The sequence below is a fragment of the Cryptomeria japonica genome, chromosome 11, assembly GCF_030272615.1.
Source record: "Cryptomeria japonica chromosome 11, Sugi_1.0, whole genome shotgun sequence".
In the NCBI taxonomy this organism is placed as follows: domain Eukaryota; kingdom Viridiplantae; phylum Streptophyta; class Pinopsida; order Cupressales; family Cupressaceae; genus Cryptomeria; species Cryptomeria japonica.
Genome location: NC_081415.1, coordinates 717,711,536 through 717,999,893, shown reverse-complemented (window position 1 = coordinate 717,999,893; position 288,358 = coordinate 717,711,536). Strand labels below are relative to the sequence as shown.

At 36.8% G+C, this 288,358-nt stretch overlaps 1 protein-coding gene and 1 long non-coding RNA gene across 2 annotated transcripts; both read left to right on the top strand.

Moving 5' to 3' along the window:
* Positions 1-74,512: 74,512 nt before the first annotated feature.
* On the top strand, positions 74,513-192,384 carry LOC131061298 (uncharacterized). Its single transcript, XM_057994912.2, has 4 exons — positions 74,513-76,030; positions 189,453-189,820; positions 189,944-190,097; positions 191,583-192,384. Exons 1-4 carry the CDS (start codon positions 75,045-75,047, stop codon positions 191,956-191,958), a joined length of 1,884 nt encoding a protein of 627 aa, XP_057850895.2. The 5' UTR covers positions 74,513-75,044; the 3' UTR covers positions 191,959-192,384.
* On the top strand, positions 86,984-106,801 carry LOC131061299 (uncharacterized). The gene is made up of 2 exons (XR_009110525.2): positions 86,984-87,646; positions 106,104-106,801. It is a non-coding gene; the product is annotated as an uncharacterized LOC131061299 (long non-coding RNA).
* Positions 192,385-288,358: the final 95,974 nt, after the last annotated feature.

Genomic DNA, 288,358 nt, shown 5'->3' with positions numbered 1-288,358 from the left:
TTTCAGGTACCACGCCGCATGAGTGCGAGGTTCGTCTTCACCTGGATTGCAGGTTTGAGTGTACCTTGTTAATCCCTAGAGTCGGATTAGGTGGTCGTGAGACCCTAGTTGACCTTCGTCATGCTCTAGTGAGCATCGCCAGTCGTCGTCGGTAATCCCTTCTTGCTTGGGTTTGCGAGTCATCTGTTTGGTTGACTTTCTCGATTTGCGTGCTTGGTGTGTTTGGTTAATTGGATTAATTAGTCCTTAATAATTTCTTGATTAAATATGCATTTGTGCATTGATTATTAATGGATTAGATTAATCTGGTTTCCGTTATGTGATTTTCGTTGATATTGGGTTGCTCATTTTAAATTGGGAGTGAATTCGATTAAATGTCTGTTTCGAATATTTAATGCATTTTGTTTATGCTGTTGAAAGAGAAAGTCTGATATTTTATCGCAATAGATTAATTGTATTCTGTTGGATTATTAAATTAGAAAGATTAAATTTGTTTAAATGAGAAATCGAATTTTGAATTGAAAAGGCAAGTTAATTTGTTGTGTTTATGAGAAAGAATTAAATTTTGTGAATTATTTGTAAATAAAAATTTTAATTCCTAAAATGGAAATTTTGGGTCAACTCTGCCATATAACCCAATTTGGGGAAAAATTGGGGAGGATGGACATTTTTGGGAAGTTTTGGATTGGAGATGGAAAATTGGAGGCTTTGGCAGCTGAGATTGGGATTCTTCAGCTGATCTTGCCAGGAACGCGAGATCAAGTAGGATCCAACTCTCATTCTTTTAGTTTTGTTTAAAATAAAAATGGGAGTTTTATCTTGGTTTTAAATTCTCCTTCGAATGCCATGTTTATGAATCGATTTGGTAAAATTACCAGTTTGGCTGGAAGTGATTTTGAGGTGCTGTTAATTCCTCTTGGTTTTGGGCGTTTGAAACCCTTGGGCGTTTGGATTTTCATTGTTTCCGAACTGTGTTTCAAAAAAAAATATATATATAGTTGTTTGCCCTGTGCGTTGTTTATTTTATTGTGAAATCGAGCTGGGCGAAAATTTATTAAAACCGAAGCTGGGCGTTTGTTTTAACTTGCAACTGTGCGTATATGTGTTAAACCTTCTGGGCGTTTCACGTTGTTTTATCGAACTGGGCTTTTCTTGAACCCCCGGGCGGCGCGTTGTTTTTATTGTTTTAACCGTGGGTTGGGGTTGGAGGCGGGGAGCGGAGCTCCCCCGCTCCTCCTCCCCCTTTCCCCCGCACGCTAACCTTATGCCTCCCCCGTTCCCCCTTCGCTGGCAATGGAGACCAGGCCGCGGCACACTGCGGTGGCCGCAGGGCCGCGGTGGCCGCAGGGCGCCGCGGACCTGCGGGCACCGCAGGGCGCCGCCGCCTGGCCGTGTGGGCGGCGCCGAGCTAGGGTTAGGGCACGACCCTTCCCAGCTCGCTCGCCACATTTTTTTTTAAATGCATTTCTTGTAATAAAAGAACATAGATTCATTTAAAAGCGTTTTCTTGTTTTAAATGTATTTTGTTTTAAACGATGTTTAAATGCGCTTTCAATGTAAATTTTTAGTATAAAAAAAAAACAGAAGAAAAAAACATATGATATTAATATCATTTTTATGTAAGAAATTCTTAATGCTAAGTTTAAAAGTGCTCTTAATTAGGATTAAGAGGCAATATTTTGATAAATGTAAAATTGGATGCTAATTAATTCTATAATGGAATTTATAAGTTAGTTATTATCCAAATTCATTTTGTGGCTTATGTACTTTTGTGGTTAAGTTCGAAAATTGATAATTTCGTCATTGAATCTAACTGGCTATATTTTAGTCCAATCTTAGGTTAATAAGTTTTTATCATGTGCGTTTGGAAATGAGTATCTATAATTGAATTTCCTTTATATTTTTAATTCCATAATCCGTATGATGTATCTGGAATTGAAATTATGAATCTGTAGAGGCCAGGTTTTAGACCAGTATGTTAATGATTTTGTTGGAGATTAAATATCTTAGTTTAATTGGTTAATGGTTGTCTGAATTTGATTAATATGAAATTGGTTAAAAAACTCATTATGGCTTAATTTGCCTATTCGATGCTTTGAACCTTAGGAGTTAGAAAACCAAGAACAACTTATCCCTAGTTGAGGTAGATAACTGTATCTGATTTGGATCTTGTAGAAAACTGGACCGATTTTAATGATTAAATCAATTTGAGGAAATATTGTCTTTTCTGATTATTACCTTGCGAATTTAATTTCTATATTCGCCTTTAATTATGAAACGGCATGTTTTGCTTGTTTAGTAGGACCCGGTCGTATGGATGATTTGGTGTTCCCATTTCAGTCCTCAAATTTTGAGTTGACTATGGTATTGTGATGTTGTCTTAGATGGTCATATTCGCTTGTGAGAGTCAAATGATAATTCGTGGTTAACCTTAGTTGTCAGGTCTCTAGTTAGAGTACCGTCAGTAAGTGATTACCCTTGAGTCAGGTTTGACCAAATGATTGTTTCTCTCTTCTTGAACTCCGTTCGTCTGACCATGTGTATTCCTTGGCTTTGAGTTCGTTTGAGTTCCGTCTAGTGTCGTATGGGAAAGTGGCTTTCGATTGGGGGCCGCGCCCGAAGTGGCTGCTGGGTAACCCGTCAAAAGTGAGTCTAATAAGTGATAACTTAAGTAGATTAGAATATAATTTATAAGTAAGATAATTGTGCCTCACTCATGAGACGAGTGCTATCATAGATTCGACATGCTGTGAGAAGGCCTGAAATGGCAAACTGCTATCCTTGTCTTCACGAGAGGATGTGTGGGTCCACATGAGGCTTGGATGGGCCGGAAGTTCGGATTAGGTTGCCAGGGTTACCAGTGTATGGACCGGGACCTATGAAGACTTGCCATGGTATCCATACCAGGTTGTGTGATGACACTTGTCCCTACGTTCGCCAGTGTTTTGTCGTTTGTCCTATTTTGAGTACCTTTGTGAGTCGTCCTTTGTCGCTGCCCTCGTGAGTGTCGGTTTCATGTTAGACCTTGGGTGGTGATGGTTCAGTTTTATGGATGCTCTCATGGACTCTTATGTTATTAGCTTTGATTATGTTCAGCTGGATCCTGTTCCTTGTAAGGATCGTTTATGTATTATTGACCGATGTGGTCGTTTGTATATTGCTTATGTATCGCCTTGATGGCTGGATAGTACTTGGTGTAACCTCTTGTACTCTTAACCTTATTTTTTTATCAGAGGGGGTCTTGCAGTTGAGCAGACCTGGAGATGTAGCCCTTTAGGGGTGAACTCCGAGATCATTATGGTGTTATGTGGTGTATTCTCTTATGTTTCATTTATTCAGCTTGATCATGTATGATTAATTTATGTTGAATGGTTAAGTGGATAATTGGAATTAACTTTTAAATGCTTATATTCAATCTATCTTGAATGCCTTGTTGATCGAATGCATAATTGGTTGAGATGCGATTTATCGTAATGCATGTGGGAAATCGTCCTTTTAATGCAGTAAGTTAGAATATGAATGAATGTAACTTAGAGTAATGAATTATACTCAGTTGTTGTTAAGGAGTTTAAATATGCTTGGAAAGATCTCTTATGTTATGATGAAATCCCAGTGTATTAGAATGTTAGATGTATGGTTTGTAATTTTAATTGAAAAGCTCGAATGAGGTTGATGAATGGATCTTAATGGATGAATCTTTGTTGTGATTTATATTTCTGTCCTTTGAAAGAAATTATCCTGTTTATGAATTATCTCGTTATTAAAATAATCAGCTTATTGGATTAACTGTGTGAGTTAATGAAATTGTGAAAATTAAGTAATCGCGTTGGGAAACTCTTTAGGTGATATTTGAAGTCTTCCGCTATGTAATCTGAATCCTTGTTATCGTGTTGCATCTTATGTGTTGTAACCTTAAAAAAAAAAAAAAAAAATTTGCACTCTATTCTTGTACCATTGGCTTATCCCTTCGGGGTTTCCTGGCGGGGCATTACAGGGGTGCAATTTTAGGATGTTGCAAGTATATAAAGCAATGTGCATTGGTGTATTGTGTCTCTTATTAAAAATATTATTCAATGCAAGATTGTTATTATTTATTATTTTTCATGTTCATTTCTTAGCAGACAATTATTATTATTATTATAAAAAGTATTTTTGGATTTCAAGAAAAGATGACAAAGCTACACATGTTCTTTGTAAATTACTTGTCATCATCCAAATCAAATCTTCATCAATTTTTTTGAATTTTTAATTAATATATGTGTGTATATGTATGTATGTATGTACATGTACGTATACGTATACTATGTGTATATGTATATGTATATGTATATGTATATGTATATGTATATGTATATGTATATGTATATGTATATGTATATGTATATGTATATGTATATTTATAATATACACATACACACACATATATATAAAAGATAAAGTGTATATATATCAACGAGATGGCAACAATCAACTTTCTTCCTCTAGGTGGGGGGAAAATGTGAACAAGAGCCACATGGACAAGAGGAGGCCAAGTGACCTATAGTGAAGCAACGTCTACAATGGAACAAGATTCCCTCATAGTCAACCAATTGTGTCTAATTTCTCTCATCCACTTTCAAAATTATCGTGCCTAGCAAAGCCTTTGAACAATCAATGTCCACCAAAATATGAGCATAGGACATATGGGAGAAGTTGCTAGTATATGGGTTCACCTTGAGGAAGTATCCCAACATATTGCTAATAGCTATTATACGGTCCAAGTTATACTATAGGGTTTCTCACTCTATTGTCAGTCATGCCCTCTCGACCACCAAGCCATCTTGAAATTCTACCAATTTGTCTTGCTTGACAATGGCTATATCTAGATCTCCTCCACCACCTAGTCCTTGTCGATTACTAAGCTATCCCACTTTATAGTCACCCTATCTAACTCTATCTACATGATGATAATTTGTTGTCTTAGGTGCTCTACCTCATTATGGATTATGGCTAGTTGTACAACCACATCCTCCTCTCCTATCTCCTATTTGAATCCCTTTCTCATATGTGTGTGTGTGGTGAGGAGGAACCAACACACATCAGTGTATTGCATCTCTTTTCTAAAAGTACTTATTTAATATAAGATTGTTATTTATTATTATTTATCATATCCATTTCTTAGCAAACATTTATTATTATAAAACATTTTTTTAGATTTCAGGAAGCTACATGCATTCTTCATAAATTACTTCCTTGTCAGCATCCAAATCAAAGGACTTATTCATCAAATTTATTGATCTTTTAATTAAAGTATATATATATATATATATATATATATATATATATATATATATATATATATATATATATATATATATATATATATATATATATATATATATATATATATATATAAGTGTAAGTGTGTGTGTATAGATATAGAGACAGAGACAATGATAGAGATAGAGATATGCATAAACACACACACACACACACACAAAAGATTTGTATAATTAATATTAATTTAAATTAGTTTGGAAGAATCGATCAATTCTTATGTGGATTATTGATTATTTATACATATTTAATTTATTGTGTTTATTTAGAATAAGTTTATTCAAGAAGGGATGTACTTGGGAATTATTATCTTTCTTGCATGTAATTAGGTATTTTTTTTAGGAGTATTTAATAAAGGTGGATATATTTTGATTGTTTGATGGGGACTTTATTATGCATGTAATATCTTTTTTATCTTACATTTATTTTGTATTTAAATATTTTGGTAGCATGTTCTATAAATGATCACCTCTCACTCTTGAGAATTTATTAAGTAAAAATTTAATCTCATTGTATTGGATTATCTATTGATGATTGGTGACAAAGATTGGGATTCATTTTGTTGCATTAAGAGTGTCTGAACATAATGTCCCCTTATGATAGATTCATTTTGGAAAGATTCAATTTTGAATTATTAGATAAGGATAGGAAATATTATTTAGATTTTTAGGCCTTAAAATTTTATTATTATTTTAATGTAGTTGATGTAAATAATGGGGGCAATGAATTTTAGCAAGGAATTATAAACCTATGACACATGATAATATGAATGGAATAGTTTAAGTGTAATAAATCATACATTGACATGTAAATTTATAAACAATAAGTTGGACTTGGAATAATTAATTGCAAGAACAAGTATTTGATAGTACTTTAGACTATATTATACATAGACAATAATATGATTTGGGAAATGCTAGTGTGGATGCATTAATGTTCATGACTATAGTGCAAGGTCGTTGGTGTCCACAACTATAAAATGAATAAAATATAAATATATGAATTTATTTAATTTGAAAGGGAAATGTTAGGTAATTAAATAAATTTTTAAAAATATTTATTTATAAAGGATCAAAAGATGAATTAATTAAATAATAAAATTATTTAATTTATATTGGAAGGAAAAAGATAAATTACTATTTAATTAATAATAGAAGGAAAAAGTAAATAATTTTATACTTAAAAAAAATATAAACAAGTAATATATTAAAATATTAATATTAATTATAAACTTAATGTTTTTTTTGATGAATATGCCTTCTCTATTAATTAAAAATATTAAAGTACATATTCACAAAAAAAATGTCGGGGAAACAAGATCACCCCGCGAGAGTAACACGGCCAGAAGCTAGAGTAAAAAACAAAGCTATTCATTAAAAAACTTCCTCAAGCAGCCAAAGCAGAGGTAGCCAAGGGAGGAGGATCAAGATCATCTTTCTCGCCCCATACATCAGCGAGGTCAAGAATCGGGTCTAGCACAAACCACCCATCTTCAGGATCTTTGTCAAATTCTCTTTCCTCTCGTCTGGGAGGTGAAATCACCAGATCTAGGCGGGGAAACTTGGAGGTGGTGGTAGAAGGCCACCCAGAGCCATCACCAGCAAGAGGAGCCAAAGTCATAGGAGCAGCAGAAGGCCACCCCGAGGCAGAGCCATGAAGCGAAGGAGAAGCCAAGTGATTCCTCCATGCATCATCTCTCTCGCTAGAGGAGCGGCGAGGAGCCTGGGACCACAGGGTCTAAGAGCGGGGGACAAAGGAACTGCAGCCATGGTGGTAGCCACAGGGTGGAGTGCGATCGATAGAGACAGAATGTGATGGCACTCTGGCAACCGCACAAGGGGTATTGCCCCAATGCTGGAGGAGCTCCTGTAAGTGGCCCACCTTCAGAGCCACTTCGTCAGCTTGTACCTGAATCTACATTAATACATTATTACAAATGCAAGCTTTAGCATAAAGCGAGACATTAATATCCAAAAAGTTGTGAGTAAAAAGAACTGCTCTTTTACCCTTCCAAAGAGTGAATAGGATCTCCATTCTAAAAGAATACCATATCTAGGAAAATTTGGAGGGTGTTCTAAGTGAATCACCCAGAAGAGCCATATGCCAAGAAAAGGGCTCAGGCCAAAAGAAATCATGGATCTAGTTCTAGTACTATTGAGCTCTTCTACAGAACCAAAAAATGTGCATAAAAGTTTCTAGGTGACCGCAAAAAGGGCACCGGGGATCAGGAACCCCCAAATGCTTAAGTTTGGAACCCAAAGGCAGCCCTTGAAAAAGCACACACCAAGAAAAGTGTGCAATCTTGGGTTCAGTGGTGGCAGACCAGACAATAAGAAACCTGAATCTCCAAGAAGTCTGAGAAGACTGCAAGTGTCACTGTTGGTTGAGAAAATGGACCATAGGCAAATGGGGAACCAGCCAAAGATAACCCATTTTGGGTTTGTAGCTGGTGAAAGGAGTCCAAGGATATGACTTCCAATATTTCCACCAAGGTCTGATAGACTGAATGCCAAGCTTATGCAACAAATGTGACAATAAGGACGAGACCAGAAGGTCATAAGTCTGTCGTTCTGGTTGAGACATACGAAACTGGACCTGGAGGTCATCCCATGATCGAAGGCTCATAGAAGCTCTAGAAAACAGATCCTTAGGTGTTATAATTTCATGTTTGTGAAAATGTAGAGCACTAACACCCTGGATTTTGGCCAGTGGTAACCCTTGCACCTGAAAAAGAGGTGACCACCAAAGTTTGTGTTGATTCATGGAGATCTCATCATGAAAACCATCACCCGCCCATCAAAGTCAAGGCTTGATAGCTTCCTAAGCATGCCAGATACTTTTAACAACAAAAGTACCCTGGATCTGAATAGGATCTTTCATAATGAGAAGGGTTTGAAACCAATCCCCTTCCAAGTCGGCCTGTTGGTAGGAAATCCTAAAGAAATGCAATATCGAAGAAGGATTTTTTAGGCCTCGTCACCAAATAAGGATTTGATTATCCATTTAGAAAATTAGGCAAGCCCTTATTTCTAGGTAGAAATAAGGTTGAGCCCTTCGGACTCCTTGGGAAGACAACAATACTCCCAAGCGACCTTGTGGAAACCTTGATGGTCAGACACAGAGGCCCAAAGAAAATCCCACATAAGTCTTTCCAACTTCATGTAAGAGGTCTTAGAAGGAGCCCAACATGAGGAGTAATAGACATGGGTGACAGCCAAAACCTTAGAACAAATTTAGAATTTACCAGCCATAGAGAGAGGCTTGGTAATCCAATAGGCCAACTTTTTCTCAATCTTGGTAAAACAACATTCCAAAGATCCACAGGCAAAGCTTGAAATGCAAAGAGAACACCCAGAAAGTGAAAAAAAATTCCATGATGAAGCCATTTCCAATCGTATTGAAGAATCCAAGGTGGGGCGGGAAGAAAAGACTGTCTATAACATTATGTCTTGTTCCATTGAATGGTTGAACCATAAGCCAAGCAAAAGGTGTCCAGACATTGAAGAGCGACCTGTAAATTATCTTCTTCCTCAATGAGAGTGAGGAAGGAATCATCCGCAAAATGGCCATTGACAAGTTGAGAAGGTGACTCAGGCAGGGAGATACCACAGACACGCCCAATAGAGATAGCATTAGCAAGTAAGTAACCAAACCCTTCCGCCACAAGAACGTATAAAGTAGGAGCCAAAGGACATCCCTAGAGAATGGATTTGAAAAGGCCAAAATCCTCAGACTTTCGGCCATTAATGGTGATACAGGCCGAGGCATCTCCGAATAACATCTGGACAGACTGAATGAATCTGGGACCGAAGCCAAGGGCTTTGAGAATAGCCAAGATAAATGGCTACTCAATATGATTATACACCTTAGCGAAGTCAATCTTAAGAAAGATTGCCCGTTGTTTAGAGAATCTGGCCCAGTCCATCCCTTCCCAAACAACAATAATATCATCCAGAATAAACCTGGACTTGATAAATCCGGTGTTCTCTAGACAAACAATAAGAGGCAGGAGATGATGAATATTGAGAGCTAAGGCTTTGGCGATGATCTTGTATGAGACATTGAGCAAGGTAATAGGCCTCCAATTGAAAATGTCCTCTGAGTCCCCAACCTTAAGGATAAATTTGATATTACCTTGGTTAAGCATCAATTCGATGGATTGGGAATGAAAAGATTCAAGGTAGACCTTATAGAGGTCAAGACTAACACAAGGCCAAAGGGCTTTGTAGAATTCATAGGGGAAGCCATCATGCCCAGGGGCTTTATCATCCACCATAGAAAAAATGGCTTCCTTGAGATCATCAATGGTTAGTAAGAGATCACAGAAGGTCTGCTGAGACTCGGAGAGTCATTTGGGAACAACAACTAAGCAATCTTGCAAAGCTTAGGCTCTAGTTGGAGGGTCTCCCTACGCTATGAACACCTTCTCATAATGATGGATAAAAGCTTACAGAATATTAGGCAGCTCAATGAGAACATCCTACCCCTCTTTGATTTTCTTGGTCCCTATAGAGGTATGACAGGCATGCAAAGCTAGGAAAAATTCCTTAGAGGCCTTATCTCCCACCTTGAGCCAATGTAACCTGGCTTTGATTTGAGTTCCTCTAGAAGAATAGCTATCTACAACTTATTTCTAATGGTAGAGCTGAGCTAATCAAACTTTCCAGTTAGAATCAAAAGGATTCAAGGCCAGAGCTTATGTGGAAGCACAAAGGTCTTTGGTGGTCACATCATATGACCGCCTATGGTACATAGCAAGTTGTTTACCATAAATGCGCAAAAACCTCGCAGAGTAGGTAATGGCATCATTCCACCATGCAATCCAACCAGTGTGATGATGAGGCCTTGGCTCTAAATTCCAAACCCTTTGAATGTGTATCATCATGGTTTGATGATGCAGGAGAGATGTGTTGAGGTAGAACTGCGTCTTGGAAGGACATTGCCTAGTTGGCTTCTATTCAATGCTAAACTTTATGGGGAAGTGATCAGACAACATCACATCAACAAGAGGAGTGACAGGAATATCTTGATCTTCAGAAAAACAAAAAAAAAAGATTATGCATTTATCATCGCACGATCAAGCCTTTTAAGAATTATGTCAGAGCCAACTCTAAAATTAGATCAAGGGTGCGAGACCACACCAAGGCGGCGATAGTTGGTGTTGGGGTCAAAATGACCCAACTTATTATCCATATAGTACCAGGCTTCCCTCTCACCAGTTGTCTAGTGAAAAGGAAAAAATTTCTCCCTATCGGTCACCACCTCAACCATATTTAAGTCCCCACACATGACCAAAGTTTCAGGTGGAAGATTGTTAGCAATCCAACGCCATAGGTGTGATTTATCAACCGCATCATTAGGAGCATAAACATTAATGATCCCAACAAAATGGTTATCAATTGAGAGCATAACCCATATAGATCGTTGCATGGGATCAAAACCGTGAGAAATAACTGCAGAGAGCCAACAAGGTGAAATGAGTGTAGCAAATCCACCTCGAACAACTTCATGTTGGGATGCAAAAACAAGGTTATCTGGCCAAATAACAAGGCATGTAATATTGAGCATGAAACCAACAATTTTGACTTCCTGAAGGAAGAGAACATCCAGGCCTACAACACGTTGATGAGCATCTTGAAGAGAATACTTTCTAGTGAGGTCTGTGGGACCTTGAACATTCCATGAGATGTAATTCATGAAAAAAATTGCATATCATCCTCATCCCCAAGCGAGGAGAAGCTATTGCACAAAAAATCTCAACTGAGACTAGGAAGAGAGTCTCCACCAGAAATAACTCGTCGTTTTTTCTAAACCACCATCTGCAATCTCAGCATGCCCAAAAGAGATGTGAGAGAGGTGCAAAGAGTGTGGAGCAGAAATCACAAATGCGGTTTGAGGAGTGTGCACCCAAGGGGGTCGAGTAGTACCCTCTAAAGAGTCCTTCTCCTACTAGTCAGGGTTTAAAACTAAAGTGGGTGGTGTAGAGACCACCTGGGTAGACGGTGTCTGCGTAGGAGGTTCCACCTTCGACTGGGAACTAGAACCGATAGGAGTCTTTTGGGTTGAAGCCATAGAGTTTTCCCCTTTGTGAACTACAATGGTCCATTCATCCTTCTTAGCTCCCTCCACTGGTCAAGATTCGAACTCCTTAATAGGGGGTTTTATTTGCGGAATAGCCAAGGGACAATCCCTGATCTTGTGTTCCACTGACTGGCACCGATAACAAGTGTTGGGAAGGTTTAAATAAAGCACATTCTAGGTGAAGGTATTGCCTCCCACTTGGATATCAATAGTTTATTTTAGGTCGCATGAAAGGTTGACCTCAACGCAAACTCTCTTTTGAGGGCGAGCGTTAAAAAATCGGTTTGGCTCAAGGAAAACAACTTTGCCAAAAGACTGAGCAATAGTTTGCATGAAAGGTCAACAAGGCAAAGGAAGAATATGGAACTCAACCTAGACCGGGACTCACAACTTTTTGTCATATGAGACAGAAAAGTCACGAGACCAGCACTGAAAAACCAGGAGGTAAGACCGAATGGTCCATGTCCCATGAGAGAGGATAGCCTCAACATGGGAAGGGTTTGAAAAGAGAAACAAAAAGAAATCCTTCATGAGACTTTGGACACCATCAAGTCAGACTCCATGAGAAGACCAGGCTTTGGCAACCCAATCATGAAGCATGCTTTCAAGAGGGATCCTACCCACAAAATACCTTATCAAAGTGCATTTTTTAATCCACTCATAGGCATTATCAAAACATTGAATAGGAAGCACAACATCAGACGAGGACATACCTCGTGAAACACTTTCAGAACAAATTTGTGAGGGTGCTTGTTCTGGGGCGCCATGAGGGTCTATCGTAGCAACTCCAACACCAACATCAACAGCTGGGCTAAAGTTGGTTAGAGCCATAATAAACACAAAAATCCTGCAATTAACGCAGTCTAAAGAAAGCAATACGTAATACACAACCTCAAACCCCAGCAAAGCTCATTTCTCCTTCAAATAACTAAACTCAATATTTTAAGAATAGACACCATATAAAACAAGGGACGCAACATGTCAAGCTCATGCCAATAGTGTAATTAGTTTACAACAGGTAGAAAAATAAAGATAGAGATGAGAATTTATATATGGAGATAGGTAGAGAGAGATATATAGTGATAGATAAAGATGTAGAGATAATGAGATAGAGATAGGGAAGAGATTAAAGAAGAAGTATGGAGGGATGGAGATAGAGGGACAAAGAGATATAGATATAGGGGTCTAGGAAGATAGAGAGGGAGAGAGAGTGATGAACTAAGTATAGAGATAGAGGAAGATGGAGGTAGAGAGGAAGAGGTAGATAAATAGATGGAAGGTGGAGAGAGGGAGTGATATAGGTTGCATATATGTAGAGAGATAGAGGGGGATTTGGAGAGATAGATGAAGATATAGAAAGTGATGTATAGAGAGATAGCGAGAGGGATATATAGATAAAGAGGGAGCTTGTGAAGTAACATATTTTGTATTATATTTAACTATAACCCAATTGTAGACACCTGAAATTAATTAAATTAATATTTAATTAATTTAACCTTTCTGCATAATTCATTGTATTAATTATGTCAGTCCTCCTTCTCAAAATTAACTAAATTATATTTTAATTAATTTTGTCACATTAGGCCCATAATTAATTTATCAAAATTAATTATATTTCATTCTTCCTAAAATTATTTCAATTATCAATCTTAGCCAATATTTCCTCTAAATCCTAATTAATTGGATAATGCCTTGATTCCTACAAATCACCCTCCTAACCCCCATCACTTAGCCTAATTAATTATAGCCTAATCATGATTAACATTTCCTCCAATTTTCTATTCCTCCACTCATTCTCTTTCCTCATTTACCATCCTCCTAACTCACCCACTCACATCCTAATTTTCTATCATCTTGCCTAATCACCCTCACTAATCACTTGCACATTCCTAATCCTCATTATTAGGGATGGTTCAACTATTTTCCATAAATGGCTTTCCCTTCTCACCACTCAACCTTAAATGCTACCCACTTCTGTCTATCCAGGGAATTTCAAATTCCTTGAATCTCCCCATGCCCTCTCTTCCTAAGGAATTTTTAATTCCTTTATCCTTTACTCTCCCCTATGCTTCCTCTTTCTTGGGAATTTTGAATTCCTCTTGTCCTCTCCCAATGAATTTTAAATTCCTTTCCTCTCTTCCCAAGGTACTTGAGAAATGTGGAGATAAGAAATGCCTTTATGGCAAACCTCTTGGATCTTCCACTTGTCCTCGCAAATCCTCTCCCTTGGCCATTCGATTTGGACTCCTCCAATCTATAAATTGGAATCTCCCCCCCTCTTAAATCATCTATCATACTCATAGTGTTATGTTGTCAAGTTGAGCCACAAAATCATCCATAGCACCCTTATCATGTCCAAATATTGTCACTTATAATCCATCATCCATCATCCAATATCATCATTTTATTGTGTAGTGGAGAGAAATCCACATTCCCTCGTCCTAAGGAGCAAATGAAGTGGATATTTTGGGCACACACTTCCATTTCCCACTCAATCGGAGGAGGTGAAGAAAGAAGGTGAAACAAAGTTATTTTGTATGCGAGGTTATTTATGCTTTTGTTGTGCTTATTTGACATGCATGCATTTGATTTTAGCTAACCTAATTTTCCTCACGCTCATTTTGGCACACCCGGTAGAACACCAAGTCTCTTAATTTAATGTTTTTGTGAGTTTTCTTTTGGAAGGTTCGCACAGATCTCACTTCGTCATCTTCGCCTCGCATTGGCATATGTGGCTATATTTCAACATCTTCGCCAAGAATTCGACTTCTCCACTTCTTGTTTTCTGAATTAACATTATTTTTTATAGGATTTAAGTTTTACCATCTATGCCTACAGAATAGCATTTGCACCTCGATTTCAATATTTGCACATAGAAGATTCGTTGTCTCCGCTCTAACATTTTTTGTGTAGGTTTTCTAACATTTAGCAGTAAAAAAACATTTAATAATAATAATAAAATATAAATCCTAAAAATCACTAAGCTAGTAATTTTTGTTTCCAATAATTTGAATTTTTTAAGACTTCTTATAAATATAGGTTGAAGAAAAAATTTGATTTTTTGAGGCTAACCAGTTTTTTGCAGAGACTAAAAATATCTACACCTCTACACTGACATTTGTGTTTCATCGCCTATGCAAATCTATCATCATCTATGCCTACCTTTTGACATCTTCATCTTTGTATATTTTGACAATTTTTTGCTAATCTATTTCTAGTTTTTGTAGCCTTTTCTTGATTGTCAAAGACTAAAAATCCATAAACTACTAATTCTTGTAGCTGATTCGAATGATGAAGACTTATTTTTATCACTAAGTTTATGTTATGAATTAGTAATTAGGCAATTTGTTTCTTGTGTTTGAGCAAGATAGTAGGTATATGCTCTCCCCTTGTGAAAGCTTAGGTGATAAAAAACTAGACCTATCCCCTTTTTTGTCATAGTTTAGAACCCTTAGAGGGCCTGGCTCCTGATGTTATAGGTAGGTGAGAAGGAATGACCCAGGCGGTACTCTTTTGATCTGCTATACAAATAATCTTGAGGGTGATGAAAGTCATCACCACCTAGTGTCATTGTTCTATACTGATGAATGTCTCCTTCAATGTTCATGTGACACATTAAACCCTTGTTCAAAGGGTTGGAAAGCCTCTAAATTGAGTGAACCTCTGCATGTATAGACACCAATATTTCCTCGAAAGATGACTAAATACCTATTGTTGTAGAGGCCAAAATCCCATTTGCTTGTTGCTGCAGGAGGTCAGACCTCTGAAGCCACCCCACATCGTACTATTCACTGTCAAGATAGATGTCCCTTGGTTCATAAAATCTCTGGATCTTTGAGGTACACAATTCTGATATTCTCAAGAAGTATGTGTCATCTAAGGGGGAGCTAATGCCATTGAATCTCTTTCTATCCACTTTCTCTAAATATATGGAGAAATCCACATGGGGACTAAACAAGTAGAATCATCTTTCCAGCCTAGGCAATTCATGCTTTCATGTGTCTTAAATTGTGCATACCAATGAATTTTGTAAAATTGGGCTAATCTAAGCCATCCATCTCATGCTTCTCTCAAGCGTCTCCTTGGCGAACATGTATTCATGTTTGACATATCTTGCTAAGACAAACAAATCCAACATTCACAAATTTGACCAAAAATATGACCAAATCCATCAAAATTCTACCTTGTCGATATCAATATGCATTTCACTGTCTACGCCTTTGTTTTGTGATTTCTGCTCATAAGTCTTCATCTTTGTTTCCTTAAAAAATGTCATCTGGGCCTATGATTTTACGTCTTAGCCTACGATTTTATGTCTTAGCCTCTATTTTGTCATCTCTACCTAAATTAAATTTCTAATCAATCCTCATCCATGCACCGTAGCCAAAGATCCCTCAAACATCCCAAAAAGTCAATCCACTGCCAAGTCAAGAAGAAGAAGCCAAGTCTCAAGCAAATCCTAAAATGCAAAAGCTTCTTGTTAAAAAACCAAAAGCTCTTGTTGAAACACCAAGTCTTTTTGCACTACTTCCATGACAACCTACACAATTTCAACAATGAACTCGATCAAGAACCTTTGAGAAACCACACTTTTAACCAAAGGTCAATATTATCCCAACAAATCAATAGGAGTGGTCGAATTTCATTGTCCCTCCTTCCGTGGTCATCAATCACATATTGAGTGTCATCCACACCTCAAGTAACCTCCACCTTTTCCTTTCATTTCATCATCATTCCACTCTTCTATAACCATTTTCTTTTCCACCTTTGAGGACTTAGGACATCAAATCAAATCAATCATTTAATAAAATTCATCAATCATCAATCCTAAACTAAGGTCAGCACTTTGGAAAATCTGATTTAGATCTGTATCATTCATTGATCCCTAATCAGTGTGGTGCTTGGGAAAGTATCTATCTCAAGTACCTCTCTTAATTAGTCCTAATCACTTGGGTTGATCCAAACCCTAATCATTTTTCTAATCTTTCTTAGGAGCTTAGCCTATCCCGAGTAGGAGAAGACTTAATCAAATCAAATCCTAATCCAAAGATCTAAATTTAGGCTAGCTTAGTTTTTACCTTGTTCTTGGCCCGCATCAGTAATCTCTACACCTCACCCAATCCTAACCTAAGGACCAAGGTGCTATCTAGATCCAAATCCAAAATTAAACTTATCCTAATCTAAGGGCTCAACCTTTCATCCAATCCAATCAAATCAATCCTAAATCAAATCCAAAGTTGCTAAGTCCTTGTCCACATCTTGCATCACCTCATCACTTTCTTGATCAAACCTATCCACCCAGTCTCAATTCATCTTCCTATTCTTGTCATTTTGAGGTTACCCTTGTATGGTCTATACACACACTCAAAATAAAAGGATGGATACCCAAAGGGATAATCATCCTAATCCCAATCAATACCTCATCTAATCAAAATCCAAAACTCGCATCCAAGTATCATGGGTTGGTTTGAAAAAATGGTTATGGAAGTTCAAGGATCTATGTCAAACCTCGTTCCTCAAACGATGCCTCCAACCCATCCAACTCATGCATGCATCAAAGCTATCCAACTTCCACCTATTCATGTCTCCCAAACCAACCCACTTACCAAGTCAATCAAATAACCTCACATCCATCTACCATATCCCCATCCGTTTCACCTCAACACATTATATCCAATCCCAACTCATCTCACATCTCTTATCCTTCCCCTACCTTTGAAAAGGGAAATCCATCTTATTCCCCATCTATGTATTTGTATTATCCCTCATCCACATACCCCTCTCATCCAATATGTATACCTCCATCTCCCCCCCCCATCCACATCCCAATCATCATCTTTTTATAACACCTCCATCATCTCCACTCACCATCCAAATCCTTTACACCATAGTTCTCCAAGCCTTAATACTAATCCCTCAATCCATAATCCCAGTCTTCCATCTAATGCTACACCTCCATATAATGTTAATCCTTCAATATCCATAGTATCACCATATCTCTAGGATTTTTTCCAACAAATAGTCCAAAAATTACAAGCAAAGGAGAAAAATCCTCACCTCCAAATAAAGTTTCCCAATCTCCCAAAGTTCTCCATCCACCTTTATCCCCTCAAAATCAAGACAACCCTCAATCCCCTAAGCTTCATGATACTACCATCCTTCCATCTACCAAATTTGAAGCTTCCATAACCCCCTCCATCACACCATCCCCACAACCCCCAACATGTCACAAGCTTGTTCCAAAGTGTGCTAGCATAGATTCCTGTACACCTCAAGATCAAAACATCCCTCTATTTCATAATATATCTCCATCTCATAATCCCATTACATTTCAAGAGGAACATATCCCCTCTACCTCATTGCATGATCCCCTTTCATCTCAAGATCCAATCATCTTTTCCACTCCACCACATGTTCCCATCCCAAGTTAAGATCAAAGTGTCCCCTCATCTTCGTGTCATGATCCCAATCCATCTCATGATCCTAATATTCCTCCTAATCCTCCACATTACTCTAGTCGTCCAAGATTCCATCACCCATATCCAAGCCATCCATGAATCCCATACCTATCAAGTTGGATATTACACCTTTATCCAATGTGGTTTCCTCAAAGAGCTTACAATTACTTACACCTCCTATCCCCCTCAAAATGGACTCACATCTTATTTCCAATAAAATAAGTATCCATTGACAAAAAAAAATTGTCAAAAAATGAATTATCAAGGCAAAGGGAACTAGGCATTCATGAGCAAGGCATATTCGAACCCCTTCAAGTCAAAGAAAATATAAGTTCGTATCACCTTGGCTACAAGGCTCATGCTCAAGATTTTGGTATATCTTCCATCCCTCCTAAATTTAAAATCTCTTTGTATAAATAAAAATCACACCATCCCCCATCTTCCACATTTTTTTTGGCCCCTTATGTCCAAAAGTTCATTCCTTCCTCAACTGCATCCATTTTGGGTCCTTATGTTCCAAAGCTAAACCCTGCATCCCTTCCATCCATTTTAGGTCCTTACATCCCTCCATCCACCACTCCATCACCTCAAAAAATCCATAAGAAGGATCAAAAAAGGTACACATCCTTGAATTCCTTCCAACAATCTCCCTCCATCCTCCCATCCATAAAATCTCTAAGTCATCCATCTTCATGCATTCATACCATTTCTATTGGAAGCAATTTGGATGTCAAACCTAAAATGGATAAAATTTTGAATCCAAAAAAATCCAAGGACCAACATGTCCCATCAAACAAACATGCTAAAGAAAAGAAGAACATGATCCACAAGAAAGAAAAATAAAAAAGACCACAAAGGCCCAAAAGGAAAAAATAAAAAACCATGTGGATTCCCAAACTAATCATAGAAGAAATGCATCTCAAAGTAAAATCCACATTGGCATCCAAACTTTCCCATCCAAAATCTCCGTCCACTTATAAGTCCTCCAATCCTCCATCTTCAAAATCCATTTTGGGTGCTTATGCCACAAAATCCACTATCTTAAGTCAGTCATCCCCTTCATCTATATCGAGTCCCCACATCCCAACATCCACATTTGATCCTTCATCCAATTCAAAACCCCCTCCTCTACAGCTCCATCACCCTTCAAGGTGTGTGACAATGTTGATCTTCCCAATAGTTTTCCAAAACCCCATCCATTTTCCATAATCCCATTCCTTTAATCCAATCCTTTGCATGAACCCTTATCCTCCTCCATCTCCCCATCCATTTCTACAAACGTTTATGAGCATACCTCCAAAATTCCTTGGTCCATTATAGCGCATCTTCAAGGGATACTATCCATGAAACTCGATGCTTGAGTCCTTCCTCAATCCTTCTTTTACACATCCATTATCCTGCAAATCCACTTGTCTGCATCCATTTATCCTTATCCTTATCTATCCAAACTATTTTAAAAATTAAAAAAGTTAAAAATAAGATAAATCCATCCAACAATGAAAACCACGTCTTGTGGTGCCTTGGGTAAATACCATGATGAAAACTTGGTAAACAAACATCATGTGTAATACCCCATCCTCTTGCAATATATACTTGGGGGAAAGCTCAATCTCCCTCCATCCTACCATCCACACCTTCCATATCCCTTATCCTCTATTCACATCCTATCCAATTCCATTCTCCTTGAACCAAGGAAAAACAAGCATGGGGGTAAAAAGTTAGTTTCAATCCAAAAGCACAAACAATTCAAATAACATGAAATAAACCATTTATACCTTCAAGATGATCTTCTCTTTCTCCTCGGATTGAGCCTTTGGTGAAGTAGAGTTTTGCGCCCCAAGCTCCACTTGATTGGATTGGCTCCTTGATTTGAATGTGGAATGCCCTCCACTACACAAAAACAAGGTAAGATGACATGATGGATGGAGGATGCATGAAGTGGCCAAATGTGGATTGATTTGACTATAGTTGGGATGGTAAGGATGGATTTCTATGCATAAACTAGTAGCATAAGATTATATAAAAATGAGGGGATGAGACCCCAATGTATAGATTTGAGAGAGCCAAGATGGAGGACCAAGATTGATTTGAAATGGAGGGTGAAGATTGAATAAAAGTGATGGGATGGAATGAGAGGACAAGGTATGGAGACCAAGAGATTTTCCATAAAAGCATTTCTTGTCTCCACACTCCTCTAGGTGCATGGGGAAGAGATCCCCCTAGGCACATTGGAAGAAAAAAAGGAATTAAAAATTCCTTGGGAAGGGACAAGGGAATTAAAAATTCTAAATTAAAGATTGCATGGGGAGAAGAAAAAGGAAAAGGAATTAAAAATTTGTAATGTCCCCTTCTCAGGCGTGATGTTTCAATTGATCGATGGCCTATTTTGGAGACCCGTAGGCTACTTAATGGGTGAAATTAGGGTTTCCAATTTCGGAGGTTGTTGTTGCTCGTGAATTAGAGTTTGGATCATGGATTCTTTCTAGGTTTTTAGAGGGGTTCGCAGTGGTATGTCCGGCTTTGCATTCTAAGCACTTTTTGGAATTTACTATTTTTAGTAAATTCTATTTCTGGCAGTGGTCTTGATTATTTTGGCATAGTTGGTTCTCTTCTTCAGTTGGTCCAGTTGGCTTCGTCACTTTTGGCCTTGGGATGTTTTTGGAGAGATAAGTTCATTTCATTTAAATAATGATATGTTTTAATGTTATATTTTAAAGTTGACCCCTTGGCCTAGCTTCATCACTACAAGTTGTTTTAAAAGGTGGTCTTCAAGGGTGGACGCATCATGGAAGGGATTTAATATTTCCTAAGGTCTAAAATCTTGCTTATGAAAAGGGGTGCCAACGTTATGAAGAAAAGTGAATTAAAATAAAGGTTAATTAAAGCTTTTAAAAGTGGCTCCATCTCTTGGAGGAAAATTCAAATGTGAAATTAGGGCACACTTTCTAGAAGCCTCTAGAGATTCCTTGTTAAGCTTATAAATGGAGGCCTCTTCCCTTCATTTGGGCATCTTATGTCTATTGTAATGTTACTCTATCAGAATGGTATTGGGGTTGCTTCGAGAAATGAATGCCTCCTAGCCTTGGCATTGCTTCTTGCTTGAAAGATAGCAACTAGTGGTGATTTAGTGTAATTGTGAGAGTTTGTAGTGGGGATTGCATTGTAGCTTGAGTTGTGCTTGAAGTTCAGTTATTTGCATTTCATTTCATTTTCGGGAGTCACGGTTAATAGGGCAAATTTGTAGTTTCACTCATATATTTCAAAATAAAAACATATTCATTCTGGGTATTGTATATTTCCTCTTGTTTTGGTTGGGCGCTCCTTTGTGCAAATTTGTAGATTCTAATATGAAGTGTTTTATTTTATAGAGAAGAATCGCCATTCTTGCCTGGCGTCACTGCTGGGAATTGCCTCAAGGTTCGTGATAAATAATTTGTTGGGTTAATGTTTGATTTCTTGGTATTGGCTAGGTCACCTCCTTCATAGGAAGCCGTTGCTTTAGGTTTTGGGTCATTCAGACTAGTATTGAGAGAGTAATGAGCATTTTAGTGATTCCATGTGTTGCTAATTAAGCATTTCGCGTGCAAGTCTGTCATAAATCAGAATATTAAGATTGATCCTTGAGTAGAATTTCTTGGACTTATCATTTTTGTTAAGCCCGAGAGAGCCTTCTATATTGTTACAACATTGTATAGTCTTAATCCTATGATCTTGGCAAGCATTTACTATCATATTGTAAGCTGAACAGTAGTACTGGTAGCATTTCTTCTCATTTTCATTTCATGCTTGTTATTTACATTTAATTCCATTTCTAAGTTCTTAGCATCTCCACCATATGGTAGCTCCATTCCCACCCTAGGTTTGAAAGCACATGCTTGGTGTCGACTTTTCCTTTCAGCAGTTGTAATTGTAAAGATCCTCTGACCATATGTTAGTCCATCTTGGGCATATTCTTGGTTAGAGTTACTTTCAGAATGCTTTAAGACCCTCTGACCATATGCTCACGCCTTGCCCAACCTGGGATCCTGGTGTATATTCTTGGTTAGAGTTGTTTTCCGCATCATTTTGGTTTAAGTTCTAACCCTAACGGATATGTGTTGCATTACTCTTTGTAATTGAAAAATTGAAAAAATTGGTCTGGGATATTTCAGTGGTATCAGAGCTTCACATCCTTCCATCCTGTGAAACAAACCTTCTATGAGTGATAGAGAAAGAAGATACTTAGCAAGGGAAGATAAGAAGGCTCCAAGTCAGTTTCAGTTTCAGTGGTATCAAGTTCCTGAAGGTCAAACAACATCAGAGGTTTTGAGGGCTCATTGGGAGTCTTCTTCAGAAACAGAAATGGGGGACAGTGAGAGGCTAGTGGGTGGTACTGAGAGGTTTACCAGTAGTCGGGATGAAAGTGTAAAAGGAAGGGAAAGAACACCAAGTCCAGGAAGGAGGTTCGAGAGGAAGATGGATGCCTTATTGGATATGGTATCTCTCATGATGGGGAAAATGGGTCAGAGTTCTAATTCACAGAACAGTCAAGGGCACACCGGAGAACACAGTGGCTCCAACCAACATAGTGAACATGTTGCTCCGCATACCTCAAATAGAACAAACATTTCTTCCAGGCTTTTTAAACCCACCTTCTTGGCACCTGTGAACCCTCAACTTGATCTGGGAGAGAATGCATCATTTGTGGAACAATTGAGACTTGATCGTGCTGAGTATGAGTCTCTTCCTGATGAAATCAAGCTATACATGTCTTACAATGATTTCGTGGACCATAAAAGGAAGAATAAAGGACATGGGAGACATCATGAACATAGGGAAGCAATAGTACAGAGGGATTTGCATCAAGCAATCAATAAGACGGGAATGACAATAGTTTAGCTAGAGCTTGGATACAGAAGTTAGACAACTATCTAGCTCTTAGACCCATGACAGAAGAGGAGGCAATCAATTTTGCTACACTTCATTTAGATGGGGTAGCACACAAATGGTGGTACCATGGTCTAGTCACCTTGGGGCATCGGTCGATCACTACCTATGATAAGTTCACCAATAGGCTCATAGAGAGATTCAAGAAAAAGGATTCAGAAGTGCATTTTAGAGAATTGGCACAACTTAGACAACATGGCACAGTCGATGCTTACATAGCTGAATTTTAGCGGCTTTCAGTAATGGTCACGGGAATCTTTGAGAGGCAGTTGGTGATCCCATTCAGTGAAGGGCTTATGGAACCACTCAAGGGCCAATTGGATTAAAGCTTTCGATCCACCCTCCTTACAAGAGGCAATGAAAAAAGCAAGAAATATGGAGTGGGTTGCTCCTAAGGCAAAAATTCAATCCAAGCCATTATTTCATAAAAAGGATAAAGGAAAGGGACCTCGCCATAGGGAGTTCAAATAGCATAACACTCATGTCACAAGGTTGGATCCAGAGACACTTAACGAACTCTGAAGAAAGAGATTATGTTTCCGGTGTAGAGAAAAATGGTCCCAAGATCACATTTGCCCAAAGGGAGTCAAAATTCATCAAATTGAATACTATTCAGCTGGAGAAAGCGATTCTGATTCTTCAGACCAGCAATCAGATTGTGATGACAGCGAAGTGGAAAGAGTTCCCGAAGAATCTAAAGGTGAAAAAGGAAGTGGGGGTACCTTGGCTCAACTTTCAAGCTTTCAAAAAAATGAATCCTTCAAGGTTCGAGGGATGATTAAGGGGCAGCAAATAGTTGCTTTGATTGATACTGGAGCAATGCATAACTTCATTGATGAAGTGGTGGTGGCAAAGAAAGGGCTGCAAATAGAAGATTTTGAAGGCTTCAAGGTTATGGTTGCTGATGGGTTTCACATTTCTTGCACCAAGAAGATCCCAAATATGTCTATGCAATTGGGCAACTATGAAGTCAAGGTTGACTTCTATGTAGTCAGCATTGGAGATACAGATGTTGTCCTAGGCATTCAATGGATGTGTTCACTTGGAGAGATCTCCCTAAATCTGCAAACCATGGAGCTCAAGTTTCAATCCGATGGGAAGAAGGTGGTGTTAAGAGGAATGTCTAACGGTGGACCTCAGATCGTGTCATTCAAGCAAATGGAAAAGTTTATTCAGCATGATCAAGTTGAGTGGGCTACGGAATGTATGATTCTCCTAGCTAGTCCGGTTGAAACAAATAGGGACTACCTTCCTAATATCCAGTCCTTGCTCACCAAGAAGAGTAAAGTGTTTGCTGATTTACCTCCTGGGCCACCTCCCGAACGAGGCTCTGAGCATGTCATAGAGCTCAAGGAAGGGGCTAAACCAGTTATCACAACTCCATATTGGTACCCTAAGAAGCAAAAGGATGAGATTGAGAAAAACATTAAGGAACTCTTGGAGATTGGCTTCATTCATCCAAGTAAGAGTCCTTTTGCTTCAGCAGTTGTTCTTGTGAAGAAGAAGGATGGTACCATTCGCATGTGTGTGGATTATCATGCTTTGAATCAAAACACCATCAAAAATTGATACCCCATTCCAAGGATAGATGAGCTCATAAATGAGCTACATGGAACCAAGTTCTTCTCAAAGATTGATCTGAGGTCGGGCTACTACCAAATTCAGATGAGAGGGTCTGATGTTGAGAAGACAACATTTAGATGTCACTATGGTCACTTCGAGTTTTTAGTCATGCCATTTAGGTTGACTAATGCTCCTGCTACCTTCCAGTCTTGTATGAACAAAGTCTTTCAGAAGCAGTTGAGGAACTTCATGTTAATCTTTTTTTATGACATTCTAATCTATAGCAGGACATGGGAAGAACACCTCAAGCACATAGAGGAAGTGCTTAGCATCCTTGAATCAGAAAGTCTATTTGCCAAAGAATCCAAATGTGAATTTGGAATGAAGGAGCTACTTTACCTTGGTCACATAATCAGTGCTAATGGAGTGAAGGTTGATCCCGAAAAGATCAAAGCAATAGTTGATTGGCCACCCCTAGAGAACTTGACTCATTTGAAAGGGTTCTTGGGTCTTTGTGGTTTTTATAGAAGATTTGTGAAGGGTTATTCACATAACATTGCTCCTCTTACTGACCTCATGAAAAAGGAAGCCTTTTGTTGGACAGAAAAGGCTCAAACTAGTTTTGATAAGTTTAAGAAGATCATGAGCTCTTGTCCGGTTTTGGCAATTCCAGATTTCTCCAAGCCCTTCGAGCTACAGTGTGATGCATCTGGAGAAGGTGTTGGGGTTGTTTTGATGCAAGACAAGCATCCCATTGTGTTTGAGAGTATAAAATTAAGAGGTGTTGAAAGGACCTACTCCATCTATGACAAGGAAATGCTTGCAATCATGCATGCATTAGCTAAGTTCAGACAATATTTGGTGGGGAGAAAATTTGTGGTCAAGACTGATCACAATAGTCTCAAGCACTTCATGCATCAGAAGGATTTGAACGAGAGACAAAAAAAGTGGGTGAGTAAGCTTCAAGCTTACGATTTTGACATTGAGTATGTCAAAGGGAAAAACAATATTGTGGCTGATGCTCTATCTAGGAGACCTCATCTGAGTTCATTGTGTGAGCTTATTGTTGATTGGAAGGACATGTTGCTCACTGATTATGCCAAAAATTAGTTGGCAATTAGCATCATTGAAGGTACTTTTCATGATGAAAGGTACAAGGTGGTTGACAGGCTGATACACTACAAGGGTAGAATCTTTGTGGTTCTGATTCTAAGCTCAGAAAGAAGATTTTGATGACATTCCATGACATTCCACTTGCTAGTCATCAAGGTTTCTTCAAGACATATAGGCAGATTTAGGAAAGATTTGCTTGGAAAGGGCTGAAAGGGGAAGTTCAACACTACATCCAGGAATGTCCTACTTGTCAGATGAACAAGAATGAGCACACTCTACCTGCTGGTCTGTTCCAACCTCTTCCCATTCCCAACCAAAAATGGGAAAGCATATCAATGGACTTTATCACTGGGTTGCCAAAGGCCCAAGGCAAAGATTGTATCTATGTTGCAGTGGACAGACTGACAAAGTTTGCTCACTTTTGCCATCACGAGCTCTTTTTCAGCAACTCAAGTTGCAGATTTGTTTTTTCATGAGGTGTTTAAGCTGCATGGGTTGTCGAAAAACATTATGAGTGATAGAGACAACAAGTTCCTAAGCACCTTTTGGCAAGAAGTCTTCAGGATGAGTGGTACGGTGCTTACTCCAAGCACTAGTTATCACCCCCAAACCGATGGACAAACAGAGATAGTGAACAAGTGATTGGAAGGCTATCTAAGAAACTATGTTTCGGAGTAGCAAAGAGCATGGGTGAAATGGCTCCACATAGGTGAGTATTTTTACAATTCTTCCTTTCACATGTCAATAAGGATGTCTCCCTTCATGGCTCTCTATGGTTATGAGGCTCCTAGCTTTGCTGATTTGGTGTTTGGTGATAGAAAAGCCCCTCAAGCCAAGGATTTGTTGCAGCAAAGTCAAGACATCTTGAAATCCTTGAAGAACAACTTGCAGATATCTCAGAATCAGCAGAAGATGTATGCTGATCAATGATGCGTTGAGTGCTCTTTTGAGGTTGGAGATATGGTTTATCTTCGACTACAACCATACAGACAATCTACTCTCAAGAAGAGTGAAGCTGAGAAGCTCAAGCCTCATTTATATGGGCCATTCCAAGTCATCAGAAAGGTTGGAGCAATAGCTTATGAGTTGGAGCTACCTTCAAGTAGTAAAGTGCATGATGTCTTCCATGTGTCTTGCCTCAAGAAGGCACTTGGACATAATGTTATTGCTTCTTCACAATTACCACCTTTGGATGAAGAAGGGTAGTTGATTTTGATTCCGGAAGAAATTATTGATTCCAGAGAGCACTCTTTGAGAAGAAGAACAATCAAGGAATACATGGTGAGGTGGAAGAATTTGCCCTTGGAGGATGCAACTTGGGAGAATGAGGAGATTTTGTAGCATCCAAACTTGCAATTGCTTGAGGGCAAGCAATCTTGGGGAGGGCGGACTGTAATGTCCCCTTCTCAGGCGTGATGTTTCAGTTGACTGATGGCCTATTTCGAAGACCCGTAAGCTACTCAATGGGTGAAATTAGGGTTTCTAGTTTTGGAGGTTGTTGTTTCTCGTGAATTAGAGTTTGGATCGCGGATTCTTTCTGGGTGTTCAGAGGGCTTCACAGTGGTATGTCCGGCTTTGCGTTCTAAGCACTTTTTGGAATTTACTATTTTTAGTAAATTCTATTTCTGGCAGTGGTCCTGATTATTTCGGCAGAGTTGGTTCTCTTCTTCAATTGGTTTAGTTGGCTTCGTCACTTTTGGCCTTGGGATGTTTTTGGAGAGATAAGTTCATTTCATTTAAATAATGATATGTTTTAATGTTATATTTTAAAGTTGACCCCTTGGCCTAGCTTCATCACTACAAGTTGTTTTAAAAGGTGGTCTTCAAGGGTGGATGCATCATGGAAGGGATTTAATATTTCCTAAGGTCTAAAATCTTGCTTATGAAAAGGGATGCCAACTTTATGAAGAAAAGTGAATTAAAATAAAGGTTAATTAAAGCTTTTAAAAGTGGCACCATCTCTTGGAGGAAAATTCAAATGTGAAATTAGGGCGCACTTTCTAGAAGCCTCTAGAGATTCCTTGCTAAGCTTATAAATGGAGGCCTCTTCCCTTCATTTGGGCATCTTATGTCTATTGTAATGTTACTCTGTCGGAATGGTATTGGGGTTGCTTCGAGGAATGAATGCCTCCTAGCCTTGGCATTGCTTCTTGCTTGAAAGATAGCAACTAGTGGTGATTTAGTGTAGTTGTGAGAGTTTGTAGTGGGGATTGCATTGTAGCTTGAGTTGTGCTTGAAGTTCAGTTATTTGCATTTCATTTCATTTTCGGGAGTCACGGTTAGCAGGGCAGATTTGTAGTTTCACTCATATATTTCAAAATAAAAACATATTCATTCTGGGTATTGCATATTTCCTCTTGTTTTGGTTGGGCGCTCCTTTGTGCAAATTTGTAGATTCTAATATGAAGTGTTTTATTTTATCGAGAAGAATCGCCATTCTTGCCTGGCATCACTACTGGGAATTGCCTCAGGGTTCGTGATAAATAATATGTTGGGTTAATGTCTGATTTATTGGTATTGGTTGGGTCGCCTACTTCATAGGAAGTCGTTGCTTTTGGTTTTGGGTCATTCGGATTAGTATTGAGAGAGTAATGAGCATTTTAGTGATTCCATGTGTTGCTGATTAAGCATTTCATGTGCAAGTCTGTCATAAATCAGAATATTAAGATTGATCCTTGAGTAGAATTTCTTGGACTTATCATTTTTGTTAAGCCCGGGAGAGCCTTCTATATTGTTACAGCATTGTATAGTCTTAATCCTATGATCTTGGCAAGCATTTACTATCATATTGTAAGCTGAACAGTAGTACTGGTAGCATTTCTTCTCATTTTCATTTCACACTTGTTATTTACATTTAATTCCATTCCCAACCTGGGTTTGAAAGCACATGCTTGGTGTCGAGTTTTCCTTTTAGCAGTTGTAATTGTAAAGATCCTCTGACCATATGTTAGTCCATCTTGGGCACATTCTTGGTTAGAGTTACTTTTAGAATGCTTTAAGACCCTCTGACCATATGCTCACGCCTTGCCCAACCCAAGATCCTGGTGCACATTCTTGGTTAGAATTGTTTTCCGCATCATTTTGGTTTAAGTGCTAACCCTAATGGATGTGTGTTGCATTACTCTTTGTAATTGAAAAATTGAAAAAATTGGTCTAGGATATTTCAAAATTCTTTGGGAAGAGGGGGCATGAGAATGTGCAAAGGATTTGAAATCCTTTGACATGACCAAAGTAAGTGCATTTAAGGTTTTGGAAGGAGGAGGGGATAAACCATTTATGACAAATGGTTGACTTGCCCCTAATCATGGTGATTAGGATTGTGTAAATGATTAAGGAAGGAGATTAAGTGGGTTAATGAGATATTAGAGGGCAATTGGATAAGTTAGGAGGATTTGGTAAGAGAAGAGAGAATGAGTGTAAGAATATAAAATAAAGGGATTGTTGTCACAAAGGATTGTACCCGTGATACTAAACTAAAAGTTCACCAATCTTGTGATACATGGGAATACTTTCAAGTCTGTGGGTGTGCCTATCGTGAAAGTAGACCTCTGGATTACAAGTTGGCTTCATGTATGATGAATCTCCTGCAAACAACTTTTTGTGAAGAAAAAGGATAGAAGGAATACTCAAATTAAGCCTATCCTATGAGATGATGCACCAAAAGTTTTATCTGAGACTTGCAACCTGCCTATCTCACTAAACCTTCAACAAATAGCCATGAAACTCTCAAAATTCAACAAAACATGTGGATGCATAAATATTTTCTAGAAAGGGCTAGATTTAATGCTTGCTTGAAGGAAAAACAATAGATTTTCACAAATTCAAGCTATCAAAATAAATTAACACAATCTAAAACCTGCAAGTACCATGTATCTCCCTACACCAATGCTGACTGAATGAGACAAATTAAAAGATCTTGAAGAAAAATCACAGAAATTGATCAAAATCATCCATTCAACAACATAATACATGAAGTATTAAAAATGAAAACCTCTTATTTTATTGAAAATAAAAGAGTCTTGCTGCTACAAAACTCAAACAAGTGATCTACAATGTTGTCCTTGAGCATGAAAGGGTCTAAAACAGTCCACAATCATGTCGAGGAGAGAAAGAAATCCCTCTAATGAAGAAACTAGGAGAATATATGGAAGATAGTTGAACTCTAAACTGAAAGTCTGCATGAAGAAACCCTAGGCAAATTTGCCTAAAATAGTATGCAAAACACAGGCCAAAATCTGCCAAAAATAGTTCCTACTACAAAAAATAGCTTTAAAAAAAGCACCTTCCCTGTCTAAAAAATTTGCATGCCATCTATGTCCAAAATAGCCACAAAAAAAGCAATCTCTTTCCTCTGAAAACTGCATGTAACCTAATGCCAGATATAGCTTCTTAAAAAGCACCTCTTTGAATTTTGCATGTGAGGTAAATTACTTTTGCTTTTAATCTTTAAAATAATTTTATTGTATCACTTATTTAAAACAATTTGTTTTAATTAAGTGCTAAATAGAAATATTTATTCTTTAATAATTTTATTTTAATATTTATTGAAATAATTGATAATTAATTTCAATAAATAATAAAATATTAATTGATAATCCCTTTTTATAATTTAATATAACTTAATTGAAGTTTTTAAAATAATAATAATAAAAATAATCTTCAATTAAATTATAATTTAAGCAAAAGTAAAAATTTAAGAAAAACTTTTAAAAGGCTTAAGGCTTTTATAGCCTAGGTCGAAAGAAATGCAAGTCTTGACCATAGGCATACAAAAACATGACTTTGTTTTCTCCAAAAACAAATAAAAGAAAATTAAGCCCATGAACTTAGGGCATGCAAAACTAAAATTCCTCAAACCCTAAAAAGAATTTCACTATTTTATTTTTGTTGAAGAAGCTTCTGCTCGGTTGTTGTTGCCATGCAGTCTCTGAGACTCGAGTTGAGCTAGAACTAGAAGTGATGGTTTGAGGTGTTGTTTGAACTCAGACATTTTTGCTCGGTATGTGGTATTTAATCCTCTTCTCCTTCATCATCTCTATGCAGAAAATTTATTTTAAACAATGCATGTATTATGGTTTTTCTTCTAGGGTTTCTTGCATTATGATGAATACTAAGAGGGGGGGTGAATTAGTATACCAAAGAATAATGTACTTAAACACTTTAACAGTCTAGCAGTAAACCAGTGAAACAGTTTCACAAACAAACCGATTAACGCACATGCAAACCAAATAGCAAATAAGGCATTCACCCATAGAAGCACAATCACCATAACATAAGAGATTTTGATGTGGAAACCCAAATGGGAAAACCATGGTGAGATGAAACTCACAAGTAACTATCTGCAAAATAGTAACCAGACCGGTTAAGGTCATACAATGTTCTTTACTAGAACAGATCCTGTTAGGAATCTCAATCTCTGTTAGGAGATAAGTCCGATTAAAGACGACCTTGTGAGAGGATTTCAGATCCACAAAAGTGAATCACCTTGTTAGAGGATTTACAAAGGCTTTTCTGGGCCTACCCGGTTAAGGGTTTCAGACTTGTCAAAGATGTGAGTAATCAACAAGAGAATGATCTAGCAAATGGCACAGTCTGCTTGATTAGATCCATGGTAGCTCATTGCTAATGCATTTCAGCATTACTTCAGTCTTCAGTAAATCCACACTCTGTTACAGCACACAGACTTGATCTTCTCGGTTAAGATCACACATACAAGAACTTTGTCAACCACCAAAAACCTAATAGCTATACACACATTTAAAACCCTAGACATGATGTCCTTTAAAAGGAATCTGATTTCATGTCGGTCCAATAGGATTACATTGCAAGTTCCTAGGTTCATTGTATCTAGACACATTTGATAACACAGCACAAAATCACCGTCAAAGTGTCGGTGGATGGTAACTCATTAGAAAAATATACCGGTTGGTAACTCATCACAGAGTATTACCAGTTTATACAACTTTACCGGTTACCGGTTGGTAACTCAGAGTAATACCGATTCAATTATAAAACAAATTACCGGTTAACAAAAATGAAGACTGGGAAAATGATAACTGTCGCTTTTAGCTCCTTTGCTCCGCTCCACTTGAGATCTTCAAAACCGCTTGAGCTCTTCATGTTGCTTGGGACTTTATACCGCTTGAGATCGGTAAACACTTTATGTTTAACATCTATATTCTAAAGACTACAACATAATACCGGTTTGGAACAAATACCGGTTGAGCATAATTCATACATTCAAAAAGTGATCTCATAGCAAGTGTGTGTCCATCAATGACAATCACAACATAATCATAAAAAATGCCAACACATTATTCATCCAGAAGGTTGTGAATTTGACTGTTTAATATACGCTTTGAAACTCTATTTGAATAATGCCACACCATTTTCACCCATGATCATTTTATTTTGTCTCGGACTGTGAATGCTTTGAGAAGCTGCTATAAATGCATTGTAACTATATTGTCTGCTTACTTCTTATATATATGTGATTATTATCTTAGGGTTTGACAGATGATTGAGACATGGCTTCTACATTGTGTCATAATTTTTTATTGTCCTTCCATATATGATGCTCTTGACATTAATATGGCAATACATTTGTATGTATCTTTCAACCTTAATATTGAACTACGTTCTTGGAAAGGGACCTCTTTAAGTCTACAAACCCTACTCTTTGGCAACTCTTAAGACTGCAATTAGGGCGGCTTAATGTCATTTACTTTCTATTATGACTTCCCTTCTGACAGTAAACTCATGAATTTAGATATTTTTTACATTGAATTTACTATCTTGGATACTTTTATTGTTGATAGACCATACTTTTCTTGTGATGTTCTTTAGACTCAGGTCTGCTTCTTTATGTTGCTTTGACTCTTTTTATCTGTTGTGTTGAATGTGGATCATGACGGTAGGCTATAGATAGCTCTTTTTCATAAAATTTGTCATAAGATGACTGTGTTTGCTTTTCAATCATCATTAGAAAACTTTCTTCTATCAATAAAGACAACTTGGATCAGATTTATGACTGTGTGCTTTGACATTCTCTTCCAAATGTGTCAGTCATTATGACATGGTTATGAGAGTGGTATCTCTTTTATAACTACCTCAGTGTTATTGAACTTTGAAATTGATTGATAGCAACCTTTCATTTCCACCTTGCTCTGAGTGCTCCATATGCCGTGACAAGCTCACTGCCTTTTGAAACTATGTTAACCTTGATGCTCATATTGAGATAGCTCTTTATGGTAATCTTGATTTGATTTGGCATTAGATCCTAGAGATATGTCTAAAACTAATTATATCTCACTATTGTATTGCACCTTTCATGCCTAGAATTTCATCATTGTGTTGTGCTATTCTTGGAAGACTGTTGTATTTCTCTATATTCACCCTCCTTATAAACCAATTTGAGGATTCTTAGCATCACTACTCATTGTGATTTGCAATTAGACTTTTGAGATAGTTTTGAAGACTGTCTTTTGATAGTATTGTTGATTAGTCATGCCCACGTATCCCTATGCTACTGTATTGGACTATGATTGAATATGCACCTGTGATATGCTTAAAGCTAAATAGCTATTCCTTTGAGCTCTCTGATATAGATGACTATCATTCTTGCATCTCTGGCCCTTTGTGATTAGTAATTAAGCTTGGAGCTTTCTAAGACGTATTCCTAATGATGACTTAGTAGAAAATCTATTTGAATACTATCTTTCACTGTTAATTGAATAAGAACCTTGTATAAAATATTGTCATGGTTATTAGATAGTGATTTCCCTATTTTGATGTGTCCTCTTGAGTGCCCATGCTCTTTGTTTGGACTACTCTATTGCTCAAGGCTGCTACAAACCTGACTAGGGATGCTATGAGCAGTGATTTGGGTTGTGATCTTCCTTTATTCCTTGTGAATGAATGTTCTCCTCTATACATTAATACCCTTCAGATTTGATTTGAGATATTTATTTGCCACTATTCTTTTATGATGGAGGCTCCTGATTGTGAGATATTGGGATTGTCCTTGTGATAGAATTCTTATATGGATTTGCATTAAGGAAGTTGCTCTTTGTTCTTGAATCTTCTAAAATCCCATCTTGATCATGACTGTGATTACTATGCCATTTGCACTTTGATGAATACTATTGTATTGATGATGTGCTCTATAATCATGCAAATCTGTTCTTTAGGTTTCTAAAGGGCTGCTATTTATACTTATTGAGATACTTAGGTTGTGTTTGTTTGTAGGCTTGATATACCTTTTAACAACTCCTTTTCTCTTGAAACCATTGTCCATCTATATCTCTTATGCCTTGATGGATTTTCTCTTTAAGTATTTATGAAGTAAGGATTGTTTACTGTTTTAGACTTTAGGTCTGTAACACTACATTATTACTTTGTGTTTTAGATTCATAAAGCACTATCTTTTACAAATATCACTATCATGATAATGTTCTAATACTATAATGATAGTCTTCTCCTATTTGATTCACATAATAGTGCATTTATCCTTTATTCATTGTCTTAATGGGGATTCTCACTCATGTTTGGGCTACAAAAGTACTTATGCATTGATATCTATATTCATTGTAGGATTCTATTTTCAGGTATGATTTGTAAGGAGTGTAAATTCATTATGATCTGGACCAAGCTATCTTGTTGTATGCTATCATTTGACAATATGACTGTCATTGCACTTTTCTAGACCTTTGTCCTGCCAATTGTCCTTTTCTTCTACTGTAAATTAAGACTGTCAGGACTATTGTTTATCAAAGGTCTTCATGGATTGAGACATGTTTAGGCTGCTACAAAGGTTGATGACTATGAAAAAATCATCTTTGTGTATTTGGATGCTTGTCACCATCTTTATTGATGACTGACTTTGCCTAAGATGATCAGTCATAAACTACAAAAAATTCTTTTTGATTGTGTCCTTCATTTTGTGATTGTTGTAGCCTTTCATGTGTACTATGTGATGCATCCTTGGATCTTTTCTTACAATAGTGTCTAGACATTGATGATGTGATCCTTGAATTAGTTCACTATGTTCTTTATTTTCAATAATGACCTGCAAATTCATTCCTTTCTCTTCTCTTTATGTTATCATAATGTTTGATCATTATTCTTAGTTAAGACTGTCTTTTTCTTTCACACTTATAAGATGGCTCTATTCATCTGTTGACTATTGAGTGCAATTTTATTCGTTGTTGTATGTATTGCCATTGGATGGTAGTTTATATTATCATTGAACAGTAGTATATGGGACCATGGATACAGTTGCATTCTATGGTTAACAACTGATTAGTGTCGCCCTATGAGTGATGACTGGTATGTTGAGCTCAACCCTTGTGGGAGCCCATTTTTCCCCACATACTTGATATTCATGAAATGGAAACCTGTCTTATACCTGCACAGTGAACAAATGAGTTAGATAAAAAAGAAGTTGATGAAGCTTCTGATGATTTGTCACTTTGATCTCTCTGATTCTCTTGCTTGATTTTATCTAATTTTCTTTCCATTTGTAGTCTGATATATGTGTGTATGAGTAGGTTTTTAGAGAAATAGAGATCTCAAGCTCTAACACATCTGTTTTGCACACCTTGCAGATATACTAGGAGCATGAAGAAACAAAGATGCAACTTCAACTGACCAATGGTTCATCATTCAAAGGCAATAACGGATCTTTCCTTCTCTCTCATTTTATTTATACACATGTCTATCATTCGACATGTTGCATTTATCAGTCATACCCACAGCTTGTGTGGGTAACCTTACACATTCTTTGTAATACAAAAGCTATTTTATGCAATATTTTACTCTTGTTTCTTGAAAAATACTTGCATAATGAAATAAAATTCCATTTTGAAATTCATAAAATGCAAAATGAAGATTTCTATGAAAAAAATTTGTATACTTTTCTTCATTTGCAATGTGTGAGGCCTCATTAGGCCACCAAATTTAGCAATAGTAAAAATTTGGTAACAAGAATAATGATAATCATGCTTCTAGAAGAATTAATTAGGCTAAGTGAGGATTAGGAGAAGTGATTTGTAGGAATCATGTGATTGAGTTAATTAATTAGAATTAACTAACTTAAGAAGAGTTTAAGATAATAATTTATGATTTAGGGGACTTTAGAAGAATGGATAAATAATTAATTTATTGACAAATTAATTATCAGACTATAGTGATAAAATTAATTAAAATTGATTTAATTAATTTTAAGAGGAATAATGATAACATCATTAAATTAAAGTAATTATGTAGAAAGGCTAAATTAATTAAATATTTAATTTATTTAATTTTAGACATCTACATTTCGCCCCTCTTTTACGCAACAACAAAATTGGCAGTGGGTAAAAGATAGAAAGAGATGCCCCAACATGAAAGCGCGAGAATTTATTCGAGAAATTTCTGATTTTTCAATAAATTTTTGAAAAGGAAGAAAATAATGGGATGAAGGAAAGAAAGAGGAAGAAAAAAATAGAGGAATAGAAAAGAATTTGGAAGAAACGAGAGAAAGGAGGGAGGAATGATGAGAAGAGAGCAAAGGGAGGCCCTATATAAGCCACACGGGGCCCAAGGAGGGGTCATTGTCACACACACACTTTGGAGAACTTAGAGAGAGCAGAGCACCTAAGAGATATGGCCCACATTTCTCATCATGAGCATCACACCGAGAGATTACGCATGCACTAGCAACTGACCGAGTATGGTCCACTGGTAGGTACCTCAACCCTAAATTTATGATTTCATATATTAGCATTAATTAGGAGGAAATAAATGAGGGGAAGAGCTAGCAGGGCAGAAACACTGATCATCATTTCAGCGTCATTGCAAGGGATCAACGCTTGTGTAGGCGCTCCCCATCCATGCAGATGAGACATCGTTTGTGTAGACATTGATCGATAGATCAACATCCCTGCTATGGGGAAGGGAGAAAACAAAGGCAGAATGCATATCAGCATTTGTGCCTTGTGGATCAATACAAGGGTCATGGATTCGATGTCTCTACCTAAGGAGAAACAACATCTCCATGCAGGGGGAAAAGGGGGAAAAGGAAGAAACATGGCTAGGTTCTGGGGTGTTGAAAATATGCCCCAAGGCTAGATGTAGGCTAGAATAGGCTAGAAATGAAGGCTAATGCAGTGGTTTGGTTGGGTGCAGGAGGATCCAATCATCTTGACATCATGAGAGCATTGGCCTCCCACGATGGCATTATACAAGAAGTTGGATCATGCAGAGCAGGCTACATTAGCCCAGTTAGGTTTAGGGTACATTGTATGATGGCCGCATATTCGATGTCATGCAGCTATGATGATGACGTTAAGGGAGGGGTGGAACAACAAGACCTACATATTCCACCTACCTACAGGTGAGTTTTGTATCACCCTTCTTGATGTGTGGCAGATCTTGAAGGTGTCATTCAGAGGAGTGATTCCAAAGTATCGACTAGAGCACAAAGAGGACTATCTTCGAAGGGTGTGCCTCATAGATGATCTCCTTATGGACCGCACACGTATGATCTTGCAGAGTGCAATGGAATGGCAACAGAGGATCCCGTGATTGATTTTGTTTATTTATGGATTGATCAGCCGATGATGATGACAGACCTGAGTGGTAGGATGATGTTATACCTGACCAGGCATGGTTTCTCTATTGACTGGAGTAGATATTTGTATTATATGTGTAGACACCTAAATATGCACACTTAATTAAATTAATTTTATTTGTTTAATTATCATTTATCCACCTATTAATTAAATTAAGGTTTAATTAATATCCTCATTTCTTCTATCCAACGATTAATCAAATTCAACATTTGATTAATTCCCCTTTCCTCTATTAATTAAATAAATTCAATTTATTTGATTAAATCCTCTTTCAATATTTAATTAAATTTATATTTAATTAAAAACCTTTCTTGCAATATTTATTTATAAACTCCCCTCCCCCCACTTGCATTTTCCTACAAATGCAAGTTGCATCCATTTTTAGTTGAAATAAAAAAAATTATTTTGATTAAAATCCTATTTTCTCGCCCTTGCATTCTTCTACATTTCCCACTTGCATCCTAATCATTCTTCTAGAACATCTCAAATCACACTTAACTAGCCTCTTTTATTCTAATCATGTCACATCCCTAAATTTGGGGAAGTCAATTCAAATTTGGAAGAAAGTTCTCTAGGTGCATTTAAGACTTTATCTTTTTCAACAAGTTAATTTGTTGAGTTCCCCAAATTTGTAAGGCTCTTACAATATCCTTGAAGGTTATCTACATTCCAACAAGTTAACCTCAAAAGTCTTCAATAACCATTAATGGTTAACTCAACCTCAACCCTTGGTTAGAGACTTTATCTCTAACTTCACCCTTATGTAACCCATGGGTCTCTTCAAGCATTCATTTCTTTGACCATGGTTATCCACTAACTCTTGCACAAGAGTTTATCCTTTGGGTAAAAGGATTATCCAATAACTCAACCCTAACCTCACCTCCTAAGGTAACCACCATTTCTTCTCAAACATTTAATGCCTCTTACATCTCCTCTCAAGCCTCCTCATGGTGACACTTGTTAGCCTAGGATTGGGTTGAAAATCTCACAAGGATTGAAGATAATTCAATCCTAATCCTTGTTAAGATTACTCAATCTTAACCCTCCAATTGCCCATTTCTTCTATAAATAGGCTTCAATTCCTTCCTTTTCAAGAATCCAATTCTTCATGCACCAAATTTATAGTCTCATTTCATCAAGCATTTTAGCCTCTCTTTGATAATAGTAATTAGATTATTTTATTAGCATCATATCCTAGATTTATCATGTTTTGCATATCATGTTAGTTTCATTTCCATGCTAGCTTAATATCACCTTAATATCATTTTCATGCTAATTTAGCTTCACATCAATCTCATCATCCTTGCAACATATCTTTATCTAGTTTCATATCAAAATCAGTCACTAAGTTATTAGTTGCATAACATTTAAGTCTTTTATTAAACTATCCCTCATTCTTTGGGTAGTCATCCTAGAGATCAAATGCTCTTCCAAGTTGAGAGCCACCTTAATTTGAAGGATCCTTGGAGATAGAGAACAATGGGACACTTTTGGGAGTTTTGATTGATTAACATGTTTTGTTCTTATTGAATCCTCTAATATAATGTTTCATTGGTATGCTATGATGTGCTCACCTTCGTTTTGCAGGTTCCACTCTTTCTAAAGTACAATATGCTTGAGGACGGAGCAAAGTATGTGTGGGGTGCAACCATGCTAGGTGAGCTATACCATGATATGCATATGTGCGTATACCGAGGTTATAAAATCCTCAGGACCGATGTGACACTCCTACACATATGGGCCTGGGAGTACATTGCAATCATACGGTGGATTGTAGCACAAGATCGACAGAGGAAATATCCCTATGTGAACAAGTACATGGGCCTACTACACTATGCTCGGGTTGGTACCTGTTGGTTTTGGAGGTGGATATTTGATGAGATGAGGGAGTTCACCTAGAGCCCCTTCAGAGACTATAAGAGATGGAGGGACTACATTCTAGCCTAGGTACAAAGTGAGTGTTGGTTGTTTGGTAGGATTGTACGCATCATAGATCAATACCTTCCACATTAGGTGATGAGTCATTTCGAGCATCGACAAGATATCGTGGGTCACAAGAGAACACACTCGCATATCACCAGGGTGAAAACCACCTAGGGAGATATGGTTGGACCCTTTGATAGGGGTAACAATGGTAGCCTAGGAGGAGAGGTCAGAGATAGAGGATGTTAGATGCACAGGAGCATACAACGCCTAGTGGGAGGCTCACAGGTCAATTTGACTTAGTAGGATAGGGGTTTTGAAGGAGAATGAGTTAGCACCCTCGGTATATGAGATAGTGGAGGGAGAGGGAGATGGATCTAGGGAGGGTGAGGTGATAGGAGGAGCCAAGATTCAGCCATAGGCATGGAGGGGAGGGAGGAGGAGACAGGTACCTCTACAAGTCTAGGCACCAGCAAGACAAATTGGGGTACCTCCTCAAGAGGAGCCGATAGGAGGGGCAGAGCCGATGGATATCCCCGCAGGAAAGGGAGGACAAGGGGTAGAGCAGGCAGCAAGAAAGGTACCCTAGGCCATTTTAGATCAGGCCATTTTGGAGAGGGACATCAAGAGACCCCAAGCATAGAGTGTTAGTGTAGGTTTTTTATTTTCCTTATGTTAGGGGGTATTTATGTTTTCCTACACATATATTATTTAAGCTTGCTTAGGTTAATAGGAGAGGTTTATATGAGGACACGTGGTGAAATACTTCAACTACATGTGTAACTCTCCACCTCACATGGGTATTTGAGTTACACACCCTCTTTTGGCTTGTTGTGCCACCTCTCATAACCACTATTTTGTCATTTCCTAAGTGGGTTATGGGGTAGTTGGGTTTCACACCCTCTTTTGGCCTTATGTGCCAACTTTCTCAACTCCTTTTTTGTCTTCATGTAAGGAGGTTATGCCACATGTTTTGGCATTTACCAAGAAGGTAAAACCTCCCACTTTTTATAGGGAATAGGAGTTAATGCACCCCTTGGATGTATATGCTTACATTTATCTATATAATAGGCACCATACTCTCACCTTCACTAGTCAAGTTATTGAAGTGATAGCTTGGTGAGAGTCTTCTCCAAATTCTCCTCTTTGTCTCTATTTCTCTCTCATATTGAAATTATCTTCATTCAGCTATTTTGATCTTCGATCATCTGTTGTGTGAGGAGTTGCATGTGATCTACGACTGACATCAGATCTTGGCTCAATTCTCACTTCTCGCAAAATCTCACACAGAGCCTGTAGGATCAAGTGATGGTAGAGAGAGTGAGAGTTGATCAAGAGATGGTAAGGGTAGATAGCCTATAGTGGAGCTAAACAGGGTGAGAGAGGAGGGAGATGCTTTATGATAGAATCTGGAGGCTTCTATCTTTGAGTAAGATAGTTTTAGGACAGAGGCAATGACTACCTCTGAGCTCCTAGAGGCAATGAGGTGTGGGGATGGAATTAGACAAATGTAGGATGAGATGCAGAGGATGGACACGGAGCTAGAAACTCTCAAGGCCAAGTTGAGAAGAGAAGAGGTTGAGTCAGTTAGACTGTGGGAAGAGAGGGATGTGGCTTGACAACTACTGATTCTAAGAGGCTTGGCACCCATTTTTGCCAAGGTCACACGTTCTCGGAGACATATTGATAAATTGGCACAAGATGTTTAATACTATAGAGATATATATCATCACAAGGCTGCATAGGGCCTAAAGTCAATAGTCAGGTGGTTTTGTTAGGATGAGAGCACCGTAAACACCACCAGAAGGACTTTCAGGCAGTGCAACAGACAATGAGAGTACAAGCTAGTGGTCCATGATGTATATGTGTGACATTTTGACCCTTTGGGGTATATCATTGTACTGTGATTGGACATATTATAATTTTTTATATATGAGTGATGATTTTGGCAGCGGCATGTATGTGTATTTTATTATGGACTATATATGACCTTTATTATTGATGTGATGGCCGACTAATGATTTTATGGATGATTATGATCATAGATATGTTCAGACATGTTTGTGATGCAGGATGTATGCCTATATGATATAAATGCACATATTTATTTATGATGTTCTTAATCATGTTATGGCTGCAGGATTGATGCATATGATTTGTGTGATGTTGTTATTATATGTTATGATTATATGATGTGTTATGATTACACCTATCTCATGATGTAAGCGGATGAGATGTGACATGACTATATGATATGTTGAAATGGATATTTATGATGTATGCAATTCTTATAATGATGTGTAAAAATGTGATGCCATATATGAGATTAATAGAACTCTTTATTTCAAATCATGTCTTTATTACATTTATATTGAAATATAGCTTGTAATATATTTGTGATTGATCATGATGAAGTGCGATGAATGTAATGAATAATAATGAAAATGGAACTAAAATAAATATGAAAATGTTTTTGGAACTAAAATGATTAATGCAACTAAATTTATTATGCAACTATAATGATTATGAAAAATGTGAAAAATGCCACTATAAGAAATGGACGCAATATAATAAGAAATGTATTGATTGTGATAATGTAATGATTATGCAACTAGAATGAGAATGCAACTATTAAAACTAGAATGGTAATGATTATGATATGATGGCAAAACTAACTTTATTATGATAATGCAAATGTAACTGAAATGATTATGATGAAAATGCATCTAAGGTGATTATGATAATGATAATGAAAATGCATGTGAAATGTTAATGATAATGATAATGAAAGTGGAAATAAAATGATAATGTCAATGATAATAAGATGAGAATGATGATAAAATGCGACTATGTGATATGCAATTTTTTTTAATAATGAGCCAACCATAATACAATGATATATATGACTAGACAAAAGAAAGAATTAGGGGGGGGGGGGGTTGAATAAATTGAAGTCTCCAAGACAAGGGGATGAAATAGAAAATGAAGATGGGCGGGGGATTTGTTGTTATATATATGTGGAGAGCATTCCTAGTTTAATATTGCCAAGGACGATCTACATCGCTAACTATAAGAATTAGGATGTTGTGAGGATCCAAGGCATGGACTATACTCTCAAAAAGTAGGTACCTCTATGCACACAGCCTCACAAACATCATGATGCTATAAATGCGGGGTTGCAGGTTCATGCAAGAGGAACTCTCAAACATGCCATACCAAAAAAAAAGGTGCCCCAATATATGTTAGAATTCATGAAATGCGGATCCCATAAGCCCAATTATCTTCTGATAGAATACTTGTCACACAATAAGAGAAAATTGAAAAACAAAGAGAATTAAAGAAAATTAACAATAATTGAATGTATTGCTTTGAAATTGCTTATTGCTTATTATTTAATTACAATGAAGGATATGCCATCCTTATAAAGAAATCTAACTCCAAAGATAGAAACCCTAAATGGTGGAGTCTACAAGATAGACTGAGAGTTGAAACACATGCATGATTCAGTCACATATGCACAAAAATCATAATAAATTAATTAATGCATGAAACTCTCTAAAATATAAACATAGTTTGTTTTTCCTAGTTTGCATTATGCATGGAGATAAATATTAATTAATTATTCATTATTTATTAATTAACTAGTTAATAAATGCCAATAATTTAATTACTAACTAAGGCGTCGACTATTTAGTAAATTAATGCAATTGAGTGAATAATTAATATATAAATTATTTATTCTAACACCCCCCTGAATGCACAACTGGGAGATAGGAAAAGATATAGGAAAAAGCATGCAAAGATGAATGCAAGATGGGTCCCGGACTAAAGCCTGACGAGGTACCCATGAACAAGCATGGAAGTTTCTCCAAAACAAAGCAAAAGAGAAAACCCTGAATGGGAACAAAACTCCTCTCCAAAAGAGAAACAAAAGAGAAGCATGAAGAATCATTGAAGCATGAAGAAGCTGCAACAAACATTGTTGTAGAATGACTGCTATGATGCTGAATTCTAACCTCCAGAAATATGAATGGAAGAGTATCGATATGATAAGTATTCCATCTCACTAATAATACATGGGTAAATGGTCATCATATCTCATAATACATAGGAACAAATACGTAAGTGCTCCATCTCACAGACAATGCATGGGTAAATGGCCCTGCATCTCCTAGTACATAGGAACAAGTACTAAATACATAAAACACTCCAACTCAAAAATAAGGAAGCATTAGCAACAATAGTAGAAACCCCTCCCCCCCCATAATGTTGACAAGGAAGAGGTATGACAGGTACACTCAAATTTAATGCTATTCTCCATGATGCTAAAAATAATAGACATCTAAGACAAAAAGATGGAGTTCAGATCACAAGAGGGCAAAATAGGGCCAGGAAGTCACTGATTACTTTGAAAGGAAGAGATAGTGGGCTGGAAAGCTATCTACAAAAATAGACCTAAGATTTGGATAGATCTATGAATAACCTTTCCGATGATATTTGTGAAAAATAGAGTCTGGATGCACGAGATATGCCCTCGGGAGTGCAAACTACAACTTCTAACTTCAACTGGAAAAAAATCTTTTGAAATAAAAAAATCAGAAAAATATACCTCCATATCTGGATTGGTCTCAGAAAGAGCTTTCCAACGGTGTATGGTTTGTGGTATTTCGACTCTATATGCTCAAGTTACAAGCAAAATACCAACCGCTGCTTTTTTTAACTTTGAAGGGCAGCCAGTTGATTTTTTTAATTTATTTTTTTGAAAATTTTCTGACGTATGTGCAGGTACGACCGTATGGATTTTCATGCCTCAAAAAATGTGCCAATAAAAAATCATGCCCTAGATGCCACTATCATCGAAAATAGGAAAATTATATATCAAAATTCATGGAATTGACCTTCTAAATCCAACCGTGAGGTCCTTTTGGGCCTAAAACACTCAGAATTTTCAAGTACCCTCTAGAACAGAGAAAACCCTCGAACTTTGAACCCTTGCAAAATGGACTCTGTATATCGGATTTCAGGGAAACAAAAAGTGATTCTAACTTTTTCAAGCCTTCTAGAACTGATGGTGAGCTCCAAATTAACCCAAGATGAACAATTTACTATGTAAATGCAAATAATATCCAAAAAAGCGAACATGAATCTTTAGATCTGGAGCTCTGATACCATGTTAGAATTCATGAAATGTGAATCCCACAAGCCAAATTATCGTCTGATAGAATACCTGTCACACAATAAGAGAAAATTGAATAGCAAGGAGAATTGAAGACAATTAGCAATAATTAAATGTATTGCTTTGAAATTGCTTATTGCTTATTGCTTAATTATAATGAAGGATATGACATCCTTATAAACGAATCTAACTCTAAAGATAGAAACCCTAAATGGTGGAGTCTACAAGATAGACTGAGAGTTAAAATACAATGCATGAATCAATCATATATGCACAAAAAGCATAATAGACTAATTAATGCATGAAACTCTCGAAAATCTAAAACATGGTTTTATTTTCCTAGTTTGCATTATCCATGGAGATAAATATTAATTATTTATTTATAATTAATTAATTAACTAAATAAAAAATGTCAATAATTAATTACTAACTAAGACATCGATTATTTAGTGAATTAATACATTTAAGTGAATAATTAATATATAAATTATTTATTCCAACAATATACACCAACCCAAGACATACCATGATATAGAGTGATCCAGGCAGCCTTTAGATATGAGTAGTCATAGGACACAAACATGAAAATCGAAGGTAAAATATCAAATCATACAAATGACAATGCACATGAAAAACTGACATCTCTTGCCAAGAGTAAGACTAGGACTAGGATGATAATGTCGAACATGGGAAGGATGCATCCCGATGGGCAAAGGTAATTGGTAGGAATGATTAGGCAATAGAGGAAGATGACATGCATAAGTGGATGTAGATGTGAAACTAACTACTAGGATTTTGATTAGGCTTATGTGGATGGATATTTCGATGGTGCACAATACAAGTAGAAGCTCAGTTTGATGGGATAAGCTTAGAAGAGGAGGCAAAGCTCAATGTATTGGGATAAAAGCTCAACGTATTGGGATAAAATATTTGTGTATTGAGATGATCCTTATTCAAGGTCTGAATAAAATCTCGTCATCTCATGAGGGGAAGGTGAGTATAATGGATGTAGGTAAGTGACCAAGGCGAAAGCATCCTGCATAGATAAGGAACATGAATGCGTGGGCTAAGTGGTGAATACATTCCTAACATCACTGATGGAAGATGGAGGCCAACCAGGGTGATACAAAGGGAGGTGGTGATGTAATCTTAAACCACCGCCATATTCTCACATGTGCAAACTTAATAGAGAATTGATTGATACATAGTTTTCTATGTCAGAAGAAGTTGTCTTATCAATGATATCACTAAATAATATGCATCTACAGGGCGATGGAAGCAATGGGCAAAGTTTGAATGACTGATGTGCAGTTCTTCCATTGCTGGGACAAGTTGTCTCATCAATGATATCACCTAAAGAATGGGCATCTATGGAGTGTATGTAGGGGGAGTGAGGCATCCAATTAATGGATTACACTACAAAATGTGGATACCTAGTGGGTGAGTGGGTGGGGAAAGATGAGCATCCAAAAAGATGGTGGATTTGACTTATTTACCTTGACACCTGAAACCATGTTTTCACCAAGGTACTTGCCCATAGTGCCACAAAGTGGTTTCACTGATGGACGAATTGATTTTTCTTGACTTATTTGCTTTTTTTATTACTTTTTTTGTATTTTTATGATTTTATTTTTTTGATGTTTTTCTAATTTTTAAAAGCTAGAAATCTTTGAAGACTAGGTGTAAAATCTCTTCACATGCATGATGTTTATAGGCTCATCTAAGAGATCCCCTTCAGGTTTAGCCAACTGATAGGCTCCTAATCCATATTTTTTAGTGATCACATAAGTTCCAAGCCAATTAAGCTCAAACTTTCCTTTCTTTTCACGATCCTAGAGATTCTTCTGATTTTTCATGAGCATAAGGTCACCAATGTCAAATTCTCAGGTTTTGACTTTCTTGTTGTAGCTTATCTGAAGGCGATTTTAATATACCCAAAGATGATTCAAGGCTTTGAGGTGCCTTTTATCCAGTAGTTCTAGCTCTTGTAATTTGGTTAGTCTGTATTCCTCATCAAGGAGGATATGTTGCAATGAGACCCAAAATGAAGGAATCTCAATCTCAAGGGGAAGAATAGATTTTGAACTGAAGACTAGGGAATATGGAGTGGCTCCTGTGGGAGTGCAGATGCTTGTGCAATAAGCCCAAAGAGCAGGATGGAGTTGCAAGTGCCAATCATGGCCAGCTTCATTGATTGTTTTCTTCAGGATCTTGATAAGGGTTTTATTTGAATCCTCAGCTTGACCATTACCTTGTGGGTAGTATTGGGTGGAGAAGTAGTGTTGGATGGAGAACTTATAGCATAATTCTTTGACACCCTAATTTTTGAAGGGTCTTCCATTATCTATAACCTTAGGAACTCCTGATAGATAAGATAGTTCGGGATGAATTTGGAAATTTTCTTGCCAGTGGTGAAAGCAAGTGGTATGGCTTCCAACCACTTGGTGAAGTACTTTGTAGCAGTTATAATGAGTTTATGTCCATTAGATGAGGCAAGGTGGATTTTTCTTATGAGATCGAGACCCCACTGACAGAAGGGCTAGGGTGTGATGAATGACTATAGGTTTTGAGAAGGTGCATGAATCTTGTCACATGTTTTTGACAAGGGACACATTTATTTACATAATGATATGCATCTTCTTCCATTGTCGGCCAGTAGTATCCTGTGCTCAAGAGATTCTTAGCCAAAGTGAGGTCACTTGATTGTGCTCCGCAAATACCTTCATGCACTTCACATAGTGCCCATTCAACCTCCTCTTTGTCTAAACACCTTAGGAGTCTTCCATTGAAGTGCCTTCAAAATAAGGTATAATCGAGAATAGTGTAGCGGGCGAATCAACGAATAAAGGTTTGTTTCTAGGTTTTAGTGAGGTGAGGGGGATAATATTGTCTCAGAGGTAGGTAAATGTTTCTTGGTACCAAGGGGATTGAGGACCAATGAGGACACACACCATTTATGATTTAGGGATATCATATGCCAGTACTAGAAGATTCTCAACAAAAAAATCACACTTGTGATTGTTTGTGGGCATCTACAGGAGGGAACCGATTGTGTCCATTACATCAGCAACCCTATTGTTGCTTCTAGGAACTTGATCAAATTGAATAGAGGTGAAGTATTGATTGAAATCCTCCACCATACTGTGATAAGGGAGTAACTTGTCATCTTTAGTTTGGTATTCATCATTGAATTGCTTTATGACAAGTTGGGAATCACCATAGACCTGCAGTTTTGTGATCTTCCATTGGATAGCCAAGAAGAGTCCAGTGATGAGAGCCTCATATTTCATGATGCTGTTTGTACATGTGAAGGCTATCTTATAGGACTAAGGGATGCAGTCTCCTTGAGGGGTGATTAGCAATATTCCTATGCCTAATCCATTTTGCATGCAAGAACCATCAAAGTATAACTGCCATTTTGTAGATGTGGTGACAATCATGATAGTATCATCAGGAAAATTTGTTATGAGGGGGTGATCACCTTGAAGAGGAGTATCAACCAATTGGTCTGCTATGACTTGTCCTTTAATTAATTTTCCGTCCACATACTCAATGTCAAATTCACTCAAGAGCATGACCCATTTCACTATATGGCCCGTGAGAGCAACTTTAGACAAGTATATGAGAGGATCAACCTTTGCTATCAATTTAGTCTTATTGTTAAGCATTTAGTAGCACAGTTTCTGTGTGTTGAAAACCACTGCAAGGCAAGCTCTTTCTATAGGAGTGTAATTGAGTTCATACCCTACAAGAGTGCGACTAATGTAGTAAATTTCATGCTCTTTGTGTTTATCATATGTTTGTGCTAATAATGCCCCCAGTGCCATTGTAGTTGTTGATATGCACAAAAGAAGAGGTTTTCCTAGAAAAGGTTGCATCAAAACTAGAGGGGAATCCAGATATTCTTTCAATTTGTCAAAGGCCTTCTGACATAGGCAGTCCCTCTAGAACTTGGTGTCCTTGCGCAAGAGATGTGAAAATGGGTGGCACTTATCTGCAAGTTGGGTGATGAACCGATGGATAGACTAGAGTTTGGCTTATAAATTGCAAAGTTGTCTGAGTGTCTTGGGAGGAGGCATTTCCATGATTTATTTTACCTTGGATGGATCCACTTCTATTCCTCTGCGAGAGACTATAAACCCTAGGATCTTTCTTGATGTAACCCCAAAGGCACATTTCTTGTAATGGAGGCACAACTTATATTTCTCAAGTCTCTCAAAGATCTTCCTTAGGACTATAATGTGTTCTTCTCTTGTTTTGGACTTGCCTAGGAGATCATCCATATTATTTTCCATTATGTTGTGAAAAAGGTCATGGAAGATAGTGGTCATTTCTCTTTCATAGGAGCTCTTGCGTTCTTGAGACCAAAGGGCATAACTTGATAGCAAAAGGTGCCCTAGGGGGTTGTGAATGTCATCTTATGTTGATCTTCTTTTGCGATCCTAATTTGGTTATATCTAGAGAAACCATCCATCAAGGAGAGAATCTAATGTCTTGTTGTGAGATCTACAATCATGTCTATATTTGGCAAGGGAAAGTCATCTTTCGAACATGCTTTATTGAGATCTCTGAAGTCTATGCAAATTCTAATGCCCCCAGAGGGTTTGTCGACAAGTACAATATTTGAAACCCACTCAATATAGTCTTTGGGTTTGATGAATCCAACATCAAACACAAAGATTACTTAGAAATGAATATTCACCAATGGCAAATTTTTCACGTCAGCGACCTGGGAAATGGCGAATATTTTTTACCAAGTGGAGGTGGCCATGTCACCAGAACATTATCAATTTTTATCAAATTCATGACCCGATCGCCATATGTTTTATGTAGTTAAATGTTTCTATGCATAGATTTCACCAATACAATATATGGTGGACACACGGTAAATTTAATTTTTTTGCCTACACTCTTTGAGTTTGCCTTAATAGATGACCATAATTCACCAATAGGCATATGAAGATTTTCTATCCAGGAGGATCCAATTCGCCTGACATTTTGTCGACATGTGTCTCCACTCACCCCAACTTTTGCCAACTATACTGTATTTGCCAATTATTTGGACGACCCATAATTGCCTCAAAAATTACATAAGTTGTGTTATAGTTATGTGGGGTTCACAAAATATTTGAATACCATATAAAATTCCTACAAAATTTGCCATATAAGGATTGGTATAAATACATTCAAAGATCAAATCTATCTCTACACAATCTGGTGGGTTATAGGCTCTGAATTCTTATCAATAGTGAAGTTTCAGACCAAGGAAAATCATTGTTGTTGACAGCATTGATGACTGCTAGTGACCTAAAGGTGAGCGATCATATTTTCGAAGTGTTATAATATTATTCTGAATTTATCTATATTTGTTTGTATTGTTGAGTTCATTCTTATTTAGTGGGGACCCATCAGTGCCAAGTGGTCAGTCGAGAGATTCAGACCTCAGACATCTAGATTGTAGGTAGTAGGGCCAATTATTTACAGATATTATACTTTATAGTCTATTATTGCTTCTTCAACAAATTGATATTTTTTTGGCAGCCTTTATTTCATTGGAAATATCAAACAAGAAGAAGGGTAGGAAACTTGAATGTGGGGAAGGTCATGAGAGGCCAACAAAAAGCAGAATGTTGTCTTCGTACTTTGGCTTTGGAAAAGATTATGGTGAAAATCAGGAAGGTACATCATCACAAGTACAAGTACAAAATTCACAACCTACACTGCATGTTGAAGACAACAATGAACCTAATATCTCATATCAGGGTGATCTTGAAGCAGATTATCTGGTAGACACCCAAGTTAGTCAAGGTGATCAGTGAGGAATTTTCAAATTAATTGGGCATCAAAGTATCTATTCATTGAACCAGTGGAGAATCCAATTGAAGGCAAGCCTCCAATAGAATGCAGGTGTAAGATTTGTACTTGGAAACATAACAAGGAAATCAGGTTGCAACTAGAATTTGACACCATAGAAAAGCATATGGGTAAATTTTATGAAAAACAAATGACAGACAAAGTTAAAAAATCGGTGATAAGATGGAAAACAAAGGAGGAATGTAAGCATGTGAGGAATGTCGAAGAGTATTATTTTCATGAGAAAATACAGACGAAGCCCGTTGAAGTTAAAGGTTCTATTGAAGCTAGTTTTGGAAAAGCAATGCAAATAGAACAACTAGGAAAAGTTGTTCAAATAAGCATTGTTTTTTATATTTTGAGAAGAGGGCGTGCTATGACAAATTTCCCATCATTTAGTGGTTTATTACACTTTTTGAAAGTTCCTAACTATCCTAATAGACACTGGTTAGTAAACAGTGGATGGGAATGGGCAAGTTATCTTATTGAGGTTGAAAAAGAAGATGTAAAGGAAAAAATAAGAGAGTCACACTTTATTGCATTTTCTTTAGATGAAGTTACGACAGTAGACATTACTTCATGGGTATGCATGCATATTTATACTGTACAAAATCATGTCTGCCAACCTCATCTACTAACTGTTGCTAAAATGAAGGAGAGTTCGACAATGCAAAATGTATTTCAACTAGTAAAGAGAATCTTAATTGAATATGGAGGTATGGATGACATGACGGTTGCCAAAAAAATTGGTGTGTTGTAGCAGATGGAGTTTCAGTAATGCAAGGTCACAAGAATGGTATTTGTACAAAGATTTAAACTTCATTTGCACCATATATTACTGCAATTCATTGCATGGCTCACATAATGAATCTAGCTTTTGGAATTGTGAACAAGTATGCTTCGGTAAAAAAAAAGAAATTTTAATCAGAGAGCTCTACTCACACTTTTGTCGAAGTCCCAAGCGATTTATGGAATTTCAACACTTTGTTGATGGAATAACTGATGGGAACAGGCTTCTCAAGGATAATGATATCAGATGGATCTCTTTGGATGGTCCAACGCATTGAGTTTTTTTCAGAATATCCATCCTTGATTGGACTATTTTACACAACTCGTGATGAATTAGAGCAACCAAAATTTCCTCACCTTATTCAGAGGTTAAGTAATCTAGAGACACTCTTAACTTTAGCAGCTCTTCTGCCCATGCTAGAGGAAATGAGGAATATTATGAAGGCTACCCAAAAAAGAGCTTTGTATATTGCAGAATAAGCTACATTGCATAAGATGACATGCATGACCCTTGACAATCTCTATCAAAATCAACCAACACTATCTGATGAAAAATTTATTAAGTGGCGAACACTCACAGATTTGAACAACCCTGATAAATTTTTACAAATCGGTGCAAACGGGGAGGTAGGTGCCAATGTATAGGGAGTTGAGATACCAATACACTTCTATGTCATGATCGACCCCGAGGAACCAGGAAAGTGCCCCATGAAGCAACTAGCAAGAGCTACAAGGGAAGATTTCGACAAGATTGTTGAGTCTGTAACTACTTCTGTGAAGAAAAATGCCTATGATCTTTCCTCACAAATTAGAAGCAGATTCCCTCTTAACAACCTACTCGAAGCCATGTCTATTGTGTTTCCTCAATATTGGAGCCTCAACAGTGCAGCTGATTTTCGAAGTAAGCTATTGACTTTGATAAAATAATTTTGCATATCCAGAGAATTGAATGGAGTAACTATAAATGGAATATTAGATGAAACTCATCTTAGAGATCAATCATCTCATTTTGCATACACTATGAGGGAACAATATGTCACAATGGAGAACCCCCGTGAAGAGGGATCAGTAACAAGGCTTTGGAAATATATAGCTGAGAACACAACGTTGTGTGATTCAATGCTAGAATATTTGAAGCTTGTTGATTTATGTCTTACCATGCTATTGGGTTTGGTGGAACATGAGAAAGTTTTAAGTGCTTTGGGGTTCCTAAAATCAAAGCTAAGAAACAAACTAGAAAATAAATTGGAAAATTGCTTGAAGCCCTATACATCTAGGTATGATATCCACGCTTTTCCTTACGATAGGGCACTGCAAATCTGGAGGTTCAAATGTGAAAGAAGAGGTTTGGGAAACACTTCAAACCAAAGTGCCAATGGGACTATTGAGTCATGTATTGGACTTACTAGTAGCATTGAGATGCAATTCAATGAAGGTATGCAGACTCAGAGTGAAGAAAACATAGACAAGAATCAAGAAAGCTCTGAATTTGACGAGGATGAATGACAACTGTAAGAGATTGGTATTTATGAATCTTATTATTGTATCTCATCATTCATATTACAAAAGAATATTATTATGGTTGATAACTTGATGATATTTTATGAGTCTGCCAACTTTTTGCAATTAGAATTTAAGATTGATTTGTAATTGTATTTTTCAACTTTCTATTTCTAGATTTAAAATTACATAATAAAAGACCATAATATTTTTATTGATACATAGATATTTATTTAGACATGTTGACAACTTAGATTTTCATTAATTCTTTCAAAATATCTAGCCATATGATACAATTCATTCAATACACCACTATGTGTGATTCTCCATGAAAAAGTCAATACAAAGTTTCATAACCCTTTACAAATGACCTTGAATTCCCTTTTATAGAAACAAGGGAGCAACAACAGCTTCAAGTCGATTTGCAACATGTGAAGACTCAACATCAAAATCACAAACTAGGTACAAATTTACATTCCCATCACAGGTTGGACTAGCAATTTAACAACTGCTACATGTTTGATGTCTCCTATTCAAAAAATAGAGTTCAAAATTAAATATTAATTCAAGCCATGACAAATTAAATATAGATAATAGTAGTGCCCAAAACCTAGTAATCAGAAATAGGGAAATGCAGAAATGTTAAACCTTGGGAGAATTTGAGAATACAAATTTACAGGCTGAAGGTTTGCACTGTGCATCATAGATTCATAGGCTGGATTAGCAATAGTGAGTGCTAGTTTTTTCCTGTTCATAAAATAGAGTTATTTCAAGCGATGCCAAATTCCAAACAGAAAAAACATAAAACCTTGAAATTAAGAGTAAAAGCAGAAAATTGTGCAATACATACTATGATTCTTAAGATTTCTGCACCAGTTTTTGTAGGGTGCTCCACTCTTCGTCTGATGGAAGGTCAATATTCTTTAAAATATGGAAAGTCAACTACAACTTCATCAACAATCCATATTTAGAAGAGTGACTTGACATCACTGTTTCACCCAATACCGCATTCAGAGTTGTAAATGGTTGGATGAATTCCAGAAAGCTTTGGGGAGTTGTGTTCTAAGGAACCAAGTCTAAATCAGACTTCATTTTTATCTCCATGTTTTTTTTGTAAGCTTCTTTTCCAATGAATTTATTTCATGGGTCAACGGTCTTAGGCAAACCAAGTTTAATCAAAGTAGTTGTCTTTTCTTGCAACTTCAATATCTTTTTGCCACATTTATCCATAACTTCTGATGTTTCCCTTAGTTTCTAGCATTTTTGAAGGATAGATGATGTCTTAACTGTGGCATCAATGCGGTTGTTAATTCCCTTGGATGCCAAATAGCTATCACGAGTACTGTAGGCTACTTGAAGAATATGTTTGGCCATATCCTCTTTTGAATAAACATGTATGCTCTTCTCAATGTGCCCTTTGATTTTCATATAAATTAATCTCAAACTTTCATTCAATTCAAACCATTCACACAACTTGTCACTCATTTGCATTATTTGCCCCCAAATATTTTCTTGTATATACTTCGTTGTTTTTTTCATATTATCTTTCAATCTATCCTCCGAAGTTTTAATTTTATCATTTGTATTGTGCATGTCTTCTTTCATTTGTACACATTTTTTTCTTTCTTCCTCTACTTATTTTTCTTTTTCTTTCTCTTGATCCAATAGGTCCTATATTTTTCTTATTTCGACAACAGCAGATTCATAACTTTTGTATAATTTTTGAAAACTGGCTCTTTCCTCATCAATTTTTTTATTGATTTTAGCCAGTTTTTCACTCAGGTCCTTCAATTCTACATCCATCTTTTCCTGCTCTGCAATTTCTACTGCAGAGCCCAAATTTTTTATCCTTTTTTGTAAATCATTGCACTTGTTATCTGCTGCTTTCGTCTTTGATTTTTTGTTTGTCAGGTCTTCCTATAACTTTTCTACTTGTTTCTCTAGTTTATTTTTTCTCTCTCCACCTTTAGTAGTTAAGTGTAGACCACTTTGTTAGTCCTTTCTGACACACTAATTTTGTCCACATTATGTACTATAGAAAAATCCATTTGAAAGGTGCTAACTTGAAATTCAGAGGGATCTATTTGACTGTGTGGTGGATTTTTATCTTTAGTTGGGGGCGTAACAACCATGAACTCCATCATATCTTTGTGTGGGTCATATGTTGGAAATACCCTATTCCTTGCAGGTTGTTCATTTAAAACTTCGGTCAGGGCAATCCTATGCAATGCTCTCTTTTTTTCTTTGTTTGTATTTTTTGTGTGTTCATATTTTTCATAGTAATCACGAAATTGAAAATATGGGCTTGTTGAAGCAATTGAATGTTTGAAAGGTGAAATAGTAGAGGCTCTAGTTCCACCTATGCCTATGGTTTTGACTAATGCATTATGAGAATTACCAACAATCATTCCTGATCTTGTCCCACTATCACTTTCATGTGTATTTTTTATAGTGTTTTGAGGGGTCTGATCTGAAGCTACAAATGATATATTTGTAGTGTCAGTGGCACTTGTTATAGGATTCTAAATAGTATGAGTATGTACCACTAGTGGCCTCTTGCAAGAGATATTTTGTTGTTGCACTTGTCCAACACCAAGACAACTAGTATCAGTAGTAGTACCCATGCCAACCCCACCAATCGTAGTGGCACTTGACTGGATACTAATAGGAATACTATCCCCAAATTCCCCACCAGTGGCAGTGGCACTTGATTCACTACCAATGGGAATACCATGATGTGGTGGTGGTTGTGAATTTGAACTTGGAACAAATACAGGTGGACTTTGAGGGCAATGGGTAATACCTTTCCGTGATGAATCTGAATAATCAAGTCCAATGACTGGTTTAACATGAGCTTTTTATTTTGAATCTAATGGAATTTCTACCTCAAGTGGATACCAAATGACTTCTCCTCTGGGACCGAGACCACCACCTTCAAAACCCATTTTTTCCACAATGTTTGCCCATTTGCTATATTTTTCTTTCATGGACTAATTGAATCCACCTAATATTTTAGGGAATGTAGTAGTTGTTGGAGTGAGCTCAACCTCATAATCATTTTCATCTTCACTCCTGTCATATGTTGTTGTGGGATGCTCCATATTCCACAATTTGCTAAACTCTTCATCCTCGTTGATGGACTCAAATTCTGCATTGGTCTTTGGTTCACCGAGATTCTTCCTCATAGTCCAAATATCATTTATTTTGGTTTGAGTCCAATAACTATTTTTACATTCATGTAGAATTGTTTTGGGAATAGATTTGTTAGATGAATTAGCAGATTTTTGGTAGAAATTGTAGGACCTCCTATGTTGTCCTCTATGTGTGAAATGCCATAATTTGTGATGATATTTCTTTTGTTGAAATGTTATTGTTAACGACAATTTTCTCCATCTCTTTTTTTACCTCGTCCCAGGAGTCCATGTTTTTAAGCTTTTCTAGAAATGGTTTACTTTCATGTTCACATAATGCTGAAGAGTTCCCATTTTTCTTAAGCCTTTCTTGAACTACAATGATTGAATCATACTACCAAAGACCCTCATCACCAAAGCTAAAAACTGTCAAAAAATCACGTGCCACATTGAATGCTTTTCTCTCAAATGTGAACCCTCCACATGAGAAAGGTAAGGAAGGAAATATGCTCTTCTTTTGCTGACCATGGAAGTGCCTATCTGTGCTCTCCAACTGTCATACATATTCCAATGCAAATACCCTCTCTGTCACATGTATTGGAAGTCTGTAGGGTTTTACTGTTGATGCGTAAAACCTTAACATAGTGTATTATTCCATGAAGAACCAGTCAGCCAATTGTATTTGACTTTCGAGGTGAATGCAATCTCTGCAAGACATAGGCAATATAGACATTGGAGTGCTTGTAATTTCATTATACATTGGTGCCAAAAAGAAGTCTACAAAATGGTTGTAGTTCTTTCTGTTATCATGCATCCTTATCTTTGGTGTCCATTAATATATTGGACACTCTGTTCTATTCCGAGTTTTCTCATCAATCTTATAGTTCACAATGTGAATATTGTTGGTCTTGAATATTACATGATACTTGGATAGAAGGAGATAGCACAAGTAGGATGAGAACCTAAATGTCTTATAGGAACCTTTTTTTATCATTAGTAATTGTTTTTTCATGGATTGAACAACGTGCTCAACAAAATTATATCTTATTGGCTGAGTTACACAATGGATATTAAAAATCATTTCAAGAAGGCTAGCACCCACTTCCCTATCATTTTCCAATCCCAAGCAAAATGGCAGCAAGGAAATAGTATCTCGAACCCATGGAACAAAAATGTTAGAATCATAAGGATGCTTATGATTCCGATCCAAGGGAGTACCACACATTATTAGAGCTCTGATAAATCAATCTCTATGACTTGGATCGAGACTCTTATAATTCTCTGCCAGCTTTCCTAGGTCAATGTGGACATTTGAGTTTTGTGCTTCAAACCCTAGGTTCAACAAACAAGCAAATTCTCCCACGTTTATAGATAGAATTTCCTCTTTTGTATTTTTATTGATAATTGTTTTTTTATCTTCATCATAATTTTCGGTGCAGACCATGATAGAATCAGGGCAAGGGAATACTTCCGGTAATACCATGCTTCCCAATCCAGCATCCCACGATGCGATTTTATTTGTTCTTTATTTTAACATTGTGTTGAAAACAGTAAATTTTGCCCTGCTTGGATCTAGATAATGCATATCTAATATCTATGATATGCTTTTCACTATGGATAGTAAGGTCATAAATATCATGGTATTCATCAATGAAACCTGGTGTTTTAACCAATTCGATTAGATCTATTTTCTTTTTCACTTGGCTTTTTGTTGAGCTACTGCTTCCCATTTTCCCCATTGTTGTTATTGTTATTAATTCAAAATAATGCTAGATACAAGCTTGAAAATGCTAACCCTCAAATTGAACCATGAGATTAAAAAAGTTAAAAATGTGGGATGTAGGTGTTCTAGATTTTACCCGAAATTCCAAATATCACTAGATTGGTGCAAACAGACTCTGTTGCAACTTGCATTCCTCAATCTAGTAGTTGTTTTTGAATCTCCCTCGATATACTAGTTTGTCCATGAAATGAAATATGATTATAATTTATGAGTCACTTATTTTGAAAACACTGAAAAGTACAAAAGTAATACCTAAAGGGCAAAATATCTAGAATCCTGTTGTAATTTTATTAATTATTATTAATATGTATTCGCCACCGAAGGACAAAACATTCATTGCTTCAGTCTAAATTTTGAGGACAGTGAACACGTCACCAGACTCGTGTGATGAGTAACTTTTCCAGACTGTTTTTGAAGTCTTTTTAATCCTTTTCAACTTTCACCCGAAATAGAGCTTAATTATAGATAATTAAATATAAACATTCAATTTCGGGTCAAGTTCTCAAAAATGTGTTGACTTCCCACATTCGGGCCGAAATCCACCCTAAGTCGTTGATCTGTGCTCATCCAATGGACGATGATATATATTGTCAGTTTTTGTGGGTCCCATGACTTTTGCCATTTTTCGGGCACGTCACCACACTCGAGTCACTTTTCTGAACTATTTTTTAAGTCTTTTTAATCCTTCAACTTCTACCCAAAATAGAGCTTTATAGACTTAATTATATTTAATTAAATGTAAAACGTTCAATTCCATACGAAGTTCTCACAAATGTGTTTACTTCCCACATTTGGGCTGAAATCCACCCTAAGTCGTTGATCTGTGCTCATCCAATGGACGATGGCATCTATTGTCAGTTGTTGTGGGTCCCATGACTTTTGCCATTTTTCGGGCACGTCACCACACTAGAGTCACTTTTCTAGTCAGTTTTTTAAGTCTTTTTAATCCTTTTCAACTTCCACCCGAAATAGAGCTTTATAGACTTAATTATATTTAATTAAATGTAAAACGTTCAATTCTGGGTGAAGTTCTCAAAAATGTGTTTACTTCCCACATTCGAGCCGAAATCCACCCTAACCCATTGATTTGTGCTCATCCAACGGACGATGGTATCTATTGTTAGTTGTCGTGGGTCCCATGATTTTTGCATTTTTTGGGCACACCACCACACTCGAGTCACTTTTGCAGACTATTTTTAAGTCGTTTTAATCATTTTCAACTTCCGCCCAAAATAAGAGCTTTATAGAATTCCGAGTGAAGTTCTCACAAATGAGTTTACTTCCCACATTCGGGCTAAAATCCACCCTAAGCAGTTGATCTGTGCTCATCCAATGGACGATGGTATATGTTGTTAGTTTTCATGGGTCCCATAACTTTTGCCATTTTTTGGACATGTCACCAGACTCGAGTCACTTTTCTAGACTGTTTTTGAAGTCTTTTTAATCCTTTTCAACTTCTGCCCAAAATAGAGCTTTATAGACTCAATTATAGTTAATTAAATGTAAAACGTTCAATTTTGGGTGAAGTTTTCACAAATGTGTTTACTTCCCACATTCGGGCCGAAATCCACCCTAAGTCGTTGATCTAATTGAGTCTAATCCTCTCTAATTGAGTCTGAGAATCTTGAATTTTCTTCTAATGACCTTGGCCTTGAGTCTAATAATGTGGTGAATCTTATTGATAAACCTGCACCTCCTAAGGACCTATGCAATATGCATTACCTTTGATCCTAGTGAGACTATTGAAACACCTGATGACCCACTATATATCACTACAAATATCAAAGACATACTCTCGCAAGGGGTTCTCATTGATCCAACATGTATGGTGAATGTAATAACTTAAGAATATCTTTATACTTTACAATTACATGAAGTAACATATGATAAATTTGATTTAGTGGTTAAGATCTTTGATGGTTTCTCTTGTCCTACTATAGGTTCTATTACTCTTCCTGTTAAGGTTGGTACTAATTGCTTAGATGTCATTTTTGCTATCATTCCTACATTAGATCAATTTTGTGTGAAGTTGGGATGTCCTTGGTTCTCTTCCATGAAAGCGATCCCATCTACCATTCATAAATGTCTCAAATTTCTTCATAATAACAAAATTGTAACTATAAATCATAGCATGTACCAACCCATGGATGCACTAGTTCAAAACTTCAACAACAAGTAAGTTGGACTTTTAATTCACTTATTTTTTGTGAGATAAACATCTTTTTTTTTATATTTATAAAATTATAATCAACAATAATCAATGTACAAATAATTAATGGAATGAATTGGATTTTTTTAATATTAAATATAGAGAAAGAAACATTACATAAAAAAGATCACAGTATTAAATTTATTTCCATTGTTTAACAAAATATTGAAATAACGTAGCTCATAGACAAAAAACATTTGCAAAATTATCATTAATAAAACGAAATAGAAAGCATTTTTATATCCATAAGAGGCAAACTGAAACGAACTGGAATTTACAAAATTATCATTAATATTTATGTTTCGGAAATTTACAATTTTTACATTTCTGAGACTTGAGTCCCTCAAAAACTTTAAAGCCAAAATGAGTGAGCCACTGAACCTGTGAGGTTACGAGGACATAGCCAAAAAAAAAAAACTACTAGGGGGTCAGGGCTAGGGAAAAGGTAGTGGACACATTCATGGTTTACCCTAAGAATCTCGCCCTCCCTCCATGTAGAATTCTTCATACATTATAAGTCGAGAGAATTCTTCAAGCCAACTATAGTTTGGAAAGTTGTCCAGGAGGAACCATTTCCATACAAAGTCTCTACCAATCCGCACCCATTTCCTATGACGCATCAACTGCTCCGCATTCAGGTTCAAAGGAAATGGTTGCCTAGCTAATGGTACTGTTTGGTCAGGGAGGAGAAGCTTGGTTAATTTATTTGCCCAAGGGATCCCCACCCCTACTTCTGCAAAGACGACAATAGTAACTTCATCTCCAAGGAAGTCTTCTTTAAACACCTTCTTTAACAACATCAACATATCCACCTTGTCTCCTCTGAGGTCCAGAAGAGACACCAAGAACCGGGACGTAACGTCATTGTTAACATAGTGTCTATTTTCGTTACGCAGAAAGTCTTTGCCCAACACCATCCTCACAACCTCATTAGTGAACATCCCAACCTCCTTGCAAACTGATTGGAGGGTTGGGTCTCTAACGAAGCCCAAAAAGGCCCTCTGGTCCTCCGTAGAAATGCTTCTCAAGTAGATAGGAGTGTCCATCTTGAGAAATCAAATTACCAAATTAAACAGCCTGAGCCTATAGACCTAAACCAGAGGCATAATTTAAATACCGTGAGCTCTGACAATTTATCTACCAAAGGTTAATTGAAGATGAAAGAAGCATAGATCATATATAAATAGTTGAAGCTCTTGATTGTAATAATACCTTCTCTGACTGTATTAATTGCTTTAATTTTTTTAAAATATTTTGTATATCTCTGCAAATCTTTCTCATAAATGCACGAGTACCAAATTGGAAACAACTATAAACCAGTACCAAGTACCACATTGGAAGTTGTGGGGATAGAGTGGATTGTAGTTAGTGACTAGACATATAGTAAATGACCAACATTATTGATCGGGACATTTGATATGTGTCTATTGAATTCAATTCCATTCCGAGCACTTTTTGTTGAACTACGTTCTCTTAAAAAATATGGGCTGAAATAAAACTTCAGCCATTGATCTACGATCATCAAACGATTTAAAATCATTGATGGATTTTAGGTACTTGTCACCCTTCATGTGTCAAAGAGGCCACACTTATCGATACGTTGTGCAGAGTCCAGACTCAATGTGATGTATTGATGTGATGTGATGTATCATGTGCCTTGTCTATTAATGGCAATGAATTCATGAAATCGCCAATAAAATATATATTTTTCCACAAATAACAAAATATTAGCCAAACAAATTATATAATTTTCAAGCTGTGTATAAAAATCGCCAATAGGCTTAAATAATTTTTCCTTTGAACTAAAAATTTTCGCCCATACAATTATATATTTGTTCCTTTAAATGAAAAAATATTTGCCTCCTACAATATATATTTTCCCCATAGAACAAGGTATTATTCGCTAGGATTTTATGTAATTTTCATACCCTAAGAAAAAATCGCCAATACAAAATAAATTTTTTTCCTACTTTGAAATTTTTTTTTGCCATCAATATGAAAATTTCCCCCCCAAAAAAATGTCTGATTTGCCAGGATTTTACACTTTTACCTAGGGGGTAGTTTCTTAAAGTTATCCTTGATCAAACATCTTTTGAAGTTCTTCCTTGACTAGGAGAGCAACCTAACAATGCATTTTGTGTAGCTTCTATTTGACAGGTTTAGCTTCTAGTTGAAGTACAAGATTGTGTACTACTAGCTCCGGATCAAGACCCACCATATCAACATAGGACCAAACAAAGTTGATTTGTGTCTCTTGTAGGAAGCTCATAAAATTTTGTTTCTCTTGATCCATAAGGGACTTAACAATAAGCACATTCTTTGGATTCTCTTTTGTTCCCATGTTGATGGTGTTGATCTCCTCAATGAGCAAAGGTGATTTCTCCTTATGCGGGGGAACCATGGTAGGAAAGTCAAAACCTTCATCTTCTAGTGCTTGATCTAGGTTTTCACTAGAAGATTCATCCTTTATTTTTACTTTTTCTGCATCCAGAGGTGTCTTAGGGAGGTTTTCACCAAGGGAATTTTGATTTTTCTTGCTATTTTCATTTTTGTGACTAAGGGAATTGACTTGACTACCAAAGTAATCTTGTTTACATATGTGTGATTTTCAAGGTCTTGCATAGTAAGTAATGCCAAGAGAGCATTATCATCAACATAGATGTCAAGAATGGGTGGTCCTCATTAATTCCAATCAACAAGTTCAAGGTGGACCAGTTGAAGCTCATATGGGGCGGGAGGGGAAGGAGTGACGGGGGTGATAGTGTTTATGTAGGCATCATCGAATATGTCATCAAGGTACGTGAAGGGAACTTCATGGAATTCCTCTTCGGCAGAGTCTTCGACTTCAGTAGGAGTTCTGCTGAGGCACTAGTGACATTGATCTTAGGTACAGGGGAGTAACCCAAGCCCCTGTTGAACTAAGATCTAAGGATGGAGAAGCGAGGGGTCAGTCTAAAATATCTACTTCTTTTTAATGCAGGGGAGGGGAAGTTCCTCCCCATAGAGCCATGAAAATCATAACGTGGAATGTTAGGGGTTTGAATGCCCCTAACAAATAATGCATCTTAAAGCATTGCATCTCTGATTCTAAACCTGACATAATTTTAATCCAAGAAACTAAAATGAACTCCTTTGAGATTGTCCTTTTTGAGAAAAAACTAGGCGTTAGACAACTAAAATGATTCCCTTGCCATAGGGGCCTCAGGGGGCTTAGCTATCATTTGGGACTCCAGATTCATCTCGTTTACACCTTTAGAGATTAAGCAAAATTAGATAGGAGGAGAAGTAGTAAGCTATAAAAATAACCTAAGATTCAAATTGATTAACATTTATGGCCCTATCCAGAATAGGGATAAGGCTAGGGTGTGGATGGAACTTGAGTCTTTCCTTAGAAGTTTCCCAAATGATATATGCATCATTCGTGGAGATTTCAACGCTATCACCAAGACAACTGACAAAAGAGGAGGTAGCAGCAAACTCCCTCTAGTAGTTGTTGATTTCAATCATTGGATCAATAGGAATTCCCTGTTGGAAATCCAAACGACAAAGAATGCCTTCACCTGGAACAATAGAAGGACTAGTTTCTATAACATCGCTGAGAAACTCGATAGGTTCTTTATCCATGGGGGGCTCTTGGAGCTTAATTACTCCCTGAAGGCAGAGCCTCTCCCTTTATCAAGATCTGACCATTTCCCACTCCAACTAACCTTATTATCTGACCACTCCCCTAAAAAATGTCCCTTCAAATTTGAGAGAATGTGGTTCAGAGATGATAACTTTTTAAACTTAATTGAGAACTGGTGGAGAAGCTCTGTTTTCTCTGGTTCAAAGATGTTTATTATCACAAGCAAGTTAAATCTTATCAAAAGGAAGCTCTTAGAATGGAACATGACTAATTTTGGAAATATTTTTGATAAAAAAACTCCTAATAGAAAATGATCTTAAGAATGTTAACATTGAGGTTCTTGAGAAGGGGATGGATGAGCATCTCTTCCTCAAAGAAAAGGCTCTACTCTCTGAATATGAAAAGATCCTCTCAAATGAAGAGATCTTTTGGAAACAAAAATTGAGGGAGACTTGGTTGAGTGATGGGGACCGAAATACTAAGTTTTTCCACAATACCACTAAGCAGAGGAGATGGGTCAATCGAATTTCAAAAATTAAGAACTGCCAGGGTTCCATCCTATCTGAACTAGATGATGTCGCCTCTGAGGTAGCAAGGTTTTTTGATGAAATCTTAAACAATATTGAAGGCTCCAACCTCATAGGCCAACTCAATATTATCAGGAATCTTCCAAAACTCATTAACGATGACCACAACAAAATACTGTCAAAAAAATTCTCCGAGGAGGAGGTTAAATCTGTCCTTATGAAGATGAATCCCGAAAAAGCCCCGAGCCTGAATGGCTTCCCCACTAGCTTTTTCCAAAAGTGTTGGGGTTTTATGGGGACATAGATCACAGATGCCTTAGAAGGTATTAGGAACTCTGGTAAGATTCTCAAAGAAATTAACAATACCTTCTTAGCTCTCATCCCCCAAAAAGAGAACCCTGAAAGCTTTAATGACTTCAGACCAATAGCCCTCTGCAACACTTTGTACAAACTCTTAACCAAAACCCTAGCAGCCAGACTCCAAAATCTTCTCCCCATTATCATTAGTGAAGAACAAACCGGCTTCGTAGCAGATAGATCAATCTATGATGGGGTTATTATAGCCCAAGAGGCCATTCATTCGGTCCAGCTCAATAGGGCACCAAGTATGCTAGTCAAATTAGACATAAGCAAAGCTTACGACAAAGTTGACTGGCGCTTCCTATGCAAATGCTTGGAGGCCTTTGGATTTTCTAAATCCTGGATCAACCTAATCTTTGAATGTATATCCACCCCCAAATTCTTGGTCTTGGTTAATGGTTCCCCGGAAGGTTTCTTCAGTAGCTCAAGAGGGCTCAAACAAGGAGATCCTATGTCCCCCTTCCTCTTCATCATCATGGATGAAGCTCTAGGAAGATCCATCTCTAAGGCCAAAGAGGAAGGTGGGATCTAAGGAATCCCCATTACTAGCGGCCACCCTCCCTTTACGCACCAACAATTTGTTGACGACACGATGCTTTTTGGGCAGGGAAGTGTAAAGGAAGCGTGATCCTTCAAAGACATCCTTAATTCCTATATGTGAGCCTTAGGTCAAGAGGTGAATCTGGCCAAGTCTACAGTTTTTATGTTCAACATAGATCCCTCCTTTGGAAAAGTGATCAACAATGTCCTAGAGATTAGTGAAGGAACTCTTCCTTACAAATACTTAGGCATTCCCCTTGACAAGGGTAGAAGACCCTCAAAATTATGGGACAACTTGGTGGATAAAATCAAGTCCAGGATTAACACTTGGAAAGGAAAATAGCTCTCATCTGCAGGTAGAGAAACCTTGGTTAGATTGGTCTTTTCAGCTATGCCCATTTACCATCTCTCTTGTCAATATTTATCTTCTTCTAAAATTGTAGAGCTCAATAAGCATCTCAGGACTTTCTTTTGGCAAGGTGCTAATGACAATCGTAAAATATCACTTATATCCTGGGACAAGATATGCAAACCTAAAGAAGAAGGAGGAGTTGGCATTAAAAACCTTCGTGATCAGGGCAAAGCCTTGGGTGCCAAGCTGGTCTGGAGGATGTTTAGAACCCCCCACCTCAAATGGGCTCGCTTGCTGCACCACAAATACCTTAATGGAGGGGATCTTATCCAAATATTCAAAGAAACCAACCCTCCCAGAGGGTCCTGCCTATGGAATTTTATGTTAGACTACAGGAGGATTATCTCTGACAGACTTAATTGGAACCTGGGGTTCGGGGATAAAGCTCTTTTCTGGTCGGATTCTTGGGGTGGATATAAGGCTATTGGTAATATCAATGACTTTGGTACTACTCGTATCCTTCTTGAATCACATAGAGGACCTCTATTAAATAAATATATATCCCCTTTAGTAGATCGGGTTGACTGGCAGTGGATCGAGAAGGAAGATGAGGATATCTCGGTAAGGGATAAACAAAAACTTATGGCAATTCTCAAATCAAGGAATATTGCCTTAGGTCATAATGAGGACAAGCTCGTCTAGGATGGTTCCCTCAGAGGAGAATACAACTCCAAGGATGGGTACTCTCTCATCTCCAAATCATTTATAAGACCTATGACTGAGCTTCCCTTAAAACTTTGCTGGGATAAATATTGTTTGCCTAAGGCAGGTATCTTCTCTTGGCTTGCGGTTCAGAACACGCTCTTAACTACGGACAAATTTAGAAGAATGGGGTATGAGGGCCCTAGTAGATGTCCTCTTTGCGAGGCAGACAAGGAAGACACTAATCATATCCTCCTTAACTGCCCCTTTGCTCACAAATGTTGGATCTGGTTCACCAACAAACTTGAATGGTCTGTAGCCTTCCCCCACACCATCTTTGGAATGCTCAAGGCATGGCCCCTCCTCAGGCATGGTTGTCTCTTTGAAGGTTTATGGACAACTCTTCCTTCTTCCATAATGTGGGAACTATGGAAGGAGAGAAATAGATATCTCTTTAAGAATGAAAAGCTAGAGGCTCCCAGAATCATTAACATGATAGAGTCAGCTATCACTGAGCTCATGAATAATCGACTGTCATCAGGCACATTGAAGAATGCCTCTATCACTTATTGGGATGAAAAAATGAAAAACACGTTGGGAAGGCTTATCCTTTCCTCCCTATGTAGGAGTTGGTCCTATTGCAAGTCTTCGATCAAGGGATGCATGCAGATGTCATCCCCCAGGCGAAGGTTGGATGAAGCTAAAATTTGATGGGGCATCTCGTGGCAACCCAGGGCAAGCAGGGATAGGATGTGTTGTTTATAATTGGGAATGCAAGGAACTAGCAACCCTTGCCTCTCTGGTTGGCATCAACACCAACAATTGGGTGGAACTTATGGCCCTAGTTGAGGGTCTGCATTTATGCAGGAAACTAGGAGTTAAGAACTTGGAAATTGAAGGAGATTCGACTATAATTATCAATGTCTGAGGAAAGGTAGTATGCCTAATTGGAGACTAAATACTTTGTTGTCAAAAGCTCTTAACCTATGCAGAGATTTTGATAGGTTCATAGTCAATCATATCTATAGGGAGGGCAATAAAAGAGCGGATGAGTTGGCCAACTTGGGAGCCGATGGCATCAATCTCCTATCTGTGCCACCTTAAGGCAACCCCCTCTTTTGTTTTCGTGTCCTAAGTTGTCACCCCCTTATGTTTCTCTTTCCTAGACTCTGTTTTAACCCCCTTATTTATTCCTCTTCCTGCCCCTTGTATTTTCATATAGATACTCAGACAAACATTTAGTTTAAATATTGGCTTCTCAACATATAACCGTTAACTAACACTTTTGTTTCGAATATCACTTCGATCACGTCTTTCCTTCATTCATCGATATTATGTTTTCGATCGCTAGAGCTATCTCCTCACTGCTTCCTATCTGATATCCATTGGGTTTTATGTCAATGAAACCTTGGGCTTCGGTGACCTCCTTTATTTTTCCATTGAAATACTTCTTCCATCGATACCAATGCCCTGTTGATGAATGGATCTATTGTCTCACCGAATACTTCTTCCACCAATAAAGTTGTATCGGCGAAACAATGCATATCGAAGATATGCCTTTTAGCCTCCTCAAAACTTATTTCCTCATCGACATCTTTAATCGATGAAACTGCCTTTTGTCTGATCGACCTTATTCTTTTGATGTGAACATTTTTTCGGTGAGTCCCTTTGCAGCGATGGTAATATCTCCCTGAATACCTTTTTTCGTCGATGAAAACCATCTCCACTTTCATCGATATCTTTTATTGATGGAATTACTATCTCCAATGAGTCCTTTTTGAAGTTCATCAGCACTTCCTTTCTTTCGAAACACTTGGGCTCTGGTATTTCCTTTATCCTTCCATCGAAACACTTTTTTATCGACATCACTACACTCCTTCGATGAATGGGTCTATTGTTTCATCGAGGCCATCTTTATTTTGATGATTTACTTCACTATCATCTTTCATCGATGAGCTCATTAGTAATCTTCCTTGATAAAGTTGCATCGGTAAACCACACACATCAGTAACATGATTTTTAGCTTCCTCGATACTCATATTCTTATCAATATCTTTATCGATGTAGGCCCCTTTTGTTTGATTGTGATCATTCTTTTGATAAGAACGCTTCTTTCGGTAAGTTTCCTTCATATTGCGCTGATGGTATTATTTCCTCGGAAGCCTTTTACCATCGATGAAAACCGTCTCTGCTTTCTTCTATATCCTCTTTCATTGGAATCAATGCTTCAATGAGTCCCTCTTAGGTTCATCGGTGTTCCCTTTCCTTCGCTACCCTCTTTATATCGATGAAACTCTCTTATGTTTCATCGACCTTTTATCTTTCGATGAAAATGTCATTGTTGACAAATAACTTTAGTATCTCTTCTACACCCTTCTTTTCTCGAACAGTCCTATCGATGAAACCTTCCCTAGTTTCTTCGATTTCATCATTTCGGTAGAACTATCTTCCTCATTGTATTCATTACATGTCCTACCGATACCGAAGTTTCTTTGGTAGCCCTGCTTCATCGATGAAACCTCCTTAGGTTTCATCGATATACCTTCTATCAATGAAAATAACACTCTCGATAAGTCCCTTGTGAAGTTCATCGAGGCCCATGTCTATTCGATAAATCATCTTATCGATGAAACATCGATAGGTTTCTTCAATTCCCTTTTATATCGATGAGACATCGTTGGGTCTCATGTTGAAGAAACCTTGGGCTTCAGTAACTTCCTTTATCCTCCCATTGAAACACTTTTTCTATCGACATCACTACACTCCTTCGATGAATCGGTCTATTGCTTCATCAAGGCCATCTGTCTTTTGTTGATTTGCTTCCACTTTCATCTTTCATCGATGAGCTCGTTAGTAATCTTCCTCGATATAGTTGCATTGGTAAAACCACACTCATCAGTAATGAACCTTTTAGCCTCCTTGATACTCATTTTATTATTGATATCTTTTTGTTTGATCGTGATCATTCTTTCGATAAGAACGCTTTTTTCGGTAAGTTTCCTTCATGTTGCGCCGATGGCATTATTTCCTCGAAAGCCTTTTCTCGTCGATGAAAACTATCTCTGCTTTCTTCGATATCCTCTTTCGGTGGAATCTATGCTTTCGATGAGCCCCTCTTAGGTTCATCGGTGTCCCCTTTCCTTTGATACCCTTTTTATATCAATGAAACTCCCTTATGTTTTATCGACCTTTTATCTTTCGATGAAACTGTCTCTGTCAGCCAATAACTTTAGTATCTCATTGACACCCTTCTTCTCTTGAACTATCCTATTGATGAAAGCTTCCCCAGTTTCTTCGATCTCATCTTTTCGAAAGATCTATCTTCTTCGATGAATTTATTACTTCCATATCGATACTGTAGTTTATTCGGTAGCCTTGCTTCATCGACGAAACCTCCTTTGGTTTCTTCGATATACCTTTTATCGATGAAAAATAACGCTTGTGATAAGTCCCTTTTGAAGTTCATTGATGCCCAAGTCTATCCGCTAAATCATCTTAGTAATTGAACATCGATAGGTTTCTTCGATTCAACAAGTGTACCATTTCGGTAAAACAAAAGCCCTCATTTTCTGCATATGTTGCCTATAGGAATTGAGAAAATCATGTGTAACCCCCAAGTTCCCTGCCATATACTCATTTGATACTTGCTGCTGAGCTCTTTATAATTGAATGGTTATCTGACACTCCACAGACTGCAGATAATATGTGGCTTGCATGCAAAAATTTTGAGTAAAAAATGTAGGTTAAATTGTGCCATAAAACTCATCTACCTCTATTACCCTCAGTTGGACTCAGGCAAGATAGAAGTGCCATTTACCCCCTTTTGTTATTGTATCTTGGATATCATCCATTTCCAGGGATAGCATCCGGGCACACAAGCAAGAGGTGGTAAACAGGTGATTCATAACTATGGATGATCACTTCTCAAAATGGAAATTATCTAGAAACTCTGTTTATGAATATGCCATATTGATGACTTTATAATTTCAAATATATGAGGTTAAGATTTTAGAAACATCAGAGAAGGATGTCAAATCACATTGGTATACTTCATGTGACCAACAATCTGGTCAAGTGTTTTGAAAACTAACCATGTAGGAGGTGCAGGGCCATCTTGAACAAATGACAGGATGAAAACTGCTAAAATGACAAAAGACTACATGCAATAAAGGCTCAAACTCATTAAAAAAGCACAAGGAGAACAGTGATAATTGGAAAATAGTAATATGGGCCTGTAAGGGAAAGAAAATATCTTCCCACGTGCTCACCCTAGCACGGGGTATTATTGTATTATTCTGAATCTATGCTTATTGTAATTAGATGTAGAAACTATCTGGACTACGGTCCCGGGAAAGGCTAGAGGTTTTCTCGCCTCCACTCTTTCCTACTGGCGTTCGCACGAGTGGAGTGATGTAAAAAATTAATTTTGATTAAAAAAAGTTTTTGGCTACGACCTCTTACCAATCAAAAAAAAAAAAAATCCTTCAAAATACACAAAAATTATTAGTGAAAAAGGGATGTGGGTCCCATCGGGCGTGCCAAAATGAACCAAGGGAAAAAAGCATGAGGGTAGAAGGTTAGCTTCAATCCAAATGCACAAATAATTTAAATAACATGAAATAAACCATTTATACCTTTTCTCCTTAGATTGATCCTTTGGTGCAGTAAAGTTTTGCGCCCCAAGCTCCATTTGATTGCATTAGCTCCTTGATTTGGATGTGGAATGCCCTCCACTACACAACACCAAGGTAAGATGACATGATGGGTGGAGGATGCATGAAGTGGCCAAGTGTGGATGGATTTGACTATAGTTGGGATGCTAAGGATAAATTTCTAAGCACAAACTAGTAGCATAAGAATATATAAAAATGAGATATGGAAATGAGGGGAGGAGACCCCGATTTATAGATTTGAGAGGGCCACGATTGATTTGAAATGGAGGGTGAAGATTGAATAAAAGTGATGGGAAGGATTGAGAGGACATAGTGTGGAGACCAAGAGATTTTCCATAAAGGCATTTGTTTTTTCCACACTCCTCTAGGTGCATGGGGAAGAGATCTCTAGGCACATTGGAAGAATAAAAGGAATTAAAAATTCCTTATGAAGGGGCAAGGGAGTTAAAAATTCCAAAATAGAAGATTGCATGGGGAGAAGAAAAGGGAAAATGAGTTAAAAATTCCTTGGGAAGAGGGGCATGAGAATGTGCAAAGGATTTGAAATCCTTTGACATGACCAAAGTAGGTGCATTTAAGGTTTTGGAAGGAGGAGGGGACAAACCATTTATGGCAAATGGTTGAATTGCCCCTAATCATGGTGATTAGGATTGTGTAAACGACTAAGGAAGGAGATTAGGTGAGTTAATGAGAGATTAGATGGCAAGTGGATAAGTTAGGAGGATTTGACAAGAGGAGAGAGAATGAGTGGAAGAATATAAAATTGAGGGATAATGATAATCATGTTTCTAAAAAAATTAATTAGGCTAAGTGAGGATTAGGAGAAGTGATTTGTAGTAATCACATGATTGAGTTAATTAATTAAAATTAATTGACTTAAGAAGAGTTTAGGAGAATTAATGATTTAGGGGACTTTAGAAGAATGGATAAATAATTAATTTATTGACAAATTAATTATCGGACTACAGTGATAAAATTAATTAAAATTGATTTAATTGATTTTAAGAGGAATAATGATAACATAATTAAATTAAATTAACTATGTAGAAAGGCTAAATTAATTAAATATTTAATTTAATTAATTTTAGATGTCTACACTTCTTTCCTATCTTTGATCTCGATTATCCTATCCATACCCTCCACCACATCCTATCCAAATGCATCCTCTATTCCTACCCTTGATCTTGATCAAGCTAGAGAAACATAATATCCATGCATGGTTTGGAAAATACAAGCCTAAATTCCTCCTCCATCCCTATCTATTACACATTATCCTTCCATCTCATCCACAATCCTTCCATCCTTAGTTGCCGTATCTCTACTATGGGGCATTGCACTCTTTTGTAACATAGTCCTTGGATCTCCATTCTCCTATCATTCATATGTTAGTCCTCCATATCCTAACACTATCCATCCCCTTAACTCCTCCATCTCCTATCCAAGCAATCTCTCCATCCATTCCATCCTTTTGTCAAGCCTTGGTTCTCCCTTATCATCGGTCCCACTCCATTTATCCTATATCCACCATTCAATCCCATCATATCCAATCATATTCCCTGTCCCATCCAATCCTATTCAATCATTAATCCCACTCCCATATTATCCAATCCATCTATGATCCACATTACACTGAGCTTCTTTCCATCAAACCGATCTTTCCTCCTATACATTGATATTTTCCCATCTATTTGAGCTTATATTGACTCACGTGTAAACCAAACACTCATCCATAGTGTGCTAATCCAATATGAGCGAAACTCTTTCCATTTGTAGACCCCGCAACTGTCTTGTCTTTTGCCATCTATCAATCTATCCATCATCCATGCCCATCAGGATGCATCCTTCCCATGTCCGACAATCTATCTAGATCCCCATCCTACTCTTGGAAAGAGATGTCAGTTGGCCATATGTGTGTTTTTTGCATGATTAATCTTTTCACTTTAATTTTCATTTTGTGTCCTATGTCTACACCGATTCAAGGCTATCTTGATCATCCCATATCTTACCATGTCTTGGATTGGTGTATATTGGAGCATTTTTTTGTGGACTGACGTGTTTGAGGATTTCTCTTATATGATCCAACAATCTCACATCTACACCATCATCAATGTTTGCGAACATGTGTGCATTGAGATAACCTATTATTTGAGAGTCTAGTCCACACATCGAATATTCACAACATCTTGACTTTTATAGTCAATGGTGTTAAGGATGGGTCACCTCTTTACCATAAATGGCTTTCCCTTCTCACCACTCAACCTTAAATGCTACCCACTTTTGTCTATTCAAATTCCTTGAATCTTCCCATGCCCTCTCTTCCCAAGGAATTTTTAATTTCTTTATCCTTTATTCTCCCCATGCTTCCTCTTTCTTAGGAATTTTTAATTCCTCTTGTCCTCTCCCAAAATTTTTTAAATTCATTTCTTCTCTTCCTAAGGTACTTGGGGAACTCTTCCTCATGTACTTGAGAAGTGTGGAGACAAGAAATGCCTTTATAACAAATCTCTTGTATCTCTCACTTGTCCTTTCAAATCCTCTCCTACTCACTTTCAATCCTAGCCCTCCATTCCTCTTCAATCTTGACCATTCATTTTGGACCCCTCCATTTTATAAATTGGAGTCTCCTCCCCTCTCAAATCATCCATCATATTCATAGTGTTATGCTGTCAAGTTGAGCTACAAAACCATCCATAGCACCCTTATCATGTCCAAATACTGTAGGAGCAAATCAAGTGGACCCACTCAATCGTAGGAGGTGAAGAAAGAAGGTGAAATAAAGTTATTTTGTATGCTCTTTTATGCTTTTGTTGTGCTTATTTGACATTGCATGCATTTGATTTTAGCTAACCTACTTTTCCTCATGCTCAACAATATAAAAACACAATCATTTAAGCAAGCATAATCTCAACTTAAAGATTAAATTATGTAACGGTAAAAAACTAATGTGAATTTTATATTTACTAGAATTTACAAGTAATGAAACATATCAATTTTATAGAGATATAGTGGAAATAATTGAGATACATTTCTAGATTAAATATAAATTAAAAAATTTAAATAGAATAAATTAAATGCAAGCTTAGAATATATCAAAATTCAAATAGTAATTTAAAATATTCATAACACTTATTAAATTAATTAATAATGAAATAAAAAATAAAAGAAATTCTTCAATGAATTAAAATTAAAATATTAAGAAAATATATACTAAAAATAGTAAGAAAGATAATATTAAAAATTAAAAAATATTATAAAAAACAAATTAAAAATTTTAAAAGTAAAATTATATTTTAAATAAAATATTAAAAATAAAGGCAAGCTATACAAAAATTGTTAGTTAAAAATAAAATAAAATATTTTAAAAAGATATATCATTTTTTGATTTTGGTTTAGTAATTTGTTTTTCATCTTTTGATATTGTAGACTATGAAATTGTCATGTTTTTTATGTAAAGATTATTATAGTTCATTTAAAAAAAAAATACATGAAAGGAAACATAAAAATAAAAAATATTCTATTAAAATTTAAAATTAAATATAAGTTATTTAATTTATTTTTGTTTCACCTTTAATTTTTATCAAATATCTTAATTACTCAAGGACATAAGATAATGATTAATATTAATATGTATAAGAACATGAACTAAACCAAAACACCATGTACATAAAATATCTCTTTTAAAAATACATATAATCAACTTTGTATGGATAAATAAGAATGGAATTTGTAGGGTAAAAATTTGGGCAACCTATATGGAGCACCCATATTGTACCATTGATCATATTTAATAATTAATTAAAAAATAAACAATGGGTAAATAAATTTGTCCTATAAAAAACATGTATAATTACATGTTGTACAAAAGTGGAAAATGATGTAGCACTAAATACTCTTTTTAATGTCATTTCATCTTTTTGTGATTTGGGGATTTGAATCTTGGTGGTCGCTTCACCAACAAAATGATTTAACCGCAATACTATAAATCTGATAACTTAATAAATGAGTGGAAACAAGAAATAAAAAAAGTTGAAATATATGATAAAATGACAAATAATTAGATATAAATCAAATAAAAATTAAAAAAGACTAATACAAAAATGCAACATGAACATTCTCTTAAAATAAATATGAAACTAAATAAAAATTGCCATAAAAAATACAAGTTGAGTCCATTCTCTTAAAATAAATATGAAATTAAAAACCTAATAAACATTGACATAAAAATAGTTTCACCATCACAATTACAATTATATATAGCTTGCAACTAGCTGGGGGAGAGGGGTGAGCGGAGCTACGCTACGTGAATCACTCGATTGATTTCTCAATCGAGGGCCTGTCTATGTCTATGCCGCGGAAAACCTTTGATGCATGGCACCAGGCCTGGAAAAAACGGCCATTTAGCCTGTCAAATTCCAGGCCTCCATGGCACAACCACAAAGGGATGATTCAGTCTCCGTTGCTAGCATAGAAACCGACCAAGCATCAAACACCGGTGTCGTCAGATAGGGATATTAGCTTTAATAATACTAAAAATTCTGCACTAAAATAAGAAATAATAGGTACGAGATTCATACAACGTGAGACAAAAAGCTTCCTTCATAGCCAAGAAAGACACTTTATAATCAACCCATTTCTGTCACAATTACCACGAAAGTTCCCTTCATTTATGACCCAACTGTTCCTCCCTTGTGCTTTTGTGCATGGCTTGATGTAACAGAGAATTGTGACCCACGTCCCAGACTGAGCAAGACTAAGGAAAAGGAGCTTTTGTTCTTCACCCACCTACTGAAATTTTGAGTTTCTTGAGTGTTCAAATTTGTGAAAGCTCTAATATGGAAGAAAAAATCAATGCATGGATAGCCAACAACAGGGACACTGCAGCAGAACTTGGACTGAAAATAAAAGACTGTCATAAAGAATTCGTAAATTTTGAGGTAGGAGGGTATATAATCCAACTGACAATGCCCCCTGTCTCTAATTTTGAAGATACAGCACGGTCAGACAATGTCAATTCTGACTCTGCTTTTGTAGCTCTATCTATAGAAGAAGAGGACGATGAGACCTTGATGAATATCCTTGAAGCTCTCAATGAGAAGCTTGAACGTGTGAGAATTCCTCCAGACTGTATCAACAAAGTCTTAGACATCATAGCCGAACTTTTTGGCAGGAATTCTAAAAAGCAAAATGAGCAGGAACATCAGGCTTTAGAAGAATCATATTTGTACAGGTTGGTTGAAAATGCCAGAATGCAATGCGAGATGGCGTTGGCTGAAGCACTTGAGTACTCAAACACAAATGGCATATTACCACGGTGCTCTGTTAAATTGAATCCTGAATTGGAAGCTGTTGAGCTGCAAATGGACATTAAGGCGATAATGTCTCCAGACCATGTTATCAAAGCCCTAGGGTTCTGCTTTGATCAGCCCCTCAACCTTTACCTGACATTTGACGGTGGTAAACTGTATGAAAAGGAAGCTATCTTTTTAGGGTCTGTTGATGTTTTTGTGAAGCATGGCACAGCTAATATTCTGCAAACTAGTGATTCCTTGGAAAATTTGATGTCTGGAATGGATGAAGGGGTTAAACATGCCATTGTTAAAAGTTGTATTGCAAGTATGCGCCCATATGGACCTCATGTTTTGGTTCCCCAATTCGTGAAGGAATTTATGCATAGCATAAAAATTGGGCATGATAACATTTTTGTCGACCTTCTGCTTTCCCTGGGAAGTTGGTTGAGGATGTTGAAGAATTGGTGCGTCTTCTGTAAAAGTCCCATTCCATCATTCTCTCGGTTGTGGTTTTGTGATGTAGAATTATGGTATGCATTTCACTTTACTATTTTCTTTTATTACCTAAAAATTTGCTAATTTGTTTAGCCTTTTAAGTACGCGCTCTTTAAATTTCTTATGTTTTACAGTTAAATTACTTGGCCCTCCGAATTACAGGTGTCCTTCCTTAGCTGTGAAGGTAACCCAGTTTTTCGGCTAACATGTTTTTCGTCAAGCAAACTGGTTCACAAAATTAGAAGTTTAAATAAAAACTGCGGTAAACTGTATCCATTCATGTGTGGTGAAGGGTTTAAGGGGGAATAATCTATTGACCATCCCACTTAATAGTTGAACTGTTAAATTGATTTGCATGCTGCATACATAAATTTGGGCTAATTTATCTTAATTTGAACTGTATTGCCATCGGAAGTTAAACTCTTAATCGGGAAAAGAATTCTCAAAGAACAGCAAAAAACTTACTCTCCTTAAAAAGCTCACCTCCATGGGACAGTAACCAAAGAAAATATAATTTTATGAGTACAAAGAACAGCTTTCATGGGATCGCTCTGTACTAAAAATAAGATTGGTAGCCCCTTCCATTGTAGCATGAAAGCAGAAGCCATTCTCGTTCCTTACAAGCTTGGATTATCCTAACAAATTTATCCTTGTGTAAATTTGTAAAAATAATGACATATATTACACCAATGTTATCCAGGGGATCATCCCTTTTTCCAATAGGTCAATCATGTGATACAGACCGACTTCCACAGCAGTCTCCTTTAAAAGACTTCCTAAATTTTCTGAGCAGGGGCTACAGTTTATATATAATTCTTTGGATCCAAATAGTCCTGTAAGAGTACTAGGCTAACTATTGTCCATTCTCCTCAAAGGTAATCAGAAACTGTGTGCCTTTGGTCCTTTACTCCCAACAACCACCAAAATATTATTTTTAAATAATGAATTGGCCTTTAAAATCAGAGCCACAGTGGTTAATCAAGTTGGGACTTCCAGTCAGTGTCGTTAATCAAGAAAATTTGTTCTTATATTAGTTAAAAAGACTAATAGTACAAAGGAAATGTTCTATTGTTTCCTCTTCCTAGAGACTGAATTCAAGTAAGGCAACAGGATTTTGAGGGTTTAGTCAGGATGTTTGCATCTATCTTATTAACAGAATTACAGCCGGCCCTAGCAGCAGAATTTGATGGGCTACCTAATGTTGGAAGCATTAATATCAAAAGGTAAAGAATTTAATTGTATAAACCATAGTAGCAAAAATCGTTTATGGAAAAAATCGGCAAACCAAAAGTATAAGATTTATTGAAAACATCGGATTTAAAAAAAACATAAAAAATTATAGAAAAAGAGAGAAAAACTATTTTTTAAAATAACTTCAGGGCATTTCCATAGCATAGAGATATAAAGAGCAAATAAAATAGAGTTTAACCCGTGAATTGTAGAAAATAATTTTTTGTTTATATTCATATTACTGATTACATAGGCAAATAATCAGTTAACTTTTTAAGAGGGCAGTCACCAAATACACCAAATAGTTGTCTAAGTCATCAAATATTAACCAAGTCTATGAAGTAACTGAGATCAAAAGTTAACAAACAAATAGTAAAAGTGAAAGCCATTTTGAAGTGATCCAAGAATTTCATTGTGATTGAGGCAAAGAGTTTTGTAGGGTTAATTCAATATTTTAGAAAGCTTATCAAATCATATTCTCCAATTGCAATGCTTTATATCATAGTAACAAAAATCATTTGGGGAAAAAATTGGCAAACCAAAAGTATAAGATTTTTTGAAAAAATGGGTAAGAAATTGGATTTTAAAAAATCGTAAAAATTTGTAGAAAAATAGACACAAACTACTTTTTTTTTAAAACTTAAGGGCATTTCCATAGCATAGAGATATAGAGAGTAAATAAAATAGAGTTTAACCCATGAATTGTAGAAAATAGATTTTGTTGTTTGTATTCATGTTGCTGATTACATAGGCAAATATTCATTTAACCTTTTAAAAGGGCAGTCACCAAATACACCAAGTAGCTGTCTAAGTCTGAGATCAAAGATTAGCTAAGTCTATGAAGTAGCTAAGATCAAAATTTATCAGACTGAGATCCAACTATTGTTAGGAATTAGTAAAAGTGGAAGCCATTTTGAAGTGATCCAAGACTTTCATTGTGATTGAGGCAAGTAGTTTTCTAGGGGTATTAGCTAAGTCTATGAAGTAGCTGAGATCAAAATTTATCAGACAAATCCAACTATTGTTAGGAATTTAGTAAAAGTGGAAGCCATTTTGAATTGATTTAAAACTTTCATTGTGATTGAGACAAGGTGTTTAACCCATGAATTGTAGAAAATAGATTTTTGTTGTTTATATTCATATTGGTGATTACATAGGCAAATATTCATTTAACTTTTTAAAGGGGCAGTCACCGAATACACCAAATAGCTGTCTAAGTCTGAGATCAAAGATTAGCTAAGTCTATGAAGTAGCTGAGATCAAAATTTATCAGACAAAGATCCAACAATCGTTAGGAATTTAGTAAAGGTGGAAGCCATTTTGAAGTGATCCAAGACTTTCATTCTGATTGAGGGGTAGTTCAATATTTGGGAAAGCTTATCAAATCATATTCCATAGTTGCAATGCTTTATATTTCCTGATGGCAATTGGTAAGTCTTTTATAAGGGGTAGAATTCAACAAAAGGCATTTGTTTAGCTGAAGTAAAAGATTAGCAAGCCACTGGTTTTGGCAATACCTAGCTTGCAACTACTATTTTAGGTAGAGACAAATTTTAATGATTGTGCGTTGGAGGCTTTTTTATTACAACTATGTAAGCTTGTTTGTTGTCATTCAAATTTATTTTGTGGAGCACTTTAGGTATATTGCTCACATAATGAATTGTATGTCTTTGTTTGAGCAAAAATTAACTATATCAATTATAAATTAAAAATCATATATCTATATCTACATATATTAAATATGTCTTTGAACGTTTAGTGTTGTGGTAGAAAAAATCCATTGGTGAGGAAGCCACCAAGGTTCAAACTTCAAACCCCTACTAGGCCATTGAGCTCATGGGCTTTCTACCTTTGTTGGGTCGTTGAGCTCGTGGGTTTGAACAAGTGAAGTGTGGGGAATGATGAACCTCCCGAAAATGGATAAAATAACAAACTTTTTTAATGTTGATTCCACATTGACTCTGATTTTGTCTCAGACCAACCCTATTTCTAAGAAATTCAGTAATTTCACGCATTTTTCTAGGGTTTTGCAAGTATTTACAATGATTTTTTTCACTTTTTTGCCATTTTTGGGGTTTTTAACATGATTTTAACATGATTTAAATGTTAAAAATCTTTGAAAATTGGGTCAACGCTTGGTCAACGATTTTTTTCGGGGAATAAATCGGCTAGCTCCAGAATTCAGGATTAATCGGGTATAATCGCGATTTTTTGTAGACTATTGCTTCATTGGTATAAACATATCAATTATCTCTTAGACTAAATTCAGTTGCCCAATCATATTGATTATGTTTTGAACTGAACTAAGTTGCTCAAACATATCAAGTCATTTTTTAGACCGTTTTCCTTTGAGTGCACAAGTTTATCATAGCGATTAATTAGCAGAATTTAATAGATTCTTTAAAGCATAGTTCAAAGATTTAGACTCTATCAAAACCTTACGACTTAGCAAAAAAGTTGGCAAATAAAAACAATTACATAAATACACAATAATTTAAATTAATGCAAAAGATACATAACGAATGAATTTAGAGAACACATAAGTCTATTTTGATTATCTTTCTGTCATAATTCAAAGATTACATAAATGATGTGATATATATATATATATATATATATATATATATATAACAACCAACTACAATTTACAATTTCTTGCACTTCTATTACTATTATTGTCCAGCCTTGAACTAGAAGGTAAATCTGAATCATCTAGAGAAGTGAATGATTTTTCAGTTATTCCCTGCTCCAATGCTTCTATTGCAGCTGCATCTCTCCAGTTCAGCGAGATCTTCATCAGTGAACTTCACATCCATATCTTTGACAATCCAATTTGAATACGTCTCGTTATTATCCAAGTGTTCTATCACCACAAATCTAAAAATAAAGCATTAAAAATTTGTTAAGTCAAACTTTTTAGTAATAAGCTAAAATTGCATTTATCAAAGAAGCATGTGATTACAAGACTCATTATTTTTATTCGATTGTTAGGTTTTCCTCCTTTAAATGCATGAAGATGAATTAAAGAGCCTCCTCTTTGCAATCTTTTAGATTTCCAACTCATCTAGAATTTTATCGCTAAGGCCTTCGTCAAGTATCATTCTCTCTATGCATGTAGTAAGTCTTACCATGACCTCATCAATCTTAAAGAGATCAAAGAAGAAAAAATTGTTAGTTTAGGTAGTACCCCATGGTATGTATTGGTCAATGGAGTTGGTTTATCCATCTAAAATCAATGATGTGTTAAATGGTTTCATATGTTCTCTTGTTCCTACCAAAATAATGCTTTCTTTTTTTTGTCTTTTTAGCCTTTTCTATAGTCTCCTTGGACTTTAACCATGACCTCATAAAGATAACCCATTGGTATTTATCTCCATCAACCAAATGAAAAACCTGGGTTTGTCACCTAAGTATTTGAAAATAAATAAATTAAAATTAATAGAAAATTAAACCAACTATAAAAACATTTCTCAAACTTAAGTTTATTATCTACCTTGAGTAACTCCTTTGCACTCTTGGCAAACACTTCATCAAACATTGTCCTCACAACCTTCTCCCCTTTTGGCCTTTGGAATATATAGAGTCCAACATGTTGCTCACAAACATCTACTTGAGAGAAGGTAGCAGCCTATCAATGCTCAATAGGGTGATCAAGCTTGTGGTGAATTGTGTCACCTCCCATCACACAAGCTCCTCATTAAACAAAGCACCCAAGTATGGTTTTTGATAAAATTTTTAATGTTTCTAGTGTCTTCAACCATGCTTTTGAGCCATCAAATCTTCCTAATGTCATCAAATATTATATTCATGCAATAGACAACACAAAGGCTCCAAGAGATTGTGGGATACAGGTCCCCTTCTAGCTACATTTTTTGTGAAAATTTCCACCCCAACCTCCTGGAACACCCCTCCAATAGATTGCACAAAGTCTCTAGATTGTTGACTTCAAATGAGGTATCTATGGACTTCAAGATCACCTATGTGTTACTTGTTGTCCTCATTTTTGTTTTCAAAAATGAAGGACCATTACATGAAATTTTTGTGAAAAAATGAAAAAATATACTCTATGGCACACTTCCCGAGGCAGAATTTTGACTAATCCTTCGACTAGCTTAATCCTCAGTCCATCCTCGAACTACGTTTCAAATTTCGTCAAATTTTGGGTTTGTTTGCTATGTCTTTCCTTCAGTCAGGTTTTAAAATCCCGACTACAGGTGGAGAATTTTCTTCAAACTGCAAGTTTTAATGATGTCCATTGTTTTGGTCTTTGTAGGGGAATTTTCAGCTTATTACATGTGCATTTTAATTAAAAGATGAATACTTGTAATTTGTTTTAAATTTCCCCTTTGTTGTTTTTATTATTTTTATTGTTTTTTGGCTTGTTTAGTTAAAATAGGGATTTTTTGGCTAAATTACAAGTAAACTTGTAGTTCTCTCCAAAAACCCCTACTTTAATGGTTTTTACATGTAATAGGGATTTTAAACCCCTATTACATATGTGCAAGTAAGTTATAACTTCTTGTAGGGGTTTTATTTCCCCTTTACAAGTAAGTAAAACTTGCTTCTCTCTCCAAAAATCCCGATTTTGCCTTGTTAGTGAAAAAGTGACAATTTAAAACTTGCACTTTGGTCTAAAAAACCCGATTTTGCTCATAAAGTGCATTTTTGACATTTTAAACTTGCTATTTGGCCAAAAAATCCCGATTTTGCCTAACATGTTGAAAAAGTGAAATTTTAAACTTGTTATATCCTCCAAAAAACCCGATTTTCATTGTTTCATGCATTTTAAACTTGCTATTTGTTCCAAAAAACCTGAATTGCAAGGAAAAACGTTTTTTTTGAGGATTTTAAGCAAATTTTTGTGGAGATTTTTTGGGAGAGAGAAGGCATTTTGGATTCTTTCCTATTTCCATGCATTTTCAAACACCTTTCACGCCACATGGAGGTTAAGTTTGCTGTTTTTTTTGGTTTATAACAGCAAACACGTTTTACCAAAAACCACGTTTTTTTGCCATTTGGAATGCCACGAATCAGCAATGTTATGAATCGTTTTGGCTTGGTATGCTAAGGCGTTGAGGTTAGAAAGAGTTTTGGCCATTTTCCATGCCATTTCTCATGCATTTGCTGCCACGTTTTTCAGTTTTGGGCATTTTTTTCAAAAACGTGGCTAGGGTTTTGGAATACGGTTAATTTCTTTTTAAGAGTTCTCCTTCCTTTTTTCAAAGATTAATCATCTTGTTGAAGAGGCATTTTCAGATTGGAGCAAGGTAAGATTTTTTTTCTTCTTATTTCATTTTTCTTGTTTGAAAATATGTTGGTTCTTCCCCCCAAAAAATCGGTTTTGTGAGAAAGATTTTCCCCTTTGTAAAGCAATTTTAGAATTGCATTGTTCTTCCCCATTTTCCCTCTTTACTTGTATTCGGGTATTTTAAATCCCGATTACAAGTTGGATGAAAATAATTGTTTTTCCATTACGGATAAAAGATTTAACCATCTTTTGTTGAAAGTTCTTCCCATTTTCTTGAAGATGATCTTCCCAAAATCTTTTCATATTCATGTCCATCATCCGTACATACCATTTCATCCACTCATTTCACACCTTCATTCATTTTCCCCATTTAAAATCTACCTGCTGTCAGCCATCCAGAACCCGAAATTGGTTTAAAATGCACTCAAAAAACACTTGAAAATGAGTTCTAAAGGTCCAATTACAAGTGCAAACTTGTGTTTACCCATTACACATATGAAGTTGCATGTTTGTTCCCCACATTTGCAAGCTAATGCTCTTGTTTTTCCCACACATGTAATGCAACTTCCAAAACCCGAAATTCACTTGTGAGCCCATTTTTGCATCAATTTCTCTCTTCCCTTGTCAGTCTGGTTTGCACACACGATCTACCAAATCAATGGATTAAGGCATGGGCCTTATTTTGCAAGCAAATTTCAAGAATGCAGGATGATACAACAACAACTCATGGTTGAGAGCATAGAATGCTTTCAAGACAAAGATCGTCATGACATGAAGGCAGCCCTTTCCCTCTTGAAAAGTTAGTACTACCCCAAGCAAGAAGATAAGGATGCAAGTTCTCGTTTCGGTACAAGATGTCTTTACCAATCCAGAATACTTCAAGTTCTAGCATCCTGAAGAGACATGAAGACCATCACAGACAAAGGATGATGCAGTTAGAGTTGTGTCTTTAGACACATGGAATAGTTTTAATTATGCATTTGTAATTTTGTTTTGACAAGTTACATGTAAAAGTATTTTTTGTAAAAAGCAAGTTACTCATTACTTGCACTTTTGTAATTACATGTAAGGCAACTACAAGTTGTGTTCAGTTAGGACTGTAGTTGGAATAAGTCTTAGCTAGTTATTGAATAAGTCTTGGTGGTTGAGAGAATCTCTCAAGTTAGTTAGGATCGTCCCACCTTTTTCTCAAGGCTCCTCTTCTATAAATATAAGAGAGGGTCTATTGTAATTTTTATCTTTTGAGAAAGCAAACAAAAACTCTGCCAAATTTACAGCAAGAAGTCTTTGAGTTTATGTATGTGGATTGAAAGTTTTTGAAGAATAATAAAGAAGGATTACTCAAGTTTTGAGTCTTTGAGCTACATGTTTGAGTTTGAATCTTTTTATTTCTTCTATGCAAAGTGTTTCTAAAGGAGCTTAGTCCAATCTGATTTGAAGTCTTTGAGCTGCAAGTAGAGAAGATTAATTAAAATAGGAAACTCTCTTGAAGGAGCAGCAAGTCTTTGAGCTTGCGTCTATTCTTGAGGAAAAATTACTGTTTGATAAGAAATAGCGGCAAGTCTTTGAGCTTGCATTAGTTCTTGTCTTTGTGTCGAAAGAATAGATTATTCCAGTTTTTGAGCTGTTATCTTTTATTCGTTGTAAAATTTAGTATAGCAAAGGGTAGGTAGGACTTCCAATAGTCAAGTCTTTGAACTTGATATTGCTGTCCCGTCCCGAAGGAAGTGACGGGAGTCTTTGAGCTTTCAGGAAACTTCATTTCCTTTCTCTCATTTCATTTGAAAGTGGTTACTGCTGTTCATATTCAATCGCTATCATTTTCTGTGAAGAGAAAAGGATATTGTCTTTCTTGAAAGAAGAAGAAAGATTGTTGCCCCATCCTATTTTATTTTCCAAGTTGTAGTTAGATAGGGGGGGCCTTCCCTTAATTAGCAGAGTTTTTACTCGTGTGCTGTGGTTGAAACCACAATTTTGTATATTTCCCCAAGTGTACAAAATTTTCAACCAACATTACTTGAAGCCACTAAAAAGTTTATTGGGTCCTATTCACACCATCTATTCATCCATACCATAAAACGTTGCAGCCCATTATTTGTCATATTCTCCCATGATCTCCCACTAGTAGTTGTGCATTGTAGATGACTTCCTCTAACAAGGGTTGGTGAAAATGGAAAAAACCACTTTTTTGATTTTTTTAACAAAAAATTCTCCAAAGAGCCAAATTTCGCCCTAAAGTGAGTGCATATGACTTTGTTTTCATGACACAAGGGACCAAAATGAGATTTTTTGCCTCCAAGCTGCCATTGTTGGTTCTTGAAAGTTGTATTTGAAGTTGAGGGCTATAGAAGAGTTAAACCTACACCAACAAGGGAGAAAGAGATGCATGGGGAAAATTTAACCATCAAAGGTGAGTTGATCTTTAACTTTTTTCAAGTTTTGAAGAAATTTTTGAAGTTTTAAATTTATTTTTTTGAGTTTTGAAGAAATTGTTGAAGTTTTTAAATTTTTTTTTTGAATTTTTGAATTTTTCTTCAAAACCTTTTACTCACGATAAGGGGTTATAATGCTGATTTTAATTTTTTTTAAGTTGTAGGGTTGTAAATTTGTAATGCATTTTTGTTTTATGTTCACATAGAATGGTTGTAGTTCTATGTCAATTGTCCTTAATGTAGAGAGTTCATTTAAATTTGATGCAATGCCACCTCTTTGGCTACATAAGAAAAATATTGAACAACTTCCTAGTGGTGAGGATTATTGTTGACATTGTAGCCAATGTGGAACTGAGTATAAGAGCTAATGTAGTTGAATGAAAGCTCTCTTGTGTGCTATTTCCTACTTGGGAATAAGAATTTGTCAAGGGTCAAATAAAAGAGTGTTGCCAAAGCAACAATAATGGGATATATTAAAGAACAAGAGGATATTGACATAGTGAGTTGTAGATCAAAGGAAAGAGCACATCTTCTTGACAAGAAAGGATTGTAGAAACCTCTTAGTGGCTTATCACGATTGGCTGGTCCACATCCTTTCATGTCATTCTCACCATCTGCCCAAGAAGAGAATGATCCCCCCATTTCTTTCACATAAAAGATGTCCATTAGAAAATGCCTTAAAGAATGAAGCAAGGGATGTTGTAGATGAAAGCATCACTCATTGCATTTATGGCAATGGGCTTCCTTTCAACCTTGTTAGATCACCATATTGGCTGGATATGGTGACAATCATTGCCAATGAACTTTTTGATTACATTAGTCTTGGGTATGAAAAAGTGTGCATTTGTTTATTGCCAAGGACAAAGCTTCAATAAAGGCACCATTAAGAGCAATTAGGGATATATGGTTTGAAATAGGTGTGTCCATTTTCTAATGGGTGGAAAGATTGGTTTTTTAAGGCAGAAGATTGTGAGGGGCAATTGACAGATGCAACTTTCATTACCATTATACTCATACAATCCATTGAAATGATGGGTTCTGAAAATGTTGTCTAAGTCATATTGGACAATAGTATAAATTGTAAGATAACTGGTTCTATAGGGGAGGGTACATATGGGCATATATTCTGGACACTATGTATTGCCCACTCACTCAACTTAATATTGCAAAAAATTGGCACATAGATTGAATGGTTCAAAGAAATCTACATGGAGGCGAAGGAGATTCAAATATTTGTGATTAATCATCATATGCCACAAGGTCTCTTTGGGACCTTCTCCAACTTGGAGTTGTTGAAGGTAAATTCAATTTTTTTCTTTAAATTTTTTAATTGTTGATATGTGACATGTAATCTACCTTTTAATTTTTTAATTTATTTATTTTACACCATGTTAGGTTGTTGAAACTCGATTTGCATCACACACAATCATCTTAAGATGACTCGTGAAAGTGAGAGATGCATTGAGCTCTATGGTCATCAACACTCCTTGGAGTGTATGGAGACAATCAAGTACAAAGAGATCCGAAAAAGTCAAAGCATTGGTCCTAGATGAAGAGTGAAATATCCCCTGCAGTTGATAGACTGAATATGCAAGGAATATTGACAAACAGTTGGCTGTCAATCTGTGTGTTATGCGGATTCTATAACTTGCGTGTTATGCTGTATGACTGTTACAGAGTTTCAGACTTGTTTTGAAGGCATCAGCCGCAAGTTTCATCAAAGTATGGCTTACAAACAAGTACTCAATGATAGCATAATCTCCTAGGATGATTGTGCAACTAGTTTTCAATGTAATGTAATGTCCCCGATTTTAGCCTTTGGGCTAAAAGGAGGTATAAGAAGAAATTAATTAAATTAATTTCTTATAAAGTCATTAAAATAAATTAATTATTAAAAAGTGACTTTATATTTAATTAATTTAATTAAAAAAAAGTGACTAAAGTATAAAATTAAAAATAATTAAAAAGTCACTAAGAAATAATAAAGTGTACCTACCCTCTTCTAGAAGGAATCTTTTGAGGGGTTATGAAAAAGGATAAATAGAAGAGGGTGATGATTGATCAGGCAGATTGGATATTTGAGATTTTGGAGTGGATGAATTGACTGATGCTTTGCATTAGTTAGGTCTCTAAGGATGCAAACCTTCAGCAGATCGATAGAAGGGCTGGACGAAACCCTAGTTCTTCATCTTGCGAGTGGGTTTGTGACGGAATCTACATCAGTGCCAACATTGTGAAGTCTTCTTCGAAGACTAATTTGTTGCTGAGAGAGGAAGACATTTCAGTCTTTCTTATTTGTGCTTCATTGCTGGCCAAAGGCCAACTCATGCTAGGGTTTGAATTGGAGATCATTGGAGACAACTTTGGTGATAAGAATCTTCAACAACTTGGCAACATAAGAAGCTGATTACATCTCAGAATTCTGAGTTTATTATCAGACATTTTTAGTCATATATTAGGTTTGCCATGGGGGCCGACCAGACCTATCAAACCCCACATTTTTGTTCGTAACTTCTGATTGAAGACTTAGAATTTTGTGGGTATTGGTGCATTGGATTCTTATTTCCGAGACAATCATTTCCATCACTCATTTGGCACTGAAGACTGCTGATATTATTTTATATTTCACTCAGATCAGAACAGGGGCGATTTTGATAGAGGCTTCATTTCGGCACATAGGAGGCACAAAGACAACCGATATTGCTTGTTTCTTCATCTACACTTCTAGGCGCTTCACTCAGGTTCCATTTGGCGCTTATTTCAATGAGTTTTACTGTTGTTTATGTATGAAATCATGGCTGTCTTTGTACTCAGAAAATTCTGAAACTTGTAGTCAAAAGTCAAGAGTCTAGGCCATTTGATAAATATTCTTGTAATCAGTTTAATGCTTCAGTTGCATGGAGAGAAAAGGCTGCATTCTATTTACATGATGTTCTTGAGTTGCATGACAACTGTTTGTCAAAATTACAGTCAACTATAGGTGTTTAATTTCTATGTTATGGCTCATGTATTTGCATTAGGAAGGTCATAAATGATTGCATATTCATCATAGAAGGTTGTCTTGATGATTAGTAATTATTTGCAAGTCAATCTTGAAGCATAGATCTAGTAAATGCTATCATGAACAAGTCTGAAGCTTAGTTTCAGTGTTAACCGCATAACACACAAGATGAACTAGCTGCCAGAACGCATAACATGCAGAAGTTTCAAGTCTAAAACTACAACAGCAGGTTGTCAATCACTTGTTTGCCAATATTCCTTGCACATTTCAGACTTCTATCAGCAGGGGATATTACATGTAATTACACAAATTTGGATACAAATTCACACACCCACAGCTGACTGTAATTTCATCAAACAGTTGGCAAGAAACCATAGGACAATGAGCAAATGATATGCAAACTTATTACTCCTTATTTATGAGTCAAATGAGCTCTTTACAATGACCAAACCAATGCCCAAACACTTAGCAATTATTAATGATTTACTCAGAAAATCTGAAGATACATGACAGCCATGGACACATGCATATAACTGATTAACACAAGGAAATATAATGCCAAAGGAACCTGATATGAATCGCCTAGCCTTTAGATTGAAGAAGCAATCAATATCCTTTGTTTTGGAGTCCTCACAATGCCAAATTGACTTGTCTTCAAAATCGCCCCTGCTGCAAGTATGAAGGTCCAATAATAATTATTTATCAGCTCCTAAGTCTTCCATAATCCCCTGAAAAAGTTCGCTGTCCTCCTCCAATCACAGCGCTGTCACCAATTATTAATGTCAATGCTAAGATAGGTAGATAGGAGCAAAATCATAGGAAACAGAAGTCTGGTTCAACTTGTCCTCAGATCTGATTTGACCTCTGAAATCTTCTTATTTCTTCTCCTAAATGCTCCTAAGTGAATCGCCTTATGTCCCCAATGCTAGCGCCGTCCTCCAATGAAGGTCTTGTTGCTTCCACAAGGTGATAATAGTAGAATCGTAGGAATGGAGGTTAGAGCTCGATTTGTCTCAGACCTGCTACACACACAACCAGCAACCTTCCAATTTCTCCTTCAATTTGTCTTCTAAGAAAATCGCCTAACCTTTTCAATAGAAATCGGTGCACAAATATGATGAATATGGATGAACTGAAAATACCACAAAAATGTCTACCATGAGATGCACATGAAACTCAATGAGCACAATGTGAAGGACTGAAGTTATCTTCCACTCTCACCTGCAACCCCTCGGAGGATCTCTCACCACCTCAGTTATGCAAATCATAGGGAGGTTTCGTTCCCAAATGATTAAGTCTGCAGAAACCCTTGGCTCCACAAATCTACACAAGAGAAGATATCCAAACAACCAATGATGAACAATGAACCAACCGCCTCGATTTATTCTTTTCTCCTCCAATTGATTGGTTCCTTCTAGAAGATTCTTCTCTAACAAACTCATATTCTCTTATTACACTTTATTATTTTATTACACATTAATTAATTTAATCGCACCTTAAAATATTATTACATTATAATTAAAGTGCACACGTGACATCATACATGTAATCTACTTATCTCACCATAGAATCAAGTAGACACAAGATGTGAAGCCACAAATATCTGCCACATCGACCCCCTAATCAATCTCTTTGGCCTATGAGGGTCAAATGATAGGCCAGCCTCGTGGATATCTGCGAACTAAGGAGAAGGGGACATTACAAAGAGTGGCGGGATTGCATGAAATATGTTTTGAGTTTCATGGATTCCATCATTAGCATGATTAGGTATGCTGATACAAATCACCCATGTTTGGTTGAAAGTTGTGATGGCATGGATTCCATGGCTGGAAAAATAAGGACCATAATAGAAGCTAGCGAGCAGACCTAACATAAACATTTTTCAAAAGAGTGCAAAGGATCATTGTTGACCATTGGAACAAGATGACCACACCATTGCATCTACTAGCATTTATTTTGTCTCCAAAGTATTATAGCAAAGAGATACATTCCTTGCTAAAAAGAGAGACATCATATAAGGATGAAGAGGTTATTGTTGGCTACAAGACTACATTAAGAAGAATATTCTAAGATGTAAATATACAAAGTGTTGCCTTGAGTGAGTTTGGCCATTCATATCTTCAAGGAATCATGATGTTTGTGCTCTTTGAGACAAGTACAAAAAAGATATTCATGAATGGTGGTACATAGATGGCCAAGGGTCTATATACTTGCAATTTCTTGCAATAAATGTTCTTATAAGAATGCATCTTATTATTTTTTAACTTAATCATTTTCAATTTGTTGCTATATTATATAATTTTGTAATTTATTAATTTATGTTTTGTAATTGTAAATGTTGTATGTTGAATTTGTGGATTCTTCTTCAGCTGAGTGGAATTGGAGTACATATTCCATCTACTCAATAAGTGCTACTGATTGGATGCAAGAAAAGTTGAGGATTCAGTCTTTGTGCACTCCAACTTGTGTCTCTTGTCATAGAAGAGATAAATTTCTAATTACAATGAGGGACTGACAAAGAATTGGGATCTAATTTCCAAGTGTGCAAATTTTGACGCTATAGTTGCATAGCTTGTTAAAGGACTCTCTATAGATGAGGCAGCTTTTGCACATGACGTGGCTAGTGGGAGTGGCATTGCAGCTGATTGTGGTTCAACTGAAATTGAACCAAATGTTGGCTTTGATGCTCTCAATGAAGAGCAATATGAGATTATTAAATATTGATTGTAATTTTAATTTGCTTTGTGTGTTAACATTTGACAAATCTCTAAATATTGAATTTATGAGTATTTTCATTTTTGCAAATTATGAGGTATTTAAATATTTTGAACCCGTACCTGTATCCAAGGAAAACGAATTGCCATACCACCATACTTGAACCTTTTCCCTGTACCAAGACCAACAACTTAGGTATTTCAATTAATTGATACCTCCTCTCATATAAACTTGCAATAATTGCAGGTTACCATGTGCTTAATTACACCCAATGTATTATGTTTTCATCCAAGGTCCTTTCTGCTGGTGCCTTGCAACACACACAATAGATTGTATACATTGATTAAAGAAAAAACTTTAGCATGATAACAAGGTTTTCATTCCTTTGAACTTGAATTTGGAGAAAGACAGAAAAAAGGAATAGAAAACAAAACAAATACCTGTCCAGTGCACTCCAAATAAATCCTTTAAAATGCACTCCCAATTAGTCAACAATCAATTCACACTGCTGATATTGTAATTGTTGAACATGAAAATGACAAAAATAAAAAAAAATCAGGGTTTTATCAAGTTTTGGCAATTTATTTTTCAATGGATGAGTCTAAAGAGAAAACTCATTGAGTCCAAGTTTGTTGCATGAAAAAACTTGCTGAGTAACTCCCCAAAAATTTACAATTTTTTCATGAAACTATGCACACAATGCTGAGTTTCAAGAGCAGATTGAAATCTGAATAACACTAAACAGCAATAAGGAGGGGGGGTTTCCCATTGCTGTTTAGTGTTATTCATGCAAGAAGGAAGATGTACCCTAACGGTCTTAATATAAGTCCCAACCTTAAGGAGTAGGTAGTTTTTATACATGCAAGAAGGAAGATGTACCCTAAGATTCTATATATGTATCATGTTTCCCATTGCTGTTTAGTGTTATTCATGCAAGAAGGAAGATGTACCCTAACGGTCTTAAGGAGGGGGGGTTTCCCATTGCTGTTTAGTGTTTAGTGTTATTCTTCACACTCTACCCTTGGAATATACATATCCTCAAGAGTTTAGATTATAGTTCTCCTTCAAGCTTCACTTCACAAACATTAGGATGAACGTCCCAACCTTTAGGATCCATTACCTCTATATCTAATTCAAGATAGATTATATTTTAGCATACTTACTATAGATTTGGAAACCTCTTTTCGAGCCTTCTGAATATTATAAGTCCTTTCTTGATGAGAGGTCTTTTTTAAATAAAGGGATAACTAGAAAGGACTTATGCAACCTTATAATAGAAGGAAAATGAGCTTCTGAATGGCGTTTCCAGTCGTTTTGATATATAATTCGACTTCAGTTTTTAGTCGTTGTGTCAATTTGTCTTATGTTGTGTATTCCTCTTCAATTTCAGTTTACCCTTTATTTAAACTTGAAAACTGGTCGATTCACAGTGTTATACCGATTCTCACATATACCAGTTCTTGGTAACATACCGGTTCTCTCATCTTCAGCATATTGACATCAATGACAACATACAATGTCATCATGTCCACATGCCGGTTCACATAATGCCAACATGCTCCCAAGGGGTCACACATGTGTTCTAACATGTGTGACTCCTTAGGACCACATATGACCCCTCAGGACACTATTAAGTCTTACGGGATCAAAAGGGGTACATTATATATCTTGCGTTTCCAGTCGTTTTGATATATAATTCGACCTATTTCAATGACAAGTGCTAAAAATCTAGCAAGGCCTTGGGTTATTAGACAAAAATACATAAGTCCAACATAATATTCAGATATATTATTCTATCCATACTCAACAATTAAAAAAATCCTATACATACTCAACAATTAAAAAAATTCTATACATAAGTCCAAAATAAATAAATCCTTACTCAACAATTAAAAAAATTCTATACGTAAGTCCAAAATAAATAAATCCTTTAAAATGCACTCCCACTTAGTCAACAATCAATTCACACTGCTGACTGATATATTATTCTATCCATACTCAACAATTAAAAAAATTCTATACATAAGTCCAAAATAAATAAATCCTTTAAAATGCACTCCCAATTAGTCAACAATCAATTCACACTGCTGATATTGTAATTGTTGAACATGAAAATGACAAAAATTAAAAAAAATCAGGGTTTTATCAAGTTTTGGCAATTTATTTTTCAATGGATGAGTCTAAAGAGAAAACTCATTGAGTCCAAGTTTGTTGCATGAAAAAACTTGCTGAGTAACTCCCCAAAAATTTACAATTTTTTCACGAAACTATGCACACAATGCTGAGTTTCAAGAGCAGATTGAAATCTGAATAACACTAAACAGCAATAAGGAGGGGGGGTTTCCCATTGCTGTTTAGTGTTATTCATGCAAGAAGGAAGATGTACCCTAACGGTCTTAATATAAGTCCCAACCTTAAGGAGTAGGTAGTTTTTATACATGCAAGAAGGAAGATGTACACTAGGATTCTATATATGTATCATGTTTCCCATTGCTGTTTAGTGTTATTCATGCAAGAAGGAAGATGTACCCTAACGGTCTTAAGGAGGGGGGGTTTCCCATTGCTGTTTAGTGTTTAGTGTTATTCTTCACACTCTACCCTTGGAATATACATATCCTCAAGAGTTAGGCTAGTTTTTATCATCCATATTCAAAACTAAATATCTCATTATAGACAAATCTGAAAACTATATTTAGCCTAGGTCTTTTAAAAATCGTACTTGATCATGTTAGATTTAGGATTCCATTTGGTTCAATTCTAGATTTATAATTATAGTTAGGATTGGAATCAAAATATTAAGCCTAATAATAAGACACAACTTAAATTTAACCAAATACATGTTAATAGATAGTCCCTGCTTATTGTGGTTCTCTTGACAAATTGATACCTAGTCTAATTTAAAAAGCTCATCTTGTTTCTCCTTTATAAAATTGATTAAAATAGTCTAATTTTTAAAACGACAGGTTGCTAGGTATTTTGATATATAAAGGGATAACTTATAAGGGTATAAACTATTGAATTATACTAGACTAGGTTATTGGATATATAATAGTGGGCCCTTTCATTTACGTCCTTATTATGGCTTGTCCATGGATATCACGTCTCATGATATCCACCATCATGGTATAGCTAAATATATTACTTCATGGCATGTCCACGGATTTCACGTCACATGAAATCCACCATGAGTATCTCTTTATGTAATACCCACTATTATGGCTTATCCTTGGATACCACATCTCATGATATCCACTATTATGACAAATTCATAGATATTATTGCAGAGATATAAACCATTATGGCATGTCCATAGATATCACGCCCCATGATATCCATCATAATGGTATGATCAATCAATATTGTAAGATCGTCACCTTATGATAAAGATCAGATGTACAAGTGTTCATTATTGAGAGATCATCACCTCACACTAATGTTCATAGGGGCTCATCAAGCATTGAACCAATGTTGTCATGGAGTCACACACATGACAATTAATCATGAACCATATCAGATTAATAAGTTGCATTAATAAGAGTTAACACTTTAAACATCTTATATAAAGAAAGAATACATTAGTATAACAAAACAACCAAATCAATGATGTTGCGACTCAATCTCAGCTAGGGCTACATTTTTCACCATACCAAGCTTATCTCGAAAGTACATAAACTTTATTCTAGAGAGAGGCTTGGTGAGAATGTTTGCCATCAATTAATTAGTACTAATATTTTTTAACTGAATAACACACTTTTCCACTTGTTCTCCACATGCTTTGACCTTTCATCTTGACATAGTCTACTCCCTCTGAATCAATATCACCAAGATTCTCGGATATCAATCAAAGCATATCTTCTTATTTTCTCCCTCTGTCACGGAAGCATCCCTTGCTCACATGGATTCAATAAGATATGTCTTTCTTCAAGAGACTCTCATTTGCTAGTATGATCCTCATATGTTTGAAAGTGAAAGATCCAAAATCATACTATAACTATTGTCATAAGATCATGCCCTAGACAGAAATATGACTGTCCCGAGCTTTAGAACAAAATCCCCTAGCAGTATGCTCCCTCTCACTTGGAGAACACTCTTGTCTCAACTTTTCTTTGTAACCCTAGATGTCATCATCCGTTGTACAAATGCCTCAATAATTACCTCCAATGGACTAATGCACTTTAGCAGGAAAATATAAAAATAGAAATGTAAAATCTTAGAATCTCCACTAAAAACACTATAGTCTGAAAATCCAATAGCCTGTGGTTATAAAGACGTCTAATTAGTTCATTATATATCAAAGTCATTGTAGATACTAGGAGGACTTATATTAAGGGAATTGCATCACCACCATTATCAATCATAAGGTAAAATCTTGTCAATTCAATATTTCATTTCATATTTAGCCTATGACCTACCAAGGAAATATTTAAAGAGAGCATGGTAATTTTTATATAATAGGTCGAATTATATATCAAAACGACTAGAAACGCCATTCAGAAGCCAAAATATCGACAAATATCATATGGAGAGCTTCTAAATATTTGCATTTGATAACAATATTGTTAGAGCATTTTGCTTTATAGGAAAATAATCTAAACTAGACTTTTTTTTTCAAGCTAAGACAAAACAAAGTAAGGTAGTACAATAATCACTTTCTCTAAATTGAGAATTTTTGGCAAAATTTTCCAAAAAAATCTCTAAATTAGTCACATAAACATACTTTCTCACTATCTTCCCCTCCATATAACCCCTTGGATCAAATAAGGGTATAATTCTGAATGCTCTCAAGTTATACATAGTAATATCTTTGTCACATTGTTTTAAGTTTCATATCTCATGGCAGTGGTTACCCTTGTCATATGATTGCTATTGTGTAGATGGGTCCTTGAGCCCTGGTTTAATCCCATTGTTTTTATCCATATCAAAGATATTCTTGGCATCCTCACTCAATGGCGATCAAGCTCTCCCTACCCAGATTAACCTACACAATAGATTGTAGACATTGATTAAAGAAAAAACTTTAGCATGATAACAAGGTTTTCATTCCTTTGAACTTGAATTTGGAGAAAGACAGAAAAAAGGAATAGAAAACAAAACAAATACCTGTCCAGTGCACTCCAAATAAATCCTTTAAAATGCACTCCCAATTAGTCAACAATCAATTCACACTGCTGATATTGTAATTGTTGAACATGAAAATGACAAAAATTAAAAAAAATCAGGGTTTTATCAAGTTTTGGCAATTTATTTTTCAATGGATGAGTCTAAAGAGAAAACTCATTGAGTCCAAGTTTGTTGCATGAAAAAACTTGCTGAGTAACTCCCCAAAAATTTACAATTTTTTCACGAAACTATGCACACAATGCTGAGTTTCAAGAGCAGATTGAAATCTGAATAACACTAAACAGCAATAGGAAAAATAGAGACAATCAGAAAATAGACACAACACAGCAAATTACTTGGCTCACTATTAAAGGCCACATCCACAGGATAAACAGAGTAATGTCTTCTATTCAGTGTTACAACAAATACAGAGTCTCTTCTCATCATTTGTACAAGTGTTTTTAACTCTCCAAATATGAAGAGACAGCAAGCAAATGAAGAGGCAGGGAGAAGAGGAAAGGTTAGATGACCGTCGGACTTCACAGATTCAACAATCTTACACGTGAAGTCCAATCAATAGAGCCACGAACAATGATGTCCCCTGCTTTTTCAAGCTTAATTTCACATTTTAACCAAGCCAAGAGAAGCTTTGCAAAACTTTAGCCTCTCCAAATTCTATTCAAGGACACTTCGGATGAGTCTTCTTCAAGCCATGTCAGAATCAATAGAACCTAACAGCTGAGCATCTTCTGCTTTAAATCTCAAAGCAATTCTGTCCCTTAGGACCTGGGCCTTCATTATTCTCTTCATGTTGCAGTCCATCCATATTCTTCTGAATGTTCTATTATTTCATCCTGAGACCAAACATCCTGACAAGGAAAGTTTTCTTTTGTGTCTAATGAATCTTTTTTGCCATTAAGGAAACAGCTAAAACCCCCAAATTTTAAGAGTTGCATGTCCTCTTTTGGCATTGCTTGGAAGGCTCCTTCAAAAACTTTGGAATCCTCCTACGGAAAATTATTACTTACTATGTTTCTAAGATATTCGAGACTTGGAACTTTGGATGTAATATACTGCCTTAAGTTCATATGATTCACAACTTGGCACCCAAAAAGATCTAGAACAACTTTAACAATAACATTAACAGTCTTGTCTTTCAAGGTCCTGAAAAGCTCAAAACAGTCATCAATAATTAATATATGCCTTGGCAGTCTGAAGTCTACCATTGGTAATTGTAGTAGGACATGACCAACACGTTTCTTCACAATATTAAGTTCTTCAATTAGTGGCATTAACCACTCACAACTTTATAAAGTTTGGACTGAATCCTTCTAGCCAGAGTTACAAGACTTGGACTCAGCAAGCTGTTTTTCGACTCGAACTTGGACTCGACGCTAGGACTCGGCCAAGATTCGGCAAATTGAAAAACCCAAGAAATTCAAAGATTTTTAACGATTTTAGACTTCTTTCATGGATTTTTTAATAAATAAACCTCGAAGGCACAATAATCTCATCAAATAGAAACTACTTTGAACACATACACAAGTTTACATTCATCGCATAAGTATAAATGCAAATTTTAGGCTTGAGCTGAAGGAAATAAGCTAAACTAAATAACACATTATAAATATAAATAGTGTCAAATGTCTACAAAATTCAAGGAATATGAAATCCATGGTATCAAAAGTTCAAAACATATATCAACATAAAAGCTAGAGCCTAGAAGTCTAAGGTTGAGAGGAGCCAATATTAGTGATCACTCGACCCCGCAATCGTCCCACGTGTGTGCCTAAGATAGGTCCTGGAACATTCTGCAGCCATGATATTTGCTTTTGTCTCAGGCTTAGCTTTAGTGACGTCAACATCCTCATCCACATCATCCTCGGACTCGGGGTACTCCATGGGTCTCCTCGTGCTCGAGCCTCCTCCTCTGCCATCACTATTGCCTCTTCCTCTCGATCCACCTGATCAACCCATTCCAAGTCTTCATCACTGAAGACAGGATCATCAACCTTAATGAACCACTCTGCCTGTGGATCAACCTCCTCTAAAGTGATATGAGATGTGTTAGTGCCCAAGATCTGTTTGTGATGGAGGCGAAGGTTGTAATGAACATACAGAAGATAATTCAACCTTTGCACCGCTAACCTATTGCGCTTTTTGGAGTGAACATGCTTGAATATGCTCCAATTGCGCCCACATCCTGAAGCACTACATGACCGGCCCAAGATATGAATTGCAATCTTTTGTAGATTTGGCACCTTATTGCCAAACATTTCCCATCATGCATCTGAAACGAACAAAAAAAAAACATTTCTATTCTATAACTTTGAGTTTTCGATAATGGTAATAGAATCATAGATAGAAAAGTTTAAGATTTAAATTTTAACTATGCCTTGAATAGATTTTTACCCGGCACCATTTGTGTCCAATTTTGTTTGCATATGTCTTGTGAGAAGAAGTCTCTTTGTGCATTCCTAAACATCTCTATCTCACGGACTATGTGTGCTCCAACTGATGAATTAGGTGACATTCTCTCTACAACTTCATAGAGCCCACTCCACATCTCGTCATCAACCTTGAAATCCAGGCGAAATTGGAATGCTGGATTAAGGTAGTAGGCAGCTGCATGTATAGGCCTGTGAAGCAGATTGTGCCATCGTCGATCAATGACCTCCCATATGGGACCATATTTAGCCTAATTCCTTGAATAAATGGTTCTAATGGCTTTTTTCACCCTGTCCATGCCCTCATAAATGTAGCCCATTGCGGGCTTTTCTCCATCAGCAACTTGTAGGAGAACAACAAGAAGCTTTATGAATTGTGAATGTGATCACAAGTTGAAACATTAAGCTTTAAGTTTTAAGTTTTACATAAACAAGTGTCAATAAAAATAAGGAAATGAAATGGAAATGAGAACAAAAATATAATAGATAATTACTTGCACAATCTCCTTGACCGGTTGCCAAAATCTATGCTCATCAAAAACCCGATCAGCCGTGTCAATCCTTGCAGTGGTCTTTGCATATGATGATGCAATCCACTCCTCACTTACAAACATGCGTTTCAATCCGGCCTTGGACTGAAGCAAGGATTGCAACGCGATAAAATTTGTTGCAAATCAGGTAATTCTTGGACGAGCCAACTCTTTCTTATTTGTGAAATTTCTCATAAGGTTGAGGACCCAAGTATGATTATATATGTATTTACAAATATTCCTTCCAGTCTCTGCATATGTTTTAATCCATAGGATTTTGCCATGATCCTCCAATATGAGGTGAATGCAATGAGCAACACAAGGGGTCCAAAACAAGGTGGAGTGCCTCTCCATAAGAAGTTTACTTGCAACAACCTAATTTTTGCATTATCTCTCACTATTTGCACCACATTCTCCTCACCCACGTCCTCTAACACTTCCTCCAACACCCCACAAAGATACTCAACATTTTTTATATTCCTTGAAGCATCACTTGACTTCAAGAACACTGTGCTACCTAAGAAAGAAAAAAAAAAACAATGTAGTAAAATAAAATTTAAAAAACTTAATCACTAAATCAATAGTAAATATACTTTACAAAATACAAAGTACAATTACCTGATGAGGAGACGAGAAAATTCAGTAGTGTTCTATTTCTTTTGTTGATCCAACCATCAGTCATGATGGTGCAACCCTTCCTCCTCCATATGTCATGCTGCTCGGCAATTTTGGCTTTAATATCAGCCACCTTTTGAGTCAAAATAGGGCCTTTTATCTCCTCATCATTAGGGGCTTTGAACCCCTAACCACAAACAGTAATGGCATCTACCATAATTTGCTTGTATGGAGACCTAAAACAAATTAAATAAATGGAATAAGTATTTACTATTAACTATTAAGTTTTACTTGTAACTTTAAAAATTAAAATAATGAATGTGGCACTCTTAAATTCTCAATTTCTTAAAAGAAAAAAAATTAAGACAGAGAAATCAAAATACTAATGAATACCTCGCTGCATGAAATGGAACGTTGTTGTAGAACCAAAAGTCTCCAATTGCAATTTTCGCAACATCATGCTTCTCCTTATCCCAACCCATGCTCTCAAGCGATGATTGGGCACCCAGAGTCGTGCGTGGAACAAAAAGTGAGTCTAATGTGGATTTGTTTTTACAAATACGAAGCCCAATGCCATACTCGCACTACCATTACTGCCAGATGCAAGAAATGGAGGCCGAGGATTTGAAGAAGCCTCTCCACCAATGGCTGCCATTTCTTCTATTTGCTTCCTTTTTAATTATTTTTTCTCTTCAAATTCATCTAATTGAGCTTGCACTTCACGTATAGCCTTAAAGGGTGTTTTTTAACATGGTTTTGCATCATGGCATTCTATTTGTGCAATGTGATATTTCAACTGGTTAATACCTCCCCCATTATATTTTGTTTTGCAATGAATACATGTTACTTGTCCTTTTTTTGAATCGGGGATGCCATGTTATCAAGCCTTATCCTTTCTAACTGGGGCTGCCTTTGGGGCACCACTTCCACTAGGTTGAGACATTATGTTGCAATGTACTATAAATGAAAAAAAATCAGCATAATGTCTCTTATTCTAAATAAGTTAAAACTTAAAAATAAATAATAGAAAGAAAAAACAAAACTAGGGTTTCAACTTTCATATTTTTTCCATCAATATAAAATAAAACAAAAACAAAACAAATGTACAAAAAAATGGAAATATGAAAGTAAGAAAATAACAAAAATAACAAAAAAATGTAACTTACCTCTTTAAATTTGCTATAAACCTCTTCCAAATCCTCAACCTACTAATTTGCACAAACAATCAATAATTGCAATCTCCTCTTCAATCTATTTGCTCTTCGGTGCCTCTATTTTTTTGCTCAAAACCCCCTTTTCTCTCCTCGTGTTTGCAAACAAGAAAAATGACTTTTTAGGGCAAAAGAGAAAAGATATGCACCTTTTATTGCACTTAAAACTAAGAATTTTTTATTTATTTTTTGCTTTTTGTCATGTGTTGGCGTAGCAGAGTCCAAGGCTCGGGACTTGGCGAGTCTGTGCAGACCTAGCCAGACTTGACCGAGTTCGAGTCCAGGGTCCTCTAGCCTTGCTAGAGGTGACCCACCTCGAGACTCGCTGAGTCTGGGATAGACTCTGTGAGTCCTATAACTCTGCTTCTAGCTTCTAAGCACTACATGATTTAGGAAATCATTAGTTTTTGATATGAGATTCCCCTCCCCAAACTCTTCTATCATTTCCAAATACTCTACAGAGCAACGAAAGGGAGTTAAATTAAAGGGCGTGAATTCTAGTTTGACACCATAGTAGAATTTTAAGCAAGTTCAAATGCATCAACCCTACCAGGAAGGTCCAGGAGAGTGATACAACAACTTCCTTCCTCATCATCATTTAGTGTTTCAAGGATTAATTGTGATAATTTTCCACATCTTGACATTAATAGAAGCTTGTGTAGATGGAATGACATTTTTCTCTACCTCTATTATAATGTCGCTCAATGTAAGGCCTCTATCACAAACAACACCTTGAATTTGGTCAAACTCGGCAAGATGTGTCCTATTTGTTGTGCATGATGCACACACACCCTGTTCGACAGGGGCTCCCCGTGTTCGACATTTTGAATAAGATGCGATCTGGTTTTCTTCTTCAAATCGCCTCCAAAGCCTCTGCAAATGCCCTCCAAATCCGAGATAAAACACAAAATAGAGAGCCAAGTTTTGTAGATGGTGAACAATGAAGTCACACATTTTCTTCAGATCGCCTGAGGATAGCATATTGTGCTTCCATTTTCCTCTCAAATCACTGAAAATCTCCCAATATAGCCAATACACGAATCACGGGAAAAGGATTGGGTATTTGCTTGTAAAATCCAAAATAAACCCTCATAAATGCCTTTGAAATCACTGGCACAATTCCAAAGAAATCAACCAAGCCCTAAATCGTGCATTTCTTCTCCGAAAGGCCGAGTTTGCAAAATAAAGAAAATTGCACTATTCTAAACCCCAAGTTTCATAATGCGAAGAGGGAAATAGAACATTAAGGTCGCGCATTTTTCGTTAAAAATCCCGAAATTCTTAGACCAAGGTGCGCTTCAAACAAAGTTCGACAATTTTGAGCAACACTAAATCGCTCATTTTCCTTGAAATTTGTAATGTCCCCTTCTCATTGACGACCTTCCAGTGGTCCATTAGACTATTCCTGAGACCCGTAGGCTAGGTGGAATGAGGAATGAGGGGTCCAACATTGATGAAACGAGGACTTACTATTTTTAGTAAGTCAGGGAATGACTATTCTGGTGATACTGTCCTACTGAGCTCTCCATGCTCTGTCTCTGGGCGCGAAGTTCATGCTTTCCGGGGCATTAGTTATTGACTTACTATTTTTAGTAAGTGGCAGTGTGGCATAATTCTTTTTTTGGCAGTGGACAGGGTCCTGATTCTGCAGCAGTTTAGTGGTCTTCCTGGTTTAGTTTCATTCTAGTCTTGATAATAATCAGTACGGGAGTCATATGTGATACAATTAAATATTATTTCCTTATCCTAAGGTTTAATATTTAATTAATCTGATTATTTGCTATTGATTTATTGAATTTGGGATTAATGCCTATTTTATCCTAAATATTTGGCGAAACTCATGTGTAATAAGGGATGTCAAAATATTTTAGAGGAATATTATTTTATATTGCATCTCCATTATTTGCCAAGTGATTAACGTGGGTCCATTCCTTTTTGGCGTGAGGTTTGACTTATGAAAAATGGTGCTACACTTGGGTCCACATGAAGGTGAAATGAAATGCAAATGAAGGAGTGGAGTTTGGAGGAATTTGCATTTGAATTTGGTTGTTGAGAAGTTATAAATAAGAGCCTTGGGCTCTCATTTGAGGCATCTTGAAAAATTGTAATGTTATGCTGCCGGTTTGGCGACAGAACTTGAGGCTTCGGAGTGCGTCTCCCTAGTGCTACCCGGTTTCGTACTTGAAATACAGTATCTAGCTATGCATCATGTTCTCCTACATTCTCAGAGTTTTCTTGTGATAACCCCCATGATATCACTTGCGGGGTTAAGGATATGGTAAAGGAATAAATTGAAATAAATAATCTAAAGGAAATATATTTAATTTATTTAATAAAGGGAAAGTTATTTAAATAGTTAAATGGAAAGGTATTTAAATATATTCTTGATATGTAATATCGAATATATTTAAAATAAAAAAAAAGAGAGGAAATTATATTCTTTTGAAATGTAATTAATATTTAATATATTAAAAAGAAATAATATACGAAATGCAATTAATATTTAATATATTAAAAAAGAAATAATATATTATGCAATTAAAAATTAAATATGTTATGAAATACAATTAAACCCATATTTTATATACTAAAAGGGGGGGGACGTAGGTATCCCGAACGGGCTGGGTACCTCCGCACAAAGTGGTGCATAGGTAACCGCAGCCTAGGCTACGGTTACCTCCGCACCCCTTCATGCGGAAGGGGGCCTGTGGGGACACAACCCCTCACAAACCATAAAGGGAGATTGTGGTCAAACAAGGAGGGGGGCAGCAGACAGGAGGGAAGAAGGACGGGTGACGAGGCACTGCAGAGAAGGTTACGGGCAGACAGGTAAGGGATTGGGTATAATAATAGTTGTTGCATTAATATATAAAAAATATATATAAATGCTACTCTATATATTATATAGGTTTATAGGAATAGTATGTATTAATAGATATAGAGATATAAAGATAGGTAATGGATTATTATATATATTAATAGGAACAATTAATATATATACATTAATAAACACAAATGCATAAAGATAGACAGTGACATTATATATATACGTTAATACATAGAGGAATAGTTCACATATATATATTAATAAATAGGAAGGAAGAACTTGTTGTAAGCATATATAATGAATGATTCTTAAATAGTAAAGAATGATAGGAAAAATACATATTAGGGTAATAGGAATGTATGTTAAGGAATACATGTGAGTAATGGTTAATGAACATTTTATGAATATAGGTAATGAATACAAGACTATGTACATGTGGATTATGAAATAGGAAATAATAAATGAAAATGCAAAGGAATGTATTATGAATGAAATCACATGAGGGAGGCTATAGGGAGGAAACTCTCTTAGTCTAAGGGGGGATTATGATAATCCCTAGGGCAATATATACTGAATATCTATATGCATATATATATGGCTTGGTTGATTAAGTTCAACCAAGAAGAGAAGGATCTGGTCAATCCCCTTTGAGGACTTGGATGATGGAGGCATCGTCCAAGCCAAGGAAAGGCAAGGGTCTTCCTTGGTTGGCTTGGGTGTAAGAGATTATACCCAAGACAGGACTCAAGGGTCGGATCGATCCCCTCTGAGGACTTGGATGATGAAGGCATCACCCAAGGCAAGGGTCTTCCTTGGAGGGCTTGGGTGTAAGACAGGATTCGAATTCATCTTTGATTTCCTGGAGGGCTTGGGACCAAGGGGTTCCAAGAAGGCGAGCTTCACAGCCGCCTCAGGACATACTTTCGTATGGCATTCGTATCCTTTTTATTAGATGAAAATTATGATTCTGTTAATTAAGTATCTATGTTAGATTGCAAGTTAGATTACTTATGTATATATATATATATATGTTGTTGTGTTCTAACAATCTGTTTTGCAGGTTAATGATCTCTAACTAGTAGGGACATTACATTTCTGTAGACATTTTTGATGGAAGTGATTCTAGAGACTTGCTGGTTTTGCCTGTGGCTGAAGCACATTTTCGATAACACCTTTCTGCTGGAGCGACCAACGGTTATGGGTATCAGCTCTATCCTCCTTCCTAGCCATGGCGATACATTTTGTGAATTTTTAGCAATTTAAATTAAGCAATGAATTTCTTAGACAAAATCGAACTTCCTAGGTATAGTGTGGGTTTTTGTGCTTGCATTGGGATGCGTGCCAAATAAATATTGGTTTGTTTGGGTTGTAGTTTTAAATGGTTGTCATTGTTCATGTTATATGGTGGGTTTGGGACTGATTTGAGTTGATTCGGGTGAAAAATGAGGGAGTTATGAGCATTTTGGTGTTTCCATAGGCTGTTGATTTGTATTTTCAGCCTGTAGATTGGTTGTAACAGAAATTTATATTCTTGCTGTAGAAATCCTGCATTACTCTTCTCATCCTATCTCTATTTTGTAAGGTTGTTTCAGTAGTACTGATCTACCATTCTTGCTGTTCTTATTTGTAATCCCCACTGGATAAGTGGAAGAGGTTGGCTTGCTGCCTTCTTGCTTTGTTATTCAGTTTATGTACTCAATCCTCCCACTGAATAAGTGGTCGAGTGATAAGTTTAATACAATGGTCCTCCTGCTGAAATATGCGGTAGAGTGATAGCTTAATGTAATGTCCTCCCGCTGAAATATGCGGTAGAGTGATTGAGTTTCAGTTTCTTGTTATTTTCCCTTGGCTGGTTTACTGCCAAGAGTTTGGTTTCTATCCTACTGGATAAGCAGAAGGGGCTGGCTTGCCGCCCAGGCATTGTAATTTTCAGTTTGTTTTATGGTGCTAACGATCCCTGGAACACTGTATGCTCTCACCCTCCCAAATTGGGCTCTCGGTGAACAAAAGGTGGAAGGGTTTCCTTTCAACAGTCTGGATTATTTTTCTAACCTTAACGGGTTGTTGTGTTTTCTTGTAACTCTTACTGTTAAAAAACAAAAACAAAATTTACTGGGATATTACAAAATTCTCGAAAAAAATGCCGAGTTTCTCTTAGGATGGAAAATAAAAGGCAAAGTTCGTCATTTTTTTTTACTTGCACAAGGATAAGTAAGTCACTCAATTCCCCAAAAAAACCTGATTTTCCTACTAGAAGTTAGGCATTTTAAGTTAAATCAACAAAACTCGCTCAAAAGGGTCAAAATGGCCGAGTTTTCATTAAGGCAAAACCTTGCACTTCAATCAGAATGCCCAAGTTTTATTATGAATGAATGGGCGTTTAAGCAAAAGAAATCGCTCATTTGTATGGAAAAATCCGATTTTGTAAAAAGGGCGCTTAAAATGAAATCTCATACATCAAAGACAAATCGCACAAATTTGCCATTTAATCCCGAATTCACTAAGAACTGGCGACCATAAGAAAATCGCACTTTTCCATTAAAAGGGCTGAATTTCCCCACTCATCGAATCGGCCAAGTAGAAAGAGGAAAGAGGGATTTAAATTAATTCAAAAAGTGAATTTTTAAAATTATTTTCCCCTCTTATTCACCAAAATGAAGTTTGACATTGCTATTGACAGAAATTTAATATTTTGTTAAATTTATTTAATTTTGTGAGATGATTAATTCAAGTCGAAATTGATTGTTTGCAGATCGATGACGTCGAGAAAGGCTAAGGTGACAACTTGAGGCGCAAATTGAGGACTTGATCGCGATCAAAGCCAAGAAGCGAAGATGCAGGAGTGCAGGATTAAAATGACAAAGCACGGGGAAGCGCGCCACCACATGAACCACAAAGTTGAAGACCCAACAAGATTGATGACAAAAGAACACACATAATACTACAAAGCATGCATTATGAGAAATACACAGCTGGAATTAATTCTAGAAAACTAGTTTGTAAACTGAACTGCTTTATTGTAAAAGGACTGCCTGTGGGCCTCGTTCAAGACATTTTAAAACAAAGGGACACAAGTCAATTATGCTTCAACTACGTGATTGACCAAATTGATGTCAAATAGTGGTCGGTAGCTGGAAAAGTGGTTGGGAGGACAACTGAAGATAACTAGGCATGAGTTAAAGCTGCCAAGTTTCTAGAAGGCAGGTCAGGGCCTTTGGATGCAGTCAATCCTGGCCTTTGATTCAAATTGTAAAATCTATAAAAGGCAGGAGCCTTTCTATTGTAAAGGGTTAGATAGTTAGAAGGGAGAAAGTTAGAGGATTAGTAGTTAGAGTTAGTTAGATTTTTAGGAGTTAGAAGTTAGATGCAATTTTCAGATTAGAAGTAGAGTAGAACTGCTGCAAGAAATTGTTGTAATAACAGTTGAAATCAATATATGAACATTGAATTTGGTGTTTGTTATCTTTGGTTTTATTCTATTTGCATGGTTTCCTTCCAACTAGTTAGAAGTAGAGTTCAATGGTTTTAATGGTGAAATGTGGGGGGTATTTGATGTATTTCAGGTTCATACCATTGAGGACCTGCTGATTGTAGGTCATTGTGTATGGTTAGTCTGAACCCAAAATTGTGCCTAGTTCAACTATGAGTATTTGCCTCAGGTTGCGCCAAAATTGGGTGCCTGGATGAATCCCCATGGTCTGAAAATCCATTTATCCTTTGGAGCTTGCACCGTTCTTCTTGTTGTGAGGGTGTCTTTGGCGAAACAAGAACTGGTTTATCGAAATTTGTCTACCCGCTGCATTAATTGTTATCATCACTGTCCTTAGGTCTCCTAAACCCTTCCCTTTTGATTTTATTTTTCGCAGTTTGAGAATCGTAGCATCGTTAGATGTAGATCAACTTGTTGTGAATGTAAGCCCCTTGTGTTACCAGCAAAACACATTAAATCGTTGAGCTATCCCGCAGTCATGACTTGACATTTGGAACCTTGAGATTGTCCCATTTGATCACTTAAAACAACATTAGGGATTCCTTATACAAGAGAGGATAGGATACTCAACAACATTCTATTCTGCGTTGACCGAAGAGAGTTGGTAATCCAACTTTAGCCACGTCAACACTATCCACTACCTCATTTTGAAGAACCCAATCAATGGAGAAGTATTGTTTGGGAGTAAAAGGATTTTGGGCTAATACATAAAGCATTCTAGAAGATTTCATTCCGATTTCAAACCCGATAACTGCATTCTATTTAAAAGTTTTAAGACTTCATCGCCTTGCCCATTTTGTGCAAATTCAGCCATCATTGCATTCCAAGTAATCACTGTAGGTGGATAAAATCTGATCTGAGATCTTATGAGGGAAGATCCAGATAGATAAATCACCCAACAATGAAGTACCTGCAACGAACATGTATGCAAAAATCAAATGTCTAAAGTAACACACATACACATGCATGTAATGGGAATTCACTCCATTGCTCTCCTATTTCTCAAGATTTCATATTCAATGATTATTGCTCTCAGATGCACTTCTATGAAAGCTATGAGAAAATGGAGATTAAAATGATTGCAAAGAAATGTGAAAGTGAGAATATGCAGGAAAGCAAGATCAAACTAAAAAATTCAAGAGATTGAATGCAAAAGTCGTGGATCTCAAAATGGGAGAGGGGCTCTGCTTAAATAGACATCCTCGAGTTGAATCCAGATTATGGGATGAATGTGGGATAAAAAAGAGGGCTTGAAAGTTTTAAACCCACATGCATTAGGTGGGTGTAAATGGATAAAGGAGAAAGCATAAATAACAAGTGTAACTGCTTATGCATGTATTTGTGAAAATGGATAAATGATATTATTATAAAATATATAGGTGATAGGATAATAATATTATTAAATGATTAATGGAATAATAATATTAATTAGTTCTAATAGATTTCCACAATCCATCATATAATTATCAAGAGTGCATTTATGGATTTGATTGTGTGTAAGATTTTTGCATCAACATTTCGAATCACACTCCGTGATCCATCACCAGGATTAAGAGAGTCAAATGATAATATATGACTCTCTTCATCTTGATGATGGATCACGGAGTGTGATCCAAAATGTTGATGCAAAAATCTTACACACAATCGAATCCATAAATGCACTCTTGATAATAATAATATTAATGATAATATAGATATTATTGATGATATTATTGGATAAATGATAAATAATAATAATTAATGATAATATTAATAATGAATAAATGATGATAAATGATAAATGTTAATAGTGGATAATACATGAAACATAAAGTGGATCCACCTAGATTTAAGATGATAAATTTTATGTGTTTACAATTACATTAAAATTACCCCCTGACAATTCCATTTCACTATGGAGTGTTGAGACCTCCTCACTAACCCCAATCTGAGCATATTCCCCAATAATTGTATACCATGAAACCACATCTTTCTCAGACATTTTATCAAAGACCCGATGGGCATATTCCAGACACCTGCATTTTGCATGCATGTCTACTAAAGCATTCTCAACAACAATGCCTAATGCAAACTCATTGCTAATGATATAGCCATAAACCTCCTTGCCCTTCTTGAGAGTCATTAAACCAGTTCATGCCTTGAGAACATTGGGAACAATTATATTGTCCACTTCAAGGGAACCCTCAATTTGCAAATCTTGAATTTGAGAAGGCAAAGACTCCTCTTCTTTTCATTAGTCACAGAGACCTCAATTGCACCCCACAACTCCTTGCTCTTGAATTCCTCATTAGGACTCTCTTGTAAGTGTTGGAAATCTGTTGTCACTGATGTCAAAACATGAAATGAAGTGCTGAAGCAAAACGTGGGCCAAAGCAAGGTTGGAGTAATGAAATTTAATTAAATATTATTCATATGTTTGGCGCCCTTCTTAGAAGTGTTTTGGCTTAGTGTTGATGTTTTGGCCAACCCGTATTGAAAGTTAATGTTGATGTTTTGGGCTGACCCCTCCTTATGTGGCGCCCATGTGAAAAGGAAATTAAAAATCAGTAAAAACATATCCTTGGTGGCCGACCTCTTGAAGTTTGGCGCCTATTTTTGGAGGCAAGTTTCAGTTTAAATAAAATTATTTTTCCTCCTTGGCCAACCTATTTGAGGAGATGCAGCCATTGGTGGGAGGGTGTAATTGTTGGAATAAATAAGAGGTCATTTAGGAGATCATTTAATCAAGCAATCAATTGAATATCTTTCCTATTCAAGGCAGAATTATGCAGACTTTAGGGCAGATCTAAGGAACCTATGTAAGCAGATTTTTTAAAGATTTATTTCAGACATTATGAGCATACTTGTTTCAGATTTATAAGACTTGTTTTAGACATATGAGTAGACTTGTTTCAGACTTATAAGAAGACTTGTTTCAGACTTATGAGCAGATTGTTATAGACTTTAAGGGCGAATGATTGCAGATATATGAGCAGAGATTCTTGAAGGACTCAAGCAGACTTGTGGAAGAGGGTCAGATCTGATTCAAGAAGAAGTTCCATCACTTATCACTTTATTCTTTTGGAGGTTGGTGCCCTATGAAGGAGATTGGTGTCTCCAGTGGGTTGGTGCCTATGAATCATCTAGAGGGGATTGGTGTCTCTAGTGGGTTGGTGTCTACGAATCATCTAGAGGGGATTGGTGTCTCCTGTGGGTTGTTACCTATGAAATTTGTAAGAAGTTTCTAATTTAAAAGCAATATTTTGCCATGGTTTTCTCCTGTAAGGGTATCCACATAAATTGTGTTCTTTTGTGTTCCTTTTGCTTGTGGTTGATTAAGTTTTTGAAGTATTGCTACTATGACTAATCAAGTGTTGAAAATTAAAAAGTTTGTTAATGTATCGATTCACTCCCCCTCCCAGTATAATTGTGTGCTCTTTAGCAAGCACCTTGCAGAATCATTTTCCTCAATCCGTGCTCCAAAACTTTTCGTCTTTGCCTTATTTTTCATTATAACCCTCAACTTATTTATAGGCCTGCACAATTGTTTATTTTCATCCATAGTGGGCACCTACATTGAATGAGGAGTCATCTATGATTTAAATCCATCACTTCCAGAAATGATGTCTTCTAAAGGCACACATTCTTTCACCAACTTCCCTTGTTCTAATAAACTTGGCATTACTCTTTCATTGAAAATGATATCTCTACTGCGAGTAACTCATTTCGAAACAAGATCCCACAACCTGTAACCATATGTCTCATCTAGATATCCGATGAAGATACATCATTTCAATTTCACTTCCAACTTCATTCTTTCTTCTTGTGTAATGTGAACAAAAGCTTCACTCCCAAACACCCACAAATGATTTTATGAAATCCTTTTTCGTTTCCACTTCTCTTCAGAACTTTCAAAATTCAACCAAGAGTATGGACCTCGGTTAATTACATACACAACTGTATTTACCGCCTCTCCCAAAATTCTTTTCCCAAACCTGCATTTGAGAGCATGCTACAAGCTCTCTCCAAATTTGTCCTGTTCAAACTCTCCACTGTACTGTTTTCTTGTGGTGAAAACGAGCAATTTTAATACCATTCTTTGCATAAAATTGATCAAATTTTGTGGAATAGAATTCATCACCGTTATCCTTTTTTCAGACACTTAATTTTATTTGCAGTTTGATTTTCAACAAGTGCTTTGAAATTCTTAAATTTGCCACATAATTCAATCCTCTTTTTTAATGTATAAACCCAAACCTTTCTAGGGCAATCATCTAGAAAAGTAACAAAATAATTAGACCCACCAATTAAAGTTACCTTTGTGGGACCAAAGATAACCGAATGCACTAGCTTCAATAGTCATGTCTTCTTGTCATGTTCCCTAGTAGAGAATCTAGGTCTCTTTTGTTTGTCATATATGTAATGTCCCCAAATTGGGATAGACCTGTTTTTGCCCAAATTGACAATTCCACAATATAATTTATCTTTTAACAATACATATTAAAGTAACTTCATCTAATCATTAATAAATATAAGAATCAATGAAAAAATACATGGATTAGTGAACAACATCATATGAAATGATAAGCATTAGTACTAGCTAACTACCCCATAACCAATCATAGTTTATGTAATATCCCTGACAATTTTTTTTTTGAATTTTTAACAAGATTAGAATCACACCAACACCCGTTAGGGTTAGAATAAGAAAACTAAACTAGCTGAAAGGAACCCTACACCTTTTGATCACCGAGAGCCCAAGTTGGGAGGGTGAGAGCATACGGTAGTAGGGGATCGTTAGATGTAAACTGCTGAAAGTACTGATTACAATAATGGGCGGCAAGCCAACCCCTTCCACTTTTCAGTGGGTAAAACAAAGAAACTTGGCAGTAAACTAGCCAAGTAAACAAAACACACTCAAGCACAAATCACTCTACTGCAATGTTTCAGTGGGAGGACTGAACACTTACAACAAAGCTCAACTCAACTGCTATGCAGTGGGAGGACCATTACAAACAAAATATCACTCGATCGCTTATTCAGAGGGAGGACAAAATTACAAAGATCAATGTAGGCGGCAAGCCGGCCTCTTCACTTTTCAATAGGGATTTGCTTTACAATCCAGAAATGGTTGTTAGTACTACTATCCAACCTTACAATAAAGAGATGCAATGCATAGAAAAGAGAGATTATACTGTCCGATACTGAAGAATACCTCCAAGATTAACACAATTAGCAAACTCAAACCCACCCATAAAGAAATAACACAACACTGATCACTAAACTGAAAATACAATCTGCTGTTTGCATAACACGCAAAAAACAGCCACTACCAAATTAACTATTATGTTCATAACTCACCCAAAACAACTCGGAATGACACAAAAACTGAAGCAAATGAAAGCTAAGACAAAGGCGATGCAACCAAAACCTCAAACCTGCACTGTGAACACCATCAACAACCAACACGCAACCCAAGGCAGCCAAGAAATGGTACGACCTAAGTGGGAAATACAATTTGCTGCAAAAAAATCAGAATGTACATCAAAACAAACGCCAAGGTAGAATAATGGTCGCCCTCCAGATACGCTTCCAACGTGCTAATACCTAGAATGATCGATTGCACAGGCAAGGAGATATGAACCAATCTTCGCTTCAGCCACAACAAAACCAGCAACACAAGGAGACACTCCACTCTCTGAAAGAATACTGAAACACACACTGAAAACTGGAAGTACACTCACAAATAACTCCAACAATACAATGAAATCAGCTAGGTACAGTATTTCAAGTACGAAACTGGCAAAACTAGGGAGCCACAACTCCGAAGCTCAAGTTCACTCACCATTCCGGCAGCATAGTGATATGATTTCTTCAAGATCCTCAAATGAGGAGCCCATCCCTTGTATTTATAGATTTTTGAAACTCAAATTCACTTGACATGGCGCCCAAATTTCCTTTCATTCATTTGCATTTCATTTCATATCCCCCCCCTCCAAGTATGGTGTCTACTTCCAATCTCCCTTAGGCGTATTTTTCCAAAAGAAATCGCCATGTTATAATATTAACATTTACAAGGCATAAAACACATTATTTTTTATGCCACCAACTTTGGGAAATAGAAATGTGACTTAAGACAAATAATATAATATTCTCTTTCCTAAGTCATACCTCCAAAATAATCAGTGAAATAATTAAATATTAAACTTTAGATTAAAGTAATAATATTTAATTAGCAATTAAAAATCAACCACTGATTGCTGCCAAATCAACCATGTGAACGGAAGTGCAGAAAACACTAATCTGGACTGGATTGGAGCTCTGCTCAAGACTACCAAAAATAGCACTTCCTGAATTGACAATTACTAAAAATAGTAAGTCATGAAAACATCTCCGAAAGACATGCTCGTCAAACCCTGTGAGAGAGCTTGGAAAAACCAGAAAAACCTCAAAATCCAGTCAGCTGCCACCAACTTACTAAAAATAGTAAGTTCAGAATTCACTCTGGAAGAGAATGAATGTTAAACCACCGTGAAGCTCTCGAAAAACCCATAAGGAATCCTCAGTTTTTTCTGCCAAACATCAACCAGAACATCCCTAAAAACTGTAAAGAATCCTCCTAGAAAATAGGAAACCCTAATTCCTCATTCCAATTAGGCTATGGGTCTTCGGAATAGGCCAATGGACCACAAATTACTCCTTACTGAGAAGGGGACATTACAGTTTAGTTTGTTAGGAAAACCTCAAAAGGGTGCCAGTAAACTGCTCAACCCAACTAAGCCCAAGAGCACGCATCGTACAACTCGCCCCTTGGCCCACAAGCAGCAATAATGTCCCACTAAGACGATTCCATCCCTTGGGGTGGCCTACTTAGCTTGGGAGAACTTGTAAACTGCATCTCCCTAACTTGTTTCCTCCAACTTCACATCTGATTGATTATGACATAAATATATATATATGATCTATTCATTTGAAGAAATATAATTTAAGTAATAATCTTATTAGAAACAATGTCTATGATTTATACATCTAAAAGAATATGATACTTCTTAGGTTCATTGTCAATAAGAGATCCATATAATAATTAATGCCTACTATACTATAACTCATACCTAATTACTTAAATATTGCTTAATCAGCTGTATGGCCTGAATATTAGTAACTCAAATAAGATCTCCTTGATTGATGCTTCTGAATTTTTGTTCCTTGGTCAATGGCTTCCTTGGACTGCTGGTTTTTCCCTTTATACCTTTCCCTCGGAGGTGGAGGGTTGTGATCCCTCCCGTGGACACAACTGCTTGAAGAAGAGGTGTCCCTTTGTTTGTCTAGTGATGTCTCTTCATAACAGCAGCCATCTTTTGCCTCTAATTAATAATTGTTATTCTGATCACCTCTCTTCAAGGATTAGTAGTATTTGTGAACGTAAACATAATTTCCATCCTTCTTAATCTATTTGTTATCATGCTGATTTGTTTTGGATCACTGCCTCATACCAGCTGACCCCATGCCTCTTCACCTTACGTGACCTTTGGGAATCTATCTTGTTAGTGACTTGTTTATCTCTCAAACTGTAATCTCCCTACTAGTTAGGGATCACTATCCTGCAAAAAAGATTGTTAGAATTCAACAAATATACATATATATATATATATAAATAATCTAACTTGCAATTTAACTTTAAAGTACTTAATTAACACTAATCAAATCATAATTCTTATCTAATAAAAAGGATACGAATGCCATATGGAGATATGTCCTTAGGCGGCTGTGAAGCTCGCCTTCGTGGAACCCATCTTGGTTCCAAGCCATCCAGGAAATCGAAGGTGAATTCGATTCCTGTCTTGGATGTAATTTCTTACATCCAAGCCATCCAGGAAATCAAAGGTTAATTCAATTCCTGTCTTGGATGTAACTACTTACACCCAAGCCATCCAGGAAATCGAAGGTTAATTCGATTCCTGTCTTGGATGTAATTTCTTATACCCAAGCCATCCAAGGAAGACCATATGTCAATTCCTTTGCCTTGGATGATGCATCTCATCATCCAAGTCTACTAGAGGGGACCGGCCAGATCCGTCTCTTCTTGGATGAACTTTGTCAACCAAGCCATACATATATGCATATAGATATTCAGTAAATACTGCCTACCAGGGATTATCATAATCCCTCCATTAGGCTAAGGGAGTTTCCTCCCGCTAAGGGAGTTTCCTCCCTATAGCTTCCATCATACAATCACATTTATATTACATTTTACAATTTATTACTATTTTCCACTTCATAATCTACATTTACATGTTCCTAACTTAACATGTATTACATAACGTATATTCAAGAAACATCCATTATCATATATTCATATTTATTTATTAACGTATATTCCTAACTATTCATTAATATGTATTCATTAATATATATTTTCACATATTCATTAACACATGTTTACATATATTCCTTAATATCTAAAAACCATTCATTAATATATATATTTAAATATTCATTAACATATATATTAAATATGCATTAATTACATTCATTAACATATATATTAAATTATTCATTCATTAATATATATATTAAAATATTACTTACTTATATTCATTAATATATACATTAAATAAGCTTTAATTATATTCATTAATGTATATAATAAAATGTTCATTATTTATATTTATTAACAAATATAATGAAGTATTCATTCATTACTTACCTGTCGTAACCTGCAGCTGTAGCTTCCAGACCTCTTCCTTTATCCACGCAGCAGACCTCCTTATCCTTTTTCCCCCTTTTACTAAATGAGTTTCTTCCTTGTATAGTCTTCAATTTATAGTGGAGGGTTATGTCCCTTCTTATGGTTGCAGCCCTCTCAAGAGTGGTGTCTCCTCATACGGTCCTTTGCCCTTTAACAACTTCTTGTTGTTTGGGTGTAATCATACCCCCTCAATAATTAATGGCACATCTACTAATATAAACATAAACTGTTTATGTACCCTTAATCATATCGCTGCATTGTTATCTTATATAGGGATCGCTGTATATTAACTTGATGAAATCGGTCCTTAACAAAAACCCAGGCTTTACTTATTGTATATGGAGCGTTGTGTATTCTCTAGTGTATGTATCAATGATAGATAAACGTTTCTTTATTATTGCTGACAGTCTAAGCCGATTAATACTCAATTCAATCTTTTGATCTAAAACTCAGAAAATTGAGAAGTCTTATAAATAAGACAATTTTCTTAGCATAGTGATATATTTTTGAATGCCTTTATTATGTTACTTCTTCCTTTCGGGAGTGAGCGTGTATGCAGATTCCACGTGGGTTACCTTTGCTGAGCCCTTTGTCCTAAATCACTAATTTCATGAAGTGATAGCGTGTCATCCATATTTTGGCTTTATGGCCCATAGTTAATATAACCGATCATTGTATTCTTGTTTCTAATAATAGTTTAAATCTTTAATTTAAACTAATTCAATCATTCTTCACATCACTTTTGATTCACGCCTTAGCCGAGTATGATCATATTCGTCCTTGAAATATCGTTACCATTGACGATCCCATCTTAGTTCGGGGACGGGGCATTACACAATTTTCACAAGATAAATCACTCCTTTAGTTTAGTGCCATTGACTCTAATTAATCCTTAATGTTATTGTGGAGACGTATTAATTTGGATGTCAATCCAATGTTCATTAATCGCTCTTGATTATCTTGGTCGCTATCTATGTTTAGATTCCTTCCATTTTAGTTGTCTTAATAAATATTATATTTATTGTTATTTATTTATTATTATAGTTTTATTATTTATTTTTATTTGAATATTTCAGGAATATTATTAGTAATAAATATTAATAGATATTAATTAAATAATACATTTAATAAATAAATAAATTTCATTGTTATTATTATATTAATTAATAATAATAATTACTTCATTTAGGATATATATAATGATCAAGGAGTGGACATGACACAAACCACCGGTTAGGGAGAATACTTTAATGTGTATTTGTAATGTCCCTTTTTATAAAATACCTTAGTTTACCCTAGATTATAATCCTTAGTTATTAAAGGAGGGTTACAAGAGGGAGTACCTTTAACTCTTAATAGTAAAACCTTGCAACAAGTTAGGAAATAGTACCAATTATAACATATAAGTGATTAATTATAAAAATACTAAGTAAAGAATGAACTGATCACGATAAAATGAAGGAAGGCTAACTATGTAAAACAAGAAGACTAACTATGATTAATAAAGTAAAGGAAAGCTAGATAAATATAAATGTAAAGATCAGAAATCTTGGGTCATAACCATAGGAATCCTCGTTATCTTGATAGGGTGCCTTAGCAACGGTTCTCCCTAATCAAGTCATTTTATGAGGGTGCCTTAATAACGGTTCTCCCTTTGTCGGAGAGGGTGCCTTAATAGCGGTTCTCCCTCTAGAGATAATGTACAGCTGTATTGTAGATCAGATTCAGAAACATGAATATATTGCCAATCAAATAGGCAGAACATGAATATGTAAGATATTTATATTGTGAATATACAGATACTATCATGTGAGAATTATCATATAATGCATCTACAGTTTACTAGATATAATTCCTGGAAATCCATACCAGTTTGGATATCTGGCTGAATATATTTGTAGGAGCTATTGGTCTTTCGTCTTATTACTTCTTTTTGTTTCCTTGATTACGTCTCCCTTCCAAGGTTATTCGATGCACCTTTTTGCCTTAGATTTCCCTCCATATATATTTCCATGATTTTATGAAGAGAGACACCCCTTTAGATAGTGTCTGCCCTCCTAGCAAAGGTATGACTCTTCATTTTGGAATCTCTTCATAACCAATTACTATCCTCCTTAATGACAAGTTATAATCCTCTTGACTTGAATGTTGTTCTTCCTTTTACTCGATGATGGCTGTAGATGTTCAATCCTATATATGCTCTTCTCCAATGACTCCTCTAACTAGAATATGAGGGGGGGATATGACAGTATGAACGTTATCAGATTTCATATTAAGCGCATTCCAATGCACACCACCAAGATCAAAGATGTTACTGCCTGTAACTTAACAACAGTTCTGATCTGGACTGATCGATGGATAATGTCACTGGATGCTTTGATTCCTTTCCTTTATATCTCTCAATGTGAGGGAGAGGTCATACCTCTTCATCATATATGCCCTATGGCAAGAGACACACCCTTTCACCATTAGCACCCTTTGAAAGAGTGCAGCTCTTCATTATTTCTGCCCTTTGAAAGGGACACAACCTTTCACAATCAGATCTGCACGTCTGATTCCCAAGTTATCTCCCTCTCAAATGAGTTTCTCTTCTCCTTTTTATATCTCTTGATTGAGGGAGTCACAACTTTTCATTCCATGTCTTTTGACCATTCATTAACTTAATTAAAATTTAATTATATTTTATTTTATATATTTTTATTTAAATGTTAGTTTTAATCTTTTGTATTTATTATTATTATATATTATTAAATCCCATTTCAAAGTGGGGACATTACAGTATTAGTCGGTTAAGGAAGATAGAAAATGGCGAAGTCTTACTAGTAAGGCCATTTTATGATTGCTGAACGTACAACAATATGTATGTATTTTGCTTTCTTTAGGTGCAATGGAGATAGATCATGGCATGACTGTCCGCCCTTCCCGAGATTGCTTTGTTAATGCATAATAGCTTCGGTAAGATAAATGATTGAATGAGAGATAAATGAAGTCTCTCATTCAATCATTTATCATATCGATAACTATGATAAAACCATCAAGCAATTAATTCATCCTTGATAGCCATTCTATATTTGCATATGGGCAATCTATTGATAATCACACTATGTATCTTCCTCATGTTCATCTACCTAATGAATCTTGTATTTAGATGAATATCAATTAAACATAAATAATGATGACACCGATTAATATATACCGAATTGAATATATATTATATCGGGTTACATATAATATTATATCGGGGTGCATATAATATATATCGGGTTGCATATAAGGTATATCGGAATGCATATCAGGTGGCAATGTATTAGTCACTGATAGTTATTGGTGTGTTAGTCTACATCGATAGTTATCGGTTGTCAAGGCTAACACACCGATAACTATCGACTGTTAGCATTGACAGCCACCGATATATTATCGGTTGTTAGCATTGGGTTAATACACCGATGAACTTCGGTTATAATCACCGATTGGCATTTACCGTAACATGCTTTTGTTAGTATAAACAAAAAGACACGATCAAGTAATGTCTTGATCGGTCATGACCGATCAAGGCATTGCTTGACCGTGCCTCCTTTGTCATATACTTATAGTAAGTGGCATTCTTGAGATAGGACATAGAAAATATTAAATGCTCCTCTCATCTGCCACAAGCAAGAAGATAGTTAGATATATACAATAAGAAATTAATAATACAAAATTAGATAATAGAATTATAACTTGCATAATGTAAATTGAACATCATTTACATGCTTGTCCTCAAGCAATTTTAGGGTCGGATGATCGAATATCTCAGCTCCTTCCCAAGTGGCATCTTTCATAGGTAGACCCTTCCATTTAACTAGGTACTCAATAGTTTTATTTCTTAATCTCTTTTCTCGCATATTAAGGATGGTCTCTAGTTCCAAAATCAATTTGCCTTCATCATCTAGTGGTGGCAACTCTGAACATTGGGTAATATGTTGTCCCAATACCTTTTTGAGGCAAGAAACATGAAACACAATGTGAATCCTGCTATTTATGGGCAGCTCCAATTCATGGGTCACTTCTCCTATCTTTCTCAAAATTTTGTATGATCCATAAAATCGGGGTTTAAATTTTTCTACCCCACTTACTTTGATTGATGATTGTTTATATGGTTGCAATCTTAAAAAGACCAAGTCCCCAATTTCAAATGTTCATTTGGTTCTTTTTCTATTTGTGTACATCTTTTGTTAGTTTAATGCTTCATGTAGGTTGTCCTTAAGTGTATTCATGACATCCACATTCTGTTGTATAAAATCTTTAGCTCTCGTTACATGACTCTCTGTGAGGATCAAATTTTCAAAAGACGTTACTTTGTGTTTGTATAATGCTTGAAAGGGACTCATCCCTATAGACATATGATGGTGGTGTTGTAGCAATACTCTCACAAATCTAGCCATTTAATCCATGCATTTTGTTGGCTGGTGACAGTTCCTTAAATATCCTCCAACCATTTTTTGACAATCTTTGTTTGCCCATCTGTTTGCAGGTGATAACTTGTGTTGGGGGTTAGTTTTGTTCTAGCTAGTTTAATTAGTTCTTGCCAAAATAGGCTAAGCAAACAGTTATCTTGGTCGCTTACAATATTTTGAGGTAGACCATGTAGTTTGAAGACTTCTTTAAAGAAAATATAGGCCACTTGAGGGGCTCTAAAATCTGTTGATATGGCCATGAAATGTGCATATTTGGTTAGATGATCTACCACCACATAGATACAGTCTTTGCCTTATACCTTAGGTAGTCCTGTTATGAAGTCCATAGAAACGATTTCTCACTTTTGATTAGGTATGGGCAAGGGTTGAAGAAGACTTGCTAGGAATGTATGTTTTTTATCCCTCTGGCACACCATACATTCTCTAGTATGTTTTAGTACATCTCCTTTGAGACCTTTCCCTGAGAATCTTTCCCCAATTTTTTTTGTATGTTTTGTAGTATCCTTGATGCCCTGACAAGGGGTTGTCATGGTAGGCTTTCATAATTTCCTTTTTTATTTTTGACCCTAGGATGATGTATATTCTGTTTTTGTAAAGGATGAGGTGATCAATGACTTAGTATCTTTCATCTTGTACCTTTCTTTCTAATATATCATTGGAGAGTGCATCCTTAGCATATTCTATAATTATGGATGTTTTCTATTCTATGGATTCTATTGTCATGGAGCTAAGGTGGGTTTTCATGAAAGGGCGTTTGCTGCAATATTTTTTTTTCCCTTCCTATGACTTAAAACTTCCTACTGCCATCTCCTTCACCGCAAGAAATGCCTCTTCATCTCCCAACGCAGGAATGTCCTTCAGGCTTCTCTCATTCACTCCCCCAAGTCCTTTTGGCGCACCCTCTTTCCCCACCGCTCCCCTCTTCCCACTGATCTGGACCATGGCTCCCTCGTTTCCCATACCTCAGCGCTTTATGATATCCTCAACCAGCCCCCCATCCTTGTCACCACCCCCCCACAATGCCATCTTCTCACCCACACAAACATTAGGGATGCCATTAGGACCTTGCGTAGTAGCAAAGCAGTCGACGAGGAGGGATTTCAGGCCGAATTCTTCAAGCATGGTAGTGCTGTCCTGGGCTCTTTATTAGCAGACTTATTCAATCACATGGTTTGCACAGGGTTTCTTCCTTCTTGGTCTCACTACATCATCCACCTGATTCACAAGGCGGGTGCGGCATCTGATCCCAACAACTACAGGACTATTATGGTTGGCCACTCCTTTTTCCAAATTCTATGCCATAGTTCTTCATGTCATCCTCTCCAAAGAGTTAGACCAATGGTGCATTCGTGCGCGGGGATAGGCGGGGTTCAGACTAGATTATTAGACCATGGATCACATTTTGACCTTTTAGAGCTATCATTGAGGAGGCTTGCCACTGCTCCTCTAAGGTTTATTTTTGCTTTGTGGACTTCGTAAAGCCTTTGATTCGATGCCCAGGGCGGCCCTTTTCCAGCGGCTGTAGGACATTGGTATTTCAGAGGCACTCCTAATGGCTATTTTGAGACTTTATGAGTCGGACCTGGGTCGTCTTAGGACCCCCCTTGGGTTCTTTGACTTCATCAGGAGTACGATTGGTGTTAAGCATGGCTGCCCCCTTTTCCCCACTTTGTTCGACATCTACATTGATAAGTTGGAGGGATTTCTCTCTGAGCACTCCCTCTTGCTGGATGGTTGCCACCTCCACCAGACTCGAATCTCTATTTTGCTCTTTGCCGATGATGTGGTCCTTTTGGCTTCATCCCTTAAGGGTTTGTAGAGACAGTTGGATTGCCTTGCGTCCTTTTGCGACCTTAGACAATTGACGGTAAATTTGGGGAAGACAAAGGTCATGGTCTTCAATTGCTTGAAGACCTCTCACCTACACTTCTTCTTCAGAGGAGTGGAGGTTGAGATCTCTTCGTCCTACACTTACTTGGGGGTCAAGTTCTCCAGTCCCCGTTTTAGCTTAAGACCTGCCCTCCAGCCGCAGATCAATAAGGGGTATGGCTCTTTGGCTCTTCTCGAGAGATAGTGCTTTCGACACCACTTTCAGGACACCACGCCTAAGATGACACTTATGGACACTTTGATTAGACCTACTGTTCTATATGGGGCTGTGGTTTGGGGGCTGTCCCTCTTAGAGTCTTACTGGGCTTCTGTCGAGCAGGTTTGGGTTCTTATTCGATGCATTATTAGATGCAAGCAGACCATCCCTCACAATATCATTTTAGTGGAGTTTGGGGCTCATCCCTTTCAGCTTGGGGCTATCTTTGACCTCATTTGGTTCTTACATTGCTTGCGCGACTTTGTTAACTCTAGGGAAGGTCGCCTCAGGTTCCCTTACCTTGCCTACTGTTCTTCTGAGTCCATTGCTGCTTCTGGGTCCTCAGGTCAGGCCCGTGGTTGGTTCGCTGAGGCTTCGACTCTTCTTGCTTCTATTGGGATTGAGATTGATCGTCTTCCTCCCTTCTAGTACTCTCTGGATGCTCCTCACCATCTCCTCCCATCTAGACAAGAGCTTAATAGATGTGTCAAAACTGATATTTACTGGTAGTTTATCTAAACTACCTGGGTCAACCCCCACGGGGATCTTTGCCCTAAGGTTGCCTTCTATGTCGAGCATTTCTTGGAGCTTAAGGGTGGACTCATTGTGTGTCCCTCTTACCTATCCCACCATTGGGCGCATTCTCTTTGGATACCCTTGGGTTCTTTCTGTGTGGGGTCTCACCGTCTTCACATTGAGACTGATCATCAGTTAGATAGAGATAGCAGGGTTTGCTGGTTATGCAGTATTGGTGAGGCTGAGACCGAGGAACATTTCATTTTCCGTTGCCCCTTATACTATGAGATTAAAGGCAAATTCTACTGCCTTTTCAGAGGAGCTTAGTCCCTTTCCTCCTTTTTCAGATACACCGACCAGAGGTGCCTTGCTCTTTATATTTAGGAGATCGTCAGGCTCTGGGACCTCTCTTCTCAGCACCAATTGCATGACACTACTCAGCCCTGCCAGCTTATCACTTCCTTCTTCCCGAGGACTTATTACCTTATGCGTGGGACCAAGTGCCAACTTGGTTCCACTCATATTCGGTTGGTGATCTCCAGGAGATGTTCCCTTCAGCAGAGGTGTTCCACCTCCCCTTCCAGGAAGCGCCAGAAGCGTTCTGGGCCTCTCACAGACTCTATGGGTTACCCTTCTATTTTGAGCTTCTTCTCTGCGGTGCAGACTTTGTAGTAGTGGTAGAGGGCTTGGGTAGTCTTGTGTGGGACTCCCCTCCCTTCTTTCCTCTCTCTCTCTTTCCTCGCTGTTGGTTGTTTCTCTTTTTTCATTAGTTCTTGTTGTTTTGTTGTCGCTTTTATTCGGGCATCGTTTGGTGTCCTTGCTTTGGGCTGGCCCCCCTTTCTGGCTTTTGGCAGTCCCATAGACCTTCTTTGTGGTCTTTTGTCGGACATTAATAAAATTATCTTATCTTATCTTCATGTACTCAATGTTGAAATCACATGCTTGTATCTTGCTTACCCATTTTTGTTGTCTATCATTCAAGTCCTTTTGATTTAAGAAGAATCTCAAACTATTATGATCAGTTTTCACTACAAATCTTCTGCAGATTAGGTATTGTTGGAATTTTGCTAAGGCATGCATGATTGTTAGCATTTCCCTATCGTAAACGGAATAGGTTCTTTCTATTTCTTTAAGTTTCATGCTTTTGAAGGCTATGGGGTGCTTGTTTTGCATTAACACTGCTCCAATGCCTTCCCCCAAAGTATTGCTAAAACAGGACAAGAACTCAATACTTCCTTAAGTCTCTCAAAGGTTGCTTGTGCTTTTTCATTCCAGGAAAATGTCCCTTTCTTGGTTAAGTTGGTTAGTGGGGCAATCAACTTTGAAAATACTTTGACAAATCTCTGGTAGTAGCTACAAAGTCCTATAAAACCCCTGAGGTGTGTTAGAGTTCTTGGTTTTGGCCAACTCCTTATGGCTTCAATTTTTTCGTCATCAACAATGACTCCTTAAGCACTGATTTTGTGCCCTAAGTACAAAATTTCTTCTAATCCAAATTCACACTTGGATGGTTTGGCGAATAGTGAATGTTGCTCAAGTTTCCCATCACTTCGTCTATGTGTCTTAAGTGCTCCTCCCAAGTTTTTCTATAAATTAGAATATCATCAAAGAAAACCAAGAGGAATTTCCTTAGTTGTCCCCTAAAGATGTGGTTCATACATGACTGAAAAGTGGCAAAGGCATTTGTTAGTCCAAAAGGTAGGACAAGAAATTTGAAGTGACCAAAATGGTATCTAAGGGCTGTTTTGGATACATCTTCCTCCCTTAGTCTAATTTGATGGTACCCTAATCGTAGGTCAATTTTTGAGAAGCATACCACTCCATGAAGTTCGTCGATTAATTTATTGACTCAAGAGATAGGGTACGAGTTTTTGATTGTCTTTTTTATTTAGTGCCTTGTAATCAATGCACATTCTCATGGTGCCATCTTTCTTTTTTACAAGTACAACATAAGAGACAAAAGGACTAGAGCTAGGTTGGATATGCCCCATTTCCAACAACTCTTTTATGGCTTTTTCAATTTCTTCTTTGTATCTTCAAGGATGCCAGTAGAGAGTGGTAATAATAGGTTTTGCCCATTCCTCTCACTCAATAAAATGCTCAAAGCCTCTCTTTGGCGAAATTCCCAGAGGGATGTTACTAAAGACCTTATGTTTGTTCAATAGTGGTTGTATGTCAACATGAATTGATTTTCCCTCGGTGGAGGATTTGTTGAGGATCAAACATTAGGTGGCCCATTTTACTTGTCCATGCCTAAAAGTTCTCTCCATCTGTTTGGAGGAGACCACTTTTGGTAAGCCATTAGGTAGTCCTTGCAAGATTGTCCCTTGTGTTTAAAGCAAACTTCTAACTTTGGAAGTCTATGTAGAAATGTCCCAAGGAATGTAACCAAGAGGTACCCAAAATCACATCGGTATCCCCCTTATTTACAATGTAAAATTTGTCTTTGACTAGGTGTTTACCCATAGTGATGTTAGTGAGCGAATTTTTTTCGTACATATAGTAGTAGATTAGTTAGCCAAGGCTACTTTAAAGTCTTTTGTTTCTAATTTTATTTTGCAACCAAATTCTCATCAATAAAATTGTGGGTTGCTCTACTATCTACAAGGGTTGTTACTTTTTGCCCCTTAATAACACCTCAAATTCTAAAAGGACGATGCTTGGATTATTTTGAGATGGAAGCCAAGGTTCCATATTCCTCTTCCTCTTCATCATACCTCATTCTCTTGCTTGGGTCTTCTTCTCTTTCCTCCCCTACTTCGTCATCGAATATTGCCTCTATATATGAGCTTAGCTCCTTTTCTCGCATATGTGCCCTAGTTCCCATTTTTCTTTGCATTTGAAACACAAATTTTTCTTTTTGAAGTCCTTGTGATTACAAGTATGTTCATTCCTCCATTTCTCATTGCATTTGTAACACAATTTCTTCTTTCTACCCTCTTGTTGTTTACAAACATGCCCATACTCTTATTTTTTCTTGCATTGGAAGCATAAGTTTTTTCTTAGTTTTTCACTTTTATGCCCTTCTTTATTATATAAAGTTTTGTCTTTTGATTTTGTGTATTTAGAGTGTCCCTTTTTCCCTTGTTTGGGCCGTATCGAGTTGTGTGGCTTTTAGGATTGTCTCTTGGAGTGTGGTAGGGTCCAAGGTATTTACCAGGCCACGGGTGGTATTCGATAAACCCTCTATAAATAGGTAGGTGAGCCTTTTTTTCGTATATTTCGAGCACCATAACTGATAATCTTTGGAACTCTGCCACATAATCTTCAATGGTTGCTTCTTTCCCTATTCTTGTTAATTCTTTGAAATATCTTTTCGGATGTTTTGGTCAAACCTCTCAGTGATTTTTTTGGTCAAGGCATCATAGTTTATTATGCTTTGATGGTTTTGGATGACTAAGCCATGGTGGCACCGATCATGGGCAACCCCTTCTAGGTGTAGTATGGAAAATTTAATGGCGTCTTCTTCTAAGATAGGGTTAAGAGATAAGTAGGTATGTAGTTTTTGGATCCATGAATGGGTCATGACGTTACCCAACCCATGAAAGTTAGGGAGGGTCAATTTGCCTACTTTATATTGTAAGTTTTATAAGTTTGATTGCTCCCCTTATATGGCTACTTCTTGACTATGAATGGAATGCTTCTCTTGACTTCAAGGTCAAGCCTTGCGTATGCATCAGCAAGTTCATTCAAATTAGGATTGGATGTGTCAATCTCTTCTTCTTCCCTTGAAGGCCCCTCCCTAGGTAAGGAGGGAGGCTGATTTATTCTTGGGGTGAACCCTAATGTAGTTCTATTGTCATTTTCAGATTGGTTGTTGGCGGCAATATTGTACACGGAAATAAAACTAGTTAATTAAGTTGTAATTGTGTTGGTTAGTTGGCAGCCGAGGGGTGGTAGTTGCGGTGCGACGGTTGGCGCTCGCACCCCCTCGGCATCTTTATATATTTCGGAATGTAACTTGTAAAGGGACAATTATGACTGGAATAACATCTCTTATATTGCATCTGATATCTATGGCATTATTATCCTGCATTACGTGTTTTATCTATGTGCTTTAAGTTATTCACCCGAGAGGGCAAACATTTGGCGCCGTTGCCTAGACGTACTCAGGAACAGAAGACGCGGATGGCGCACGGACGCGATGGGCCTACCCGTCGATGAGATGAACCCAAAGGCCGACGACGCTCACACGGAACAATCGGCGAAGGGGAAATTGAACCCTGTAATAATCCCGACACAATGTTGAGATAAATTGTGGCCGAAAGGAAAAATAATAAAAGTTTTTTTGTGTACATGGCGTGTGCTTGCTATGTACGGAAGTGATTTATGCCCAATATATTAAATAAAGATAGAAATAAAAAACCAGAAACAGACGAGTGGGAGGCCGCACAGAGGGCCTTGATTTTGGAGCAGCGAGTAGAACGGAGACGGAGGCTAAGGCAACTTGCTGAAGGATGACCTGCCGAAGGGTGGCCCGAGGGGAACCAAGGAGGTGTCACGGAGGGTGTAGAAGCCGACGGAAATTTCTATGCGTCGCCAGAACACCGTAGGGTGCGGAGCCACGAAGAGTTTCTGGAGGAAACAAGGTTAAGGAGAGATCTAGTCGAAGAGACACGGGATCGGTTCAGAAACTTATCCCTTACACCACAAAGTGAAGATCACCAAAGGGAGCCAGGAGTGGGTGCGGGTGACAACGAAGGGGAGGATAACCGTACAGTAGGTGCCACACTCGGCAGGCAAACCACCATATACCTCCAGTCACCCACGCAGGACACACCACCGACACTGGAGGGAGCGGCGCAGGGGCACAGACACAGCCACAGCCACCTCTAGGAAGATGACCCCCATCGATGGGGAGTAAACAGAAACTGCCGAAGTTCAATGGCGACACGAAGGAAGATCTCGTTCGCCATTGTCAAATGTGCGGAACCATATGGTCAGCGAACGGTTTACTGACCAAAACGAATGGGTAACACAGTTCCCAACAACTTTAAGGGGAGTGACCATAGACTGGTACTCAGACATGGATAAGGCCAAAGTCGACACTGTTACTGAAATTTTCATTATATTTACAATTCAATGGAAAATTTTAGTACCTAGGCAAAGATTACAGTCACATAATGGAAATCTTTCAATTGTTATTTAATGCATTATATTTTATACAGTTGAAATGATTACGAGAAGTAATCTTCAGAGCAAAAGAAAAAGATTACGAGAAGTAATCTACAAATAAATTTTCTCTCACACAAGATCGTGAGAGTAATCCTTACTTTCCTATGCAAAGGAGAAAACTAAATTAAATAAAGCAAATGCATAGATAAAATAAGAAAAGAACCAGCCATTGCCTGGGGGTTTATGGCTAGCGTAAGTTTGCTCTCGAAGTCGAAAATCTGCGACTCTGGAATCCGTTCTCTTCCAGTCTCTTCCTTGTCCTGTAAAAAAGTTAAATGGCGAAATGGGTTAGATCAAAAGATCTAAGCAATGACTAGATGTCTACTTATCTTACCTATACTTTTGCATCATTGATCAAGATCCCCTTGTCACAGAAAAATAAACATCTTTGACTGCAAGAAAAGAAAAGTTCATCTTCATCCCCTGAAGAATTAGTGTTTTTCTAACTGTTTGTTTAATGTGCAGAGACAGGTAAAAAATTGCAAATTTTAGAGGGTTTATTATGAGTGGGGTTAAATGAGGCTCCCACAAGGGTTGAGCCCAGCTCATGAAAACTATCTGATTGTTCAGAGGATATTTGCAGGTGTATAGGCAGCCATGAAGATACAGATTACTGCAGTGAAAAAAGACAAAAAAAAAGAAACAAAAGCCCAAGTTTTTGGAGTCTGAAGGAATATGCCAAGCAATTGCTAATGTACAGAAGGAAGGGAAGACCATATCTATACTGCAAGCACAAGTAAAGCTGAAGCTGTGGTAACTAATTCTAATGCAAAAGGTAAAAGGGCATTAGAAGGCTTTCAGAATCTTTTCAATCAAAGGCGTGAAGAAGGTGAGACGTACATAGCAAGTTGGGCTTAAACAATACTTATCAACAGATTTTCATTCAAGAATGTCATCTTCAGAAAGTGCAGATTTGACAGTTTCTGCCCGTTTCTCAGAAATATAAAGGAATTTCAGAGTTTACCATTCAAAAATTTCAAAGATTCCTTCTTCAAATATACCATATAAAACTAAAAAAAGTTTGCAGAGAGGGTTTCTTTTAAAATTTGCAGAATTTTGTTCAATGAAACCATCTATTTCCCCATTTACTTTTCCAGCAGAAAGGGAAAGAGAAATTTGCAAAAATTAGTGCGTTAAAGAGACTATAAGCAATTTTTATATCCAAAGGAAATTTACAGTTTCAGAAGAGTGCAGAAACAACACAGAACCATTTTTACGTTTTGTGTTGTGAAGATTTGCATAATTTTTTGTGCAGAAATAACAGAGTTTTATTCTCAAAAAATCAGAGTTTTCCTTCTTAGGAAATATTTATAAATCCATCTATTCTGCCCGACTAGCAAAGAACCCAGGAGAAATTTCAGAGTTTTCATTTTTCTTTACAACATTCTTTTCAAAAAGCACAGAAAGTTCTCTGCGTAAAAAACCTCTTCAACAAATTTTTTCATCTAAAGGAAATTTACAGTTTCAGAAAGGTGCAGAGATAACAAGGGAAACAAAAAACGCAAAAGCCCCAATTTCCTTTTTAGAAAACGCAAAAAACCTCATTATCAAAGCTCGCGCCAAACACAAATGACGGGCTCCAGCAAAATATAAAGGAATTTCAGAAGTTTTTAGAAATTTCAGAATTTACTATACGAAGATGCAAGAGTTTCTAACATTCGCCAAAGTCCCTAAAAATCAGAGGTTTCGCAGAGATTTTTGAAGAGCAAAAGGGAAAAGCAGAAAAATCTTCAGGATAGATGCGTTTTAATGGAAATACCTCTCATTTTCTTTAAGCATGGAGTGATGCCGCGGTTTCAGAGAAAACCCTTATGATTTCCAGCGCATGAGCAGACCTGTTAAGTCCCAGAAAACGGATGCAGGAGGAGTCAACGCACAAAACTAGTTCCCATCTCCATGTTCGAACCCTAGGAGCTCGGCGGCGTACCGCTTCAATGGTGAAAACTTGCATTGCAAAAATGAATATCATTTTAGGGTTTTCATCTCTTTATTCCCCCTTTCATCTCTCCTTTTCCTATGTAATGGGATCGCATTTTTTAAAACAAGGAGATTAATGCATGGTGGTCGAAGTTTTCATAAACTCCCACTTACATGTTTAATGATAAACTTTGCCTAGCCGTGGGGAGGCTTTAAAACCCTCAAGTCTTTTTAGACTTATGAAATAGTAAAAAAAAAGATGTAAATTAAATATTTATTAACTACATAAATGTTGTAAAAAATGGATATTTTCTAAAACAACATTTATATAATTAATATATATCTAATTAATTTTTTTTGCACATATTAATTTCCTAGCTATATTATTAAAAGGAAATTAAAATTTCTTGCATCTTTTAATTCCAAGGTTCAAATACCTTTCTTCCATATACACAAGACAATGTAAAATGAATATTTAATTGGATGGATTATAAATCCAATTAATATTTATTATAATTGTGTTTTAAAAATCAATGGATATGCACATGGAAGGAAAATATTGAACCTTAGATAGGTGAAGTTATCACATGAATTTGGGGGTCGAATTTAGGCTTGGGATGCAGTTATTCATGAGTTTGGGCCAGTTTATTTGCAGTTAGAGCCTGATTTTGAGTATTTCATGGGTCAACCTTCAGTTGACCAAGTGTTTACACCTGATTTCACACAAATATGCAAAGTTTGAAGCCTTTTTGTGGGGGTTTCTTTCCCTATTCAGAAATGGAGATATTTTTCACTTGCAGATCACTCATGGAGACTTTCAGTTGAGCACTAGTCATCTCTTCCTTGCCTTTGGAAGGCTTTTTGCATAAAGGAAGAAAGGTTTTCAGTTTCAGGGGGGTTCTGGATTTTTTCTCAAGCCTAGCTGAGTTATTGTATCTTGTAACCCATTTTGCAGTTTTGACAGAATATTTGAATAAAAATATCAGTTCATGCCTTATCATTTCTGAGTTATTTTTTATTGTGTGATTGAGAGCAACTTTCATTTTTGTGTTATTTGTGAAATAACCTTTCTTGAATTTTTCTGTCTCATGCATGAATCACAGGTCATGCATTGTAGTTTATCAAAAAATTGTTTGTGAAAGTCATTTCCTTTCAACTTTTTGAGCAAGAACCCTTTGTATGAAACACTTTTTTGTGATATGAATTCAGAGATGTCATATGTGTAGAATAGGTGCATTTAAAAGAGTTTTTCTGTTATCTTTCAGATAATTTGGTGTATCACCTTGTTTATGTTGTAGCATTTCTTTCATCCTTATTTTTCTTATTCCCTCTCCCTTTTCCTCAAAAGTTTTCTTAAGGTCTTGTTAGAGTAGATGATCCATCAATATCAGGAACCGGCCTAATCTGGAGGTCCAATCATAATAATAGTTTACCCACAGACTGGTGATTGTTCCCATGTTAACCAAAAGTGCTAGGTTTTAATAGCTTAGTTTTTGGGTGCACTTTTGGGCCTTAACAGGCACATGGCCCGACCTGAAGAAGGAGTTTGGGATAGAGTTCCACCTCCTGAGAGATGACAACGAAATAGTCACTGAGATCTATGGAACGAAGTAGAACAAGAACGAGACTGTCCGAGCCTATAGTCGGCGGCTGAAGGAACTATTGGGAAAAATGGAGAATCAACCAGCAGATGGGTTGAAAAAGTGATGGTTCGTGGAGGGACTAAAGCATTCCCTCCGAAAGAAGATGAAAATCGTTCCACCTACATTGTACTAAGACGCATACAATAGAGCGATGGATCTCGAGAGCGAGACCATGACATCGAAGAAAAAGAAGAAGGATAGCTCGTCCGAAGAGGATGACTCGTCACAGAAAAGCAGCAGCGACAGCGAGGCTGGCAAATGGGTGCAAGCGCTTTGGAAAGACATGGAGCGAATGAGGAGGGAATTCAAAACAATGAGAAGCACCAGTCGGACCAAAGGGGACATATGGTGCACTGAGTGCAAAGAGGAGGGGCACACAAAGGGTACTTGCTCGAAGAAGGCATTCTGCGAGATTTGCCAAGTGATGGGACACTCCACCAAGGAGTGCCCATACAACATGAAAACCCGAAGTACGCAAATGAGCCAAGTGTTGTTCACGGAGTAGGCCACAACATCCGCACCAGCGGGTACGGCCCAGCAAACCAACACAATGGCATCATCTGGAGGTTACGGGGACAACAGACACGGCGACGGAAGGAATAGCAACAATAACAATAACGGAAGCCGTATCCAGTATGACGCCAAGGGCCGGCCAATTATCCAATGTAGGGCTTGTAATTAGTGGGGGCACTTCGCCCGTGATTGCACGAAGGAAGCCACCCCTCAGTACCTTTGTCGATGGTGTGGGCCAAGCGACCATGAGGATGCAAATTGCCCACAGGCAGGGGTTAATCTCCACAACATTGAGAAGGCTGAGAAGACTGGTGAGAAAGAAGTACTGGCGATCACCCGCGCCTAGACGAAAAAAGCCACTTATCCCGACCCCCGTACGGAGAAGGAGAGATTATGGGAGGCAAAGGCCAATATTGAACGTGAGATGACGATCGAACGACGAGACAACGAGGTGGCGAGTACATCATCCCGTATGGAAGCGGAAAATAACATCATTGGGCAAGTACTGCAGATGGAAGTACCTATAAGGCTAAAGGACCTTCTAGAAACAATGCCACAGTTAAGAACTGCCATTTTTAGTTCCATACAAACCACTGCGCAGGCACCTGTGCGTGCCACACGGGCGGAAGTTCCGGTCAGCCCCTCGGTTGACCCAATGTTGTTGGCCTTAAATAGTGGTCAGCATCCTGCTGTAGTAGAGATGGGAATTCTCGGGGCTATCCTCAAAGACACCATCGTGGATGGAGGTTCGGGGGTGAATGTACTACCAGAGGATACGTGGAAGAAGCTGGGGAAGCCAACACTATGGCCACCCACGTTCAACTTGGTAGGTGCAGACCAACACGGCATCAAGCCACTCGGCACCCTGATGGCCCAACTGGTCACCATCGGCACGCAACCTTTTATGCTAGATTTTGTGGTAATCCCACTCAAGAAGAAGGGGTATGACGCCATCTTAGGCAGAGGGTGGTTGGTTACAGCAAAGGTGAACCACGACTGGAAAAAGAACACCCTTTCTATGGAGAAAGGGGGGCGGAAGTACACCATTGATCTGAGGACCCAGGTTGTTAATGAGGAACTGACATCATCTTTGGAATTAGAGGATGAAGGAAAAGGCGACCTGAGGGACAAAGGACGGGACTGCAGGGAGCCCAACGACAAAGGGATTCTCAAACTAGGAGAGTGCTCCGAGGATGAGACAGGGTCATTGAACGGGCTCTTTCATTGGCAAATGGAGGATTATGAAATGTTCCAGAGCTACAAGCTCGAAGTAGAGGAACCAGAGCAAGCAACAGAGGAGGTGTACCTGCCGGAATACAAAGAGTATTGGAAGGGAGACGCCCCAAACCTTGATGACGTAGATAATCCCAAGATTATTGGCAACGATTGGAACCTTGTGTGGAAGGCTGCAGCCTTCAAAATCTTTATTATTCTTCTTCTTCTTATGTACGAGAAGGAGACCGTGGTCCCTGTAGAATTTGTGGTTCCAGGTCTTCGGATGGCCATTGAAAATAGATTGGCCACCAACGGGCCCAAATTGAAACCCTACCACGCGAAGCGCGCGGGGACCCGAGAGGCCGGACGAACACCCGAGAGCCCGGAGGGGGACCCGAGAGGATGGAAGGGGACTCGAGAGGCCGGGCAGGCGACTCAAGAGGCACAGGACCACAATAGGAGACTCTCGGGCAAGGAAAACCAAGAAGGATGAAGGGCGATCCCAGAGACAGGGGACCCGAGCCGACGACTCTCTAGACAACTAAATTAGGAGATTAAAAAAAAAATCCGTACGGTCGTACGACAGGCGATCGTACGGTCAAAAAATAAATTTAAAAACAAAAAAAAAACAAAAAAAAAAATAATAATTAAAAATAAATAAAAAATGGAACCACCGTACGGCGGGACCACTGGCGACCGGTGGTGGTAACACCGACGGCGACCACCGTGCGGTGGTAACACCGACGGTGACCACCGTGCGGTGGGCCACCGCCGGTGGTAACACTGGCAGTGACCACCGTGCGGTGGCACCGCACGACGGTGGACACCGGTGGTGGTAACCACCGTTGTGCGGTGCCACCCACAACTACAAAGCCCGCACAGCGCTGCACAACGCCGCACAACTCGGAACAGTCCCGCACCACGCAGCCCACGCAAAGAAAGAAAAAGAGGCTAACGAAAAAAAAAACCCCGCAAGCACACCACGCAGCCCAAGCAAAGGGAGCAAAAAAAAAAGACGCAACCGCACAAACACACACGCAGCTGCTTCGTCGTCAGTGGTCACTGTACGGTTGAACTGCGTTGGGCGTGCGTAAGGAGGACCATACGGTGTGCACAGTTGAGCATGTTGTCCGTACGCTGGAGGTGTCTGTATGGTAAGGAGGGTGTCGACCGCACAGGAAGGTGGCCGCACGATTGGAGGTGTCAGTGTTGTTGTTGACCGTACGGGGAGGTTGTATGGCCGGGGTGCCATCGGGGACATTACGGTGAAAAAAAAAAAAACGACGACGACCAGATTGAAAAATCATTCGATGACATATGGAGCCAGGGCGTTGAAAATATTAGAGTGGAGAAAAAGGGTTTTGACATCATAAAATATCACAGAAATGATGCGTGCCATGCACTTTCGTGTGGTTTTGAAGGTTGTAAATTGGTGTTGGCAGCGGGAGCGCTGTCCCCGGACCCCGCAAGGGGCACTGCCCCTCGACCCCAGTTTATTTTTGAGCTACAGTACACTTTTTGGAGTGGGTGAAGGGCATCTGAGAAGTCATGGTAAGTGTTGGGTTGTTCCGTACTATGAGAAAGAAGCTTGAAGCTAAGCATTGGCAGGAAGCCATAAGTCGTAGAGGGAGATGGATTTGGAGGTTGCGAACAAACAGAGTCCGAGGGAAGGCGTTGCAGGCACACGAAAGTCATACGGCAGCAGGGAGTTATTCAGTTCAATTATCAACCTTTGGGGAGTGTGATGGAGGATTTGAGGTGTCTCCTAGCATTTGTGCCAGAGGATTGTGGCCATTTCCAGGCATGAATGGTACACTTTGAGGAACTCGGAGTATGTCTCAGCTAGACGAGAGGTTGCCTTGGTGGATGCAGAGATGGCTCGGGAGGAGCTGACCACCAGGTTGGAGGCAGTAGTCGTGTGAGACTTAGTTCAGCGTACCCAGGAGTTGGATGTCGAGAGGGCAACGTCGGTGGCTATCGAGGACAAATTGGCTAGAGAGATAGTATCATTTGAGTAGCAATTGGTGGAGGCTGAGACTGAAACACGTGTTTTGCAGACAAGTTTGGTTTAGGCACAGGAGGATTGTGATGTCAAAGGAAGCACTAATGGTGAAATCCGCACTTGAGCATAGGATGGTAGCAGAAAAGGGTTTTTAAGCAAGGACGCAATAGGTGTATAAGTTCCGAGCTCAACTGGCGTCAGCAGTTCTGTTTAATGTCATCTCTATTTTGTGTTAAGTCGTCCGGAGACGACTTCTTTTCCTTTGGGGGGATGATGTTGGCGGCAATATTGTACACGGAAATAAAACTAGTTAATTAAGTTGTAATTGTGTTGGTTAGCTGGCAGCCGAGGGGTGGTAGTTGCGGTGCGACGGTTGGCACTCGCACCCCCTCAGCATCTTTATATACTTTGGAATGTAACTTGTAAAGGGACGATTATGACTGGAATAACATCTCTTATATTGCATCTGATATCTATGGCATTATTATCCTGCATTACGTGTTTTATTTGTGTGCTTTAAGTTATTCACCTGAGAGGGCAAACATTGGTAAGGGGTGACATCTCTCCCATTTCACTGGTGGCATCTAAGAGTACTCATGGTAGTCTTTATATTCTATAGAGCTTGAGTTGTTTGTTCCATAAAAGCCCTAAATTCATGCTCCATTTGTTCACTCCTTATGTTGTCTTTGCTTGTTGCAATTTTCTTTTTTTCCCTCTATATAGCTCGTAAAGCCCTTTGGCTAAGTTGCATCAACTTAGGCTGATAGAAATGATGCTTTGATACCAATTGTAATGTCCCCAAATTGGGATAGACCTGTTTTTGCCCAAATTGTCAATTCCACAATATGATTTATCTTTTAACAATACATATTAAAGTAACTTCATCTAATCATTAATAAATGTGAGAATCAATGAATACATACATGGATTAGTGAACAACTACATCATATGAAATGATAAGCATTATTCCTAGCTAACTACCCCATAACCAATGATAGCTTAGTTCGATAGGAAAACCTTGAAAGGGCGCCGGTAAACTGCTCAACCCAACTAAGCCCATGGTCACGCAGCGTCCCACTAAGACAACTCGCCTTGGCCCACAAGTGGCAAGAACATCCCACTAAGACAACTCGCCTTGGCCCACAAGTGGCAAGAATGTCCCACTAAGACAATTCCATCCCTTGGGGTGGCCTACTTAGCTTGGGAGAACTAGTAAACTGCATCTGCCTAACTTACTTCCGCCAACCTCACATCTGATTGATTATGGCACACACACACACGCATATATATATGTATATATTCTTCTTTTGCCTCTCTGGAGCCCCCTTTGACTAAGTTGCATCAACTACTCTTTGTCCCTTAGGCTAGCAGAAACAATGCTCTAATATCAATTGTAATGTCCCCAAATTGACAGTTCCACTATATTTTTCCTTTTAATAATACATATTAAAGTAACCTCATTTAATTGTTAATAAATTTAAGAATCAATGAATAATTACATTGATTGGTGAACAACTACATCATATGAAATGATAAGAATTGTTACTAGCTAACTACCCCATAACCAATCATAGTTTAGTTTGATAGGAAAACCTCAAAAGGGTGCCAGTAAATTGCTCAACCCAACTAAGCCCAAGAACACGTTGCATCCCACTAAGACAACTCACCCCTTAGCCCACAAGTGGCAAGAACAACCCACTAAGACAATTCCATCCCTTGGGGTGGTCTACTTAGCTTGGGAGAAGCAGTAAACTGCATCTCCCTAACTTATTTCCTCCAACTTCACATCTGATTGATTATGGCATACATATGTGTGTGTGTGTGTGTGTGAGAGAGAGAGAGAGAGAGAGAGAGATCTATTCATTTGAAGAAATATAATTTAAGTATTAGTCTTATTAGAAACAATGTCTATGATTTATACATTTAAAAGAATATGATACTTGTTAGGTTCATTGTCAAAAAGATATCCATATAATAGTTAATGCTTACTATATTATATCTCATACCAAATTACTTTTATATTGCTCAGTCAGCCGTATCGCCTGAATATTAGTAACTCAGGTCAGATCTCCTTGATTGATGCTTCTGAATTTCTCTTCCTTGGTTGATGGCTTCCTTGGACTGCTGGTTTTTCCCTTTATACCTTTCCCTTGGATCCCTCCTATGGACACAACCGCTTGAAGAAGAGGCGTCCCTTTGTTTGCCAAGTGATGTCTCCTCATAATTGCACCCATCCTTTGCCTCTAATTGATAATTGTTATTTTGAGCACCTCTCTTCAAGGATTAGTAGTATTTTTCAATGTAAACATAATTCCTATCCTTCTTAATCTATTCGTTATCATGCTGATTTGTATTTGGATCGCTGCCTCATACCGACCCCGTGCCTCTTCACCTTATGTGGCCTCTAGGAATCTATCTTGTGAGTGACTTGTCCTTGGACTGCTGGTTTTGCCCTTTATACCTTTCCCTTGGAGGTGGAGGATTGTGATCCCTCCTATGGACACAACTGTTTGAAGAGGAGGTGTCCTTTTGTTTGCCAAGTGATGTCTCTTTATAACTGCACCTGTCCTTTGCCTCTAATTAATAATTGTTATTCTGACTGCCTCTCTTCAAGGATTAGTAGTATTTTTTAATGCAAACATAATTCCCATCCTTCTTAATCTATTCGTTATCATGCTGTTTTGTATTTAAATCGCTGCCTCATACCAACTGACCCCGTGCCTCTACACCTTACGTGGCCTCTAGGAATCTATCTTGTTAGTGACTTGTTTATCTCACAAACCACCGATTAGGGATAATACTTTAATGTGCATTAGTCAGTTTAGGAAGGTAGAAAATGGCAAAGTCTTACTAGTGAGGCCATTTTTTGATTGTTGATGTACAACAATATGTTTGTATTTTGCTTTATTTAGGTGCAATGGAGATACATCATGGCAGTGGCATGACATATACAATGCTCACACATCTCCAAATCTACATAATTTCAGCTCGGAAGTTGATCCTTTTTGTGCAAAATCGTAAGGCCTTGCTTGCTTATTTGACCGAGCATCTTGTGCCAAAGCTTTGTGCCGCTGTTCACAATTGCCATCACAGCTCCCACTTTGATGTGATTCTCTAGACCATACAAAGTGCTTGATTTGCTACCCCTAGCCACTACAAAAGCTCCTTTTGTCACTGTTATCACTTGAACCTGCACCCCAGTTCGCTAAGCTATCAACTCAACAGGCTTGTGACACATGGGAACCCTCCTAGGCCTGTGGGTTGCCTAAAAATTTGGAGTGAACCTCCAGAGAAAGCTGGTTCTTAACTGGTTATCACCTAATTCTGACTACCTTGATAATTTTTGTTGAGAAAAGAGAAGGAAAACATGAAAATGAACCTACTGTCTAACAGGTGATGCACCAAACTGAATATCTTGAGGAAGAAAAACAACAAAACAACAAACAATATGACAGTGATAATACTCACCTACACAACCCAGTAAGTCATAACCCTTGCATGAATAATTTATAAGAAGGCTAAAGTCATAGTCCTTGGAAGAGAAAAACACTTCTCACAACCTAAAACTGCTATTTCACACAACTCATAACCTACAAATAATTATGTTTCTGCATAAAGTACCCTCATGAACATACAGTTTAGAGGACAAGGATATCACAAAAAACCTGCATAAACACCAAGTACTCAATGAGAAAAGAAAATGGGAAGGTATGGACTACTTATTACTACTCAAAGTTGTTACAATGCTCTCTTATTCCTGAAAATGTGTTACAAAGACATTCCTTCTTGCAGAGAGAACTCAGAAATTACAGTCTGCTAAAAAGATGAATGAAGAAGAACCCTTACAAAAATGAAGTCTTCTAGTATATATGCTTTTTCCAAAGGCAGTCAAAAGGACTCCACCTCCTCTTTTTGGGTCAAGCAGACTCAAAAAACCCACTTTTCAGGCCCTCAAACAGGTCTGAAAGGGAACATACTTGAAACAAAGTCAAGCCAACCCATATGCCACCATAAAAGCCCTTAATTGCACCATAAATGACCCATAAATATCCCCAGACAGGCCTGCAAGCCTTCATTAATGCAAGAAATATCTTCTTTGACCTCCTAATAAATGAAAATAAATATCTGTTAAAGTGATTAAAAAATATCATTACCTAAATTGAACATTTGTTTAATTTTATTTTTGTATTTAAAGTAAAGATTTTAATAACATAAAGATAATAAAATTATTTATTAAAGTGATAAAAATAAATCACTTTAATAAGTAGTTTCATTATCTTTATTTATTAAATAATAAATGTAATTAGAAAATATATTTAATAAAGTGTTTAATTCACTTTAATAAATAATTTTTTCTTATTATATTTATTATATTCTAATACTTTAAATATAAAAAAAAAGAAACAAATGTTTAATTAAGGAGTAAATTTTTAGATAACTTTAATAAATATTTATTTATTTACATTTAAGAACTTATGCCTAGTCTCCATAAAAGAAATGTTAAAATTTATTAAGTGATACTTTTGGCACGCCCGGTGGGACTGAAAGTGTAATTTTTAGTCTTTATCAGATGTTTTATGCTGCTGTTCTGGTGTGTGCAGCAGTAATTTTCAGTTTGTGAAGACATCTTTTCAACATACCTGGCGACTCTGAGCTCTGGTTTAGAAAAGAAACCAGTATATTTTGCCTATGAGAAGAATACAAACCAAAAGTAGTTCCTCAGATTTTGAATATTTGCAGTTGTCCCCACCTAGAAGAAGAGTAGTAGCAGCTGCAAAACGGAAAGAGAATCGTGTTTATTTCAGGAGGGCTAAATCTACCCCACCTGCTGTTGGAGTTCATACTGCTCCAAGAATCCCATAGCAATGATTCCCGCAAGAAATCAACCATTTGTGGCATTTAACCAAGGCAGCCCACTTAATTTAACTCAGCATGATCCTATTCCTGTTGCTGCTTTGAAGAGTTTGCCATACTTTAATGGTGAGGATCAGACCACTCCAACGGAGCATATAAAAGATGTGGCGAATTTGTGTGCTGTCCACCATGTGACAGAGGAAAATGTGGCAATCAGACTGTTGGCAGCTCCCTTCAAAGGGAAGGCTTTGCAGTGGTTCAGGAGCCTTGCAATTAACTCCATTGACACTTGGGATCGCTTGGGGGAAGAGCTATGCAAGTTCTTTGAGGACAAATCAGACCATTTGTTGCTAATGGAGCAACTGTCTACCATAAAGAGAGCTCCTCATGAAGTCATGTCAGATTTCAGCCACCGTTTTCAGAAGACTTGGGATAGAATCCCACTAACGGTAAGACCTACTGTTGACCACGCTTTCTTGTATTATTTAAGAGCTTTGAATAGCGATATCTTAGTAATGGTGCAATCAATGGGAGGCATTTCTTTACCCCAGGCCTATGCTTTAGCTATTAGAGCTGAGAATAGCCTTATTCAAGCTGGTAAAATTGCCCCAAGACCTACTCTACCAATTTTTCCCACTATTCAGCCTCCGATAGCAATGCAAATACCTCCTTTAGCTGTTATTCCAGCCGTACCAGCATTACCAGCACCAAGTTCTCAGTCTGTTAGACAAGAGAACAACTTTCCAGCACAGTCCAATGACTTACAAGAAATTAAAGGACTGTTGCAGACATTTGGTAGCGAGATTGTGAATCTGAAAAGGCAGCAAAACCAAAATTATAGGCCAAATACAGCCCCTTATCAGGCCCCTTTCCAGCCAAACAGGCCTCAATATCAGCAAAATCCTCAAGGCCAGAGACCGTTCATGAATCAAAGGCCATTTCAACCTTATAATCCAAATGCTGCGGGTACCTCGAAGGAATTGGTTCCTACGCAAAACAATTTGTTGCATGAACCTAAATGGTGTTTTCCATGCAATCTTCCTCATAGCCAGGCCACATGTTCTAATGGTCTTATCAACCAAGCTCTTATGGTACAAAGTGCATCTGCTGTTCAACAAGTTCTAGTGGATGATACAGCAGAACAGAATGCATCCATACACTTGGATATGCAAGGGGAAATGTCCCTTCTTAACTTTCAGAGGGAAGAATTTTGCAGAATGAACAACCCGCTAGCACCAAATCAGTTACATAATGTTGTTGCAACATACACAAGGTCGAAAAGGAGAGCTGTAGATGATGGACAACAAACAGATACTGGTATTTCTCAACAAGTGCACGTTCCAAACACCCAGCAAGGGGCTGCTGGCTCATCTAATGGACAAAAAATTCCGTTTTTACCAGCAAGTCAATTTGTTGAAAGTACAGAACAGCCAAAAGATTCAACGCAGCCAGCGCCTGTGAAGGAAAAAGGTGTTGCTATTCCAAAAATTCAGAACAAATTAAGTGTACCTTCCTTTAACATCATTGATCATATGAAAAAAGCTAACGTTACTTTGTCCATGTGGTACTCATTGGCTATCCTTGGTCAAAAAAGCCTCCTACAATCAGCCTTGTCAGATGTCAATTTGGCACATGAGCCCACCAATGAACAATCCAAACTGATGCTTACCAATGTTTCAAAAAATGGTATTGAGCAGCCAAGAAAAGAAGTCAAGCCACCTCCTTTCTATGTTTCTCTGATCATTGGTAAACACCTAGTCCACAATTGCATGATAGACTCAGGAGCTAGTAGCTCCGTGATGCCCAAACAAATAGCTGACAAGTTAGGAGAGGAATATGAACCTCTTGAACAGGGAGTAGTCCAGTTAGATGGTACTGCTGTTAAAACAGTCGGTGTCATAAAAAATCTGAGTTTGACCTTACATGCATGCCCAGGTTTTGCCATTCCGCAAGAGGTTTATGTCATCGATTTACCTCCCTACTTTGCTATATGTCTGTCACGGGATTTCACTGCTAAGATCGGTGGGTATTTATCTTCAGATTGGTCCCACATGTTTTTTAGGACCAGGTATGGCACTAAGGTCACTATTAAGTCAGAGGCAATAGCAAATGACCATATAGAACCTTATGTACTCCCTGTCATAAATGCTAACTTGTCTATTCTTGACGAAGAGGAGTGTCCTATGGCCAAAGAGTTGGATACACAGGTCGACGGTATTCCTGACATGATATTAGACGAGTGGGCAGCTGAAAATAACCAAGTTTTAGTAAACAAACAGCTGCAGGAGCTTGGTTTTGGTGTTTACTTAATGCACGAACCTGATACCTTCCTTCCCAACTTGGCGAAAGTTGAAGTCCAGCAATCAGATCAGCTTGATAATGAGGTTTGGAGGTTATTTTTTGATGGTTCTAGGAGTTCAAATGGCTCAGGAGGAGGTTGCATGCTTATATCTCCTCAAGGGGAAAAATATTATTCTTCTTTCAGGTTTTCGTTCAGCTGTACTAACAATACAGCAGAGTATGAATCTTTGATTCAGGGCCTATTATGGGCAAGGAAGAAGAAAATCAGGTGTCTCCAAGTGTTTGGAGATAGTGAACTCATTGTAAATCAGGTACGAAGCATCCATGTCACAAAAAATGATACTTTGAAATGCTACAAACACAGGGTATGGGAGCTGATAGAAGAATTATGTGCTTTCAATTTGCTGTCTATTCCGAGAAGTAGGAATAAGAGTGTTGATAGACTTGCTGCCATAGGAGCACAATATGATATCCCAAATAACATGAATAGTGACAATAAGCATCAGTATGTGAAGGTTGTTGTTAGACCTTCTATCCCAGATAATAATGTTTTTTGGCAAGTTTTTGAGAATGACCAGCAGATTGTAAACTTTATAAGGGAAGAAGCTGAATTTTCATGCAGAAATCAGGACAGATTCCAACAACAATATGAAGATCAGGTCATTCAACTGAAAGGTAATAAGTTACCCAAGGGATTGGTTTCCTTGGAATCCATCTTCAATTCTGACGACCAAGTCAGGAAAGAAAGGTCCAGCATTCAGATTGATTAGAACCACTATGAAGAGGTTGAGATTTCAAGAGGTAAGCTTCTTAAACTTGGCAAATTTCATATCAAAGGAAAAGAGGAAGCTTTTATATCCCTCTGTCAAGAATTTAATGATATATTTGCTTGGCAATATTCTGATTTGAGGGGATTTGACCCTAAGCTTGCACAACATACAATAGAACTCGAGCCTAATTCCAAACCAGTAAGACAAAAACAGAGACCATTGAATCCCAAATTGGAGCCCTTGATGAAGAAGGAATTAGACAAGCTGACTGAGAGTGCTATAGTCTTTCCCATCAAGCATACTTCATGGGTTTCAAACTTAGTTCCGGTAAAAAAGAAAAATGGTGAAATCAGGCTCTGTGTGGATTTTAGAGATCTTAATCAAGTCTCACTGAAAGATCATTATCCTCTACCTTCTATGGAGCAGATTTTGCAAGTAGTTTCAAGTTGTGAAATGTTTTCCCTGCTAGATGGTTTTTCCGGTTATAACCAAATTTTAGTCAAAGACGAGGACCAATATAAGACAACTTTTACTCCCAAATGGGGTACTATGGCCTATAGGAAGATGCCTTTTGGTTTGTCCAATGCAAGGGCAACTTTACAACGAGCCATGGATATGGCGTTTCAAGGTTTAATGTACAAAATAGTGTTGGTTTATTTAGATGATATCACAGTGTTCTCAAAGGAAGCAAAGGATCATCTAAACCATTTGAGGCTAATCTTCGAGAGGTGCAAACAGTTTGGGGTATCTCTTAATCCCAAAAAGTGTATATTTGCTATCCATGAGGGTAGATTGCTTGGTTACGTGGTCTCCAAGCACGGTATTACCATTGATCCTGAGAGGATAAGTGCCATTTTGGCCCTTCCTTTACCAGCTCACAAGAAAGGTCTGCAAAGCTTCATAGGAAGGATTAATTTCGTCAGGAGATTCATCCCTGATATTGCAGATTTGCTGAATCCGTTAACTACTATGTTAAGGAGGAATATGTCATATAGCTGGACCAAGGAAGGCAAGAGAAGTTTTGAGCTGATTAAAGAAGCGTTGGCTGCTGGTCCTACACTTCTAAATCCTGATTTTTCTAAGGATTTCACTTTGTACGCGTATGGTAATGTAGATTCTATCTCAGCTATGTTGGTACAGCAAAACGATGAAGGCTCGGAGCAGTCTTTAGCCTTCTTCAGCCAAGCGTTGAAGGACTACGAGCTAAGGTATACTTTTGTTGAAAAACATGTGCTTGCTATTATCAGGAGTTTGAAGAAATTCAAACACATGCTATCTAACAATAGCATTAATCTAATGGTTGCTCACCCAAGCGTAAAAGAGTTTCTATTGAGCAAGGATCTCAATGACAAGAGGGCTGGTTGGATAACCAAGGTGATGGAATATGACGTCAAAATTCAAGTTACCAAGCTGGTTAGAGGCAAAGGTTTATGCGAACAGCTTGCTGATGGCGTTTCTAGCTCACCAAAGCATGAACAGGAAGCTGTTCTAACACTGCAAGATGATGAGCAAGCAGAGGTTTTGACTCCTACTGCTGATTGGGTGTAGGAAATGGCTCATTTTTTGCAAACTAGTGAATGTCCTAAGTTGCTGGACAAAGCTAAAAGAAGGTATTTCAGACTGCAATCCATACCTTATGCACTTCTTAATGGCATCTTGTTTCGTAAAGATTTTAATGGTGTATTGTTGAGATGCATTGGGCCTGACCAAGTAAGTAAGGTGCTGCATGATTTTCATGAGGGATCAGCTGGAGGCCATTTTTCACCAAGAGCAACAGCTCTTAAAGTGATGAAAGGTGGCTATTATTGGCCCACATTATTTAGAGATGCGCATGTATGGGTTAGAAAGTGCAAAGAATGTGCCCTTTTCGCTGGAAAAATGGGATTGGCAGCTTTACCTTTGCAGCCAATTCAGGTGGAACAGCCCTTCATGAGGCGGGGTTTGGACTTTATTGGGGTGATAAACCCTTCATCCAGCGTTGGCCATAAGTGGATACTTACAGCCACTGACTATTTCACCAAGTGGACTGAAGCAGTGGCACTCAAAGAGGCAAATGAGACTGCTGTCTTAAATTTCTATGAAGATCTGGTTGCCAGATTTGGGTTTCCGGAGTCCATAATTTCAGACAATGGGCTCGCTTTTGTTGGTCTTAAAATCTCTGATTGGGCTGTCAAGAAAGGGATCTACCTAAATACGTCTTCCAACTATTATCCACAAGGCAATGGCCAGGTAGAATCGACTAATAAAAATTTGATTAGGATCGTTAAGAAGACCATGGAGGGTAACCAACAGATTTGGCATACTCAGTTAAAATCAGCCTTATGGGCTGATAGGATCACCCCAAAAAGGTCCACAGGATAGTCACCTTTTATGTTGGTCTATGGTAAGAAAGCAAGGCTTCCTATCTCATTCGAGCTTCCAGCACTGGACTTGGCAAATCAGTTGGACACACTGGAGGAAGGCCCCCTAACAGTGAGATTAGCTCAGTTATTTGAGCTAGAAGAGACTAGAAAGGATGCTATGAACAAGATAGAGCAGCATCAGGCTCAGATGAAGCGATCCTTTGACAAAAGAGCGTCTCCAAGAAGCTTCTAGGAAGGAGATGTGGTGCTGAAATGGAACACCCTCAAAAGCAAGCCTGGAAAGCATTCCAAGTTCGATGCGTTTTGGAGGGCCTTACATTATTTTTGAATGTAAGCAGCACAACGCTTTCCAGCTCTCCAAGCTGGACGACAATATGGAACCAATCCCAGTCAACGAGATTCACCTCAAGCATTGCTTTTGAGGTATGATTACAGCTTGTATATAATAGAGTAGGTTTTTGATGTTGAATAAGTGCTGCTGCACAGTTGATTAGTTGCTGTTTAGTTTTCCCTAAGCGCTTCATGCGCAGTTAGTTGTTAGTTGTTTCAGTTTTTGTGGAGGTAAGACTGCTGTAAGTTGCCACAGTTCTATGAAGAAGATACCTACCATATGAAACAGTGAATACATGATTCCACTGCGACACATCATACATATCTGCCTCATAAAACTGGGACAGCTCACAACAGTCTTCTAGAGGTGTTATTAGTGAAGTTTTCAGTCTGAATCTGAGTTTCAGTAGTGCAAGAGAATGTGTTTTAGAGGTGCTTTGTTGCTGACCTGTCCTAATCTATCAAATACACATGTAGAATTCATGATAGTGGGGTGTCAAGACCATTGCCATAAACCACACACCTATACTCAATAGGTTAGGACAGGTTCAAAGGGGAAAAGAGAGAGTTTTGCAGTGTTATGATGCGCTTTTCCAGTTTTCAAAAGTTGCAAGTGACTCTGTGCCAATGAATTTTCTAAAGCAGCTGGTCAAGATGTTTAGCAGGCAAACATATAGCAGATGTCGCCAAAAATATTACCTATTTTTCGCTTTTAGCTGAAAAATAGGTTAAGATATGCTAGTTTTTACAAAATGAAACAAGTGTGTACTACTTCTGCTATTTTGGTGTTCCAACTGCACTAAGGAATGAGCTAAAGATGGTATTTTTAAATACTTCTAGTTTGTAACAGCAAGAGAGAGAGACATCTCATCAAAAGGAGAAGTATTTTTATTAATATTCAAACATGCGTCCCACACAAAGAGCCGTGAGACTAGCTACATGCATCAGGTGCAGAAAGGAGATACACAGACATGTATACATAGGTACAAAAAAATGAAGAGAGCATGTTGAGAATGGAACCAGTCATTGCCTGAATGATTGTAACAGTTGGAGTAGACTCGATGTTGCCTTTGTCTTGCTGCTTCACCCTGGTCTGTATCTGCTTTCCTTCTGGTATTTGCAAAAGAGTTAAAATATGCAATGCGTTAGAACATTTCGTTCTAAGCAATGGCTGACTACATTCCTAACATGTGTACTAATGCATGCATATATATATATATATAATCCCTACATGCATCAGATGCATATAACTAGCATCACAGAGGGATCTCAAGAAAGCAAATATCAAATCAAAGGAAAATCACCATACATATGCATATTTTTGCTAACATGTTTGCTTCATGTGCAGGATTAGGAAAAAGGACAGCTTGCTGGTCATAAAATTCACTAATGAGTGGGGGTAAATGAGGCTCCCACAAGGGTTGAGCCCAGCTCATATGAAACAATAGCAAGGTCTCATACAATTAAGTTATATCAGAGCTGGTGATAGAGAGAGAGCAACAAAATGCAAGTATGTGATTATGATCAGCAAATAAGCATGATAAGGCTGCCCTTTCTAAAGGACGTGGACAAGGTATTTATGCATACTAATGAGATATGCAGGGCATACATAAAGCTGTACACTAAGTATAGAAAATGCAACATTCAGTTTTTCAGACTCAGTGGGTAGCGAATAGTAAGGAATACAATGCATTTTCAGAATCATAACGAAGACAATTTCTAACACAATGCAAGATACCATTAAACATAGTTATAGAGGGGTTAGCATCTTTCAAATGCAATGCACAGTGGTATTAGTAAAGAGTATCTCAATGGCATAAAGAAAGGACAACCAACAAAGATGCAAGGGTCACTGAGAAATAGAAGCCTGTAACATTAAATAGTCATTCACAGTCCCCTAGGGCAGTATACAAGGACCTTTTCACTGTCAACAAAAGCCTTTGACACTATACAACAAGATCACTGTTATGGCAGTCCTTTGTACATGATGAGAAGATCAATGAAGACACAATCTTGATAATGATAAGTTAAGTTACTTTTAGTTCACATAGGTATATGGAAGTATTGATGTTAGCAGTCAAGGATCGAGGACCTATAAATGCAAATTATTTCACAAATCAAAGAGCAATTCCCATGGAAAGGGGAAGAAATACAAAAGTGTGATGAGCAGTCATGATCACAACATCAAAGAAGGATAGTAAAGAACAGGTCAAGATACAAGGAGGCAGGCCTAAAGTTTCAGTTTCTGAGCAGAAAATCTTATCTAGCAGCCTCCATGGCCCAAGGATCAATGCTAAGGTGCAAAAAATCAAAGTGGAGAACAGTCAAAATGCAGTGAACAATCATTTGACTGATCTAATAAAAGATACAACAGTCGAATAGGCCAAATTTAATAGTGGATGCTACTAACAGTTATAATCATTATACAGTGAATGTTCAAGACACAAGGAACCCACTGATAGTATAGACTGGTGAAGAGGACAGGCAACATGGTATCAAGGGCTTCAACTTCAATAACCAAGAAAGATGCAGGAAATCATTTTATTCATAGTATAGTGAAATAGAAACAAGAAAAATCGCCTGAAGCTGCCATTAGCGGCCAGCACATAGCAGTATTGTTTTCACATTTTTTTTCATTCAGTTTTCTTTAGAAAAATCTGATAAAACCATTATTTTCGAAAGGAACTATGCTCAAAAAATCATTTTCAGAATTGAGAAAGATCGAATTGCTAAATGGAAACAGAGGGTTACCAGTGGCAGCCATTAATGGTGAAGAATACCTGCAATTCCTTCTAAAAATCCATGGCGGCCAGCAGAGAGTCACGCCCAACCAGAGATAAATCATCAAAAAATCATGGCACCCAACACTCAGGAAATAACGCCCAGTTCGAAAATGGAGACATCAAAAAACACTCAGGAAATAAGCCCAGTTTTCAGAAAATGCAGTGAATATACAGGAAAATCTCCACGGCGGCCCTCCAAAATGTACCCAGAATTGGCAAATACAAAGAAAAGAGATCAGGCTGCAAAAGCCCCATGGCACCCAACACTCAGAATCACGCCCAGCACACAACAAATAACCAATTTTCCTCCTTTCATGCCCAGTCCAAACCCTAGCGGTGCCCAGCAGAGCTTCCAAGTGAAGTTTCCAACAAAGATGAAAATATCGAATGCAAAATGAGGAGTGAAATGAAGAGTTTTAGGGTTATATTTCCCCTAAAAATATCTATCGATGACTTAGGCATTTTTTTTGCCTTTCATTTTCATTTTATTTTCTCTTCTCTCATTGCCACGCAAAATGCCTAAGGGTTCGATGAAATGTTTTTCATCCCCTTAATAAACTTGATTAAGTGATTTATTAATATCACTTAATATTTGTAATAAATGTTAAAATTTATTAAGTGATATTAATAAATCACTTAATAAATTTTATTTCTTTTATGGAGACTAGGCATAAGTTCTTAAATGTAAATAAATAAATATTTATTAAAGTTATCTAAAAATTTACTCCTTAATTAAACATTTGTTTCTTTTTTTTTTATATTTAAAGTATTAGAATATAATAATTATAATAAGAAAAAATTATTTATTAAAGTGAATTAAACACTTTATTAAATATATTTTCTGATTACATTTATTATTTAATAAATAAAGATAACGAAATTACTTATTAAAGTGATTTATTTTTATCACTTTAATAAATAATTTTATTATCTTTATGTTATTAAAATCTTTACTTTAAATACAAAAATAAAATTAAACAAATGTTCAATTTAGGTAATGATATTTTTTAATCACTTTAACAGATATTTATTTTCATTTATTAGGAGGTCAAAGAAGATATTTCTTGCATTAATGAAGGCTTGCAAGCCTGTTTGGGGATATTTATGGGTCATTTATGGTGCAATTAAGGGCTTTTATGGTGGCATATGGGTTGGCTTGACTTTGTTTCAAGTATGTTCCCTTTTAGACTTGTTTGAGGGCCTGAAAAGTGGGTTTTTTGAGTCTACTCGACCCAAAAAGAGGAGGTGGAGTCCTTTTGACTGCCTTTGGAAAAAACATATCTACTAGAAGACTTCATTTTTGTAAGGGTTCTTCTTCATTCATCTTTTTAGCAGACTGTAATTTCTGAGTTCTCTCTGCAAGAAGGAATGTCTTTGTAACACATTTTCAGGAATAAGAGAGCATTGTAACAACTTTGAGCAGTAATAAGTAGTCCATACCTTCCCATTTTCTTTTCTCATTGAGTACTTGGTGTTTATGCAGGTTTTTTGTGATATCCTTGTCCTTTAAACTGTATGTTCATGAGGGTACTTTATGCAGAAACATAATTATTTGTAGGTTATGAGTTGTGTGAAATAGCAGTTTTAGGTTGTGAGAAGTGTTTTTCTCTTCCAAGGACTGTGACTTTAGCCTTCTTATAAATTATTCATGCAAGGGTTATGACTTACTGGGTTGTGTAGGTGAGTATTATCACTGTCATATTGTTTGTTGTTTTGTTGTTTTTCTTCCTCAAAATATTCAGTTTGGTGCATCACCTGTTAGACAGTAGGTTCATTTTCATGTTTTCCTTCTCTTTTCTCAACAAAAATTATCAAGGTAGTCAGATTTAGGTGATAACCAGTTAAGAACCAACTTTCTCTGGAGGTTCACTCCAAATTTTTAGGCAACCCACAGGCCTAGGAGGGTTCCCATGTGTCATGAGCCTGCTGAGTTGATAGCTTAGCGAACAGGGGTGCAGGTTCAAGTGATAACAATCACATTCCATGTACTTGATTCGAAAGTGACTCTACATCCTTGAGAATCTAATTGCCCAACTGAAATAAAATTTTCTTTGAGTTGAGGGACATATCTAACATCCTGTAGCAGCCAACTATTTCCATTTTTCAGTTTGAACAAAATATCCCCTTTGCCAACGACATCACAAGATTTATCATCACCAAGATAAACCTTACCAAAATTACTGCTTTGATAGTTTTCAAAATAGTCCTTGCATGAAGTGGCATGAAATAATGCTCCGAAATCAAGCATCCAAACATTTGATGTAGATTCTCCTATAGTTAGAGTAAGAGCACCTGCATCTTTTTCATATGCTGCATTGCTTCATTTTCTTTTGGCTGATTTTCTGCCTTCTTGAATGACCAACAATTTCTTTTGATGTGGCCTTGCTTGCCACAGTACCAACAACCACTATTTCTGCCTCTCGACTTCAATCTCTTGTTGGATTTTGATCTTCCTCTATTGTTTTGCTTTCCTCTTTCTTGTGATCTCCCCTTGTTGCTGGTTATCAAAGCATCTCCCAATGAAGTTGCTTGATTCTTCCTCCTCATTTCCTTACTGAGAAGAGTCTCGATAACATCGTCAAATTTTAATACACTTCCCTTCTTGCTTGACGTTGAGTTGCTAATAGCTATAATAACTCCTTTCCAGCTATTGGGTAGAGAGAACAATAGCAAAATGGCCTAGATTTCACCATCCAAGTTTATGCTCATAGAAATTAATTGGCTGATCAATGTGTTAAATTCTTTTAAATGGTTTGACACATTTGACATTTCCACCTTCCTTCATCTTCAAATTGCATAATTTCTTCATTAAAAACTTTGTTTGATGTGGAAGCCATTTCATACATGTTGGATAAACAATACCAAAGACCTTTTGCTATCTTCTCCATTGCAACATTGAACAACACATTGCTAGAGAGGGAAAGAATTATGGTCGCTATCATCTTCTTGTCCAATATTTCCCACTCACTAAACATTGCAATTGGCTTCCTTGCTTTTCCTTCCAACATTATTGCAAGGTCTTTTTGAAGCAGCAATGCTTCTAGCTGTAGATTTTGTAATGTCCCCAATTTTAATAAAGTGACTTAATTAAGTGGTTCTAAATTTTAAATAATATCACAAGGATTTATTTAATTAATTAATTTAATTATTAAATAAAGGGGCCCAAATTAATAAAATAATAAACTATTCTCGGCCTTCTTGTAACCCTTTGAGAAACTTCCAGGAGCTCTTTATAAGGCCGAGTTTGGCATAGTTGTAGGTATGGTGAATTTTATATTTTCTTTGTATCTGCGAATTCCAGTTGGAGTTTGGCACTGTTGCAGTTTCGGAGGTGCAAGATCCTCCCTATTCTGTAAACGCAGTTTCGATGGTTAGCAGCCACGCTAGTCTGCCGTTGGAGATATCATTTCTGATATTTCGCTTTGTACTTCATTGTCGGATCTATCCCTCCCGCATGGAAATATAATTACAAATATCTAGTTCTTGGCCATTCAATGTTGTTGGTGTATGCTCTGTTGATAATTCATTCTTGTATCTGCAATAATCTTATTGACAGAGGAATTATCTATAATTGGATCCTTCAGTAGAAGTAACATTGTCGTACGGAGTCTTTGGAAGTGTGCGGCCTACTTTTCTGTACGAGTGGAACTTTACACCTAGAGTCGAAGGGTGTCGAGTTTCGTTGATTGAGGGCCGAAGGTGTCGAAGGTACTATGCCCTCTAGTGCCTCCCTCGGGTACTTCCTTGGTAATTGTCCTTGGGTACTTCCCTCGGTAATTGCCCTCAGGTATTCTGCCCTTGAGTACTTCCCTCAGTAATTGCCCTCAGGTACTTCCCTTAGTAATTGTCCTCGAGTACTTCCCTTGGTTATTGCCCTGGGGTATACTTCCCTCAGGTACTTTGTCCTCGGGTATTTCCCTCAAGTACTGTGCTGTAAGAGAGCTCCAGTACATCACAGTGGTACGTGACGTGTGGTGGAATTTTGGGTACCATACGGTTGGGTACATTACAGATTTCACATTCTGAAGTTTTGCCCCTAGAATTTTTCAATTCTCCATTTATCTGCTTTTTCCATCTTTCCTCAATTTCTCCACAATTTTCCCCACTTGTCCTTGGCTTTGATATCAATTGTTGAGTTTAAAGAGAAGATTGAAAATTTAAATGACACCAAACAACAAAATGAAAAACAAAGACAATCATAAAATAGTCAATACAATGAATTGGTTCACCATTAAAGGCTACATCCACGGGAAAAGCAGAGTAATATCTTCTATTTAGTGTTACAACAAATACAAAGTCTGAAATAAGCCAGCTCAAAAACTTGCAATTTATAGCAATGAATTCTCAAAAGTAGTCACGATCAGAGAGTTACAAAGTTACGGGAAACACCTATTATTTCAGGAAAATTATTGTTTAAGGTTATTATCACTACTCCTGCATTCTATACATTGTTCAATGCATATAACATCTATTGATGTTCAATCTAGCAACAACCAACACTATTCAGGAATAATCACCTCAAAGAAAAATACGATTGGAACCCTCTGATATATGACCCTTTCCTGGTAGGTATTGCCGATGGAAGATCGATTGGAATGCTTGCATTGAAGGTGCAAGCGTAGGATTCTTGTGCAATTTTCCCTCCCAAGTGAATGTGTTCGATTTGTCCACAAATGGTGCCTCTGATATAACTCGTGCCCACCTGGAGTCAATGATATCAGGCGCTCTTCGAATAGAAATTGCTAGAACTGTTGGTTGATGGAATTGCCTTGAGCTTTCCTTTTGCAGGTTTAGACCTGTAGCAATTATTGGGACTGATTTGACTCTAGGACTGTTAATGTGATTCCAACCCCACCTTGGTTAGCCTGTATAAAGTTGTGATTAGACAAGGACTAGATTGACTGATCGAACCAAATGACTGAGATAAAATGTTAAGTGGAAAACTTAATTAAAAGAACTGGTTAGGGGCTAATGTCCTACTAGTTTGTAGGCTCAGGTTTGCATTTGAGCTTCAAGCGCATTCGTTTCATGCAAGACTTCCGAAATGCTTTCATGATTCTTACAGCTTGATCAAGCCCTATAAATATACTTCCTTGGTTGATTGAGATATAACCGCAACACGTAGGTCGGCCTATAGCCAATTTATTCACTTATTTAATAAAAAAACTTTTATTTATTTATTTACTAAAATACCGGTTCTTGTCTAAAAGGGCTAGCTCCGGGTCCTGGTTCTTGCCCGGTCTTGGTCTGAGCCTGGTTCTCCTTGGGTTCCACTTGGGTCCTGCCTAGGTGGCTGGGTTCGTAGGACCCACAGAGAACCCAGCCACCTGGGCAGGACTCGGGTGGACTCGGGAGAACCAAGGCCCGTGGGTTCCCAAAAACGGGGCCCACGGGTCATTAAAGACCAAAAAACAATAAAAAAGCTTGAAGCCATCAACAATTTAGTCTTTAGTTATTACTAATTACATTTGAAAACTTGAATCAGTTGAAACTTGAAACTTGAATATTATCAGTTGAAACTTGAATCTTGACATTTTCACATTTTGAAACTTGAAACTTGAATATTATCTTTTTTGCAAATTATGAATATGATATTAGACTTTAGTTAGTACTAATTACATTTGCGATATATGAATTCAGAATATTTATTGGCATTGACAATTATGGATTTATGATTTATATATGGAAAGTCACATTGTATATTTCATATTTGTATGGATTGTATCATTGTAATAATCAATAATGGTAGTGATAGTTTATAAATTATATAATTATATTTTATAATTTTGACATTTGAACATATATATAATATATGTATAAAAAAAAATAAATAAAAAAAAAATATATATATATATATATATATATGTACGGATGTACCCGTACCCCCCAAGGAAAAAAAAAATTTGCCGAATCCACGAATCCGTACTTGTACTCGTACTCGTACCCGTACCCGTACCCGAATCGGTGACTTAGTTTATTTATTTACAAAAACAAGTAGGTCGGCCTTGGAAGAAAATAATCGATATTATAAAATATTTAGCAACTGCATTTATTAAAATTTAGTTATTGGACTAGGCTGACTTAACCTAGTGAACGAGATCATTACAATCCTCCCATCCCAAATTGCTTGTCCTCAAGCAATTTTAGGTTGGGATGCTCAAAGATTTCAACCCCCTCCCACGTGGCATCTTCAAGAGGTAGTTCTTTCCGTCTCACCAATTTTTTTGAGATAATCTTGTTCTCACATGTCCAAGACAGTCTTAAGTTCAAGAATTAACTTCCCTCATAGTCAAGTGGAGGTAATTCTGGTGAGGGAGCGATCTGCTGTCCAAGAGCCTTTTTGAGGCATGAAACATGAAATGTATTGTGGAATTTGGTGCCAATTGGAAGTTCTAGCTCATAAGCTACTGCACCCACCTTCCTTACTACCTTATAGGGCCCATAAAACCGTGGTTTCAACTTTTTAGTTTGACTTCCTTTGATAGAAGACTGCCTATAGGGTTGCAACCTTAGAAACACTATATCCCCAACCTCAAAGACTCTTTCGGTTCGATGTTTTCTGCATATAACTTATGCTGATTTTAGGCCTACTACAAATTTTCCTTTAGAGCTTCCAAATTATTCTAACTTTGTTGTACCATGTCTTTTGCACTTGGCCCTCTACTATCAGTAAAATCAAATCTATAAAAGAGGTAGCATCATAGCGATAGAAGGCTTTAAATGGAGTCATAACAATAGACCAACCACTATGCCAAAATCCCAAACTGATGATGAATGGCGCCCACCAATGTTAAGAGTGGGGTTTTCCTCTCACTAGAGTGCTAGTGCAGACCAGCCCCCTTGTGGATAAGTGGTTGCCTGATCATGGGTGGGTCACAGCCCTAGGTACACACCTAGTAGGAATCTGCACCACTACAACATTTAGGCCGAAACATCATAGCCCACCACACTCCGAAGGGTTTGACCTTGAGACCTGTTGTGACATTCACACATCACCCCATTGCAAATGGGGACCCCTACTTTTTTTGCTTTCTGGGGTTTGCTTTCTAGGTTTTTACGGTTTTGTCTGTTAGCCTTTGCATTTTGAGTGTCGCCAGGGGATCACTAGGATGGCGGGCTCTGTTTGAGCCAGGGGGAGTTAGCAAGTGCTCCAGGTTAGGGTTTCTTTGAAAGTCTCCCTTAGGCCTAGTTTTGCTCTTGTTGCTAATAGTGTCTTGTAATGTCCCCGTTTGGGACTTACCTTAATATAGTCTTGAGTCAACAATTCTAACTCAATGTGAGAATTATAAAATATAAATTCATCAATTCTAAAGAGTTTTTATTATAATATTTAATTTATAATAGTAAGAGTAGTTTTAAAGATAGAACTTATCTTGCTAGTTTCCTTTGATTTGTATATTTGAAATATATGCCTCAACGTATAAATTGCTGCTATTCAACGGGGTTTGTAATGTCCCTTCTAAGACACCATTTGTAATGTCCCTTCTAAGATCTCCTCTGATTTATAGCTAATTGAATCTTTTATGCTACTAGTTCGTATGGTCTTGATTGGAAATACGTGATGAAAATATTGCCATGTAAAACTTATATCAGGCATACTCCAATAAGTACCTAATTGGTGAGCCTAAAGTGTTCTTTCAGAATGTAATATCAAATTCCTTCTATAGTAACTTCTGATAGCAATTTCTATGTATCGTTCTAAGAGAACTTAGAACATCATCTTAGTAATATCATAGAGGCATCAAATCTAATGTCCCTCGTTAGGAGTCCCTTTAATTTAAGTCTAGAAGAGTCATTAATGAAGAGGTTACAACCCAAAGTCAAATCACATCTTTTTAATGAATCGCACGTCCCTAACATTAATTATTATTTACTTAATGAAATCGCACCCCTTGACTTATGCGATTAATAACGTATCTTCAACTTATTATAAAGTCGCATCTCCTCAAGGTATTAATTTACTAATCGCTCCCTTGTGAGAGTTGGCCACTTAAACATTGATTAGTTCAGGTCTATGGGTCGCTACTCTGAGATATAACTCTTTGTTAATCATTGTTCTTTCTTAAACGAGTCATTGTTTTAATGTCATATAATTGCTAACTAGTATGCTCCTATCCATGATACAACCAACACTTTTATCAAAACAAACTTCTTTGGTAATCGCTGTTTAATTTGTTGTCACTGCCAATGCCAATTACTGCTCATTAATGATTGATCTATAACAATGAAATATCCTCCTTTTGATGTAAAAATTGTCTTTTATTTATATCTTTGATCGGTGATATTATTTGGAGACATGTATATTCATAACAAACCAGTTCTAATCGTATCTCCTTATAACCATCGGTTCTATCCATACTTAATGATTATTAGTTGAGCCTTGACTAATAGCATACATTTGTAGCTGTGTTTTAACACTTCGTAATTATAACGATTCAAGTTGAGGAATCGTTGTTTGCCCTTAATCTTTAGTAACTACAGAGGTATTATGTTCTGGTAGATCGTATGCCTCCCTCCTATCGGAATACGAACCTTTGTCATTCTTGCTCTATGTGGTAGACACGCATAGATATTGCGAAGGTATGAGGCCCGATAATTATACTTTGAAGGCTACAATTGTCTTGTGGCCCTTTATAACTTATTATCGTTCTCCTTCTTCCTTCTTACTCTCTGTCTCTCTTTCCTTCCTCACGGTGCCTTTTAATATCTACGGGGGGGGGGAACATGTTGGAGCGGGCCCTCCAAGAGTTGTAGCCGCTGAAGAAAGGGTAAGCGGTGGTGATTGTTGGAGCCACCGCTCCCTGTTTGAACCGCAATCACCCTTGGCGCCTTTGATTATCTTCCCCGCGTTTAACTTAATGCTTTTGTTTGACAAGTCATTCGCTCTTCCTTAGTGCGGTTAAGAATAGCGTTTAATTTGTAGTCATAAATAGTTTATTTTGTATATAGGTTTCTATCAATGGTATCGTATTAATACGATATTAGTCCAAATAATAAATATAATGTATTTTGACAATTTTATGTTATATTTTATATGGTAAGTGTAATATTATATTATATTTTCAATATATCTATTTTATGTTTTAATGGTAAAACTCCTTTAATAGTTAATATAATATAAATAATTGAAATATGAACGTTATATTAAAATAAAACAATAATAATAAATAATAAATATTAATAATCATATATTAAAGGAAAATCGTGAAGTCTCATAAATGAGACAATTTTCCAATATTATTAAATGTTAATTAATAAATGTTTTAATTATCGTCTTTATTTAATCACAATAATCCAATGTCCAAAGAGGGGTTATGACATGTCTTGTTTGAGTTTCAGGAGATCAATGAAGCTTGGTGAGTGAATATCATCTTTGAAGATCTGAGTTAGGTCAAATTGGTGAGTGATGAAGTCTGGAATGTCATCCTGATCTTCAAATGTCCTGAAATTTGGCTATCTGGAATGTCATCTTGATCCTGAAATTTGACTGTCTAGAAAATTGAAGAATCCTCCAAAAACTAGATTTTGCATTATAACTCCTGGAGGTCCGAAACCACTCTCAAACATCCTGACAGTATATATGGAATATAAGAAAGAAGAAAGATATAAGGAAATATCACTTATACTTAAATGTTATATTTCATAGATGAATCCTGACGGAGAGATCAAATTTCGCTCCTGACCCTTCCAAAGGGTCCCGAGCGAATTCCTCTATAGGACATTCTACTTTGATCCAAACTTAGAACTAACTCATTCCCAGGCATTATTGAGGGCAAAACACTTATTTGGAGTGAAGAAATATGAAAATGAAGTCAGGATTTGAGCATAAGGAGGATTTTCGCTCCTGACCCTTCCAAAGTGAAAGATCCCTGATGGATCCTTCGCTGATCTGCTGTAGTTTTTTTAATTATTTTAATTGAATTTCCTGTTTATTACTTAATCTTCCAGAAATAGACAGAAGTTGCAGAAGGTTGAGTTCTTTTTATGTTTTGATAATTTTTCAGCTAGTAATAATTGAAGAACAAGTACATGAAAAGAGTACTGGAAATAAATGTTCATACACAGCCAAATCAGAATCGTACCAAGCAGATTTCTGATTATTTAAATCAAATAATTATCCAGATAGTGATTCCAAACAATTCCAAGAAGATTACAATAAGCAATGAGTCCAACCTGGAGGAAGAGTGAATACTGTAATCAAGAAGGAGGCTGCGACAAATGTCCAAAGCTCTTACATAGCTCCACGTGGGAAGAGAAATGGCTGCAAAGTACGGCCATACGACTGTTAGGTGACACCAAGCTGGAAACCCCAATCTCCACACTGAACCCTAACTCTGTCCATTGAATCCTCCAGAAAAGATGTCGTACCATCTCTAAGGCATTGAAAACTGAATGCAAGAACCAAATAACCACTGTGCTGGGGGCTACGTCCCAGACAGGCAAGACCCTGGGGTTTTCGTCCCAGATGCTGAATCGCTCTCCAGAGCAAATTCTCCAAATCAAAGATGAAAATGTGTAAAGATGGATGATAATTAGGTTACCATCTCCTTATAACTCCTCCCCTCTAGCTCGAACCCTAAAGTGTATGAAAAGTGCGCTTAGGCTTATAAAGTCTTATTTCTCATTTTTAGTCGCCAAGTATAGAGAAAACGCCACTTTTTTAATATAAAAGAATTCCGTTCATCAAATGGGTCCCTGACAAATGGGAAACATTTAGAAAAGTTCAAGACCTTTCCAACGAGCTATAACACATGGGCATATGCATCTAGATGAAGCCAAAAACCCCTTATTACTCCAAAATGGCTATAAACATAGCCTTATTTAATTAATTAAATGCTAACTTAGGAAATATTTAAATATATTAAAAATATAACTCAAATAGCTGCAGAAGGCTCAAATGACTCCAAAAGCCTGAAACAGAACCTGCCACCTGTCTGTGACTGAAGTCGGAAATCATGGATCCACTGGCAATCTTATCCCTAAAATCTAGGGATGCTCATAGAAACTAGGAAACATACCCAAATCTTCTGAAACTGAAACCAAGGAATAGTCTCATGGAAACCCAACCCTGGATACTGTCATAACCTCCTAAATAGTAGGAATAGCCTCCACAAATGTAGGAACTGCCTCCTAAAATTAAGGAACTGCTCCAAACTGGTCTACTACTGCCAGAACACCAAATCCCAAACACTGAATATCCTCACTGAGTCTCTATCCACCACTGTCAGCCTACGAGACTCCAATGATAGGTCAACTCCCTCGTCTCTGATGTCCACTCTAGAAAGGGGACATGACACAAAGGGTCCAGAGCAAAATTCATATGAGACCCTTTTTTCTTCACAAAACCTTGAAGTGAATGCTAACTTGGACTAGAGGATGATCAGGAGATGCCTAATAAGTTATATCCAAGCCAAAGAAAGGAGGAAAAGGGTGAAAATGAACCTAAAATGAGAATTTCGCTCTTGACCCTTCCAAAGGATCCAGAGCGAAATTCACTTTTCCTCTATTTTTCTCTTTGATATGACCAAGTTTTGGATTTTTGAGGCATGGTTGAGGAGGCTGTGATGCATATTTGCCTTTGAGAAGAGGTTTGAGGCGATGAAGTGGTAGAAATCAACCCAAAAGGAGAATTCCACTCCTGACCCTTCCAAAGGGTCCAGAGCGAAATTCCCTATAGGTCCTGTCCTTGGCCTAGGTCCAGAGCGAAATCCTCAGTTTGACCCCCTATCTTGCCTAAAATGATGAAAACGACCTTGTTTTGGGCTAAAAGGATGGCAGATGGATTTGATTATTGTGAGGAGAAGTGAGTTTGATCAAGCTTGAAGGCAAAGAGAAGCAATGGAGTGTGAAATCAACCTTAGTCAAGAAGTTCGCTCCTGACCCTTCCAAAGGGTCCAAAGCGAAATTCCGAGAACACACCCATTTCTTCCTTGTTTGGACCAAGATCTTAGTTCCTTGGGAGTATTTGGAAGTAAATCAACATGTTTTTCCTTAGGAAGTGAATGAGGGCAAAGGGAATGAAGAATCAAGCCTCAATCTTGAATTTCGCTCCTGACCCTTCCAAAGGGTCCAGAGCGAAATTCCTAAAATCTTCCTTTTCCTCTCAATTTTATGTCTAGCCAAGTGTGGATCAAGATTGAAGATGTCCTTAGGCATGGCTTTGAGTTGCTTATGATCACCAAACGTGAAGGAATTAAGCTAAGACTAGAATTTCGCTCTTGACCCTTCCAAAGGGTCCAGAGCGAAATTCTTGAAGGACACCTATTTTCCCTTGGAAATGGTCAAATCCTTGGTTTTAATGGCATAGATAGGTGTGGAGTGATGTGTCCTTGCCTTTTGAGGTGGTTTGGAGTTGAAAGAATGAAGAAATGTGCTCAAAACTAGAATTTGCTCCTGACCCTTCCAAAGGGTCCAAAGCGAAATCCTAAATAGGTCCTGTCCCTGGCCATGATTTTTAGCGAATTTCTCCTTTTTGTCTATTTTGAGGGTCAAGCAAGTGTTGCATGCATGGGAGAAGGATCCAAATAGAGAGTCAAGGTAGATCAAAGTGAGAAGAATGGAGCTAAGTAAGAGAAATCAACCTAAAAGGAGAATTTTGCTCCTAACCCTTCCAAAGGGTTCAGAGCGAAATTCTTCAAACCACCTATTTTCTCCTTGTGTGAAGCCAAAACATTGATTCCTATGGCATGGTTGAAGGTGGAGTGAGGTATTCTTGCCTTGTAAGGTAAATTGAAGTGAAGGAAGTAAAGAAACAAGTCTAAAACTTGAATTTCGCTCTTGACCCTTCCAAAGGGTCCATAGTGAAATTCTCAATTTGACCTAATTTGCTCATGATTAAGGTCAAGGTATGGATTCCCAAGCCTAGGTAGAGAGAAGTCTAGCATGTGCTTGTCTTGGGAGGCATTTTGGAGTGGAGAAATGATGGAATATGAGCTTAGTCAAGAATTTCGCTCTCGACCCTTCCAAAGGGTCCAGGGCAAAATCCTTAAAAATTCTATTTTGTTCCAATTTTGCATCAAACCTAGTGTTGATTGAGATGAGAAACATCTCTAGGCATGCATTTGAACAAGGTGTGGTCACAAAATGTGAAGATTTTATCCTAGAATGCAAATTTCGCTCTTGACCCTTCCAAAGGGTCCAAAGCGAAATTCCCTATAGGTCCTGTCCTTGGCCAAGGTCCAAAGCGAAATCCTCTTTTTGGTCTTTTTGGGGGTCAAATCAATGATGTCTTCAGGAGAAAGCGATTCAAAGGTCAAGTGAAGTGCAGGCCTAAAGGAATGTGATTTGAGCCAAGAATGCGAATTTCGCTCCTGACCCTTCCAAAGGGTCTAGAGCGAAATTCCTAAGTAGTCTAATGTTTTGCCTAGGTCCTTGAGCGAAACCTATTCCTTGGCAATCTTGGAGGTTAATGACTTGATCTTGGTGAGGTAATGTTGAGAATAAGGTTTGATTGAGCAACTTTGTCAGAATTCGCTCTTGACCCTTCCAAAGGGTCCTGAGCGAAATTCTTATAGGGCTTGTCCCTGGGAAGGATTCTAAGGCAAATTCCATTTTGATGCCTTCTCATTAATGATTTAAGGTATGGAATGCTATCTTGAGATAAATACATCATATGTACTTGATCATCTTTTGGTTTGTTTTGCAGGTGGAAGAAAATCAGGCCAGGACAAGGACGACCTATTCTAGTCCATCATCATCAAGGACACTCCAAATGCATGGAGGAAGACTTCAAGTGTTCGAGAAAAGCATGGGGAGATTTCAAGTGTTCAATGAGTTCTAAGCTATCCTCAAGGACTCCATTCTACCACATAAAGACCACAGGATGACAAAGAAGAATGACCTTACCAACACTTCAAGGCAAGGTATGCTACCAGAGAAAGAAGACTTGACAGTAAGGAAGCCTCATCAAGCACATAGAGAATCAAGGAGTGCATCATTCATCGCATCAAGGACAGAGGAGGATCAACCAAGGCACAAACGTCAGACAAGGTGGCGTCCCAGTCACTGCTCCTCTAGTCGGATTGGTCCACCTCAACATGTCTAGATTCAATGTACTTGACTCATCGGGGACGACACAAACTTCGAGGCACCTACCCCTGTTTCCTATTGGTTCTCAAATATTGAATGTAATTTTCTCATTGGCTAGGGAAGTTTGTTATAACAAACCCTATTTAGGGTTTCTATCTTGTAATCCTAGTCATTGATTCTAAGTCAATCAGAGCCGTCTATTTATAAAGGGCTCTCTATATAAAGCCTTGGCTCCTCATTTGTAAGGGTTAATATTCAGAGAATAGTTAGGAGTTGGCAAAAGAGAAATAGTCAATAATTAGTAGCTCAATAGTAGATGGCATTTTAGAGTAGAGTAGAAAGAGAAGGCAAAGATTGTTGCCAAGAGATTGTTGCAAAAGACATGTAAACTTCATTGAAGGAATGGTGAATTCTATGTGTCGATTCTATAATTTGCAAGGTCTCTATACTTCTCAAATTTAATTTCATGTTATTAGATGAATGGAAGAAATTTGTATGATCAATGGTGAAATTTGTATATCCATACTACTAGTGGTTTGTTGATTGCAAACTTGTCTTGCGTAGTCAACTGGAATCATTCAGCTTAAGCTTAACTTCAATTATCGCTTCTTCATTGATTTGCATCAACCTGACGGTGTCTATGCTTGTAGCGGTGATCTGAACATCATAAAGATTTTCTTAGAAGAATGCACTAACCTTGTGGAGATGATCCTAGCATGTCAAAGCAAGACTTAGTTAAAGTTTCATCAAAGGTCATCCATTGCTCCTACATTCTTAGTGTTAGAATTAGATCCTTCTTCAACCCTTATCCTTTTCCCTTTTAAAAAAAATCAAGGATCAGTAAAGACCCACGTTCCAGTGATATCCAAAGCAAATCAGACGCTCAGGTCATCGAATGTAAGTCCCCTTGTGATTCCAGCAAAATCACATCATACCACAAGAGCTTATCCACACGTAGAGAACCTACAATCAGAACCTTGGAGCTACTCCGATTGATCCTTCTGCGAGATCTTCAGCATTCGGAGAAGCTTTATTCAAGAGAGGATAAGGTACCTTTAGGTATTTTATTCTGTGTTTGGTCGTGTACAAAAGACACATCAACAAGACCTCAGCTTTAATACCAAACAAAGCAATCACTTGACCCATGTTGATTGCTACCCTGTGACATAGTTCCTTAACCTTCTATCCATTTGTTTATGATCTTCATTTGCCCATCAGTCTGTGGATGATAGCTAGTGCTTGGTGTCAATTGTAATATTCCCCTTAATTTTTTTTTTGATTTTTGCAATATTTACAGAACAAACACAATAACCCGTTACGGTTAGAGAAATATAATCGCAATACTGCTAAAAGTAACCCTTCCACTTTCTGATCACCAAGAGCCCAAACTGGGAGGGTGAGAGCATACGGTAGCAGGGGATCGTTAGTGATAATCTGTTGAAGTGCTGAATACAATAATGGGCAGCAAGCCAACCCCTTCCGCTCAACCAGCGGGTAAGCAAGAGACTTGGCAGTAAACCAGCCAAGTGAACAATACTCCAAAATACGAATCACTCTACCGCAATATTTCAGCAGGAGGATTGAACACACCAAACAAGCTCAACTCAACCGCTTATGCAGCAGGAGGATTATTACATAATATCACTCAACCTCTTATGTAGCGAGAGGACTATTACAAACAGATATCACTGGACCGCTTATGCAGCGGGAGGACTAAGCAACAAATATCAAAATATAGGCGGCAAGCCAGCCTCTTCCACTTTTCAGTGGGAAAGCTTACAATCCAGAAATGGTTAGTAGTACTACTACCTAACCTTACAATATAGAAATAGAGAGATAGAAGTCCAATGCTGATAAATATCTCCAAACAATTACTAACTCCCAAAGGTCCTTCAACATGTAATTATGAAATTCTAGGATCAATAACTTGCAGATCAACAGCTTCAAGAAACTATGAAATGCTCATATCTCTCTCCAAACTCACCCAAATTACCCCAAATCACACCCAAATCAACTAATCTACTCACACTTCGAAATGCACACCCAAACGCTAACTTCTGGAAATCTGTAATTTATGACAGCAAGCTGGAAATGCACAACCAGCAACACCAAGACACTAAAATGCATAAAACTCACTCACAACTCACACCAACATCCCCAAAAGAACTCCCAAACTGCTAATATATCATAAATGACCAAGTATAATCAGCAAAATGACCTCTATATATACCAACCGCCACAACTTGCTTCCAAATGTCCACACTAGAATGACGCCTAGGCTGGGAAGTTCAATTTGCATAATAAAATTGAAAACTCAAAGATTAGAGCTGGAAACTTACAAATAATATCACCTAGGACATAGAAAACCAAGGAGCCGATACCCAGAAGCAACGGGAGATCACACAGAGACTTATGAATGAAAGTATGCTTCAGCCATGACGTCCCCAACAGCCCGGAAACACACCAAAACTCTAACTACAACAAAATGAGCAATCCCACACTTCAACATGTTAATGCATGGTAGCTACGGTAAGATAAATGATTGAATGAGAGATAAATGAAGTCTCTCATTCAATCATTTATCCTATCGATTAAACCATTAAGAAAAACTTCAAGCTATTTTATTTGATGATTATTCCTCATGTATATCAATATCGATAATCATATCATGGCATATTGGTAATCAACGATAGTTATCTAATTAACCATCTATCCCGATCTATATTGGATGTGTTCTATTGCTATTGGGTGGCATAGTAATGCACCGGTTAATGAATATAACCCTTAGTTAGTGATCGGTGTCGGTTAACGCGTTTCCCCCTCCCAGGCCCAAGTCCCCCCGTCCCCAAAACTTTTTCCCTTTGTCCCCCCGTCCCTAAAGCCCATCCCCACGTCCCCCCGTCTCCCCGTCCCCAACATCCGTGGAACACTAGTTAACATAGACACCGATTCACTTCGGTTAATTTGCAATGCCAAACACCATCATTAATACCGATTGGCATATCGGTTAATATGTTAATATGTTACGTGAGTCCCGATTAATATCGGGCTAACAAATATGTTTAACACCGGTTGATATTATAATTTATACACCAAAGGGTGAGATCAAGTAGTGTCTTGATCGGTCATATCCATAAGACATGACCGGTCAAGGCACTGCTTGATCCTCCCCTCTCATATATATATATATCATTTGGCATTTGAGAAAGAGGATATCGAAATCAATAAATACTCCTCTTACCTACCAAACAAAGAAGATAGTCAGAATTATAATTGAGATAAAATACATAGATATATAAAGAATAAAATAGAATACATCTTGCATATTGAATTGTAAATTGAACAAACATTTACACAACAAACTCCCTAATATCACTGAAAGATCATGGAAAAACAGTTAGGTCCTGTCTTGCAAGTACGAAACTGCACTTAGCTAGGAAGGCTCACTTCGAAGCTCGGATTTCATTCGCCAAACCGACAACATAACGGTGTAATTTCTTCAAGATGATCAAATGAAAGGCCAAGCACCTATATTTATAGATTTTCCCCTCTGAAATTCAAATGTAATTGCTCCCAAATTTGCCCAAATCTCATTGCATTTCATTCCACTATCACATGGCGTCCAAATTACATTTCATTTCATTTCCCAAGGTGGGCGCCCAAGTTGTATTTTAATCAATAATTAGACAAGTTCGAACTTGCCTAAGTCCTCAGCAATAACTTAATGCATTCTTCAAATTTCGACGCCTAACTTAGGAAATAAGAACATTGATATTAGATATAAATGTCTTTTTCCTAAGTCACCCAATATAACATTAATCAGTAATAAAATAATTAAATATTAAATCTTAGGATAAGGAATTAATATTTAATTAAATAACTTATAACTCCAATATTGATCAATACCAAAATCAAGGATGAAGCTGTGCGATGAAGACCACTGAACTGTGTTGAGTTAGGACCCTATCCGAGACTGCTAAAAATAGAAATGCTCAACACAACCACTTACTAAAAATAGTAATTCAAGAAATACTGCTCCAAAAAACATGATCTTCGCACCCAGAGAAAGAGCTTGGAAAGCTCAGTAGAACGGCATCATCCAACAGCCAAACCCTAACTTACTAAAAATGGTAAGTTTTGACTTCACCAGAGAATCAAATGCATGTTATGCCACCCTGGAGTTCATGGAAAACCCAGAAGGAAACCATAAGCAAAACTGAAGAATTCCTTCCTGACAAACCCTAAAAAGCTCGAGCAGAACTCCACAGAAATTGGAAACCCTAATTCTCCTCTCCAAATAGCCTACGGGTCTCCGAAATAGGCCAATGGACCATTGAATACACCTCACTAAGAAGGGGACATTACATCAGTTTTGTACCTGTCAAACTGAGTAGCTCTTGCTAAAACAAACTGAAGAATCTGTTGTCCTTGTCACTTACAATGTTTTTTGGTAACCCATGTAACCTGAAAATTTCCATGAAGAACAAGTTTACCACTTGAGGAGCCTTAAATTCTAAAGATATGGCATAGAAGTGGGCATATTTTGTAAGCTTATTAACAACCACATACAAACAATCCTTACCTTGAACCTTTGGCAATCCTGCAATGAAGTCCATGGATATACTCTCCCATTTCTGATTTGGAATAGGTAAAGGCTGCAATAAATCGGCTGGAAACACATGCTCTACCTTGTTTTGTTGACATTCCATGCACTCTCTTACACGCTGCAACACATCATTCTTAAGCCCCTTCAATTAGAAACGTTGCCTTACCTGCTTGTATGTTTTGAAAAAACCCGAATGACCAACAAGAGGAGTATCATGACATGCTCTTAAAATCCTCTCCATCTTAGATTCAAGTATGATGTATACTCGGTCTTTGTAAAGAATGAGTTCATTTATTACCTTGAACCTATCATCTTGCACTTTTCCTTCCAAAATATCATTAGCAAATGGACTCTTAATATACTTAGCTATTATCAAAGCCTTCCAATCAGTAGATATATCAGTTATAGAATGAAGATGAGGCTCCCTAGAAAGTGCATCTGCTACCACATTGTTATTCCCTTTTACATATTCGATATCAAAGTCATAAGCTTGAATTTTACTTACCCATTTCCACTGACTATCACTCAAATCCCTTTGGCTAAGGAAGAACCTCAAATTATTGTGATCTGTTTTAACTACAAACTTCCCACAAACCAAATATTGCCCAGATTTAGCTAGAGCATGCATTATGGCCAACATTTCTTTGTCACAAATTGAAAAGTTGCATTCAGCCTCCCTGAGTTTTCTACTCTCGTATGCTATAGGATGTTTGTTTTGTATCAAAACAACCCCTATACCCTCTCCTGAAGTGTCAGATTCAAAAACGAAAGGAAGTGAAAAATCAGGAATTGCCAATATCGGACATGGACTCATTACCTCCTTTAGCTTGTCAAAAGCTTGTTGGGTTGTTGGACTCCATGAAAATGCCCCCTTATTTGTTAAATTTGTTAATGGAGCAGTGAGTTGTAAAAAACCTTTAACAAACCTTCTAGAGTAGCTGCATAACCCTACAAATCCCCTTAGCTGAGTCAAACTACTTGGTCTAGGCCAATCTTGAATTATTATGATCTTCTCCTCATCCACACTAACCCCTTGTGGCACCAATTTGGAATCCCAAATACAAAATCTCGGTCAATCCAAACTCACACTTGGAAGCTTTGGCATAGAAAGAATTTTTCTCTAATATGCCCAACACCTCATTTAAGTGCTATAAATGATCTTCCCAAGTCTTACTATAAATAAGAATGCCATCAAAGAAGACCAAAACAAATTTCGTTAATTGTAAAATAAATGCCTGGTTCATACATGATTGAAAAGTTGTTGGTGCATGGCATTACAAAAAAATCATAATGCTCATAATAACACATAAATGCTGTCTTGTGCATATCCTCATCTCTCACCTTGATTTGGTGATATCGTGAATGCAAATCAATCTTGGAAAAATACCTTGCTCCATGAAGCTCATCAATCTTCGATATGGGGTAGTGATTCTTGATAGTTGTTTTATTGAGTGCTCTATGGTCGACACACATCCTTGTGGTCCCTTCTTTCTTCTTGACCAGCACTACAGATGATGTAAAAGGCTTGGAACTAGGCCTTATATGTCCCATATCCAAGAGATCCTTGATTGCCTTTTCAATTTCCTCCTTATACACCTTCGGATGATGATATGGAGTTATCATAATTGGTTTTGCTCCCTCTTCAAGCTCAATTATATGCTGAAAACCCCTATTTGGTGGTAACCCGGGAGGAATGTCTTTGAATACCTTCCTATGCCTATCCAAAATAGACTGAATTTCCACACCGTAAGATCCCCCATCCTTGGTCGGACATGTGTTGGTAATAAAATATTCAGCTGCCCATGCTACTTTATTCATGCGAAAAACTCGCTCCATCCTCTTAGTGGAGACTTCCATAGGCCCCTTATTAGATAAGCCATGCAGGACTATCTTCTTTCCTTTTTGTTGAAAGGAGAGTTCCATGGTTCGATGGCTTGTTTCATACTTATCAATTGTTAAAATAGAACCAGAAAGCTACAAATTCAGATAACAGAAACTAAGAAAACTTAAGAGAACAAGATACACAACAAATTATCCTGGGAGAACCCTCCACTTGAGGGTGAAAAACCCAGCCTGCAAAAATAATTCCTTTATTGAAAACTTCAAATGATCAATACAAATACTGAAAGCTTCAATTGACTATCACAAGTCTGAATTGCTTTCTTATCAGATACAACTCCTTGACAGAATAATAACTATTGATATACACTTCTCAAAACATAATGATTACACATATCAACTGTTCTTCATAAAACAATGAATACTGAAATTCTTAGAATTCGGATATAAAATAATACTGAAAAGTAACACGATGACAATGAGATGAAGCACACAAACGACTATCTATCAAACTCTGGCAACATGCCCAATACAAAACAAATATCGCAGTAGTAGAATCTGAGAGTGCATCAATAATAATAAAAATAATAATTCTGAAGCGAACATCATATCTTTTGGAACGTCCAAACGTATAGCTGTTGCGTGAAGACAAAAGACATTTGCACCAAAAGAAAACGGTAACACATTTGTCATAACTCATGAAGAAGGCAGACGAAGAGACAAGTACGAACGAAAGAAGACAGGTCATACACCGACAACGATCCAGATAGAAAACAATGAACTTCACCGACAACAAGAGGAAGGAAGACAAAAGATCAAGCCACGCTTGCCATGCTAGAAGGACGGTTACGAAGGAGCTAGCCATGTTGAATAAAAACGGATATGAAATAAATTACCAACGCAAGAGGAAGGCTCTCTCGCATCTATATAACTTCAACACTCCCTCTTAGCAAGAGAGAGATCTTCAATATGTCATCACATGACAAGTACACATAACTGCAACCCAGAAGATGTCAACAAAAACTCATCACAAATTTTCTCAAATAAAAATGTTATCTCAGCATAACAATATTCACCATAGCTACTTCTAGAGGGTGAATCAGAAAATAGAAAATAAAGTCATAGAGTCACACGCATGACTTCCACCATGGCTACTCCTAGAGGGTGGATCCACCATAGCTACTCCTAGAGGGTGGAACAAGGGATTTCACCTCGAACTTCTCTCGTAAAGAAGAACTCATTAACAAGGGATTTCACCTCGAACTTCTCTCGTAAAGAAGAACTCATTAACAAGGGATTTCACCTCGAACTTCTCTTGTAGAGAAGAACTCATTAACAACATAAAAATTCATTAAAGCTGAGATTTTCTCTCAGCAAGAGCATCATTCTCTACAATACCAAGGTTATCTCAAAAATAACAAAACTTCACTCTAGGAAGTGACTTGGTAAGAATGTATGTTGTTTGCTCTTCTGTACAAATGTATTTGAGCTCCACTGCTTTCCTTTGAACCATATCTCTCAAGTAATGATATTTTATTTTCACATGCTTGGTTCTATCATGAAAAACAAGATTAACCGAAAGCTTCACACAACTTTGGTTATCACAATGAATTATTGTAGGTTCCAAAGACTGTCCAAACAATCCTGCAAGCAATTTACAAAGCCACACTGCGTCTTTAGCTACTGCAGCAACTGCAACATATTCAACTTTTGTTGTACTTTGGGCCACACATGATTGCTTCGTGCTGCACCAGGAAATCATAGCTGAACCTAAGCTAAAACAACAACCGGAAATGCTCTTCCTGTCAGGTGCACATTCTATCCAGTCTAAATCAGAAAAACCTTGCAATTTTAGACCTTCACAAGAATTATATTTCAGACCATATCCCACTGTACCACGTGTACATATCTCAATATATGTTTAGCTGCAAGAAAATGAATCTGTCTAGGCTCACTCATAAATTGACTGAGAGTTTTAACAACATAACATATGTCAGGCCTTGTATTGACTAAATACATCAAAGATCCAATCAATTGCCTATACATAGTAGGATCAACTAAATCTGAACTAGCTGCAACTTCATGTAACTTTTTCAGATTTGCTTCCATGGGAGTTGCCATAGACTTTCATTCTAACATACGAAATCTTTTCAAAATGTCAATGGCATATTTCTCGTGACTCAATATGACTTCATATGGTCTTTACCACACTTCTAAACCAAGAAAATAATGCATCAAACCAAGATCTTTCATCTCAAATTTAGAAGTTAACTCTTTCTTACATCTAGCAATGAGACCATCCTCTCCAGTAAGAAATAAATCATCAACATATAGAACTAAAATTAAGGCTTTATCATCAATTATCTTGAAATAGATATTTGGATCTGCATCATTTTTGAGAAAACCCAAGCTCAACAAATACCGATCGATTCTTTCATACCAAGCACGTGGGGCTTGCTTAAGGCCATACAAGGCCTTTTTCAATCTGCATACATGTGATTCTTTCTCATGAATCACAAATCCATCTGGCTGCTCAATAAAAACTTCTTCAATTACACCATTCAAGAATGATGTCTTTACATCCATTTGATGCAATTTCCACCCTTTAACAGCTGCAACAACAATAATAGTTCTGATAGAAGTGTAATGTGCTACAAGTGCAAAAGTCTCTTCATAGTCTATGCCTTTTGAGAAAAACCTCTAGCTACAAATCTAGCTTTATATTTTTCTACACTCCCATCAGCTGCATGTTTAATTTTGAACAGCCACTTAGAGGAAACAATAGATTTACCTTTGGGCCTAGGAACAATATCCCACACCTCATTTTTGATAATGGATTGATACTCCTCCATCATGGCTTCCTTCCACACTTGCTAATATGAGGCTTCTTCAAAATTAGAAGGCTCGGATGCTATAAAATGACTCATCAAAGCTACATATCCTGCAAACTTATGAGGCCTTTTACTCTCTCTAAAGGTGCCACGAGGGGCTGCATATTTTTCAGCCTCTTCCATAGTGTGTCGAGCCCATAATGGTCTTTTCTTATTAGCTGGAATATTATTGGGGCCTACAGAAGTATCTATAGAATTAATTGGATCAACATGATTAGTAGAGTCTTCTAAATCTGTATTCTCCCTCTGAATCTTTGAAGGTGAATCTGGATCAGCCATATCTCTGTCTTGAGGAGACTCAAAGTCTTCTCTATCAAATTCCATGTTAGACTCTTTGGATTTTTTGCAAGCTACATCTTCATCAAAAGACACATCCCTACTGATTTCAATTTGTTTTTGACCTGGAATGTAGATTTTGTATGCTTTTGAAGATTCACTATAACCAACAAAGATGCCTTTCTTTCCTGAAGGTTCTAACTTAGTTCTTTTCTCTTCTGGAACATGAATATAGACAGGACTTTCAAAAATCCTGAGATGACTAATGTCAGGTTTGATACCTGAAAAAGCTTCTTCTCGAGTCATGTTGTCTAGGATTTGATGAGGACTATGATTTTGAATGTATATTGTTGTCCTGCAAGCCTCTGGCCATAAAAATCTTTGAAGACTTTGATCATGAATCATAGCCTTCGCTGCCTCAACAATTGTCCTATTCTTTCTTTCAGCTACACCATTTTGTTGAGGATTATAAGGGACGCAAAACTCCCTCTTATTCTCAGCTTCAACACAAAAGTTATGAAATAAACCAGAAACATATTCTCCCCCATTATCAGATCTTAGAACCTTTATCTTCTTGTTAGATAAATTTTCAACAAGTGCTTTAAATTCTTTAGATCTGGACAACACTTCATTAGATTCTTTAGACTTAAGAAAATAAATCCAACACTTACGAGAAAAATCGTCAATGAAGGTAACATAATACCAAAAACCACTAAGAAAAGCAACTGACATAGGGCCACACAAATCAGAGTGAATTAACTCTAGAATATCCTTTTCTCTATTTTTACTACTATGAAAAGTACTCTAACATTCTTACCTAGAGCACATCTCTTGCAGACACGTTCATGGTTTTGATTCAGCTTTGGAAGACCAACAACTACCTTCTCCATTGAAGACAAAGTCCTGAAATTTAGGCAACCAAATCTTTTATGCCATAGGAATAGGACGAGCTGAAAGATTGTAAAGACTATCATGTCGAACACCAATCTCACGAGCTGACTGAATGCTGGTGTTCTTCCAAGCAAGAACTTTTCCATCAACAAAACCAACATGATAACCGTTGTCTTCTAATGCTGAAATAGAAATCAGATTCCTCTTAATACTAGGAACAAAGAGAACGTTGCTCAGAAGAAGAGGAATACCAGAATCCAACTGAAAAGAAGTAGAACCAACTCCCTTCACAGAATAATGTGCATCATCACCAATGATAACTTGAAGATAAGAATCTTTTTCCTTCAAGTTAGAGAGGTGTTCACGATAACCAGTAATATGGCAGGAGGCTCCACTATCAATAAGCCATGTATCACTGTCAGTAGGAATATTACTGGAGAGAGCAGAAATAAATAAAAACCCCTTTGAATTTTCACTAGACTCTTTATGAGGAGAAACATTTTAAACATTAGTTGTTGCAGCTTGAGGTTTGGGTCTAGAAGGACATTCTCTAGCAAAGTGACCAAACTTTTCACATCTGAAGCATTGCAGTCTAGAGAGGTCCTTTCTTCTCTTACATTCAGGAGTTGAGTCAGAATTTCTCTCTCTGAACTTTTTGAAGTTCCCTTTCCTTCCTTTTCTTTTAGACGTATGGGCAGCAAGAACATGATCTTCTTCATGATGAGACTTACAACCAATTCCTCTTGCCTCCAATCTGCATTCCTCTTGAATACAATGAGCTCTCAAACGATCAAACTTGGGTAACTCATTTCTTCCATTAATACCTTGAATGAAAGATTCCCAAGAGTGAGGAAGGCCATTCATGGCCAGCATAACCAAGTCTTTATCCTCAATAGAATCTCCAATAGAATCTCCAATAGCATTGAGTTGATCCTTCAATTCTGTAATCTTCATAAAGAAAGAAACAACAGATTCACCTCTAGCCATTTTGATATGGAGTTGACATCTCAATGCTAGAGCTCTACTAGTACTGTTGAATTCATACAAGCTTTGAAGGCAGTCGAACATTTCTTTGGTTGAATTCAACTTGGATATAACAAGTACAAGATGATCCTTAACAGAATCAATTAGAATCTTTTTAGCCATGAGATTATTCTTCCTCCATTGAGCTTTCTCAGTGTTATCTCAAGGTTCATCTACAACAGATTTCACATAGTTAAGAAGATCATTCTCTTTTAGCACAATAAGAATCCTGAATTTCCATGAAGTGTAATTGGCTGCACCATCCAATCTGTCTTCAACTTTGAGTCCATTCACCATGATGGAAAAACTTGAAATAAACAGACTAAAGCTCCAAATAAAGAAAATTTCAAAACTAATCAATTTGATTTTGGACCTTTTCTTTATACCCGCTCTGATACCATGTTAAAATAGAACCAGAAAGCTACAAACTCAGATAACAAAAACTAAGAAAACTTAAGAGAACAAGATACACAACAAATTATCTTGGGAAAACCCTCCACTTGAGGGTGAAAAACCTAGCCCACAAAAATAATTCTTTTATTGAAAACTTCAGATGATCAATACAAATATTGAAAGCTTCAATTGACTATCACAAGTCTGAATCGCTCTCTTATCAGATACAACTCCTTGACAGAATAATAACTGTTGATATACTCCTCTTCCCAAAACATAATGATTACACATATCAATTGTTCTTCATAAAACATTGAATACTGAAATTCTCAGAATTTGGATATAAAATAATACTGAAAAGTATCATGATGACAATGAGATGAAGCACACAAACGACTATCTATCAAACTCTGGCAACATGCCCAATACAAAACAAATATCACAGTAGTAGAATCTGAGAGTGCATCAATAAGAATAAAAATAATAATTCTGAAGCAAACATCATATCCTTTGGAACGTCCAAACGTATAGCTGTCGCGGGAAGACAAAAGACATTTGCGCCAAAAGAAAACGGTAACACATCCGTCATAACTCATGAAGAAGGCAGATGGAGAGACAAGTACGAACGGAAGAAGACATGTCATATACCAACAGCGATCCAGATAGAAAACAATGAACTTCACTGACAACAAGAGGAAGGAAGACGAAAGAACAAGCCACGCTTGCCATGCTGGAAGGACGGTTACGAAGGAGCTAGCCACACTGAATAAAAACGGATATGAAATAAATTACCAACGCAAGAGGAAGGCTCTCTCGCAGCTATATAACTTCAACATCAATTGCGTACGTCCATTGAACTCCTAAAACTACTTCCATATCCATGCTGATTACATAAAAATCATCCCTCATTTTGTATTCCACCATCATCAATTCCATTTGGGGAACCTTCATAGTGCATGAAAGAATGGTTCCACGTGCAACCTTTACATCGAAACCTTTAGTTTTTTCAATATTCAATCTCAACCTCTCCACTACCTCTTCATTGACATAGTTATAGGTAGGTCTACTATCAATATGGATTGTTACCTTTTAACCTTTCAAGACTCCTCCAAGGCAGAAAGCATTATATTGCGGTGCTCCTGAAAGTGCTGCAAGTGTTCCTCTTGAAGATCCTTATCCTTGGTGTATTTGCTCCACCTCTTCTACCTCATTTCCAAGTTCAACTTCATGACTTTTTGTGTCTTCATCAAAAATTACCTCTATGTAATGTATTTGCCCTTTGCCTAAACACCTATGCCTTAGCTGCCAAGGTTAACTCATTCTTAGATATTTTGGCTTGATTTGGCTTTGGTGGTGATGTCTTTGGAAAGGTAATGTTCTTCTGGAAAGGTTTCTTGGACAGAATAGGAGGTGCTATCTTCTTGGTATTAAAGCTGTCCCTAGCCACTGAATCTTCCAAATTAAAGGCTCTCGTAATGGCTTCTTGTAGTGTGCTTGGGTTGAATGCTCTTATTAAACCCTTGAGAGGTTCAGTTAGGCCTTCAACAAATAGGACTATACTATAAGTCTCCTCTCCGTTACATCAGGAACCATTACTGCAAGCCTTTAAAACTCAGCCACATAGTTTTCCATTTCTCCCTCTTGCTTAAGCTGTGCTAAATTGTAGTGTCCCTACTAGTTAGGGATCACTGTCCTGCAAAACAGACTGTTAGAGTGCAACAAATATATATATATATATATATATATATATTACTAATCTAATTTGCAATTAAACTTAAATTACTTAATTAGTACTAATCTCAATTCTTATTTAATAAAAAGGATACGAGTGCAGTACTGGGACATGTCCTTAGGCGGCTGTGAAGCTCGCCTTCTTGGAACCCAACTTGGTTCCAAGCCATCCAGGAAATCAAAGGTTAATTCGATTCCTGTCTTGGATGTAATTTCTCACATCCAAGCCATCCAGGAAATCGAAGGTTAATTCGATTCCTGTAATTTCTTACACCCAAGCCATCCAGGAAATCAAAGGTTAATTCGATTCCTGTAATTTCTTACACCCAAGCCATCCAAGGAAGACCCTATGTCAATTCCTTGCCTTGGATGATGCATCTCATCATCCAAGTCCTCAGAGGGGACCGGCCAGATCTGTCCCTTCTTGGATGAACTTAGTCAACCAAGCCATAAATATGCATATAGATATTCAGTATATATACTGCCCTAAGGATTATCATAATCCCTCCCTTAGACTAAGGGGAGTTTCCTCCCTATAGCCTCCAACATGTAATCACATTTATAATACATTTTTGCATTTTATCACTATTTTCCATTCCATAATCTACATTTACATATTCCTAGTATTCCATAACATATATTCAGAAAACTATTCATTAACATATATTCTTATTTATTTATTAACGTATATTCCAAAATATTCATTACTTATATTCATTAACATATATATTAAATATGCCTTAATTATATTCATTAACATATATATTAGAATATTCATTCATTAACATATATATTAAATATTCATTATATTCATTAATATATGTAATAACATGTTCATTATTTATATTTATTAACACATATAATAAAATACTCCTACATGACTTACCTGTGCGTAACCTGTTGTTGTAGCATTCAGACCTTTCCCCTTAACCATGTAGCAGCCTTCTTATCCTCCCCCTTAAAACTGAAAGATATTCTAATAAAGATCTCTTTATTCACTCTACGTGTACACCACTCTCACACAAAGATCTTCTTTTATTATACACACACTTGGTGTATATCTTTGATTTGTCTTTCTTTTCAAACTCCGTACACCATACAGACTTGTAGATAATCTTCAGTCTGGTCAGCACCTTTGTTTGAGTTCCCTTTGACTGCTTATTACCACTATCGGGTTGAATAGAATGCAGACGTGGCTGAAGCAGCTTACATGGTCTCCTCCCCCCCCTTCTTTTTTTTTTCCCAAACCTTCCCTTTATTCCCCTCCACGTCCTTAGTGGGGAGTCGTGTCCATTAGAATGGATTTGGGAATGGCGGTGACTCCTTGAAAAGCCACCGCTTCCCAATATTCATTACCAATCAGGGAAAATCTGACAATGCGTGTATGCTTCGTGTTTGAATATATCCATGTGTATTCTTCGTGTTTTTATGTGTATGCTCCGTGTTTGTGATTCATATTGGGAGATAACTCAGTTTGAAAAAATTGCCAATTGCTTGAGGACAAGCAATTTTGAGAAGGGTGGACTGTCATGTCCCCTCCTGGATCATTATATATATACGGAGAGAAAGAGAGAGACCCTAAATGAAGAAATTATTATTATTAGTTAATATAATAATTATTAATTTATAGATTATTAATTTAAAATCTAACAATAAGAAAAATCTGACAATGCGTGTATGCTTCGTGTTTGAAATTATCCATGTGTATTCTTCGTGTTTTTATGTGTATGCTCTGTGTTTGTGATTCATATTGGGAGATAACTCAGTTTGAGAAAATTGCCAATTGCTTGAGGACAAGCAATTTTGAGAAGGGCGGACTGTCATGTCCCCTCCTAGATCGTTATATATATATAGGGAGAGAAAGAGAAGGGGGGGGAGGAGACCACGAGGCAGCTTACGTGGTCTCCTCCCCCCCCCTCTTTTTTTTTTCCTGAACCTTCCCTTTATTCCCTCCACGTCCTTAGTGGGGAGTCGTGTCCATTAGAATGGATTTGGGAATGGCGGTGACTTTTCAACGCTTCCCAATATTCATTACCAATCATTATTAATAAGCCATTATTAATAATTTGTAAATTAACAATCAGTAAATATTATTTAATTATTTTATGGTTTATTATTATTTGTAAATTAATAATCTATAAATTAATATTATTATATTAACTAATAATAATAATTTCTTCATTTAGGGTCTCTCTGTTTCTCTCCGTATATATATAACGATCCAAGAGGGGACATGACAGTCCGCCCTTCTCAAAATTGCTTGTCCTCAAGCAATTGGCAATTTTCTCAAACTGAGTTATCTCCCAATATGAATCACAAACACAGAGCATACACATAAAAACACGAAGAATACACATGGATAATTTCAAACACGAAGCATACACGCATTGTCAGATTTTTCTTATTGTTAGATTTCTTCATAATCTATAAATTAATAATTATTATATTAACTAATAATAATAATTTCTTCATTTAAGGTCTCTGTCTTTCTCTCCGTATATATATAACGATCCAGGAGGGGACATGACATAAATCCCTGAAATGAATTTCCGGATCCTTCCTATCAAATCTTCTGGTTAACCTTTGGTGGAAATCCTCCATAGTAGTTATAGAATCATGCCCTTGAGTTATCATGCCATCGTACCACCATTCATGGGCTGTCCCTTCCAGGTGTAGGGTGGCAAATTTGCTGGCTTCTTCATCAAACATTGGATTCGATGAGAATTATGTCTCTAACTTTTGCGACCAAGCTCTTGTTGATTGATGGGAATGGGTATGGGGTAGACTAGCCTAGTCTATGCTCTTTGATCCTCTCCTTGGATCACCAGGTGTTCTAACCACACCCTAGGGTCTCTAGGACTTCCCTTGCTTGTGGAATCCCCTGACCTTGCCCAATCCACCCACCAACAACTTGGAATACTTCTCCTAAGGTCTCACCTACTCATGAGATTCAGAAGAACCCTTATTTAGGCTCATAATGGTTTGGCTTATCCTACACCTTCTTAAGTCCTAGCAAGGTTAGGACAGGTTCTAGGCATGGTTTTCCAACCATTCATGTACCCCCAAGAGATTTAGGCCTCCCTATCTATTACCGATCTCACAATTTTGCCTCTATCCTGCAAAATAGAGCTACAAGGAATGAGCCCAATAAGGCCTCCATTCCGGACTTTTAGGGCTCCCTCTTGCAAACGATGACCCAACTTGTGAAACTCCCCAAAAGAACTGTTGTTCAATTGGCAAAAGCTCAAAGATTTTCCAGGTTTTAGGCCTCCAAGTGTCCATACACTGCCCTAGGTGAATTTTGGGGTTTTTAAGGGTTTTTAAGAGGGTTTTTAGGCCTGCCAGGGTCACAGTGAAGGTTTAGTGTTTCTACCACCTTGTCTGGATTGGTGGAAGCTCCTCCTTCTCACCAATGGTGCTCCACACACCCCTCTACAACTCCTCCAAAGGGTGCATCCTCCTCTGACCTTCCTTGCTCTCACGGACCTCTACAACCTTAACCCTTCCTAGCCGGGCACTGTCCAGTCTCGCCTAGGAGTGGGTCTTTGGATGGCTTCCCTGCATCTTCAAGGGCCCTGTTTGCTCTGAAGTAATGTACAGGGTCTGCACTCCTATTCCCCATGGTTTCATGGTGATTCCACAATGGGGATAGGAGTTGTTAACCCATTGACACAAAACAGTCCAAAACTGGACAGTGAAAGAGTGTTTTACAAAATATTTACAAAAGACTCAAAACCTGCACAACACACTAAAGCTAATTGCTCAAAATGAAAGAGTAAACACAACACAAAGCTTTCAACACAGTTTAATCTGCAAAACAATCCATTATCACTCTTTGATGCTCCATTTGTGCCGACTGGCAACCAAAATTACAGTCACAGTCAAGGTCTCTTTTCTTGGGCCGTACAAAACTAACATCCAACCCCTCATTTTAGGGTTTGAAACTATATATAGTATCCTTTCCTCGGTCTGTGTGCCAAAATTAAGGTTCTCCATTCTAAGCTAAGGTTTTTGACCCCTATTAGGTGGAAAAGTTGCTTGACAACTTTGAAAAGTTGTCATGCAACTTTTTGCAACTTTTGAGCAACTTTTGCAAAGTTGCTTTTCTTGACTCCTAGGCCTACTTTGGGCTATCCTATGGACACCACCATGCTAAAAGGACCCCAAACTCATCAATGGCACACATAACCTCTCCTCCACAAGAAATCTCAAGATTCTCAACCAAGACTTGAGAACCTAGGACCTAAACTAGGACCTAATTAAGACTAATGAGCTCATGGCTCTTATTATATTTACAATGGCTTCTTAAAGAAGCAAAACACCAACAAAAACCAAAAGGAGGAGGACCTTAGAAGGGTGCTCTTGCACCATACTCTCCCTCTACACAAAATTAAGGAACTAAGGGAGAAATGAGAGCCGGGTCAATACCAAGTTTCTTGAACCTGCCCTCTTCAACCCAAGTGGCTTCAGACTCAGGTTGACCTACCCACTTCACCAAGTGTTCCATATAGACCTGGTGTCTACTAGACTTTTTCACCCTTGACTCCAAGATTTCCTCTGCTATGGGTTGCTTCACTTGAGGTAAAGCATTCACATCCAAGTCTTGTGGTACCTTGGCTTGATTCTCAGTTTGTCCTGCTATTTCACCCTTGTATAGTATCAGGTCAGCAACATTAAAGACTGGTGATATAGCCAAATCTGAAGGAAGATCCACCTTGTAGGCGTTTTCACCATATTTGGATAGAATTCTACAAGGTCCTACCCTCTTCATTTGCAGTTTAGTAGGCTTGCCACTTTGCATTCTAGCTTTGCTTAGACGGACCATCACATAGTCACCCACTTTGAATTGAACCTCTCTCCTTTTCTCATCCACTTTAGCTTTCAGTTTTTGAGTAGACTCTAGGATGGCTCTCTTGACCTGTTCTTGGACCTCCTTGATGGTTTGAGTGAAATCCTCTGCTTGGCCACTCTTCATCTCCATGGAACCAAGTTCCCTTAGTTCACACACTCCCCTTGGATGTCTACCATAGACAACCTCAAAAGGACTCCTTCCAGTGGTCCTATTTACACTGTCATTGTAGGCATACTCCACTTGTGGAATGACTAGATCCCATGTCTGCCCATACTCCTTGGTTAGACACCTCAACAAGTTGCCTAACACCCTATTAATGACTTCAGTTTGACCATCAATCTGTGGATGGTAAGCTGAGCTAAATGATAAATTGGTCCCTAGTCTTTTCCATAAGGTTTGCCAAAAATGGCCCATGAACTTGCTGTCCCTATCTGAAACAATACTTAGTGGGAGTCCATGAATCCTTACAATCTCCTTAAAGAAGAGATGTGCAACATAGCTAGCATCATGAGTAGTTTTACATGGAATGAAATGGCTCATCTTAGAAAACCTATCTACTACCACATAGATGCTATCCATACCTGTCTTTGTCTTGGGGAGTCCTACTACAAAGTCCATGCTCACACACTCCCAAGGCCTATTTGGGACCGGTAATGGTTGATAGAGGCCTGCATTACTTGACCCTCCTTTTGCCCTTTGACACACACCACATTGCTCCACATACTTTCTCACATCTCTTGGCAACTTAGGCCAATAATAGTACCTCTGTACTAGATCCAAAGTTTTGTTGACTCCAAAGTGTCCACTTAGACTACCATTGTGTTTTTCTTGGATGAGGTTTTCTCTCATGGATCCTCTAGGCACACATAACTGATTACCTTTGAACAAGAGACCACTTTGAAGAGTGTATACTCACCATGAAAATGATTCTCAAACTCCTTGCAAACCTTGTAGGCTGATGAGAACTCTTCATCTACTTCATAGAGGTCCTTGAAACCTTCTATTCCTATGCTCTGCAATTGTAACTCTTGAACAGTCAACAACTTCCTGCTTAAAGCATCTGCCACCTTGTTGAGTTGCCCCTTTTTGTGTTTGATGGTGAAGGTGAAGGATTGGAGGTATTCCATCCATTTCAAATGTCTATTGCTAAGCTTCTCTTGAGTGTTAATGTAACTCAAAGCCTGGTTATCTGTGAACACCACAAATTCCTTTGGGAGTAGGTAATGCCTCCACTTTTTGAGAGACTGAACTAGTGCATACAACTCTAGGTCATAGGCTGAGTACTTCTTCTTTGCCTCATTAAGCTTCTCACTGAAAAATGCCACAGGCCTTCCCTCTTGACTCAAAACACCCGCTACTACAATGCCACTTGCATCACATTCCAATGTAAATAGCTTGTCAAAAGTAGGTAAGAGTAGGATGGGTTTTGTGGCTACTTCTGGCTTCAATAATTGGAATGCTTTATCAGCCTGTTCAGTCCACTAGAATTTGGTTTTTAGGCCTCCTTTTACGGTGTCAAGTACTGGTGCACATATGCCACTGAAGTTCCTCACAAACTTTCTATAGAATTGGGCTAAACCATGGAAACTCCTAATTTCAGTCCTTGTTTTAGGGGCAGGCCAATTCAAGATTGCCTCCACTTTGCTTGGATCCATCTTCAAGGTTCCCTTAGACACCACAAATCCCAAGTAGACCAACTCTTGCTTCAAAAAGTCACACTTCTCTAAGTTGATTGCCAACTTCTCTTCATGCAACCTCTCTAGGACTAACCTCAGATGTTCTAGGTGCTCCTCTGTAGTTCTGCTATAGATGAGTATGTCATCTAAGTACACCACCACAAACCTGCCTGTGAAGTCCTTTAACACCTCATTCATCAACCTCCTGAAGGTGCTTGGGGCATTAGTAAGTCCAAATGGCATCACAAGCCATTCATACAACCCTTCTGTGGTCTTAAAAGCGGTCTTCCACTCATCACCCTCCTTAATTCTAATCTGGTGATAACCACTTTTAAGGTCCAACTTGGTAAAATACATGGCACCTCCTAAAAAGTCCATCAGATCCTCTATTCTAGGAATAGGAAATCTGTACCTTATGGTGATCCTATTGATTGCCCTTGAATCAGTGCAAAGTCTCCACTTGCCTCCCTTCTTTGATGCTAGCACTACCCGGACTACACATGGGCTGATGCTCTTCTTGATCAGTCCTTGATCCAACAACTCCTGCACTTGCCTTGCCACCTCCTTATTTTGGTCAGGGGTGAGCTTATATGCTGCTTTATTGGGTAGGGATGCACCGGGAACAAAGTCTATTTGATGGCTAATAGACCTTCTTGGTGGAAGTGTTGCAAGTGCTCCATCACTCACTATGTCCTTATACTCTTGCAACATTTGCTTCACCTCCTTGGGTACCTCTGTCTGCAACTTGTCTTCCTCCTCCTTTGGCTTCACAAAGATGGCACAACTCACTGTCTCCTCCTCATGTAGCAAGTGTAAGAACTCTTTACCAGTAGTCAGTAAGACACTAGGTGTTCTTGAGGTTCCCTCATCATTCTCTGTCAGAGACTAAATCATAAAGGTTTTGCTATCCTTCTTGAAGGAAATGGAGTTCTCCTCTCCATCATAGATCACCTTCCTATCAAATTGCCAGGGTCTACCTAGCAGTAGATGACAGGCATCCATGGGTAACACATCACAAAGGATCTTATCCTTGTATCCTCCAATAGAGAACTCTACCCAAGTCTGTTCATTGACAAGCACACTCTGCTCTTGATTCAACCATGTCACCTTGTAAGGGCTAGTGTGGGGTATCCTTGTGAGTTTCAACTTCTTGGCTGCCTCATCTGATGTTATGTTATCAGTTGACCCTGAATCAACTATCACCTTGCAAACTTTACCAAAGATTTTGCATCTCACCCTAAACAATGCCCTCCTATGCTTAGGTTCATCCTTAACCGGTTGTCTTATCAAGACTCTATTGAACATCAGATTCTCCCCAATCTCTGACTCAATATGGTCCACCTCAGGTGTCTTGCTGCTTGATGTGTCTTCATGAGCATAAGCAACCCTCTTTCCACTGTTTGATGAGGTAGGCTTGTTAGGACATCTATAGGCCGGGTGTCCCAATTGACCATAGTTGTAGCATTTCATGGTTGCAAAGTAGGAAGTACCCCTGCCGGTACCTCTACCCCTACTTGGACCCCCTTGTGCACCTCTTCCTCTAGAATGGCCTCCTCTGAGATTGATTTCACTGCTATGTTCAGTCAACTTGGACTCTCCTTGGTTCCTTTGCTCATTTGCCTTGCTTTGGTAACCACCTCGATGATTCATTTGATCTCTACCTCTGCCTCTACCCCTGTTGTTAGAGTCTCCTTTCCTTTTGTTCCTCTCTTCCACCTTAGCAGCAAGCTGATGACATTTTTGGACAGTGGTAGGAGTCCACAGGCTTATCTCCTCTTGGATGTTCCACTTTAGACCACTTAGATACCTAGCCACCTTGATAGATTCCTCTTCTTGGACTTTTGATCTAAGGCAAAGCTTTTGAAACTCCTCTATGTAGGAGGTCACATCAAGGTCTTTTTGCTTCAATCCCTGTCTCTTCTTATGAAGTTGGACTTCATAATCCTCTGGTAAGTAGTTCTCCTTGATCTTATTCACCATGGCCTTCCAATTTGCAATAGGTAGCTTCCCCATGCTAACTCTCTCTTCTTGCAGATACTTCCACCATGTCAAGGCTGCTCCCCTTAGTCTTGATTTGGCAACCTTAACCTTTTGAGCTTCTGTCACACCTTCACATTCAAAGTGGTTCTCCATACCCTCAATCCATCCATGACGGTGTCAATATCCATCCTTCCACTGAAATGTGGCAATCCTTCAAAAGCTTTGGTATTCAAAGCCTTAATGGCCTTTACAAAAGGTTCTTCATTGATCAAGGGGTCTGGTTCAGGTATAATGTCATCTATGTCAATAGTTTTCTTGCCTTTATCCTTGGTGTCCTCACCCCAGGGTCCATGTGTCCTCTGATCAACCACTTCTTGCAGCTTGTCCCTTATCTCACTCATAGCTTCTTCAAGGAGTCTATTTTTCTCCTTCTGCTCTTCTACCTCCCTAGCCAGCTCTGCATTAGTGACCATTATGTTCTCCCCTACTGATTCACCAGAATATAGAGACATGCACGGTCCACCAAACCTTTAACTTGCTCTGATACCAATCTGATGGGAATGGGTATGGGGTAGACTAGCCTAGTCTATGCTCTTTGATCCTCTCCTTGGATCACCAGGTGTTCTAACCACACCCTAGGGTCTCTAGGACTTCCCTTGCTTGTGGAATCCCCTGACCTTGCCCAATCCACCCACCAACAACTTGCAATACTTCTCCTAAGGTCTCACCTACTCATGAGATTCAGAAGAACCCTTATTTAGGCTCATAAAGGTTTGGCTTATCCTACACCTTCTTAGGTCCTAGCAAGGTTAGGACAGGTTCTAGGCATGGTTTTCCAACCATTCATGTACCCCCAAGAGATTTAGGCCTCCCTATCTATTACCGATCTCACAATTTTGCCTCTATCCTGCAAAATAGGGCTACAAGGAATGAGCCCAATTAGGCCTCCATTCTGGACTTTTAGGGCTCCCTCTTGCAAACGATGACCCAACTTGTGAAACTCCCCAAAAGGACTGTTGTTCAATTGGCAAAAGCTCAAAGATTTTCCAGGTTTTAGGCCTCCAAGTGTCCATACACTGCCCTAGGTGAATTTTGGGGTTTTTAAGAGGGTTTTTAGGCCTGCCAGGGTCACAATGAAGGTTTAGTGTTTCTACCACCTTGTCTGGATTGGTGGAAGCTCCTCCTTCTCACCAATGGTGCCCCACACACCCCTCTGCAACTCCTCCAAAGGGTGCATCCTCCTCTGACCTTCCTTGCTCTCACAGACCTCTGCAACCTTAACCCTCCCTAGCCGGGCACTGTCCAGTCTCGCCTAAGAGTGGGTCTTTGGATGGCTTCCCTGCATCTTCAAGGGCCCTACTCGCTCTGAAGTAATGTACAGGGTCTGCACTCCTATTCCCCATGGTTTCATGGTGATTCCACAATGGGGATAGGAGTTGTTAACCCATTGACACAAAACAGTCCAAAACTGGACAGTGAAAGAGTGTTTTACAAAATATTTACAAAAGACTCAAAACCTGCACAACACACTAAAGCTAATTGCTCAAAATGGAAGAGTAAACACAACACAAAGCTTTCAACACAATTTAATCTGCAAAACAATCCATTATCACTCTTTGATGCTCCATTTGTGCCGACTGGCAACCAAAATTACAGTCACAGTCAAGGTCTCTTTTCTTGGGCCGTACAAAACTAACATCCAACCCCTCATTTTAAGGTTTGAAACTATATATAGTATCCTTTCCTCGGTCTGTGTGCCAAAATTAGAGTTCTCCACGCTAAGCTAAGGTTTTTGACCTATTAGGTGGAAAAGTTGCTTGACAACTTTGAAAAGTTGTCATGCAACTTTTGCAAAGTTGCTTTTCTTGACTCCTAGACCTACTTTGGGCTATCCTATGGACACCACCATGCTAAAAGGACCCCAAACTCATCAATGGCACACATAACCTCTCCTCCACAAGAAATCTCAACCAAGACTTGAGAACCTAGGACCTAAACTAGGACCTAATTAAGACTAATGAGCTCATGGCTCTTATTATATTTACAATGGCTTCTTAAAGAAGCAAAACACCAACAAAAACCAAAAGGAGGAGGACCTTAGAAGGGTGCTCCTGCACCATTGATGAACTTTCAGACCCATCAAAAGTTGGGATGGTAACCTTCCCCATTCGATGTTGAATGTCCTTCCTTCCTTCATACCCTTTCCTCCCATGCCCTATTGCTTTCTTCATTTCATAATAGTCTGTAAAAGACAGGTCTACACAAATGGCAGGGCTTAAGGCGTAATATGCCTCATAAAATCTTGCTAAACCACCCTCGGACTAGTGTTGTTCTTCATCAATCTTGACCACTGTATCTTTGTCTAAGAATTTAGCCTTGAAGATCCTTGAGTTGGCTGAGGTTGAAGCCTTTGCCTTCCCTGGAGCTTTGTCTCCATTTGAACAACTCTCATCTTCTTTGTTATGAACAGGCCTATCGTTGCTCAACTGCTGCCCCGGACCTTTCAATAATTGGACCATCTCCCACATAGAATCTCTTCTCCTTGATGAACTCCTAGGATTGCCCTCCTCCTTCATCCCTCATGGTGGCTTCTCTTTTCTTCTCACAGTGCTGGTAGCGTTGCTCCCTGTCACTCATAACCTAACCATAGGCTGGCAGGATGAAAAGGCTCTGATACCACTGAAATAAGCCAACTAATAAACTTGCAATTTATAGCAGTAAATTCTCAGTAGTAGTCACAAAAATGGAAATAAACCACTCAACTCAGAACAGGTAATCAGAGAGTTACAAAGTTACAGGAAACACTTATTGTTTCAGGAAAAGTATTATCATTACTCCTGCATTCTATGCATTGTTCAATGCATATAATAACATCTGTTGATATTCAATCCATCACCAACCAACACTATTCAGGAATAATCACCTAAAAAAAAAATGCAATCTGAACCCTCTGATATATGACCCTTGCCTGTTAGGTATCGCTGATGGGAGATCGATTGGAATGCTTGCGTTGAAGCATATGATTCTAGTGCAATTTTCCCTTACAAGTGAATGTGTTCGATCTGTCCACAAAGGGTGCCTCTGAGATAACCCACAGCCACCTGGAATCAATGATGTTAGGTGCTCCTCTTCCAATATCAATCTCTGGAAGTGCTGGCTGATGGAATCACCTTGAGCTTTCCTTTTGCAGGCATCAGACAGTTACTGGGACTGATTTGATGCTGCGACTGTCATTGTGATTCCAGCCCCACCTTGGTTAGCCTGTATAAAGCTGTAATTAGACAAGGACTAGATTGGCTGATCGAACCAAATGACAGAGATAAAATGTTCGCTGGAAAACTTAATAGAAACAACTGGTTAGGGGCTGTGTCCTACCAGTTTGAAGGCTCAGGTTTGTGTCCGAGCTTCAAGTGCATTCGTTTAATGCAAGACTTCCAAAATGCTTTGATGATTCTTACAGCTCGATCAAGCCCTATAAATATACTTCCTTGGTCGGTTAAGATATAACTGCCACACATAGGCTGACCTATAGCCGACTTATTCATTTATGAAATAAAAAAAACTTATTTTTTTGTTCGTTTACAAAAACAACTAGGTCGACCGTGGGAAGAAAATAAATGATATTATAAAATATTTAATAACTGCATTTATTAGTTATTGGACTAGGCCAACTTAACCTGGTGAACGGGATCATTACATACTACATAGTCTCTTCTCATCATTTATTTTAAGTGTTTTTAACTCTCCAAATATGAAGAGACAGCAAGTAATTGAAGAAGGGGGAAGAAGAGGAATGGTCAGATGACCATTGAACTTCACACATTCAACACACAAGTTACCTGGCTTACAAAAGTTCTTGCGAGTCTGGTGAGAACTGACCTATGTTATCAGGAATGAGATATGAGAAACAAAGAATGTGACAACAATGACAATGCAATGAAAAATGAGTTTTTTACGGGTTGCATGGAAAAACAGATTATATATACATAAGAATATTTAATTTTAATAACCACTAAATTCCTCTTTATTAAATAATAATTTAAAATAAAAGAAGAATAACAATTCTTAAAGAATTTAGGTTAAAAAGGAATGTAAAATATAATCTGTGTGAGTGAAGGCATCATGCAAAACATCCCCAGAAAATGGTCTGCAACAATCATATGAACTTCTAAAATGTTAAAAAAATCCACGATCTTTCCATTTATACTGTTGCTGGAAGAATTTACTGTTGGATTTTTTTATAAAGACCAAGCAGTTTTAGGAAAAAAAATGTTCCTAGCAGTTTTTGATTGCAGACAAGAATAATGACACCACTACCTCAGAAATGATCATTTAAAACAGACACAGCATTTCGTCCATTTTTAATGTGGAATGGGTCATAAACATTGCATTTCTGGTAACATAGGAACTCGCCTAGTTTTAGAACTATTCTCTAACTTTAACATTGGAAGCATTTCTATCAAGCTAAAATGCTAAGTTTTTTAAGTTGCATAAACATGTTAATTATCTTTGAGACCTTTTCCTTTTAAATAACCCGGTTTACATTCTGGTTGCTAAATTCACTGTACTCATTCTTGATGGGCTGGTCCTATTGTCCTGCTAAGCACTCACCTGAGCAGGACCTTTTCTTGAAACTGTTACATATAACAAAATCTGCAAAGAAAGAAAAATCAATATTTTTATTCTACATATTAACGATGTGCTACTGGTATTCTCTGTGGGATTTTAATCCAGTGTTAACATAGTGCTAAAAGAAATTAATTTTCCCGCAGCTTGTACAGATTTGAAGAACTGGGAATTGGAGCATCAGTTCTACAGGAACTACAGAATACAGAGGTTATTGACTTGGAACTTAACCTTGCTGCTGCTGCAACAAGAAATAAGACTCGGGATGTTTTTGAGCCATATCCAGCTTTTCTATTGAAAAAAATTGAAATTCGAAATCGTTCAGGATTCTTCAGTAATTGTACCTCTGAAGGAAGGGCTGCTATTCCAGATATGGAAAATAAAAATTTGGAGCTTTTGGGAGAGTTAATAGATTCTTTTCTCCCACTATCTGAGATGCAAAAATGTTCTAGTGAATCTGAACTGGTTCTGAAGCTAGGAATGTCATGGCTGCAAAAGAATAATAAATCTACTGGTAAAATAAGTTCCATCAAGGCTAATTTATCTCCAAAAGATTTTGTAGAGAAAATGTGGCTTCCATACAAAATCTTGAGATATGTGTTGTTTACAAATAGATTGTCTCTTTGTCTACTTCCAGATAGTCACAGATTGAATATAGATGAGTCTCTTTACCAGTTTGCTGTTTTCTATAATTCTGAGAGTGAGCAGAACTTTGAGCAGCGCAGGGAAACTGAAGGATCTGTCTTTGCCTTCCATGGAAGTCATATATCCAACTGGTACTCTATCATAAGGTATGTCTGCTGGTACTCTTTTTTTTTTTGAATTTCTGCATATTTTTATTGAGTTTCTTTTGAGTCCTTCAGCGTGAACAACTTTTATATCATGATGATTTATTAGCTTTACAACCCCATCAGACAGAGGTAGCTTAATTCATACTCAATATTGTAAAAAAGATTACATATATAAGATACTGACTGTAAAGATCATTTTGATGGCAATACCTCTAGTAAAAAAACAGACCATAACCATAGTAATGCAGAAACATTCCAATATATATTTCCTCTATAGTTATGGTGCTAATTCTTTCAACCTTTCTTCCTCCTTTATCGTATTCTCTCCCCAACTTGCGTGCGATGGTCAGGGAGCCCAATAATTTATCCATGAGGTCTCCTTGTGTTTTGGGACCTGTTTAATAGCCATTTGGGTGATCATAGGCCCCCTAAATCCATAAAATAGAGAATGCATTCCCTCAAATAGCGATTATGGTTTTGAAATATGTAATCATTTTATGATTTCACCAGTGTCTATTTTGGAGTGAAGTTGTAATCTACCTCTCTTTTCTAGCTCTTTCTGCATAACTTTATAGAAGGGAATATATGACAGACCCATTTCCATCAAGAAATGTGTTAATCTAATCTTTGGCACCGATGCTTTGAATCTCTTATTCACACAAGTTGTTGGACGTGTTCTGATGTAACAAATTTATCTGTATTTTTTATTCTTTTCTTAAGTTGAATTGTAAAGATGATCTTGCTTGTTTGGTCCTATGCTAAAGCTTTCCTGCGAGATTGTAAACATTCGTGAGAATTAGTTGCTTTTAATCACAACATAAACATTTACCAAGTTATGGTCCTTTCTTATTTGGTCCTATGGTAGAGATTGTGATCATTTGAAAGAATTAGTTATCTTTTAATCACAATATACACATTCACCCAGCTACAGTCCTTTTTGAATCTTTTCTTTAGATACCAATATCAGTAATGTTACAGCCCATAAACAAATTCTCTTTGAATCTACAAGTGATACACATGATACATTCGCATGGTTATTCAACTAACATTATTTCCCACAAATTTTCTATTTAACCTTTTTGAATTCTTCACAATCTATGCCACTGAAAATACCTCGGAAAAAAAAACAGAAAAACACCTATTACATGCTTTGAAGGTATACAGTATTTTGGTCTGAATATTGGTCATACCTATTAGCCTATGCACTTTCTGCAGTTTTTTCTCTTTTAATATTTTAGTATCTATTTCTCTATGGATATGTTGTTCAAGGCTCTGCCTTGCATAGACTATGGGGTTTGACTTTTTCCACCTACCTTTTTTCTTGTGTTATAGTGTATTTTTGGAAAATTTTATACAGTTAATATAAACAGCATCATTTCATTAAAAAAATGTTTGCTGGCAGGTAGTAGGATAACTCATACACATTTTAAAGTCATATACATCTCCGTCATAGCTGAACATCCTCAATTGTCTTGAGTTCTGCAGGAATGGCTTAAGGTGTTTGAGTAATACAAAGTACATGTCTTCAGGAAAGGCTTATGGAGAAGGAATCTACTTCTCTACTGAGATGAACTATTCATATCAGCATGCTAGATCTGTTCCAACGGAGTATTCTGTTCTGGCTCTTTGTGAGATTTTTTCTGGGGTCAGGTATTGTACTCATAATAGATTTTTGGTGGTTCCTCCGGGAAAGGAAAATAAAGTTGTTATACGCTATTTGCTTGTTTGGAAAAATAGTGGGGTTCTACATCATTCTAGCTTAGTAACGGGAGGTCACATGCTATCAGGAAATACCAATTTGCATAAACATTATGAGCAGTTAAGAAGGCAATATATTGAGGAGTGGAGTAATGATTACTAATTCTAATGACCAGCGCCCACGAACGGAGGTTAACTATAAATCTTTTCAAGACAGCAAAAGTTTTTTGATGCAAGCAAATAGTAAAATAATTGCCTATGCAATTATTTTTGGCAAAGCTACTTTTGGCTTATTTACTTGTAGCTGTTTGAGGTTGCAGGGTTGAAACATAACATACTTATTATGACACTTTAAAAGGTCAATAACTTGCCTTGCTTTGGAGATTCTTTTTAAGTTGGTCGACTATAATGCTGTCAAGAGCGTTGTATACAGTTAGGAAGAGCATAGGTTAACTAAATCTTTTACTAATGACAAATCTGTAGAAGAAAAAAGTTGTACATAAGATTGGAAAAATAATTAGTAAGAATAATTTGTTGCAACTGTGTTCCTTGTAATATGATGCCTGGAAGTGAACGACTTTTTTTCTTAGATACTGATACATGTTACAATTGAAATTCACAACTCATTAGGTATGTGTCTCATGACATTTTATTTTTCTTCATTTTGTAATCCATTTTGTTTATGACATCATTCTCTTCAGAATTTAGATTTTATTACGGTGGCTCTATCTTGGGTGTCAAGTAAGTTATTTTTCAATGAAAGTTGACATTATATTACAGCTATTGGATACAAAGATTCCCCATATTACTTTGTAGAGAAGCTTATTTATTTGATATATTTCAACTTCTGAATGAAAAGTCTTGTTAAAACTCTCCATGTTTTCATGTATATAGATTATAAATTTCATAATCTTAAATACTCTCTAGCGTGATGAGTTTTACTTTTGTAAGATAGTGAAATATATTCTGTATTATGCCACACCAAAGTCAAGAAAACTGTGTCTAATAATCCAAACTCTAATCTTAATCCATGCATGTAACCTAATTTGTCACTGAATTTAAAAAATGCTGCTCATGGTTACACTTCATTCAAGCCAAGAGATGAGGTGGCTTGGGCCTCATTGATCTATCATCGCAAATAAGTGTCTAGTGATGTAGATTGACCTCCACCCCTGAACCAGCGTATTAAAAGCTTTACCACAGCAAAAGGAAAAGAAAACCCAGCCCTACAGCGTAGAACATCCCTTCCTTAAATCAGAAAAAAGGAATCTCCTAAAATAACCCACAAGCCCACACTCACATCCCCTACTTTTTGTTGCAGCAGAGTTTTAAATGCCCTTTTATACCACTCTTTATTCCACTAAAAATAGTTATTTTAATGAGATACCTTGTGATTGCCACTGGTTATTCAATTACTCTCTGATTCATTAGAGGGGAATCACTGAATGGTTTAAACTTTAAATCATTCTTCCCTTCTTAAAAGAAGGTCGAACCTCTTGATTCAGAAAAATCGAATTACATTGACAACAAAATGAGGGAGCATATCCATGAGCAGTTTGGTCTTCAAAGTATTCTCTTGGGATTCTTTGGCACACTCTGAGCCACCACCAAAGCTTTCGACCCATGTTTTTGTAGGGTCCAGGGTCCAATGCTGATTCCACTATTCAGTTGAACTGTTAAAGCTAGGCCAAAGTCCCTAATGCTAAACCAATAAAAAAATCACTATTGCAGTCACTATTAGACATAAAATTCTTCCCTTTGCTCCAATCATACTTCAATTCATGTAACAACCAAAATTCTTAAATGGAAAATTTCATTAACTTTAAACGATTCTACCAAAAAGGAATTGCATTTCAATCAAGTGCAGCTGAAAATGAAACAGTTACAAACTAACTTAACTACCAGCTAACTACCATTTCAGCTGAAAGGAAAATAAGTAACAATTAAATATTATTAAATTCTAATGAAAGAGAGAGAGATTAAGAAATTACAGAGCAACGAACTTCTTGAAGGAACAGATGCATAGCTTGGTACAACATGGGAGAGGGAGAGCATCATCAAGGGTTTTTCCATGGACATAAGTCCCCTATGCCTTTTCCTATTGGAAGGGCCCAACCCCTCACGAGAATAGCAAATAAAAGATAGAACAAATGCCATTAAGCCTCTGAGTCTAGTGTTTAGAATCTACACTAACTAACTCGTCATGCACTATAGGTATCCCCTAACTTGCATGACACTCTGGCTAGTGGTGTGTCTGACTCTTGTGAACTAACAGTCGTAGGCTGACTATTGTGCCACCTTGGCCAAGGTTTCAAGATAAGCACTATTGTGTGCAGTCATTGTCCACCACCCTTACCCAACATAATGAAAGGAAGAGTTGTGTGTTGGCAACATTCTTATGGGTCTAATTGACCAATGGTAAGTCACAAAAAAAAACTATATTTCAAGGTAGACATCGATATAATCCTACTTTAGGGATTTGAAATTAAGTTTTTATCTAAGCACAAGTTTTCGATTTAACCATACTATAAAACCCAATTCAAATAGGTTCGCATACGAGCTTCACATTCTCAACAAAACCACGAAAAATGCATAACAGAGCTATTCAATGGCATAAATTGGGCTTTCTTTCCTTCATTAACTAAAAAGTAATAGACAAGATTCAAGGGTTGCTCATGATTCCCATATTTCCAAGTGAATAACTTTCGGAAGAAAAGACCAGACATTCAAAATAAAACTGTTTGTAATCACAACACAAATAAGTATTCCCAGTACATAGAAATTGCATCAATCAGATCATCTCTCAGCTATACCATGAGGTGGATACATTGCATGAGAATTCCGAAAAATATAACCACACAGTCCTATTCACAACCTAACAAAATACCATGCATCAAGGAAGCATAACAAAATGCTCATATACTCTTTCGTTCATAATCGCTTCAATAACGGATCATTCTAACTTCAATGTGCTATGTATCTAATCCTTGATTCTTAAAAGCATCAAACAAATACTATATAGACCGACAAACTCAACAGAGATGGAAATAAAAAGAAGTAAACACATGCCTAAGAATTGACAGAGTGGACCAATGGTGTCAACCGTGCTCAACAATATCGGCTAGAGACTAGATAGGGAATCAACAAAGCTCCAAACTTGATAGTAACAATCTCATAAGCAACTTGGGAATAATCGTCTTTCACACTGAGTCGGAACAAAGATTGGCTGGCAAAATAAAATGATTACAGAGCACTCCCGAACCATAAAATAACTTTTTCAAAAATGAATCAACAACCCTTGAGTTTGGTAGAAGACTATCTGAAGTACCACTACTGGATGGCTATCATCTAAGAAGCACGAGCCAAGAAACACCGACAACGTATAGGCCAAGGAAGTAACATCCTTGGCGTTACAACAAAATACTTACGCCACAAAGATACTCGCACAAACATAAGCATATCGAATGCAAAATAGATATATTCATATCCATACAAGTACGTGTGTGAATATGAATATGATCATCAATAATAAAATAATAATAAATAATCAAGCATTCAAGAGGGGCAACAATGAATATATATATGTAATGTTGGAAAAAATGAACGAATGAGAGATCTAGAGGAAAGTTTTTTTTCCCTCTAAGGAGAGATGAGAGTTTCACTTTGGATTTCCCTTCAAACACTTTTCACGCATTACATTAGAAGAGGGGGGGAAATACAGTAGATTCAACCTCCAGAAAAGAAGATTAATTTCTGAGTGATATAAGAATGGTAAGTTAATCCCCTTTTCTGGAATGAGAGTTGAATTGATTGAATTGCGTACTTATGATCAAATGAAAAAGCAACAAAGATCTAATTATAACTCGAGATAGAAGCGTAGGATGAAGTTGTGCACCTTCTGGCAATAATATGTCGAGACGAAGCTGCCCTGCGAATTTGAGAAAACATTGCCCGGACCATGGCGAAAGTGTACACAGTCCTCTGAAAAATCCGCTAAACAAAAAAGGTTTTTCCACCTCTGCAAATGGAGTTTGAATCCGAAAGTACAGTTATGTACCTGCAACCTACACACAGAAAAGAGAGGAAAAGGGGTTGGGATTGGGGGTTTGCCTTTAGGTCAAACCCTAGTTTTGGAATCAACCAAATGATGAAAGAAAGTACTTGCAAGTAAATGTAAATGAAATACTGAAATGTAAATCACCTCAAGGGAGGTTGTGATAAAAATGTTGATGGGATTGCTTGTATTGAATTGAATGTTGAAAGGGATCTCCTCTTTAATGGTTGAATCCTTGCCTTGAATGCAACACCTAGCCTTGAAAGGAGACTTGAGAATGCTCAATGTTGGAAAGGAATGCTTGAATGCAACACCTAGCCTTGAAAGGAGACTTAAGAATGCTCAATGCTTGAATGCTTGAATGCTCTTGAATGCTTGATCTCATGTAAACTTCCCACTCATCCAACTTCTGCAAATGAGAGAACAAATGCAACATATATACTCATCAATTTGGGTTAATTGACTGATTTTCTGTCATAGGCCGACACCGGGGGAGTTTTCCCGCTCAATGCACAACCACCAAAGCACAATTGGAAAGGATCCTGCCTCGAAATGGGGCAGGGACAGGGGCGCCACGCCCCTGTCCTGCCCTTTTTTCCAGGACAAGATGCAGTTCGGGCAGTGCGAAGGGCAAGAAAGATGCAGTTTTCAGGTGTCGAGCAAGTCTTTGGTCTCTGATCAGGCTTAGGGATTCGATTCACATGCGTGAGGACCCTAATGTGGTCGAAAATTGCAGGGGTCGCAATTTTATGGCGCTACATTTAGCCCCCACTTTAGCGGGAGTATAAGCGTATGCCAATACTGCCAGTAAAATACAAGGAAACAAGATTGAAAGACTTCTACAACGTCAAGGAGGCAAGATGCACCAAGCCCCTAGTGGACTTAGGATCTTATGACTTCAATTGACAGAGTAAAAGGGAAGATCGAGAAGGGGAAAACCATGACTGCAAGTAGCAAGGTTCCCCTTACTATGAGTCACGAAAAAGATACCAAAATTATGAAGCAAAGCCAAGTTCACTAAATAATTCTAAGTATCAAGAAGGAAAATATGAGCGAAGTGTATGCCCCCACGTTAAAGCGATCACACGTGCCTTATCGGGAGTGATTGCTTTAAGGTAGGATACACCCAAGAGAGAGAAGAGAGGGAGCACGTTATCGTAAGGATTTAGCCCCCAATCAAAGAATAAACCCAAGGACAATGAACACAAAACACAAGGCAAATTCGCTTTCCTCGGGGTCGGTATGTTGTATGATAACTCATGTATATCATATATGTATATGCATATAATAATTGTCATTCCCCAAAGAAATGAAACTTCCTTGGAAGAAAGGGGAGACAAGAGTCTTTTCAATCAACATGAAAGAGACCAAGAAAATATCTCAATGCTTTGCATCGTCCCCAAATAGACATTAAGGGAACAATAGAAGAACAAGGATACACATAGAAGAATTGTTACAAAAGAGCAAGAAAGAAGAGGGATAAGAGATCTACGGTGCTAATGTTACTTATCTAGCACGACATCCACCTCCCGATCTTGCTGATCACTATTTCGGGAAGGTAAGCAACATGCCAGAGGAGTGACATCGAGCACAACTAATGGAGCTATCACAAGATCCAAACAAGGACTATGCTCATGTGGTAAATCACTTTGTTCGATTCTAGAAGCTAGGATTAGGGTTTGTGAAAATTCAGTTGATAAATGTTTGTCCACATCAATATATTCATAATCACTATCAGAAGCATTACGAGTTGTATTGCCATCATGAATAACATTTTCACTCATTTCTTCATCAAGATTTATAGAAAGAGGAGCACGAACACAAATAGGAGTAAAACCATCACATGTTTTGTGCAACTTATGATCTAGAGATGTAGGTTGAACATCTTGCTTAGGAGAAAAGGGAATCATGTCAACTGTTGGAGTTTTAGGAGATTGAATATTTTGAGGAACAACTTCACGAGCTCAAACACGACGTCTTCATCGGCGTTCTCTTGCACAACTATTCCATCGAGTCTTAGTGGAAGAAGGAGGAACATTTGAAAAAGTAGCAATGTTTTCCTCTTTGATAGTTGAAGGTTTAGGTTGAGGTCTTTTAGGTTGGACAAGAGGAGAAGCATGCCTCTTCTCTCTATAAGAGAAAGGAGGTGAAATTACGCCATATAAAGGAGGAATGTTAGGTGTAGGAAGAAGACCAGATCCATCATGAGGAGGTACAGGTCTAACCTTAGGAGGAATATTGTTGTTCTTCTTAGGAGAAGGCATAGTCACATCCATAGGAATACATTGAAGATCTTCCTTGGGAGGGAGATTAGTTCTATCAGTGAGGGGAAGAACTTCATCTTTAAGTATGATAGGAATGTCAAGTGTTGGGGATCTAGGTTGACTTAAGGATAAGGTCATATCTTTCTTCCATTTTTTATAAGATTGTAAAAGAGCATTGCTCCTTGATGGAAGAGATTGAAATTGCTTAGGCCAAAATAAATCAATAGGAACACCAGGGCTTCTTTCAGTTGGTCTAATAAGCTATGGTTCAGAGTTATGATTTCGTCATTGTGAGAAAATTTCAAACACTTATGAATTGGAGAAGCAATAGCCATCATGGAAGATAGCCAAGGATAACCCAACTTCACACATAATTTCTTGGAAGAGGGTATGAAAACAAGTCAACATACATAGATTAGTATGAACTTCAACAGGAAGGGTGATAGAGCCAATGGTAGGACAAGAGAATCCATCAAATAACTTAACAACTACATTAGAGGCATCATATATTGGTTTATGCAATCGTAAAGTGAAAAGATACTCCTCAGTGATGATGTTAACCACGCAAGAGGGATCAACAAGAGCACCACAACAAGGTATATCCTTAACCTTCACAACTATGTTTAATGGGCCATCGGGTGCTCTAATGGTCTCACTAGGGTCAAATGTAATACAAAAATCCTTAGGCATATCTTGTTTTTCTACCATATTTACCAAGTTCGGAGCCATAGAAGTGAATTCCTCTGAAGAGAAAGAAGTATACTCAGTCTCAATCACATTAGAGGTATGAGAAGGTAATGGATCAATAAAAATTTTAAGATTTTGATTAGGAGGTGCTGGTTTATTTCCCTTATCTTTCACACCTGTCACAGATATAGCATTGTTATCAATCAAATCTTGAATCTTACTTTTCAATGCAAAACATTTTTCAGTATCATGACTAGGCTGACAATGAAATTGACAAAAGGAATTGTTATCAAAATAAGGGGATGCAAGTTTAGAAGGATCAACTTGTTTTATAGGAGGAAGTTTGATAACATTTCTTTGCAACAACCGAGACATAATACTATGTAAATATTCATTCAAAGGAGTAAATTGTCTTTCTCTTTTGAAAAATTTAGAAATAGAGGCAGACTTGTTGTAGCATTCACATTGTTGTTGTTGATTGTATCATTGAACTTGATGAAGCCTTTTGTTGGTTTGAACTTCGCAAACGGTTGTTGAACATTCTCCCCTTTATCACTCAGAGCCATAGGAGTGGATTGCTCCATTTGACTCACAACCAGTTGATAATTGTGGAGTGTTGCGCACAACTACGGAAAGGAAGTAAACTTAGACAAAAGGAGTTTTTCCCTAATATCTTTTTGCAAATTAGAAATGAAAATTCTTTGAATATCATTATCAGGTACATGAAAAGAAATTTGAGCACACAAATGCTTATACCTACCAATGAAATTAGTCACTTTTTCTTTAACACCTTGTTTACAATGCATTAAATCAGTCAAAGTGATTTTAGGACCAATGTTATTTTGAAACTGTTGGATAAAAGAATTTACTAGTTGTTGAAAAGAAGTGATGGAATAAGAAGGCAGAGAGCAATACCATTGTAAAGCTTTATCTCTTAATGTTTTTGTAAACAGTTTTGCAAGCCCTCTTTGGTCATAAGAAAAATCAGTACACAAGGTTTGAAATGTTTTAACATGCGTGAGAGGATCACCCTTTCCATTATAGAGTTCCAATTGAGGGACCTCAACATGTTTAGGCTGCACGACTTTAACAATATCAAGAGAAAGTGTGCTCGCAACATCAAAGGTAGGCACACTAAACTTGGATTGACTCAGAGAAGCAATTTGTTGTTGTAAGGAAGACACAATTTGAGCAAGATTGTTGATTGTTTCTTCGGTAGAAGAATTGATGTTAGACATAGTTGATTGAGAAGGTGGTGTGATGTTATTGAAGGAAGGCATGGATTGAGAATAAGGAGGTGGGACATTATGATAAGTAGGCATAGGTGATGATTGCGTAGAAAACGAGACACTTGAAGGAGGAATAAAATTGTTGAATGAATTGCCCCCTTGTGTCACATTGATTGGCTGAGGGATAATAGGAATACTTATGGAAGACATAGGTAAAGATGGAGGATTAAATGAAGAAGAGGGATTGCCCCCATGACCAATGGTTGTAGGAATGGCATTTTGAGTTGATGTAGTTATGATGTTTGATGTGAAAGTAGGAATACTAGCCATTGAATTGGTCAAAGGAATAGAATAATTGATTTGATTTGAAGGTTGGGAATAACCTAAGTTCTCAACACAACTCTTGATAGGCATGACATTAGAGTCAACAATGTGAGCAATGCCACGCAATATATCACTTTGAATCATGTGTTTAGGGCCTTCAATTAATGGAAGAGCTTCATTATTAGGGTACTCTTGGGACATCCATTGTTGAAAGTTGATCTATGGAAACTCTGGTTAAAGCTTCTTCTTGTTTGTCATGGGATTCATCAATTAGATAGATAGGGACATGATTAGGATGGGAAGAATTAGCATTATCCTCATTAAAGAAGTCACCTAAATTATGCTTCATCTCATTGGTAATTAAACCTTGGGAAGCCTTAATTCTAATGCTTCTTCTAACGGGGATAGTGTAGGTAGGACTAATAGTGGTAAAACTCATGCACTAAAGGGAAAATTGAAATTTTGAATTTTGAACAAAGCTTACAAAATTGAGTAATGCAAAATTTAAGAACATAATGATTAAACAATTTGAATTTTGTTGGAGGAAGATAATGACACAATTTCCAAAATAATAAATCAAAGGAAATTAGAATTTTAAAATTAGGGCCAAGGGAATACCACTTAATTTTAAAATTGACAGAATTTTTATAATCAGGGCAGATTATAATTAACCTCTTAATTTTAAAAATTTTGTTAAAATTTGAAATGTTGAATTTTGTAGATATTTTTTAATTTAGAGGTATAAAAAAACGACAAAAGTAGCCAATCTTTTGGATTTAGGCTATTAAATACAGTCATGACAGTCTCTCGAAATTTCAAGAAAAAAGTCAAGGACCGTGGCGAAAATGTACACAGTTCGACCAACTTTTTTCAAAATTTTCAAGGATGAATATTACGGTGATTTTAAAGCTAATCCCAAAAAATTAGCAGATTTTACGATTTCTAAATAGGCAAAAATAAGGTTCAAATGTGAAAATAGGACCCTATTAGGGTTTTGAAGAAAAAAGAGAATTGGACTACAAATTTGAAAAGGGTCAAACCTAAAAGGGAGGGACACCTTGGAAAATGTTTTAGAAACCTGAATTTGAATGAAATGGATTGAAATTTGTACAAAATCCAATTAAATTTGAAAATTAGGGTTTGGACCTAACCACTTAATTTTTGAAATTTGAATTTTGAAAAGAAGAGAGAAAGTGAAAATTTGAATTTTAAGACAGAAGATAAGTCTGAAAATAGTCACAAATCTGAAAATGAAATGAAAATTCAATTTTTGCACAAGTTCAAGATAATTTTTCAAAATTAGGGTTTGAATAATTAACCACTTAATTTTGTGAATTTGATTTGCAAATTGAACAAGACAATGAAGAAATTGAATATGACAAACAAAGCAATTTTCATATCTAAGACAATAACAAGCAATTTTTACAAAACCTAAGTTCAATTTCAATTTTAAAAACTAGGGTTTTGAATGAATTAACCACTAAGTTTGCAGAAAAATGAAACTTGTAAATGAAAAATATGCAATGATCTTTAGAATAAAGTATGTTTCACGTCGGGTTCACCAAAATGTAATGTTGGGAAAAATGAGCGAATGAGAGATCTAGAGGAAAGTTTTTATTCCCTTCGAGGAGAGATGAAAGTTTCACTTCGGATTTCCCTTCAAATGTTTTTCATGCATTACAGTAGAAGAGGGGGGAAATACACTAGATTCAACCTCCAGAGAAGGAGATTGAATTTTGAGTAATAATAATGGTAGGTTAATCCCCTCTTTTGGAATGAGATTTGAATTGATTGAATTGCGTACTTATGATCAAGTCAAAAAGCAACAAAGATCTAATTATAACCCGAGATAGAAGTGTAGGATGAAGTTGTGCACTTAGATCTGGCAATAATATGTCAAGACGAAGTCGCCTTGCGAATTTGAGAAAACGTTTCTCGGACCATGGTGAAAGTGTACATGGTCCTCCGAAAATCCACAAAACGAAAAGGGTTTTTCCACCTCTGCAAATGGAGCCCGAATCTGAAAGTACAATTGCACACCTGCAACCTACACACAAAAAAGAGAGGAAAAGGGATTGGGATTGGGGGTTTGCCTTCAAGTCAAACCCCAGTTTTGGAATTAACCAAATGATGAAAGAAAGTACTTGCAAGTAAATGTAAATGAAATACTGAAATTTAAATCACCTCAAGGGAGGTTGTGAGAGAAATGTTGATGGGATTGCTTGTATTGAATTGAATGTTGAAAGGGGTCTCCTCTTCAATGGTTGAATCCTTTACTTCAATGCAACACCTGACCTTAAAAGGAGACTTGAGAATGCTCATTGTTGGAAAGGAATGCTTGAATGCTCTTGAATGATTGATCTCATGTAAGCTTCCCACTCATCCAACTTATGCAAATGAGAGGACAAATGTGACATATATACTCGTCAATTAGGGTTAATTGATTGATTTTTCATCATAGGTTGACATCGAGGGAGTTTTCCCGCTCAATGCACAACCACCAAAGCATAATTGGAAAGGGTCTTGCCCCTGTCTTGCCCCTTTTTCCAGGACAGGATGCAGTGCGGAGGGCAAGAAAGATGCAATTTTAAGGTGTTGAGCAAGTCTTCGATCTTTGATCAAGATTAGGGATTCGATTCGCATGAGTGAGGACCCTAATGTGGTCGAAAACTGCAAAGGTCACAATTTTATGACGCTACTATATATATATATATATATATATATATATATATATCTGTGTGTGTGTGTGTGTGTGTGTGTGTGTGTGTTCTTGAATATAACACGAGCACTTAACGTCAAGAAATTGGTTCAAACCAAGGATACCAGACCACTCAATGGTGCTAGAGTGACCATGCCAACAAGACAGGTGGAATTGACTTAACTCAACCAAGGCCATGACGCTCAAGGATTACATCTGAATTATTGGACTTGAAACTCAATGGCAATGTTCTCCAAAATTTGTGACCCTCTCCTTGATGATACTCTCCCTCCCTCCTAAGGGTGTTGTGATTCCTGCAAACACTTGGTCACAAGAAAATTCAGATAGCCACATCTTAATCATATTGTTGAATTTTATAAAATACACACAAAACAATTTCATCAATCATTTTCCATTTGATAAGAATTTCATTCATAGAAGAATACAAGTGATCTCTTTGATTGGCTTAAACATAGCATAAGCATTTTCCAAAACCAAGAAAGAGGGATGTAACATATTCCCCTCCTTGTGAACCATCGTCCTCAATCATTGTTTAACATAAATCAAAATTTCAAACATATAAGAAAGTTCATTATTTCTCATTACAATAGTTCAATTGTTTATAAATAGATGAGGAAACTTCTGAAGGATTTCATCATAATCCTCCCAGGTAGCATTTTCTTCTACATATTGGTCCCACTAGACTTTTCATTGCATAACCTCACGATTAGCACAACTTACACACCTTGATTATTCTGAGTGGTTCAATCATGACCACCCTTGGATCCTGTACTTGCAAGGAATTTCAATCAATCATATGCTCAAAATCTGCCACATACTTCTTAAGATAGGAAACATGAAAAACATTATGCAATCGAGCCAGAGCTGGTGGTAGAGAAAGTTTGTGGGCTATTAGGTTAATGACCTCCAAGACTTCAAAGGGTCCCACGTATCTCGGAGCTAGTTTGTAGGCCTTCCCAAACTTGATGGAACTTTTCTAAGGTTTTATTCTAAAGAGAACCTTCTCCCTTACTACAAATTGTTTGGCAGTCCATTTTGCGTCGACGTAACTCTTCTGTTGATTGTTAGCTTCTACTAACCTTTGCTTGATCAACTTAAATTGATCTTTGATTTCTATGAGAATTTCGGGACCAAGGGTTATTTTGTCCTCAAGCCTATCCCAACTGATGGGGGTTATGCATTTTCTTCCATATGATGCTTCAAAGGGTGGCATTTTTATGGCGAATTGATACGAATTGTTGTAACAAAATTCTATTAGAGGAAAGTATTCCTCCCACTTATATTGCTGATCCATACAATACATCCTTAAGAGGTCTTTTGAAACTTGATTCACTCTCTCTATTTGACAGTCTATCTCTAGATGATAAGCTAAAATGATGTTTAACTATGTTCCCAATGCTGCAAATAATGTTGCCAAAATCTAGACATCATTTTGGCATTCCTATTTGAGATAATTTTCTTTGGTATTCCATGTAGTTGAAAGATCTCTTGAACGAATTTCCAAGCAACTATATGTGCTTCGTTAGTTAGATTTTCGAGTATGAAATAAGCGACTTTGTTAAGCCTGTCGACCACCACTAAAATGGCATTATCTCTATTCCTTGTCATGGGTAAGCCTTGTACAAAGTCCATATTGATTATCTACTACTTCTAATCTGGTATGGTGTGAGGTTCTAGTAGTCCTGGTGGATGTTGGTGCTCGGTTTTCACTTTTTGACACTCGAAACAACTTGCCATGAATCTAGCAGTGACCTTCTTCATACCTTTCCAAGAGTATAAGGATTTAACATCTTTGTCACACTAGGATGTCCTAAGTATGGTGTCAAATGTACGTCTTTACATATCAGCTTCCTTGGGTATGTATATTGTCCCTCGATACCTCAACAAACCATCCGACTCAATGTTCTACTCGTCATATTGAGGGTCTTGGAAGTTGCTCTGTAAGGCCTTCATACCTAATTGTAGTATTCATTGCCTTGTAGGTTATGTAGTACCCGAGTTCTTAGATCTATGTTCACGGTTGTCATAGCCGATAAATGTCTTCGACTACTCAAGGCATCTGCTACCCTATTCACCATTCCCTTGATATAGTGTATCTCAAAGTCATAATCAAAGATTTACTCCAGCCATCTTCTTTGTCGAGCATTCAAATTAGGTTGGGTAAATATGTACTTCAACCTTTGATGGTCAATCAAAGTTCGAATAGCTTTCCCATAAGATAATGCTGCCACATTTGTAGAGCATGTACAATAGCTACTAAGTCCAGATTGTGTGGTGCATAATTCTACTCATAATTCTTGAACGTTCTAGACTCGTAAGTGATTACCTGATCATTCTACATGAGGACTCCTAAACCCTCACCTGATGCATTTGTGACTACCACAAACTGACCATCTGGGTCTGGTACCCTCCAAATAGTGTAGTGGTCAATTTCTCCTTTAAATATTCAAATGCCTTTTGACACTTTCCTGTCCACTCAAATCTCTTCCCTTTTCACTAGAGGGTGGTGATGGGATGTGCTATCCTAGAAAAAATCCTCATGAACTTTCTGTAATACCCGGCTAAACCCATGAAACTTCTTACTTCTTGTACGTTTCTTGATACAAGTCATTCCACTATAGCTTTAATTTTTGTCGAGTCCATTGCTATTCCTTCTACAGAAATTATGTGTCTTAAGTACTATATCTCCTTTTGAAAAAATGTGCATTTGGATAGCTTCCCATACAATTTATGTTCACATAAACATTGAAGGACTATTTGTAAATGCTAAAGGTGTTCGTCCTCATTCCTTGAGTAAATGAAAATGTTCTCAAGAAATACTAACACAAATTTGTCCAAACAATCTTTAAACACATTGTTCATTAAATTCATGAATGTTGTTGGTGCATTGGTGAGTTTGAAGGGTAATATTGTGAACTGATAGTGTCCATATCTTGTTATCGTCTTATAAATATCTTCCTCCTTCGGCCACAATTGATGATAGCTTGATCGTAAATCAATCTTGGAGAACACTACGACCCTTCTCATTTGATCAAATAAATCATCAATTCTAGGTAGAGGGTATTTATTTATGATGGTGAGCTTATTGAGCATCCGATAGGCTATGCATAGACATACTGTCCCATCCTTCATCTTTACAAATATTACGAGGGCTCCCCATGGTGACACACTAGTTCGTATTAACCCCTTCTCAATGAGTTCTTTTAGTTGTGCCTTCAACTCTATACTTTCTACCGTTGCCATGTGGTAGGGAACCTTGGATACTGGTTTGGCTCCTAGCACTAAGTCTATAGAAAATTCAAACATTCTCTTAGGAGGTAATCTTTGCAACTCATTTGGAAATACATCGTGATAATCCTACATATAAGGATACCTTTCAGCAAAGGTCTCCTCCTTGTCATTTTATGACAAACCTTCACTACTATGATCATTTGCATTATACATCATCATATTATTGTGGTATAAGGTCTCCCTAAGCTCCTGAACCTCTAACAGCTTGACGGAAAACAACTGGCAACCTTTCTTTCTACATCGTTTCATTTGCATGGCGGAAATTTGTCGTACTTTGATTCAATCTTGAATTCCTTGTAAACATACTCTTTAACCCAAGTCATCCAAGCATTCTACGTTTTTGGAGAAACAGTCCACTACAACCTTATGCTCCCTTAACCAATTCATTCCTAGTATTATATCGTAGGAACTCAAAGGAGCCACATAAAGGTTTACTTTGGTACTAAACCCTAGTAGCTCAACCCCACCTTCAAACAAACATTTCTCTACCCGAGCTCTCATTTGGTTGGCATACTCTACAGTCCATGTATTAGCCATATAACTAGTTTTTTTAGGAAATCTACTTAGTAGTCTACATGAAATAAACCATTATGTGGCACCAATGTCTATCAACATTGTTATGGAATTACCATATTGCTTACATGTTACTTCAATTTGTATAACTTGGTACTCAGCTTGTTTGTTGTCTACCATTGCATGAATCCTTTGTTGAAACATCGTATGTTGGGGCGATAACGGGGTTCATTACTACTAGCTACCCTGGGCTTTTGTAGGACACTAATTGGCATAGTGGTCTCCTCTGCAAGTGAAACATCTGCAAGGTGGTTCTCACTTTTCAAAACCTTTTTTGGCATGATCTCCCTCCTTTCGATTATTATTATTGAACCCTTTTTAGTCTCTCCTATGGTCAAGTTTGTTTCCCTTAAAACTCTTCTTAAAATTAAAAGATTGATTCCAGTTGAACTTCTTATGGTTCTTATCCTAATAGGAGTCATCCTTTTTCACCTTTTTCTCCTACCTAACTACTGAAGAACACAAATGGACACTGAGCGGGGGGTGATCAATGTATTTTAAAATTTTAACTATGTATGCAATTGCTGAAAGTACAAGTTAATCATGAACATACACACACACACAAACTAAACCACAACACCAGATTTACGAGGAAAACCCAATGTGGGAAAAACCTTGGTGAGAATAGTTGTTGGAGTCTACTACTCCAATCCAACTTCACAGTAAATAACAATTTATAATGTTTAGGGAACCAACCCAAGGAGAACCAACCCCTGAACTTTAGGGCACCAACCCAAGGAGCCCCAACCCTTGATTTTGTGAGAACCTACTCAAAGGAGCACCTAACCTTGTTCTGAGCACCCACTCAAAGATTTACAATGATTGATCAAGATTACAATGCAATGACAAAACCTTGTTACAAATGATTTTGTAACACTTACGAATTTCTCATATCTTGAGAATTACTTTCTTTGCCTATTGAAGTTCTTCCTTTGTTTCTCCTCCTCCCTCTGTTTGGTTATCTTCTTCTCTCTGCTACAACTTCACTCTCTAGAATGCTATGTTCTTGTTCTGTACTGAGTCTTTCTACTTCTATAGATATATCTTTTTCTTCTTGACAACAACACCACTCTATTCAACACTATCTCTTGGCAACAACACCACACTCTATTTTCTTTCACACACTTCTTAGTCAACTTGTTGAGACATCTTTGTTTCCACCTCTATCTCTATCTCACCAGCCAAACCTACCAACGTCAAATCTCATCACATCTACTGCTGGATACATTCGACTTTGTACACATCAAATCTTTCTTGTACTGCAAACTTGAAATTTTTATTCAAGTTATTTGTCTTGGAGATTTGCACCTCTAGAGATTTTATTCTCTATCCTGAAACTGATCTCATATTTGCCGCCTGTAGTAAATGCATCCAATCTTTCTTCTAATCATTCTTTGTACTTATATTACTAATTTTAGTCATCTTTCTCTACCCAAAATGATTTGGAATCCTTCCTCAAGCCACACAACCTGCCTACAACTCGGTCGCCAATAATGTGTTTTCCATCCTCTGTCAACCTACCCAAACAAGATCGACAACTACTACACTTGAATCCATTATCACCGACTTCTGCATATCTGATTCGTTCTTTGTCCACCAAGGAGCCTCATATCTTCTTATTCTTCATCAAGATCACATGGTGAAGGTCAGTTGGCCTCCGCGTAAACCCTTGTGCCAATCAACATGCACACGTGTCATCAAAAGTCTTCATAATCGACATCCAATTCACCTGGTCAACCATAGTCAACTCCCACATGGACTATCTTCCTTATCGGGTTGCCAACGTGTCAGTTGAAACACCTCTAATGGTCATGATGACCTTAACCTCTGTAGTTGTGGGATGGCGGGATGCTCACCATTTTTCTTTTTAACTTGCCCTGCATTATCGTCCATATGCCCATTTTGCTCATGCGGGCTGGCGGGATGCATCGTCTTTCTACCTTAACTTGCCCCGCGAGTTCCTCTTTGCATCCATCTGGAGGCTTCGGGATCCTTCTCTCACTTCACTGTCTTGTCCCGCACAACCATCACATACCCACTTTGAGTGGTACAGGATAGCAAGAACATTCTTCCGCTATCATCATGTTTCCTCGTGCAACCATCGTCTTGTCTTACTTAGTATCATTGGATATCAGGATACATATCTCGCTTCACCTTGTGTTGCCCTGTATGACCATCACTCCTCACTTTTGATGACACGAGATAGTTGAAAGCCTGATTCTTACCTTTGTCCTCTTGACCCTGCATTGTCACCTTTCACTCGTCCATCATGTCGCGGGTTGGCGGGAAGCAACCCATGCTTCTTCTTGTGTTACCCCGTGAGACCTCTAGTCTCAAGGTAACCAAGCCGCACGATAGTGGGTGGTTGCTATGCCTTGCTTGAAGTTATCCCGCACAGACACCATGCACACACTTTGTGTGGTGCAGGATAGCGGGGGACACATTTCCCCTTGACTTTTCTTCTCCCATGTGGTCAACAAAGACTCAACAAACATGTCACGGGATAGCAAGGGGGTCTTCAACCTCTATGAAACTTTTATCTCGCACGACCTCTTCCCTGCATTCAAACCAAACAAATGTTGCCTCATAGAAATAAATCACGGCTTATAGACCACAACTCCCGACTCGGTGTCTGTTGCCGACATGTGGAGACGATGAGTCTGGTCGAAACCCCTGCAGCATAACATGACGTGTTATGCACAATTGCACAACATAACCTGCATGTTATGCGCAACTACTACCTTCTTCTCTGCAACCTCTCTTGACATCCCTTGACATCACAACTGCTACCTACTATTCTACAACCATTTGAAATTCCTTGACATCAATGACAATAATGCCAACAACCACCTTTTCATCTGCTTCATCCATGGTTCGGGGTGCGAGCACATCTATACCTCCTCCTATCTTGTGGTTGAGCCCCATAACAAACTTCCTAACGCAGTAGTTTTCTTCTTGATGCACAAGAGGCATATGCTTGATTAACATCGTAAACTTTTCCCAATATTCATTAACTGACATCTCTCGTTGCTTGAGATCTTGAAAATCCTGTAGTTTTTTATCGTAAAATATTTGCGGAAGCCATCTTTGTTTGAAGACTCCCACAAACTACTTCCATGAAATCTCCATTATTTCTAGTCCCATCTCCGCCTTCTTGCTTTCCCACCATGTGGTGGCCTCCCCTGACAGTTGATAAGCCTCCCAAGTCGCTTTGGAATTGTCTGAGTAATTTTGAATTTGGAAATACTTTTCCATCTCAGTGAGTCATGCCTCAGGGACATCCCCTAACGCAAACCCTTCAAATTTTGATGGTTTGATCTTCTTCATGTCATTGGAAAGATTAGTCGCTAATTGATTTTTCTTAATATTAAAATCTAAGGACTCTAACTGTCCTTCCTCATGTTGTCGGGTTGACCTAGATTGCTCTTGCCTATTATAATTAACCCTTGATTGGATTTCAGATTCATCATCCTTGGATACTCGTTGACTCTCAAACTTCCTTTCAAGATTATCTAACCTTGTATGGGTTTTATTCGTGGCCTCCAAAAGTTACCTCATCGTGGCGATGGTTTGCTAGTGTTCTCGAAACCTCCTATATTATTCCTAGAATTGTCCATGCTCTAAATGTTTTCCTAATTAAAGAAAATTAATTTTACTTATTAGATTCATTTTAGTTTTCACTTATTCATTACAAGAGTTTTTTTTTTTTATAACAAAATACACAATCCAAAATTTAACTTTATTACTCAATCCAAAATTGATTACATTCAAATTAGTTACAAAATTTCCTTGACTCTCATTAAGGAGTCGCTATCACTTCCTATGATAGGTTCTTCTTGATCACTAAACTCTAAGAAAGGAACAAGTCTATAACCAGGGGTAGGTACATGATGTTTCACAGGTTCAACAAAGGTTATATCCTTCTTAGGTGGTTTCTCAAGCACATGTTTAGTTTCAATTCTAAATTCCTTTAGAATGGATACCCTGACTCTCACCTTTTTGGTGGCCATACATTTGTGTCTTTCTCTTTGAAGCCGCTCAAGAGCCTTAGCCATGGTTTCCATGTCGGAGGGGAAAGAACAACAAGTATAGTCATGCTTTAACCAAATTTTCTAGAGTTGGGTACACACAGGGTGTAGGGCTTTCTTTCGGGGTGTTCGTGAGATCCACATCTTGTGAAACATGACAACTAGGTTCAATTATCTATCTATGTTTTAGGTGGAAAGCCCAAGGATCAATGGAAAACTTGGTAGCTCTGATACCATATATAACAACCAAAATTCTTAAATAGAAAATTTCATTAACTATAAATGATTCAACTAAAAAAGAATTGCATTTTAATCAAGTTTAGCTGAAAATGAAACATTTACAAACTAACTTAACTACCATTTCAACTGAAAGGAAAACAACTAACAATTAAATATTATTAAATTTTAATGAAAGAGCGAGAGATTAAGAAATTACAAAGCAACAAACTTCTAGAAGGAACAGATGCATAGCTTGGTACACATGGGAGAGGGGGAACTGTTGGCATTTGACTGAACCGGTATATGATTAGTTAGTAAAAGTGATGAAGAGATTGAGATTCATGTTTGATGACTAAGTTTTGTGTTGTCATTGATGGCAGCAATGTTTTTGTAGTCATCTAAGTCTTAGAAGCCAACCAGTACAAAACGCAGTTTTACAGAGAACCAATAATTAAGATCTCAACTGGTAAACTAAGACAGAGTTGCATTCTGACAACCGATACAGGTGATTCATGAAGAGTTGGATGATGCGGTTTCTCAACGATGATGGTGACAAGTATTTGGAGCTATGTTCACAACCGCATCGACAGATTCAACTGGATGAGCGAGATTTGATTTACAGAACAAACAAACTGGTAGAACACTTAACCGGTAGTGATATAATCACTTAAATCGGTAACATGGCACAAGTATTAATTTGTTATGTTGGTGGCTGACATATGTAAAGTGTGTGATGTAAGTTTGTCTAGATTCATTGAACCTAGAAAATTGTTCCACGGTTGTAGCCGACTAAATGTAAATGTTTATAAAAAGTGTGATGAGGTATAAAGTCGGTATGTGTGTGAAGAGATAATTCATGAGCGAATATTGTGAATATGATCGTGCGGTGATTAGGGAAGTTCTGTAATGAAGTGTTGTTGATGTTTTAAGGATCAAAAGTGGATCTTATCAGACACATAAGGTGTTACTTGAAGATCTTATCACTATTGTTTTCCTAACAGTTTGGAGCAGCAAAATCTCTTAACCGAGTAGGTCCTAACAGGCCTTAATCTGTAAATCCCCTAATAGGGTAGCTCTGAATCAGATTTTAAATCCTCTTGTGAGGTTGATCCTAACAGGTCATTGCTCCTAATAGGGCTTATCATTCAAATCCCTTAACTAGGTCTTCTCCTAACAGGGCATAGTTGTATGACCTTAACCAGTCAAGATTTCTATTTTGCAAATAGTGAAACTTGTGGGTACCAACTCCCACCGTGGTTTTTCCCTTTTGGGTTTTCCACGTATAATCTCTTGTGTTATGTGGAATTTGTTTTATTGGGCATTTTCTTATATGGTGATATTTCTCATATGCTTGATAAGTTTTAAGTTGTTAAAGTTGTTGATCATATGTATATTGTTTTTGTGTGCACTTATTCACCCCCCCTCTTAGTGCCTTATAAGTTCATCAAGAACATCATCAAGGGCTTTTCTGCCCAACCACAGATATAAGTCCCTCGTGCCTCTTCCTACTAGAAGGGTCCAACCCTTCATGAGGATAGTAGATAAAAAATAGAACAAATGCCATTAAGCCTGTGCGTCTAGTATTTAGAATCTAGAGGACTAATTGGTCATACAGTATAGGTATCCCCTAACTTGCATGACACTATAATTAGTGGACTAAACTATACTATAAGACTCGATTCAAATAGGTTCACATACGAGCTTCACATTCTCAGCAAAACCATGAAAATGTAGAACAAAGCTATTCAATAGCATAAATCGGGCTTTCTTTCCTTCATTGACTAAAAAGTAATCGACAAGATTCAAGGGTTGCTCACAATTCCCATATTTCCAAGTGAATAACTTCCAAAAGAAAAGACTGGACATTCAAAACAGAACTATTTGCAATCATAGCACAAATCAGTATTTCACATATTTCATAGTACATAGAAATTGCATCCATCGAATCATCTCTCAGCTATACCATGAGGTGGGTACACTGCATGAGAATTCTGAAAAATATACCACACAGTCCTATTCATAGCTTAACAAAATACCATGCATCGAGGAAGCAAAACAGAATGCTCATCTACTCTTTATTCATAATCGCTTTAATAACGGATCATTCTAACCGCTTTAATAAAGGATCATTCTAACTTCAATGTACTAAGTATTCGATCCTTGATTCTTAAAAGCATCAAACAAATACTATACGAATAGACAAACTCAACAGAGATAGAAATAAAAAAAATTAAACACATGCTTGAGAAAATTGACAGAGCAGACCGATGGTGCCAACCATGCTCAATAATATCGGCCAGAGACTGGATAGGAAATCAACAAAGCTCCTAACTTGACAATAACAATCTCTAAAGCGACTTGGGAATAGTCGTCTTTCACACCGAGTCACAAAACAAAGATCGGTTGGAAAAATAAAACGATTACAGAGCACTCCTGAACCACAAAACTTTTTAAAAAATGAATCAACAACCCCTGAGTTTGGCTGAAGGCTATCTTAAGTACCACAGCAGGGTGGCTATCATCTAAGAAGCACAAAGCAAGAAACACTGACAACGTACATGCCAAATAACATCCTTGGTGTTACAACAAAAGACTTATGCCACAAAGATGGTGGCCTTCCCCTCACGTGCTTGTCAGGTCATTCAATATTTAAAAATGCCACCAAAGATACTCTCACAAATATCGAATGCAAAATGGATATATTCATATCCATAAACGTACATCCATCTCGTACGTGTGTGAATATGAATATGATTCTCAATAATAAAATAATTATAAGTAATCAAGAACTCGAGAGGGTCAACAATGAATATACATATATTCTTGAATATAACAAGAACACTTAACATCAAGAAACTGGTTCAAACCGAGGATACTAGACCACTCAACAACGCTAGGGTGACAAGATGATTCTAGGTAAACACCAAGAAGAAGGGTGGAACTGACTTAACTCAACCAAGGCCACAACGCTAAAGGAATACGTCTGAATTTCCAGACTCGGAACTCAATGGCAATGTTCTTATCCAAAATATGCGACCCTCTCCTTGATGATACTCTCCCTCCCTCCTAAGGGTGTTGTGATTCTTGCAAACACTTGGTCACAAGAAAATTCAATTAGCCACATCTTAATCATATTGCCGAATTTTATAAATTACAGATACAAAACAACTTCATCAATCATTTTCCATTTGATAAGAATTTCATTCATAGAAGAATAAAAGCAATGTATTTGATTATCTCAACATAGCATAATAAACATTTTCCAAAACCAAGAAAGAGGGATGTAACACATCACTGCTCTCAAATTGGTTAAGGTTATCACTTTTGATTGAAATTTGGATCACATTTTTGGTTCAGATCCCCAATGATCATTCTCATACTTTGGCAACTCACTACCCCCTTGAGAATAAAGGTCACAATCAATCGAAATTTCAACGCTTGTTTCTCAAAGGGCACATGCAATCTTGTTAGTTGAATCTTGTTGCAAATCTACATCAAATTTTGGTTATATCTCATTCTTCAAATTTTGGTTATATCTCATTCTTCAAATTTTTTACCTCTTTTTTCTCCTAGATTTTCCTTCAACTCCTTTCTTGGTTGAGCTCGAATTTCATTTTTCTCTTCAAGTTCAAATGTGGGTTTTGCTAGAAGCTGCCACTTCAAATGTTCCTTCCTCTTTCCATGGTTTTATTTTCCTTCATGTTGAGCTTCATAGGTATTCTCTCTACCGTGATGGATTACATTTTAGTCATATTGCTAAGGCCTACCCAACAACAAATGACATGCATCCATTGGCACTGCATCACAAGGCTTTTCATCCACATATGGACCAACTTTGAAGGCAAGACAAGATTTATCCACAAGTACACAATGACTCTTCTTTAACCAAGAAATCTTGCAGGGGTTAGTTTTTGAAATACAAGCAAGATGTAATTTATCAACCATTTATCTACTTACTCGATTGTCTGTAGATCCACCATCTATTATCACCTTGCACACTTTGTCCTTACATTTACATTTTGTTCAAAAGACACTCTTCCCCTTCCAATCAGCATCAAGGGTTTCTTTGTTTCCAAATATATTAAGGTTCTTCTCAACATCAAGTTCTCTCCTTGCTTAGCCTCAACTTCATTTAACCATGGTTTCTCTTTTTCTTGAGCTACCATCAATCTTTTGGGGTTTTGAGGGCAATCTATGGCCTTATGGACTTCATTACAAATAAAACACTTTAAGGACCTCCACTCTACAGAAGGCGGTTGTCCATGCCCCCTACCTCTGAAGTCAACCTTCACAGTGTTGCCTTCTTCTGGCTCATCACTCATTTCTAAAGAAACCTATTTCCCTTTATTTAGATTGTCGTCTCCCTTTTTACTCACTATTTTGTTTTTCATGCTTAGTTTCTCTTCGACCTTTAATGCAAATTCATATGCCTCATCTATAGTAAGAACTTTCACCAATGCAATCTCATATTGAAGTTGATACTTGATTCCACTCACATACCAGGTTGTTGCTTGTTCTTCACTCTCTTGTATATCCATCTGAATTTGAACCCTCATAAATTGTTCAGTATAAGTCTGCACTGATAGATCCATTTGTTTTAAGTCTAAAATTATTTGAACAAATTTTGTTGGTGATCCAAGGGCAAGAATCTATCTCTTAAATGTTTTAACATCTTAGGCCAAAGTTTAATTTTTTCTTTTCCTTGTCTTCTTCTCAAACTCTGCATATTTTCCCACCATAGGGTTGCATGCGAATTCAACTTGGAGACAACAATTCTCACTTTTTTTGGATCTTTTTCATCCATATCTTCCATCTTAAATTACTTCTCAAACTCTTGGATCCAATCTAGGAATATATTAGGGTTGAGTTGACCTTTAAAATCTGAAATATCCATGTGTCCTTTGGAACTTTGTTTAGTCAATTTCTCAGTAAGCCTCTCTAGAGGGTCTAATACTCTAGCAACATTTCCTAAGTTCTTTGGTTCCTATTTGGAATCATCCAATTGTAATCTAGTCTTGAGGGCCTTTAGCCTTTAAACACTTCATCAATGTTTCTTTTAGGGCCTACATTCCTTCTTATACTCTTCCTCACTTCATGCAAACTCCCCTCTAGGTCATTGTGATTTGCTCTAATAGCAAAATTGATGTAGATTGACCTTCAGCCCTGAAATGACGTATTGAAAGCTTCACCACAATAAAAGGAAAAAATATCCCCAGCACTACAACATAGAACATCCCTCCCTTATATAAGAAAAATGAATCTCCTAAAATAGCCCCCAAGCCCATACTCACATCCTCTATTTACTATTGCAGTGGAGTTTTAAATGCCCTCTTCTACCACTTTGTGTTCCACTAAAAATAGTTCTTTTAATGAGATACCTTGTAAGTATTGTTGGCTTTTCAATCTCCCTAATTCATTAGTGAGGAATCACTAAATGGTTTGATTGAAGCAATTTAAGGGGATGAGCCATAGAAGCTAGTTCTTTGTCACAAGGACGCCTCTGCTATTTTTGTTAATGGTTGGGCTTATTCCCCTTCCCATGATAAGATTATTATTTCTCAATACTTTATAATCAAATGTTCTACCCCTTTTTCCAGCATGTGGAAAGCATGACAAAGATTTTAGAGTTGTTTATTTGGAATGGATCAACTCTTAGATAAGGCTCGAGTTTTCCTAACTCCTTTGTTTGGTGGAATAGATTGATTCAACTTAATGATCTTCCTTTTGTTGTCTCTTCCATGATGAAAGATAAGACACTTCATAAGCAAGGCATCCGAAACTTAACTGGTCTCTGGGACTTTCCCATGATGGAATGGAAATTGTAGACATATCTTCACTTATTCTTCAACCTCTTGGATGGTGATGCTCAAATTATGGACATTATATTCTACCTTGTGGGTGACACTTTTCTACTTAAGATGTTGGTTGTGATCCCATTAACTTTACTAAGCATTGGTGTTAGCCCAATAGTCACTACATAGGTCACTTTCCTCTAATAGGGTCTATTAATACCTCATGTCTTTCACTTTCTACTAGACTTGACCTCAAATGGTGTTTCAAAATAAAGGAATTTAATGGTGCAAGTATTGTATGGAGCTTTGAAAGTCTGTGGATTCCTCATCTCAATTGGTCAGACCTTTTTACTGCAAACTACCTGTTGGTGAATGTTCTTCTTTCATCAATAATGCTTTCATTATTATTTTTATATGCAAGTGTAGGGTATATATATCAAACATGTTTTTGGTCTTAATCAAGGTTCCAAGAAAGCCTATTCAACTGCAAAATAAATTCTCTTCCCATCCAAGTTGTCATTTTCCCTATTTGTAATAATCTATGTTATGGACCAAATTATCCATTTCTTATTTTTCACATCTCTCGAAGTTCCATTTTGTGTGTTCTCTCTTCATCTTCTTTCCCCTAGTGTTTATATAAGGTCCTCAAAGTTACTAAGTTTGAAGGCATTCAGTCCTTTGAGAGTTTGTTAATCATCAGAGTTTCATAGTTCCTTTCCTAGGCATATTTTTTTGTTCGAGTCCATCCTTTCCTTGGTCTTCATAGAACTTTTGGATTTCTTCATTCTATCATGCCTTCCATACTTCTCCTGCTCTTCCTTTGTATTTGTTAATTTTTTGAATTTGTCCTTACAAGCATGCTTGTTTCCCAATTCGTAACACTCTAACTTGTTATATGAGTTTTGTGGTATCTTCAACCCCCAAATTTTTGTCTTTGTTTATGTTCTCTCCATAACACCACAACACATGTCATAATGTTATTAATGATTAGTGTTGTCACCATAAGTTTCAAACATGAGACTTTTTCATGCCCATAATCATTGTTCAAATTTGGAGTTGTGGATTTACATTATGACAGACCCATTATTATTATGATAGATATAAAGGTATGAATGTGTCCATTCAAGGGGCATCATCTACACGTAATCAGAATTATTTTTAGAATCTATTTTGAGCACTTGTGTTCAAGCATGAGAATAGTAGGACACAGACCTTAGTGATTTGGGAGGACAATCTCAAACAAAGTTTGTATTTGAGCTTCATTAGATGTGGATTCAAGTCACATTGTATTGATCTGAATTGTCAATGTTGTGTGTATAAATTATTTTTGTGGTTACTGATACTGTAGAAGTGTTTGAATGTAATACAACCATATTTGTAATAAGGAAGAGATTGAGATGTATATGTCATTTGTTCATTATAATAAGAAATTCAAGAGTTTTTTTTGTCATTTGTTGTTTGAAATGTAATGATATTTAATGCATAAACAATAATTTTAATATGAGTTATCTAAGATCTAAGTAAATGCTAGGGCCAATAGTGTTATTCAAATAATTAGTCTTTGTGGAAAGTTACGAATCAAATTTATATTATTGTTGTGGCTTAGGACATTACAATGGTACTAGAGCTAGTTTTCTTTCCAGCATGTGAATCATGGGATTCCTAAATCTCTAATATGTGGAGAAACAAGCTTGTCAAGAACTAGTAGTAACATGAATTTAGGCAATGCTAATAGGAAGCAAAGAATAGTGGGTGGATTTGTTGAAAAACTTATTTGACCCACCTTCCTATGATCAAAAAAATATGTTCATGTAACAGGCTCAAATTTTAGTGAAGAAGATATCATTGCCAATTATGTAGAATATACAAGACTTAAATAAAGGTTTAAAAAGAAGTCTTTCTCAAATTTCATGAAAATGAAGAGAGACAAAGTTATAGTGGAACAAAGGAAACAAGATTTGTAACCATAGAATGGCAAGTAAAACCTAATTTAAACTGAGACATCACAAAAAGAGGAAATCGTCAAAATCAATGAGGACTACTAATGCAGGAGCATCCCTAGTTCTTGGAAATCTTGCATCAACCAAAAACATTCTCTTTTCAATTTGTTCTTGTTTTACAGTTTCAAATTTTTATTTTGCATTTCTTTGCATTTGCTCACCAGATCTTGTGGAGCTATATGTAGATTGTGGACATGTTCATTTGCCTTATCCTTAGTCCGCGGGATGTTTGGATCTTTTCCCAACAAGTTATCGCTTCTAGAATTCGAGACAGTTTTTTGGCTTAGAACTTTGAAACCGCTTGGACCTATTTTGGCTATTGGCAAATCTTGTGGATCTTTTTTGTAGCTTGTGAAGCTTCAGTTTATTGTTTCCAGTGTTCCTTGGCGTGTGGCCGACCTTCCTTTTGGTCTGCACTTCATCGTTTGGATTTTATGGAGGAATTTTTTTGGCGAAGGTCGACCTTGTTGTTTTACATGTTTCGTCTTGTTCATCGATGATTGTTTCACCTTGGACCGACATGGATCCCTCTTGATCATATACATCAATGTAATTGAGCTTGTAGAAATCAGTTATTAGAATATAGAGCTAGATCTTGAGATTAAGAGGTTTGGAGTTGACCGATACTGTAATTGAGCATGTATGTATTCAGGCTAGTGAGCTGAATCTTGTAGCCCGCATGTTGTCGACAGATTGTAAATGATTTTCATGATATAATTCAGTCATTTTTGCATTGCCTCCATTGGATTGTCTTGTTTTCGTTGTGTTTACTCTTGCTGCATGGTCCAGACTATTCTCTTTGAGGACCCTCCTCGTCGTGATTGCACCAACTACCAAGATAAATCAAGATTGACAAAGGTTGTTGAGGAAGAGATCATTGAACACAAGAAAGAGAAAAGGTTCTTACAGAAGGTAGAACATTTAGTGTTATAGCCACAACCAACACCAAAATATAAATCATTTTAAAAACATCACGTGAGAGTAATACAAAGGAAAACTCATACAAGAAGGGGTATCATACATTCCCTCATAGGTGTCTTGTTTAGAAATAAGATAAGTAATGACACTAAGAGATGAGTTCAGAAGAAAAATACTTTATTTTCTTGCAAGGAATCATAGGTTCCTTGGTAAAGAACTAGTGCAAAAGCACCTAGTTGAGTAAAAACTCCCATTTTTGTGTCTTTAATGCTTTTATGTTTGTAAAGTCTTGTATTAGGTTGATTATGTTGTTTTAGGTTATTTTGAGTCATGTGTAGTGGTTTTGATCTCATTTTGGGCTTAAGAGATCAAATCTTGCATTTCAAGCTTTGAGTTGTCAATTTTTGGCCAAAATGTGCAAAATTGCCAAAAAGGACTTCTAATGCCTTCAAGAGAATTGAAACATGTTTGTTAAGTGTTTTTAGGCATGTCTAAGTTGTTTAGACAAGTTGATTAGGCTAGATTGTCAAAAATGCCTCTTTGAGCAAGAAAAGTTGTCATTTTGACTTGAAAAGTTGTCAAAAATGCCATTTTCTTGAAAAATGAAGTTATGGAAGCCCCATGTCCGTACTAGGGCTTGAAAACCAACTGAAGAAACTATATAAGGCCTCCATTTTCCTTGAAAAGGGTTGGAAAGTGTATAAGCGAGAGTTTTTGGAATAAAAACATGAAGTTTTGGCTTTATTGACTGGTTTTCCCTTCTTTTGAATAACAGTACGTACTGTAGTTGTGCAAATCCATACTGTACCTTCTTGTAAGTGGAAATGTTTATATTATAAAGCTTCCCATGTAATTTTTTCATTGGGTTTTCATTTTTAAGGTGGTTGTGTAAAATTGTTTGTTTTCTGTGTAGTTGTTGTCCTGACAAGGACTTGGGGTTTTAAAATGCATCAACTTGGTTGATCCAGGTCTGGGATCCCTCCAATGGATTTTTCCAAGTTGATTCATGTGTATATAGTGTACATATATTTCATTTTGTGCCAGAGAAGTGTTTTGAAGATGCATTTGAGTGAGAACTAGGCAAGTTGGAGTAACTCGGCTAGTTCATGGTTGAAACTCAAAATTTGCACCCAAAACAATGGGAATGAGAAGAAGAGTGAGACAGTCTAGACATGTGACCAAGGAGTCTTAATACCATCTTGGTGTGTTGGAATAAACTTTTTTCATCTAATCATTCTTTTTTTGAAGCAAAACAGTGAGTTCATTGTTTTTGGAAATTGTGTTTGTAAAAGTGTTCAAGGAATGCTCCAAAGCATAATCCAAGCCTTAAACCATGAAGGCTATGTAATAGGAGCTTCTCTAGTATTTTGCAGACCTCTCTGAGGTATTCTTCCTACTCAAACTCTTCATTATGCAAGTCTAAAGAGATGGCAGCAGTTGACTGGTTAAAGGCAACAAATTGACAGTGACAGTGGTAATTTACTGTTTTCTCACTTGTTTGACAAGTGTTTGGAAAAATGCTTGAATGGCAGAGGCAGGGGATACATGTTGAATACATGTTAGAGGTCCCTTGAAGGTCTAGGCACTTTAAGAGGTGCATAAGGAAACAAACCCCATAATTACACTCCTAAACCCTCCAAAACCCTACTTTTAAACCAATTTTTGTGGACAGTCACTAAACTAACTTGGTGGAACCTAAAACCATGAAAATATCCTTGCTATGACCTATTTAACTTTATCCAAAACAATCTCCATGGTCAATAATCCCATCGTTGGGCAGGGTGAACAAAAACATGACCAATTAGCCCTCCACGGGCTAGTAGCCCTGTTGGTTGCATAACACACAAATGGCAGTTTTTGAAAGAATGCTCAAACCCGGTTGTAAGGGGAAGTTGGGGGCTTGTGAAACCTTAGGAGAATAATCCTAAATAGTGTGATAAGTGTCAGATGGAGCCTTGGACAGTGCATAGCCTAAAATTGGAGGTTTTGATCCTTTGGTGGTGCATTTGAGCAAGCAAATGACTGAGCCTAAAACCAAGTTTGACTTGCAAACCTTGAACAAAACTTTGTTGCCCCCACATGTTCATGTTGGATTTGCTATTATGCATTGGAAACAGCAAGTTGGATGCCAAGAGCAGGGGTTGAGAATGAGTAGTTGGGTGGAGTGAGTGATTTGAGTAGATTGAGCATGGGTGTGGGCCATCACCTAGAAGGGAGCTTATTAGGCAAGTGAACCATGGAGTACTTGGCACTATAACCACAAGAATGAGTGTGTAAACATATACATCAGACTCAACAAGTCTTTGGGTAATGAATTGAACCTTTTGAGCAAATTAGTCTCTTGAACACTTTCCTAGCAATCTCCCTATCAAGAACAAGTGCACTTCATTGAAGTAGTCATCAATAAAGACTTAGAGATGGATGAACCTGAAAACAATGTGGATGTAAAATGTCAATTATTTGTTGAAGAACCAAAAAGATAAAGCATAGAATAGATAAAGTGATAATTACAACTAAGTCATAGCCATAAGGAAGGGAGAAGAATCATACCACAAAGGAGTATGGAAAAGAGAGCTATGAGTTGTAGGAAATTAGAGTAAACATTTTCAACAAGAAATATATAAATACCTAGCATGGGGATACAACAAATCATGTCCAATAAGCAAAACAGGTAAGGACGCCACCCTTTGTAAAGAATATACAAATTCTTTATATGAACTAGAAATTACGATGGTAGTAAAAAATTAGAAAGGCAAATAATGGAACCTGAATTGGTGATGGATGCACCTAAGAACAATATTTTTGAAAAAACAAATTCAAGATTACAAAAAAGTAAAAAGAAGCGAAAAAAAAAATTTACATTAACAACTAAAGGTAAAAATCTTATACCAATGATTTCTCCTATGCTCTTACATTAAAAAAGTGTTATTTCTAACAAAGTTGATAAGAAATTAACAATACATGTTGAAGATTAAATAATTGATGATCTTTATTAGAAGGATAGCTGTGACAAAAAATTATTGCAACTTCAGATTATATCATCTCAAAATTCTTTTAATTGTGAAAAACATTCTAATTGTGATGAAAATATGAAAGGTACAATATGGAAAGGGAATTCTTTCTCATGTATAGGTTTTCTCAAACATGATAATGTGGGGCCAAGGTGTCATACACAAAGGACTTCAAATCCAAGATATTGTGAAACACATACAAGTTGAAGGCTTAATTTCATGGTTGCTAATAGACTCATAATTCCATGTGACCAAAAAGTAAAGAAACTCATAGTTACCATTGGTGAGTCTACAAATTTATCAAATTAGGGAGCCTAAGATTGAGTTTGAAGGAAATATTATGTAGACAACAAGAAGCATCTTGTTGGGGCCTACATACTAACTCATTATATGGTAACATAATGTTTTTATTTAGGAATTCAAATGTCTTCAAATCAATATAGTATGGTATTCAAGAATATGTTTCTAGTATCATTATTAGATAGTATATTTCAACGTGCTAGGGATTTGGTTGATATTCAAAACCTTGATGTTTGGGAATTAGTGGTGTAGTTTCCCATATAGAAAAAACAAAATTATCCAAAACCTTCCTAGGATGGGCAACTCAAAAAAAGCATACGAGATATCAATAGCGTTACAATCATGTCAATTTATATATGTAGACATTTTTCATTGAGGAAAAGGTATTTCAATTAGTCATGCAATATCTACAAGTCATCTTCCTCTTATTTATGAAAGTACTTCAAGTCCTTATAGGGGGACGCTACAATTTGTAGACAAGAGAAGACAATAAATGTCATCTTGCCAATGTTGAATAGAGGTATATAAGTCTACTTGAATGGAAAAAGTAGGTGATGGTAACAAAAAAGAAAGAGATGCAAGTCCTAATTGAATTGGACAAACAAAAAGACTCATTGAAGAGCTCACTTTAAGCTTTAAGAAAGAGAAAATTTCAAATTAAGTACATGATGTCAAGAATAAACATAGTCACTCTTACATATCTACATTTGTGAAAAACATCTTGGAATAGATGAAATCTTAATATCTACAACTTAGTAAAGACCAATATATGGTCATCAGAAATGTATAGATGATCATAGTTGTATCTCAGACAAAGAAGGAAATGTATAGATGATCATAGTTGTATCTCAGACAAAGAAGGAAAAGGTTGATGACACACTTTTGAGGTTGAATCAATAGACTACGTAGAAAAGACTCAAATGACACACTTGGACAAAATAATAGCTTGAGGTGACAAGTTTCCAAAAGAAAGAAAATAAAGCGAAGGCTAAGGAAATTAGACAAGTTGTTGAATAACTCGATAATCTCCAAGAGGAATTTGATTTAAAACATCTTCTAGCAACATCATAAGTTGTAAGTTTATAATTGATCTTATTCTATACTATTGGGTAATAAATTAAACATTGACAAGTGTGTCAGCTTGTGGAAAACATGAAGAAAAGTTTAAAGAAAACATCAATAATTTTTTATCTCTTTCTAATTTCCTTTGAACTGTTGATAACCCCCTTTTTGAGGTGAATGTTAGAATATCGTTTGGTTTGAGTTTATGATTTTGTAATAATATCATAGTAGCATAGCAAAAATTTATTTCATCGCAAGAAGATTTGAGGATGTAGAATTATGAATTCCCGTAATTTGAATAGAATTTGATCAAGGTGGAATACAAAGGTCTCATGGGGTACAAATAAAAAAAAATCCATTATTTATTTATTAAATAATACAAAATATTGTAAAGGAACCATATGGTACATCGGACCGTAAGAAAATCCAAATCTTACACAAATTGTAGGAGAGAGAGAGAGAGAGAGAGAGAGAGAGAGAGAGAGAGAGAGAGAGAGAGAGAGAGAGAGAGAGAGAGAGAGAGAGATTCCCATAGAAGTGCTTCAAAGAGGATTTGTCATGCATATCAATAAATACACTACCTACCCTTTAAATGCATATCAATAAATACACTACCTACCCTTTAAATGGTTCATATGTACAAGGTTATTACTTTATTAGTTTATCTCTTAGGTCCTATTCACACTAGTTACTTAAGTTTACATAAGGTACACATAGGATACCTATGACTTTATGTCTCAAGTCATAAAACTAAGGCATGCAATATTCATATGCAGTCCTATGTCTCACCTTGGTCTATATAACAAAGAGGTTCACTTTGTATTCACATTCATTCATTGCAAATAATCTACCATTTGCATCATTCCATAGTTTAGTAAGTGTTCTCTTATATTTGTTGTATCTTGTACTTTCATTGAAGTTCTTAGATCTTGTATGGCTACATCTTCAACTAAATATTGCATGGTGTAGAGTATTCTATACCAACTCTTATATGGTATCATGTTTTATAGAATTGCTTTTGGTTGGTCTTTATTTGTAAGGCCCTCTCCTCTTAAACTTTACCTCACAAATAAATAAATGTTCATAATTGCAACAATGTAAAAATGAAAGAAAATAACTCAATAATCATATTGATTGTCAAATAATTCTCAATATAGTAGTGCTTAATCCAATTATTAATATGTAAAAATAATATAAATAATAATACAAATTAGGCATCTCAATCTTTAAGAACAACTCAAACCCATATTCAGTACAATACAAAAAGATATATTTATATAAGAAATGATATAAGAAAATATAATCAATTGGCCTTTGAATGTCATCAACTCCAACAATCATTCACTAGTTCAAGAGACGATAACTTGGCTCAATCCCAACCACGAAGCTTATGCTTCCACGAAATCTTTCTTAACGTGAAAGATACCCGACCGTGCATGAAATGTCTAGCTACATGGAAACAATAGGTAGGAGGGAAACCCCAGTGCAATTTGATATATATCTACATGCATTTATAATAATGAAATGCAATGTCCTACTATTAGGATATGGCAAAGAGACATGATTTATAATTTTCTAGGCTAGTTCATCTGTTTCTATGTATTAATGACTTTGATCAAAGTACTTATAATATATCAGTAGATTTTGAAAGGAAGACTGACCTTCTTTGTTTACCCATAGTTGGCATCCATTCCTAGAAACACAAACCCAACACTCACAAAGAAGAGAAAAATACTTTCTTTAAAGAAAATCACTCATGCAAACATGCATATACTCAAAATTAATTCAATGCCTTCTATTTTCATGCATATGAAAGATATCCTGAATCTACATGCAATTATTCTTACTTCATGAAATCATGCATTTTAACATAATCATATATCCTCTTTTAATACAATTTTAAACTCTAAAGGATTCATTGTTCATATGAATGTGTATAATCATACTTAGTCTATTATGAACATGGGCCTAAAACTTTATTGATTTCTAACCAAAACATGTCTTTTGAATAGTTAAGAATGAAATTTCAATAGAGATAGATAAAACAAGTAGTTTGTCTAAAGATAGCATGTATATGAAGGTATTTGTGCAAATACTTGCATATATATTGCTTATATGTAGATGTGTGTGCATATGTACCTTATGGGCATAAGCCTCCATTATCAAAAGAAGTTTATTTAATGCATTTCCACTCATAAATTCACTAGTTTGTAAGAAAAACTATTTTTATAAGCAATTTCTAACTCAAAACATTATTGGTTTTGTACTATAGTCACTAGAGATTAGAAAGAATAGTCATAATTTCAAACACTATGTGTGTGTATGTACATATATGCATGCGTGTATATATGTATGTATGTATGTATACATACATATATGTGTGTGTGTGTGTGTACATATGTATACATATACATATATATGCATATGTATAAATACATATATATACGTATATACATATGTATATAAACATATGTATCTATATGTGCGTGTGTGTGTGTGTATGTATATATATGTATATGTATATGTATATGTATATGTATATATACATATGTATACATATATATAGATACATATGTATATATGTATATACATATATACATATATACACACACATATATATACATACATATGTATATATATGCACATATGTATACATACATATGTATATATATGCACATATGTACACATATATACACATGTGTATATATACATATATATACACAAATAAACATGTACATATATACACACATAAATACATATATGTACATATATACATGTATGTACATATATACATGTATGTACATATATGTATATATACACATATATGTATATATATGTATGTGTACACACAAATATATATACGTGCGCATATATATACATACATATGTATAAATATATATACATATACATATGTGTGTGTGTGAATATTTATATACATATACATACATACATATATATGTATACATACATACATATATGTATGCATACATACATATATGTATGCATACATACATATATGTATGCATGTATATACATATACATGTGTGTACATATTATATATGTATATGTATATGTATATGTGTGTATATACATAATAAAGAAAGACATGCATAATGCATATTGATTTGCTATGACTCATTTAGTTAACCTAAGACAATATATCAATTTGGAAAACAAGTGTAGAATAAGAGAGATAGATCTACATACTGTAAATCAAGAAACAAAAAATAAAAAAACTTAGATGTAACTTCCTGATAAGTTGATACTTTGTCATGTTTTTACCATCAAAACTCTTAGGTTTTTGACATCTTTTGGGTTGCATTGTGGTAATAAAGTATTGTGAATTGACTATATGTATTCCATGTGTTAAACCTGAACTTATGAAATCATGTTTGAACTTTGTCGGTCTATTCCTACAACCATGCCAATTTATTCCTGCAGCCAAGTGATTTGTTCCTATTGTTATGCGGATTATTTGGGATAATGTTATATGTGAGTTAATGAATGTATTAATTAAGTAAAATACGTATGCATGTCCTTGTATGTTGTTCTTGTTTAGTGCAGATAATAAATGATGCCGCGATGGATGTTCTCCTTTCTCGCCTAAGGAATGAAGAATCGCGTATGAGATAACTGGAGATCAAACTGAAGAGGAGTCGAGCGAGTGCAAGATATGGCATAATCAGAGCAGCCATACATCACTATGGGAGTTTAACTCTAGTGGGCATTGAATTCGCAAAATATCGCTACGGTGTGCAAAGACTATGGTTCGGTTTAGATCCACATTTCCTGCAGCCAAGCTCTAGTTATCTTCTTCATTTGTCAATCATCTACCTCTTCTTCTGGGCGTGATTTGAGTTGTCCATTGTAGTTGACCTTTTCTTTATAATAAGCTCTTCCTTTTTCTTAGAGGTTAGACAGAATAGAAAGGAATAGAGCAGAGAATTTTGACAAGCATTCTGGAGTTTTTCTTTTAGAACATGTAATCATTTTCAGGAAGAAATGAATGAAAAATATGTTGTTCTGATCTGTTAAAAGTATTTTGCTGGAAGCTTGATATCACTCATCCAAGGGGGCCCACTTGGTGAGTGATCCTGTGTTTATGTTCATTGAAATTATTTCTCCTTTAGTTGCAGTAGAAGTTCATGCCTGGATTGTTCCTGTAGCCACTGGAAATAGATCCACTGATTGTTCCTGCAGCCAAGCCAAAACAGAGTGATTTCTGTTATTTACATTAGATCATTCCAGCATAGTTTTTATAAGTTTTCATGTAGCCTTCTATGATTTCCATTCTTGCTTTTCCTTTCTACATAATGTTAGTTACTGCAGCAATGCAGAATAGCCATCGAAGGAGCTTAGTGCATATATAGTGCAGACCTTTTTCAAGTTTTACGTCCCTGGGTTGATAACTAAATGAACACTAGCCATGAAAATAGTAACTTTACCAGATGAATGTCCAAACTTCGGATTGAGATTTCAATTAGAGTTATTATTATTATAGTTGGAGTAGACATTTTTGGCGTCGTTGTCGGGGATGGTGTCAAACTAAGAACCTTTTATGGTTATTATAGTTTTTTTTAATTGGTTGAAAATTTCATGAATCTGCATGCATAGCAGAAGAAGAGACCCCAAAGGTAGATTTCTACCCACTCATCCTAATCATGCAGAAGATAATTTCCCAAATATAAATCCTTTTGTTGAACTTTACCAAGCCCCACAAAATTTGAATCACCCTGAATCTGAATTTCCAGAAGGTAGTCTTCAGTTCCTTTTTGGTCCACAAGAAGAAGAATTTCCTATAGTAACAACCCCCACAAGTCCAATGCAAGGGAACCCTCCTCCTGGTGGGAATAATCCACCAACACCACTAGGTCCAGCATTTGAGTTTCCCATCTCTGATCAGCATGATAATGCTAACCTCAAGAACATTCCAGCATCTTCACTCCCTAAATTCTATGGGTTGGTGACAGAGGATCTGGATACATTTCTGTTTGAGTTTGATGTTCTCTGTAGGAGTTTTGACTATACTATAGATGCCCATAGACTCGAAATTTTTCCTGCCACTTTGAAGGAGTCATCCTTGAGATGGTTTATGAGCTTGGGTAGTAGCACAATCAATACATGGGATGAGATGAAATGGTTGTTTCTTGCAAAATACAAAGATTATTGTAGAGGCACTGATCGTCATGGGGATGATATCTTTAGAATGACACAAACTGAAGATGAGAGTCTTGAAGATTATCTGAAAAGGTTTCTGTTTAGTGTCAAGAAGTCCAAGAATAGTACTCTGAATGAAGATTCCCTCAAATTGATATTTTTGAGGGGTATCAGTGATGAATGCACTGATTCCTTAGATCTTATGGGAGGAGGTGACATTACACAATCTACTTGGGCTGAAATAGGACAAATTTGCAAAAAGTATTCCAGATCTACATCTAAGACGAATAGGAGATTTAAGCCAGGGGCACCATTATCAGCATCTGGAACTGGAGTTTCTAGATTGGAACTTAGTCATCTATTAAAGGACTTCAAGGAGGACATTATAAACAATATGGCTACCCAGTTGGATACATTGGTAGCTAAGAAGAAGCATGAGGAAGCCGATGCATTCCTTGCAGAATTTTGTCCTCATTGTAAACAGCGGAAGAAAGATTGCAGATGTAAGATGGTTGCAAACGTGGAAGTACCTGACTTCAAACCAGTTCAAGGTGAGGACGAGCAAGTCTTCTATGTTGCTCAAAGAAGACCAAATTTTCAAAGACAAGGTATGCCACTCGATCCACTTTCTTTTTCTAGTTATAGTGGTAATTCTTATGCACCAAATAACCAATGGCAACTACAGTATTCTCAAAATTTTGGTAACTATCCACATTGGTATGGGTCACAAGGCCAAGGGTAGCAATTTGCTAATCAAGTTCCACAGTGGCAGCAACCACAGGGGAACTGGTATCCACCTCAGGGTCAAGGGAACTAGTTTCAAGGGAATTGGCAACCTACCTCTCAATGGAGGGGAAACCAATCATGGCCAGCCCAATCTTCTGGATATCAGCCTCTTGTTCAGCAGCCACAACCTCTTGCTTTAATGCCTCCTCCTGCAGCTACTGTTGCACCGCCTAAGCCAACACAGTTGCCTACTCAACTGTTGTCAAATCCAAATATCAAATCTCAGCAACAACAACAAGCTTATTCGGCTGATGTTAATCAATACCCAGCCTATTCTTTATCACTATATGGCATACACCTCCGATCTGGAACAACTTTACTTAATCCCTCTCATCCAGTTATCATTGAGGTACAGGAGGAGCAAGAAATTTCTAATTCAACAGATACAATACCCCAGAGTCAAATATTGCCACCATTTCCCCATAGATTGCAAGACAAAGAAGTTCCCATTGAACAACAGCAAAGCTTTGATATTATTGATCAATTGAAGCACATTTGTGTTAAAATTCCATTTTTGCAAGCAATAAAGGATGTGCCTATATATGGTAAGGCATTGAGAGAGGCATGCCTAAAGAAACCTGGCAGGAAGAAAAAGGATCCACAAACAGTGCATGTTATGGGTCAATTGGCTGATATCATGTTAGGTAAAATTGCAATTCCAAAGTATTCTGATCCAGGTAGTCCTGTTGTGAGTATAGTCATTAATGGCAGTCAAATAAAGAATGTTTTGATTGATTTAGGAGCAGCCATTAATGTAATGACAAGGGAATTAATGAAACATCTAGAGATCAATAGTTTAAGGGCTACACCCACAGTTCTCCAACTTGTTGATGGCTCTACAGTGAGACCTGATGGTATCATAGAGGATGTAGTAGTTATTCTAGATTCCTAGGAATATCCTGTAGACTTTATGATTCTATCTCCAAAAGCAACATTGGGAGGATATCTGGTCATTTTGGGTAGACCTTGGCTTGCCACAGCTGATGCATATATTGGGTGTAGATCAAGAGATGTGACTATTTCAGATGGGAGTTCTACAAAAATATTAGCCTTGTATTCTCCAGCACAACCACAGCTTGAGCAGCAACAAGTTGTTTGGCCTATCTTGGGGGAGGAATCTGAAGAAATTGACTCTATTAATCACCTTATGATGATTAATCGAGGACCACTCATGCAGTTATATGATGAGGAATCAATTCTTTATAAAATACTGATAAATGAATTTATAGAAGAGCAAAAATTACAGGAATTGGTTCCGAATATTACAAGTTTGGACTTTCCTGCAACCACTGATATTTTGCATACTCTGATGCTGCAAGAATTATCTTTTTCTCATTTTTCTGATATAAACCAGATTGATCTTACTATTAAGATAGAGGTGGAATTGAATAAATATTTGAATATCAATAGAGATCTATCATATACTCAAAAAGAGGGCCTTGTAGACTTGTTGAAACTCCATAAAAATGCTTTTGCATGGGATTACAAGGATATGAGTGGGATTGATCCAGCAGTTTCTACTCGCCGTATTTACATAAAGGATGAGTGTTGCCCGCTTAGACAACCTCAAAGAAGAGTCAATCCTGCCTTGAATGAGATAGTTAAAGAAGAATTACAGAAATTGTTGAAAGTTGGGTTTATCTATCCTATCTCTGACAGCCAATGGGTATCACCTCTGGTGATAGTGCCTAAAAAAGGAGGCAAACGGAGGGTATGTGTTGATTATAGAGCTCTGAATTTAGCAACAAGAAAAGATCATTTTTCATTGCCATTTGTGGATCAGGTATTAGATTCTCTTGCTGGTAAGAGATATTTTTCATTCATGGATTTAGTGGCTACAATCAGATACAGATAGCCCCAGAGGATCAAGAGAAGACAACATTTACTTGCCCATGGGGCACGTATGCATATTTTGTTCTTCCTTTTGGGTTGTGTAATGCTCCAGCCACTTTTCAAAGAGCAGTGATCAATATTTTTTCTGATATTTCTCAAGATATTATGGAAATTTACATGGATGACTTCACAACTTATGGTTCTAAATTTGATCAAGCATTGGGTAATTTGAAGAAAGTTTTGCAGCGATGTGAAGATTACAATTTGTCTTTAAACAGTGAGAAGTGTTTTATCATGATGGAAGAAGGAACAGTCCTTGGTCATCATATATCTGTACAAGGCATACAGGTGGATCCAGCAAAGATTGAGGTTATTCAGCATATTAATGACCCTGTGAAGCAAAAAGATGTGAGAAGTTTTCTTGGTCATGCTGGATACTACAGAAGGTTTATCAAAGATTTCAGTAAAATTGCAAGTCCCTTATATTCACTGCTTACCAAAGATGCGGAATTTAAATGGACCCCAGCATGCAATGAAGCTTTCTTAAAGCTTAAGCATGCTTTGACTCAAGCACCAGTTCTTAAGGGGCCAAATTGGTCTTTACCATTCCAAATCCATACAGATGCATCTGATTATGCAATAGGAGCCGTGCTAGGCCAAAGAATTGACAAATTGGAAAATGCAATATATTATATTAGTAAGAATTTGCAGGGACCTTAATTGAATTACACAGTTACTGAAAAGGAAATGCTAGTTGTCATATATGCACTTAACAAATTTAGACACTATATCATAGGGTATCCCATATTTGTGCATACAGATCATACTGCAATAAGATATCTCATGAATAAGCCATCAATCACTGGTAGATTAGCTCGCTGGTTATTGTTGATGCAAGAATTTGATATCACAGTTGTTGATAAGCCAGGGAAGTCTAATGTGGTTGCAGATTATCTTTCACGTCTTCAATTGCAGGAAGATTCTACAATAATAGATGACACTTTTCCAGATGAACATTTGTTTCTCATACAGGCTCACACTCCTTGGTATGTTGATATTGCCAACTATCTAGCTACAACTAAGATGCTAATTTATTTCTCTCCTAGGGAAAAAAGGTTGCTAGTTGAAAAAAGTTTTAACTTTTCATGGATTGCTGATTGTCTATTTTATACTGGACCTGACCAAGTCATGCGAAGATGTGTCAGAGAAGATGAAACATATGACATCCTGCATGCATGTCATGATGAGCCATGTGGAGGTCATTTTGCTGCCAAAAGAACAGCACTGAAATACTTAATACAGGATACTATTGGCCCACATTACACAAGGATGCAGCTCAGTACACAAGGAAATGTGACAGATGCCAATGAATGGGCAAACCTACAAAATCTGATGCGATGCCACTATATCCTCAAATATCAGTTGCACCATTTGACAAGTGGGGATTAGATTTTGTTGGCCCAATTGATCCCCCTTCTAATGGCAAATCTTATATCTTGGTATGTACAGACTATGTAACAAAATGGGTAGAAGCTAGAGCCATGACACATGCAAGAGATAATAAGGTGGCTGAGTTTCTCTATGAGGAGATATTTACAAGATATGGAGTACCAAGGGAAATTGTCTCTGACCAAGGACCTCAATTTACTTCAATATTGATAAAGGCTTTGGTCAATGAATACAATATAAGACACGAGAAATCTACTCCATATCATCCACAGTCTAATGGACAGGTAGAAGTTACAAATAGAGAGCTTGAGGCTATTCTTACAAAAACAGTGTCTATTCACAAGAAAGATTGGTCTCATCGGCTTTCAAAAGCAATTTGGGCATATAGAACAACTTGGAAGATACCAATTGGTTTCACACCTTTTGAGATGGTTTATGGCAAAACAACAATGATGCCTATTGAATTTGAGCATAAAACTTTGAGAACAGCTTTGCAATTAAATATGACATTGTCTGAAGCACAGAAAGAATGCATTCAGCAATTAAATGCTCTAGATGAATGGAGAAAGGTAGTTGTTCACCAGACAGAATTGATTCAAAATCAAAGAGCAAAATGGCATGATAAATATATCAAGGAAAAGAAATTCAAAGTTGGTGACTAGGCACTACTTTATGATTCGAGATATAAAGATGCTATGGGAAAGCTTCAAACCAGGTGGTTAGGTCCTTATGAAATAGAAGAAGTTTTCCAGAATGGAGCAGTCTGTTTGTCCACAATTGATCTTGTTCGATTTAAACTCTTAGTAAATGGGCACCAACTAAGACTATATCATAAGCCAGCTACTAAAGAAGAGTTCTTGTAGCAGTTTGTTCCACAGAGTGACATAAAGGTTCCTGCAGCCACTGAAAAGGTTCCTGCAGCAACTGACACTGATTCTGCAGAAACTCATGAGCTTCCTATTGCAATTAAGCAAGCTAATAAAGGTAATGTTCCTGCAGCCTCTGCAATGAACATATTTGCTAGTTCATAATAAAATATTTTCATTTTATATGGGAATATTCTTCTCCGTACATAAAATCCCATCCACGACATCCCATCCCATGTTCTTACCTGTCATTTCATTTCATTTCACCTTCATTTTCCTGCAATTGCAGGTACGTGTATATTGTATTTTATTTTAATTATGCATTTATTAGTTCATTATGATTATATCCTGTTTAAATCCGCTCCACTACCTGAAATCTTGTCAGCTTGTGTGGACACGTGCTAGGTTAAGTTGGGGGGGTACTTTATGGTTCGTTTTCCAATATGATTAATTATCAATCCTTTTTGGTACCCCGAATTGATCTACCCCCCATCATTACTTATTATGTTATTATTTCACGCAAGTGAATAATAAAGTTTGCCGCCAGAATTAATATATGTAAAGAGATTTCATTTTTAGCAATACTGTCAAATATTCTAGTTCAGCTGCAGAGAGAAAAATATCAGAGTAAAAGATGGGTGGTGATCTAATTCACCATGAGCCAACGATCCATGAAGGGTTGTTGTAGGATGGTCTTTGTGAGCATTATTTTCGAAACCACGACTGGTTGGATTACTTCTTGAAAATCAGGGTTTACAACGAAGAAATTGCTACAGAATTCATGCATTCCTTTGATGAATGAGAAGCTACGGTTAAAGGTTTGAGGGTAATTGCTACGGAGAAGCGAATAGAAAAAGTAACAGGGTTGTTGTAGGAAGGAGAACTCTTTCCGGAATCAAAAGACGCAAGGAGTGCTAGGGCAGAGTTCACAACTCCCACTGACGGACCCTTAATGGTGGATAGACAAGGAACTAGAAGGGTTTCTCTATCAGCACATTGGCCTCAAGTAGCTTTGTATGTTATGAAATACATTACATGTGAAGGGCGGTATTCAAACCTACATTCACCTCATTTTAAGTTACTTAGTCATCCGTGGCATGGCCGGCGAGTTAATGTTCTTAATTTCTTATACAATCTCATTTCTACAAGTGCTAAGGAGACGTGAAAGAATGGAAATCGCTATGTTAGCCATCATGGATTGATTAAGCTACTTGTACAACGGTCCCTGAGAGATGTTTCACAAATGGAATGGGGTGTATTTGAGGATATACAACAATTTAGGGTTGATGATGCCCCTGTTGCAGATAATCCGACAATTGAAGAAGAAAATGTTGCAGATAATCCGCCTGTTGAAGATGAGGGTTTGTTTGTTGCTGAAGGAGCCGCAGTTATTATGGAAGAAAATATTGAATCGGAACCAATTGAAGAAAAACCCTCTACTTATCTTCAAAGAGATTCGCCAGTTTTGCGAAGGAAGGGAAAAGAGTTAGAAATGGGTGAAACAGAGGAAGAAATTATTACCCGACCGCAGGTAACTCAGATTCCTCCTGCAGCCAAGAGGTGTAGGACAAAAATAAAAGCTCCTACAGCCATTCCAAAAGTGTATGTGAGAAGAACATGAAGGAGGACACAAAAGACTCAACCTGTGGGTAATCCAGTAGAGGTTATTGCAGTAGAAAATTCGGAAGAAGGAAGCCCTGCGGAGGATGAAATTCAAGAAAATGTTGTTGAGATTCAAGAAAATGTTGTTAAGGATAAACTAGCAAATCTTGCTTCTGTGGAACTGCAATTTGAAGAAAATGTTGAAGATGTTCTACAGCAACCTGAGGAAAATATGGGAAGTATGCCAGCTCAGAATGAGGTGTTTATTGAAGAAATCCCACGATCTAAAGTAGTACCTATAAGACCTCCTTCATCCCTAAGTAGTTTATCTATTGCTTTAACATTTTATAGACAATGGGAAATAGAGAAGGATAGGTTGCAAGGGATTATTGATAAACAACAAAAAGAGATTGAAAAGAGAGATAACAGAATTGAGGAATTAGAGGCTAAGGTAGAAATAATTTATGATATGGTTCCTGAGATGATGCAGTGTAGGGCACCTCCAAGAATTTATGCAGTACATATGAAAGAGCAGTATCTGAACTTCAAATTAAACCACATTTTTAGGGACCTTAATCCTTCCTTAGAAACACCTGAAGAATTCTTTTCTGCTTATCAAACCTCTCCACCTGCTGTGAAAAATTTGCTATGTGAATTATATTTACATAACTATGGTGTACCTTCAAACAGTGAGTGGAATCCTTTATTGTATATTGGGGATATCCATATCAAAGCTTTAATGTCATGGATCGAAAATGAGATTATCATAGGGCCACAAGCCAAGGAGTATGAAAAATTAGAGCTTGACTGTCCATTGCTATTAAGAAGGGAATCATAAGAACCAAGGGTTCTTTATTATGATTGGCAAAAGTTACTAATAAGAGATGATGTTAGTAAAATAGTGCTTCCAATGAGAGAAGAAGTTTATCAAGCATATGAGCATTTGGTTCAAACTAGCAGGACAGCTGCAATGGAAGGGTTAACTCAGCACTGGAATAATCTACCGGAACATTTAAAACAGGGAGAACCTTACTCACTACAAAATTTTCATGCAGCCATGCAAAGAGCCCCCAGATATATATAGTTAGGTAGGGAGAAAGCCAACAACTGGCTATCATTGATCTTTCAACCTCCAATCCTTATGTGGCCACTCTTGGCATGCCAGCCAACAGAGCAGAATTATGATGTATTCACAAAAGAGACAGCTAGATGGTCCAGGTTGGAAAAAATGAAAGGATTTTATTGGAACTTGGCTTTAGGGGGGACAGGTCAGGGCACTGTTGGTGATTTAAGGGTTACAGCGAGAATCAGAAATTTTCCTTTTGCTGCAGGATCAGCAAACTCTTAAAAATGGGGGGCATGATAAGTTGATACTTTGTCATGTTTTTACCATCAAAACTCTTAGGTTTTTGACATCTTTTGGGTTGCATTGTGGTAATAAAGTATTGTGAATTGACTATATGTATTCCATGTGTTAAACCTGAACTTATGAAATCATGTTTGAACTTTGTCGGTCTATTCCTACAGCCATGCCAATTTATTCCTGCAGCCAAGTGATTTGTTCCTATTGTTATGCGGATTATTTGGGATAATGTTATATGTGAGTTAATGAATGTATTAATTAAGTAAAATATGTATGCATGTCCTTGTATGTTGTTCTTGTTTAGTGCAGATAATAAATGATGCCGCGATGGATGTTCTCCTTTCTCGCCTAAGGAATGAAGAATCGCGTATGAGATAACTGGAGATCAAACTGAAGAGGAGTCAAGCGAGCGCAAGATATGGCATAACCAGAGCGACCATACATCACTATGGGAGTTTAACTCTAGTGGGCATTGAATTCACAAAATATCGCTACGACGTGCAAAGACTGTGGTTCGGTTTAGATCCACATTTCCTGTAGCCAAGCTCTAGTTATCTTCTTCATTTGTCAATCATCTACCTCTTCTTCTGGGCGTGATTTGAGTTGTCCATTGTAGTTGACCTTTTCTTTATAATAAGCTCTTCCTTTTTCTTAGAGGTTAGACAGAATAGAAAGGAATAGAACAGAGAATTTTGACAAGCATTCTGGAGTTTTTCTTTTAGAACATGTAATCATTTTCAGGAAGAAATGAATGAAAAATATGTTGTTCTGATCTGTTAAAAGTATTTTGTTGGAAGCTTGATATCACTCATCCAAGGGGGCCCACTTGGTGAGTGATCCTGTGTTTATGTTCATTGAAATTATTTCTCCTTTAGTTGCAGTAGAAGTTCATGCCTGGATTGTTCCTGCAGTCACTGGAAATAGATCCACTGACTGTTCCTGCAGCCAAGCCAAAACAGAGTGATTTCTGTTATTTACATTAGATCATTCCAGCATAGTTTTTATAAGTTTTCATGTAGCCTTCTATGATTTCCATTCTTGCTTTTCCTTTCTGCATAATGTTAGTTACTGCAGCAATGCAGAATAGCCATTGAAGGAGCTTAGTGCATATATAGTGCAGACCTATTTCAAGTTTTACGTCCCTGGGTTGATAACTAAATGAACACTAGCCATGAAAATAGTAACTTTACCAGATGAATGTCCAAACTTCGGATTGAGATTTCAATTAGAGTTATTATTATTATAGTTGGAGTAGACACTTCCCATGTAATGAATGTTGTGCCTGAAGAAGAAGAAACAAGTTTCTTCTGTATTGAGTTGGACTTAAGGCTTGAGATGCCCGATTCGTATTGCTAATTATATCATTTTCACATGCTAATGATTGGATTAAGCACTACTATATTGAGATGTATTTGACAATTAATATGATTATTGAGTTATTTTCTTTCATTTTTACATTGTTGCAATTATTAACATTTATTTATTTGTGAGATAAAGTTTAAGGGGAGAGGGCCTTATATTATTGGAAAATAAAGATATTTGTGGATCTTAAAAATTTGAGTATACTCTTCTTTTGCATCATATGATGACCTAGAAAATTAAAAAATGAGAGAATATTAGATTTAGGGTTTCCTCTTTTTAGCTCTATATTGCAAGTTCATTTTGGAGATTTTTGGTACAAATTTGAATTCACCACTAACTTCAGGGCATCCAAAAAAGTTAGTTTATTCTTTTGATTTATTCAAATTAGACATGTGAGGCTAGATCTAGAAGGGTTTGAAGTTGAGAGGTGGTTGGTAGATTTAAAAAGTAGCTACAATTTTGGAGCATGTTGGGTTAAATTTGACCCTACCATTGCATTCAAGAGGCCTCAAGGACATTAGGATTGACTGTCAAAACATCAAAATAAGACACTTTTGTTCAAGTTGTATAGATGATTGTACAATTGTATGGTCATAGTCATAGTCGTAGTCATAGTCATGCAATCGTTGCACAATGTTGGCATCATCATTGATATAGGTTTAGTTAAAAATTATTTTTAATTTTTTAGACAAAAAAATTATAGTAGTACCTTACAAGTATTGCATACACAGATTTTAGGGTCCCTAGCCTACATGACAGGCACCACATGGTGGTTTGTGTAATTTTGAGCCCCAACGCATTCTCATTTTTAGTTTATCGATTGTTTCAATGCTTCCTAGTCGATGATCTTGTGGCTATTGATGACATAAATAGTTTTGAGATATTTAGGTAGTTTTTTGAGCAAACAGTGGCAATTTGGTGATGATTAGGATATTTGGATGACCTAAGAGTATCTTTTGTTGCAAACCCCACTTCTGTAGGCATGTGTTGATCCTACTTTTGATGACTCTCTTTGGGAACTACAAATGTTGTGTAGGAGTCACTCAAGATCTCATATCATGTAGGAATATGAAAATGGGCTTAGACAACCCAAGTTCACCTGCAAAACAAAAGATAACCTTCCACAAGTGATTATGAAAATAATATCTAGTTTTCTATGATTAAAGATGTCAATAATGATTAAATATGTCAATAATGTACTATGATCAATGGATCAAATGAAATTGCATAGCCCTATGATCTACACTCTTGATCTTATGATACAAATTATACAATATTAGAGATCAATAAACTCAAGCCTTCATGATCACCTGCACAACGAAAAGATGTCTTCCATAAGAGAGAAATAAGAGAGAAGTATTGCCTAATTATGGACACAATGTATTAGATTGATGTTGGACATTTACATTACAATATGTACATATGGTGTCTTTCTTATAAAGACAAGGTTTATAGATAGGATTAGACAAGATCATGATAAGTGTCTTTATCATATGTAATGAGACAACTAAATATAAGATAAGATAAGATAATATTAGGTAATAACTAAGACCTTCTATAAAGACTTTTAGAACCTAAGAAAATTTAATGTGTGAATAGGACCTATCAATGAACTAGTAAGGTAAAACACCTTATTCACACCAACACCCCCACCCTTAAGTGTAACACAAGGAGGAGACATATGCAAATTATGCAAAACATTAAAATGATTAGGGATCCCAACTACGAGTCCATGTTAGGTATGTTGGCAATTGACACTCAATTGGTTGGTTTCAATATGTTGTCATTGATGACAACATGGTATCTTGTTCCAGGTTCATATTTTTGGTTAGTTGTATACCAGCAACCACTTCACCGACACAGGCACCGGCAGGTTGGAAGGAATTATTTGGTTAACGACAATGCAGGACAACATGATTTAGAATCAGGTTATCGGTATTGGAGGCCAACATAATTTGGAGATCTGACATTGACAATTGTTTTTGATATTCACATATTTATGTTATCTAGTCGACATGTATATTCATATTATAATTATCTTTGTAAGCCAACATAAGGCATGTTGATTTGTAAAGGGTATATAGGTCAGTAGGTTAGATCATTTTGATATATATATATATAAGGAAGGAAATAATATAGGAGATGCAAAATATATGAGAGAGATCATGTATGTGAGGATATTTATGTAAGGGGTATTCTGGTAAAGGGTCAAGGGTTTCAAATCGGAACAGACAGAGCTTAACCGGAACTGTATTCAGGCATAGAAGATGTTATCTTTGCAGTTCAATCATTTCTTCAGATTGTAGTCTGGATTTGTATGTAGTCAGTGAGGCTCCTTTTGTGATTGAGCAATGTGCTCTAGGCTATAAGCCTTCCTGCAAGTGCAGATCCCTATATTTTGTAATATCTCTTCATATGGCCAGTGGATTGATATTGTGGTTTTTCCTCTTTGAGGTTTTCCATGTATAATTATGTGTGTTATGGTATTCATTTATGTGATTGGGTTATTGGTTGCTTGACTTCTTTCAATTCTATATGTACTAGTATACCAGTTGGTGTATGCATGTTTTAATAAGGCTAAAATTGAGCATTCTAGTAGAACACTGATTCACCTAATTGGCATCAGAGCCTTGTACCTCAGAGGAAGTTTAACATCTTGAGGAAGATCCTAAATCCGGAATCCATGGCTATGAGTTTAGAGAAGCAACTTGAGGTGGAACTTGAAGATTATGATGTTAAAAGGATGAAGAACTTAAAGCTACAAGATGAATTGAATTCTTCTCAGGAATTCATTCTTGTCCTACAGGAGAGACTCTCATATGTTCAGGCTACGAGGAAGGAAATTTTGCAGAATAAAGATAATGATGAGAAAGATGCACTTAATGAGAGATGTATGAAGCTAAGTCAGGAAAACATGGTTATGAGGAATGAAATGCAAGCTATAACTATGAGGATGTCTAAGGAGATTGAAGACTGGAAGAAAAATGAAGAAAATCTTGTTGTATCTCTAAAGAATAAATTTGAAGAATGTGGTGGGTTGGTTCATGAGAATGATATGCTAAGAACTGATTTAGTACAATCCCAGAGTAATGAACAAGAGCTTGAGAGACAAATGATAATTCTGAGAGATGATCTGGCTATTGCAAGTGAGTATAAAGAAAAATTCAAGATTAGTTCAGCACAACTTGATGAGTTATTGAAGAGACAAAGGCAGAATGGAGATTCTAGTGGACTTGGATTTGAACAAGGATAGAGTTCTGGTACTACAAATTAAGATCAAAATCATAAGGCATTGGTAAGGCAGTTTAATGCTTATAAATTTAATTGCAAATGCTTTGTTTGTAATAAATTTGGTCACATGGATAGGTAATGTAGAAATAGAGCAAATCAGAACCCTGATTCTGCTCCTGGTCAATGTTCTAAATGTAATAAGTATGGTCATTAGACAAAAGATTGCAGAATGAATGTTAAATGTTATGCATGTGGAAAATTTGGACATATGACTAATCAGTGCAGGTCAAGTAATTTCATTGGTTTCAGCAAAGCAATTCAAAAGAACAATGTTACATGTTATGCATGTAATGAGGTTGGACATATTGCTAAGTTATGTAGAAGCATAAATCCATCGATTGGTAATGGAGGATCAAATGAGAAAGGAAAAGAGAAGGTTAATGAAATCCAGCAAGATCATACCCAGAGATGGATTAGGAAGTCATAAGAACAATCAGTAGATGGAAATGCACTGGTTACTCAACCGACAGAGGAGGTTTCTCGTGCACCGGCAGGAAGCTCATCCGGTAACTAAGGCAGATGCCTCAGGGGTAGGCAAAATTCATGAAGACATTGCATATGCCCCAAGAAGAGGTTCTGGAAGATGTTCCAAACATTGGAGATGCTTAACCAGCATGGAGATATTTTATTGAGATCTGGTATCTTACACCGAAAGTCATTAATATCAAAGACGGTTTAGGGTTTCTTGAAGGATAAAAGGTCGAATTCACTTTATTTCTTATCACTTTGCATTCAAAGTGATTCAAATAAATTCAGAGGAAGTCTAAGGTGATTCAGTGCGATCGATATCATCTTGAGTGATTTCACCAGCGATTGGAAGAGGTCTTTAGGTTCTTTTACCGGTAGCTATTCACAGGTATTTATCTTCAATCATGGAAGTGGGATCATCCTATGTACCTATGTTTGTTTCAATTCTGACTGTTGTTGAGGTCAAGGACCATCCCAAGCTGATTTTCAAGCGATATCCGCATGTTGCTATCCTAGACGATTCGATTGGCGCTTGTTCTCATGTCTCGAAAGGAGTCGTGTATGTCAAAGATGTAAGATCCTATATTCACTGTCATATTGAGAATTTGGGAACGACTGATATTAAGAGAATGTACATGAATGAGCTAATGGGAGATTCTGGAAAGATTAAGCTTGAATACTAGCATATTAAGGATTTAGGGTTTATCGACATTCTGGATATTCTGGAATTTGAAGATGAAATTGTTAGGTATGTTTTCATCAGGGTGGATGGAGAGTTTATCTGGTTGGATCGATCGTATAAGATTACGAAGGAGGCCATCAAGGCAATCACCAGTTTACCACAGGTTGGACAACGTCTAGATAAGAAATTTTCAAATGATTGGGTCAATAAGATTACCGGCGCAACATCAGACAAGTGATCAATGAGGATTAGTACTATCACCAACACAGACATCAGATTCGGAAGCATGGTCATTGGTTACAAGGTAACACAATCAAATTGAATGAATTCTATTTCTAGCTCCTGCATTTATGCAGCTCATAAAATGATGAGGGAGAATGAGAAGTTAGATCTATGTGGTTGGATGTTGGATGAACTGTTGATTAACCTAGGAAAGATTAAAGGAGAAAAGGAAGGAACTTTCTGGTATGGTAACCTAATTGTCTGTTTAATGCTATTTTTCATCAATGAGACTCTCGGTTTTGGGAAAAGAAAATGGGCATTTGATATCCCAGTAGGGAGGCAATTAAAACAATCAATTTCTACATTGGGTAGTCAAAGAGATGACAAAGTGTGGGGTTACTTTAAAGCATTTCAAAAGGCTATGAATTATAGGGTAAGGGTTTCAAAGCACATTGTTGAGAACTACTCAATCGACATATACTTCATGGTCAAGAAAGATGATACTTTGATGGAAGTTGTAAGGCCCTGGAAGATTTAGATAGAGGAAATGGGTTATGAAGTTGCTGCTCAAATCCTTGATGTTTATGCACAAATGTTAATTGAGGCGCCTATTGATGATACTATAAAAACCTTTGGCACTACTAAGTAGAAGAAGCAAGAGGTTGAAACTGAGTTCAACCGGAAGAAGAGAGAGAACCAGGAAAGAAAGGAAAGTATGTTTGTTGAAAAGGTTTCACATGACATTAAAGAATTGATTGATGATGCGTCGGAGAAAGGTAGGAAGAGGAAAGAACCAAAAATATTCATTGAACCTATTGCAGTAGAGTCTGCATCTGATGATGACACACCCCTGGCATTCAAAAGGGTGATAAGGAAGAAAACTGAAGAAACTAAGGTAGAGACTAAGAAGCAACTGATTAGGAAAAGTACTATCAGGGTACCGACACAGAAAAGAGAACCAAAAGAAATACCTTCAGCCCCGTCCGGTACTGGAAGGAGAAAGAAGAAGGATGACATTGATCTGGCAATTGAATCTGGTAGTGTAACTATCATTCCACCAAATACTTGTGCAAAGTTAGTTGATGAAATTACTAAAGATGGTATGTTAAAGAATGTACAGTTTTATTATGAACATTTAGATAATGATGAACAAAGAGAAGTAGAGGAATCAATTTTGTTGTATTTGGATATTTATAAGAAAGCCTTGTCAGAAATTGAAGACCAAATACTGGCACAATTGTATGATATTTTAGATGCTAGAAGACTATCAGCAATGCAAGAGGACAGGCATATAAAGATTCAATAAATGTTATTTGTATGTGTTTCTATTGCTCCAGAGGAGATGGACAAGACACTTGAGGTTGCAGATAGGAAAATATTTAACATCAAGCATAGAATAATCAGTCTTATGTTAGGTAGGGTCAATGAGATAATCAAGGAGACACACAAAGCATGGGTTAAGTTCTTTGAAGAGAACCGTGGTTTTTATACTTCATCGAAATCTAAGACAAATACTGCAGGCATCCCGGTTGAAGGGAAGGGTAAAGGTATTATGGGTACTTCACCCTCAATTTTCAAAAACATTAAGATAGTAGATATTGAGCCTAGGGTAGATACAAATGTACAGGAAAAAGTTGAGATACCAATAGATACAGAGAGTGTAAAGTTTGATAATATACAGGTTACAATAGTCCTCCGGATCAGATTGTATAGGATGAGGTTATAGTTCTTAGGGAGGAATAGACAGTTACTGAGACTGCACCAAGTGGCGAAGCCACCGGTGCAAATGAAGAAGCTATAAAGGTTAAACCATTAGAGAACAAAAAAGGGGAATTCGACAGGGAACCGATAGTGAGTCCATCATTATTGTCAATTGACACCTCGCAGGTTGAAAAGAAAAGCATAATTGGATCAGATTGAGAGGAAATTATAAATGGGAATTAGTCCCTAGACCTGCAAATAAGAATGTCATAGGAACAAAATGGGTGTTCCAAAGCAAGTTGAATGGTCAAGGAGAAGTAACAAGGAATAAATCAAGACTAGTTTGCAAGGGTTGTTCACAAGTAGACAGGATTGATTTTGAGGATACATTTGATCTTGTGGCAAGGATGGAGGCAATAAATATGTTTCTTATGTTTGCAACACATAAGAATTCCAAGGTATATCAAATGGATGTCAAGTTTTCCTTCTTGAATGGTTATCAAGAGGAAGAAATTTACATAGAGCAGCTTGATGGTTTTCAATTATAAAAAGATATGAACAAGGTGTGCAGACTCAAAAAGGCTTTGTATACAAGATTGGATAAGTGCTTGCTTTAAAAAGGATTCAAGAAAGGTATTGAAAATAGAAAATGGAGGTTAGCATAAACCAATAGGAAATCATGTTAGTAACAATCTTTTAACCATAAGTAAAACATGAAGACAAATCCATCTAAAGCATTATCAAGGAAGATTAGCTCAAGAAGCTAGTTAGAAAATAAATAAAATGAAATTACTTCCCTATGATGCTCCATATGCCATGACTTGTCCTTGTCCTCCTCCTCTCCAAGATCCTATTTCTATGTGAAGTATACCCTTATCTTGAGCACTAGCACAATGGATGTCAAATGGGGGATGGGAGATGGTTGATTATGTGAAGTGTTGAATGCTTGAAGATGTGAATGGAGTATTAATGTTAAATACCAATTCCAATTAGTGGAAGAGCTAAAATATAATACAAATCCTTCCTACAAATCTTAAGCAAAGTAACAACGCATGGATAACTCTTGTGTGTGTGACCCTCAACAATGAAGGAATGAGCTATATTTATAGGGAAAATGGGCAAATGAAGGGTTGAGATTGATTTGATTGAGGAAGGGTTAGGATTGCTTGACAAAGTGTTGATCCTCAATTCATGTGCTCTCCATCAAGCCAATCACATGTTGACAAGTTTCAATAAGGGAAGGCTTGAGAGGAAAGGGGGACAAAGCATTAAATGCTTGAAGACTTGAAGGAAGTCATTAAAGGCTTAAGAGGAATTTGAGGGAAACCATTTAAAGCTTAAGCAGACTCTAGAAGGAAACCATTAAAGACTTAAAGACTTTAAAGGAATCCATTAAAGTCTTGAAGACTTTAAAGGAAGTCATTAAAGGCTTGAGAAGACTCTAGAATGAAACCATTAAAGGCTTTAAGACTTTAAAGGCTTAAGAAGACTGTAGAAAGAAACCATTAAAGGCTTGAAGACTTTAGAGGAAGCCATTAAAGGCTTGAAGACTCTACAATGAAACCATTAAAGGCTTAAAGGCTTTAAAGGAAGCCATTAAAGGCTTAAGAAGACTCTAGAATGAAACCATTAAAGACTTAAAGACTTTAAAGGAAGTCATTAAAGGTTTGAGTTTATGGGTTTTGGGTTAACCTTTGGTTTAGGAATGTGGCAAACCATTAAAGGGTGATTAGGCTAATGATAAGGGTTTAAACATGATTAGAAGGAGGCTAACTTGCAACTTGCATTTTCTAGAAAATGCAAGTGAGGGAGGGATTTTAGGAATTTAAATAAATATTATTTATTTAAATGTGAGAGATGGGATTTAAATAAATGTTAATTTATTTAAATGTGAGAGGGGGGTTAATTAAACAAATATAAGCTTTATTTATTTAATTAATTGTCAAAATATGATTAAGTGAATTAAATCAAATAAATTGAATAATTTATTTAATTAATAGAAGAACATAGTTAAGATGAATTAATTAAATATTAATTTAATTAATAGTTAAAAAGGAGAAAGCATTAATTAAATGTGTATTTAATTAATAGTTGGATGAATGATAATTAAACAAATATAAAATTCATTTAATTAAGTGAGCAGAAATAGGTGTCTACAAAAATGTTTACTTTAAGATTGAGGAAAACAAGTTTTTGATAGTTGTTGTATATGTTGATGATATTATCTTTGGTGGAGATGATGGTGTATGTAAGAGGTTTGCAGAATAAATGTAGAAATTATTTGAGATGTCTATGATTGGTGAATTGTCCTTATTTACTGGTCTTTGATTTTCTCAACTAAATGATCATATCTTTGTTTCTCGAGCTAAGTATGTCAATAAAATGTGAAGAAGTTTGATATGGAGAACTCTAAACCAATAAGTACCCCCATGGCTACCAGCTATCATTTGAGCAAAAATGATGAGTCTCCAAGAGTTGATCAAAAGTTTTTTATAGGTCTATGATTGGTGGAACATCATATCTAACTACTTCTAGACCTAACATTATGCATGTGGTATGTTTGGTTGCTAGATATCCAGCTAATCCTAAACAATGTCATGAGAAGGTTGTTATAAGAATATTCATATATTTGAAGGGGATTCCATATTATGGTGTATGGTACAAGAAGGATGATGATATCTCATTGAAGGCCTTTACTAATGGTGATTGGTTTGGTTGTGTAGACAACAAAAGAAGTACCAATGGAAGTGCATTTTTCTTAGGAGACAGACTGGTATCTTGGTTCAGTAAGAAGAAGAATTCAGTATCCTTGTCAACTGCAGAAGCTAGTGTATATTGTTGCAACATCTTGTTTCACTTACGTAATATGGATGAAGAAAACATTGAAGGATACCAAGGTGGTGTTTGATGATCCTATTCCTATCATGTGTGATAAGACAAGTACTATAAATATTTTTCAGAATCTGATGATGCATTCAAGAACTAAACACATTTCTATTTGGTATCATTTCTTAAGAGAGAAGGTTGCAGAGAAGGAAGTCAAATTGGACTATGTTACCACAAAGGATCAAATTGCAAACATTTTCACTAAGGGTCTTCCAAAGGATGCATTTGGGCATCTCAAGAAGAAGCTAGGGGTTATTGCCCCTCCCTCTTCAAACTAGGTGCATATGCCAGTGCATCTATTCGGGGGGAGATTCAAAGTATACCTCTTTTCTTTTAGAGTAATGTTGTCTACTCCTCATGGGGAGTAGGATGTTGTTGGGTTGTTTCTCTTAGGGGAAGCAAGGAGTTATTGGACATTGCTAGCATGTAAGAAAATGGGAAGTGTAAAATGAATAAAGAGAAAGAGGGAGAGAAATATGCAGAGAAAAGAGAATGCAAATGCTACATTTAGTACATGCCCTTTGACCTTTGTCCTTGATGTCAAAGGGGGGGAGAAAGTGTTATTGTTGTGTTGCGTGAGGGTTTCCAATAATGTCAAAGGGGGATATTGTTGGCAGTTGTTGTCATTAATTATTTGGTGTTGTCATTGATTTCAACTCTCAGCTTGTGTGTTGGTGATATACTTGATATTGAGATATGATTGTCAATTTGTATTGGAGATTATTGTCAACTCCTTAATGGTGAAAGTATATGTTGTGTCTACTAGAGATTGTCGGTAGATGTTGTCATGAGTATTGACTAGATCTATGTGCATAAGGTTATTGGAGATTCAAGTTGATTGAGTAGAGAGGTTCATTGTTGTGGATGTCCACCTCTTGGTGTTGATGTCTACACTCAGTATGTTGTGATGATGTTGATGATACTTTTTTTTATTATGGATGTAGATTAGATGCATCGAGATGAGGATTAGAGACATGATGGTGAAGTGATGGTTTTTTAATGGTCATGTGCATACTACAAGTTATTGTAGTATCTTCTTTGTTGATCCAAAGTGAGCAAGTAGTATCCTTGTATCTAAAAGTTGAGGAAGAGTGAGATTTGTAGGAAGGTGTGTTGAATGTAATTTGGAAGAATGTTTTGCATTCCTTTTCTTTTGTTGATATTATCTTGTGGTTTTGAATATAATGTCTATGCTCTATGGACGTTGCACTCCCATCTTTTCAGCTCCCTCAACTTGCAGTTGATGTCTCTAATAATGGCAATATGTTGGCAGTATTTTGACTAGTTAGGTTTGGTCCAAAGAATGATTTGTATTGCTTTGCATTCAGGTTTTTGTTTTTGTGACTTGGAGGGTATGCTTATAACGTTTGTGTAGTGTCTCGGTTCAAATTTTAGGTGATGAAGTTTTGTGGAAGTATGTTTGATGAATGATTGTGGTGTCTGGCATTATGCGGTTTTGGATATAATGTCTATACTCTATGGACATTGCACTCCCATATTTTCAACTCCCTCATGTTGTAGTTGATGTCTCTGGTAATGGCAGTATGTTGGCAGGTATTTTGATTGGTTAGGTTTGGTCCAAAGAATGCTTCGTATTTCTCTACATTCAGATTTTTGCTTTTGTGACTTGGAGGGTATGCTTATAATGTTCAAGTGTAGTGTCTCAGTTCAAATTTTAGCTGATGAAGTTTTCTAGAAGTATGTCTGTTGAATGACTATGGTACCCGACATTCTAGTAAACAATAATTTTATAATAGTTTAGTTTTGTTAGCTAATTTTTTGACTTGACAATATAGAAGAAGTATATGAGGATTTTGTTGAAGGTTCAAAGGATTCCTCTATGTGATCCACATGATGTTGGATGGTCTATTTGGTGTTGTATTTAGTCTATTGTTGGTTTGCATGGTAATTAGAAACTATTGGCTGACAAGGCTTGTTCTCTTTCTTGCAATGCATCTTTGGAAGGGTATCCACCAACATTGGAATATGTTTTGAATTTTTTTTAGGTCCTATTATGGATTGTGGGGATCTGCACTGTAAAATTCATTTGAAGGAAGTGTTTTAAGGTCGACTATTTATGTGCTACAAGTTTTTCTTACATGCTATCATGTTGTCGATCTTGAGCAATGTATGTCATCATGTGTGATGTTTGAATCTACATTAGATGATGTATTAAGATGATTATAGGCCCTCACTATCTCCTAGATAGGACCGCTTTCACCACATTTATGTTTTTGGCCGACCTTGGGGCATTACTTCTTGTCCCCTATTATGGCCAACCTAATTGATGTCTTAAGATGGTGTAGATGGTATATAAAGAAGATCAAGTGTGAGTGGAATGTGAAAGATACAAATGTGAAGTAGCAAGTGTGTGTGGTGGAAGTATTGGAGCTAAATTTCCTAATGGGTGTTTGAGGAAATGAGTCAACAGAAGCTACATTTCAAGGAGATTGTTGGATGTTGTGATGATGAAGGCAATTTAATTATAACTCAATATTTATGTACCTTTCTCAGAGATAGTGAGTCTCCACAAAAATGCCTTTGTATCTTGCCCTGGGGAAGTGATCCTCAATCTACAAATCCTTCAGGAGTAGTGAGATTCCTTGGGTAGTGAGCCCATCAATAATTTATAATACTCTTTATATAATGTGAGTTAACTCTCACTATGGGTTTTCCCTTCTTGGGTTTTCCACATAAATTTGGTTTTCCCTTGTGTATATGTGCTCACTTCTTATCTTTCTTTGTTGTCGATCAGATTAAAGTTTAAAGTTGAAGTTGAATTGAATTATAAAGTGTTAATATTTGTTCAATACTTATTCACCTCCCTTACCCCCCCCCCACTTATTCTTGGGGTGTGTTAACAAATATCTCCACCCTTGTATTTGAGAAGGGTTTTGCAAGGCCGTAGCTTTGATACCATGTAGGAGCTAAAGATTATCTCAAGATTTTGAGATCACCTATAAAAATAAAAATAAAAATTCCACAAATGAGTATGCAAGAAATGAGCTTGCATGATATTAAGATCTATTCGATATGTTATAAAGTGTACAATAGTCTTTCTTATATAGACAAGGTAAGTGATAGGATTAGACAATATCATGACATGTTTCTTAATCCTATAACATGAGACAACTAATTTAACAAATATTAAATGACTTAGGAAATAAGGAGTAATTGGGATAAGATCCCATTGACAACTAAGACTTCAAGAAAGATGTTTAGGATCTAATTTAACATGTGAATAGGAACCCCTAAGGACTTAGTTAGGTACAAAATTTTAGTCACACTAACACAAAGCAAAAATAGGAGCCCATGAGAAAAGTTAAGTTTTAATATGAGATTTAAAAAACAATGATGATTAGATCTAAAAAATTGAAGAACAACACCTAAATCCTAAGGGTGGAAGTATAGGGATTGGAAAAGGTGTGAAACAATGAGAGCCAAAATGATGCAGGAGCATCCAGGGTGTAAGAGCAATCTTGCATCACCCAAAAATATTATTTATTTGTTAATACGGGCTATTTTTTTTTTATTAATTATAAGGCAAAAAAAACCAGAGATGCATACTCAGTGAATGTTCAAAGGAGGGTAACTAGTAGAGAATGTCATCAGCCTAACTAAGAGACCACCTCTGGCAGTATATACAAATTTACAGAGTGTTATATAGCATTACAAAAATGATATACAAAGGTCTCTAATAGCATTATAAAAGATATACATGGATCAAAATATGTTCTAAGTTCATAAATTTTGTCTACTAGTCCCTCCAAGCGACCCACCCAAGGGGCCCTCCAGCCATACTAGCCTTTGGTTGTCCCTGAGCTATGACATTTTAATCATTTGTTGATGGACCACGTCCCTGTTTCCTCGGATTTCCTCCATGAGCGCATCAAGGTCAGACAAACGGTGTCTTTTCCAAGCCGGTTCTAGCCCAGGTGTAACCATGAGATAGCTCATAGATGAAGACCCTGGTGTGTCCATCCTGTAGAAATCTCTGAAACTTCCTTTTTTTCAGATGCATCACAATGGTGACCTGTGAGGAAATAAAATAGTATGTGATTTTACAAAAAGACTCAGTAAGGACCCTAGTTCTACCTTGAAACTTTTATTCATTCCTAATTTTCCAGATGTACCATAAAATTTCACAGGAAAGAATCAACCAAAAGATATTACTATCTTTTTTAGATCCATTAAGATGACCAGAGATAATATCTAAGGTATTAGCAGATAAAGGAATAGAGAAGCCAAACATAATCTAGATCTCCCTGCCAATAATAGAATCAAAAAAGATATGTATGTTGGTATCAGCAACTTTGTAAATAATGCGAGTGACTTCACTATGCTAGTGAGGCCTAATGGGAAGCCTATCCAACATAAGGAGCCACTTAAAACATCTAATCTTCAGAGCAATGGGACTACTCCATAACTTAGAAATCACCTTATGCCAAGTAGACAAGGATAGATCAAACTGCCAAATAGAGTTAATGTGCAACAAAATAACATCATTATCCATCATAGTGTTGTAAACTACTTTAGATTTAATATTGCATACCAAAGTGCCATCATCCCAAGTATAGGTGAGAAATCTATCATTGTAATCCACACAATTCTTAAGAAGCTTCAAAGAAACACAAGCAGCACAAACCATATTATAAGTTCTCCTGCTGGATGCAGGAAGATCATATTTATTAGATAAAACAGCCTAGGGGATAAGATTACCCTCAATAATAATATCTTTAAAACAACAAATACCCTTGCAAGCCCATTTTCTAGTTGAGCAGCCTTGAGTGAGGGCAAGGGCTTTAGAGTTGTGAATCAGGTTCCACCAAATAGACCTTTCTTCACATATGAAATCATTTATGTTGGCCCTACTATTAGAAATTATCCCTACAACCTCCCATGCTTTCCAAATATATTTAAAAACAAGTGAACCATTTGTGGAGACTGGAAAGGTCCCAGCAACTAGATCACAAAGAGGAAGATCCTTCTAGGATTTGGCCTCCTTTGGTACTGCCATGCTAATACTATTCCTGACCAGCACTTTCCGGGGCTCATTTCCTTCTAAGAAATGAAAGATTCACTTCGTAGCTAATGCAAGCCCTTGGGTTTTCATATCTTTTAGTCTGATCCCCCCATCTTTCTTTTCCATGCAACACCATTTCCACTTCACTGGGTGCCTTTTCTTCTGACCTTTCATGTCCGACCAAAAGAAGCTTCTAATAGTTTTCTAAATATCATTTATCTGATAATTGTTAAACATCCAAATTGAAGCATACTAGATATTGTAAGATGACAAGATCTTTTGACAGACTTGAATCCTTCTGGCTAAGTAGAGATGGTGTCTATTCCACTTGTTCAATTTACCTTCAATCTTATTCTTGGCCCATAACCACATATCTTTAAGGCAAGGGGACACAAAAAAGGGGATCCCCAGATATCTTACCATCTTGTTAGGTCCCCCCCATTGATACCCATATTTGGCCATCCACACAGATGGGTGTTCATCCCACCCCAAGTAAATTTAGCTTGAGAAATTTTGGCTCTGGATGCTTCACTAAAGATATTGAGTTTAAAAACCAAGGAGCCCATATTAGCTTTAGATAATTTTAGGAACAAGGCAGTATCATCAGCAAATGGGAGATTGAGCAAATCCTCATTGTCGGGGAGGGTAACCCCTTTAACTCTAGGAGAGAGATTGTTCTCTCGTAGCAAGTAGAAGAGAGCATCTGAGGCAATAACAAATAGGGTAGGGTCCAAGGGGCATCCTTGCCTAATGGACCTGCCAAGTTTGAAATCTTTTGATATGGACTCATTAACTTCTATTTGGGCAGAGGCATCCTTGAGGAGGACCTAAACAAATGAGCAATATGCTTTGGGGAATCCAAATGCCTCTAACATCATGATAATAAAGCCCCATTCCACCCGGTCATAGGCTTTGTCGAAGTCAAGAAGAAACATAGCACCCTTATGATTAGATACCTTAGCCCACTCCATGGCCTCCCTGTAAGGAAAGCAGTACACAAAAAATGCTCTCCTAATGTCAACTCTAAGGGGATTTGTAAGCAAGAAAGTATTTTAATTTCAGTTTGCAATACATTAAGATAAAACACAGACAAAAGATTAAGATTAACCAGACAAAATCGCACCAGAGAAAGACATCAGATATACATGGGAAAACCCTTACGGGTAAAAAACCCACCACCAAAAAGAGATCCCTTTATTCAGTAAACAACATGGTTACAATAAAGTACTTAGATCCTCTTTTATGGACTCTGTTCTCACAATATGCAGACACCTCTACTCATCTCGGCTTCTACAACTTCCACCTCTATCGGCTACTTCCTCGACCACCTATATATATACCAAACATTCCTCTGTTAGTTTGTATACCAGCCTTGTAACCGTCGAGTAACAACCTATCCATCCATGAACTCGTGGAAAACCTATTATCCCACATTCATCTGGAAGTCAAGTCAGTTCGTATTCAAATACACCGACAGAAACATTTCACGTGTCCGCCTACAAGTCTTTTGGACTTCGGTTTGGACGACCATCCACAGTCGGATATTTCTTCATTGGCCCATCGGAAACATTACTCAGAAGTTACCCCAATCTCCGATCACCAGTAGATGACCTCATCAGACCATCAGAATAACAAACAACCAGTTCTTCCGATCTCTGATGATGCCTCAATCACCGAAAGCAATCCCGGTCATCCGATCTTCCTTGATCTCTTTCTCTGCTCCACCACGTGGCACCCCTTGATTGGTTCCAGGTCCATGCCCTGACATCTTAGCACAGCCTCAATATCCGCCCGGAATTCTTCTTTGTCGCTACGTCCCGATGGAAAGTCTCACAAGCAATTTCCCATCGCGACCTAGTGACCACTGTCAGATCTTTTGTGATCATCGTCCAATCATTTCGATCTGCTCGGCCTTTAACTCGCCTTAGCCGCTCTCTTGTCAAGTCCCACCACTTGGTCTCCATGTCGCGAGGGATATACTAACGAGCAGTTTCCCATCATGACATAACGACCATCGTTGGGTCAACCTGATCTGCTCAGTCGCTATCTCACTTGAGCTGCTCAAGCCAGCCACGTGTTAGCCCCTGATTCACCTCCTGGACCCACCATTGGACCCGACCCACCTTGTCGCCAAGTCATGGGAATAAACTGGTGAGCTACTTCCCATAGTGGTATAGAAATAGTTGTCGAATCATTCTTGATCACCATCTGATCTACCCAATTTTCTCACCTGATAACCGAACATAGGAAGAGGTTCCATCAGTCATCGGCATAACTTACATCTTGTTCCTCCGATAGCCGATGACAAACCAATCGCTGAAGGTAACTTCATCGGGATATCAGCAGAACTTCAATACAACTAACCCGATAGGCGATGTTAACCCAAGGCATATTCCCAACACTCCCAAATGGTAATGAGGTTTTCCAAAACATATCTACCTTTGATGAAGCCAGTTTGTATAGAGCAGATTAACTTAGGCAGAACATCAACCAGTCTGAGGACCAAAATCTTAGCTAAAATATTGTAAGAGACATTCAATAAGGTAATAGGGCACCAGTTCTTGATCAATGATTTATCCCCATCTTTGGGAAGAATCTTGATAAGACCCTTGTTGATTTGAAGACCTAGGGATCCTTATTTTACGACCTCTTCATAAATGCTCAGTAGGTCAATACTAATCCATTCAATATTAGCTTTGTAGAATTCAACCAGAAGTCCATCTGGACCAAGGGATTTATCATTCTTAAGGGTGATAATAGCATTCTTAATCTCTTCTAGGGATAAGGGGGCCTCAAGCTTGGAGCAGTAAGCATCTAAAATGAGCTTAGGGATTAGGGATTTGCATTTCTCCCTAGCTTTCTAAAAAGAAGGAGAATCCTCAGAGGCAAAGAGGTTCTTGTAGAATGTCATGAGATCAATTGTATTATTATCAACATCAGATATATCTTTGCCATCAACCCAAAGTGTCAATTTTTTTTTTGTATTGTTTTGTTTGAGGAGGTTGAAGAAGAACTTCGTCCCTTTATCACCCTGTTGTAATCAATGAGCCCTGGCTCTAGTCTTAGCTCCCACTATCTTCTTCGGTTGAATTTTCCTCAACCTGTCTCTACCCAGAGCCACAGAGTAAGAAAGTTCAAGGTTATTGGTGTGATTTTGAGTCATCTCCTCAACTCTATATAAATTATCCGAGAGGACCCTTCCTAAGAATCTATGGTCCTTGGCTTTGTTTTTACCAATGATCTTAAGGAGGTCCTACCAGCTATGAAAATTCCTTATCCATCACATAATATTAGAATGAAGATCCTTATTCCACTTATTGAATTGTCTAATAATAAAGATAACAGAATGAACCTCTTAATCTTCCAATAGATTATAATTCAAGATAAATTTCCCACCACTAACAACTCTACCAGGCATAGCATCTTTTAAACCAAAGTGAGAGATAATTGGATGATGATCTAAAAGAGAACAAGGCCAAACCACCATTGCTCAACCTTTCTTGTCGGGAATAAAGGTAAAGAACTCCTTATTGGCATAAAATCAATCAAGCCTACAGTAAATTATTTTATGCCCTTTCTGATAATTACACCAAGTAAACTAGATTCCTTTTCAAGAGTGCCTCAAACCTTCTAAGGGACCAAAATTTCTCAGCTTTATCTTCATCCTATCCCCGTGAATCCTCTCTCCACCTTTCCAATCCAGTCCAACACCACCCACTTTATCATCCTGAGACTTAACCATATTAAAGTCTCCTCCCAAAATCCAAAGGATGTCTAGAAGGGAAGAAAGTCACTCCCAAAGCTATGATCTCTCTTTGTAATCATTGGGAGCATAGACTGTATAGATCCTGAATGTGACATTGTTAATCCTAAGAGAGACCCAAGCCACCTTGTTACAGTGGGAGGAACCCAATTCAATGATGGATGATCTCCATCTATCATTAATAAGAATCACAACCCCTCCCTTATCTTTTCCATGATCGGTACACACTTTAACAAAAAAACTCCATATGTAGTTGAGATTAACATCAAGGGTAAAACCAACTGCCTTAAGTTCTTGCAACATCAAAAAGTCCACATCTCTGTGATGACTGAAGAATCTTCTCACAATATGTTTTATGTCTGGGGACTCCAATCCCCGTATTTTCCAAGAGATGCACTTCATCAGAAACCAAGCCAATTATGTGGACTCTTTGGCGGCCCTGAAACTTCTAAAACACTTTGGGTATCTAGCCTTCCCATCAACTCTCTTGTGAAGAGGGAGATCTTATTAATAGAGCCCCCAGATCTGCCTCTTTTGTGTCTTGGCTGAGGTTTGCGGCCCTTGTCATCCATTTCATATGTTTCTCCATCATACATAGACTCCTCTCCAAGATTACCATCCTCACTTGTGACCAAATTGTTGGAGGCTAACTCAGCCTCCACCTCATATTCGCGAATGCATTTTGAGGTATTGTCCTCCAGAGTGTCAGCATCTGAGATGCCTAGGATGGATAAGGTGGGGACGTTGTTAGGGTTGGCTTTGCCAACAGAAGGGTCAGCAGAAATGATCTCAAAGAATGAATTGTTTGTATCAACATCGATGTTAGTAACAGAGGGGTTAAGTGCTAGATTGCCAAGGGGTTGAGGGGGGGGTCTCCTTCCTCCCCTTAGGCATCCACAGTCTCTCGGGAGTCATTCGAGGAAGCATTTGGGGGTGGATTACCATCCAGTATTTCAAACTTGTTAGAGATTAAAATGGACTCTGGGTCACTGGGGGAGGGGAGGATTTCCCAACTCTTTGGCAATACGGTTAGCCCCTTCAAATTCATGAATCATCGATTTAACCAAAGAATTTTTAGTGTTTTTATAGGAAAATTTAATCTCAGGTGGAGATTCAAGGGAATCATAATCCATGGGGGCCATAGAGGAAATGGTCTTGTTCTTCCCCGATCCCCTAATCTTCTTGAGGGCCAACTGTTCTGGATTCTTTTTCTTGTTCCTCTTGGATTTAGGAATAACCATCTGGAAGTCATCATTTTTTGGCTCCTCAAGTTGAGAGATAGCAAAAGAGACCGCATAATGGGTAGGGGGATCCGTATTGAAGCCTCAAAAAACCACAGAGTTATCAAACACAAGAAGCACATAGGGAGCTTCTTTAGAGGTTCCAGAAACAACCTTGTTGATGGCATCTCTCATACCATCAAGCTTGTCAAGAAGCGGGGAGGAGCCTTTATCGCCCTTCTTAGACGATGGAGGGGAGTTATTACTAACTATCGATAGTCAAGTTACAGTTGATGAGGGTCTTCAAATCCCCTCTTCTGTTTGAGAGAATAGGGCAGTTCTACCTAATAAGCCTTTCCCTCTTGCAGAGAAAGCACGCATTGAGCCCACCCAGGGTTTCAATGAGGCATACCAGGACCCTTGCATCTAGATTAGGGACAAGAATGGATGAATTATCCATCCAAATGACCTTGCCAATGGGTTCAAGAATTTGTGAGATGAATTTCCTCAAAACGAGTGGCAAATTCTTAACCTGTATCCACCAAGGACAAGAGAACGCAAGAATCTCTTCATTCAAAACATTGAAGGACCAATTTAGGGCACGAAATGTAGTTTTCCCTACGCCCCAGAATTGTTTCTTAACAACCTCCACCTAAGATTTATTGTCTTTAAAGAAAACCACAAACAACCTTTTTTGAATCATGTGGAAAAAAGAAATATGGAACCCTAATTTCTTATTCCAGACATTCTTAAACAAGTCATCCATAAATTTTTTGGCAGGGCATCTTTCAACATCCATTGCCACAAATAAAATTGCAATATCTTTTAACCTATTGAATTCCATATCAATGGTTTTCATTATCAATTCATTAGGAATAACAGACAGAGTTTGTAAGAGAGGACTAGGGCACTTACCTCAGCCTCTCCCTCCGCCATCACTCTCGGGGTTTGATAAACTCACCAAAATGAACTTTACTTGCTCAGGAATGAGAAAGGCCAAGTCAACAATGACTTCTTTGAAAGATTTAGGGTGAGAAATACATTCCTCGGCCTGTGAGTCTGTTGTTGAGCCATCATTAATTATCGGGCCATCTGAAGCACCTTCCATTGAAGGGCATATGCGATCGCACGAACAACCTGACAAAAATCAAGGGCAAGAGAACCAAAAAACCACGTGAAATAAGTGAAGCACAGAGCCAAAAGAAAAGAGAAGGAGAACACAGGGTCCTTACCAGCATGGAGGAGGCCTTACCACCTCCTCCACTCGCAAGGGGTGACCCCCGACCAAACCCTTGTGCACGACAGCCACGTCAGGTTGCAGAGCTCTTCCTTCGCCAGCCTTTGGCCTTAGTTGACATCAATAAGGGCTATTTTTTTTTGCAGAGTTACTATTTTTAGTAAGATGTCATTTTTGTACGAAGTCTTGCATAGACCTCCTAGACAGTTTTTTGGAGCTAATGGTGAAGGAATTATCCCAATATCTTGTGGCATTTGTGAGTTATTCAATTTTTCAAGGAAATTTCTCCAATAAAACTTCAAATGTACTTTTGAGGGTCTCAGAGGCTCCAGATTAGGTCAAAAGTGTAGATCTTATAGATTTGATGAAAGCATGGTGTAGAACTCTTCGCAAGCTTTCCAACAATGTATGGTAATTGAAAATCCAGCGATCAAATTAAAAGATATGGTCTCCAAAAGTTGTGCTACTTTAGGAGAAAATAAATAAATAATAATAATTCTCAAAATAACTCAATGGATACCAAAACCCATTTTGGGCATATTCTTGGCATATTCCAATATAGGGAAATGGGATATAAAAGTGGTCAGTCTCAAAAGTGGGAGTTACACTTTCCAGAACATTCTAGGTGGTTAAACTTCACAATATAAAGAAGGTAAATGGAGGTTAGAGGGGGACAACTCCTATAGTGCAGATCATGGATCTAGCTTGCAAATTATTGTAATGAGAATGCCCATGTGGTTGTTGCATGCTATTTTCTGAATGTTGTAGTTTTATTTCATTGAGATAATAGAAAGCAAGTATTTCTTTCTTGTATTTTCCTGTCTATTTTCTTTGTTTTTGTTGTGTGCTTGGGTTTATAAGAGGAGTTCCCTTCATCACAAAACCATGGTCAAATTATAATAAGGAAACCAAGAGTGGATCAAAACCATAATTAGATTTGAAATAAAGGTATAACAATCAAGGATGATATCGTGCTAGTGCAAACAAATTATTCTCACTGTTTTATGTGAAAATATATTTTTTCACAACAATTTCCCTAGAATAAATAATTAAACAATAGTAAAAGCATCAAATTTAGAGTTGTGCGTAGATAATAAATACAAAACTAAAATAATATAATATAAATTAATTAAATACGATTCTTAGGTCAAGTTTTAATGATGAAATATACTACTAAAAATGATAAAAATGGATTTATCCACGTGCTAAAAATTGTGCACTTGTCCAAATGAATGCCCTAAACTTTGTAAATTAACCATATTCTACTTTGGTTTAGTTTCAAGCATATGAAATTTATCTCTATGCCTAAAAAACTATATTAGCATGCAAAATTAAACTCAAGCCTTTGAAAATGAACCAACTAAATTTTTATAAGTAAATTTTCTTACCTTGCCTTGTAGAACTTGTATTTTAAGGGGGTGGTGTCTATAGATATGGTATAGGCACACCCGAGAAAATTGGTAATCAACACCACCCAAAAAGATATTTCTAGTTTGTTTTCTTGAAATTTTGGTTTATTTTGATTTGTTTTGTAGCTCTTCCTCAATTTTGATCATATGTTTAAGCTCACAAGTTAGCTCATCATAACCTCTGAACTTCATCAAATCCATAGCTCTCCTAAGAGTGATTCCCTACTTATGAACCTTGGTTTTCTTCTCTTATCTTACACAATACACAGTTAGGAAGGCCAAATTGTGATGCAAGTTTAATGGGTTGTATATTTCCTGCTATATCTTTACTTACAGTCACCACCTCTATATATCATTGGAAAATATGATTTGTTGTGCAAGCCAGACTCAACAGTCTTTGTCAATGCCCGCGTAATCAAGGCTAAAGTGGGAGTTCTGGAATAGGTTACATATCCATCAAGTGCCTTGGTAGACATGTAAGATGTGGACATACAAAGGCACGTGAATTAATTGCAAATTTTGGAAAGGCTTTATAAACCTTTGAGCAAATGTTAGGGACAGGTATTATAATTAATAAAAATTATCTATTTTCAACTCCAACCCACTTCTTTATGTCAATTATGCAATGAAAGAAATGAGGGAAGGAAGTGGAAGAACTAGGAGAAAATGAAACACACAACTAGAGGTAGGTTACAAGATCAAATAAAATGTCAATTTGAAATTGGTCAAAAAATTAGAGAAAGGCATAGAACCTAAGAGGGGGCAACAATGTTAAAATAAAAGAATAATATTTATGTACAAAAACAAGAGAGCAACAACCCAGAAGACGATACGACTAAAGAGAAGAGAAGGTAGAAAATTAGGAGAAGTGAAAGAGGAAAAGACACAAACATTAATGACAACACCGTGTAATTTAAAATTATAAAACAAAATTGAAGCATATGTTTTGGCATGGAGGAATTTGGAAGTGTGTGAGGAGTAGTGCCAAGACATATCTAAGGAGAAAGAATTGATATGTTGCATGGATAGGGAAGGAAGAGGATATAGTGCAAGAAAGGTTTTATGAAAGACCTATGAAATCAAAGTGCAAGACAACATGAAAAGATGGGAAAAGAATAAATCCAACACAAGAATTGATTGAGGAGTGCAGGAATGAGGAGTGTGTAGTAGAGAGAAACAATGGAGCAACCTATGTGAACACAGATTTGCAGATTGAGGAAATTAACTTTTGTAGAATAGAGTAGAGACTCTATATATAATAAAACATGCAATTTTATTTGTTGTGATGTAAAATTGAGCTCATATATTATAAATTGAGTTTCATCATCAATAAAGAAAGAGTTTGTTATGTGAAATTTGTGATTGCTACTTATTTCTTTGGTCTAAAGAGATACAAGAAGTTTGTTCTTGCATCAATTGGTATCAAAGATGCTGGTATTGAGAGTTTCGAAGATCTATGGGAAGTGTTAAGTAGTTTTGAAGAAGTTTGTGTGCGTTTTTGCAGGTAAGAGAGAAGTCCTGAGCAATGAGAGCTTAAAGTAATTGATTTAAAGGGTGATAGAGATGCAATGTCAAAGAGGAATGCCTTGAATAGAGGAGGTGTTGGAATGATTTTGAGAAATGATATCAAAGATTATATAATAAATGAGGTGATATTAGCTATCGAAAATGTAAGAAATTATGTGAGTGAAGGTAGAGAAGACATATTCTTGAGAGCTCTTTTGAGAACCATGAAGATAAACAAAATGGATATAGCAAATTTTTCTGGAACATTAAATCCAAATGAGTTGAGAGATTGGATAGGGGAGTTGGAGGAATATTTTGAAATGGATAAAAACAGAGACCCGCGAAGGGTAAAGATGGCCCAAACAAAAATTGAAGGGGCATGTTGCATTATGGTAGAAAGAGTTGTAGAGAGAGCACATAATGAATGGAAACCCCAAAATAACAAGGTGGAATCAGATGGTGACCAGGTTGAAGAGAAAATTCATTCCTAGAGATTTTGAAATGGAGTTATACAAGAAGTTGCAAAATCCAAAATAGACTGATATAAATGTAAAAGAATATAGGAGGATTTCTACAAGCTAGTCATTTGATCACGAAGGCATGAAATTGATAGTGAGAGGGTAGTTAGATATGTGAATGGCTTATGATTTATTATTCAAGATGAAATGAGTATGTTTCAAATTACCACCATAGAAAAATCATATCAATATGCATTGAAGGCTGAGAAAAAATTAATGAGAAGACCAATAAAAAATTCCAAAGTTCATGAAACATTTGCAGCAGAGAAAGGACAAGCAAGTACTAGAAAAGGAAAGTATATTGAAGAAGAAACCAAGCCCAAATGGAGTAAAGAGATGGGCTAAAACATAAAAGAAAAGAAGATCCCAACAAGGGAATGTGGTAGTAGTAGCAAAGGGTTCCAAGGTAAATGTTATTAGTGTGGAGAAGTTGGTCATCGTGCTTATGAGTGTCCTCAAATACAAGAAGGTTGCAAGAAGACCGCAACAAGAAATCACTTGGCACAAGAGGACGAAGAGAGTGATGCATCCCTGAAAGGTGAAGACTCCAAAGAAGGTAAAACTCTCATGATGGGGGGAGAATTGGAAAATCCAAAGGTGGTTGAGAAGGAACCATCCCAAAGAAGGAGTCTCTTTTGAACTAAGTGCAAGGTAGGAGGTAAGTGCTACAAAGTTATAGTAGATAGTGGTAGTATGGACAACCTGGTTTCATAGGAGATGGTAGAAAAGCTAGGTTTGAAAAGGTGTAAGCACCCTAGTTTGTAAAAAGTTTCTTGGTCACAAAATGAAAATGAGATGATTATGAACATTTCACATACCTAATGTGTTTGGTGCATGAGTACCAAAGCAAATTGGTAAATAGCACCACCCAAAAAAAGATTCCCAGTTTTTTTCTTGAAATTTTGATTTGTTTTTATTTTGTTTTGCAACTCTTCCTCAATTTAGATCATATGTTTAAGCTCACGAGGTATCTCACCATAACCTTTGAACTTCATCATATCCATAGCTATCCTAAGAGTGATTCCCTACTTGTGTACCTTTATTCCCCTCTCTTAGGTAGTTCACAATTATGAAGGCCAAATTATGATGCAAGTTAAATGGGTTGTATGTTTCTTGCTATATCTTTATTTAAATTCATAACCTCTATATATCATTGGAAAATCCAATTGGTTGTGCAAGCCAGACTCCATAGCCTTTGTTAGCACCCACGCAGTGAGTGATAAAGTGGGAGCTCTAGAACAAGTTTTGAATATCCATCAAGTGCCTTGGAAGGCATGTAAAATGTGAAAACATACAACTTAGGCACATGGATTAATTGTATATTTTAGAAAGGCTTTAAAAACCTTCAAACAAATGCTAGGGATAGGTGCTATAATTAAATAAAAATTATATATTTTCAACTCTGCAAACCTCTTTTTTATGTCAATTATGCGATGAAATAAATGAGTGAAGGAAGTGAAAGGGTTAGGAGACAAGAAAAAAACACAATTGTAGATCAATTACAAGACCAAAATCAAATGTCAATTTGAGCTTGGTCAGAAAAATGGAGAAAGGTATTGAACCCAAGAGGGGGAAATGGTGTTAAAAGAAAAGAATAATATATGCATACAAAAACAAGAGTGCAACACCCAAGAAGAGGATAGGACCAAAGAGCAGAGGTAGAAAACTAGGAGAAGTGAAAGAGGAAGAGATGCAAATATTAATGATAGTGCCATGTAATTTAAAATTACATATTAGATTTGAAGGCTACATTTTGGTATGGAGGAATTTGGAAGTGCATGAGTAGTGCCTGAACGTATCTAAGGAGAAAGAATTGATATGTTGCATGGATAGGAAAGGAGGAAGATCTAGTGCAAGGAATGGTTTATGACAAACCTATGAAATCAAAGTGTAGAACAACATGAAATAATGGGAAAAGAATAAATCCAATAGATGAATTGACTAAGGAGTGCAGGAATAAGGAGGGTGGGTTAGAGAAAAACAATAAATGAGTAGCCTATGTGAACATAGAGTTGTAGATTGAGGAAATCATTTTTTGTATAATAGAGTCTGAGACTCTATTAAAAATAGAGGACACTTGATTTTATTTTTTGTGATGTAAAATTGGTCTAAAAAGACAATAAGTTTGTTTTTACATCAAGATACCATTTGAAAACTTGCTAAGAAAGTGTTAAGTTTTCTTTAGTCAAGTACCTAGGGGGACTAGTTCAATACCAATGAACTAGCATTATAGACAATAGACAAGCATGCAACATGGTTAAGATGAAAATTCAAGTATTTGATATAATTGCGATTCTCTATGATGTTTCCATCACACTCTTATGTGAATGTTACTATGATAATCTCGGATGATCTAAATGAATTAGGGTTAATCATTAAATACAAAACCCTAACATAAAATTTGAAACATGTTACACTGTAGTTGGTTCATAATGACTAATAAAGAAAAAACACAAGCTCAAATTAAAAAACATTTGAAGTTCAAATCTAAATGTAAACTAATAAACCAACTAAAATCAATTCTATAATCGTAATATTCTAATTGAGATGACAAACAAATAAATATAAAATTGAATCTAGATTTTGAATAAATGATAATACAAATATAATAAAATAAAAATATTACATTGAGAGAAGTAAGACTACAATTGGAGGTAGATAGCACCTCATCCATTTGTGTACATTAAAACTAGTCCTTTCTTTCAATTGCAACTATTAAATGTAAAGTTTTATTTTTGAAAAAAAAAAAAAGATCAAGTAACTCCACCTACTTGGTTGTGCCACAAATAAAGGAACAATATTTGTGTTGTATGAATCAATGTGCATTCGTACTATACTTTTATCATCAACTGTTTGATAATTATATTGGAACTCTAACCTCAATTAGTATTTATTTATCCATAACCTTTTGATAGTTATATTCAAGCATGTACAATTGTGTTCAACAATTGATCCAAATAACAAACTCACCATTGCAGATAAATAGACATCTTTAGTTTTATGTTGACTCTATAATTTTTTCTCCATCTCGTTAGTTAATTAATATGTTAATAGAATTTTAATAGTTTTCTTTTCATAGACCTCAAGGGGTAGACCAATTGGTCGAGTTGTTCAAAGACATAGACAATCGACACAGGTTCAAACCTTGTTTAGACAAAAAAGACAATTTAACCAGCCATGCCCAAGGTGGGTACCCTATGGGTTATTGTGTGGCACAGAGGATTAGTCTCACCTTACCTGGACTAACTTGACAACAAGGTCGCAACCCAAGTCACGAGGACACCTCTGAGATAACAAAAGAAATAGTTTATTTTCCATAGCCCTTTTAATTTATATGCACTTTTTTTGTTTAGATTGTTTGTTATCAATTTTTGTTTATACTAGTTTTTTATCAAAAAGGTTCATGGTATGAAACTAAAATTCATAGAAAAAATGAGTTTCCTATTTGAGTAATAAACATATTATAGATTGCAACAAGAATTAAATATGTTCTTAAAGGTTATAATTAAAGAAATTAGTTCCCATCGTAGAAAAGTAAAATTACCTTTTACTGTATAATTTTTAAAAGAAAATTATTAAGAAAGTTCTTGAAGAGAAAAAAGATGAGCTTCAACAAAAAGATATAGAATTTTATAAGCCATTTAATTCAAAGATCAAGGTCAGGCTTGTTAGTGGTCAAATTTGAATATATTTTTTGAAATTTTATTACTTTTGACATATTTTACTCATTAAACTTTAAAATATCTTTTTCTTTTCAGGCTATGGGTCGACCAAAAAGAAACTTTGGATTTGATGAACAAAAGAAATAGTACCAAAGAGATTACCAAAGAGAATATAAAGAATAAAAAAAAAGGGATCAAATGATAAATATAAAAAGGGATGAGCAAAGAAGGTGAATAAATCAAGCAAATGGAGCAAGCTATGCTAGACAAAGATTCCATGTATCAATAAACAATTATAATCAAAAAATATGGGAGTACAAAATATAGACAGCAATAGATTCGAAGAAGAAAATGTAGAAAACCCCCATCTTATAAGATAGAATAGATAAAAAAAAAATGTTTTAGAATCTAACAATATAAACATAGATACATGTCAATCTAGCTTTCAAAAGAAACCCCATTCAAGAGAAGAAATAATCCCAAATAATAATTCACAATCAAAACAGGTGATGAAAACACAAAATTACCATAATTTAGAAATGAATGTAGTTGAGTATTCCCCACAAAGTCTTGAAAAATGTAGGTCAACAGGAATTTCAATTTGCTTTACAATCGAAAGAATATAACACAACAAACCCTAACGAATTACTTGCTGCTAATTTCAAAAAGTATAAATGATATTATGTAATTGTTCGGATGCCTTGTAGTAACCCACCATAATTAACTCAACAAAATTGACCATTCTTTTTTTTTTTGTTGTTTAATTTAATCATTGTGTTTGATTCAATCTCATACTCTGGGCATCCATCCATTTGGATTAGGCATTCATCCATCCGGGATGAGCATCTAACCATACGGGTTAGGCATTTGTCCATACGGGACATAAGATTTCATCTATCCAATACGGGATAGGAATCTACCCATACGAGGTAGGCATCTATCCAATCGGGATAGGCATCTACCCATGCGGGGTAGGCATCTATCCAATCGGGATAGGAGGTGCTCTGGCCAGAGACTTAGACTCATCGGGACCATTCGGGTCTTGAGCCACTCACTAAGTACTACACTCTTCTAACAGAAGTGCACCGAGGTCGCCATCCTTAGGAGTAATTAAATAACATAATACAAGCTTGAATTCCACCTCAAAATTTGGCTTAAAGCCTCGGGAAGTCAAGCGAATCCATACGGGATTCCTTCTGAGTATGCATTGAATTACTTTTTCCCATTTTAATTATCTTTCAAATTAGGATTCTATTCAATCCTTCTATACCAAGCCTAGACCCCACCCACAAACGCCTAAGTACGAGGGACAACTCCGTCCCAAGACTGCCTACATACCCGCTTCGGCACGAGATCAAGGCGTAAAGTATGTAGTTCTATTTTCTACTCTATGGTTTGATGTAAACTGATTAGTGGGTACGCAACCCTTTCTAGGGTCAATGTCCCAGACAATTTCTCTGCGGTTGCTACCCACGGTGGTAGCACTTAAACAAAGGCTCAAGATGGCCTATTGTTTGTGGCCTAACAACTACATCCTAACACCTATCATGAGCGTCACCCTTGACCAAATTTTCAATTACCAATATCTCTTCAAGGTAAAAATCAATTTCATAAAAGCATTTTACTTATCCAACCCTAAAGGGGGTCTACTATGGTTTATCTCAACGGATGAAAAATTGTTTAAAAATTATCTTATTAGATTATCGATCCAAGAGGGATTACCCACCCCTTGGATTTTAACTTCCAAGTGTCCCTTATTACTCCTCGACGATTTATAGGGATGATGCCACAGACGTCGTTGATGTAGCTTTATTAGGCGTTAAGTGCAGTAGTTCAACACAACGGTATTACCCGTAAGCGTGACCCAGAGGCACTGTATATACTGAACACTACTTGGTTTTGGTTTTCCAACTTCCTTTATTTAATTTTTCTAACTTATGATAAACATCATGCTTGGAAAATAATTATGAATTGAACGCGTATATTTAGACATTGCAAAGCTCAATTAATTGAAATAACTACTTGATGAATGACATGGAATAAAAACCATAACTAGAATTATTTATTATTCAAAACTTGAATATAACTTGCATAATAATGACAGTTAGGTAACTTGCATACTAACAATTAAACGTATAATTTGCATGGAGATGGTAACACCAATAATTGAAATCAATGTAAAGACATTTGCATGAAGCGAAGGTAGGGTAAGTTACATGCGAGAATATCGCATATAAAACCACTAATCCCAACATAGAATTTAGCTTCAAGTCATTTAATTGCTAAGTGGATCTTAAGAGGATCTAAGTATCATTTAATATAAATTTGTTAAAACTAGTTATAAATCTAAAAATTACCTAAGTTTAAAAATTTTATTAACTAAAATTTATATATATATATAAAAGAAGGAATTTAAATAAACTAACATTTTAAACATATATCAAAAAAAGAATTAACATTGCCCTTCGATTTAAGTTTGATTGGCATTAACAAGGGTCAATGGGAGTGGGACCCCACGGGTCCCCCCCACTACCCTGCGGCCACTGTCGCAACAGTGACCACGGGCTAGTGGGGGGTACCGTTATGGTACCACTCCCCTGCGGAGTATTAACTCCGTTTTCCACCTGCAAGCCAGTACACACGGGCACTATATCATGCAAAAATAAATATTAATCACTTCGCATAAATTTATTAATACCTTATATATATATATATATATTTTTTTTTTATTTTTTATTTTATTTTTATTTATTTTTTTTAAAGGTTCGTTCCAGAATATTAAATTGTATAAAAGGAGAATACATAAACAGGTATGTATACATAAGAAAATATTAATGTAAGAGAGAATATCATATTAATCCCAGGGACAAAACATAACAGAGAAATAAAAATAACCAGAGAAGTAATTTGCTCCAGCAATGCACAGATTATCAAGAAGTACTTCGCATATATATATATATAATTTTATTTTTTTTATGGTTCATTCCAGAATATTAAATTGTATAAAAGGAGAATACATAAACAGGTATGTATACATAAGAAAATATTAATGTAAGAGAGAATATCATATTAATCCCAAGGACGAAACATAACAGAGAAATAAAAATAACCAGAGAAGTAATTTGCTCCAGCGATGCATAGATTATCAAGAAGTAGGTAGGTGTTTAAACTGAGAAATACAAGCTAACACAGAGGGATTATATTCTATTTCTCAACCAATGTCCAAAGAGGGGGATAGAGAGTTATTTATGTTAGAGTATTCGGGTATTTACTTGATTAATTAAACATTATTTGTTTAATTATTTAAGTTCCCTTTATCTCTTTTACACTTAAGTTAACTTTAGGTGCATATAATTAATTATTTTAATTAATTATTATGTGCAAACCTAGGTTTTCCCTTTTAGGGTTTCTTGACCTTTTAAAGGTTGAGTTCTTTCTTTTCATTGTATGAAGAAGGATTATTATTGACAATACATTTTGGAGCATATTTTTCCTGTGTATTCTTTCCTTCTGTGATTTGCTTCATTGCTTCTCTTTGTAACAGGTTTTTCAGCTTGCAGAGATTATTTGGGCTCCTGTGGTGTTTTATTTTCTCAACTCCTATATGGTATCAGAGCTTCAGATCTGCAGCTGCCTGTTCTTGTTTTGAGAATTTTTGCTTTGGAAGCAGATCTGAGGTTTCAGAAATTTTTTTATGCACCTAGGGTTTGACCTTTTTTCTGAGCACTTTGGGCCTAAACGAACCTCACCATCATGCTAAGAAGGCCTGAAAACCCCTATGGTCATATAAAATTTGACCTATTTTGGTTCCTGAGCCTCTGGGTGAATTTTTTTCTCAGATCCAAGTCGTACGGCCCTGGCACACAGATCGAGAAAAAAATTTGAAAAAAAAAAAATATTTTGCCTTTTTACGGCATGCAGGCCTGATTTTGCTTTTTTAATTAAAAAAAAATTTCAAAAAAATAAAAAAAAAGGAGAAATAGGGTTTGCAAAAAAATTTGTTTGTTTTAAAAAACAAAAAAATTTCAGGTGGGGGTTCCCATGGTACGTAGGGTACCATGGGCCCCTGCCCCTGCCGCAGTCCTGCAGGCCTCCAGCCCCACTCCCTCCGGCCCCCGCCGACGTGTTTCCTCTGGTCCCCCGCCGACGTGTTTCCTCCGACTCCCCTGCGCTCCGGCCTCCAGCCCCCCCCCCCCCCCCCCGGCCGACCTCTCCCCGCCGGCCCCTGCCAGCCTCCAGCCCCCGCCGACAGCACCACCGCTGGCTTCTGCGAAACCTCGGTGCCGCCGCCCGCAACCTCCCTACGCCGCTTGGCCATGCAGCTCTCGGCCCACTCAGCCAGCTCCGCCGCCATGCGACCTCCTCCTTGGCCCTTGCCGGAAACCTCCCTGCACCCCGGCCACCGCCACCCCAGCTCGGCCGCCGGACTCATTTTCCGGCCGACCACCGCCTAGCCACCGGGTCGCCACCCACTGGCCACCAGACCACCAAAGAGCCACCAGACCCTTTTTTTTGGCCCTATCTTGGGCATACGGAGTCATTTTTTCGAAAACGAATAGGCGTCGGAAAGCTGGTTCCGAGGCTGACCTCATGGTGTTGGTAATTTTTTCCAATTTTTCTGTTTGAATGTTTTTTTTTCCAGTCAAAGTGAGGTCTAGTTTTTGTACTCCAGGAGCCATAGAATAAGCATCCTACCTCCATTTTTTGAAAACTTTATATTTTTGGAAAGCGTGTGCTGTGTAATTTCCAGCCATCTGAGTTTTATTTCCAGATTCTACTCCATGCATATTTTATTCAGTTTTTTGCTTTTCAACACTCTGGTGGATATCGTGGTTGTTTCAGGTCCTGGGATCTCTTCTCTGAGTAAGATGTCTCTTTTTTGGTTCACGTTTCTATTTTCAATCTTCTTATCATTGTAGCTTGTATTATGCAAACACACTGAGATAAAGTGCCATCATGCATTGTTTACTTGGAATTTTGCATATCTTGTGTCTTGTTGTACATGCACTATTGATCAAGTGCCATGAGGGGGTTGATGTTTTCCTGTTGTTTGCCATCTTCCTTTGTCAAGTGAGTGTTCCTTCCACGACATTCACCTCATGATGATGTGTCTCAGCACCTTTGATGTTCTTGGTTCTTCGTCATGCAGTTTTTTTGGCGATCTTTTTCAGTGTTCCTGTCCCTCTCCCACTTCCGCATTATGGGGAGGTTTATCCTGTTGGTTCTACTGCTTCCGTGGTTTGATTGATCAGCTCTTCAGGCTTTGGTTTCTCATGCCATCTGTATCTTCGATTTCAGTTGTTTTTGCCTTGTTTGCCTCCTGATTTGAGTAGTGTCATTTGAGGGCACTCATGCAGATTACAGTCTTCTCTACCTAGTCATGTTCTAGTTCAGTGGATGTTCTTCAGATCAGCAATTATTCTTTGATAGAGTTTGCAGGTTCTTCATGCTTCGGTGGTATTCTTTTTCATCTCTTTTTGGAGTAGAGTTTTGTTCCCATGTGGTTTTCTCTATTTCTCCAGTTCATAGAGATTTCATTGTATTTGGGTACCTGATCAGGCCTTGTTGTCGGGACCCATCTTTATTGTTTTCAGTAGCTATTATAGGTTTTAGCTTCTCCCTAAGTCTAGCTTAAGGGGGGGTGTTAGAGTATTCGGGTATTTACTTGATTAATTAAACATTATTTGTTTAATTATTTAAGTTCCCTTTATCTCCTTTACACTTAAGCTAACTTTAGGTGCATATAATTAATTATTTTAATTAATTATTATGTGAAAACCTAGGTTTTCCCTTTTAGGGTTTCTTGACCTTTTAAAGGTTGAGTTCTTTCTTTTCATTGTATGAAGAAGGATTATTATTGACAATACATTTTGGAGCATATTTTTCCTGTGTATTCTTTCCTTCTGTGATTTGCTTCATTGCTTCTCCTTGTAACAGGTTTTTCAGCTTGCAGAGATTATTTGGGCTCCTGTGGTGTTGTATTTTCTCAACTCCTATAATTTACAGGAAGATTATTTATTTTCAGATTTCACAGGGAGAGAGTTTGTTCGACCGATATTCACAGAGATTCACCTAATATTCACAGAGAAATTTTATTCAACTCATTTCATAGAGAGATTTTATTTAACTAAAAATCACAGAGAGAGATTTAAAATAATCACAGAGAGATTTTAAAATAATCAATAATCACAGAGAGATTTTAAAAATAAACACAGAGAGATTTTAAAAATAAGCACAGAGGGATTTAAAATAATCACAGAGAGATTAAAGAATGAGATTCAGATTTCCATTTGAAGAACTAGAGAAATGAATTAGAGGGAGGAATAAAAATTCAAATCACACAGGAAAGAATTTTAATCTCAGAAAAAGAGATTTTAAACAAATAAAGGAATATGATTTTCTTTTGCTAAAATCTTTGGAAGAAAAACAAAAGCAAGATCATGTGCATATTTTCTTGAGGTAAATAAAATAAATAAATAACTATATTTTGCATGAACTATATGGAAGCATTATCATTATTATTTATCCCAAATAAAAGATTTAAAATCTAATAAAAGAATTTCTTTATATAAAGGAAGATCTATAACTTTCTTTTTTTCATAATACGAATTCCTCATAAGTGAATGTGAAATAACAGGGAGAGAACCTGGTTTATCGAGCTTGATGTTGAATCCACTGGTTATCCTTTTGATCCTTCCTTGCAACTTGAGAGAAATCCTTCAACAACAACTTAAAATTCCTGCAACGAAAAATGAGACTACCAAAGAAAAGATCTACTTCTAAAACTTGGGAAATTTCCTTCAAAACATAATCAACTCCCTTCTTTGAAACTTGCATATAATTTTATAAGAAAATTCCCTCCATTCCACTATCTAGAAAATTTAATTAAAAAGGAGATTCTTTCCCAATTTTGGACTTCATGCAAATTGATTAGACTTAGTGCGGGAGTTACATGCAAGGTGGTGGAGAATCCTCTAGAAGCTTCTTATTCTTCCTACAACATGTGCCATAATTGGATGTGGAAAATAAATAAATAAAAATAATGTATATTTTCCATGTGTGTGTGTGTATTATTATTTTCATTCTTTTTATAACATTTATTCAATCATTCAAATAGCTTATCCAAAAATATCATAGAATTGTATTTTAAATCCAAAAGTGATAAGGGAGGGTTGTGACATGCCTTCCTTTCCCCATCAATGTGTTATATTTGTGAATAATGTTATGTTAGAATCATATTTTTTTGCACTTTGATGGATCTTGTGTGCAACAAATGTAAATAAGACAGAGGAATCAACAAATTTTCAAGCATAAATAATATGAATCCTAGACCAAAACCAAGTGATCTATGAAGACTAACAAAAGTAGAAGAAATATTAATTGCACGTGTCAATCCAATATTCCAAGTTACACATGCAAGAGGTAGTCAGTATATATATAGGGGACATACTATAAGATTTCCACAACACATTGAACACGTTTTAAAGATATTTCCAGGTTCTATTAAATACTTCCCAATCATTATAGTTCAAAAGAAAGATTCATGTGGAATGATTTATTACTTTACAACGAATAGGGACCATATTTATAAGGCACTATATTAAAAAATCATGCACAAAAAAGTTATACTTCAATGTCACAATTAATCCAATTGCTCTTGACAATTATCATTAAATTCTGATCAAAATATTTTTGACTAGCTGGGGAATATGCACATAAAATTTGAATTGGATATAAAAGAAATAGTTCTTTTCAAACTAGTAATGGAGACTAAAGAAGCTAACATCATTGATCAAACTATATCAATGGATTCAAGAACGCCTAATGCACATAGAGAAATGGAGTTGATCCATGTGTGGGTTAATGACCTAAATGTAAAATCAATGTTATTGATTGATTGTCCAACAATTGGTGGATCTTTGATAGATAAATATGTTACATCGAGGCTAATTGATATGTCATTTTTTACATTATTTCTCGAAGATAAATAAAATTGGTTATGACCATAAATCAAACAAGTACATCTATACAGATTTGTGAATGACTTAATACATTATTGGTGCAATTAATTTGGTAAAAACCCACGATTTGGATATTACATGACAAATAAGATAATGAGACATTGTGCACGAGCATCAATTATATATTTTGTCAAAAAAAGTCTCCATGAAATATAGATCACTATAATGGAGCTACATGAGTTATATGGAAAATGTGTCGTAGTCACATCTAGTTTAAAAGTTGATGTGCTTTGGAACTTCTTTAAGGGGTACAAGATCATATTGAACAAAATGTCATGTAGGACTAACAAACATGCTACATTAAATTGAAACTCCTACAATATGAAACTAATTTGTATTGGCTATATTTGTATGCACTAATACCAAGTACATCACTGACAATGTCATGAGAAGCTCAACTTTGGAAAACAAAATTTCAAATTTCATAAACTACCATTATATTGTTGCACAATGTATTCACATACAACATTCTAATTTTAGAAGAAAAAAATTAAAAAATTAAAAATTAAAAAATTAAAAATTAAAAATTAAAAAAAAAGATTGAATGTTAAAGACTACTAGTGTAGATAGGAGTGGCAACATAGAGGATCAACGCATGTACATGGATTCTTATAGATACATGGAGCACCAAACATGGATAACATTAATTTTTCTAACAAAGAACAAAAAAATACTATAGAAAGGTATTTCAACTTTATTTTTCATGCATGGAATCTTAGACAAGATACCCCTCAAAGAAATCTATAGGTATGTATATAATTTTCCCTAAAAGTGTATAAAATTACATACAATTCCTCTATTATTCCAATATAGAAAATTGATCCATTGAAATGTATTTTGCAATCATTCCAAAAAAAATCTTTACATCCATGTTTTAAAAACAAAAGACAACTTGCCAAAACAGATGTTGGCAACAACTATGAGGATATTGTCGACACAACAGAAATACATACAATCTATAGAGAGCATGCATGCCCAAAAAAGAGGGAAAATGGTTCGGAGGTAAACATATTTTGACAAACATTATACATTACATAATAAAATGTAATGTTGCAATGCATTAAATGCTTAAAATTTAATGTTACAAGTATATGAACTATAGGTACAATGCTTCATGGCTATTGAATTTTCAAGGATTCAAATTATATGGAGATTTAGAAACAAGCAAAAAAAATTGATCCCACGCAAAATAACTCACAAACCACTATATATTGCAACTTTGGTGAGATAATTTAGATTGGAAACTTGTTCTTTCAAAATATGTAGTAATTAAATATATTGCAAGTACATAACCAAACCAGAAAAAAGCTCTAAAATGTACCACCAAATGTTATTTCATCTTGCACACATCAAAAATCATGATGATTTAGTTGTAAAATCTTATAGGAAGCTTTGTACTGAAACAATAATGGAAAGGGATATTGGATCACAAGAAACAAGTCACATGATATTGGAACTTTCATTGGTAGAAAGCAACATGAGATTTATTAATCTAAATCTATCAAATGAAGTTTTCAAATGTGTGGTGTTGAATGATGAAAATAATAATGAAGAATAAATGATATCTTTGATTGATGCATATTGAAATAGGCCTCTTGTAATGAAAGCAATTTCACTTATCAATGTAGCAAAATCGTGTGTGTGTGTGTGTGTGTGTGTGTGTGTGTGTGTGCGCGCGCGCGCGCGTGTGTGTGTGTGTGTAATCCTAAAAAAAGGAGATAACAAATGGAATCCAAAGAAAAAGGCAACTATTGTAAGAGTGTTTCCAAGATTTGTATTCATTCCTACACACACCGTAGATAGAGGTAGGATCAATGCCCATGTGTATAGGATAGTAGTACCCCATGCAAGGGAGGGGGAGTGAGCGGCACTGAAACACGGGGTGATATTTAAAGGGATATTGGTCATGACAATGATTCATGAGTGTCAAACTGAGAGAGCTTCAATTATAATCAATGGCATGTAGAATGAAGAATATAATTGAAAATATTAATGATTTTCAAATTGAAGAAAATGATAATGTACAAGAAGCTACTAAAGAGAATGAATGGAAAATCATATCTAGACTTCATCATGGTCAAATAATACAAATTTCAAAGATAGATATGTTGTGCAAGAGATACAGATAAAGAGACAAATTGATCCAATGAATTTCAAGGTGAACAATATACAAATGAGGATATCAATTTTATTATTTCCATTACAAGTAGTGGTTACCTCATTCATGGTGACATACCATAATTTGTGAGCTATTAGAACCTCAACAATAAAGAAGAAAAAAAAATCAACATTATCATTTCACACTACCACACAAATCACAATCAATCTTCTTTGTTTATGATAGTTCAAGTTACAACAAGAAATAGGTAAATTTTGTGTGATAGGTATTGTAAGTGAAGCATTTTAGAATTCTTCTATGCCAAATTGATCTCATCTACTTCTAGTTGCACCAATCAGATTTGCAACCTTCAATATAGGAACATCAATTGTTCATTTGAAATCAAGAATCCTAATAAGATATTTTAAAGAACTAGAGGAAACAAGACTTACAAGTTTCCAAGAGGAAATGGTATATGTCAGATACATCTTGATTGATGAAAGAAGTTTTTTCAGTGAAAGGTTGATTAAGAATATAGATAAATCCAACTATGTCAACATTTTCCTAAAAGTGCAAATCAAAGACCTATAGTTACGTCTTTCATTTAAATTGTAGGAATAATATTCATTTGGCTTCAAAAACATTTACTTCATATAGAGTATAATTTCATGATTATAATATACACAATTCAATACAATTAATAATAAATAATTATTTTTAAGAATATCTATGATCTTGATCGGCGATCTCAAACAATTACCCCTAGTCAATGATAGACCATCATATGAAAGCAAAAGATGAGCTAAGTTGTTATGGTAAGAATTCAAAATTGTTATTACTTTAGATCACATTTTTAGGCGAGATGAATAAATAATGGCCAACCTAGATTTCATCAACTTTTAACAAATATAAAAGATGCAAAACCTACAATTGATGATTGAGCATTGTTAATAATGAGATCTAATATGATAATCAATGCAAGAAGTAATGAATAATTTAAAATTAGTTTTTTTTTATTTTTGACAAATGATAATGTTCACAACCATAACAAGAAAAAGTACAATAATTAAAAAATCCAATTACATGTAGCATTGTGACAAGAATTGGAAGTGTGAATGCCACAAAAGGAGGTATAGATGACAAACTAGATATGAAATTATTATTGTGTGATAATTTCAAGGTTATGTTAACATTAAACCTATGGATAGAATTAGGTCTTATAATTGGAGCTCTAGGAAATATTCAAAAAATTGTACTATGTAGACTTAGAAGTGGACCACCTTAAACATCAATGTACATATTGGTTCGATTTGATATTTAGGAATACTATTCTATGATCACCATTTATTTACAGTTCCAATAACAACAATTTAAACCTGGGTGGTTCTATGCATATACCATTGCTATTGGCTTGGGCACTAACAATACACGAATATCAAGGTTTAACTCTTGAAAATGACATTATTGATATAGAACCAACTGAAATAATAGGATTGATGTTTGTGGAAATCTCTTGTGTAAAGTGATTACAAGGACTAAGTATCATGCCACCATTCACATATAAAAGATACGAAAAAATGAAGGAAAGACAAGTTGCAAGTAGAAAAAAGAATAAAACAAGCTAAAAGACTTGGAAAATAATTAATGTAACAAAAAATACTTATGATTCATTGCAATTATCATTTGTTTAAATGTTGTTATGATTTTGATAACTATTAAAAATTTAGTAGTCAAATTAAGTTCATTCTACTTAATTAAATGTCTCATGATTTTCATTATCAAAAATATACATAAACTAGATATTTATAATATCATAAAGTTTTATTATCATTATATTTTGTAATTGGTTTATATTAAATTGAAATTTTATTAGCTCAATAACAAGCTTACTCAATTTGTGGGGGATCCCAAAAGAACTAACAAAGATTTACACTACCACTTGGATAAGACATTTTTTTGGATGTTTGTTCTATTTCTTTGTAAGTAAATGTTCAAAGTTTAAGCAAGCTCCTTTGTAATTTGATTTGTTTGGTAGCTTTGAGGTTCTTTCCCTCCTTCCTCTAGCTTGTAATATATTGTATTGAATTATCGATAATGTTCTTTCTTTCTTATATTTTTTTGTAGTTTATTGGTTGTCTATATCTATGTATTTTTTCTTGCTTCGATTCAAAATATGTATATTAAAATATAAATGTATGGAGTGGACAAAACTTTGATTTTATTATCAATATCAACATTGCTTGGTCTAAGATTTTAGATATAATAGAGCTAACTATGCATACAATGATCATTATTTACATCATTAGTTTTTTATACAAACCTAAAATTCAAATACGTATTTTACTTTATCAAAGAATTCACATTCCAAATTCAATGTTTTTATCTCATATTAGTAGATTATTTCTAAGGAATTTTTATGTAATGTTCATCATAGTATTAATTAAAAATGTTCCCCTTCATTCATTTTCTTTAGTATTTTCCAATAATTTATTATCTCTACACTCTTTAGTTAAGCCACTTTTGATGTGGACTTTCCAAGGATTTGTATAATATTGTAATTGTATACTCATTCTATTACTTGTAATGTGTTTTTAGATATATGTAAATAAATAATATATTTTTGTTTAAAGTTGAGTTTTTTAATTCATGCACGTGATTCATCTTTTCAATTTGTAGATATTTATTTCTCTTTTATACTAAGTTATTAAGAGTTGATTTCTATTTCATCCAAATGTTACCATTTTCTAATATATTTGTTCTATCCATCTATTTTTATATTTATGCATGCACATATTTATTTTAATGTACTACTTTCCATCTTCTTCTGGTTTCTTATTACCTCAAGTCAACTCCATGTTGAGAAGATCTATTGTAAACCTTGAAATTCACCCTTTTATATTCAAAGTTTTGCTAACTCTTACCACTCATTTTCCATCCAATGGCTGACAAAACATAAATTTACATTAACTATTGTTAGATCATTGTACATAGTTTCTAATATAATAATTAAAACTTATATATTAATAGTATTATTTGTAACCATTAAGCGATGTTTCTAATAAGGAAAACACACAAAAGGGTAGAGTTAGATGTAGATATGGCACACCATTTTGCATAAACTGCCTTTGTAGAGTCGAGATGTCACATAACCAGTGTTGGAGACTCTTCACAAATGACCCTGGCACGATTAGCGCACTAAGGAGAGTTATTTTGGGGAGATTAAGTTTTGACCGCCATTGGTGTGATGGTTTTATTTATGAAACCATCGCCTATTGTTTGATCGATATCACTGGGTCAAGAGAGAAGACTTTCAATATGTTGAATAGTTTTGTGGTAAGATATAACTGGAAGGCCACTGCTAATGCAATTCTGGAAACCGAAATTGGGAAATGGGCAAGTTTTCTTGGCTTCTACTTTGAGCTGGAGGTGATTCCCAACGAGCCTGATGAGGATGAACCAATGAGGGATGAGGAGGTTGATCCTTCCACTAGAAGGAACAAAAGAAGAATAATCAACACAACTAAAGAAAATGCTTGAGAGTTGTTCAGAAATGGTGTGATCTGTAACTATCTCCATGGCTTCGGTGAATTTTTGAACTCAGAGGATAACTGGATGGACGCTTCCATTGGAAATAGATTGATGACTGTAGGAATAGGGCTAGCATTCATTTATGAGAACCTAGAATAAAATTATATGTAATATTGTGCATTACTTAATATAGGGAGCTACCTCCATACTAGTAGCACTTGCTTTTAAAAAAATAAAAATTGTAACCTATTATTATGCTATTGTTTATTATAGTATATTTTATATAATATCGAGTATCCAACCAAGGTGTTGATATTTTAGAAACAAAATATCCACAGGGCAAACAAAATGACTAACAAGACATTAACAAAACTTCTACAATGCATAAGTATCAAAAATTTTAACATGTATATTATCAAAAACAACAACTAAATAGAAAAACATAAATCTTTCCAAATAACTAGCCCTAATCCTTTGTGAGGCGATCACTCACATTTGCAATCTTATCATCACCGTGTTTTTTGAATTCCTTCTTGTGGAGTAGACAAAGCATGGTCATGGAATTGTGCATAACCTTTGAGCTAAATTTGGAGAGAGTAACCATATTTTCTTCAAGATTGGTAACTTTGGCTTTGAGTTTAGTGTATTGGATGGAAAATTAAGGTTTCACAAGTTAACTCGTAAACTAGGAAATGACCCAACTTTCCAAACAATACATTAAAGGAAGTGATAACTCAATTGATCCAATGCAAAAGGAATGAATGTAGATCGAGTTATTTTTCCTTTGTTTAGTTAAAATTTATTTGACTGTATTTTAATGTTAGATATAGGGTGAATGATAAAGAATTGACATAAAACAGTAGGAACAACAAGTGACAAACATGAAATGAAGACACAGAGCTAAGTCCGAGGAGAAGAAACAAAAGAGTATTTGTGACAACAAGTTTGTCTTGAAAGTGTGAGACCATGTAGCAATTAGCGACTTAGTCACTGATGTCAGATGTGGACAAACAAGAATCTTTTTGAAACAGGGTGTTGCTCAGAATTTATTCCTAGAAGATCATTGGAAATTCTTGGGACCATGTGGCAATTAGCAACCTGGTCCTTTGATTTTCACCTCTGCAAAAGTTAGAACTAATCAGCATCATCTCCTTTGTCAGAATCTCCATCTATGACTCTGGATCTGTCACCTAAACAAAGAAAGATGGGAATAGTGTTGATGATAGGGGTTTTCCTTAGGTCAAACCTTGGGTTTGGAATTAACCCTTGCATTGAATTCAAATACTAAAGTAAATATTAAATGATATACCTCATATCTATTGCAATTGATAATGGACGATGATGTAATTCTCTTTGAATGTAATCACAAATATTGATACAATAACATGACTTCACATGAATGACTTAATCAAATACACATGCTTGCATGAAGATTGATTTATATTTTCTGCTCCATGATGTTTGAAGGATATGGTGGGATGAAATGCTATCTTGAATGCTTGAGAAATTTTTATGATGAATTATGTTAGGAATGCTTGGAGTCTTATAGTTTTAGATGAAAATGAATAGGAAGAATGATCTTATATAGGATTTTCAAGATAATTTATTGATTAGGCAACCTCCAGCTGTCAAATTGAGAAATTAAGAACCAAAATCACCAGGGCGGGGAAGTGCACCGACCCCTTTAAATTAGGTTCAATTTAAGGACCAGAATGCCCTAGGAACCATGGTCTTGGATCAATACATGTTGGGTGCCATGGTTTCTGGGGCATTCTTGTCCTTAAATTGAACCTAATTTAAAGGGGTCGGTGGGAGATTAGGGTGCACAACCTGACATGCAATTTCAGTTCTCCATGTAGATAGATGATAATAGATTCAAGGTGAAAAGGCTAGAAATTGACCTAAGAGAGAGATAAGATAGGAAACACTAAGGTAGGGGCACAAAAGGTGGTGTAAATTGTGTAGGGTTATAATTTATGATGCTACATATAGCCCCCACTTTAGCGGGAGTATGAGCCTACGCACATATTCATGGTAAAGTAGCAAAAAGAGAGATAAAAATGAGAAATTGAGAGCAAGATCACAAAGAGATAAGACATCACTAAATTCAAGGGAACAAGACACCAAGCTTAGGATCTTAACTCATACAATCATATGCAAGGACACACAAGACAAAGATAAATAAAAGAGAAAAGACACAAAGGGGTTAGTACTAAACACAAAGGCTCTAAGTCAACTAGTTGAAGAGACCTCGATAGTCAAAATGTCTCAACTGCTAATATCATTCTCGAAATGTTATTTCTAGAGCACAAGTGGTCACATGGAAAGAGCAATATCACACACCGAATGATGAACCGTGATCCAATAACTAGAAATGTATGTTATGCTTATGGGTTCATGGGGGAAAGAAAAGGGAAAGCATGGATTCCATGGGCTAGCAAGTTGTGTTATGCTAGGTGATCCATTAAAACATAGATTATTATGGGACAACGAGTTGTGTTATTTAGTGTGATCCATGCAAGAAGAAAAAGTCAAGTAGCAAGTTGTGTTATGCTAATTCTAGTCATCCTAAAAATGCAACACAAGGAGGGTTGAAAGGTCTAGCAAATTGTGTTATGCTAGTCAACCTACCTTAAAGAAGTGTAAAAAGAAGGAATTTAAAAGTCTAGCATGTTGTGTTTTGCTAGTCAAATCATCCTACTAAAATGTTTTCTAGTTTCAAAAGTTAATCATCTCGTCTAAGACTTTGGTGTAGTTTCAAGCATGCAACAACCTGTATAAGACATATAATATAAAATATCTGGTTTCGGTAATGGAACATCCCATCTAGGACTTTGGTCTTGTTTCGAGCATGTACATCCTATCTAAGACACAATAATGACCAAACAAAACATGTTGTTCATAAAGAAATCTGCAAAATTGGAAAAAGGGATAACCAAGCAAAGCATTGTATGCAAGGAAATATGTAACTTGAATTGAACATATGCTACAAGGAGGTTGTGATGTATGCCCCCCCTTAAGACGTCAACATAGCCTTATGTTGATGTCTTAAGAAAAAGATATAAACAAATATACACACCTTCATCACCAAGGATATATCTTTTAGGCAACATTGTGTACATAATCCAAGCTAAAGAGGCATAACTCTTATGAGCAAGGAAAGATAGTTGTAAAAGAGATATGTTGAAACAAGTGTAAAGGGATCCTTTTGAGGGTTACACGAAGGAATATATCTTTACATAAAGATATTTACCTCCAAAAATAGAGGATATCTTTAATAAGGATAACATCTTTGGAAGGAGAAGGAGGATAAGAACACACATATTCCCCATTGCTAGAGAATAGAAAAAGTGGATTCTTAGTAAAAGATTGCACACATTTACTAAGGAGAGATTGTTCATGAGAAGAAATACCATCTCAAACAAAGAACAAGTCCAACAAAGGGACGTATATGTACTCGCATGGAGGACCACTCTATGTAAGAAAGGACCTTAAGTTATAAAAAAGTGCAACTCAACAAAGGAAAAGACAATGTTTGGAAGGAAAAAGGGAGAGGATTGAAATATTATTCTTGTCCCTCGAGCATAGAGACAAGGAAGAAAGACTATTATGTTGTTGTCTTAGTATGATTGTAATTGAATTTGTATCACCACGAATGACAAAGAGCCCCCAACAGGGTATTCTACTAAGATCACATGGTGAGGAGAAACATGATAGGGCGAAGAGAGTGCTAGTGCACCACCTTCAAATTTGGATTGAGAAAAAGCATGAGATCTGGTGTGATATGGATAAGAGATCTATCACATAAATCTTGAAAAAATGCTTTAGAATCTTTGAAATTTCCAAAAAATAAAGAATAACTATGATGAAAGAGGCAATGCACGCTACCATCTTTGTTCTTATAATTATTGATATATCTCACAAAAGGAAATGTAATGTTTTTATCATATTTTAATCTCCAAAAGATGCTTGTGGCTAGTTTTTCTTGGTTGTCTATATGGATAGGTGTTATCTCTTGAGATGTAGGGTAAGGTATACTAGTGGAGGAAGAAGTTTTTTTTTTGGTAAAAGGATTGGTAAGGAAGGAGGAAGATTGTTTGATGTAGGAGGATTTTTGTTTGGATGAAAGTTTCTCTTTTTTGCAAAATACTCATTAAGCATCTGAATTTTAAGAAGAAAATCCATAGATATTTGAGATGATTAATGTGGGTATCCTAGACCTTCTATAGTGCATTGTGAGGGAGGATATATAGGGAACTTGATTCATTGTTCTTGTTTTCAAATTTCTTGTCCATTATAGCCTTTTTTTGAAATAATACCATAGCCAATCTCATTAGATGTTTTTAATTGTGAAGGAGAAGGGCTTTCATTATGAATTCCTTTGAATTTTTTGTGCAAGGATAAGTTGAAGGACCAAAAGGATGAATAGACAAAGAAGGAATGTCTTTTGTAGGGAGATTATCCTTTTCATCGTTATTCATGTCCACTTTATTAGGTTGGGAAGGATAATCCTCATCATCTAAGGCTTCGTCATTACTCAACGTTATACTAGGAGATATGTCATGAATAAAATTCATAACATCACATTGCCTACAAATATGTTGATGATTAAGATAGGCTCTAGGATAATAAGGAGGATCTAGAGAGATTGATGTACCAACATGTTTACTTTGCCCTCCTTACTCTAAAGTATCTTGAGAAGAGGATGGTTCAATGTTGCTCTTCAATGTTGTCTCTCCATTAGAGAGATCATTGATAGGAGTATTGATTCTTTCCTCATTAAAAAAACATACCTTAGGAGAGGTACAAGATTTCATCAAAGCTTCATCTCTAGAGGGGAGGTCCTTGAAATGAAAGTTAGGAAAGTTAGCCACAATATCATCTTCCTACACCAAATGATCTTTATGGGTGGGACCAATTGTGGGAGAAGGTAAATCATGGTTATAATCATATGCACAAAAGGGAACATTATGGAGATCTTGAATTATATTTAAAATTGAACTAGCAAAGCAAGATAACCACTCCATTGATTAAATCTACTTATGATATGCAATAACCAAAGCAATTTTCACTCAATGTGTGTAATTAAATTATGAAAAATTAGATCTAAAAACACCAAATATGAAATATGAAATTTTTTAGAAGTGTTGGGTTCACCAAAATTATTGGATTAAAAATTAGGGTTTCACAACTTTAGCATTGTAAACTAGGAGTTGATCCAAATTTCCAAACAATACATCAAAGGGAGAACTTAATTGATCAAATGCAAAAAGATTGAATGCAGATTAGGTTCTTTTTCCTTTGTTTATTTGAAATTGATTTAAATGTATTTTAATGCTATGTCTAGAGTGAATGATAAAGAATTGACCTAAAACAGTAGGAACAACAAGTTACATATGTAGAATGCAGAAACAAAAGCTAAGTTTGAGCAAAAGACACAAAAGAGCACCTGTGATAGGAAGTTCGACTTGAAAGTGCGGGGCCGTGTGACAATTAGCAACCTGGTCCTCGATGTTAGATATGAACAAACATGAATCTTTCAAAGTTAGGGTGTCTCTCATAATTTGTTCCTAGAAGATCATTAGAAATTCTCGAGACCATGTGGCAATTAGTGACCTGGTCCTCTAATTTTTGCCTCTACAAAAGTTAGAGTTGATTGTCATCATCTCCTCTACTATAATATTGATCTGTGGCTCCTAGATCTGTCACCTACACATGGAAATAAGGGAGATAGTGTTGTTGATAGGGGTTTACATTAGGTCAATCCCTGGGTTTGAAATTAACCCTTGAATTGAATTGTAACACTAAAGTAAATGTTGAGTGATATACCTCATATCTACTGCAATTGATAATGGAGGATGATGCAATGCTCTTTGAATATAATCACAAATATTGATGCGATAACAAGGCTTCGCATGAGCATGAACATGAATGACCTAATCAAACACACATTCTTGCATGAAGATTGATGTAGATTTGCTGCTCCATGATGCTTGAAGGATATGGTAGGATGAAATGTTGCCTTGAATGCTTGAGAATGCTTGATGACAAATTATGTTAGGAATGCCTAGAGTCTTAGAGTGTTAGATAAAAATGAATAGAAACATTGCTCTTATATAGGGTTCACAAGGTAATTTATCAATTAGAGCGACCTCCAATTGTGTCAACCTGGAATTTATCTTTAGAACAAGCCTACAAATTGTTAGTTTTTCAACAAATATTGATAATGAAAGCTACGGGAAAAATCCAAATATCAACCAATGAAACAAAGTAAAGGAACAAAGCATGAAAACATAAAGATTATACCTTTACCCTCCTGTCTCGTTATGTCCTATCCCCGTTGTTCTTGGTTGTAGATAATTGCTCTCAGACATGCACTGTGTGGCTTCCAAGATGGCAAGTGTGGAATGGACAGATAATTGATAGTTGGATATGATTATGCTAAAATGATTTAAGCTATGATGCAAGATAATAACATGATAATGCTAAAAGACTCCTTAAATGTTCAGATACTTGAGATGCTAAAACTCATGGATGCAAGATATCTATTAGATTACTATTACTCTCAAAATGTTGGAGAAACTCTCTTTTTATAGAATTTTGGTGTGCAAAATCCCATGTGGTAGAGATCAACAATTGAGATTGAATCATGTAGGTTGGATGGCTATGAAAAGATTGGTTGAGATGTGAGAGATAAAGGAGGAAGATGTTCCTCCTACACATGCAGGATGGAGGAAAAGGTGGAAGGAAAAGCCAAGGGTCAGAAGGCTCACCTTGACTGAGGATGAAGTCTTGAGAGAATATAGGATGGTGGGAGAAGATTTAGGAATATGAGGACAAGTGGACTCAACTCCCTTCAAAGATGTGGGAAGGTTGGAGAAAATATAGGATTGGTTGAGAAATGTGTGTACGTACACATTCAAATATCAATATCTTTAGCCACATGATTGATGGGTTGGCAAAAGAGGAAGTGATGTGGAGATGAGATGAGTTGGATTTGGATATTACATAATTAAGAAATTATTTAATTGATGAGACTATAGAAGAATTGGATAGGGGATGATTAAATATTAGATATTTAATTGAATTGATTTAGAAGAAAGGGGTAATGAATTAATTAATACAAATGTTTCAATTTAATTAATTAATAGAAGAATAAGCATCCAAGTGAATTAAATAAATTAATTTTTTTCAAATTATTTATTTAATAGAAGAATTAAGTATTAAATAAATAATAAATATTTATTTAATTATTCATAGCCAATTTTGAGTGTATACATTTTGCCCCTCTTTGAAATATTGTTGGAACAACATTGTTTCAAAGAAAAAAATCAAGTCTCGATATTGCTCCTGTCAGTCATGAAATTTTGATTGTGTGCCCCCTTGGGAGATTGACCGTGAAAATTTGAAAAAAATTAATTGGGCGATTAATCTCACGATAAAATAATGAAAAGATTTAATTAAAATCCCTTTGCAAGACAAAATTATTTAGAAAAAAATAAAATTGCCCCTCTCCTTTTAAAAATTAAAATTAATTACCCTTGATTAGGTCAAAAAGGTAATTATATAATCCTTTGATGGGCCCATTTCCACATCATTTGTACATTTGGATTTTGGGGAGTGAAATTGGGAGAGGTAGTGGAGATTTTGGAGTTGTTGTTGAGCTGTCAGATGGTGGTCTCCTATGAGTAGCATCGATTCAAGCGAGTTCACAGATACTAGAGATCCGTAGCATATGAACCCCCGGTAGGTACCCTATTTTTCCTTGTCGTACAATTTTTTCTCATGATTTTTCGCATGTTTTAGGTTAGTTTTTGAAATTTCCAAAATTTCTGCCATGAAACCCCCTTTTTCGCATATTTGTTTAAATTTATATCGCATACATAGATTTTTAGCATTTTCATTTTTGTCACACATTTGTTTAATGTTTTCATGCTTTTGTAAGATGTTTTTGCGCTTTTGATATTTTAGCACTTGCACCTTTTGTTTTCACACTTTTACCAGTTATTGTAGCGCATTTATTGATTTTAGCGCATGCACACATAGTTTGAACGCATTTATTGATTTTAGCACATGCACACATAGTTTGAACGCATTTGTTGTGTTTGATAGCACTTTTGCACAATAAAAATGAGCATTAGCGCATATGCTCATTTTTATTGTGCATTTGTCCTTTTGTTTAGTGCATCTGCTTGTATTGGCACAAATACACTCTGTTGTCATGCATATGTTATATGTTGTAGTGCTTTTGTCTCTAGACCTTTCATAAGTCAATGTTGCTTGATGAATTCATAATTTTTAAATTGTTGATGTCAGATTTCATGTTGATTAGATAGATAGATGATAAAATGATGATGTTTGATAAATGATTCTCAGATAGATTGATAGATTAATAAATTGATAACCATGATTGATGGTTATTGATTGTATAGAAGCTCT

Coding starts and splice junctions, on each gene's coding strand:
- LOC131061298 (XM_057994912.2), top strand. CDS start 75,045: ATGGAAGAAAAAATCAATGCATGGATAGCCAACAACAGGGACACTGCA. Junction 76,031..189,452: donor TTTTGTGATGTAGAATTATG/GTATGCATTTCA, acceptor ATTTTCCCGCAG/CTTGTACAGATTTGAAGAAC. Junction 189,821..189,943: donor AAAGAATAATAAATCTACTG/GTAAAATAAGTT, acceptor GTCTACTTCCAG/ATAGTCACAGATTGAATATA.